The sequence below is a fragment of the Megascapheus bottae genome, chromosome 10, assembly GCF_031878675.1.
Source record: "Megascapheus bottae isolate mThoBot1 chromosome 10, mThoBot2.hap1, whole genome shotgun sequence".
Lineage (NCBI taxonomy): Eukaryota > Metazoa > Chordata > Mammalia > Rodentia > Geomyidae > Megascapheus > Megascapheus bottae.
Genome location: NC_143518.1, coordinates 57,050,153 through 57,277,530, shown reverse-complemented (window position 1 = coordinate 57,277,530; position 227,378 = coordinate 57,050,153). Strand labels below are relative to the sequence as shown.

Sequence of the window (227,378 nt, the reverse complement as noted above, 5' to 3'; positions counted from 1 at the left end):
GGACCCCACTTGGGAGCAGCGGCCTGCCAGCCACCTCGAGAGCTCGGCCCAAGTCCACACGGCCACTAAGGGATGGAGACTGGTGTGGGTGCTGCGAGGAAAGGAGTCCTCCTGGGAGATGATCCCGATGAGAACAGCGGACGGGGCCTGAATCCAAGCCGTGGCGCTGAGGACTGGGGGGGCGGGGAGGGGGGGCGGAGAGGGAGGATGCAAATGGTGGAAATACAAGTTAGGAAAGGACTTGCCCCCTGGGAAGGGACCCTATGTGAGTGGAAGTGGGCCCATTGAAACTGCTGGGACAAAAGTGATCCTTGTTATGGAGGAGGCTGAGACTGGAGGACCACAGTTCAAACCCAAGAGACTCCCCTCCAGTTAACCAGCAAAAAGCCAGAAGTAGAGGCTGGGCTCAGGTGGAAGCGCACCAGCCTTTTGCCTTGAACAAAAAAAGGCAAGCGAGAGTACAAGGCCTTGAGGTGCACGCACGCGTGTGCACACACACACAAGCCATCCTGGGGAAGAAGAAAATGTACTGTTTTCACTTCTATTTGAGGTGTCTCTGGCACATACAGCTGGAGATCCCCAAGGGGTTGAAAAATAAAAATCTGAAGAGACATCAGAGACATAGAAATCAAGCCACTAGAATCTGAGCGATAGCCACGACTTATTGTAACTAAGGCATGCTTCAAGTGTTTTATGTCTGGGTACATCTTCAACGTGGAAAAGACCCACAGAAAGATTGTCAGAGGCTCTGAAAGGAGGGGTCAATGGCACTCTAGCCTAGCTTTCAGATCCACCCAGAGGAAGAAAGCCTCTTATCCTTAAGGACTCAACAATTGAGATAGAAAAGAGGGAGAAAGGGAGGGGGTGAGGGAGAGAAGGAAGCAAGACATCTCTTCAATGAACTTCCCAGAGGTACTAGGCCTCCAAAGGTTTGACAGCAGTCCTTGGAGAAGACAGGCCTTTTCCAAAGCTCTCCAGGGCTTTGGAACCTGGATATGCCTTTTCCTGCTTCCCACTGCAGCTGAGCTGTTAGCCTATTAGAAAAAAATATATATATCCCATCTGATAGGGAAGATAAATCATCTAGGTAGGGGGTGTAAAATAATTTTTTTTGCTTAATAATTGAAAACATTTTCCTACTATAGACAGCGTGGAGAGAAGTCTCTGTCGCTCTTGGACCTGGGCATTGTTATATTTGAGTCTTGTTGGAGTCCATTCTCTTGGGAAAGCATTTTAGCCCTTGTTGGCATCTTGCAAGCTAAACAGATACCACTTTGAGGATGAATTGTGACTTATTTAACTGAAAGGCACAAGAAGAGCAAGCCTCTGAAGGTCTCAAGTATGTCCTAGGAAGCCTTGTGGCTCCTGAGGTCCCCTTCCTCCCTCTCGGGCCGTGAGTCTGGGGGCCCAGGCCCTGGGGCCCTGGGGCCCCTCGGCCAGGCAGCGGCTTGCAGGGCCCGGGTGACGTCGGGAAGCCCGGATCGGAAGCCGGCCGCCCTCGGAAGACGTTTCCCTGCCCTTTATGATGTGTGTTTACATGGGCGGAGGGATCCTTCCCAGCTGACAGCCACCCCGCGCCGGTCCTTCTTTTTTTAAAGAGCCTGGCCGCGGGCGGCGATTGGCCGCGTCCGCCTGGGGGCGGGGCCGGGGGCGGGGCCCGGGCCGCATTGTCTGGTCGGGGCTCGGCCTGGCGCCCCGGAGGCCGGACCTGGGCTACCCCGGGCCGGAGGTGCCGCGGCTCGGAGCCTGGGGGGCCGGTGGCGAGGCCCGTGCAGAGCCGTGGCCGGGATCCTCGGGAAAAGGGGGCCGCAGCCGCGGCGGCCCTAACGGAACCCTGCCCCATTCCGAGTGCCACGTCTCCAGGAACCCCCTCCTGACTCTTGAACAACACTCCGCCCCTGCACGGGCCTCCGTCCCCCCAACCACCCCCACGGTGCGGCTCCCGGCCCGGTGGACACACTTGTAGGGGTCCCCGCCCTCAGCCGGCCCACTCAGTCCCAACACCTCCCACCCGCAGCCCACCAGCCCCCACCCTCCGACCTGCACCCCCAAAATCTGCAGCCAGCCCTGCCCGAAATCCGCCCGCGCCTCCTCCAGGCGCCGCGCTGCGAAGACCCCAGTCGTGGGGTCTCACCTGGGGCGGTGGCCTTGTCCCCTCGCACCCGGTGTCCCCACGCCCAGCCCGGGGACCGAGCTGCGGGCGAGGGGGCAGAGCGGCCCCCCTCCCGGCCGCCGGGGAGGGGGCGGCGGCCCGAGCCGCACGTAGCACACGTGTAGGTCCCGCTCCCCACCCCCTCCCGGCCGCCGCCGGGGCCGCGCCGGGCTCCCTCGGCGTCCTTTCCCCAGAGCACCGGCTTAGGCTCTCATCTCCAGTTAGCGCCCTCGCCTCCACCAGCCACCTCCGATCAGCAGGCCACCAAGACCCCGGAGTTGGTTTGTGTTGTCACATCAAGTTGCCACTCTTTATTACTGTTGCTTACAGCTCCATATTTGTCGTTTCCACCCGGGTCCTGGCTCGCTCCTCCTCCCTACCCTGCTCCCCGCACCCCTTCTCGATGGTAAGCCCCTAGAGGGAAGGAGCAGACCAACCGGAGCGCCTGGTACGCTGCTGGAGAGGGAGGGGAGATGGCCTTGGGTGGCTCCAGGTGGCTGAGGGTGGAGTCTGGGGCTGGACTAGGGGGAGAATCCCGAAGGAATCAGAGGTGTATACGTGCAGGTCCACAGATGGGACCTAGAAAAGCCCGTTCAAGCCACCCCACCCCCGTTAGGCGCCCCCCTTTGCGCTCAACCGTGTGAGATTTGCAGCGCTCAGTCTGCCCCATCCCCAGCTGGGGGCTGCAGTTCACGCCTTGGTAAGGGCGACTTCTTATTTTTATTTTTTTGCCAGTCCTGGGCACTGTCCTCGGATACTTGTTGCTCAAGTCTAGCACTCTGCCACTTGAGGCACAGACCACTTCAGCCTTTCTCTGCGTATGTGATTCTGGGGAATCGACCCCAGGGCTTCATGCATGCGAGGGGAGCACTCTACCACTAGGCCACACTCCTGGTCAAGGGCGACATTTTTGTCTTTGGAAAGCTAGATCTGGTTCCTGGGAAGGCACCTGGTAACTAAATAAATACCTCTTCCCTCCATCTCCTTGTCTGGTCCTGGCACACACACACACACACACACACACCTGAGAATGGAACCCAGGGCCTCCTGCAGCATACAGAGCTACACCTCCGGCCCCTTCTCTGTGCAATCTTTTTTGTTTGGTTGGGTTTTTTTGCCAGTCCTGGGCTTGAGCTCAGGGCCTGAGCACTGCCCTTGGACTTTATCAAGGCTAGCACTCTACCACTTGAGCCACAGCACCACTTCCGGCTTTTTTTATGTACGTGGTACCAAGGAATTGAACCCGGGTCTTCATGCATGCTAGGCAAGCAATCTACCACTAGGCCAAACTCCCAACCCCAGCCCCTTCTCTAGTTTTCTTTGCTGATTCAATAGTAGGGGCACTGACAGTTCTCAGCATTGCTTAGCTGGGTGTGGGGCCCAAAGTGCTAGACCCTTGTGTGGGCCAGTCATCAGCAAGGGAAATGGTTGTTCCCACGGTGCTGCTGCCAGTCCTGCCCACAGGGGTTAGGAGGAGCAGACTAACCCCCGCTGGGCTCCGGGGCATCTTTCTTCCCAGGCCGGTTGGGCCACTTTAAGGCCCAGGACAAGGAGCAGTCTTGAGTGTGCTATAGGGAGAAGCTTCCTGACACTACCACCAGGCCCCTTCACTCAGGCCTCTGGGCCCAAGAGCCCCAGTGAATTCCATGGCTTGGAGCTATCCAAGAATGTTTAGAAGGCTTTTTAACAGGATGGAAACATGAAAATGAGTGGAACATCATGTCAGAATTTCATAGAGCAGGCCTGGAGTTTAGCCTAGTGGTAGAGTGCTTGCCTAGCAAAGCATGAAGACCAGGGTTCAATTCTTCAGTACCCTATAAGGCTAGAGGTGGTGAAGTGGCTCAAGTGGTAGAGCCCTAGCCTTCAGGAAGCCCACAGACAGTGCTCAGGCCCTGAGTTCAAGCGCCAGGACTAGCAAAAAAAAAAAAAATAGAAAAAGAAATTCATAGAGCCCCACATCTACCATGCTTGTTTAAAATTCGTCATCTGTGTATGTTGCTGATGGCTCAAGACGATTGAAGTTTGGAGACAGTCCTGGCAGAAAAGTCTGTGAGACTCATATCTACAGTTGACCACCCGAAATCTGAAAGTAGAATTGTGGCTCAAAGTGGTAGAGTGCTAGCCTGGAGCAAAATAGCTCAGGGACAGCGCCCAGGCCCTGAGTTTGAGCCCCAAGACCAGCAAAAAGAAATAAAATTTTGCACTAACCAAGTCACACAGCATCCAGCACACCATCTAACATACTAAATGTTAAGTGTTAAGGGAACGATGGGAAATACTTTTCTAACATGAGTAACACAGGACAACTAGCAGGGAGTGATTCACAGTCTACTAGACACATCAACCCTATGAATATACCTAAAGTGGTATTTTTCAGATGGAGGAATTGATACTTCCAGGGTTATCAGCTAAAAACCACACAGGTAATAATAACAGAGCCAGGACTAGAATGACAGTTCTACAGCCTGCCTTTTATCTTCCTCAAATACTAGGCTTACTTCTTATAGCTCAGGAATAGACTAGATGCCTCACTGCCAGTCTACCACAGCTGCCCCTTTACTTGGCAGCATTTATCCCCTGTCTCCCGTCTAGGCCTAGAGGCAAAAATTTGCATATATATATATATATATATATCATCACGACCTTCTGCAATGATGTATCTATATGCTAGCTGAACCCATTAAGTTGATATTATTGTAACCCTAAAGGACCGTGTCCCTGAATTTTGAAAGATGTCTGTTTCAAGATTTGGATTTCCTGCTGCTTGGACAGCTTTCATAAAGATATCCATAAGGACTGAACTGGAGATTAACTGATGAAGGGCTTGCCTAGCAAGCTCAAGACCCTGAGTTCAAACCCCAGTACTGCTGGAGGCACAGGGAGTTATACATAGATACAGAGGGGGAAAAAATGTGAAAATATGAGAAGATATTCAGCTAACAAACCATAGTGTCCTGACTGAGAGAAAATCATGGATTTCTCATTTCCAGAAACATGAGAAAAATTGAACCAATTCCTTAAAGTTTCTGTTTCCAGAAAATATAGGACATATTTATACAGTTATGTAAAGGATAGAGATACACAGAGATAAATGCTCTCATTGGTTCCATTTGTTTTATTCCCCCCCACTTTTTTTTTTTTTTTTTTTTGCCAGTCCTGGGCTTGAGCTCAGGGCCTGAGCACTGTCCTTGGACTTTCTCAAGGCTAGAGCTCTACCACTTGAGCCTCAGCACCACTTCCGGCTTTTTTCTATGTATGTGGTACCAAGGAATCGAACCCGGGTCTTCATGCATGCTAGGCAAGCACTTTAACCACTAGGCCAAACTCCCGGCCCTCCCCCCCACTTTTTTTTTTTTTTGGCCAGTCCTGGGACTTGAACTCAGAGTTCAAGTCCTTGGACACTTTTTATTCAAGGCTAGTGCTCTACCACCTGAGCCACAGTGCCACTTCTGGCATTTTTTTTTCTGTGCATCTGGTACTGAGGGATTGAACCCAGGGCTTCATGCATGCTAGGCAAGCATTCTACCACTAGGCCATGCTCCTGGCCCTTAGTTCCATTTTTCTAAAGACCCCTGAATGTTACTTATTGTCCCATCTAATCTTGATTTTCAGCCATTGTTCTACCCCCCCATATTCCCTCTAAGCCCCTCATAACATTGTCTATATAATATACTACAAAATATTCACCACCAGGCACTGGCGGCTTACACATGGAATCCTCGCTTATTGAGGAGACCAAGATATGTGGAAGATCTTGATTTGAAGCCAGCCTAGGGAGGAAAGTCCATGAGACTCTGTCCCTCAAATGATCAGCAAAAGTTATAACCTGCAGGAGGTGGCAGATTGTCAACCCAATGCTCATGTCAACCAAATACTCTAGCTGAGCAAGCATGAGGCCTTGAGTTCAAACCTCAGGATCAGAAAATAATTCTACCTTGGCTCTTGTTTGTTGTACTCTTTATTATTTGACTTGACAGTGTTTTACTTATTTTGTTCCTCCCTCTGCTCACAGCCCCCTAGATCCAAGAACCACTTTCTGTGTCACATTTTTAGTAATCTGTACCAAACTGATACCAATCATAAGACCAGCATAATCATACTATCTAGCATGAAGTCTTCAAGTTTTCTGAGTCATGACTTAGAGTGGTTTAAACACTTAAATGCAGCTAGACACTAGTGGCTCATGCCTGTAATTCCAGCTACTCAGGAGGCTGAGATCTGAGGATCACAGTTCAAAGCCAGCTAGGGCACTAAGGCCTGTGAGACTTTTATCTCCAGTTAACCACCAGAAGACTGGAAGTGGTGCTGTGGCTCAAAGTGGTAGATCACCAGCCTTGAGCTAAAGAAGAGCTCAAGGACAGGGCCCCAGGCCTAGAGTTCAAGACCCATGAATGAATAAGAAGAAAAAGAAAAGAAGGTCTGAGGACCATGGTTTGAAGCCAACCCAGCCAGAAAAGTCTATAAGACTTTTTTTTTTCTTTTTACCAGTCCTGGGGCTTGAACTCAAGGCCTGGACTTCTTTTGCTCAAGGCTAGCACTCTACTTGAGCCACAGTGCCACTTCTGGCTTTTTCTCTTTATGTGGTACTGAGGAATGGAACCCAAGGCTTCATGTATGCTAGACAAGCCCTCTACCACTAGTCTACATTCCCAGCCTCCATAAGACTCTTATCTCCAGTTAACCTCTAGAAAACCTGAAGTGGAGCTGTGGCTCAAAGTAATAGAGCAAGTTCTAGCCTTGAGCACAAAAGCTCAGGGACAGTGCCCAGGCCCTGAGTTCAAGCCTCAAAGACTGACAAAGAAAATTTAAAAAATCCTCAAATGTAATTGGTGGCTTACGCCTGTAATCCTAGCTACTTGGGAGGTTGAAATCTGGGGACCACAGTTCAAAGCCACCCTGGCAGGCAGGAGAGTAGTAGAGTTGTATCTCAAGTGGTAGAGCATCAGCCTTTAGTGAATATGCCGAAGGAGAGCGCTCAGGACTACAGTTCAAGCCTCAACACTAGCACAAAAGCAAAACCTCAAATGCAAACATGGAGTGGTGATGTAATCCCATAATCTTGGCACTTGGAGGCTAAGAGAGTAGAATCTTGAATTCAAGAACATCTTAGTGCTAGGTGCAGTGGCTCACTGTCTGTAATCTGAGCTACTCAGGAGGCTGAGATCTGAGGATCAAGGTTCAAAGCCAACCTGGGCACAAAAGGACCTGAGACTCTTATCTCCAATTAACTTCTAGAAAAGGGGAAGTGGGGCTTGGCTCAAGGTTAGCCTTGAGCTAAAGAGCTCAGGGACAGCGCCCAGGCCCAGGGGTAGGGCGGTAGCCTTGAGCTGAAGAGCTCAGGGATAATGCACAGGCCCAGAGTTCAAGCCCCATGACCCCCACACACAAGAAAAGAACAGCTTAATGGCTGGGTGTGGGGCCTAAGAGTAGAGTGCTTGCCTAACATGAAGGAAGACCCGGGTCTGATTCCTCAGCACCACATACATAGGAAAAAAAACAGAAACTGGTGGCATGAGCCGGGAGTTTAGCCTAGTGGTAGAGTGCTTGCCCAATATGCACAAAGACCTACATTTGATTCCTCAGTACTACTTACATAGAAAAAAAGCAGGAAATGGTGCTGTGGCTCAAGTGGTAGAGCTCTAGCTTTGAGAAAGCCCAAGGGCAGGGCTCAGACCCTGAGTTCAAGCCCCAGGACTGGCAAAAAAAAAAAAAAAAAAGAAGAAGAAAAGAAAAGAAAAAGCAAAAAAAGAAAAGAAACGAAAAGAAAAGAAAATGGTGCTGTGGCTAGGTGTGGTGTCTAGCCTGTAATCCTAGCTACTCAGATGACTGAGATCTCAGGTTCAAAGGTTCAAAGCCAGCCCGGGTACAAAAGGACCTGAGCCTCTTATCTCCAATTAACCTGAAGAAAATGAGAAGTGGGGCTTGGCTCAAGGGTAGGGCGGTAGCCTTGAGCTGAAGAGCTCAGGAACAGGGCCCAGGCCAAGTTCAAGCCCCATGACCCACAAAAAAGGTGGTGCTGTGGCTGAAATGGTTGAGCTCTCGCCTTGAGAAAGCCCAAGAACAGTGGTCAGGCCCTAAATTCAATCCCTGGGACTAGCAAAAAAAACAAAACAAAACAAAAAAATTAACAACCTAGTTACATGAGGAGATCCTGTCTCAAACAGAAAAAACAAAGATGAGAACACCTCAAATGCCTACCAGAGCCAGAAGGTAAATAAATGAAGTCTGCTAGATTGAGTCAATGCAGAGGAGAAAATGAACCATCACTGCTTGAACCAGGATTACAGCAAGTTCCAATCTTTCAGGATAAGCCACTTATTTAGCCTTTTATATAAAACCTCCCAATTTGTTTAAATGTTCAACCTTAGGCCCCACTACATGCATGTACGTGGTGCTGAGAATCTAGGGCTACAACACTTGAGCTAGGCCCACACCTAGGTCATATTTTTCAAACAGTGTGTAGGCTAATCAAATAGGACTGTGGTCAGACTGCATGGTGTGTGCTCTCCCCCCACCCTCCCAGGGCACCTGCACAAGAGGCAGTAGATAATGAGCTTGCAGCTCCTCAGCAGAGACGTGGTTGCTGAGGGAGCATCAGCTGTCTCACCTTGGGAACTGGGCTGGAACAGGGGTCAGGCCTCCCCTTCTCTGCCCTGCGGGCCTAGCTCTGCTGCCAGGTTTAGGAGTCCTGGCCCAGAACAGGCAGTACTAACAAGCCTCTGTTGGTGAGGAACCTGGGGGAGATGTCATGCCTTCTAGATGTTTTCCCTCCCTGTGTTTTTATTTTATGTTTGCCTCCTCCAAATCCCTCAGAGATCTGAGTAAAGGTTCTTAAGAATATTGCGCAAGAATCTAAAAGTACAGTGGGGGGGGGGGGGTAGGAATTGCAGACCTCTCAGACATGGAGATAAAGAAGGCAGGGCTGGTCACCAGGACTGAAGGAGACGACTCTTCACCTAGGAAAGCTAACACTGAGTTGTTTGCACTGTGCGGAATGCATTGCGTTCTCCTGAAAACTCTAGTGAGGAGCTGTCATTGTTATGTCTTTACCTAGTAGATGAGGAACTGAGGTTCAGAGAGGCTGAGTCATCAGGCCAGCGTCACATGAACAGTAGGTTGAGCAGAACCAGATTCTGCCCCAGGCTGTCTGACTCTGGAATACCAGCTTCATAAGCATCCCACAAACTCAGCCTTTCTCTTCATTCCTGCCCAGGCTTCCTGACACTGCTACATCCAGTGCCTACCACTGCATTTGCTGAGGAAACTGATGATTTCTTAATTCTTTTACAATACTCCCTAGTAATCAGTGAGTAAATAAATGCTTGTGGGGCGCGCTCCTCTGAGTCTGATGTGATGTTCAGTGGCTTAGGTACAGCACTGAGTGACAAAGTCTCCACCCTCAGGGCCAGAGGATAGAGTCTGACAATAGCCACAGAAATCAATAATAAAAAATATACAATAAATGCTCTGGGGAAAAGAAAAGGCCAAATGCAGTGATATGTGTCTGTCATCCCAACTACAGTGGGGACCTTAAATAGGAGGATCAAAGTCTAGGCTGGACTAGTGACAGCTTTTTTTTTTTGCCAGTCCTGGGCTTGAGCTCAGGGCCTGAGCACTGACCTTGGACTTTCTCAAGGCTAGAGCTCTACCACTTGAGCCTCAGCACCGCTTCCGGCTTTTTTCTATGCATGTGGTACCAAGGAATCGAACCCAGGTTTTCATGCATGCTAGGCAAGCACTTTAACCACTAGGCCAAACTCCTGGCCATAGCCTATTTTTTTTTAATGAGAGCAGAAAGGGATAGGGACCTAGTTCAAATGAGTTATGTCTTCAGCCTGGAAAGGTGCTTAGTAAATTAAGCCAGGTGGCTCACACCTATAATCTTAGTTATTCAGGAGGCTGAGCTCCAAGGATCGAAGTTCTAAGCCAGCCCAGACAGGAAAATCATACATACATGCATGCATACATACATACATACACGCACGCATGCATGCATACATACATACATATATACCAGACACTGGTCTCTCATGCCAGTAATCTTAGCTATTCAGGAGGCTGAGATCTGAGGATTGCAGTACAAAGCCAGCCAAGTCAAGAAAGCCCATGAGACCCTTACCTCCACTTAATGACCAAAAAGCCAGAGGGAAAGCTACGGCTGAAGTGGTAGAGAGTCAGCCTTGAACAAAAATGCATCCAGGCATAAGAACAAGTGGAGCCAAAAAGGGGGAGGAGAGAAACAGGGAAGCAGGACAGGGATGGCTTGGCACTGCTCCATGTCTCTCTCTGTCAAAAGGAACCGCCCTGCTGCTGCTCCTTAGGACAAATGGTCATGACGAGGCCCTCAGTGTAAAGCATGCGCTCTAACACATGAGTCCAACCTGTGCATTTCTCTAATGCTAGAGGTGTGGCTGGCTGGGACAGGAGAGTGACAGCACAGAGGGAGCTGAACTCAGGGAGAGGAAACCCAGGCCCCCTTAGACTGCTGTGCCAGGCCCGGCAGGCCTGGTCACCGTGTTCATCCTAGAGGGATTGGCTCTCCACAGCCCAGCAATGCAGTCTCTTCACTCCTCACCCTCTCTTCTTGAAGCCTGTCAAACTCAGGGGACGCACAGGAGCAGGCCTTAATGACACAAAAGGGAGGGACGGAAGAGGGGACCGAACTGTGCCTGCCATGCAGTCCTTGTGCAATTGTGGAATATTTTCATGCTGGGTGTGCATTCCAAGTGCTTGTGGTCTAGAGATCTTTTGCTTTCTCATAGAAATTTGCCACTCCATTGCCTAAGTGGCCAAAGGTCTTTTCTTAAAGAAACCAGGCAAGGCCAGACGCTGTGGCTCACACCTGTAATACGAGCTACTCAGGAGGCTGAGATCTGAGGATCAAGGTTCAAAGCCAGCCCAGGCACAAAAGGACCTGAGACTGTTTATCTCCAATTAACCTCTAGACAACGGGAAGTGGGGCTATGGCTCAAGGGGTAGGGTGGTAGCCTTGAGCTGAAGAGCTCAGGGACAGTGGCATAGGCTTAGTTCAAGCCCCATGACCCCCCACACACACACACACAAAGCAAGAATTAGGCATAGTTGGGCTGGTAGAATGCTTGCCTAGCATGTACCAAGAGCCAGGTTCGATTCCTTGGCACCACATACACAGAAAAAGGCAGAAATGGCACTGTGGCTCAAGTGGAAGAGCTCTAGCCTTGAGGAAAGCCCAAGGACAGTGCTCAGGCCCTGAGTTCAGTCCCCAGGACTGGCACTGTGGCTCAAGTGGTAGAGCCCTAGTGTTGAGCTGAAGAACTCAAGGACAGTGCCCAGGCCCAGAGTTCAAGACCCACGACTGACAAAAAAAGAAAGAGAGAGACAGAGAGAGAGAGAGAGACAGAGAGACAGAGAGACAGAGAGAGAGAGAGAGAGAGAGAGAGAGAGAGAGAGAGAGAGAGAGAGAGAAAGAAAGAAAGAAAGAAAGAAAGAAAGAAAGAGAAAAGATCAGAAGGATCAAGGTTCGAGACAAGCCAAGGGAAAAGAAAATGTTAATGAGATCCTCATCTAAACAAAGTAAGCCATGATAGCTCATGCCTATAATCCCAGCTGCACAAGAGACAGAGGCAGAAAGAAGCATGCCAAGGCAAAAGTATGAGATCCTATGCGAAAAGCTAAAAGCAAAGATGGGGAGGAGTTTGGCCTAGTGGTTAAAGTGCTTGCCTAGCATGCACGAAGACCAGGGTTTGATTCCTCGTTACTACATACATAGAAAAAAAAAGCCAGAAGTGGTGCTAAGGCTCAATTGGTAGAGCCATAGCCTTGAGAAAGTCCAAGGACAGTGCTCAGGCCCGAGCTCAAGTTCAGGACTGGCAAAAAAAAAAAAAAAAGCAAAGACTGGGAATGTGGCTTAAGCAGCAGAATATCTATCAAACACAAGGACTTGAGTTCAAACCCCAGTATATCCAAGAGAGAACAAAAAAGCAAGAAAGGCACCAATTTAGCATGGAACTTAGCATCATTTCAAGCTCAGCTATTTTAGTAGTTTGCCTTTTTGTTTAAAAAGGAGACTAGGGGGCTGGGAGTGTGGCCTAGTGGTTAAAGTGCTTGCCTAGCATGCACGAAGACCCGGGTTCGATTCCTCGGTACCACATATAGAGAAAAAAGCCGGAAGTGGTGCTGAGGATCAAGTGGTAGAGCTCTAGCCTTGAAAAAGTCCAAGGACAGTGCTCAGGCCCTGAGCTCAAGCCCAGGACTGGCAAAAAAAAAAAAAAGGAGTACTTCTATGTTGTTTAGAAAAAAAGAGAAAATATCTGAAGAAAGGTATAAGATGAGTACATTGTACTCCCTAAAAGTTTTTTCTTTCGTGTGGAGACAAGAGTCTCACTGCATAGTCTATCTAGACTGGCCTGGAATTTGCTTCTTCTGCTTCAACCTCCAAAATGCTGAGATTACAGACATGTACTACGATGCTCAGCAAAAAACATATTTTAAGGAACAGAACCTAGGCATAACTAAGTAGCTATCTGCCTAATTACAACATCATAGTTTAAGTGAAATTTTGCATTAAAGTGAACTAACCCCCCACTCCCCCCAAAAAAGGTAGGCTAGAATCAGGTGCTGATAACTCCTCTCTATAAACCTAGCTACTCAGGACTAACTAGATCTGAGGATCACAGTTTCAAAGTCCAGCCCAGGCAGGAAAGTCTGGGAGACTCTTATCTCCAACGAATCTTCAGAAAACTGGAAGTAGAGCTGTGGCTCAAAATGCTGGAGCTAGCCTTTAGCAAAAAGAGCTCAGTGGGGGCCGGGAGTTTGGCCTAATGGTAGAGTACTTTCCTACCATGGATGAAGACCTGGGTTTGATTCTTCCGTACTACATACACAGAAAAAGCCAGAAGTAAGCTAGGCCCAGTGGCTCACGCCTGCAATCCTAGCTACTCAGGAGGTTGAGGTCTGAGGATCATGGTGCAGAGCCAGCCAGGGCACTAAAGACCATGAGACTCTTATCTCCACGTAGTCACTAGAAAACTGGAAGTGGTGCTGTGGCTCAAGAGATAGGGAGGAATCCTTCAGTTGAAGAGCTCAGGGACAGCACCCAGGCCCAGAGTTCATGACCACCCCCCCCCCAAAAAAAAATCCTGACACAGAAAAAAGATACCTTCTAAAGGAGACCTTTGGGAACATGAATGAGATAAAATAAAAAGGAATTGTAATAACTATAGCAACAGTTGCTATTGAACACCTAAACCACATGCCTCAAAGTTTGAGGTTCAAATCCTCAGACTGGTAATGGGCATACCAGTCACTTGGTGATACTAAAAAATGCAGACTCTTTCAAGCAGATTGCTCATGCCTCTAATCCTAGCTACTCAAGAGGCTGAGATCTGAGGCTCATGATAACTCTTCTCTCCAGTTAACTACCCAAACACTGGAAATGGAGCTGTGCCTCAAGCGGCCTTGAACACAAAATCTCAAGGACAGCACCCAGGCCCTGAAACTCCAGGAATGGTACAAAACAAATGAAAACAATGCAGATTCTAGGAAGGGGCAGGATTCTGCCTGTCTAATAAGCTTGCACCTGGACCCAGAACCAAGTTTAAAGTTGCTTGATTGTTTTGTCAGTAGGAGGGCTTGAACTCTGGGTCTGTGCGCTATTCCTGAGCTCTTCAACTCAAGGATACCATTTAAGCCACAGCACCACTTCCGGCTTCTGGCTTTTTCTATGTATGTGGTACCACGGAATCGAACCAATGGCTTTGTGCATGCTAGGCAAGCACTCTTCCACTAAGCCCAGCCCCAAAACTGACAGTTTTAAGGAAGTACATACCCCCTCCCAAAGGAGGAACAGGAGGGGGAACAGGAGAAAGTGCCACACCCTACCCCCACCCTGATTCTTATTTGTTGTTACTTAGGATTTTGTTTTGTATTTTGCTGATTCTCTCACCTTGCCTTCCCAAGGGCCAGAATTAAAACTGAGACCCATTGTGCCCTCCCTGCTCCTGACACTAATCCTTGACAACCTTCCACCAGGACACACCATTTCTATTTTCTTTGTCCTTGGCACTGTTGATGTAGGAATCTCAACATGATGATGGGATTGAAATGGCCTCTCCATCGCCCTCTTTGTCCCAGGGTTTCTCTGTAGCTGAGCAGGAATGTGGCAGATAATGGTTCTTCTGGAAGCTCAAAAATCAAACAAAAAATCCTGCTGTCCATATTGCTTTTCTCTTTTCTTTTTTAGGTGCCAGTCCTGGAGCTTGAACTCAGGGCCTGAGCACTGTCACTAAGTCTTTTTGCTCAAGGCGAGCATTATAGTTCTTGAGTCACAGATCCACTTCTGGCTTTTTGCTGGTGAGTTGGAGTTGAGAGTTTCACAGACCTTTTTGCCAAGCTTCGTTTCAAAATGCGGTCCTCAGATGTCACCCTTCTGAGGGGCTAGGATTCCAGGTATAAGCCACTGGAACCTGGCCATCACTTAGCTTTTTTTAAGGCTGGCACTCTACCACTTGAGCCACACCTCCATTTTAGGCTTTTTGTTTGGACTTTCCTGCCCAAGATAGCTTTGAAACACAATCCTCAGATCTCAGCCTCCTGAGTAGCTAGGTTTATAGAAGAGAGCCACTGGTGCTCAGATGCTGCCTGTATTTCAAGCCTCCACCGCTCACAGATGTTAGCAGGGCAGTTGCCCTGACTCAGACTCCATCTGAGGCCTCCGTTGAGAATGGCAGCTGGGCTGAGATGTCATGAGCAGGACACAGATGAGACCCAAACCTCTCTACTTCCTGTTCTTAGAAGACTGTGTGCTCCCAGCCGTGACCCACATTTATTTGAAGGTGGCCACCATGCAACGTGGGCTCTAACATGGGCTTCCTGGCAGATCTTCCAGTGAGGCCCTTCTACTCCTGCCTCATTCGCTCCTCCTCTTCCACAAGAAGAAAGCCCTCGATGGCGGTCCTTGATTTTCATCCCCTGCTAGTCCAGAAAAAATGCACTCTTCTACCACAGGTGATCCAGCCACGACACTGATGACAAGACCACAATGGCCACAGGTAAAGGGCACCCTGCCACCTGAACCTCCCTGGAGGGGTTTTCACAGATGTGAAGGATTCTGACGTCCATTTCTCCCGGGAATCCTCTGCTCTGATCACTCCTTCCTCTGGACATTCAGTGTTAACATAGGAAGCCACTTGACAGTGCCTTTGGACCTTTCAATAAACCTTAAATGTGTGTGAGTGATAACAGGCTTTGTCACGGGTGTAAAGCTCGCTGTCACAAGGGGACAGTGGAGGGCTAGACCTTGAGCGAGCACCTCAACACTCTGTCAGCTTTGCCATGCTGGGTTGTGTGATACAAGGCCAGATGGGTCCAATCAGGAGAGACTTCTAAAATGCTTGGGAAGCCATAAGAGCTGAGCAAGGAGGGTTAGCTCATCAGCTTGAGGGCCTTGTGATTAGGCCTATTTTACCTCTGGAAAGAAAATGCCAATCAGAGTTGATGATATGTCAGAAAAATTAATAATTGTGAAGAGCCATTTCTTTCTACCCTACAAGAGGGGAATAGGGAAGAATGAGAGATGGAAAGGAAAAGGCTCCACCCGTCCTTTGGTACCACCAAGATGTTAGCAAAGGTCTTCCTTTTTCCACCTAGATGAGTATGTTTTTTTTTTGCCAGTCCTGGGACTTGAACTCAGGGCCTGAGCACTGCTCTTGGGCTTTCCTCAAAGATAGAGTTCTAGAGCCACAGCACCACTTCCAGCTTTTTCTATGTATGTGATACCAAGGACTCAAACCTGGGTCTTTGTGCATGCTACGCAAGCACTCTCAACACTAGGCCAAACTCACAGCCCTTGTAACATTATTATTATATGATTGTTTTGATTACGTGTGTGCATGACATACTGAGGTAAGAACTCAGAGCTTTGAGCTCATGCTTGGTTTTTCTACTTGAGGATGGTGCTCTGCCACTTGAGCACCACTTTAGGCTATACTTTAGGCTTTTTGCTAGTTAACTGGAAGTAAGAGTCTCACTAACTTTTCTGCCTAAGTTGGCTTCAAACTGGATATTCAGATTTCAGCTTCCTCTTCCTCCTCTTCCTCCTCCTCTTCCTCCTGTTCTAGGGCTTGAACTCAGAACCTGGGCACTGTCCCTGAGCTGCTTTTGCTCAAGGCTACTGCTCTACCACTTGAGCCACAACACCACTTCTGGCTTTTTCTGTGTATGTGGTACTGAGGAATGGAACCCAGGGCTTCATGCATGCTAGGCAAGCACTCTACCATTAAGCCACATTCTCAACCAGATCTCAGCTTCTTGAGTAGCCAGGTCTAACATGATCTTTTGCTGGGGCCTGATTTGGTTACAGTTGAACTCCACTCTGTGTTGCTTGAATCATCACACACATTGTGCGGGAACTTGTGTCCTTGTATATCTACAAGAGGTGAGGTGCATTATTATAGTTAGAGGGAGGAAATCATAGGAAATCTTTATTTTTTAGCACTAAGGATTAAATTCAGAGCCTCACACATGCTAGGCACGTAATTTGCCATGAGACACGCCCTTACCCTATAGCATCCTAGAATTGACAAGAAGCAAGAAAGAGACTCTTCCTCTGCTTTGTTTGTTTGTTTGTTTGTCATGGGGCTTGAAGTGGGCCTGGGCACTGTCCATGAGCTCTTCAGCTCAAGGCTACCACCCTACCCTTGAGTCAAGTCCCACTTCTGTTTTTCTAGAGGTTAACTAGAGATAAGAGTCCCAGGTCCTTTTGTGCCAGAGCTGGCTTTGAACCTTGATCCTCAGATCTCAGCCTCCTGAGTAGCTAGGGTTACAGGTGTGATGGCTGTAATCATGCATGTAATCATGCGTCTGGCTTCTTTCTACTTTTTTTGAGTCCCAGTCCAACCTCACATTCATAATCCTGTTGCTTCAGCTTCTTAATGTTGGGATTATAGTCATGACAAGAAGTGACAAAAGGGACTGGGAATTTGGCCTAGTGGTGGAGTGCTTGCCTAGCATGTACAAAGACCTAGGTTCGATTCCTCAGTACCATGTACATAGAAAAGCTTGAAGTGGTGCTGTGGCTCAAGTGGTAGAGCACTAGCCTCGAGGAAAGCCCAAGGACAGTGCTCAGGCCCCAGGACAGGCAAAAACAAAGACAAAAACAAGCTGCATATGTGTATGTGTGACATAAATATCACATATATATGAGAGATAGTATTGCTACAACCTACATCTAGTCTGAGGTCAATGGCTCCTGCTCCAGTACCTCAAGCACCAGAGGCTAAGCATCACAGAGACTCCAGACAGCCAAAAGAGGTAACTTTCAGGAAACCTTGCCAATGACCAAGCTGCTAGCAGTGCCCAGCCCTTCTGGTCAAGAATGCTACCCATAAACTCCACTTCTGACAAGTCTTCCAGCCCATTGGATGTGAGATATGCCTGAACATCTAGACCCTCTCACATAGGCTTTGTAGGAATATGGCTTTGCCATCCAGAGGAAAGACTAAGGCAATCAGCAAGTTGACCCTGACTGGTTTGAATAGCAAGGATCCTGGCAATGGAAACAAAGTGGAAGTGCAAGCCCCCCATCCTCCTGTACCCCCACATTGTAGCTGCTGTGGATCTCTCAGATGAGGCAGCAGCTGCCTTCCCTTCTGATCTCTTTCTCTTTGCACAGGACACATCCTACCTTTAGCAAAAGCAAGCACTTCATGTTCTCCTGAAATGTCTTTAAGGGTGTGCCATGTGTGTCTCTCAGGAGAAAGGCGATGGTCAGGTGGTACACGTCCTGGTATAAGCTTGGGTAAGACTGCAGTGGCCTGGACAGTACATCATTCTTTGAGCTGGGGAAGCCGACCTGGCTCACAGGAGCCACAAGGCAAACTCAGGCCTTTGCCAGTTCCTCAGATGCTGCAATAATCCTTCCTTCCTTTCTTCCTTCTTTCCTCCCTTCTCCTCTTCCCCTCCTCCTCCTCTTTCTTGGGACACACCTATGACACTGCTTTTTTTTTTTTTTGGAAAGGACATTTTAAGTTTATTGTTTTTATTTTTCTGAGGTGTTGTTTTTATACATCTGCAACAAAAAATTCATTGCTTTGACTAGTTAGATTTAAATGTTTATAGGGACCATTATGAAAATATAATTTGAGACCTTTCTTTTGGGAAGAATAGTACAAATGCAATTATTTATTTATTTATTTATTTTATTTTATTTTTTTTGCCAGTCCTGGGCTTGAGCTCAGGGCCTGAGCACTGTCCTTGGACTTTCTCAAGGCTAGAGCTCTACCACTTGAGCCTCAGCACCACTTCTGGCTTTTTTCTATGTATGTGGTACCGAGGAATTGAACCCGGGTCTTCATGCATGCTAGGCAAGCACTTTAACCACTAGGCCAAACTCCTGGCCCCTGCAATTATTTTTAAAGGCACATTGACAACGCCTTCACTGTAGTACTACACTGACTTGTGAGGAAGTCTGAGACTGCAAATCCAGGGAATTTCTTAATTATGGAATGAAGGAACCTATGCTTGGAACATGCTAGGTATAATATGATATTTCCCTTCAGCCACAGCTACAGGGTTTTCATCATTTTGCCACAGAGAGAGAACAGTATCCTGTTAATATCAGACACCTGAATCATAATGGCAATTACCTCTACTGAAAAAAAAATTTGCAGAATCTGTCAAGAGAATATTTAAGCAATATAGGTTAACTAAATGTACTACCTACCCCTACTGAGCATAAAAGTCTGTCAGCCCTGACTACATTCCCCACTAAGTTTCCACCTTTAAAGTATTGAACACAGCATACTAGTTCCGTGACTGATTTCAGCATTCAGTGATAAACCTATCTTATGCATTAAGGAGCCATGTATAATAGAGTACAAGTCTTATTCTACTGTTTCAGTGAAAAAAAAAACCACATAATTTCTATCATGTTTAAAGAATGTGACTGGAGCCAAGAGTCAAAGCAAATGTAAGTGGATATAATAGTGTGTTTTCAAAACTTGTATGAATATAGGTGCCTCATTTTTCAAATAATCAAAAGCAAAAACAAATAAAAAAACATTGCAAATTTAAATGGATATAATAGTATGTCTCCAAAAGTTGCATGAAGATACTGCCTCATTTTTCAAATAATCCAAAAAACAAAAACAAACAACAGCACCCTATGGTCCTCTCCTACCAAACAGTATCTTTTATACTTGTATAACAAAACATATGCAGGCAATTGTGCATTCACCCCATTTCTTACAGACAGATATGTCATTAAAAACATCAATTATCACAGGGTGTAGTGATTACACCTGCAATCTTGGAGGCCAGCCCAGGATACATAATGAGTTCAATGCCAGCCTTCGTTAACATAGTGAGACCCTGACTCAAAAACAAGAAATAGAAAGGATATTCTTATGAGAGGGCCACAAGGGCTCAACAGCTATTTGTATATGGTCATATAAAATGATGCTTATTGAAATGAATTCCAGGAAATGGACACAAGAGTTGTTTTTCTTTTTTAATTCTTTTTGTTTGGTTTTTTTGGGGGGGCCCCTTTGTCATTGTTTCTGTTTTCTATACTTCTGTCTTGTATCTGTTTGGGGGAGCATAAGGAGGATCACAGAAATAGCAGGACAGAGTAAACAAATGAAGCAGTGATAGTCACTAAACACTATATTGAAAATGAACCACTTTTGGGGGGTGGTCAGGAGGGAAAAACTGGGAGACCAGGGAAGAAGTGACACTGTTCAAAAGAAATGTATTCATCACCTGACTTGTGTAACTGTACCCCCTCTGTATATCACCCTTTCCAATAACAATAAAAGAAAAAAAATAAGGATGTATCTCAGTGGCAGAGCATAGGCTGGCATGAAGCAAGAACTTTTTTTTTAAGTCTTTGAAATCAAAAGACTTTGAGTTCGATCCTCAATACCACTAAGAAACTGAAGTATCAATTGTAACGTAGTGTATGACCCTGCTTTTTGCTGATTATTTTTGGAGATGGAGTCTCTTTCACTTTTCTTCCTGGATTAGCTTCAGATCATGATCCTCTGGATCTTAGCCCTCTGTGTAGTTAGGATTACAGGCATGAGCCAGTAGCATCTGTCTTTTTCTGTGACAGGGTCTTACTTTGTAGCCCAGACAGATGTAATTCTTTTCTCTTCCAGTTTATTTGTATGTGGATGCTGGTCCTGGGGCTTGAACTCAGGTCCTGGGTGCTGTCTTGAGCTTTTACACTCAAGATTAGTGTTCTTGAGCCACAGCTCCACTTCCCATGGTTAACTGGAGATAAGAGTCTTATGGGCTTTCCAGCCAGGCTGGCTTCAAACTAAGATCCTCCAGTCTCAGCCTCCTGAATAGCTAGGATTAGAGATGTGAGCTGCAGGCACCTGGCATTTCCAGGCTTTGTTTTTTTGTTTTGTTTTTGCCAGTCCTGGGGCTTGAAGTCAGGGCCTGGGCTCTGTCCTTGGACACTTTGCTCAAGGCTGGAGCTCTGACACTTGAGCCACTGCATCATTTTCGGTAGAGGGAATTGAGGAATTTGTGGTTAGAGGAAATAGAGCCCAGGGCTTTGTGTATGCTAGGCGAGCATGCTACTGGGGCCACGCTTCTGGCCCCATTTCCAGGTTTTTAATTCACTTAAGCCACTGAGTTCTAACAGAGTACCAAGCATCTTGGAGGAGGGTCTCGGTGCTAATGTCACATCCTCTAGGAAACCCTGAGGTTCTGAGGAGTAAGAAGGCTCTTCTTTGATTACTGAGGTGCAATAGGAAGTACAAAGATTCTGGCACCCCTCAAAACTCTGGTTTCAATCATGGCACTGGTTATTAGAGTTGGAAGATCTTAAAATGTTACTTCTGGTTTGTTTTTTGTTGTTGTTGCTGTTGTTTTTTTTCATATATTTTTATTGTAATTAATAGAAGGGTCACATTGTATTCACCAGATAGAAGGTGCATTACTTCACATACATTGATACCCTTTCTCATGTCTTGGTTCCCATTTCCCTCCTCCCACCCCTACCCCTCATCTTGTTTTCCCCTCTTCCATAACCTATTTCAAATAACCAAATAAGCATATATAAAATGTATCATATAACAAGGTAAAATACTGTAACAATATGAGATAACCAAGGGACAGATAACCATTAAGGACAACAATCACTCATTATTTGGCTTTTGTTTCTATATCCTGGAGGTCCTTTCATTTAGCTATATGGCCTATGTATCTAGGCTTTGCTCTATTGTAGATCCCCTGAGCTTTTTTTTGCTCAAGGCTAGCACTCTACCACTTGAGCCACAGTGCCACTTCCAGCTTTCTCTGTGTATGTGATTCTGAGGAGCCCAGGGCTTCATGCTCGCTAGGCAAGCACTCTACTACTAAGCCACATTCCCAGTTCCATTACTGGCTTCTCCAAGTAAAAGTTTCTGCAGCTGGGAAACAAGGTCTATACCTTTCTTGACTTCCCCCTAAATCCATCCCCTATAGGCATTTTCCATCTTCATGACAAAGGAGGACTTAAAGCTGGGGGGGGTGTAAAATCCCTGATAACAGCTCAGATTACAAGAGCAGTTAAACCAGGTGGAGTTACCAGTATTCCTCCCCTTTCCTTTGCCGTTAGAGCAGTGCGCCAGAAGCCCACTGAGATGATAGGTCCGTTCAAAGAGCAAAGGTGTCAGTGGTTGCCCCAGCCATCATTCAAGTATGTTGAGATTCCATTGGCCACCTGTGTATGGCCAAGCCCAACCACATGGCTGGCGGCCTATAAAAGTAGCCTGTGGGCTGGGAGTTTGGCCTAGTGGTAGAATGCTTGCCTAGCATGCACGAAGACCCGGGTTTGATTCCTTGATACCACATACATAGAAAAAGAGCCGGAAGTGGTGCTGAAGCTCAAGTGGTAGAGCTCTAGCCTTGAGAAAGTCCAAGGACAGTGCTCAGGCCCTGAGCTCAAGCCCAGGACTGGGAAAAAAAAAAAAGTACCCTGTAAGATTGGGCGGGGTCGCTCTCTCACTCACATCCTAGAGACGGCCCTGACTGGTCACTATTATTCTCCATGCTAGGCATGGAATAAAACTCTGTTTAACTTCAGCTTTTGTGTCAGACTCCTTCCATTGATCACAGACAGTAATATTGGGGGACTGGACCCTAACAGTACCTACCACCCAGGGTGGCCCTGGGAGTGAAAGGAAACCCTACAGGGAAGGAGTTGATAGACACTCAGAGGCCTTGGACCACACGCTGAGCCCTTTGTTCTTCAAATGTGGCGTCCCCAACACCCTGCTTCCTGTAGAACAAGACCACAGGCTTCAGCTCACCATCCCAGAAGCCCCTTTAGCTCCCTGATGGTGTCCCCTTGGGAGTTCTAGGACAACTGCATCCAGCCCTGCCTAGGCCTTGGGCTGTCTTGGGAGCCCTTTACTGGATGTGAAGAAAGCAGGGCAGACAGGCCCAGGCAGGTACAGCATCTCCACTGCTGCCAGCCCTGCCCCAGTGTGTGGGGAGGGACAGGCTTTTCCCAGCAGCAGCCCTCAGGTCGTGACTCTCCCTTTTCTGGTTGGGCTGCTTTTAGGCGGCCGGGACATGCAAGGAGCAATACTGTCACCAAGAGGACTAAGAGACAGGACAGGGGAGCATACACTCCCCAGCCCATGCAGGCATGGGCTGCACCTACCTGGGGTCTGGATGTGTGAGTCAGCCCCGTGCCCTCCATGACTCAGAGATGTTCTTATCACAAGGGCAGACTAAACCTTCACAGGGTCACCGTGGCAATGTGGGAGGGAAAAATACCTCCCTGGATGATGGTGGCTCATGCCTACAATCCTAGCTCCTCAAGAGGCTGAAATCCGAGGATCACATTTTGAAGCCAGCCTAGGCAAAACAAAGTCCATGAGACTGTTTTCTCCAATTGGCTACCAAAAAGCTGGAAGTAGAGCTGTGGCTCAAGTAGTGGAGCACGAGACTTGAGTGAAAAAGCTAAGGGAAAACACCCAGGCTCTGAGTTCAAGCCCAAGCACCAACCCTAAATTAAAAAAAGTCCTTTGATGTTGGGGTTAAAATATTATTATTTTTTTTTTTTGCCAGTCCTGGGCTTGAGCTCAGGGCCTGAGCACTATCCTTGGACTTTCTCAAGGCTAGAGCTCTACCACTTGAGCCTCAGCACCACTTCTGGCTTTTTTCTATGTATGTGGTACTGAGGAATCAAACCCGGGTCTTTGTGCATGCTAGGCAAGCACTTTAACCACTAGGCCAAACTCCCGGCCCGGGTTAAAATATTCTTAACATAGCCTGGCTATCTCGCTAATCTCATCACCTACTGGTGTGAGCCACATGGTTTGTGCAGGTTCAGGGGGCCAGGCTTGTCCTGGCTCTTTTTTGTTGTTGTTGTCGATTGGGCTTGAACTCTGGGCCTGAGTGCTGTCCCTGAGCTCTTCAGCTCAAGACTAGTGCTCTATCACTTGGGCCACAGCACCACTCTGGTTTTCTGATGTTTAATTGGAGATGAGTCTCACTGACATTCATGTCCAGGCTGGCTTTGAACCATGATCCTCAGATCTCAGCCTCCTGAGTGGCTAGGATTACAGGTGTGAGCCACTGCACCTGGAATGTGCTGGCTCTTTTGCATGTGCTGTTTTCTGGCCGGGTCCTACAGTATCTGGCTAACCAGTGGTACTCAGCTTCAGCAGGAGCCTTCCTAACCTCCCACACCAGGCAGGCCTCTGTCATGGGGTGCCCTCTGCTTTGCACAGCTCTCCTGGGGTTATGTGGGGTGAAGTCCCCCTGGCCGTCTCTCTGGACTAAGATGAGCAAGGGTACATGTTCCAAACATTCATCACTGCCCCCCTCCAACGCCTTGAAGCACACAGTTTTTTTTTTTTTTTTTAATTTGGTGGGAAGTGTTGTTATTTTATTTATTTATTTATGTATGTATGTATGTATGTATGTATGTATGTATGTATTTTTTTTCCAGTTCTGGTATTGGACTCAAAGCCTGGGCACTGTTCTTGGGCTTTCTCAAGGCTAGAACTCTACCACTTAAGTCACAGCACCATTTCTGGCTTTTTTTTTTTCTATGTATGTGGAATTGAACCCAGGTCTTCATGCATGCCAGGGAAGCACTCTACCACTAGGCTAAACTCCCGGCCCGGAGGAGAACACAGTTTTGCTTGCTTGTTTGTTTTTAATTATCTGTTGGGAAGAAGAAAAAAGGCAACTGAGTCAGAGGCATCCCCTTAACCTGCAGTCTGAGGTGGCCCAGGCCCTCCAGCGTCTCATCCCAGATTCTCAGCTCCAGAACCTGCTTCTACCAGACACAGCTGGAGAGCTGTTCCGACTTTCCCCTTGGCCTTTCCAAAACTCGAAGTTTGTCTCTGCCATCTTTCCTGGCGTTCCCCTCAGTGACCCCGGGGCTGGCTGGCCTCTTTACCATGCTGCCTTCGTTTCGAGTTTGGGCTGTTCTGTCGACTGAACGTTCTCACTTGTCAGCAAATCTCTGGCTGCCTGTTCCCTGCCTGCCTGTGAAGGCAGGGGAAGCCCTTCCCACTCCCTGTCCAGCTGTCAGAATGTGGACACGTTTCTGCACCATTTTCCTCACCTGTAACATAGGGTATTACTTTGCAAAATGGTTGAAATCATGAGGTACACAAATTACCAGCTGTGTCAGACGCTGTGCTAAGCACTTCTGGACCTTCCTCTAAACAGCTCCATGCCTTAGGTTTACCTCATTTTACCTCTGAGGTATAATTGCAGGGGGGGGACGGAAAAAGCGGGGGAGAGGGTAGGGAGGAGGGGGAGGAAGGAAAGGGCCTCACTTGGCTATTAAGCTGTGTGAACCTGAATAAAGTCCAATCAGCCCCAGCCCTTTCTCAGGCCTGGCTTGTTCCACTTGTTCAGGGGTGGGGAAGTGCTCAGAAGGCTGAGATTGCCTACTGAGATTCCAGTGCAGAAGCATGCAGGCTGTTGGGGAGGGGTCCTCAAAGCTGGCTTAGAGCTTGGGTAGGTAGGTGACGGTGTTGTAATGACAAGGCTGGGGATGTGGTTCAGGAGCAGAGTAATAGTCTGCCACATACAGACCCTGATTCCCAGTATTAAAAATCTGAAGCAGGGCCGGGTGTTTGGTCCAGTGGTAGAGTGCCTGCCTAGCATGCACAAAGACCCGGGTTCAATTCCTCAGTACCACATAAACATAGAAAAAGCCGGAAATGGTGCTGTGGCTCAAGTGGTAGAGCTCTAGCCTTGAGCAAATCTAAGGACATTGCTCAGGCCCTGAGTTCAAGCCCAGGACTGGCAAAAACAAACAAACAAAAAAAAAACCTGAAGCAAAACTGCACACAAAGAATGACAATACTGAGTGAACTCAAATTTCTTTTTGCTTTGCCTTTCTTTTTTTGCCGACCCTGGGGCTTGAACTCAGAGCCTCGACTCTTCCTTGAGACCAGAGTGCTAGCACTCTACTACTCTACCACTTGAGAAGACACAGCACCACTTTCAGCTTTTTCTATGTATGTGGTACTGAGGAATCAAACCCAGGACTTCATGCATGGTAGCAAGCACTCTACCACAAAGCCACATGGGGCTTGAACTCGGCCTGGGCACTGTCCCTGAGCTCTTCAGCTCAAGGCTACTAACCTACTGCTGGGCCTGAGCTTTGTCCCTGGGCTCTTCATCTCAAGGTTACCACACTACCCTTGAGCCAAGCCCCACTTCCCATTTTTTAGAAATTAATTAGAGATAAGAGTCTCAGGTCCTTTTGTGCCAGGCTGGCTTTGAACCTTGATCCTCAGATCTCAGCCTCCAGAGTAGCTAGAATTACAGGCGTGAGTCACTGCACCTCAGGAACTTAGATATCAAACTTTTTATTGTTGTTGGTGGTGGTGATTGTGGGGCATGAACTTAGGGCCTGGGTGATTTCTTTGTGCTTTTTCACTCAAGGCAAGTCCTCTACCACTTTGAGCTACAAGCTCCACCTCCAGTTTTCTGGTTTTTAGTTGGAAATGAGAGTCTCACGGACTTTCCTGCCCAGCCTGGCTTCAAACCTCGATCCTCAGACCACTGAATAGTTAGGATTACAGCATGAGCCCCTGGTGCATGGCAATTATTTGCTTTTTTTTTTTTTGTGGGTCACGGGGCTTGAACTCCGGTCCTGGGCAATGTCCCTGAGCTCTTCAGCTCAAGGGTCCCCACCCTTCCCCTGGAGCCACAGGACCACTTCCAGTTTTCTAGTGGTTAATTGGAGATAAGAGTCTCACAGCCTTTAGTGCCCTGGCTGGCTTTGAACCTCCATCCTCAGATCTCAGCCTCCTGAGTAGCTACGATTACAGACATGAGCCACCTCGTCAGGCTACAATTATTTGCTTTTTTTTTTTTTTTTGCCAGTCCTGGGATTGAGCTCAGGGCCTAAGCCCTGTCCTTGGACTTTCTCAAGGCTAGAGCTCTACCACTTGAGCCTCAGCACCACTTCCAGCTTTTTTTCTACGCACGTGGTACCGAGGAATCGAACCTGGGTCTTCGTGCATGCTAGGCAAGCACTCTACCACTAGGCCAAACTCCCAGCCCAATTATTTGCTCTTTAAAAAGCTTCATTTTTGTTTCGTACCAGTGGCTCACATAATCCTAGCTACTCAGGCGGCTGAGATTTGAGGATCATGGTTTAACACCAGCTCACACAGGAAAGTCTGTGAGACTCTTATCTCCAATTAATCACCAAAAAGCTGAAAGTGGAGCTGTGACTCAAGTGGTAGAATGCTATCCTTGAGCAAATAAAGTTCAGGGACATGAGTTGGGAGTTTGGCCTAGTGGTAATGTGCTTGCCTAGCATGCACAAAGACCCAGGTTCTATTCCTAGGTACCACAGATAGTGCTTAGGCTCTGAGTTCAAGCAGAACTGGTGGGGATAAAAAAAAAAGCTCAGGGACAGTGCCCAGGCTGAGTTCAAGCCCTAGGATACAAACACACAGCTTTATTATTTGGGGGAGGGGGGCTCACATGTGCACTACTAGCTACTCAGGAAGCTGAGATCTGAGAACCTAGGCAGTCAAATCTGAGAACTCCTATCTCCAATTAACTATTACAATGCCAGAAATAGTGGTATGGCTCAAGTGGTAGAGCACCAGCTTTGAGCAGAACGAGCCAAAGCCAGAATGCAAGGTTCTGAGTTTTAGGTTCCAGTACTGGCACACATCACAAAATAAATAAAATACAGAATAAAAATAAATAGTAGGGGCCGGGAGTTTGGCCTAGTGATAGAGTGCTTGCCTAGCATGCACAAAGACCCGGGTCCAATTCCTTGGTACCACATACTTAGAAAAAGCCAGAAGTGGTGCTGAGGCTCAAGTGGTAGAGCTCTAGCCTTGAGCAAAAGAAGCTCAAGGATAGAACACAGGCCCAGGCCCTGAGCGTAAGCCCAGGACTGGCAAAAAATAAAAACAAAAAAAATAAACAGTAAAAAGCTTTATTTTATTTGGCCTTGAATATCAGACTGAGAAACTATTTTAAGTATGCACCAGCAGCTGAGTGCCTGCTGCTGGAGCCTCCAGCTGTACATTTGCTTAATTTGGAATATATATATATATATATATATTTTTTTTTTAAGCCAGGCCAGTTGTCTAGTGGCTGTAGGTGAAGCCCAGGTATTAGAATTTGCTAAAAGCTCCCTCATTCTAGCATGCAGGCAGAGCTCTTGAACAATGGTCTCAGCCAGCATCAGCATCCCCAGGGACTAGGTGAAAAATACTTTATCAAGCCTCCTGTTGGGCCACATCACACATCAGAAACTGGAATGGGACCTGGAACCGAGGGGATATGGTAACCCCCCCCCCCCCCCCCGAGAATTCCTACCAAGGACTGAATTTGAAAATCAATAGATATCTTATCTTTCTGTTCTGAGCACCCTGAAAAGAGGTAGAGTTAAGCAGCTTCCAATAAAGCACCTGGCAGAATCCAACCTAGAATCGGAATGTGCCTGTGTCCCGCACTCCTGTCCGCTCTTGAGCAGTCTGAAGCAGACGGTTCTCAAAGATGTCCATGATTCTCCCTGTTTCCGTCACTCTTCATATCAGGCATGGTAGCACAGACCTGTAATCAATCCTAGCACTCCTAAAGGTACGACAGGAGATATGAGAGTTTGAGCCCAGAATAGACTACAAAGCAAAATTTTAAATTGTGTCACAATTTTAAAAAAGAAACAACAGAGGCCAGGAGTTTGGCCTAGTGGTTAAAGTGCTTGCCTAGCATGCATGAAGACCCGGGTTCGATTCCGCGGTACCACATACATAGAAAAAAGCCGGAAGTGGTGCTGAGGCTCAAGTGGTAGATCTCTAGCCTTGAGAAAATCCAAGGACAGTGCTCAGGCCCTGAGCTCAAGCCCAGGACTGGCAAAAATAAATAAATAAATAAATAAATAAATAAATAAATAAATAAATAAAAATAAAAAAGAAGCAACAACAAATGTCAGTGGACTTGATTTTCCATGAGCTCATGAAACAAGTTTCTATATACCAGGTGTTAAAATAGGATTTTGCCTTGAAGCCTAGAAGCTTGAGCTCAAGGTGTTAGCAGGACTGTTCCTCTGAAGGTGTAGTTCTCTTAGCACCTGGCCAGCATAACGCCAACCTTTCCGTGGCATTCTCTGTGTGTGCAAGCCTGTGTGCCTGTGCGTGCATTCTATCCAATTTCTCCATTTTATTTTATATTTACTGAGCCAGTCCTGGGGCTTGAACTCAGACCCTGGGCACTATCTCCTAGCTTTGTCCACTCAAGAGTGGGGCTCTACAACTTCTGGCTCTTTGTCAGTTATTTGAAGGTAAGAGTCTCCCAGATTTGTCTTCCTGGGTTGGCTTCAAGCTGTGAGCTTCAGATTTCAGCCTTCTCAAGAGTTCCAATTGCAGATCTGATCTACCAGCCCCTGGCTTGTGCAGTGCATCAGGGCTCGCCCTCCCTCTCTAGGAGCTTGCCTTAGGAACCTGCAGTGACCTAATTTCTGATGAAGAGCACCTTCTGAACTACCAGGGTTAGGAATTTAGTAGACAGTGTAGGAATGGAACCCCATTTCAAGCCCTAACACCCCTGCAGGAAACAGAATCAAAGCTTAGGGCTTAAGAGGCTTCTCAGCTTGTTTTCACCCACTGGAAGCTGTTTATCATACAAAGTCCAACCTCACCGCTGGAGAAAAGCCCAGGATGAGCGACTGGAAAGAAAAAAGTAAGGAATGAGGATTCCCCCCCCCCGCCCCCACACACACCTCCCTCCACCTCCCCCCTCCAGCTGAGGCCTCAGATGTGAGGGAAGCCATGTCAGGCTATCTTATATTCTTGCTCAAATCTCAGACATCAGGAAAGACAGTGGTTGGTTGAAGTCTCTTGGTTGTGGGAAGCATGTAATATAACAAGCCTGGGCCTTCCTAATGACTGCTTCAATCCCTGTGCCAGAAGTCCTGTCAGAGCCCAGTGCCTGCCCAGCACACAGATAAAATACTCGGGTCTCCCTGCTGCTGGCTTTAGCTGGGAATGAGGACAAAGTTGCGCCAGTATGTATGAATGCTCTCATGTGACCACCTCGAGGCTTCTGCGTGTGGGGCTCGAGAGAGCAGGGGAGGGGTGGGTAGACCGTACTGAGGGGGGCTTTGTGCAGGTGGGCTTTGGGCCAGAGCTTGGACGCACATTGCTGGCTGTGTGGGCTCCAGAACACTGAAACCTTGGGGGAGGGGCGGGGTAAGAAAATGAGAGGTCTTGGTGAAGGGGAAAATTGGAATAATTAACCATTGAGAATGAGTGTCTTCAAAAGAGCTTAATTTTGGAGAAATGAAGAGCTGCAGAGGAGCACAAAGAAGTGATTACACAGAACAGGAACAGGGTTACAATGAGAGGCGAGGGAGGGAGACAGTGCGCAACCCAATAAAGCCCCTCTTCTCTTTTGTGGTAGCTACTCTTACCCCACTGGTGACCACAGACACTAATGAGCACTGTAGAGTTCCAGGGCTCATTGAACCACTGTGCTGAGGAGGGTACTACTGTTCTAGATTTGGTCGCCATCTGCAAGCCAGGATCCAGTGACATGGCCAAAGGTGACAGCTGGGAAATGAAAGAATTGGGCTTCCAATCCAGGGATTCTGGCTTCAAAATCGATGCTTTAGCTGGCACCAGTGACTGCTACCTAGAATCAAGCTTCTCAGGAGCCTGAGATCTAATGATGGTTGTGTGAAGGCAACCTGGGCAGAAAGCCAAGGAGACTCTTCTCTCCAACTAACCACCAAAAACCAGAAGTGGAGATGTGGCCAGAGGGCAAGCTTGAGTAAAGAAGTTAACAAACAGTGTCCAAACCCTGAGTTCAAAGCCTGTATACACACATGCATTGCATGCGTGTACACACACACACACACACACAGACACACACACACACACACACGTCTAGGCCTTCCTAACCACTGCTTGAATCCTTCTGCTAGAAGCCTTGTCAGAGCCCAGCTCATGCCTAGAACACAGATAAAATACTTCAGTCTCACTGGGTGTCGTAGCTCACGCCTGTAATCCTAGCTACTCAAGAGGCTGAGATCTCAGGGCTGCAGTTCAAAGCCAGCCCTGGCACTAAAGAATATGAAACTCTTATCTCCAGTTAACCACTAGAAAACCAGAAGTGGGGCTGTAGTTCAGGAGTAGGGTGGTAGCCTAGAGATGAAGAGCTCAGGGACAGCGCCCAGGCCCAGAGTTCATGTTTCACACCCAACAAATAACATAAAATAAAATAAAAATAAATAAACCAGGGCTGGGAGTTTGGCCTAGTAGTAGAGTGTTTGCCTAGCATGTACAAAGACTTGGGTTGGATTCCTTGTACCACATACATAGAAAAAGCCAAAAGTAGTGCTGTGACTCAAGTGGCAGAGTGCTAGCTGGCCTTGAGCAAAGCCCAAGGATAGTGCTCAGGCCCTGGGTTCAAGCCCCAGGACTGGCAAAAATAAACAAACAATACTTGGGTCTCACTGCTGCTGGCTTTAGCTGGGAACGAGGATAAAGTTGTGCCTGTATATATGAATACACCTAGAGGCTTCTCAGTGTGAGAAGCAGGGCCACACACACAACCTCTTTCACATCTACCAAACCATTACACATAGCAACTGCGCATGGCTTGTGCTTGGGGCTAGTAAGTCTACTGCAACTGGCCCAAGGAGCAGGTATTTGTTGATGGTACACTCTGTCTAGAGCAAGATGACTAAACAGACTTCTTCTTTTTTTTTTTTTTTTTTGCCAGTCCTGGGCTTGGGCTCAGAGCCTGAGCACTGTCCCTGGATTTTCTCAAGGCTAGAGCTCTACCACTTGAGCCACAGCACCACTTCTGGCTTTTTGCTACGTATGTGGTACCGAGGAATCGAACCCCGGTCTTCGTGCATGCTAGGTAAGCACTCTATCACTAGGCCAAACTCCCAGCCCCAAACGGATTTCTTGATTAGTTGTTAGCTACATGAAATCCTCTATATGATTTGCCCCCTACCTTTTTTTTTTTTTTTTTTGCCAGTCCTGGGCCTTGAACTCAGGGCCTGAGCACTGGGCTTTCTCAAGGCTAGAGCTCTACCACTTGAGCCTCAGCATCACTTCAGGCATTTTCTATGTATTTGGTACCAAGGAATGGAACCCTGGTCTTGCTAGACAAGCACTCTACCACTAGGCCAAACTCCCGCCCTCCCCTGCCCCCAGGCCTTTCTGACATGAAGAAAGTGACCCATCCCAGAGAGACAGCCACAGCCCTGGAAGAGGCAGCCTGCCCAGACTTGATGGAGAAGACTCAGGCTTGAGGAGCTTAGCATGAAGGCGGGGGGGGGGGGGGGGGGGGGGGGGGGGGGGGAGGGGGGAACACCCACAGCTCTACCACCCTCATGCTTCCATCTCTTTACAGCTGCCTGGCTTCTGTGCCCTAATCCAGAGTGTGGGGGGATGGTTCTGAACTGAAGAGCTAGCTCAACAAACAACAACAACAACAACCTTTCATCCACCAGGCCTCCAGAGTTCCAAAGGAACCCTCGCGGGTGGTAGGGGGGTGGGTTGAAGCCATGTACAGAAGTTGCTCTGCTTATTTCAAAAAGTGCAAAGAGGGTCAAGAGGCAGAAGAAAGTCTTCTGTCCTGTTCCACCTGGGGTCCAGAAGAGGAAGAATGGCTGCTGTGGGCTTATCCAAATAAATGTTATCTAGCCAGCTCCCTGTTCTTGAAAGGGACTTACTCTATGGTGCACCTATACACAAGAGAGTGCTGGGGCCAGCTGTCCAGCCCTCGCTGGACCCTGTGCTTCCTACTACCTGGAATGACCGTGGGGGGAGGGGTGGTCTCCCTCACGTGGGAGCTAACAGTGAAAGGACCACCAACATGTATGAAGGCATGTGTCTGGAGAGAGGAAAAGCAGGGACAGGAAAAAGGGAGCATCAGCTGGTTAGTTCTGGCAAGAGTGGGTGAACAAAGTCACAGGCTGGCCCAGCCTTCTTCCCTCTCTTCTGTGTCTCCTGTAGCCCAGTCCTTATGGCACTAGAACAAGAAGGTAGTCCACCAAGATCAGACTTGGAGAAAAAAGATTCTAAAGTAGAAAATCAACAGTTGGTACAAGGGAGACCTGAGTTGCTAGAAATGGAAACAAAGGGGCACAAACCAGGCAGAGAGGAAATGATTAAGACAAATGAATAAAGTAGACTGGAGGATGGGGGGGAGGGGAGGGGGCTTGAACTTAGGGCCTGGGCACTTTCGCTGAGCTTTCTTGCTCAAGCCTAGTGCTCTACCACTTGAGCCACAATTCCACCCTGTTTTTTAGTGGTCTCATGAACTTTCCTGCCTGGGCTGGCTTTGACCAAAATCCTCAGATCCCAGCTTCCTGAGTAGGTAGGATTCAGGCATGAGTCCCCAGTGCTACGGATGCTTAACAAGGGTTTTATCTTCTTGGGACTCTAAGGTTTGAAGGAAAATGGGGAAAGCTAAGAGGGAGATCAGTCAGACCTCTATCCTCAGGGAAGTGCTATCTGAAGAAGGCAGGTAGAAACAGACCCAGAGCTTGGGAATGGCAATCGCACCAATACAAAGCCACTATTACACACACCCAGCCCCTCCCCTAGGGAGAGGTTCCAGACAGTGAGCCCAAGCTCTTGAATCACTTCCTCTCTGTGTTCCCCTACTGGAACCCATCAGGCAAGGCTCACAAATGCTGAGAATCTGGGTCTACTAACCAGGTACCTATATCCAAACAAGGTCACAGGTGACACTCCAGACAGTCCTAAGCTCACAGCACTTATAAAAGCAAAGGGCATAGGCTGGGAACGGGTGACTGTAAGCCCAGCTACTCAGGAGGCTGTGATCATGATTCAAAGCCAACCTGGGTGGGCAGGAAAAATCTATGAGACTTTTATCTCCAATTAACCACCAGAAAACTGAAAATGGAACTGTGGCTCAAAGTGGTAGAGTGGGAGCCTTGTGTGAAAGAGCTCAGAGATGGCACCCAGGCATTCAAACCCTATGACCCCCCCCCAAAAAAAGAGGGGAGTTGGGCACTGGGCACTGGTTTCTCATGCCTGTAAGCCTAGCTACTCAGGGCACTAAGACTCAGAGGATCCATTTGTAGCCAATTAGAACAGAAAAGTTCCTAAAACATCTTCAAAATATCTAACAAAAAGCTAGGTTGGAGGCATAGCTCAAGTGGTAGAGTACCAGCCAAGCAAGTAAACCAAGAAAGCCAAGTAAATACAAAGCTCTGAGTTCAAACCTCAGTATGATCATAATTTAAAATAAATGAAGTAGCAGAGCCAGGTGTGGTAGTATTCCCCTCTCATCTAGCACTTTGGAGCTGAGGCAAGAGGATCTTGAATTAAAGACCAATCTCTTGTCAACAAACAAACAAAGACTGAGACGTCATGCTGACTCACATGTTAGAGGGAGTGTCTAAAACACAAGGCAGATAGATTCCGGCCTAGAGGATAGAGTGGGTCCTACCCTTTTAGTGAGGACTGGGTAGGGTTCTGGGGGTTCCCTGCCTCCTCAGCCTGGCACAGGAAACTTGTGCCCTATTAAAGATACTTTCTCCTTGAGCCTGGCTGGGCTAGAAATGGCCATCTGGTTGACCCTTACCTACTGCCAGAGCCTTTCTGGGACATCTTGATTTCCAAGACCACGTGTTCCCACAAATGAGCAGCTTGCAGGGCTGGGGAACCTGTGTCCCCTGGACTGTATGAGGCCCTTGAATCATCTATGTCATTTATCCATGGCTCTTGCTGGCTGCTGTGGCCATCTTCCTGTAACGACGATTTTGAATGATCTTCAAGCGATGTTAAATATCCAAATGGTCCTTGATAGAAGAAAGGTTGCTCACGGAAGTCCCTAGAGTCCTCATGTGGGACTTCACTGAGCATACAAGACTGAGACATTGTTGCCTAAAAGGTTCATAGGCACTTAAAAATTTATTTCATGTTTACTGCAGCGACTCAAAAGACCCCTGTTTTCTGGAATCATGTTCTCTTGCCTTTATAAGGCATCTGGTGACAGCCCTAAATTTTAAGATGGCTGCTACAAAGTGGTCCAAGTTCAACCTCTACTGCCCTCTGTTGGTCATGAGAAAAGACAGATTAAAATTTGGGGCTTTCTTCTGAAATTGAAATGCTAGGGGGCAGATACCTTTCTTCCCCCCCCCCTTTTTTGGTGCCAGTCCTGGGGTTTGAATGCAGGGTCTGGGCACTGTCCTTAAGTCTTTCTGCTCAAGGCTAGCATTTTCTCACTTGAACCACAGCTCTACGCTGAGGTTTTTGGTGGTTACAAGGCCGTAAGAGTCTGCAGACTTCCCTGCCTGCGCTGGCCACTCAGCCTCCTGAGTAGGTAGGCATATAGAAGTAAGCCACTGGTACCTGGTCTTGCAGATGGATTAAAACTAACCTACTTTAAATGCTGGTATATTCTGAATATATAAATATATTTCACATTCAACATCTCCATCCCCTTAAAGAACAACAACAAAAAAGTCAACTTCCCTCTAAGGCCTCTAGGGACAGCAAGCTTACCATGGCTTCCTAGAAGCAGCGATTCTTCCTTTGAGAAGCTAAAGTTCTTCCTAATATGGTGGCAGAAACGGTCCGATTCTGCCGCCCAGACATCCTGCACTTCATTTCTTGCCCTGAGCTACAAAATTGCTCTTCAGCAGGAGCTAGCAGCTTATGATCTTTACAGATAGAGCCGCTCTCCCTTCTCCCTGCCCCCCCACCAGCCTGCCACCCCGAGTGGTCACATCTACAGCAGTGTCACAGGGAAGCTGCCACCACAGCTGCCACCTTTCATCTATGTGCAAAGCCCATAAAACTAAAACTGGGTCATGGGAACTGGGTGGGGCAGGCAGGAATCCTTCATTACTGCTGAAGATGCAGAAGAGAAAGTCTGGCCTTTGGATCCATGCTTTCCTGACTGATAAGCAGGTGTTTTTTTGGGGGGGGGAGGGAAGGGGAGGTCATGGGGCTTGAACTCTGGGTCTGGACACTGTCCCTGAACTCTTCAGCTCAAGGCTACCACCCTACCCCTTGAGCCACAGTCCTACTTCCCATTGTCTAGTGGTTAACTGGAGATAAGAGTCTTTCCATCTTTAGTGCCCAGGCTGACTTTGAACCATGATCCTCAGATCTCAGCCTCCTGAGTAGCTAGGATTACAGGCATGAGCCATTGGGCCCAGCTATTCCTTTCAATTTGGTTAGCATGCCTATAAACCACCTCCTTCCCTCCCCATCTCCTTCTTCTAGGCTTCTTCTTCTACTTGGGCTTGAACTCAGGGTTTCATGCTCTGGCTCAGATTTTTTGGCCAGTCCTGGGGCTTGAAATCAGGGCCTGGGCACTGTCCCTAAGCTTCTTTTGTTCAAGGCTAGCATTCTACCACTTAAGCTACAGTGACACTTCTGGGTTTTTTGTTTTGTTTTGTTTTTCTGTTTATGTGGGTACTTTTGAGTCCAACCCAGGGCTTCATACATGCTAGGCAAGCATTCTGCCACTAAGCTACATTCCCAGACCTGGCTCAACTTTTTTTGTGTGTATGTATGCTAGTTCTGGGCTTCAACTTGGTGCTATCCCTGAGCTTTTGTGCTCAAGGCACTTGCACTCAACCACTTGTGTCACAGCACTTTCTCTTTTTTAAATGTGTGTGTGTTTAATTAGAATTAAGACTTTTATGGACTTTGGTGTCCTGGCTGGCTTCAAACTGCGATCCCCAGATCTCAGCCTCCTGAGTAGCTAGGATTACAGGTGTGAGCCACTGGTGCCCTACTCATAATCTTTCTAGAAGAGTCCACCCTGGCTTCTAATCCAGAGGCCTACCTACCCCAGTGCAAATGTATCAAGTTAACATTCCTCCAGAACTGCTATCTGTACCACTCTCTCCATCTCCAGTGCATTTATCCTTCAGGCCTAAAGCTCCTAGACTTGCCTTTGTCAGCGGTTACACAGGTCACATGTTAATCCCTTCTTTCATCATCCACTTACCTTAAATGCCACAGGGGCACCAATTCACTAGATGGTGTACTTGGTCTTGAGAGAAGCCCACTCCCATCCTTGGGCATATTTCCATGGCAGATCAAGGAGCAGGCCACATATTAGCCATGACCATCTGATTTCAGGGTTCAAAGCAGGCATGGTGAGTTCTAACATTGAGAGCAGCTCATAGTTTGCCTTCTCAGCAGAGACAATGGGTAAGTAGCTCAGCAAAATGGATATGGGGTATAGCATCAGTTGGCCTGGAAGTCCATGTTGACGGCACCATTAAAACATAAAGAGGGAGTGATGGAGAGATGGTATAGGTTGGGGGCTCAATGTCCAGATTTGCTGTCAGAGTTGGGCCTGCTCATCGACATGCAGACTGGGAATGGTGGAGGCGATCTGTTGAATACATACAAATTCCCTGGCCCCGCCTCAGACTAAAACCCAAGAAACTTCAAGTTCACCAACTAGCCTAGGTAATTCTGACGTAGTTATTTCTTGGGAAAGAAAAGCATCCATCTATACCAGCCACATGAGTAATGACAGCACAAGAAAGGTCTAACTCAGGAGGTGATTTGTTTTACCTACATTCTGGATGAGGGAGCAGAGACCCCCATTCCTTGATTATTCTCTGAGTCCTCAGTCTACTGAGCAGGGTGTCTACACAACTGCTGCTGAGCAACAGAGCCAAAGTACTGCTCCCAGCCTGCCTTGTTCTCGATGTCCAGGACTGCGAATGAGTAAACTGAAGAAGTGGTTAAGAAATAGAGAGAAGTGGGGCTGGGAGTTTGGCCTAGTGGTAAGAATGCTTGCCTAGCATGCACGAAAACCCGGGTTAGAGTCCTTAATACCATATACATAGAAAAAAGCCGGAAGTGGTGCTGAGGCTCAAGTGGTAGAGCTCTAGCCTTGGGAAAGTCCAAGGACAGTGCTCAGGTCCTGAGCTCAAGCCCAGAACTGGCAAAAAAAGAAAAAAACAAAAATAGAAGCTAGCTGGGCACGGTGGCTCATGCCTGTAATCCTAGCTACTCAGGAGGCTGAGAACTGAGGGTTGTGGTTCAATGCCAGCCCAGGCACTAAAGAATGTAAAATTCTTTTTTTTTTTTTTTTTTTTTTGCCAGTCCTGGGCTTGAGCTCAGGGCCTGAGCACTGTCCTTGGACTTTCTCAAGGCTAGAGCTCTACCACTTGAGCCTCAGCACCACTTCTGGCTTTTATCTATGTATGTGGTACCGAGGAATCGAACCCGGGTCTTCATGCATGATAGGCAAGCACTTTAACCACTAGGCCAAACTTCCGGCCCAAAGAATGTAAAATTCTTATCTCCAGTTAATCACTAGAAAAATGAGAAGTGGGGCTGTGGCTCCAGGGGTAGGGGGGTAGCCTTGAGCTGAAGAGCTCAGGGACAGTGCCCAGGCTCAGAGTTCAAGCCCCATGACCCTGCTCCCCCCCCCCACCACACATAAAAAAAAAAAAAAAAAAGGAAAGAAAAAGAACAAGAAAAGAAATAGAGGCCTCTTCCAGATGAAAGGATCTGCAATGAAGTCAAAGAACAACAAGTTGAGTTTGTTAAGAGATGATCAAAATTCAAAGACAGATACTTGCAAGGAATCAGTAGGACTATAGTCTCCAATCCACAAAGTCCTTGACGAAGCAAGGACTCTTCATCCCAGAGCCACACCCAGAGCAGACCACATAACTCCCCCTAGTGGAAGCTGGATGGACAGAAAGGACAGAGGGATGCCATCAGGTACCAGTCACAAGCTGTGGTTCCCTCTTCCTTTTCTTTCCTTCTCCCTTCCTTCTTTCCTTCCTTGCTTCCTTGTCAGTCCTTGAACTCCGGGCCTGGGCACTGTCCTTGGACTTTCTCAAGGCTAGAGCTCTACCACTTGAGCCACAGAACCATTTCTGTTTTTTTTCTATGTATGTGGTACAGAGGAATTGAACCTGGGTCTTGGTGCATGCTAGGCAAGCACTCTACCAGAAGGTCAAACACCTGACCCCAGCTGAGTGTCTTTTTGCTCAACACTAGCACTTTACCACCTCTGGCCTTTCCTGTTTATGTGGTACTGTGGAATTGAACACAGGACTTGATGCATGCTAGGCACGCTAGCCATGTTCCCAGCCCTGTGGTTCACTTTCTTCCTGCACTTGGAACCACAATCCTCAGGTCTCAGCCTCCTGATTAGCTAGGATTACAAGTGTGAGCCACTAGCACTTGACCCTTCTTGCAATCTTCATTCTAGGTCAGACTTGTGACTCAAACTCTTGGCAATTTCCAGCAGAGCCGTGGCTGATCTCTCACTCAGCACAGGAAGGCCTGTAAATCCCTTATGAAGATACCATCCAGGTTCGCTTCAAACGCAGTGTCAGTTTTGGCAAAGGATTTTCTCCTAAGCAGAACTCCTGACTTTGGTGCTGGCAAGAAACAGGCTGTCCACTCACCTCTGAGAGAATGTTCCAGGCCAAGAAGGGAGTGACATGTAACTGCTAGCCTGGCTGGCTGACAGAAGTTTTGCATCCCCGGACCTTGCTTATTATCAGGGTAGAGAACCCAGTAGGCACTGGTTGTCTCCCTGCCTGGTTCCCATAGATGGACACCACAGAGGCCGATGGGGGCAGCAGAGCCCAGTATAGAACCCTGTGTAGAGGGAGGGAGGTGCCCCCAAAGTCTTCTCTGGGCCTTACCTGTCCTCTCAATGGCTGAGGGGTGTGTGATAGGGTAGGATCCTGGTCTGCCTTCTCTTCCCCAGCCTTCCATATAAGAAGCCAAGCCTTCTGGCCTCCATCTTTCACATACCCAGGGATAGGAAGAAAGCACCCTAGGTCTTCCAGGCAGCAACTAGGGAAAAACCAAACTGCTAAATCCCACGTGGTGGTGATGGTGGTGTGTGTGTGTGTGTGTAAAGCTCAGAGTCCTGTATTCCAGTACAGCAACCCTTGCCGGCTTGTAGCTCCAAGCAGGACCAGGGAAAGGGTCTTCCACAGCAGAGGCTCCCTGCCTTCCCAAGACTGGGAGCAGACTGAAGAGCCAAGTCGGGCTTGTGAGTTTGAAGGTTTACTCACAGTCAGGGACAGTTACCCACCCTAGATGCCGTCAGCATCCCCGTGGCATAGACAGGAATCACGGTGGAGGAGGGCACAAGCCAGCCTTACATTTCAGCTTTGGCCACTGACATAGATCCTGCGATGGAGTCCTTCTCATCCCACGCTCGACACGTACAGTGCAAAGGATCAGTGGGAAAGAGCTGAGCAGCTCCCAAATGCAGTCAGGAACTGCCGAATGCACTGCACGCCAGTGTTCGCTCCCCCAAGCCCTACCTCACCAAAAGAGCACTGGTGCGGAGGACAGGAGCTTCCAGAAGGCCGGAGTGGGGCGGGGGAGGAATGGGCCAGAGGCCGCGGATCTCGAGCAGGGCAGCCTGCACCAGACAAGTCCTTATGGGGGCCGGGGCCGGGGCTGGAACTGGGGAAACCTGCTGGCCATCACCGTACTCAGGGCCCATCCTCCTGCGCAGGGGGTGGGGAGCGGGGCGCCCCCACTCCCAACTCTCCTGGCCACCGCGTGCCTGGCACCGCTCCCAGTCCCGCTGCGCCCGCACAGCCCAACTCACCGTGGAGCCACCCGCGCCCCCTGCTCCACGCCCTGACGGGGGACTCCTCCCCCCTCACCGTCCGAGCGGGACTCGGGAAGCGGCGCCGCGGAGGCCGGGGCCGCGGGCTCGCGCGCAGCCTCCACCCACACCGCCCCCAGTCTCCATCTAGATCCCCATTGGGTGGCATACGACGGGACCGCCCTCGCACACTTGTCATTGGGTGATCTTCCATACAAAGCCCGCCCTCTTCGCCTCTATTGGCCAGCCGAACACAAACTATCCTCGCCGAAGGCCCCGGCTTTGTGCGGGTTGTACAGCCAAAGGGCAGGGTGGAGGGTCTGCGTCCGCCTGGTCAGCTTGACCCTCTTCAGTGTGGCCCCGCCAGCTGGCTCGGAGAGGCAGGGGCTGGGAGGTGGATCACCTTTGGAGGATGGTGCTGGTGTGAGCTCAGCAACTTCCTAGCGGCTGTGAGGAAAAGCTGGTTCAGTAGACTGCGATCTGAGGGTCAGGGTTCGAGGCCAGCCAAGGCAGGAAAGTTCATAAGCCCCCTATGTCTCAACCACCAAAAAGCCATAAATGGAGCTGTGTAGAGCAGCAGCCTTGAAAGAAAAAGCTCAGGGACAGAGCACCCGGGCCCTGAGTTCAAGCCCCAGCATGCACAATCACACACAAGGCTGGTGCTAGCCAGTCCTAAGGCCAGGCAAAGCAGCAGGTGTGGGAAATTCCTTGAATTTTGCATCCTTTGGCTAGGGCAACTGCTCCAGTCCTGGCCACTCAGATTCTTGAATGAGCAAAGGTCAACATGAGCTGGAGAGGAGAAAGGAGGAAGGTGGAAAAGCCTGAATGAACAGGAGAGGGGAGGTTGAGTGTTATTTTTTTTTTTTTAAGTTTAATTTTTGCCAGTCCTGGGGCTTGAACTGAGGGCTTGAGCACTGTCCTTGGGCTTTCTCAAGGCTAGTGCTCTATTATTTGAGCCAAAGGCACCACTTCTGGCTTTTTTGTATGTATGTGGTACAAGGAATTGAATTCCAGTCTTTGTGCATGCTACAAAGCATTCTACCACTAGGCCAAACTCCCGGTCCTGAATGTTTTGAGTAGTAGGCTGAAGACTTAACAGGAAATTCCACCCACTGTGGGGCACCACAGAGGGTTCTTCAGCAGAAGAGCCATGTGATTAGAGCAGCATTTCGGGCAGTAGAAGATGCTATTTGTATATTTTCAGTGGGGCTTTTATATTGTTCCATGCTGAATGGCATGCACACATGTTCTCTTTCCATTAACTTGCCAATTGCACATGATAAACTAACCCTTTTCCCAGCTGGGGAGAATTCATGTTTATCAAATGATTGGATATCTCCTCCCCCACCCCCATTTCAAGGACCACCGTTGGTCATAGCATATTCCAGAGGAACCCAAAGCCTTACACCACTTCCTTAATGAAAAGTTGACTGCTCCCAGTTGATGCAAATCTAGCTTGGAGATGAACTGCCAGAGCATGCGCTGCAGTTCTGATTTCCTGCTGAGAGCTCAGGAAGTTAGAAGTTGTGACTTCAGACCATCTGCCAGGTAGGGTGGATTCCTGCACTCATTTTTCCTCAAGACTCTAGCTTCGCCATTCTTAAGTGTCTCCAAATATGTTTGCTTCATCGGAACTCTTTGGACTGGGTTTTGAGGCTACCATTTTTCCCCCCCAGTCCTGGGCTTGAGCTCAGGGCCTGAGCACTATCCGAGCTTTTCTGCTCAAGGCTAGCACTCTACCACTGGAGCCACAGCTCCACTTGTTTTTTTTTTCTGTGATTAAATGGACATCAGAGTCTTGCAGACTTTCCTGCCTTGGCTGGCTTCAAGCTGTAATTGTCAAGATCTCAGCCTCCTAATTAGGTGCAAGCCACCAGCACCCAGCAAAGCCAATCCCCTTAAAAGGTTGTGAATTTATCTCTATAGTCTAGACTGCTTCCAAACCTCGTGTGTCCATGTCACTGCAGACTGGCCACTTCTACACATCTCTCCAGGCTCAGCAGGCAGTCCCATGTGGGGAACTAGCAAGCCCTAGTTGGGGGTGGGGTGGGAAGAGGCTCTGAAGCATCCAAGCTCTCCCCATCCTACAACACAGCAATGTCCTGATGCTGAGTTGACATGCCAAAACAGTATGGGCAAGGGAGGGACCAAGGAAGATGGAGAGGCTTTGTGGGAACCAGAGTATCTTATGCCTAAGAACTCTTTCTTTCTTTTCTCTAGTGGATCATGGAACTTGAACTCTGGGCCTGGAAGTTATCCCTGAGCTCTTCTGCTCAAGGCTACCACCCTACCCTTGAGCCAAGCCTCACTTCCCCTTTTCTAGCAATTACTTGGAGATAAGAGTCTCATGCCCTTTTGTGCCCCGGCTGGGTTTGAACCTTGATCCTCAGATCTCAGCTGCCTAAGTAGCTAGGATTACAGGTATGAGCCATGGCACCCTGCTTAAGCTCCCTTTCTTTTACTATTGTTTTAGTGAGACTTGATTTCTCAGTAAGAGAGAAGAAATATGTTTAAGGAGAGACAGGTTGTTTTTTTTTTTAAGTTTTATTTTTTTTTTAAATGTTAAGTGGTTGGATGAAAGGTGTTGTGTTTATTTATTGTGCTAGTACTGGAGTTTGAACTCAGGGCCTGGGCGCTGAGCTTTTGTGCTCAAGGATAACATTCTACCACTTAAGTGACAGCTCCACTTCTAGCTTTTTGGTGGTTAACTGGAAACAGGAATCTCATTGACTTTGCTACCCGGGCTGTCTTTGAACAGTTATCCTTAGATCTCAGCCTCCTGGGTAACTAGGATTACAAGCATGAGCCACAGGTGTCTGGTTTAGTATTTTACTTTTTTTTTTTTTGCCAGTCCTGGGCTTGAGCTCAGGGCCTGAGCACTGTCCTTGGTAGGCTAGAGCTCTACCACTTGAACCTCAGCACCACTTCCAGCTTTTTTGTATGTATGTGGTACCAAGGAATCGAACCCGGGTTTTCGTGCAAGCACTTTAACCACTAGGCCAAACTCCCCGCCCAGTATTTTACTTTTATAAAGAATTGCTGTGTATGAGACAGCACAAAGGACCTCAAAGAAAGCTGTGGATCAGTAAGGGGTTGGGGAGAGGTGTGGAAGAGAAAGCAACAAAGAGGGTTATTGTGCACAGAATGCATGCACCTCTAAAGTACCATAGTATATGAAATATCACTGTGAAATCTCATGGTACAGTACACACTTAGAAGGGATCCAGATATAATATACACATGTGTGGAGGTATAATGAAACCTTCTTTGTACAACTAATACATGCTAACAAAAGAAAGCCGACTATAACAGGCAACTGCTCACAGGCTGTCAACAGATGGCCTCAGTAAGCTCGTCATGAACCCTCCATAAAGCTGCTGGTGATGTCACTGGCACTGGATAGTGTGATCAGGACAGTAGCTTCAGTGTCTTTTATGGCCTAATCTAGGAAGTGATATGAAGTAAACAAGTCAATTAACAACAAACCTGAATTACTGTAGATAGATCACAAGATGAGTCTGACAACCAAATCACTCTCAGGCACTCACAAGATTTCATTCCTGAATGAGAACAAAGGGTGGTTTCAGAGCCGGGCATTGGCGGCTCATGCTTGTAATCAGCTACTCAGGAGGCTGAGATTTGAGGATCACAGTTCAAAGCCAGCCCAAGCAGGAAAAGTCCATGAGACTCTTATCTCCAATAAAATACTCAGAAAGAGCTAGAAATAGGACTGTGGCACAAGTGGTAGAGCACTAGCCTGGAGCAAAAGAAGCTCGGGGACAGTGTCCAGGACTAGGTTTCAAGCCCAAGGACCAGCTTTAAAACAAACAAAACAAAACAAACAAAAAAAAAAGGTAGTTTCAATGAGCAGCACAGAGCATCATCTGTTGTTCTGAGTCATCATCATGGCTTAATGGTGGATATGCTTTTGTAGAAGAAAAGGGAGTCACCGGTAGGATAGAGCAAAAGTAGAATACCAGTGAGGAACTATGGTGCCCCCAAACTGGGGGAAGTGAAGGAAGTGCTTGGATGCACTGTGGATGTGGCCAGAGGCATGCTGAGCCTTGAGGAAGCAGCACTAGCCCGTGTGTCCCAGGACACAGACCGTGCTCACCACTAATAGCACAGAGAAGGCGGCAGCACGACAGTTACACCAGGGCCAAGGCCAGTTCTTGGTGGGAGAACTTTTATAGGTGGGGTGCAGCTGAGGCCCCATCCCACAGTTATTCATGGGAAACTCGTTCCAAAGCCACATAGAAACTGTTCTTCTCATCTAAGCAATGCCAGCCAATGGGTCCAATCTCACAGTCTGCGCAGACCAAAAATTTGATGTTGCCCACATCCTTGGTGAAGCCCACATTTTCAAAGGTAAACATGTCGGTAACCAGCCAGTGCTCCTGCAGGAGGTCGCCAGCAGGGTCAGGGTCACTGCCATCAGTCAGAGCTGGCTTCTTCCTCATGGAGGGAAGGAAAAGCTGTAGAGGAAGGGATCACAGGAAGGTCAAAACTGAGCCAGCCTGCACATCTCATCACCTCATTCTACTGACACTTCACATTGTTCCCTGGCAGATTTCCGCAATAGGAAAAAGAGCATCTATCTCTGTAGGCAACAGATGAGACTGCTGGAGGCTCCTCCAGTGCCCGCCCTGATGCTTAAGAGATACAATCAGAGGGCTGCAGCTGGCCAGTTCACCTCTGCTTTTACTGGACCCCAGACCTGACTTATCCTAGTTGTCCCCAGCCCTACTGGCTGTCTGGCTTCCTCAGCCTAATCTGACGTCAGAAATTGGCAAGTCCTACCCAGCCCAAATGTGGGCTACTCAGGAAGTCTTCACTGCTCAAATAATCTGAATTAGCTATCCACAAAGCTCACTGTATATTTTACATAATTGTATTTTATTTTTGTGCTGGTATTGGGGCTTGAACTCAGGGTCTTGACAATGTCCCTTAGCTCTTTTAACTCAAGGCGAGCACTTTACCACTTGAGCCACAGCTCAAATCTGGATGCAAAGGGCATGTAAATGCAAAGTGGTACATGCATGTAATCCCAGCTCTTTGGGAGTCTATGCCAGTGTGAACACAAGCTGGAAGCCAGCCTAGGCTATACAACAAAACCATGTCTTTAAAAAAGAAGAAGCGGGGCACGGTGGCTCATGCCTGTAATCCTAGCTACTGAGGAGGCTGAGATCTGAGGATCAAGGTTCAAAGCTAGCCCAGGCACAAAAGGACCAGAGACTCTTATCTCCAAATAACTTCTAGAAAATGGGAAGTGGGGCTTGGCTCAATGGTAGCCTCAGCTGAAGAGTTCAGGGACAGCGCCCAGGCCCAGAGTTCAAGTCCCCTGACCCACAAAACAACATCAAAACAAAACAAAACAAAACAAAAATCAGCAAAACAAAAACTGGGCTGGGAGTGTAGCTCATTAGTAGAACCCTAGTGTAGGATGCACCGTGTCATGGGTTCAATCCCCTGCATCAGAAGAAAAGGAAAGGGGATGCAACTTGTGATATTATTCTGGGGACCTGGGACCACTGGGTTAGAATCTGGCTGCTCTAAGAACGGGGCAGGGGGTTCACACCTGTAATCCTAGCTACTGAGAAGACAGATACGGGGATTGTGTTGGAAGCCAGTCCAGGTAGCAAAGTCCAGGGGACTCATCTCCAATTAACCAGCAAGAAGCCGGAAGTCGAAATGGGGCTCAAGTGGTAGAGCACCTGCCTTGAGGGAAAATGCTGAGGGGCAGCGCCCAAGCTCTTGAAGGCTGGCAGGAGGGAACTCCAGGAAGTAGCGGGCTGGAGCGCGCTCCTCCCACGAGCCCGCGGAGCCGGGGACGCGCAGCGGACTGCGGCGGGCAGCCAGCCCGGTGCAGAGCCTCGGGCAAGGTCCTCGGCGGCGAAAGTTCCCGGGTCTCCGGGCCCCACCCATTCCACCCGCCAGCGCAGCCCGGGGGCGGGGCCCGGAGCTCGCAGGGGCTGGGCTCAGGGAGGGCGCGGTCTCCGGAAACCCAGGAGCCGGGTCTCCGGTCGCCAAAGCCCCGGGCCCCTTGGGGAGTCGCCGCACGTGCTGGCGCCCTCGCCGCAGTCTCTCCTACCTGCCGGCGGGAGAAGACCGCGGTCCCCGGCTGCAGCACCCGGGAGCCACATCGTTGGCATAGCACCGCCTTCCGGTTTCGGCCCTCAGCTGAGACGAGGTCGTTCTGCTGCTCCGCTGGTTCCATCGCCGCCGCCGCAGCGATCCGTCAGGCTACGCACGCACGCGCGCGCGCGCGCGCTCTGCAATTCGTTCCTTACTGCGCACGCGCATGGCCTTGGAGGCGGGGCCGAGGCTGTGGGGCGTTCGCCGGACTCCGCTGCGCATGCGCGCTCATTCATTAACGCCACCCTCCGTCCCCCGTAGATGGCTTTGTGACAGCGGCACTTCCTGGGACCAAAGACAGATCCTTTTTCTGGTCGCCAGGCTTCCCTTAACACTAAGATCTAGACAAGTGAGTCACTGAAGTATGTCTTCACTCTTTCGTTTTCTGATTTTAATGGTCTTGTAAATGGATGGCGACAAAATTGGAGTAACGTGGAGATGGAGAGATCTAAGGTGGACTTCCCCTCAGCAAGACTTAGCCACAGATAGCTTCGACTATAGAAAACGATTTAGGGAGCTGTTTATCTTTTTAAAGTAGGGAATAGATACAAAGATTTGCTAGTTTATTCCAATCGCATCGTAACCATTTACAGTGTAGCGGAGTATTCCAGTTCTTTGGGGGAACTTGTGAAATGCTTTCCCTTTACAAAAGAGTTTGCACTCACCTCCAGCGCATAGCGAGGAAGGCAAAGATCAGAGAGGTTACTTTCCACAGGCCATATATCCAGGCACAGCACTTAAGCAGATGTTCCTAATTCTAACTGGTCTGCACCACCAGCTTAGATCTGGTGCAGCAGGCTGTAGGGGTAATGAAGTGGACGGGGGGAACAGAGTTGACTGTATGAAGGTCTTCACCCAATATCCTCATATTTCATAAATTCCACCTTTAATGAGTTAACAGCACAGCAGATACTATGCTACACTCAGGATACGGTGGCAGGTACTCTGTAGATGAGAATACAACCTAAATAGGCAGTCCCAAACGCACTGGCCTGTGATACAATAATCACAGGAGCAAAGCTGTAAATGGAAGCACAGATTAAGGAGTAATTCCATCTGGGAAGTTAGAACTTTACCTATGTAGTATTTTAATAAGACATTAAAGAATGACTGCCAGGAGGCTGGGAGTTTAGCCCAGTGGTAAAGTGCTTGTCTAGCATGCATGAAGACCCAGGTTCGATTCCTTGGTACCACAGACATAAAAAAGCTGGAAGTGGTGCTGTGGCTCAAGTGGTAAAGCTCTAACCTTGAGAAAGTCCAAGGTCAGTGCTCAGGTCCTGAGTTCAAACCCAGGACTGCCAAAAAAAAAAAACAAAAACAAACAAAAAAACCCCAGAGCTTAGGCTGCTTCCACTGTGATCCTCATACCTCATCTCCAGAGTAGCTAGGATTACAGGTGTGAGCTACCAGCACCCAGTTCAGTGTCTTTTCACTCTAGCATAATTTTGCAGTTTTTCAAGCCTTCTCCATATCAGTTTATGTCATATGATGTAAGTGGAAACAAACAAAAGAACAGGGGTGATTAAAGCCCTAAAATTTAAGTGAGTAGAAAATGAATTCAAGACTGCTTTTTTTGGGTCTTTTTTTGGTACTGGGGATCAAACCCAGGACGTTGCCCTTGCTAGGCAAGCACTTTGCCATTGAGCTACATCCCAGCCCTAAGATAGCTTCTTTAATTCACTTTGATTTTTGAGCAAATTCCAAGTGTGAGAAGAGCCAATAAATTTGAAAAAATCAGGAGCTCTCCACAGTAGTACAGTGCTTCCTCTGACCTGTGTCTGACAGAAACAGCAGAGCCAGTAAGCAAACATGAGGTGAGCAGGCTGATCCCTGCAGACAGTCACAAACTCTCTTAAAGGTATTTGAGACAGTCAATTTTTAATATTTTCTTAAAAAAATACAAAGGAAATTAACTCCGTAGGTCAATACAGCTTAGGGACAAAAGGAAAAAATGGAATTCCAGAGCAGAGGGAAAGGGCGCCCTTGTTTAGGTTATCACATTCCCACGCTCCTACTACTCATAAAGCAAGAAGTCACTGCAAGATACTTGCGAAGAGGCTTGAGAACAGCGCAGAAATAGTGATAGCACTGGTACTGGAACTAATATTTTGGTTGTCCTTAATTATCCTGTCCAGAGATGAGTAAAATTCACTTCAAAGACAAGTAAATATAACTGGTAGCAGGAAGAGAACTGTACCACACACAGCAGTGGAAACACCCCTCAGCAGAAGTAAACCCTTGAAAGAATGAGGCAGTAATCAGGTAGGTGAACTTCTGGTCTGAGGACACCCCTGACCCATCCTCAAATAAATAAGTATGGAGTATAATGATGTAGCAGGTATTTGATTCAACAACAACAACAACAAAAAGATGGTCATTTACCCATTCAAGACAAATAGTGCCATGGCTGCATGAGTCCTGGCAGGAGTAAGACATTGCAGTTTATCCCCAGGTACACTGAACTCCCACTCTTCTGTCCTCTCCTCTCTCAACTTTGGCTCCATCTGCAATCTCTGATAGTCTTCAGTGCCAAGATGCACCCCACTTTACTTTAGAAAGACCTTCAGGGGCCAGGCATTACTCTACTTTAGAAAGACCTTCTGGGATCCGAGCGACTTGACCTGAGCGTGGTGGCTCATGCCTGTAATCCTATCTATGTACTCAGGAGGCTGAGATCTGAGGATGGTAGTTCAAAGCCAGCCTGGGCACTAAAGAATGAAACTCTTATCTCCAATTAATCACCAAAAAACCAGAAGTGGCACTATGGCTCAAGGGTAGAGCGGTAGCCTTGAGCTGAAGAGCTCAGGGACAACATCCAGGCCCAGAGTTCAAGCCCCATGACTGACATTAAAAAAAAAAAAAAAAAAAAAAGACCTTGGGGAAATAAAAAGATCCTTCAAATAGTCCATCCTGGGACTAGGAGTTTGGCCTAGTGGTCGTGTTTGCTTATCATGCACTAAGACCTGGGTTCTATTCCTTGGTACCATATACACAGAAAAAGCCAGAAATGGCGCTGTGGCTCAAGTGGTACAGTGCTAGCCTTGAGGAAAGCCCAAGGATAGTGCCCAGGCCCTGAGTTCAAGCCCCAGGACTGGGGAAAAAAAAAAAAGTGCATCCTTCTCAGTCCTTCAAGCTGCACTTAGTAATGCTCCAGGCTCACTCATATCCCATCAAGTTCATTTCCAGGTTACTTTCTCTACCTTCACTTTCTTATGCACCAACTCTGTTCCCTAAAGGAGCGTAACACTAATTTCTCCCCTTAAGTCCCAACTTGATAGGGCTCTCCTTTTGCTTTCCTCCAGTATGGAATTGTGGTGCCCCTAGATACGTGTAGATTAGAAAACAGATTTGTTCATGGAAAAAGATCGAAAAGGAAAGACTTGGCTTTTTGCCAAGTTATGCAAGTTGGTACCCTTCCAATCATCTAAGCCATTTACTGTCTGTCCCCTGTAGCAGGCCATACTCAGAGTTCTCTGCAATATATGAGGCACAAGGTACACATATACATATATTCTCCCAAGCACAAGGTAAGTGAGAAAGGACAAGGAAATTCTCCCCTGACCAGAGGGAGGCGAGCCAGGTCTCTACACCTGTTCAATGTACAGTCTCTTCCCTCGAGCATCTGTGACTCACCCTTCAGAGGGATACCACCAGCGCAAGAGAGAGTGGGTCAGTCAAATACGTACAATCACCACTGCACTGGTGCCTGTAATCACCCTGTGCACACAGTGAGAAACAGACATTCTGGAAAGGATCCTTGGTTCTCCCACAAAGTGTTCCTGGGATTGGTTGCTAGCTCCGGATGCTGCTTCCACAGTGGTCACTTTTCTCGGAGCACACACACCCCTGCATCACAGCGCTGGGTTCCCATGGATGTTACCACTTCCCAGCTGTCAATGATAGGGTCATAGCACTCGATGCTACTCAGCAGGGAATTCCCATCGTATCTGAGGAGTAAAGCAACGGACAGGCATGAGCTACCCATTCCTTCTCACACAAGGCCTTATTAAAGTCTCCCCCACCCAAACCATGATTCCATCCAAAATGAGGACCGGCCTGCAGAGGCACAATGACTACTGAGTCCTCACCCTGCAATTGCATAGAGTCTCCCCCGAAGCACTGTGGCCCCTACATAGCATCGTGGAGTGGTCATACTAGTGACAGTTGTCCAGGAATCAGTGCAAATGTTGTAAGCTTCAACAGAAGAGAGATGGGCTGTACCATCAAATCCCCCTACCACATAAATATGGTCATTCAGTAGGGCTACTCCAGCACCTGGGGAAAACAGGGTAATACAAATGAATGTTACTAGGTCTCACATCTGAATTCTAAAATAACATAGTCACTAAAAGCTACATTCGGAGGTAGCTGAGAGATATAGGTGTGGTCCAGACAGCCTTAGAATAACAGTAGGACACAGTCATTCCATCAGTGAAGAAACTGAAACTGTTCTCTTCTTTACTTAGGCACGCAGAGTCCACAGGGAAGGAAAGGGAAGAGAGAGAAGAGGAGGGGGGAGGGGAGGGGAGAGAAAGGGGGGGGGAGGGAGGAAAGAAGGGAGTCACCACAGGTAAAAGAAAAGGACTTGTGACTATGGCTCTGGGGCATTTTTATCTCTTTCTTTTCAGCCTAGTCTGCATGAAGGAGATGAGGATTTAGCTCATAAGTAGAGCACTTCATTTCCATAAACAAGGCTTTGGGTTCAGTACCTAGTATCAAAAATTCTTTTTGCTAGGCACAGAGGCTCACACCTACAACCCTAGCTAAGATCAAGGTTCAAAGCCAGTCAGGGGAATCCATGAGACCCTTATCTCCACAGAAAACTGCAAGTGGTGCTATGGCTCAAAGTAATAGAGCACTAGCCTAAAGCTAAAGAACTCAGTGAAAGTGCTCAGACCCAGAGTTCAAGCTCCAGGATTGGGGGTGGGGGAGGAGGAGAGGATACAGGCCAGCCCTAAATAAAACATAAGACTCTATGTGAAAAATAGCCAAAGCAAAAATTACTAGGGGTGGGGCAGGGGTTACACAAGTGGTAGAGCACCAGCTTAGCAAGTTACACCCAGGATCTGAATTCAAACCCAAGTACTGGAGAGAGAAAATTTAAGAAAAAAGTTTCCCTCAAATTGATAATACAGTTAAAAGTTTAGGTTATCCTTATGATCACTAACATTTATAGAGAGGTACAGAGAAGACTGGAATCAGACTCATAGTTATTCTGGTCCATAGGGACCAATGAACTCTGGTTCACTAATACCCTATCCTGTGACTGACTACACCACCCCCTGGCTTAGCATGGGGCTCCTCAGATTTGGTCTTACCAGAACGCTTTGTGGCCATTGGTGTAACGTTAGTCCAGTGTCCTGTATGGGGATCATATTTCTCAACTGAATTTAAGATATTCAAGCCATCATATCCTCCTGGAAGACAAAGTAGAGCTCATTCCAGAAAAAAAGGTAAATCCAAGTTGGCCTTCTCTGAGTGCTTTACCTAATTCTGATATTTTGTTCTAATAACCCAGAGATAAATCAGTGTCCCAAGTTTTGCTGATAAAGATAATGCCAGTTAATGGACAATATATTGAGCCAAGTACAGGCTATATTGAGGGACACCTAAGAACTTAATTCTGGCAAAAAAAAAAAAAAAGAATTCTCTCATCCCAAGTTCTCTTATCTCTTCATCTCACACTGAGTACCTAGACAGTAGATCACTCCACTGGCTACAACCAGTCCTGCACCCTCTCGAGCTGTCTGCATATCTCCCAGCATGCTCCACTGGTCAATGTTTGGGTCATATCGCTCCATACTGGTATGACGCCTGCTTCCATCAAAGCCTCCAGAGACGTAGATCATATCTGTTTGGAATGAACAAATCATTTAACTATTAAATAAGGAGCACACTTTTAACTCTTCTCTATAAATTCCCCACATGTCCTTCATATATCTGGAGACAAAATAGTAATTTTTTGCAGGATAAATCATTTGAATCTCAGAGACAAGAAAAATAGTATAGCTAAGACATGTAGAAGAACTACGTAGGCTCAATGTGGTGGTGCATAGCTGTAATCACTTAGATGCAGAAGCATGAATGAATTTAAGGCCATCCTGGAGTGCACAGTAAATCAAAGAAGAAGCTGGGCACTGGTGGCTCTTGTCTGTAATCCTAGCTACTCAGGAGGCTGAAATCTGAGGACAGTGGTTTGAAGCCAGCCTGGGCAGGAAAGGCCATGAGACTCTTATCTCCAACAAACCATCTAAAAACCGACAGTGGAGCTGTGGCTCAAAGTAGTAGAGTGCTAGCCTTGAATAAAACAGCTCAGTGCCCAGGCCCTGAGATCAAGTCCCATGACTGACACAAAAAGAAGAAAGAAAAAAGAAGAGATGGGAGTGTGTGTGTTTAGGGGAAGGGAAGAGGAGGATACCGGTAAGGAGAAAAAAAAAATGATTTTATTTTGGCAGTAGCACTAGGGTTAGAATGCAGGACTTTGTACTTTCTAGGCAGGGACTCTACCACATGATCCATGCCTTTCTTCTTGCTTTGTGCTGATTATTTGGAGTTGGAATAAGAGAATCTTTCTGCCCAGAATGGCCTTGAATCATGAACCTCCAGATCTCAGCCTCCAGAGTGGCTAGAATTAAAGAACCACTAACCAGCTTAAAATGAAATTCTTAAAAGCATTTGATGAGCATTTGGCTCATCCCTATAACCCCAGCTACTCAGGAGGCTGAGAGCTAAGGATCATGATTGAAGACAGCCTGGGGCAGGAAAGTCCCTGAGACTCTCATCTCCAATTAACTACCAAAATGCCAGAAATTGGGGCTGGGAGTTTGGCCTAGTGGTAGAGTGCTTGCCTAGCATGCATGAAGACCCGGGTTCGATTCCTTGGTGCCACATATGTAGAAAAAAAGTCAGAAATGGTGCTATACCTCAAGTGGTAGAGCTCTAGCCTTGAGAAATCCCAAGGACAGTGCTCAGGCCCTGAGCTGAAGCCCAGGACTGGCAAAAAAAAAAAAAAAAAAGCCAGAAATTGAGCTGTGGCTCAAAGTAGTAATGTGCTAGCCTTGAGCACAAAGGCCCTGAGTTCAAGTCCCAAGACTGTTTCATACACATACACAAGCATGCACACACACACACACACACACACACACACACTCATATATATGCTGGGTGTCAGTGGCTCACACCTGTAATCCTAGCTACGCAGGAAGCTGAGATCTGAGGATTATAGTTCAAATAGCCAGCCTGGGCATGAAAGTCCATGAGAACCTTATCTCCAATTAGCCATGAGAACACTGTGGCTCAAAGTGGTAGAGCACTAGCCTTGAGCTAAAGAGCTCAGGGACAGCACCAGTTAAAAAAAAAGAAGAGGTATCTGAAGACAAGTATAGTAATGTGTAAAAATACAATTAAGTGAGTTCTCCCACAACCCAGTGGAACCTGAATGACCAATTTCATACAGTGTTGAAATATCAACAATTACGGAATAGCTTCTGTAACTTGCTATTTCCAAAAGCAAAATGAAATATCTGACCTTCCCAATTTATCCTCCATATTTCATACTCCTGACAGACAATAAGACAGGCAAGAATACTGGCCAGTTACAAGAAGAGAGAAACATAGCCTGATGCCAAGCCTACCTCCCAGGGTGGTAGCTCCAGCAAGGCCTCGTCGGACATTCATAGGGGCCACAGAATACCAGACCCCATCCTCATCTGCTGTGTAGTCTAGACACTCCACTGAACTGAGGCGGGAACGCCCATCATAGCCACCAATTACGTAGATCCGGTCATGTAAGGACACAGAGGCTACGTAGCGTCTCTTGCGAGTGATGCTCTTGACATTGGGAAAGAAGAGTACAGAGCATGTCAGTGAAGCAAGTTTCAGGCCTTACCTTTTGCTATCCTTCTGGTTTTTTCTACATGCCTCTCTGCTACTTTCTGTTACCATGAACCCTAATTGGGCCAGCAGTTCCTCCTCATGTGGCCTCTAGAAGAGACTGCCTACCAAATAAAAGGCTCGTTGGCCAGGCACTGGTGACTCACACCTGTAATCCTAGCTACTCAGGAAGCTGAGATCTGAGATCATGGTTCAAAGCCAGCCAGGGCAGGGAAGTCTGTTAGACTTTTATCTCCAATAAATTACCAGAAAACCCAGAAGTGAAGCTATGGCTCAAGTGGTAGAGAGCTAGCCTTGTTCATGGACAGCATCAAGGTCCTGTGTTTAAACGTAACACAGGCATACACACACACACAAATCTTCTGCACATATGCCTTGTTCCAATGTTCCAAAAACCTCATGGCTTTCACCTATCTGAGTGTCTGACTCCTTTTTTCTTTTTCTTTTTCTTTTTCTTTTTTTGGCCAGGCCTATAATCTTAATTACTTAGGAAGCTGAGATCTGAAGATCATGGTTCAAAGTCAGCCTTGCAGAACAGTCTGTGAGACTTATCAAACCACTCAGAAAAAGCCGGAAGGAGTGCTGTGGCTCAAGTGGTAGAGCACTAGCCTTGATTACAAAGAGGATCAGGGACAGTGCCCAGGCCCAGAATTCAAGCCCCAGGATCAGAAAGAAGGAAAAAAAAAATCCATGTCTATTATTGTTCATTCAGTATTCATAAAGAAATATGTTCCATTGGACCTGTTATAATGAGGGAGATTTCAACTGATCACTAGTTTGATGTAGCACAAGGGAACATGTCGAGTGTTTAAATGATGGGCAGCTCAATTATATCTGACATAGGGCCACAGATGTTTTTGTGGCAGGACTCTGTAATCTAAACAGTCCAACCACTATTTAGTATCTACTGTGTTCATACACCACTGGTAGGAACATCATACTATTCCCATGCTTTACTCTTGTGACTGGAGCAGTAAGGAGTAGTTATGATCTAGAATCAGGGAATGAGAACACTTACACTCTCCACCCACAAATGGTTCCACTATTACTTACTGGCAAAAAGCTCCACTCCTGAGTTTTAGGGTCATATTTCTCTACTACATCAATAGGAGACTGTTGGCTTCCGAAGCCCCCAACCACCAAAAGCACTTCATTAGCTCCTGAGGACAGAAATAGGGTAGGAAAAGGTTACTTTTCCAGCCTGTTTATGTTCAGGGAAAAGCATTAAAACAGGAGATACATTATAAGGCTACTAATAGACAGGGAGTTCTTCTTGAGGACCTTATCTGTGACATGTAAATTTCTGGATAACAGTCTGAATCAGAAGGTAAACTTGTTCACTCTTTCAGCTTAGATGACTCTGATTAACAAAGGGAAGGTGGGGGATAAAGGCCTGTGCCTGTTCTTTTCTGCCAGGAAAAGCCAAACTGGGAATTTTGTTGTATTAGGGTAAAAGGTCTCCTAACTTTGTTGCAAGAAAAGTTAAGGACTAAGGCTTAGGATTTTGTTTTTCAGAAGAATGTATATATTTAAAATGAAAAATATTTATTTGAAATAAATTCAAACAGCTTCCTTGTAAAAATACTCAAAATACAACATGCATTATCACAGAACATAAGTGAGCTCTCAAAAGCACTAATACACACCTAAAGGAATGCTTCTAATATACATATATACCCTCAAAAGTACCTGCTAGGATCAGGTGTGGCGGCCCTCTTTGGTACACTGAGAAAAACGGATGCTGAAGTACTGAAATTCAAACTTACAAAGATGTAGTCCTCTAGCCATCAAGTGAGAAAAAGTATCTGGGTGTTTACCTTATAGAAGATTCACGCCGTCTAAATTATTCCCAACTAGGCTGCCCGAGACTGGCTCTCAGTCTCATGTTACCGTTGGTTGTATTTATATCACTGTGTGATTTGCTGAGCATTTCCCTGATCTTGATTTTGTGAAAATCTGCTTCCCAAAAAAGCAGTGGTGCCACAAAAGCAAGGTAGTGACGATGTGTTTAACTTAGGCAATAAAGTGAAACTTTTAGATGTACTGAAAGAAAGCTTTATTTTGTTTGTAGGATAGGGGTTTCACCTTCACGATTACCAGGCCGATGATGCCCCACTTGAGCCACGCTCCTAATTCTAGTGAGCATGTCTTTAGCATGTGGGGAGGCAGCAGGGGAAAATCTGCAATACAATACTCAATTCTATGCATTCTGAGCATTCAAAGTTTTCCTTAAAGACAGTCTCCTTGGAACCATATGCCTGTGGGTGTAAGCTGGGGTTAAGTTTGCAACAAGTAAAATGGGGTCAGGAAACATGTACTCTAATGCATTTGATGGATAGGTTAAGAACACATGAGGTGGGCCGGGAGTTTGGCCTAGCGGTAGAGTGCTTGCCTAGCACACATGAAGACCCGGGTTCAATTCCTCGGTACCACATACATAGAAAAAAGCCGGAAGTGGTGCTGAGGCTCAGGTGGTAGAGCTTCAGTGGTAGGCTAGAGAAGGTCCAAGGACAGTGCTCAGGCCCTGAGTTCAAGCCCAGGACTGCCAAAAACAAAACAAAACAAAATCCTTTCAAAGACCATTTATGCTTCCAACTTAGCTAATTACATGATCATATTTATTCCCTGTCAATGGCACATTATTAAAAAACAACAACAACAAAACGTTGTTGTTCTTAGTCACAGGGCTTGAACTAGAGGTCTGGGCACTGTCTCATAATTTTCTGCTCAAAGCTAGAGCTCTACCACTTTGAGCCACAGTATCACTTCTAGTTTTCTAGGGTTATTCGAAGACAAAAGTCTCATGGCCTTTCCTGCCTGGGCTGGCTTCAAACTGCCATCCTTAGATCTCAGCCTTCTGAGTAGGTAGGATTACAGGCCTGAGCCACCGGCCTCTGGTTAAAACTAAGAGTTGAAATGAAAGTGCTTTCTTATTTTCCCAAAGAGGCTATATTTTATGAGTCTTTGTATGTGTTCATGCTGATACGAATGCTTGAACTCAGGACATCATGCTTTTCCTTGGCTTTTTTGCACATTGCTGGTATCATACAGCTTGAGTCATACTTCCAGTTCAAGTTTTGTTTTATTTTGGACAGTCGTGGGGCTTGAACTCTGGGCTTGCACACTGTTCCTGAACTCTTCAGCTCAAGGCTACTGCTCTACCACTTTTGAGCCACGGTGTCAATTCTGGTTTTCTGGTGGTTAAATGAAGATAAGAGTCTCAGCTGGCTTTGAACCTTGATCTTCAGGTCTCAGCCTCCAGAGCAACTAGGATTACAGGCATGAGCCACCTGTACCTAGCTTTAAAAAAAAAAAACAAAACCTTTTTGTGATGAAGTCTTACCATATTAACTAAGCTGATCTCTAATTCCTGAGCTCAAGTGATTCTTCCACACTGGTGTTAAGGCTACAGGTACATGCTACCACATCAAATTAAAGAACATGTTAAAAGCCCAGGCAGACAAATATGAGTGACTCTTATCTCCAATTAACCACTAATATGTCAGACTAGAAGCGTGGCTCAAGTAATTGAGTGTTAGTCTCAAGCAAAAAGGCCAAGCAAGAGAATGTGACACCCACAGTTCAAGCCCTAGTAACTAGCACGCAAAAAAAGAACAAGTTAGGGGCTAGGAGTTTGGCCTAGTTGTAGAGTGCTTGCCTAGCACGCACAAAGACCCAGGTTTGATTCCTCAGTACCACATATGTAGAAAAAAGCCAGAAGTGGTGCTGTGGCTCAAGTGGTTCAGCCCTGGGCACAACCCCAGAACTGGTTTAAAAAAAAAAAAAAAGAAGCTCAAGGACAGTGCTCAGACCTTGAGGACTAGCAAAGAGAAAGGTGGGGGGGAAGGAGAGGGAGGAGGGGAGGGAGGGAGGTGGGGGGGGGAGATATTTGGGAAATCAGTATAATATGTGGACTTAGGAATAGCTCTGATTTGATCAAATGAAGTGTCCAAAAATAGACAACAAATGATTGCAGTAAGAAACTAAGCTGGGCCAGGCATGGTGGCTCATGCCTGTAATTTTAGCTTCTCAGGAGACTGAGATCTGAGGACCAAGGTTCAAAGCCAGCCCTGGCACTAAAGTTCCAATTAACTACTAGAAAACCGGAAGTGGCTGTGACACAAGCGGCAGGGTGGTAGCCTGGGCCTGAAGACCTCAGGAGTAGCACCCAGGCCCAGAAGAGTTCGAGCCCCATGACCCCCGCCCCCCCCCCCAAAAAAAGGAAATGCCGGGCATGGTGGCCACACCTGTAATCCTAGCTACTAAAGAGGCTGAGATCTGAAGATCAAGGTTCAAAGCCAGCCCAGGCACAAAAGGATCTGAGACCCTTATCTCCAATTAACCTCTAGAAATCGAGAAGTGGGGCTTAGCTCAAGGGTAGGGAAGTAGTAGCCTTGAGCTAAAAAGCTCAGGGGCAGTGCCCAGGCCCAGAGTTCAAGCTCCATGACCCACCAAAAAAAAAAAAAAAAAAAAAGAAAAGAAAAAGAAACTAAGCTGGGTGCCAGTGGCTCACACCTGTTATCCTAACTACTCAGGAGGCTGAGATCTGAGGATCACAGTTCAAAGCTGGACCAGGCACAAAAGTCTGTGAGAATACTCTACTATTAAGTAACCACTAGAAATTTAGAAGTGACACTGTGGCTCAAAAGTACTAGCCTGAGCTAGGGCAAGGACAATGCCCAGGCCCAGAAGAGTTCAACCGATAAAAGTAAAAAAGAAGAAATTAAGCAACTATGTACTTGATATCTAATGATAACAATGACAATAGTAATTCTGTATGTTGTTTTATTTAATCTTTCTGAGACAGGGTCTCACAATGTAGCCTAATGCTAGCTTTTTTTTCCTTCTTTTTTTTCCCCCCAGTTCTGGGGCTTGGACTCAAGAGCTTGAACAGGGTCCTTGATTTTTCCTCAAAGTTAGCACTCTACCACTTCAGGCTTTATCTATGTACGAGATACGGAGGAATCAAACCCGGGTCTTCATGTATGCTAGGCAAGCACTCTACTACTAGGCCAAACTACACACACACACACACACACAAACACACATTTTTTTTTGGTAGGTCAAGAGACTTGAACTCAGGGCCTGGGCACAGTCCATGAGCTTCTTTTGCTCAAAGCTGGCACTTTGTCACTTGAGCCACAGCGCCACTTCTGACTTTTTCTGTTTATGTGGTACTGAGAAATCAAACCCAAGGTTTCATGAATGCTAGCAAGCACTCTACCACTAAGCCACATTCCCAGCCCGCTATGCTTGCCTTGGGCTCATGATCAACCTGAATCTCTGAATCTACCTACCACGTGCTAGTGTTGCAGCTCTGCACCAGTACACGCAGCTGTGTGTTCTCACATGTAGTATTTCACAAGTGGTAATAAGGATTCTGTGTATTTTAGAAATGCACTTTGAAGTATGATACACTGAAATAGAATTATATTGTGTCTGGAATTCTGATCATTAGCAGTGACTTTATCATTGTTGAAATTGGGTGATGAGTGTAGCAGATCACTGTTACTATCAACTGAATTTTTTTTTTTTTGCCAGTCCTGGGCTTGAGCTCAGGGCCTGAGCACTGTCCTTGGACTTTTCTCAAGGCTAGAGCTCTACCACCTGAGCCTCAGCACCACTTCCAGCTTTTTTCTATGTATGTGGTACCGAGGAATCGAACCCGGGTCATCGTGCATGCTAGGCAAGCACACTACCACTAGGCCAAACTCCTGGCCCCTGAATTTTTTTTTTTTTTTTTTGTGGGTCTTGGGGCTTGAACTAGGCCTGGGCCCTGAGCTCTTCAGCTCAAGGCTACCACCCTACTACCCTTGAGCCAAGCCCCACTTCCTGTTTTCTAGAGTTTAACTGGAGATAAGAGTCTCAGGTTCTCTTGTGCCCAGCTGGCTTTGAACCTTGATCCTCAGATCTCAACCTCCTGAGTAGCTAGGATTACAGGCGTAAGCCACCACATCCGGCCTCAACTGAAATTTTTCTTAGCAACAAATACAAGCCATGTTGTTAAGCTCATTTTCTAAGCAGGTATCTGTCCTGTATACTTGCTAAATAAAGGAGCCTCTTGGGGCTGGGAAGGTGGCTTAGTAGTAGAGTGCTCATTAGCATGCACGCAGCCCTGGGTTTGATTCCTCAGTACCATATCAACAGAAAGTCACAAGTGGTGCTGTGGCTCAACAGCAGAGTGCCAGACTTGGGCAAAAGAAGCTCACAGACTGTGCCCGGGACTGGCAAAAAAAAAAAAAAAATGTAGCCCTTTCTCCAAAATGATCTAATAAATAGGTCCCAGCAGACAGCTCCATATTCTACCTGGAGAAGCAAAATGACTAAAGGCAGGATCTTTTAATATTAGTGTAATTATTTTCTATTATTATTATTATTATTATTATTATTATTATTATTATTATTATTGTTAATAGTCCTGGGGCTTGAACTCAGGGCCTGAGCACTATCCTTGGGCTTTCTCAAGGCTAGAGATCTACCACTGAGTCACAGCACCACCTCTGGCTTTTTCTATGTCTGTGGTACTGAGGAATAGAACCTGGATCTTACCTGCGCTGTGGCTCACATCTGTAATCCTAGCTACTCAGGAGGCTGAGATCAGAGGATCAAGGTTCAAAGCCAGCTGGGGCACAAAAGGGCACAAAAGGACCTGAGACTCTTATCTCCAATTAACCTCTAGAAAACAGGAAGTGGGGTTTGGCTCAAGGGTAGGGTGGTAGCCTTGAGCTGAAGAACTCAGGGATAGCATCAAGACCCAGAGTTCAAGCTCCATGATCCACCAAAAAAAAAAAAAAAAAAAGGGTCTTTGTGCATGCCAGGCAAGCACTCTACCTCTAAGCCAAACTCCTGCCCTTCATTTTTTTTTTTCCAATCGGGTTTGAACTCAGGGCCTGGACACTGTCCTCCTCAAGGCTAGCAGTCTACCCCTTGAGCCATAGCATCACCTCTGGTCTTTGTGCATGCTAGGCAAGCACTCTACTATTAGGCCAAACTCCTGGCCCCTCTCCCACTTAATTAGTGTAATTTTATGTGCTCCGAAGTCTTTCCTCTTTTCACTCTAGAATAGACAAAACTAAATACACAATGAAAGAGGAGAGATGGGTGAGAACATACCATTTACAACATGGCATTCAAGTGAATCTATCAAGTACAGATCTAAAAAGTTGTACCATATATATAATACTTGACAATTTATGAAGTCTTTACCCCTATAATCTCTGAACAGATATGTGACATTGTGAAGATATTATTGTACTAAAGGAAGTAAAGAAATAGCAGTGACTTGTCTAAGATAAGACAATAAATGATTAAAAACAGGTCTGCAAAGAGGTTTTTATAAATACTACAGAATGTTCACTTCAACTACATTGTGTTCCCTTTAAGAGGTAGTTGAAAAATATTCTTCATTCTGCCAAGATGCCAACTTACCTAGACGAGCCCTTGTCCTGGGTCCCTGCATCTGACTTCGAAGTTCAGGCCTCAGATGGAACTTCTTGGCTTCATCAACGAGATCTCTGCACTGTAAGCTACAGCGGATGAAAGGCTGAAACAGTACAGTGAGCCAGTGGGCACTCAGCACAGTGAGACACAAGGGTCATTTCTAATACTGACAGAATAAAATAACATAAAATTAACAATATAGGAAACCAGTTTTCAAAGGCTGGGGATGCCAGGAAGATGGCCTGTAGGTTTCCAGATGTGATTTTTAAATTTTCCTTTTCTTTCCTTCCCTTCCTTCATTGTGCCAGTCCAGGCGCTTGAATTCAGGGTCTTGGCACTGAGATTTTTTTGCTCAGACTAGTGCTCTACAACTGAGGCACAACTCCACTTCTGTGTGTGTGTGTGTAAATGGAGCTATAGAAGTCTCACAGATTTTCCTGCATTAGCTGACTTCAAACTTCCAAGATCCTCAGAGCTCAGCTTCCCAAGTAGCCAGGATTAAAGGCGTGAGCCACCAATACCTAAATTCCTTTTTTTCTTTAAAGTTTTTATAGATTTTATTTGGGGTTGGGGGAGCAATACTGGGTCTTAAACTCAAGGCAAAGTATTTAGGTTGGCGCTCTACCCTGAGCAGAAACCTCCAGTTTGTTTTTCACTGTTTTTTGGGATAGTTTTGCTTCCTGTTCAGGTATACCCCTTGGCTGCAGTCTGACTTCCTTATGCTTCCTTAGTTGCTGGGATGACAGGCATGCACTGGGGGTTGAGATGGGGTTTTATGAACTTTTCTGGCTGATCTCTCCCTCCTGAGATGCCAGGATTATAGAGGCATGAAGCACCGGCGCTTTGTTTCCAGTCCTTTCTAAAATGACTTCCTCAAAGTTCAAATCATGGTCAAAATTCCCACATCTGTTTCTAACAGAGCTTTGTATTGCCTTTGCCTCCCCACATTCTCTGTATCCTCTTTCACTTAGCCCTCTGGCTCAGAAGACTGGTCCATATGAATGATTCAATTGGACTCACTCTGTGGCTTCTGGTTAGGATTGGTTCACCAAAGAACCAAATGTCAAGGTGGTGGCTTCTTGTTTTTCTTTTTCTTTCTTTCTTTCTTTTTTTTTTTTTTTTTTTTTTTTTACATTTTTGGGCAAGTGCTCTATCACTTGAACCAGGCTCCCAGCTCTGATCAAGGTTTCTTCCTAGGCATTGAGTCTAAAATACTCTCTTTCCTTTTAGGTTCTGGTAGCCACTCCAGCCGTTCTAGCTTAAGGGTTGTTGACAGATTTAAGGATTCTCAACTCAAATATTTTACTGTCTTTTGTTGCTTCTCTACACTTAAACCTTTGTAACAGGTTTCTTTATTTTTTTTTCACTTTTTTTTATTGTAATAAGTAAAAGGGTTACATGATATTTGCCAGATAGAAGGTGCATTAATTCACATACATTGATACCCTTTCACATGTCTTGGTACCCATTACCCTCCCCCCACACCCCCCAAGTTTCTTTATTTAAATAAACTTTTCTTAAAATTGTACCATTTTGAACATGCCATCTGTTTCCTTCTGAAAACCTGATTAAACGAAGTTCTAACTATACAGCATATCCATAAGTTTTCAGCATGCATTGGAAAGGAATAGTACCAAATATTTACATACAAAACACAGTTCTAAAAGTAAGTTTGCATATTAACTTACCAGGTATAATAACCTATAAGGTATATACTACTCTGATTTACAGATAAGAAAGTTGAAACACAAAGAAGCATTAAGTAACCTGCTTAAGATTTACTTAAGAAATGCTAGATGTGGGGTTTCAGCTCTTTAATTCTGGTTTCAGAATATGTGCACTTAACCAACCACAATGGACACAGGTATATGCGTAAGTTGCAAGAACGAAATTATGAGCCAGGCGCAGTGGCTCATCCTAGCTACTCAGGAGGCTAAGATATGGGGATCACAGTTCAAAGCCAGTCCAGGCACTAAAGCCCTTGAGACTCTTATCTCCAATTAATCACTAGAAAACAGGAAGTGGCAATGTAGCTCAAGGGGCAGAGCAGGAACTTGAGCTGAAGAGCTCAGGGACAGTGCCCAGGTCCCAAGTTCAAACCCCCACAACCAACCAAAAAAAAAAAAAAAAAAAAGAGCCGGGTACAATGGCTCACGCAATCCTCGATACTCAAGGAGGCTGAGATGAGGATCGGGGTTCAAAGACAGCCCAGGCACTAACGTCCATCAGACTCTTATCTCTAATTAACCACTAGAAAACTAGAAGTGGTGCTGAGGCTCCAGGGGTAGGGCAGTAGCCTTGAGCTGAAGAGTCAGGGACAGCACCCAGGGCCATATTTCAAGCTCCATGACTGACCCAAAAAAAAAGAAAAAGAAAAAGAAAAAAGAAATTATGAATAAGATAAATAAGAAAAATGAGTTTCAGATGTGACACTAACCTGAAATCTTTTAAAGCAAATGATAAAACTATTTTTGTGGTCAATTTTTTTTTTTTTTTTTGCCAGGCCTGGACTTGAGCTCAGGGCCTGAGGACTGTCCTTGGATTTTTCTCAAGGCTAGAACTCTACCACTTGAGCCTCAGCACCACTTCTGGCTTTTTTCTATGTATGTGGTACCGAGGAATTGAACCCGGGTCTTCGTGTATGCTAGGCAAGCACTCTACCACTAGGCCAAACTCCTGGCCCTTGTGGTCAACTTTTAAAAATATCCAGGGTGGGCCAGAGAATGAACTTATTCATTGACATTAGCCTTATTTATGTGTTCACCTGTTGGGAGCCAGAGTGGAATCAAACTGTACCTTGACTTGTATCAGACCATGGCTTTATTGTCTTATTGCTTTCTGGCCCTATTCTATGTAAATGACCTGAAAATTACCATATGAATGTAACACCTGGAGGTTCCCGGGGTCTGGAGGAGGGGAGAAGGGGGAGTGGAAAATAAACGCGGCAGTCTCGGCAGTCTTTGCCTGGACTGCGGACATCCCGGACCCGGTGTGTCTGTCTCTCTTCTTTTTCTTCCTAGTCTTTGTCCCCTATTTCAGGAACCCCAATCTGCGAACCCTGGTTTGCTGCCGGTTGGCCCCGGCATTCACCCACAGTACAGTCCTGGTAACACAGGTAGTATACATGGTAAAAATTATGAAAACATGCCAGGTGGATGCCTGTCATCTCTGCACTGGAGCAGCAGAAACAGGAGGCCCTTGAGATCAAGATCCATCTAGGGAGTTCAAGGTTAGCCCCGGAGAGACCCTGTTGCAGAAATATAAGGGGGTAGGAATATAGCTCGGTAGTAGAGAGCCTGCCTACAATGTGCAAGGCGCTAGGTTCAACCTCTCTAGTACTGAAAATAAAAGAAGAAAAATTCTGAAAATACAAGTTGGGAAAAAAAACTTTTCTTTGGTACTAGGTCTGAATTCATGCTCTACTGCTGAGCCATACTTTCAAGTCTTATTTTTGAGATAAGACCTTGCTTCCTGCCTAGATAATGACAAATGTGCACTAGCATGCCAGCTTCTTTCTCTTGAGCTGAGTCTCACAAACTTCTGCCTGGGCTTACCCAGAAGCAAGGTTCTTTCCTATCTCAACCTTGTACACAGCTAGGATGACGAGCATGTGCCACTGTGCGTCCCTACTGTTTGAGAAGGGTCTTGATTTTCTAGAGCACAGTGCCCAGCTTGGAGAAACACTTCCACAGGCAAATTCATCATGACCAAAGTTAAGACTAATACACATCAGCCTTGTTTCATGCTGGTTTCACTAAAGAATTAAATGACCTGCTGAGAAAAGCATCTTTGTCCTTTTCTTCAGGGAAAGAGTCAAAGTTTATCATCTGATGTTGCTTAAATAAAATGCTTAGTGAATGGGTGCAGCTAAAGCATGGAACACTTGCCTAGCAAGCTCAAGGTCAAGGTCAATGATAAGTACCAGAAGAAAGAAAGAAAGAAAAAAAGAAAGAAAGAAAGAAAGAAAGGAAAGAAAGAAAAGAAAAGAAAGAAAGAAAAGGAAGGAGGCCGGGAGTTTGGCCTAGTGGTTAAAGTGCCTGCCTAGCATGCACGAAGACCTGGGTTCGATTCCTTGGTACCACATACATAGAAAAAAGCCGGAAGTGGTGCTGTGGCTCAAATGGTAGAGCTCTAGCCTTGAGAAAGTCCAAGGACAGTGCTCAAGCCCAGGACTGGCAAAAAAAAAAAAAAAAAGGGAAGGAAGGAAGGAAGGAAGGAAGAGAAAGAAACCTTCTCAAACCAAAAACTCCTTAGAGGCATGTAAAATAGAAAGCCAATAAAACAAAATTATCACAAATTTTCATTTGTGTGAAGAACTTTACTTGCCAAGCAATGAACTTTTCTTAGAAATATGCATGGATCCGGGTTCCATGGCTCATGCCTGTAAGCCTAGCTACTCAGGAGTCTCAGATCTGAGGATTCCAATTCAAAGCTAGCCTGGGTACTAAAGACCTTGAGACTCTTATCTCCAATTAGCCACTAGAAAACTGAAAGTGGTGCTATAGCTCAAGGGGTAGGGCAGTAGTTTTGAGCTGAAGAGCTCAGGGACAGCACCCAGGCCCAGAGTTCAAGCCCCACGACTGACAGGAAGGAAGGAAGGAAGGAAGGAAGGAAGGGAGGGAGGGAGGGAGGGAGGGAGGGAGGGAGGGAGGGAGGGAGGGAGGGAAAAGAAAAGAAAGAAAGGCTCATGGAGAGTATCCTGCACCACCTCTCTGACATTCCTAGACAAGCAAGCCAGGACTCTGCCTACATTAAAATCATCAGACTTTCTAAATGTAACATTGAACTGTAACAGCTAGTCAAGGTTTTGGATCCTGAGTGTCATGCGTGACTTACCTCAGCATCTATTACATCTGTAATGTACCTGGGTGTCAGCAGGGGCATCCGCACATACTGCAGCAGGTCAGGTAAAGATTCTTCTCTCTCCTTCTTGGCATGCTTCACCCAATTGATCACAGCCTCAAAGACTGGCTCTTCTGAATCCACCTAAGAATGTATAAGGACATCTCACGGACTTCTGCTTTCTCAGCTCACAATCCCCCAAAATAACATGTTTAATTATCTTTTCTACTTCCTGTCACCACTACCATAATTTTCCATCTTCCAGAAATAGCTAGGCCCTTGGAAAAACAATCTTTTCAGATGTAGGAAAAGAACTCAAGTGAACAGGCTTAAAAACAAAATATACATGAGAAGGGGTATCAAGGTTTGTGAAGTAATGTACCCACTACCTGATGAATGTAACTGTAACCACTCTATACATTATCCCGACAATAAAATACAATTTAAAACAACCCCACCAAATTTAGTACTTAATTATTTGTCAAATGTTGGCCATCACTTCAGAATTTTTCCTATCTCTGGGTTTTGTTGGGTATTTTCTGCAATTTTTAGGGAGAGTAAGTGAATTTTTTACACTAACTAAAAATGGCTTCTGAAATTACTTGTATTGTCTAATAAGCTCCAGGCTTCCCACTACCTCCAAAGCAGGGGCTTTTCATAGTACTACATGTCATATTGAAGCTTTCAAAACAAGGTAACTTAGTATATAAGTAACTACTATTAAATCACTGCTATTAGAGATTATATATTTAATTGAATGGGAACTTAAGTCTAGGCTCACAAATGACAAACTGGACAAAGCAAAGCCTACATTATACCACCAGAAGGATGCTACATACAATAATGCCTAGGACTTCCCAAAGACATATAAGTGTGAGTCCTGTGCCCTTCCCATTTACCTCTAGGACATATATATATATATATATATATATATATATATATATATATATATATATATACTAAGAGAGACCTTTCTAAGTTTCAGGATGTCTTCATTAATAAAACAAAATAACTTGTAAACTTTTCGAAAGAACTATGGTACTCTGTAAGTGCAGGAAATGTTACAGAAAATTTTTTGATTTTATGGTTCTATTGAACCTTAACTAAGTGTAGACACCATGGTGAATTTGATTAGACAATGGAGAACAAATCAATCAGATACGATCCTAACTGATGAAACAACTGTAGACTGAAGAACAATCTATGGTTTGATTCTGCTGTGCTAAGGGTATGGAACAGAATCATAGATTTCCTAATTCAGAAGTGATGAATCAGGGAAGCCTCCCTGAGGAAGCACTGTGTTGAAATTGGATGGGGAGAATAAAAGTACTTTTAGGCAAACAGAAGAACACATTCAGAAGCATCAGACTAGCTACACTGAACAAGCTTGTAGCCACTAGCCAAGATGACTATTAAACTAAAAATAAGTAAGAAATTCAGCTAAATACAGTTCAGGTGCCCACTGGACAAGCTGGTAGCCACTAGCCAAGTATGACTATTAAACTAAAAATAAGTAAGAAATTCAGCTAAATACAGTTCAGGTGGCCAACAGCAACATGCAGCCAGTCACTCTACTATTAAACTTGCCAGCACATCATTTTCATCTTCACTGAATATTCTAGTACACAGCACTATTCTAAAGCAATCAGAAATGGTAGCTTAAGGAGACTGGTGGCTAATGTAGAATAAATGAGGGAAGTGTGGAAACAGCTGAAGGTCAATCAGAAAGGGTGTTAGAAGACTGTACTGTACTTTAAGAGTCCTGAGGGCAGGAGCCAGGCCTAGTGGCTCACACCTGTAATCCTAGCTACTTAGGAGGCTAAGATCTGAGCATCAAGATTCAAAGCCAGCTGGGCACAAAAGGGCCTGAGACTCATCTCCAATTTACCTCTAGAAAACAGGAAGTGGGGCTTGGCTCAAGGGTAAGGCAGTAGCTTTGAGTTGAAGAGCTCAGTGACAATGCCCAGGCCCAGTCCAAGCCCCATAACTCACACACAGAAAAAAAAAAAAGAATAACTGAGGGGCAGGAGTTTGGCCTAGTGGTAGAGTGCTTGCCTTGCATGCATGAAGACCTGGGTTTGATTCCTTGGGACTATATACATACAAAAAAGCTGGAAGTGGTGCTGTGGCTCAAGTGGTAGAGCTCTAGCTTTCAGAAAATCCAAGGATAATGCTCAGGCCCTGAGCCAAGCCCAGGACTTGGGGGGGGGGGGGAGTGAAAGTCAGAGTAAGTAGAGCTGTAGCTCAGCTCAAGTAGTAGAGAACCAGCCTTGAGCGAAAAGACAAGCAAAGGCAAGTCCATAATCACACAAGAAAAGAGAAAAGATTGAATTAAGAGTTCTTTAAAAGTTTTTAGGCAGGCTAGTAATACAATTAGATCGATACTCTGTCAAGATCACCCTGGTGACCACTAGTGTAAGAGTTTAGAAGTACCACGAGCTAGAGGTTCACTTAGATGTTCTTGTGAAACAGCAGGCAAGAGATGGACAAGCCCCATGACAAACAAAAGCTCAGAACGGTCCAAGGTAGTAGGTACTAATAGTATCTTCATTTTACAGAGAAAACAAAACACTTAGATAATGTAAATTACACAGCCAAGACCAGGCCCAAGTCTCACTATAAAAACCATGCTGTAACTAATGTGACATATTACTTCCCACTGTTTTAACTGCTATGAAAACAAATAGATATTTAAATGAATAAATAAATAAAAGCAAGTCTGCTTTCAAGAATGGGAAAATTTTCTTCTGTCTTGTTCACAATTGGATTTCTAGTACCAGGAACGATTCAAGGCATATATAAGTGTGCAATGCATACTGGTCAAATGAACTAACAATAAATCCTGAATAAGTACTTCCTCCTTCACTGGCATGTACAGTGAGCTCCAAGTTTGTAGGGCTCTTTACATTCACTGTATCTTCTATTATAGTCAAGAAAAACTGAGAGATGCTAGTAAATGACTAGTTTAAGTCTGCAGGACATTTCCTTTAGTATGTCTGGCATGTCAGCACAGGATCCAGTATGGTACACCAGCAGTTAGGGTGAGAACTAAAATTTTAGCAAATTCTTCACTTAGCAACATTTGTAAAGACCGTCTCTGCTGGGCTGATAGGAAGACCCTGTAAAGGGGGCAATAATTCCTTTTTATTTGGAAACAATGTAACCAGTATACTCTCATTATCTACTAAGAAATGGTATGAAAACTGTCTCAAACTAGGTAAGAAAAATGTTTAAGATCTTTTATTAACTTATGTGGCTCAAGTGGTAAAGCTTTAGCCTTGAGAAAAAAAGCTCAAGGACAGTGCTTAGGCCCTGAGTTCAAGCCCAAGGACTGGCAAAAAAATTAACAAAGTAAACCAGAGAGTAATTTCTTAGTTTGTAAAAGTATATCACACACACACACACACACACACACACATACACACACACTTTAATTACTTTTCAGCATTAGGGTTTGAACTTAGCTTTGCGTATGCTGGGGCACACTTTATTTTGGTGGTGGTAGGGCTTGGACGCTGAGCCTGGGCGATATTCCTAAGCTATTCAGGTCAACGCTATTGTCCTACCAGTTAGAGCCATAGCACCACTTCTGGTTTTCTAGTGGTTAGAGATAAGGGTCTCTCAGTCTTTAGTGCCCAGGCTGGCTTTGAACCCTGATCCTCAGACCTTAGCCTCCTAAGTAGCTAGGATTACAAGGATGAGCCATCGTGCCCAGCTTTGGGGCAAACTTTCTACCAATGAACAATACCTACAGCCACTTTTGTTGAGCTATTTTTTCAGATTAGAGTTTTATAATCCTCAGATCTCAGCTTCCTGAATAGCTAAAATTACAGGCAGGAGCCCTCAGTAGAATGCTTTAGAATTTCTTTTTTTTTTTTTGCCAGTCCTGGGCCTTGAACTCAGGGCGTGAACACTGTTCTTGAGCTTTCTCAAGGATAGAGTTCTACCACTTGAGTCACAGCACCACTTCCAGCTTTTTTTTCTATGTATGTAGTACCAAGGAATCAAACCTGGGTCTTCATGCATACTAGGCAAGCACTCTACCACTAGGCCAAACTCCCAGCCCCAAGGCTTTAGAATTTCCATCAATAGCAAATTTTGGGCTGAGGGCATGACTGAAGTGTTAGTGTAAGACCCTGAATTGAAACCATAGTATTGCTCTCTACAAATAAACAATAAAGAAAAAGAAAAGAGGAATTAACAAATTCTTTCTATACCACTGAGACAATCAATTAAATTTTATTCTCTTTTAAAACTTGTGTCTAAACTGAATTACACCAGGCTGACAGTAAGTGCTATAATATAGCGTTTGTTAAAAAATGTAAAGCTAATATAAAAAAAATGTAAAGCTAAGCCGAATAAGGTGGCTCACGCCTGTAATCCTAGCTACCCAGAAGGCTGAGATCTGAGGATCAAGGTTCAAAGCCAGCCTGGGCACAGAAGGACTCTTTTTTTTTTTTTTTTTTTTGCCAGTCTTGGAGCTCAGGGCCTGAGCACTGTCCTTGGACTTTCTCAAGGCTAGAGCTCTACCACTTGAGCCTCAGCACCACTTCTGGCTTTTTTCTATGTATGTGGTACCGAGGAATCGAACCCAGGTCTTCATGCATGCTAGGCAAGCACTTTAACCACTAGGCCAAACTCCCGGCCCCACAGAAGGACTCTTATCTCCAAGTAACCTCTAGAAAACAGCGAAGTGGGGCTTGACTCAAGGGTAGGGCAGTAGCCTTGAGCCGAAGAGCTTAGGAATAGAGCCCAGGCTCAGAGTCCAAGCCTCACCACCACACAAAAAAAGTTTGCCCCAGCCTACACAACCCAGATGCCCTACTGCAGATGAATGGATACAAAAAATGTGGCACATATATACAATGGAATTCTACATGGCTACCAGATAAAATAATGGCGTTTGCTGGGAAATGGGTGAAAGTGGAACAAATCATGTTGAGTAAGTCAAGACCAAAGGAACAAAAGGTACATGGTCTCCTTGACATGTGGGTATTAGATCCAAACAGTACAAGAGTGATGACTTAATATTCGGGTACTCAAGGTCATTGACATGATCTTGATATAAATATAACTACTTAAGACATAAAAATCTATGATGGGATATAAACTATATAGACACAATGTTATATAGATTGATATGTACCTATGACATACAAACTCAGGTTAATTTTAATTTTGTTCTTAAATTTATATGCCAGTGATTACATACAGAGATCCCATTCTTGAATAGTTATTTGTTAAACTTGACATTTGAAATATGTCCATGAGACTCTTATCGCCAATTAATCACCAGAGAACTGGCTCAAGGGGTAGGGCAGAAAAGCTCAGGGACAATGCCCAGGCACAGAGTTCAAGTTCCAAGACTGACCAAAAAAAAAAAAAAGTCAAGCCACAAGCTTAATCATTAGTACTACAAAAAGGTACATAAATAAATGAGGTACACCTGGAAAGCTGCCACTAACTTCTGGAAATCAACTAAATTAGTTTTATTTTTACAAGAGGAAAGAGGAGAAAAAAATAAAAACGATGACAACAAAAGCCCTTAAGCATGTATAAAAAATCAAATTTCTTCTGTGGGGAAATAAAACCCAAAAGATACATTGTTACCTTACACAGGCTTTGCTAGCCACTTTTCTAAAACCTACTATTAGGTCACTGGAGATTAAAGCTTACAAGGCATCTATTAATACTATACTGTATTTCTCACTCCAAGTTTCAGTCTAACTATAAACTTACATGCAATAAACTCACTGTTCAATTCCTGTGTTCTGTTTTAGGATGAGGAGGATTTTTTCCCCCTCAGGTGTGGGGCTTGACCTCGGCCTGGACAATGTCCCTGAGCTTTTCTGCTCAAGGTTAGCGCTCTACCTCTTTGAGCCACAATGCAACTTCCAGGACTGAGATTTTTCTGGCCTTTTTTCCTCTGCTTACCCCTTTGCTTCCTAGCTTACATGTCCTTCCTCACGTCTCCTGTATGCCCCTGCTCCACATGACAGTTAAAATCTGCTGCATACTTACAAAGGGCCTTACTACCAAACTTGCTCCTCCTTTGGGCAAAAGTTTACTTTCCTTTATTTTATATAATCTTACCTTAGATAGCTTATTTTACTCTATTATTATTATCTTTATTACTATGCTATGAACAAACTGTACATCATCCACTTTTGGATCTACAACCCTGACAGAATGGTTGCTCCATACTAGATAACCTTCATATGTCTATAAAATCAGAGAGGAAGTCATAATATTTTGTGGAAATTTATTTCCCTTCAAATTTCTGTTCATTCCATACTCTAGCAGAAATTCTCAAGCACTGGGATCATGTATTTACTGGAGGAAAGCAGATATTATATAAATAAATGGAACCACTGGGGACACTTGATGATGAAACCCCAAGAGGAAAAAACATCTCTGCTCTGTAGAGTTTGCCAGCTGTGAAGAATGCATTAAGACCTAGGTGTTGGTGGTTCATGCCTGTAATCCTAGCTACCTGAGGACTACAGTTCAAAGCCAGCCCAGGAGGTAAAGTCTATGAGACTCTTGTCGGATTGGTAGCATGCTAGCCTTATTCTAAAAAAACCCAAAACAACAAAAAAAAGCACACACACACACACAAAACTTAGGGACAGTACCTGGGTCTTGAGTTCAAGCTACAGGACTGGCACAAAAAGAAAGAAAGCTTTAAGAGCTAGCCAAGTGCATACCTGAATTTCATCACATTTGATCAGCTTCTCTACTTCCCCTTGACTCAAAAGAATGAACTCTTCATGCTGTACCACTTCCGGAAAATGCTTCTGGCTAAACACCTCTGCTGCTTGCATCAGGTCAACGCAGTTGTGAGTTTCAGCAAAGTCTCTGATCCCCAGGCAATTAGAGGGGTCCAACTGACTCTCCAGGAACTCACAGCATGCTTGCTTTACACCTACAACAAACACAAGCAATGAATGTACTTTATGACACCTGGAGGGCTGGGACATGGTCTCAGATTCTTAATTTCAACATCTCTATATGCTATTACTTAACACCTACACAGATTATAGGTTTATGTGAGTTCAAATATCTGTTATATGTTGTTACTTTCAGATGGCCTTTTATGCCTGTGTCTGCCTAGACTTTTTTTTTTTTTGCCAGTCCTGGGCTTGAGCTCAGGGCCTGAGCACTGCTGTCCTTGGACTTTTTTTTTTTTTTTTTTTTTTTGCCAGTCCTGGGCTTGGGCTCAGGGCCTGAGCACTGTCCTTAGACTTTCTCAAGGCTAGAGCTCTACCACTTGAGCCTCAACACCACTCCCGGCTTTTTTCTATGTATGTGGTACCGAGGAATCGAACCCGGGTCTTTGTGCATGCTAGGCAAGCACTCTACCACTAGGCCAAACTCCCGGCCCATGTCCTTGGACTTTCTTAAGGCTAGCACTCTACCACTTGAGCCTCAGCACCACCTCTGGCTTTTTGCTATGTATGTGGGGTACCAAGGAATCGAACCCGGGTCTTCGTGCATGCTAGGCAAGCACTCTACCACTCGGCCAAACTCTCGGCCCCCTAGACTTCTTTTTTTTTTGGTCAGTCCTGAACTCTGGGCCTGGGCCTTTGAGCTCTTCAGCTCAAGGCTAGCATTCTACCACTTGAGCCACAGCACCACTTCCAGCTTTTTTTCTATGTATGTGGTACCAAGGAATGGAATCCAGGTCTTTGGGCATTCTAAGCAAGCACTCTACCACTAGGCTAAATTCCCAGCCCTTGTGGCTCTTTTTTTTTTTTTTAAAGCAAGTTCTTTGGCGATGAGTCTCATTTATGGACTTTACTGCCAAGACTGGCTTTAAATTGCAATTCTCAGATCTCAGCCTCCTGAGTAGATAGGATTACAGGCATGAGCAACTGGCACCCAGCCTTCTCTGATTTTCTTTGGATTACTTCCAGGATCATTCACACAATTAAACAAAAACTATAAAACTTTGGGAGGCAATCTGTACAAGAAAAAGGCAATTGAGCATAAGGTATCTTAGTAAAAGACTCTAGTGAAAGCCAGGCACCAGTGGCTCAAGCCTGTAATCTTAACTACTCAGGAGGCTGAGATCTGAGGGCTGCAGTTCAAAGTCAGCTCAGGCACAAAAAGGCTGTGACACGAACTAACCACTAGAAAACCAGACATGGTACTGTGGCTCAAAGTGACAGAGAGCTAACCTTGATCTGAAGAGCTCAAGAACTGCCCAAGTCCCAGAGCCACACGACTGACCAAAAAAAAAAAAAAAAAAAGACCCTAGTGAAGGAAAAAAAAATTCCTGTACTTGTCTAACAGAATAGGAGTTAGGGATGTAGCTGGGGGGAAAACACTGGCTGACATCCTAGCATTAAAAAATGTTATATTCTAACCTAGCAATACAAACATGCATAACCCAGAGTACCAACTTAATTTTATAACTGACCACTAATATAGATGTTTCACATTATTTCCATCTTTTAAAATGGAAATGACACCAAGAATCAGAGGTTCATTCCTATAAACCTAGCTACTGAGGAGGTTGAGATTTGAGGATCACAGCTGGAAACCCTGGGCAGTAAAGTCCCTAAAACTCTTATCTCCAATTAACCAGTAAAAAGCTGTAAGTAGAGCTGTGGCTCAAGTCATTTAACATCACTTGAATAAAAAGACTAAGTGACGGTGCCCAGGTACTGACTTTAAGCCCCAGTATTGGCACAAATAAAAAAATAAAATTGGAAAAGGTTTCAATTATTTGCATAGAAAATGAAAACACAATGGGACACTGAAAAAAAATAAGAAAGCTTGGCTAAGCATGGTAAGCATGATGGTGCATGCCTAGAATCTTTGCGCAGAGGCTGAGGTAGGAGGGATCATAAGTTTGAAGCTAGCATGAGCTGCACAGTAATCGCCTATCTCAAAAGTAAGAGGGGGAGAACGAGGGGAGGACAGATTAGAAACTGTGAAATCAAATAATTTTATGAAACTTTATATTTTCACTTTTGGACACTGAATATTTATCTATTTATTTTGCTTAGGTTATCATTATTATTATTTTGGTCAGTTATGAGACATGAACTCAGGGCCTGGATGCTGTCCCCAAGCCTTTTTTTTTTTTTTTTTTTTTTTGCCAGTCCTGGGCCTGAGCTCAGGGCCTGAGCACTGTCCTTAGACTTTCTCAAGGCTAAAGCTCTACCACTTGAGCCTCAGCACCACTTGAGCCTCAGCACAACTTTTGGCTTTTTTCTATCTATGTGGTACCAAAGAATTGAATCCAGGTCTTTGTGCATGCTAGGCAAGTACTCTACCACTAGGCCAAATTCCCACTCCCCCCCCCCCCCCACCTTTCTTGTGAGACACGGGGCTTGAACTTGGCCTGGGTGCTGTCCCTGAACTCTTCAGCTCAAGGCTACCACCCTACTCATGAGCCAAGCCCCACTTCTCATTTTCTAGAGGTTGAGTTAAGAGTCTCTGGTGGGGCTGGCTTTGAACCTAGATTCTCAGATCTCAGCCTCCAGAGTAGCTAGGATTACAGGTGTGAGCCACTCCGCCCGGCTTCCCTGAGCCACTTTGTGGTCACTTGAGCTACAGCACTTCTGTTGTTGAGTTTTTTTTCCAGTCTTGGGGCTTGAACTCAGGGACTGAACTCAGGGCCTGAGCACTGTTCTTGAACACTTTTTGCTCAAGGTTTAACGCTCTGCCACTTGAGCTACAGCACGACTGCAAGCTTTTTCTGAATATATAGTACCGAGGAATTGAACCCAGGGCTTTGTGCATGATAGGCGAACACTCTACTGCTAGGTTAGGCTCCCAGCCCACCACTTCTGGTTTTTGAGTGGTTATTGGAGATAAGAGTCTCACAGGGACTTTTCTATCTGGGCTGGTTCTGAACCACAATCCTCAGATCTCAACCTCCTGAGTAACTAGGATTACAGACATGAACCACAGGTGCCTGGCTTTCCTTAGGGTTTTTTTTTGTTGGTGGTGGTGGGTTTTTTTTTTTGCCAGTCTTGGGATTTGAACTCAGGGTGTGGGCACTACCCTTGAACACTTTTTGCTCAAGGCTAGTGCTCTGCCATGTGAACCACAGTACCACTTCTGGCTTTTTCTGAGTATATGATACTGAGGAATCGAACCCAAGGCTTTGTGTGTACTAGGCAAGCACTCTACCACTGGGCTACGCTCCCAGGCCCTGGTTTAGATCTTCCTCTGTATCTCAAACTAGAACTGAGCTCACAATCCTCCTGCCTCCATTTGGTTAAATTTTATTTATTTATTTTTGCCAGTCCCGGGCTTGAACTCAGGGCCTAAGCACTATCCTTGGACTTTCTCAAAGTCTAGTGCTCTACCACTTGAGCCACAGCACCACTTCCAGCTTTTTCTATGTATATGGTACCAAGGAATTGGACCCAGGTCTTCATGCTTGCTAGGCAAGCACTCTTATTACTAGGCCAAACTCCCAGTCCTTGGATAAATTTTAATTATTTCTTTTTTGGGGAGGGGGATCATGAGGCTTGAACTCGGCTTGGGCGCTGTCCATGAGCTCTTTAGCTCAAGGCTATCAACTCGGCCTGGGCTCTGTCCATGAGCTCTTTAGCTCAAGGCCATTGCCCTACCCTTGAGCCAAGCCCCACTTTCCGTTTTCTAAGGGTTAGTTGGAGATAAGAGTCTCAGGTCTTTTTGCGCCTGGGATAGCTTTGAACCTTGATTCTCAGATCTCAAGCCTCCTGAGTAGCTAGGATTACAGGCCTGAGCTACCATGTCTGGCTTAAATTTTAATTCTTTAGAGTTTATATGTTTAAAATGTTAAAGAAACAGATTGGACACAGGAGTTCACTCCCATAATCCCAGCCAAAGGAGGTAGAAGATCAGAAGGGTCACATTTTGAGGCCATCTTAGGCAAAACATCATCAAGACCTTATCTAAACCAAACAAGCGGATGTTATGGTACATGCCTGTTCTATCAGCTACATGGGAAGTAGTCCAGGAGGGCCAGTGTAATAAACTTGAAGCCCTCCTGGAAGAACAACTGAAATAAAAAAGGGTTGGTGGTATGGCTCATGTTATAGATTGTCTACATAGCAAGCATCAAGTCGTGAATTCAAACTCCAGTTTAAAAAATAAATAGGGGCCGGGAGTTTGGCCTAGTGATTAAAGTGCTTGCCTAGTATGCATGAAGACCCAGGTTCGATATCTTGGTACCACATACATAGAAAAAAGCCAGAAGTGGTGCTGAGGCTCAAGTGGTAGAGCTCTAGCCTTGAGAAAATCCAAGGACAGTGCTCAGGCCCTGAGCTCAAGCCCAGGACTGGGAAAAAAAAAAAAAGGGGGGGGGGGGAGGGAAATGGGTACCAAGACATGTGAAAAGGTATCAACGTATGTGAATTAATGCACCTTCTATCTGGCGAATATAATGTAACCCTTTTACTAATTACAATTAAAAAAAATTTAAAAAAAATATATAAAAATTCTAAATACAGAAAAGTGTTTACTAAAAGTTTTTCTTTTTTATACTGGTACTGGGGTTTGAACTCAGGGCCCCATGTTTTCACTTGATTTGTTCAACTTGAGTTATATCTCTATTTCTAGCTTCTTGGCTAGTTAGTTGGATATAGGAGTCTCTGCCCAGGATGACTTCAAACCTCAATCCTCAGAGCTCAGCCTCCTGAGTAGCTAGGATTACAGGCATGTAGGTCAGTGCTTGTAGTGAGCACTAGTCAGTGCTTGATTTACTAGAACTAGTTCATCTTTGGATAAAATGAAAAGTCCCTTTAGCTTCCTGTCTATCAGAAAGATAAAGGGATAACTGTATAACACAAACATAATATCCATACAGCCAATAAATATTATTAGTTTCTTAAGATTTCCTTTTAAGAGTACTATATACATATATGTAAGAAAATGTATGTATCTTCCACTAATGACTTCCTGAAATCCTAGCTACTCAAAAAGCTGAGATCTGAGGATCCAGGTTCAAAGCCATCATAAGGGCATGTGGACACTAATGTCTGTGAGACTCTTTTTTTTTTTTTTTTTTTTTTTGCCAGTCCTGGGCTTGAGCTCAGGGCCTGAGCACTGTCCTTGGACTCTGTCAAGGCTAGAGCTCTACCACTTGAGCCTCAGCACCACTTCCAGCTTTTTTCTATGTATGTGGTACCGAGGAATCAAACCCGGGTCTTCATGCATGCTAGGCAAGCACTTTAACCACTAGGCCAAACTCCCGGCCCCTCTGTGAGACTCTTATCTCCAATTAACCATTAGAAAACAGGAAGTAGGGCTGTGACTCAAGGGGTAGGTTGGTAGCCTTGAGCTCAGGAACAGTGCCCAGGCCCAGAGTTCAAGCCTCACAATCAACAAAAAATAAAATTAAATAAAAATAGAAGGGTGAATGCTCTCTTTACAGTCATTCTTTCAAATTTGGAAAAGTTCCTCTGTATTGTTATTGACATCTAATCTTTCACTGCTCAAAAATTCAAAGGCCATAGTCAGTGAGCACAAGGACATGTAGTCTGGTTTCCTTAAGGCTCGTGATTAACATTAAACCAGTTTGCAATATATGGTGGAGTAACAGCAACTTCTCATGCGCGCACCTTTCAGCTGAAGCAGACAAGCTGCAGGGAGCAGCTCCTGTACGTTTTCCACCGTCACATGAACCGTTTCTGTATACACAAAGTCCAACAGGATTTCCATGGTAGAAGCTGTTAAGCCTTGGATATCAACATAAGGCTTCCCCTTCTCTGAAAGCTGAAAGTTCATAGGTATAAAAGAGCACTGGTTATAGTTTCACAAGATAAAGGCAGAATCTCAAATCCAAGTGATTAAATCAAGGCTAGAGTTCTACTACTTAGAGCCATAGCACCACTTCCTGCATGAGACTCTAATCTCCAAATAACCACCAAAAAACTGGAAATGGCACTATGGCTCAAAATCAGGGATAGCACCTATGCCCTGAATTCAAGCTCTACCCACAGACCAAAACAAAACGAAACAATTCATCCTTCACCAAAACAAAAATGGAACAGGATACACCAGGCCCAGTGGCTCACACCTGTAATCCTAGCTACTCGGGAGGCTGAGATCTGAGGATGGCCCATTCAAAGCCAGCCAGGGCACTAAAGACTGTGAGACTCTTAAATCCAATTAACCACTAGAAAACCAGAAAGTAACACTGTGGCTCAAGGGGGAGGGCAGTAGCCTTGAGCTGAAGAGCTCAGGGACAGTGCTCCAGTCCACAGTCCATGCCCTACAACCCAGACAGAGAGACAGAGAGACAGAGAGACAGAGACAGAGAGAGAGACAGACAGACAGACAGACAGACAGACACACACAGAGCCAGGTGCCATGGCTCACATCTATAATCCTAGCTATTCAGGAGACTGAGATCTCCTGACCATGATTCAAAGCCAATTTCAACCAGGTATTGAAGACTGTGATATTTCATCTCCAATTAACCACTAGAAAATGAGAAGTGGCACTGTGGCTTCAGGCATAGGGCCATAGCCTTGAGCTGAAGAGCTCAGGGACAGGGCCCAGGTCCAGAGGTCAAGCCCCAGGACTGACCAAAAAAAAAAAAAAAAAAAAAAGTAAAATAAATGAACACATACATAAATATATGACAGAGCTGGTGTGGTGGCTGGTGGCTCATGCCTATAATCCCTAGCTACTCAAGAGGCTCAGATCTGAGGATCAAGGTTCAAAGCCAGCCCAGCACAAAAGGACCTGAGACTCTTACCTACAATTAACCTCTAGAAAATGGGAAGTAGGGCTTGACTCAAGGGTAGGACAGTAGCCTTGAGCTGGAGAGCTCAGGGACAATGTTCAGGCCCAGGGGTAGGGTGGAAGCCTTGAGCTGAAGAAGTCAGGGACAGCACTCAGGCCGAGTTCAAGCCCCCTGACCCACAAAAAATTAAAATAAAATAAAAATAAATAAAATAAATCTCAGGGAAGGGCAGTACTATGAAGAGCTCAGGGACAAAGCCCAAGGCCAGAGTTCAAGTCCCATGAAGGACAAAGACAGACAGACAGACAGACACACACAGACAGACACACACACACACACACACACACACACACACACACACACACACACAAATTAACAGGAACAGGCCAGCCATCAGTGGGCTTATGTCTGTAATCCTAGCTCCTCTGGAGGATGAGACATGAGAACCACAGTTCAAAGCCATCTTAAGGAGGAAAGTCTATGAGACCCTTATCTCCAGTTAACTACCAAAAAGGAAGAAGTAGAGCTGTGGTTCTAGTACAGTGCTAGCCTCAGCAAAAAAGCTGAGGGACAGCATCTATGCCTGGAGTCCAGACCAAAACACAACAAAACGAAACAAAAACAGCATATTATTTTGGAAAAAACAGATTAGGTTTATTGACATTTAATACATATACATTTCATAAATAATTACTACCCTAAAATGGGGCATAAATATTAATGATACCAAACTATGTAAGTACATTTAGTCCAGAAGTTTCTCATTCCACAAATAAGCTATAGGCCTCTTGGTCAAATTATTTATTTTTTATTTTTTTTTTGGCAGTCCTGGCGCTTGAGCTCAGGGCCTGAGCACTGTCCTTGGGCTTTCTCAAGGCTAGAGCTCTACCACTTGAGCCGCAGCACCATTTCTGCCTTTTTCTATGTATGTGGTACTGAGGGTCTTTGTGCATGCAAGGCAAGCACTCTACCACTAGGCCAAACTCCCAGCCCTGATTTTTTTTCCCCCAGTGACAGGGCTTGAACTCAGGGCTTGGGAACTTTCCCTGAGCTTTTTTGCTCAAACTAGTACCCTACCACTTTGAACCACAGCTCCACTTCCAAGATTTTTGGTAGTTAACTGGAGAAAAGCTTCTCATGGATTTTCTTGCCCAGGCTGACTTTGAACCTTGGTCACCAGCTCTCAGCCTCCTGAGTAGCTAAGCTAGAAGTATAGTATGCCTAGATCATCAAATAGTGTGTATGTGTGTGTGTTTGTGTCTGTGTGTGTGTGCGCGCGTGCGTGCATGTGTGCACCAGTCCAAGGACTTGAATTCAGGGCCATGCACTATCCCTGAGCTACTTAGTGCCACTTCTGGCTTTTTCTGTTTATGTGGTACTGAGGAATGGAACCCAGGACTTAATGCATAGTAGGCAAGCACTCTACCACTAAGCCATAGTCTCAGCCCATCAAATAGTTTTAAAATGGAAATTATTTCACTTACATGTGACTCAAAACATTTCAGAATTATGTTTTGCTTTATAATGTCAGTATGCTTCTATGATTTCATCTGGTTCTTACAACAATGTGGTCTGACACTAATGCCATTTAAAAGTCTAAAGGTTCAAAGAAGTTATGTGATTTCATTAGAATCACTTAAATAGTAAGAAACAGACAAACCCCAGATCTTCAGGCCTCAGTCCTCTGATTTTACCAATCTACAATTCATAGTCCTCCTTCCTGCCTTAGCCTCCAGAGTTGGGTTTATAGCCATGTGCATCTACTCCTGATGATTTCTTTTAGTATATCACCTTTTTTTGGCTGGTCCTGGAACTTGATCTCAGGGTGTAGGCATTATCCTTGAGTCTCTTTGTGCTCAAGGCTAGCTAGCGCCCTATCACTTGAACCTCAGCACTATTTCTGATTTTTTCTGATTAGTTTATTGGAGATAGAGTCTCATGGACTATCCTGTCAAAGCTTGTTTCAAACTACGATCGTAAGAGTTCAGCCTCCTGAGCAGCTAGGATTACAGGCATGAGCTACCAGAACCTAGCTAGTTCAGCTGGTCCCAGGAGAATAAAGGGGTGAAAAAGTCACCAGTGGAGCACCCTGAACATTGATAAAAGTGAACTATACACTTCATGGGTGGAGATGGGAGGGACAGAAGGGGAGGGAATGACAGAACAGATGAAGCTGTATATATATGAAGATGCATATAAATGTAACCCCTCTGTATATCACCTTTATAATAGCAATAAAGCAAATTTTTAAAAGAAGAATGAAATAATTGCTGATAAATGAAAAAGAATTCTTGTACCAAACTTTACACTAATTTCTGAACAGGGGGAAAAAACAGTACAGGAGGACAAATTTTCTTTTCATGCTGACATGACAAAAGCCAGGATGCACAGTAAGTAATTAGCAATCAGCAGTCCTGGCCCATTTCATGCTGGGCAGCTGTGGGGTGACCTCAGTTAAGCATAACTGTGGCCTGTGCTCTCAGGAAGACTAGAAATCTGCATGTTATTTTATACTGATGATTTTAAAATTAGCTTGGATTAGCTAGCATGACCTGGCAGACTTCTAAGACATTTCTACCAGCCATGTGACAGATCATTGCTCACAGTGTTATAAATGTGTACTGGCTTCAAAATTACATTTTATTAGTGATATAAATGTAACTACATAGTCATAAAAATCTATGATGGGGGGCCGGGAGTTTGGCCTAGTGGTAGAGTGCTCGCCTAGCATGCACAAAGACCCAGGTTCGATTCCTCAGTACCACGTACATAGAAAAAAGCCGGAAGTAGTGCTGAGACTCAAGTGGTAGAGCTCTAGCATTGAGAAAGTCCAAGGACAGTGCTCAGGCCCTGAGCTCAAGCCCAGGACTGGCCAAAAAAAAAAAAAAAAATCTATGATGCGATATATACTCTATAAACATATTTTATATAGATCAATATGTATTTATGACATGCAAACCCACAGCTTCATTTTAATTATGTTCTAAAATCTATGTGCTAGTGATTGCATATAGATTTCCTTCTTGAACACTTGTTTGTTAAACATGACATTTGAAATATGATGTAAAAATCAGTGTTAATAAAATCTTTAAAACCCATGAGAATGAGGCACAGTGGTTAAACAGAACAAAACTGGGCTGTACAGACATAAAATGCAGGATTGTATCCTACCTCTACCACTGACAAACCTGGGACTCTGGGAAGGTCATTTAATGAGACTGTGCTCCTTTTTCTTTCATTCTTTCTGGTGGTCATAGTGCTTGAACTCAGGGCCTGAGCTTTTTCACTCAAGGCTAGTGCTCTGTCACTTTGAACCACAGTATCACTTCTGGTTTTCTGGTGATTAACTGGAGAGTCTCACAGACTTCCTTGGCAGGGTTAGTTTTGAACTGCAATTCTCAGATCTCAATCTCCTAAGTAGTTAGGATTATAGGTGTGAACCACCAGTGGCCAGCTTTTGCTCATTTATAAAATAAGCTTATAATAAGAGATGCATGAAAGAAATAAATACTGGAAACACTGGTGATTAGAAAGACATTTTTCCCCCCAAGTCCTGGGGCTTAAACTCAGCGTCTAGGTACTGTCCTTGAGCTTCTTTTGCTCAAGGGTAGCACTCTACCATTTGAACCCCAGCACCACTTCTGGCCTTTTCTGTTTATATGGTACTGAGGAATCCAACCCAGGACTTCATGCATGCTAGGCAAGCCACCTTCTCAGTCGTAGAAAGACTTTTTTTAAGTCATGGTAGGACTAGGCACAAGAGGCTCATGCCTGTAATCCTAGCTACTCAGGCTGGGATCTCAGGATGTCAGGAGGCTGAGATCTCAGAATCATGGTTCAAAGCCAGCCCGGGGAGGGAAGACAGACTTTTTTTTTTTTGGAAGACAGACTCTTTATCTCTAATTAACCACCAGGAAATCAGATGTGGTGTTATGGATCAAAGTAGCAGAGCACTAGCCTTGAACTGAAGAGCTCAGGGATAGTACCCAGGCCCAGAGTTCAGGCACCACAACCAACAACAACAAAAAAAAGTCATTGTTCGTGCTTCTAATCCCAGCAACTTGGGTGGGGAAAAATCATGAGGATGGTAGCTGAAAGCCAGCTTAGGCAAAACATTTTCAAGACACCAGCAAGCTAGGAGTGTGGCCTAGTGGAAGAGTGATTGCCTAGCACACATGAAGCCCTGGATTTGGTTCCTTGGTACCACATACACAGCAAGGCCAGAAGTGGCGCTGTGGCACTAGCCTTGAGCACACAGAGGCTCAGGGATAGTGCCCAGGTGCTGCGTTCAAGCCCCAGGACTGGCCTAATAATAAAAAAGTTGGATGTAGTGATGCATACTTGTAATCTTAGCTGCCTGGGAGACATGAGTAGGAGGATCTCAGAAAGCTGAGAAGGCAAAACAAAAGACACTGTGTAAAGAAAATTAACGCTACACTGTAGCTCAGTACTCTAGACCCAAAGTCTTAATTTTTTTGGTGGTACTGGGGTTTGAAGTCAGAGCTTTCATGCTTCCTAGGCAGGCACTCAACTGAGCTATAATGCCAGTCCTTTTCACACTGGTTACTTTATTTTATTTACTTATTTTTTTTTGCCAGTCTTGGGGCTAAGCACTGTCCTTGGGCTTAGCACTCTATCACTTGAACCACAGCACTACTTCTGGCTTTTTCCGTATACGCACTACCAAGGAATCAAACCCAGGGCTCCCTGCATGGTAGGCAGGCACTCTATCCCTTGGCTACACTCCCAGCCTGGTTATTTTATTTTGTGCTGAGGCTTAGACTGAGGCATGGGTCTATCCTATAACCTTTTTGCTCAAAGCTGGCACTCAACTACCTCAGGCACAGCTCCATCCCAGCTTTTTAGTGGTTAATAAGAAATGAGTTTCACCAACTTTTCTGTCTACGCTGACTTCATGTCTAGGCATACTCCTCAGATCTTAGCCTCTTGAGTAGCTAGGATTACAGGTGAAGTCCCTGAATTTTTTTTTTGTTCAATATCAGTGTTTGTTCTACCACTTGATGTACAACTCTATTCTGGCATTTTTTTTCCTTTGGTAGTTAACTGAAGATAAGAGCCTCATAGACTTTCCTACCAAGGCTGGCTTCAAAGCAGATAAGGAAGATCAAAGTTCAAGCCAGCCATAAAGTTCTTGAGCTCCTACCTGCACCAGTAAACTAAGCATAGTGGTTTACATCTGTGACCACAGCAACATGGGACTCATACACAGGAGAATCAAGAGCTAAAGGCAGCTCTAAGTAAAAACCTGAGATCCCACCTAAACAACACAGAAAGAGAGAGAGAATAGAAAAAGAGGGATATGGCTCAAATGATATAGAATCTGCCTACATGTGTAGGACCTTGATTTCCAGTACCACCAAAAACCCCCCCCCAAAAAACCTATCTCAAACATCTGTTGTTTCATTTACCAAAATGAGACAACTAGGCTAGGGGCCAATAGCTTATATCTGTTATCCTAGCTACTCAGGATGTTGAGATCTGAGGATCATGGTTCAAACCCAGCCCAAGTGGAAAAGTCTATGAGACTCTTATTTTCAACTAACCATCAAAATGCAGAAGTGGAACTGTAACTCAAGTGGTGCCAGCCTTGAGCAAAAAAACTAAGGAAAAGCATCCAGGTTCAAGCCCAAGCCCAATACAGAAGAAAAAAAAAAAAAAAAAACAACACAACAGGCTCTACAGTTGATATTCATTTATGGAGTCGATGTATCACTTACCTCACTAGTGAACATGGCACAGAAGTAATCACTACAGGCAGCAAGCACAATCCGATGGGCAGGAAAGTCTTTCTGCTCTACTCTCAAGGTCACATCACAGAGGGTATTGCTCTTCCTGAGGGAGTTCATTGAGTTGAGGATGGATTTAGCATGAGTATTTGTCATTATGTCTTTGGGGGCCATAATGCCTCCCATCAAGTACTAATGAGAAAGAACAAAGGATCCTTGGATAAAGCAACTAGGAAAGAAAAAAATGAAGAAGATATTTAAATAAATAAGGAGACTGATCATGAGCTAGTTTTACCAATTTTTTTTTTTTTTTAACAGTCCTGGGCTTGAGCTCAGGGCCTGAGCACTGTCCTTGAACTTTCTCAAGGCTAGAGCTCTACCACTTGAGCCTCAGCACCACATCTGGCTTTTTTCTATATGTATGGTACGGAGGAATTGAACCCAGGTGTTCATGCATGCTAGGCAAGCACTCTACCACTAGGCCAAACTCTCAGCCCCTGCAAATTAAGGAATTAAGAAAAGGCTTCCTCAAGTACAGAACATTCATAGCTCTGGCATCACCACCATGACATAGCCATCAATTCCAAGCAAAAGTCACCTCTTAATTCTCTCAATTCCTAGAGTACCGTATTCTAGGATGAAACTAAAGATCAAAGATACTAAAAAAAATAAGGTTTCATAAGCTTTGAACACATGAGTTTTTCCTGTTAATACTCCCTTAACAATTTACTTAACAATTGAGATATATCAAGAATATAAATAAAACATCCCAGAGAATGTGAATAGGTTTTATGCAAATAGTATGTGTGCAAATACACATACAAAGGATTTCGGCATCTTCAAGTTTTGGTATGCAGCAGGGTTCCTAAAACCAATTTTCTGTGACACCAAGGCATAACTGTAGTTGGGATGTTCACTTGTACACGCCAATTAAATGAATTTATTAATGAATTACATACTTGAAAATCAATGTAAGTAGTTTCTGGAATGTGCACAGACTTTAGGTACAATTTTTATCTTTCCTCCCCATCAGGAATTCTGGAGAAAGAAATGAAGGTGATTATTAAGACAGTCTTTTCCTTGGAACCCAAAACTTCCTGAAATGACCCAAGAAAAAAGAAACAAAGGTAGTAAAAATGAAACCATGGACTCCCAAAGTCCACAATTCACAATTACAGTTCTGTTTTGATATTTTTGGTTTTGTGTGTTAGTACTGGGACTTAAACACAGGATCTGGGTACTGTCTCTTAGTTTTTTGGCTCAAGGCTAGTGCTCTACCACCTGAGGCAAAGCTTCACTTCCAGCTTTTTGGAATTAACTAATTGCAGCAAAAGTTTCACAGAATTCCCTGCCCTGGCTACCTCCAAGCTCAGCTTCCTGAGTAGCTAAGATTACATATATGAGCCACCAATGGCAGGCACAATCAAAATATCTGAATAGGGAAAAACAAGATCTTAAATTCTCATCTACTTCTGCTTAAATTTACTTGTCACATTAAGCATTTTAGACACTCCCTCCAACAACTCTGCAGATCTATCTTACAGAAAAGGGGGTGACTCTGTTTTATTTATTTATTTTGCCAGCCCTAGGTCTTGACCTCAGGGGTTGGACACTGTTCTTGAGCTTTCTCAAGGCTAGGGCTCTACCACTTGGGCCATAACACCACTTTCAGCTTTTTTTTGTGTATGAGGCGCTGAGGAATTGAACCCAGGTCTTAGTGCATACAAGGCTAATGCTCTACCACTTGAGCCACACCACCACTTCTGTATGTATGTGGTACCAAGGAATTGAACCAGGGTCTTTGTGCATGCTAGGCAAGCACTCTACCACTAGGCCAAACTCCTGGCCCTTTACCAAGTATTTTCTTAAGTCAACAAGTCCACCTTCCTTACTTTCAACTCTGGAGATTCAAGAAAGGCTGAATATGGATACTCTGAGCGTTTATGCTGCTCTTTAGCTTTTGCTAAAAGGAAAACAGAGTGGCCTGGCTGTTTAAGTATTCCATTTCTGTTCAGAAAAGAAGAGTGGTTGTCAGCAGTTCACACCTATAACTAGCTACTCCAGAGGCTTTCTGTCTCTTAGGATCATGGTTCGAAGCCACTCCAGGTAGCAAAAGACTGTGAGATTCTGATCTCCAACTAACTACAAAAAATAAAAATAAAATCAGAAGTGGAGCTGTAGCTCAAGTGGTAGGTAGCCTTGAGCAGTAAGAAAGCTCAGGAACAGCATGCAAGCACTGAGTTCAAGCCCCAGGACCCGCAAAAAAAAAAAAAAAAAAAAAAAAGAAAAGAAAAAAGAGGAAGGAGAAGTAGAAAGAAGAAAGTGAGGACTCATGTGCAGCCAGCCTGCGGGCCTGGGCTTCAAGGTTTGTCAAAGCTGACAGCCCTTCTCCGCCTCACCAAGCATGTGCTCAGCGAGTCCGTCACCCTCATTCTTCAGAAATGATCCACTTAAACCTCTAGTCGACATTTGAACGGAAGGGTTCCGCCACGGGAGACTGGGAGCGGGAGGTGGGAAAGAAGCTAAATTCCAGAGAAGGAAAGCAGGTCTCCTCCCCAGACACCACCAGGTTTACGGCTGGCAGCTCCAGGTGGAGGTGGCGCAGGCTGCAGTTCAGGAGGAGGCAGGGAGGCGCTGGGGAGCCGAGGCGCGGCGCCCCTCAGCCTTCTCTCCAGTCCCCACCGAGAGCCAGGGCGAGGACGGGGAGAGGCCACACCTCAGAGCTGAGGGTAGAAAGGACTCACTGCCATCTCCCCCCGCGCAACTCACCTCCAGTCCCGGCCCGACCGGCCGCACAGGCCCGTACGCCGCCGGTGGGAATGGGATGGGGGGGCGCGTGGCCAGCCGGCGGCTCAGGAGGAGCCGGAGCGCCGCGGCAGCCCCGACCCCGAGGCTCCGGAGCCTTCGCGGTGGTCGTCCGGACTCTGGTCTCCACGGCCGCGCGACGTAATGACGTCATGCAGCGCCGGGACCTGCCCCGTCCTCGGTTTAGGTGTCACGTGAAGAGGTGGTGTCACGTGACCTGCGAGTAACCGTGGAGCTAGAGAACGCCGGAAAGACATGGGTGGGCGGGGCCCGAGCTGGAGGGGCGGGGCCTTACAGCTCTCCGGCTCTAGGATTGGCCGAGCCTGGCTCTCACGGCTCGGGCGCTAAGACCGCCCAGAGCATCACCGGCGGGATGCCTGTTACGTAGAGAAAGCCCAGGAAGGACTCAGCCCTACACAGGGGTGCGCCAAGGCTGCCCACAGCCGTGGCGAAAACCCTTCGACCCCGGCGGACCACCGGCCTCACTCTCTGTGCATCATAATGGGCCTGTCATCAAGAGATGCTTTTAATTTCCTTCACTCCAAGACACTTCAGTGGAAAGAACTCAGGACTAGAGAAGTTGACCCTGACGGGGAGATCGCCAAGAGATACACTTGGGGAGACTTAAGTCCCAGCAGAGCTTACCGCCACCGGCCCCTGCGACCTTTTCACCATATCTTTGCTGCTAAGGACTGTTTAGTGATTTGACAATTAATAGCTGAGAAGGCAAAGATGTTCCTTGACCCAGCTTCGTGACTGTCTAAACTGAATGTAATTATAGTTTTCCTCTATGCACCGTGTGTGTGTGTGTGTGTGTGTGTGTGTGTAAGTGTGCCATTCCTCCGGTTTGAACTTGGCCTGGATGCTGAGGTTTGTGCTCAAGACTAGTGTTCTGGGGCTGGGAGTTTGGCCTAGTGGTAGAGTGCTTGCCTAGCATGCACGAAGACCCGGGTTCAATTCCTGGTACCACACACATAGAAAAGCCAGAAGTGCTGAGGCTCAAGTGGTAGAGCTCCGCCTTGAGAAAGTCCATGGGCAGTGCTCAGGCCCTGAGCTCAAGCCCCGGACTGGCCAAAAAAAAAAAAAGATTGACACACTGTCACTTGCCACACAAATCTACTTCTGGCCTTTTGCTGATAGACTGAAGAGTCTCAAGGACTTTCCTTCCTGCACTGGTTTTTAACCAGTCCTGAGATCTTAGCATCCTGAGTAGCTAGGGATTATAAGTCACTAGCACTTGGCTTCTGTTTTTTTTTTTTTTTTTGCCAGTCCTGGGCTTGGGCTCAGGGCTTGAACACTGTCCTTGGACTTTCTCAAGGCTAGCACTCTACCACTTGAGCCTCAGCGCCACTTCGGGCTTTTTGCTATTTATGTGGGGTACCGAGGAATCGAACCCGGGTCTTTATGTATGAGAGGCAAGCATTCTACCACTAGGCCAAACTCCCGGCCCCTTGGCTTCTGTTTTTAAATAATAGCAACACTATCCTTCCCATAGAAGAACGTTTCTAACCGTTGAGCTGTCAGACCCAGTTCTCTATACCTAGTTTTTTTTTTTTTTTTTGAGTTTCTTTAGTATATCCTGGCAAACTGGGTCTGAATAAAGCCAAGTCAACTAATCTATTTCCATAAATCATCTGACCTTAGGTTTTAGGTCTTGAACAAGTACCCACAGTGAAGATCAAACATGTAACCACTCAGGCCAAATACTTGGCATTTTTACTCCATCAGTGTAGCAGACATGAAAATACAGCTCGAGAGGGGCCAGGAGTGTGGCCTAGTGGTAGAGTGCTTGCCCAGCATTCACAAAGACCGGGGCCCAATTCCTCGGTACCACATACACAGAAAAAAAAAGCTGGAAGTGATGCTGAGGCTCAAGTGGTAGAGCTCTAGCCTTGAGAAAGTTCAAGGATAGTGCTTAGGCCCTGAACTCAATCCCAGAACTGGCAAAAAAAAAAAAAAAAGCACCTCTAGTACTCGAGTATTAACAGTGTAATCTAAGCTGGGTTCTGGCTGCTGCTTAGAAATCCCTTTTCTGAACGTGTGCCCAGGCTAGGACTGGCTCCTAGCTTGGTTTAGGTCAGTTGAGATAAGCAGGAAGAAGAGATTTCTTTGTGGACAAAGGGACTTACTAAGACTTAGGAGTAAATTACAAATTCCCTTTAGAAGACTTTGCTGAACTTTTATTCACTGCCAGGCAGTTGGAACACATCCCTGTTTTCTCCTTCCTACTGAGGTCTAAAGGCTCTCCCATTTCTCTGGCTATTTCTATTTTCCTTCATACATAAGCATTCCCTCTTGCTTATAAAACTCTTGTATGCTTTCTTAAAGACTACACCAACCCAGGGCTAGCAGTTTGAGTCCTAGTCATTTGTAATAATCTGAGTTTACTAACGATTCCAATGTTCTCTATTTTTATAGCTTAAAATGGCCTATAAAGTCTCTCTCTCTCTATATATATACTTATATGTAAATATATAGCTACATGTACATTACTGTATAGTTATTTCAAATTACAGGAAAAAGGTACAAGCATTTATTCTTGGCCTTTAATGACACCTGTAATCCTAGCCACTCAGGAGGTAAAACCACTGGGTAGAGCTCAAGCAATGGAAACTTCGTTTAGCAAGTATCTGGCTTTGAGTTCAGTCCTAAAGTATTCAATAATAACCTGAGTCTGAGGCTAACCTGACTCATATAGTGAGACTCTCTCTTCAAAACCAAAACAGAACACTAGCTAAAAAGAATGGATTTCCTTGAGTTCTATAGCAATGGTGGCAAATTCACCTGGCCATGCACAGGTGAGTGAATCATGATGAACTACAGTGCAACCTCTTCAAAAGGGACACAGCTGAGCTGCAGCCAATTGTCCCAACTGTGCAAGGCCACACTAAAGAAGTCTGTGAATGTTTGTGAACTACAGGCCACACACATGCTTACTATGAGTCTAGGAGTGTTAGCCTACTGGTAGAATGCTTGCCTAGCATGCACAAAGTCCTGGGTTCAATTCCTCAGTACTACAGAAAAAGCCACAAGTGGCGCTGTGGCTCAAGTGGCAGAGTGCTAGCCTTGAGCAAAAAGTATTCAAGAATAGTGCCCCTGAGTTCAAGTCCTAGAACTGGCAATAAATAAATAAATAACAACAACAAAACCTACCGCACACAGACAAAAATCTTGTATAAGACACAGTTAAGCTGGGTGAGGTGGCTCATGCCTGCAATCCTAGCCACTCAGGAGGCTGAGATCTGAGGACCAAGGTTCAAAGCTAGCCCAGGCACAAAAGGACCTGAGACTCCTATCTCCAATTAATCTCTAGAAAACAGGGAGTGGAGCTTGGCTTCAGGGTATGGTGGTAGCCTTAAGCTGAAGAGCACAAGGACAGCGCCCAGTCCGAGTTCAAGCCCCATGACCCACAAAAAAAAAAGTTTAAAAAATGTCAGTTTTGCTTTAAAGTAGTCTGTTCTTACCACTTCAATAACCACAGTGGAGAATAAATATTCCCTTTTCAGAGTTCTTACCATATGTCTGCAACCTTAAGCTGTCATCAGTTTGGCAAATATCTGAACACAGAAGGGCTGTCAAACTAGAATATGCTGGAAGTGGCTTCCTCCTTCAACATCTGCCGGTTAATTCTGAAACTCAGCCATGTACTGCTATCTTAGTAATTCATTTTCACTGGTTTTTCATTGTATTAGTAAACCAAAATTTCTTTTTCCATTTAGCAGGCATTTGTTCTCAAGACTCTGATACTATAGATAGCTGCAGTGAACCTTTTGGTCCGAGCTAAGATTCTCAATGGTAGTGTTCTTCAGTATGAGTCATGACAAATTAATGAGTTATGACAGCAATCTAGTGGTCCAGAATCAGTACCATCTCCTTTTAAATGAACTAGCCTAAATTAGTTATCAGATACATCTCATTGTAGGGTTATTTCATGACATTTTTCCAGGGTCTAGAATAAAATCCAGGGACTCACATATGCTAAGCATTTGTTTTATAACTGAGCTGTACCCTCAACCCACTTCACAAAACGTAGGACTGGGTCCATGCCATGTCTACCCAGTGGTCTCCCACAGTACATTTCCATCAACTGCTTCTGGTCTGCCCCTACTGCCATTCAAATTCAGTCTTAGACTTTAACTTGTGCCAACCTAGCTGGAGTGAAATAGTTTACCATTTTGGCTTTAATTCCCATTTCTTTCATTACCAACCGAAGATAAAAAACAGATCTTGTTTGTTAGTTTATGTGATTATTTTTTAAGAGGATTGTTCTCCTCACTGACCCTTTAAGTGAACCCAACATTATAAACGCAAATCCCCTCTTTAACTGCCTGCCTACACAAGCTGTTAATTAATGACTGCTAGCTTATCCTACCCAGTCAACAGAACTACTTGTCAAACTGGGCATAATCACAAAGGTGCAGAAAGGTCTGGAATAAATCTTAGATGGGACAACCCTTGGCAAGGTGGTTTTAATAAAGCTAAAATCTAGGATATATCCCCATAGCTGTGAGAATCTTCCAATTACTGAACACTATACTAACTAGTAATTCTCAAATCAGATGTCTGTGCAATAAGTATAGAAAATGTCACATTGAGGAAAGAGACTAGCAATTTAATTTGGGTCCTTCCCTGACCCCACATAATAAGGCCTTTGGCTAAGCATGCAAAATTTTGTCTCAGCAAAATCTGGAATTATGATAGACCTTAATCTTTTGGAGTAGTATGCAAATACTTGAAACCATACATGTGAAATCTTTGAATGCAAGTGTCTCTGTACTTTCTTTTATTATCACCATAGTCTTTGCATCAAGATACATAGTAATGATAGCAGATTCCTTTTAAAGCTTAGTATTAAATATTAAATATCTTTCCCCATTTTAAGTTTACATTACTCTGCCAAGAAAAACAAAACAAAACTAAGACTCAAGTTATCTGAAGCCTGGACACACTCTCATGATTAGCCTGGCTACGTAAAAGTTGGTGGCTTCATTTTTCCTGCTGTAGGCAGCTCTAGGTCCTAGAAAGATGGGACCAAGTTAGAATTGTTTTGAAAAGTGTGCTACAAAAATGGATGGCCTGGTATAAGCCAAGGTTACAAAGTAAGGATGGGGGTAAGAGAGGGACATTTTCTTCCAGAAAAATACCCAGAATTTCTGAAGAGTCCTAGTCCATAATTATTTTTCCCAAAATGGTTATAGAGGAAGGGGTAAGAGCTCAGCATGAGCATCGAAGTCCTGTCTGTGAGGGACCAGTGGTTGCCTGGAGGAGGGTGACCTCCCAGCCTCCTCAGTGGGGAATGAAATGCAAAGTGGACTGCCCAGTGGCTGTGGAAGTGAGCTGAAGCTTGACTGGAACTCCATTCAATATGAGGTTTCTTCTAAAAACAGGTAACTCAGACTTCCTGTCACTGCAGTAAAGAAGTTATTTTTAAAAGCACTGGGAAGGCCCTCCTCCACTGCTCAGGTGGGAAGGCTCAGAGAAGGGAGTCGTCAGTACAGCCACCTTCTAGGCCATAACGGAATTCTTGAAGATTGGAGACCCCGTAGAAGTGGACAAAAGCTGCTGCCACCACCAGGACGTGGAAAATCTGATGGGATTGAAACTGTGGGAGTAAGAAGAGAACCACCTTTAGCTCATGGGCAGCGAGAAATCAAAAAAAGCCTTTCCTAGTTTTTTTTAAGGCCAGTCCTGGGGGCTTGAACTCAGGGCCTAGGTGCACTGTCCTTGGGCTTTCTTAAGGCTAGAGCTCTATCACTTGAGCCACAGCACCACTTCTGGCTTTTTCTGTGAATGTGGTAACAAGGAATTGAACCCAGGGGCTTTGTGCATGCTGGCAAGCACTCTACCACAAGGCCACACTCCTAGCCCTAGTTTTTCCTTTTTTTGGGGGTCAGTTTTGGGGCTTGAACTCTGGGCCTGGGCATTGTCCCTGAGCTCTTTAGTTCAAGGTGACTGCCCTAAGCTTGAGCCAAGCCCCACTTCCCATTTTCTAGAGGTTAATTGAAGGTAAGACTCTCAGATCTAGTCCTTTTGTGCCTGAACTGGCTTTGAACCTTGATCTTCAGATCTCAGCCTCCTGAGTAGCTAGGATTACAGGCGTGAGCCTGTTCTAGTACCCGGCTAAAACATTTTTATACACTATAAAAGTAGTATTTATTGTAGAAACATTTAAAAGTCTTTATCAGAAACACATCAAAATGTTAACATTGGTTATTTTCCCCCAATGGGCATTTGTGTTCACTCCAAAATTACATGAGCAATGTTTCCCAGTACCTTTTCCTCAGACCTTGAATTTGGGGGGAGTCACTTACCACCACAGAGTCATTTCTTACCCATATATCAAATTTTCCAGGAAAGAAACGCTCAGGAATCCGAGCAGCATAAAGGCCAGCTCCTGTGATGTACATCACAGCCATGAGGAAGAACCAGCCCATCTGGCCCACTGTGGTGGCCTTGACAAAGCCCTCTGCAATGGTAAAGTGCATGGTGGGCACGACGCCGCTCAAGCCAAGTCCCAGGAACACTCCTGAACAGAGGAGACAAGAAACTGTCAAGTAAGGAAACAGCTGCTACATGGAAGCCACAGCAGCCTGACGCTGCAGTCCAACAGTTTATGATATGTCATATCTAATCCCCAAATGGGTGACTAGTCAGCAGATAACACTTGTGACCCAGAATGGGAAGAAGGCTACCAAAGTGAATACACGGGGCCAGGAGTGTAGCCTGCTAGTAGAGTGCTTGCTTAGCATGCATGATGCCCTTGGTTAGATTCCTCGGTACCATATACACAGAAAACGCCAGAAGTGGTGCTGTGGCTCAAGTGGTAAGAGTGATAGCCTTGAGAAAGCTCAAGGACAGTGACCAGGTCCTAAGTTCAAGCCCCAGGACTGGTAAAAAGAAAAGAAAACACACACACACACACACACCTCCCCAGATGAGCAGTAGCCAGAAACTGCTAGGACATAGGAAAGAGAAAGAATGGGTACTTGTCTCCATACCACTCCAGAACCGTGGTGGTGGTGAGTAGGGGGAAAAGTGCAGAGACAACCCTCTCCATCTTTGCATAAAACCTTGTTTAAATACTGTGTCCAGTGAAAGGTTGGTGCATGACAAATACTGAATTCTCTCAGTTGAAGATTAAAACAGCTGACAGTGAGAGACTAAAGAAGCTGAAAACTAGTAATTGGTATTATTGTAAACTCAAAAATAAGAGTCCAGATGAGTCAACACAAGATCTTCCTGCTTACATTGGGTGTTACCTGTGTTTATGCTCAAGTGCAGAAGGTTATTTTATTCACCAAAACAAGTATTCCCGTCCTCTAGTAAAATGCTCCTGGGTATCTTAACTTAAATCCTTTGGTCTGAGTGCTTATGAGCCAGGTCAGTAAACTATGCTCGCTGTACATTCAAACTGTCTCAAACCAAGTGCAGGAGCAGTTGAATCTCTGCTTAAAACGAGCTGGGTAGCCATCTGCCTCATTGCTGGCTCCACTGAACCAGCAGGAAGCTTGTGAGAGGACTGAACAGAGGAAATGTATGTCACTGTTTTCTGGGGTTTTTTTTGGTCCGTTGTGGGCTTGAACTCAGGGCCTGGGCACTGTCCCTGAGGCTCTTTGTGCTCAAGGCTAGCACTCTACCACTTAAGCCACAGCTCCACTTCCAGTTTTTGAGTGGTTAACTGGAGAGAAGAGTCTCTTTGGGACTTTTCTTCCTGCGCTGGCTTCAAACCACCATCCTCAGATCTCAAGTCTCCTGAGTAAGCTAGGATTGTAACCAGAGCCTGGCTTAATGTCATTTTGATTTTATTTCGTTTTTTGTTTTGCTGGCCCTGGGGCTAGAACTCAGGGACTGGGCTCTATCCCTGAGCCTCTCTGCTCAAGGTTAGTGCTCTACCACTTGAGCCACAGCATCACTTCTGGCTTTTTCTGTGTATGTTACTGAGGAACTGAACCCAGGGCTTCAAACATGCTAGGCAGGCACTCTACCATTAAGCTACATTCCCTTTTCATTTTTCAAGATTTAAACATAAATGAGACCCAAGAAGGGGTCTGGTACCTGGGAAGTTTACACCACACCTTCCTACTCACCTGCTCTTGTCTGGCGGTGCTTAGGAGTGGCAAATCGGTCCCACTGTGCCACAATTATGGCAGAAATGCCCAAGACACAGACGATGGAGAGGTAGATGAGCCGAGGCTGTGGGGAGCAGTAGAAGGAGTAATAGAGCCAGGGGACAAAGCTCCCCATAATCAGTAGAGCAATCCCTGAATAGTCCAATCTAAAAAGGAGCCACAGAAATGAAGCCAGTCAGTGGGGGGCACAAGAATTCCTACAGCTCTTCAATCTGCTCCCAGAGTTCTTGTCACCTCCCAGACAGCTATCCCACACCAGTATTAAAGTAAAGCTTCGGGGCTGGTAGTTTGGCCTAGCAGTAGTGTTTGCCTAGCATGCACGAAGATCTGGGTTCGATTCCTCAGTACCACATATATAGAAAAAAGCCAGAAATGGTGTTGTGGCTCAAGTGGTAAGCTCTAGCCTTGAGAAAGCCCAAGGACAGTGCCCAGGCCCTGAGTTCAAGGCCCAGGACTGGCAATAAATAAATAAACAAACAAATTTAAAAAATAAGGCTTTAGAGGTCAAGCATTTCCACTTCACACATTTTTTAAGAATCTCTGGAACTCAGGGAATTCCATTTCTTTTCTGGCTGTGATCAGCTGTATCCCCTTGGTGGACACTGGAATTTATAAGTGTCACAGTTCATAGCATCACACATTCAAGAAGTACTCTGGACAATCCCCTGGTTTTTTTGTTTGTTTGTTTCTGTTTTATTTTTTTTTGGGGGGGGGAGATACTGACTGGGGCTTGAACTTAAGAGCCTGGGCAATGTCCCTGAGCTTTTCAGCTCCAGGCTACAGCCCTACCCCAGGGCCTGGGTATTATCCCTGAACTCTTCAGCTCCAGGCTACCACCCTACCTTGAGCCAAGCCCTACTTCCCATTTTCCAGGTTAATTGGAGATAAGTGTCTCAGGTCCTTTTGTGCCAGGACTGGCTTTGAATCTTGATCCTCAGATCTCATCCTGTTGAGTAGCTAGGATTACAGGTGTGAGCCGCCTGCTGCTAGAGCAGCCAGAGCCATCTGCTGGCTCCCTTAGCTTTTTTGCTCAAAGCTAATCTTGTACCACACTTGAGCCACAGCTTCACTTTCAACATTTTAGTAATTGCAGAGAAGACCTTGGAGGATTGATTTTTCCAGCCAGTCTTTTTGTTTTTGATTTTGGTGTTGGTCCTGGGGCTTGAACTTGGGGTCTGGATGTTATACCTGAATTTTGGTGCTTAAGGCTCATGCTCCAACACTTGAGCCACTTCTGGCCTTTTTGGTGCTTAACTGGGGATAAGACTTTCTTTTGACCCTCAGATTGCTGCCTCCAAAGTAGCTAGGATTATAGGTGTGAGCCCCCAGTACCTGGCCTCTCATCTTATATAATGAGCTCCAAACAAAACTTAGATTGGGAGTATTTTTTTTTTTGGTTGGTTGTGGGGGCCTGAACTCTGGATCTGGGTGCTGTCCCTGAACACTTCAGCTCAAGGCTACCGCCCTACCCGTTGAGCCACCGCACCACTTCCAATTTTCTTGTGGTTAATTGAAGAGTCTCCCACACTTTAGTGCCCAGGATGGCTTTGAACTGGGATCCTCAGATTTCAGCCTCCTGAGTAGCTAGGATTACAGACATGAACCACCGTGCCTAGCTAGATTGGGAGTATTATTAAAGGGTATTTTTGTCTGTCCTGTTTTAGCTTTCTCAGACTTTCTAATGTTTTTTTTCCCCTTGATGCTATGGCTTGAACTAGGTCCGTGTCCTCTTAGCTCACCTTTATTGTTCATAACCTGTACTGTACCATTTGAGCCACACCTCCACACCAGCACTTTTGCAGGTAATTTGAAGATAAAAGTCTTATGGATTGGGTCGGGCACGCTGGCTCTCACCTGTAATCCTAGCCAGTTCAAGCCCCATGACCCACCAAAAAAAAAAAAAAAAAAAGGGTCTTATGAATTTATCTGTCCAAACTGGCTCTGAACTGTAATTCTCAGCGCTCCTGACTCATTACGATCACAGGTGTGAGCCACTGGCATCCACCTAATTTTTTTTTTTTTTTTGGGCCATTCCTGGGCTTGAGCTCAGGGCCTGAGCACTGTCCTTGGACTTTCTCAAGGCTAGAGCTCTACCACTTGAGCCTCAGCACCATTTCCGGCTTTTTTTCTATGTATGTGGTACCGCGGAATTGAACCCGGGTACTTTAAACTATGATTCTTCTTACTTGCAACCACTATCACCAAAGTCAATAGTAATAAGAAAAACAAGCACACATGTAAACAGAGTCCAGGCTCAGTGCTGTGGGCAGGGATCATCAGCAGGGGAGCAGGGGCTTCCCGCAGTGCCTGGGCCACAAAGATAAGCTTTGACTGGTGGGCAAAAGCACTAGCAGAAGGAAGCACAGACTGCTTGCCACGCCTGACTTTGGCTTAGGCCACTAGCAAGATAAGCAAGCTAGTGCTGCTAGGTACAAGATCTCAAACTACCGGCACCCCATGTTTGGCGAATGACAGTGCTGTTCAGGTAGAAGATCTATCTGCCTCTAGTTTCTGTGCATTGAGGATGCTGCATTAAGTTTTTCTCATGAAGTATTTACAAGTAAAGCCTAAGCACAGAAACTAAAAGCTTCTCCACTGGCATGCCCAAGACTCACCAGAGTTATGGGGGTTCCAGCACCCGGTCACCACTGGGGCTACATGTGACAACTAAGCATGTTCTTTCCAACTCACTTGGAAAAGGTCCGGGAGACTTTCTCTGAATGACAATAGACGGTGTGGAAGAGCCAGGAGAAGCTGAGGCAGAGCACTGCACCCAAAAAGAACATCCCAAACACCACCTTCTCCTGCAGAGGGGCCATGAAGTACATATTTGGTCTGAGCATGGTCAAGATTCCCAGAAAGAGAAACAGCACAAAACCTGTGGGATGGAAAAAGGGAGGACAAAAAAAAAATCCTGTGAGGAAAAAGGTGTGTACATTGATGGTAGGTGGCTGGCGTTAAATCACTGAACTATGGGAAAGGCAGTCCAAACTTTAAGAAAATAGCACTAGTCAGACAAAAAGGGCATTCTGAAATGTTACCATTGTGTATTCATAGTGGGGAGTTATGAAGCAGGAGACACCCCTCAGCTATAACAGCTCTACCATGGATTAGAAACTGTGGCTAACTTGATTACTGACCTTCTGGGATGAGAACAGAAGGCATAGAGAAGAAATGAGTGGACCCAGTCAACTATCACAGTTACCGATCACAGAAACAACTTGGTCAAAGGCTATACAATCGGCAAAAATTGAGTTTTTTCCTATCCAAATCACTCACCAAGTAGATGAGTCCAGATGTTGCCAGTTTCTGTGTGGATGCGGAAGATGCTCTTGAAGCATGCCCGAAAGGAGGGCATAGGTGGTCTATGGCCATGGAGCAGGTAGTCATTATCCTTCAGCCAGTCGGGAAGCACGTCATATGGGATGACCCGCCAACGTCCCTCCCAGACCTACAATATGCATGTGTGTGTTGAGGCAGGGCCACAGAGAATACGAAGACAAGCACCGAAGGAGAACAGTCCAGAAGGATATTGGTAAGGCTTCTATGGCATTGGGACAGTAATAGCCTGGACCAAGATATAGCTGCTAACACACATACACACACACACACACACACACACACACACATACACAGAGCTAGCAGAGCACTGATGCATTATTTTTTTTTTTATTATTTTTTGCCAGTCCTGGGGCTTGAACTCAGGGCCTGAGCACTGTCCTTGGGCATTCTCAATGTTAGAGCTCTACCACTTGAGCCACAATGCTTCCGGCTTTTTCTATGTATGTGGTACTGAGGAATCAAACCCTGGTCTTTGTGCATGCTCGGCAAACACTCTATCACTAAGTCAAACTCCCAGCCTGATTCATAGTATTTTATGGAATAAGTTCCTGAAAATACAGTGAATGAAAACAAATTATACTTTTTCTGGTCAGTATAAGGCTTGAACTCAGGACTCGTGCTCAAGGCTAGTGCTCTGTGTGAGTCACAGCTCTACTTGCAGTTTTTTGAGTGGTTAATTGGAGATTAGAATCTCACAGGAACTTTTCTACACTGCTGGCTTCAAACTACAATCCTCAGATCTCAGTCTCCTGAGTAGCTAGAATTACAGGTGATAGCCACTGACACCTGGCATAGACACCTTTGTTTGTGAACACCTACACACACGGATCCCTACTCTGCTCAATCCTCCATAGTTACACTCTCAGCTCTTGCTGATGTGGACCTAAATCTTTGTGGAGCAGGAATTCTTTTTTTCTTTTCTTCTTTTTTTTTTTGCCAGTCCTGAGCACTGTCCTTGGACTTTTTCAAGGCTAGAGCCCTACCACTTGAGCCTCAGCACCACTTCTGGCTTTTTTCTACGTACGTATTATAGAGGAATCGAACCTGGGTCTTTATGTATACTAGGCAAGCTCTCTACCACTAGGTCAAACTCCTGCCCCCCCTTTTATTTACTTATTTATTCATTTATTTTTAGCAGGAATTCTTAATCCATACATGATAGACAGAGTCCAGGGACCAGACAGAAACTTAGACAAAAGTATCTTTATTCTCACTTGCCTCAGTGAATTAAAGCCACCTGAGCAACAGCACCACTTCCAGTTTTCTGGTGGTTAACTGGAAATAAAAGTCTCATAGACTTTCCTGCCTGGGCTGGCTTTGAACCTCGATCCTCAGATCTCAGCCTCCTGTGTAGCTGGGATTACAGGTGTGAGCCACAGCACCCAGTGACAGTTGTTTTTTAAAACCAACAACAGTTGGCCTAAGTGTAAAGTGTTTTCCTAGCATGCACAAAGACCTGGGTTCGATTCCTCAGTACCACCTACATAGAAAAAGCCAGAAATGGTGCTATGGTTCAAGTGGTAGAAAGCCCAAAGACAGTGCTCAGGCCCTGAGTTCAAGCCCCAACACTGGCAAAAAAAAAAAAAAATTAGCCAGTTCTCACCTTTGATTTAATTTACCTAAGTAACCAACTAAGAAATCACTCCCAGGGGATGCCCGGCACCAGGCTGACTTGCCCTCTTATCAGCTAGGAATATCCCAGACACACCTATCGGTCCTTCCCCTTCGGGGACTGAAGGTTAGGCTTACCTTATACACAAATTCCTCCATCTTCTCCATGGCATGGTGAGCCTGGAGGGGAAGTGTCAGCACCCTCACCTCCTCCTCTTCTTCCTGGGGCACTGGGCATGTTTGTTCTTCTTCAGCCTGAAAGGAAAAAACAAACAAAAAACAATTTACAGAGATTCCTCAAGTGTGCTAATCCCAGACAGAAAGATCCAAAGCACCCTTAATCCAAAATACTTCGTCCAGCCTCCCTCAGGCCTTGTGCCCCAGTCAGATTTTTCAACTCATTGTAAGGCTGGAGTAAGTGTAACTGGCTTCCAGGAGGGCAACTGGTTGGGGGAGGGGATAAGATTTGTGATCCAGCCCTGGGTGTTTGTTGGGACTCAGGACCCATTCTCTTCTCAAGGTCCAAGTGGTGCTCAACTTGCTCCAAATAAGTTTTCCCTTTCCAGGCCACTAAATTTCAAGATGATGAAAACGACTCTCATGGAAAGAGATTTCCTTAACAAGAATTCTATTCATTTCTGCTTACTGACTGGGAATGCTAGTGTGACTGTAACTCCATCCACCGCAGACCCCAGGATTGCTGCACCTCAAACGAAGCAGCAGAACTGACTCCTGGGTCCAACTGAGTGCACCTGAGAGAGCATTTGCCTGCACAGTAGGGAAACAGGCTTTTTCCTGGTCTCAGGGTTCTGGACCATGGACACGGGAAGCCTGCAGCTTAACTCCTATGGCTATGCTCATTTGCTTTTTCCAGTTGAAACTACCTAATAGGAATATGATCCCTCTGAGATTTTATGATGAAATTCTGGCATTTTCTCTCTTTGTTACTAAGAGACAAACCCCTGGGTTTTATTCAGGATCGCCATGTTATTTCAGTTTTATTCAAGCCCTCTGAAAAGACACTTCCTAATCTTCACTGCAGCAGTAACTACATTACAATTTCTGGCCTAAGTGCTAGCAGTCCTTCCTGATACTTTCCTTCAAAGAAAACTACTGGGCCCTTGTCTGCCTTCCTCTTTCCTCCTTCATGGTTAGTAAAATATGAGAATAAAATGAAGAAGCAACACATTAGGAACCATGAGGGAGCAGGACTTGACCTCCCATTTTTTACTTGAGAGGGACTTCCAGCTTATGAAACCTAATCTTTTTTTTCCCCCTTTGGTGTCAGTCCTGGGGCTTGAACTCAGGGTGTGGGCACTATCCTTGGACACTTTTTGCTCAAGTCTAGTGCTCTGCCACTTGAGCCACAGTGCCACTCTGGCCTTTTCTGAGTATGTGGTACCAAGGAATCGAACCCAGGGCTTCAGGCATGCTAAGCAAGTTCTATACCACTAGGGTATACTCCTGGTCTCTCAAATCTAAATCTTAATTGACTGCTTGCTATACTTAGTCATGTGCTAGACCACTTTGGGGAATCAATTCCCCAAAGGATACAGCAGGAAGAAGTAGACTAAATGATACCAATATTACAGAATGATAAAGACTCAAATGGAAGAAGTAGAGGTAGACTCAAGTGATACAACACCAGCCTTGAGTAAGAACACAGGCCCGTGGACCAGGAGGGTGGCCTAGCATGCATAAAGCGATGGGTTCGACTCCCTAGTACTGCAGATTCAGAAAAAGCCAGACATGCTTCTGTGGCCCAAGTGGTAGAACACTGGCCTTCAGAAAGCTCAAGGACCGTGTCCAGGCCCTGTGTTCAAAATCCCAAGATGAAAACAAAACAGAAACCACAGTCCCCTAAGTTCAAGCCCCAACACCACACACACACACACACACACACACACACACACACACACACACACACACACACACACACGCGCGGAGTTGGATAGGGATATTCCCAGAGAACTTTTTCCTGTAAAGAAGGTAAAAAGCAGACACTGAAGACAGGCTCAGGTAGCTCACATTTGTAATCCAAGCAACTCAGGACACTGACCTCTGAGGATTTGGATTTGAAACCAGCCTAGGGAGACAAATTCAAGACTCATTTCACATTAACTACCAGAAAGCCGGAAGTAGAGCTGTGACTCAAGTGGCAAAGCTCTAGTCTTGAGCAAACAAAAGCTAAGGAAGAGTTCAAGACTGAATTCAAGTCCCTATACTGGAGTACATAAAAAGAAAAGACCCCCACAAGAACTAAGACTCTGGTCTATTGGAGGTCAACTTACTTTGGTTGGGGTGACAGTTACCCGCTTGCCCTTCTCTTCCAGCAGGGGTCCCAGTTCAGCCAGCTCCACCGTGTCAGTCTCCCTGTTGCTGGCAGGAGCCCCATTGCCCTGTGCTGCCACAGATTCTTTGTGGGAAGACATCTGGCTGGTATTTCAACAATACCCTGCAGCTTCAGCTTGGGAGAAAGTTGGGGTCCCTCGCCCCGAGGGGCAGAGATCTCCCAGTGATGGCAAACACTAAAAACAAACACAAACATGGAAGGTTTTGACAATGTGTTACTCCAGCTTCATTTCTGTAATCCTACACTGAATTAGCGGCCTCTATCTCCAAAGGCAGCTCATTACCTAAGTGAAATCTATCCCTGTCTTCTTTTGATTCTCACCATTTATCCAGAATCTCGCTCATCTTTCCCACAAGGCTGAAAAAATAACACTGAGTTGCTTGCCTTACGATCTATAATTTCTGCATCAAATCATTACCATGGAAAAAGGGGTTCTCACTTTAAAGTCTCTCCCACAGGTATGAAGTCCATTTACTGAGAAGTCTTGCCTTTATTCTCCAAACTCATTCTCCCCAAAGAGAGAACTAGCCCAGGGAATGATGCTCCACTGGGCTTTGTCTATAAATATTATAACAATTGTGTGTCACATATAAAAGGAACACAGCATGATGTGGCATAGATACTTAGTGATTAATTTCTCTGCAAAATCTAATTCTATTTCAGGATTATAGCCTGGGTTCAAACCTGGGTAACAAGTTCTCTCTACATTCCTTAAAGCAAGCAATAACTTACCTAGAAGCCGGAAGCCCCACATATGCCCTTTGCCACACACGGACCAAATCACCAGCTCTGAAAATCTGTCCCAACCACCAATGTCTATAAACTAAGCCCCATTCCAATTAAGCTTTTCAGAAACTATACACAAGCATACAGATCCTTTGGGAAAACCAGAGAAACTCAGAATTCAGTTTTCTCTGAAAAGTTTCAGAAAGAATCAAGGCTTTCATGGGTTGGAGATTAGGTATAATCTTTATTTAAACAGAGATTACTTATGTCCTCAGGGAGCAGTAAGTAATGCAAAAAAGTCAAGAGAAAAGTTTGCAAAGATTTCTACTAGATTGCAAATGACTGGTTCTCTCCTTCCTACGTACCAGAGACAAAGGACCTTGTTACACATAGTGATGGCCTGACCAGAACATTAGTATTTTTCTAGCTCCAAGAGCACCTGGGCAATGCAAGCGCATGTCTGTTCTGGGTTGCACTATGAGAGAAAAACTCAACGAAGCTTTAGGAGCCCAACATTTTTGTGTTGGGAAGTAAACATTACTTTGTTCCCAAAGGAGACACTAATCACCCACAACTGCTTACTAAAAGAAAACATCAGGCATCTTCTACTAGTTTTTATCCAAGAGTAAGCAGAACTCCTTGTCTGGAATTATAATTGGGTATACATAGCCAGGTGTGATAGCAAATTTCAGGTGTCAACTTGACTGGAACAAGGGACAATCAGATAGCAGATGAAGCATTATTTCTGGGTATATCTGTGAGGGTATTTTAGGAAGAAATTGGCACAACATTAGCGATGAGCAAGAAAGATCTGTCCTCATTCGATCTGGATGGGTATCATCTAAACAGCGAAGGCCCAGACGAAATGAGATAAACCTTCTCTCTTAGAGGTGGACATGTATTATAAGACATATACCAGTGGCCCCAAGATTCTCAGGCCTTCAGCCCTGAACGTCACTGGACTCTCTTCTGAGTCTCTAGCTTATACAGTGCCTATTATAAATGAGAGTTAACCTCTATAATCACGTGAGCTGACATCCCTAATAAGTAATTCTCTCACTACTCCTCTCCCAGCTTCTTTCTAAAGATCTCTGACTACTTTAATCTGCCCTTAGACAAGCTTCAAATTTCAGAATGGTCATGCATCATGCTATACTCAATCAAGAAGCAATTGCTGAAAGAAGCAAATCTCATCAGAGAGACATAAACAAAAACTCATTACAGCAGACCCCTATATGGTGTCAACACACAGACAATTCTTAAGCATGGAAAACTGAGACAAAACAGATACCAGCACAGTCATAGTCAACAACTAGCTCAAGAAGAACAGGAAAGGGGAGGACCTGGAAAGCTCAGGAGATAGACAACCCACATGAGAAAAAAACATGGAGAAATCTTCCTGAATAGCTGACCTCAAAACATATATCCTCAATGTGAAGTACTAGCACTACTACTAAATAAGCATTTTTACAAAGAAATAATTTAAGGGATGGGAATGTGGCCTAGTGGTACAGTGTTTGCCTAGCATGCATAAAGCATTGGGTTTGATTCCTCAGTACCCCATAAACAGAAAAAGCCAGAAGTGGCAAGTGGCTCAAGAGGTAGAGGGCTAGTTTTGAGCAAAAGCAGTTAGGGACAGTGTGTTCAGGCCCAAGCCCAAGGACTGGCAAAAAAGGAGGGAGGGAGGGAGAGGGGGAGAGAGGGAGAGAGAGAGAGAAAGAGAGAGACAGAGAGAGAGAAAAGCAAATTATTTTAGACATCTTGAGAAGTCTGAGGAAGAACAAAAAACAATGGCAGATACTAAGAAAACAAACATCTGCGAGGCAATACTACACGATCATAAAATGATGCACATTCATAACTGGTCAGATCCAACATTTCAGAATGTCCAATGAACCTATATAGCTGAACTTCTTATCCTTAGCCAAGGTTTGTGCACTTTTTCTTGTGCTGTGGCCTCCCAATAAGCTATCACGTTCACTGGACATTTAATAAAGGCATCCAGTACCGTCACCTGAAGGCGTTCTAAATTCTAAAGCCCAGTACAAAATACAAAATGGAACAAGTTACTGTCTTCAAACAACTATCCTCAGGTGGCATAGGTAGTTTGTGCTCGGTCCAAAGAAGGTGATAATAACTTCCTTGCCTCATGAGAACAGGGAAGGAAGAAAACCAACTAGAATGATTCCACATTTAAGCTATGTTGAGTATAGTTTACTAGAGTCAAGGAGAGTAACAGAAAAACCTGAAAAAGAAAAAAAAGCTGGAAAATCAGGGTCCAAAGATCAAAAGCAGACTCCAGCTTCTGAAAAGTCTTTCTTCCCTCACTAACTCCTGCACCTCCCCCATATTCTAAACCCAGAGTCAGCAAACCTATTAATCCAAGTAACTCACAAACCAACATCAGCTACCGCTCATCACACAAAATGTTAGCAGGCATTCAAGTACATACAATGGAGGTCAATGGAGCTCGGGACATCAGAGTGAGAAAAATCCATTGTCCAGTTTGGTCTTCTAAACTGTAGCAACACAGAGACAGGAAGAGGAGGAGACAGGGATTGGAAGTCTGGCAAGAAAAAACATGGGCCTGAAAATGGCACTTTAAGAGGGTAATCCATTCACAAGCCACTGGGAATGACAAACCATTTTAGTTCGAAAATCTGCACAACTATTTTGGGAAACTGAAGAGAGCCAAGATATACTTCAATTTTCTGCCAGCTTTCTATGTCCATAAGCATGCTAGAGGAAACACCTTTCCTCTCAAACTTGCCACACCCAGAACAGCCAATTACAACTAAGCCACATTCCACTTGAGTACATTTTTTATGTGATTTCTTCGACTCAAGCTAATAAACCTTCACCAGCGAGCCTTCCAAATGGAAAAGCCTAGGATATCAGAGAGTAAAGCCATGGAAGGAAGGAGGTGTTTGTGCACCTACAAATAAGATAATCCTATATCAAACTTGAAGAAAAGGTTGATTCTTAGTCATCAGCCAGTTAAGCTGGAGAATTATTGCTCCTAGAATTTTTGGAGACATTTATTCTACAAACAAATTTCCAAGTTTACAAGGCTTTGATACGTTCCTTCTCTTGAGTTAAAGGCTCAAAGATTCTACCAGTTTTACCTGGGGTATCCGGACCCATAGAGATTCTGTAGGTAGTCTCTGCGTGTGGCCTGGGTGTCAAAGTTCTAAAGACCCATCTAGTAGTATAAGAAATAACTATCAATCCCCATGCCTACTCTATTTGTTAGTTTCCTAGCTCTGTTGGGAAAGAATGAGTCAAGCCAAAGGCCTATGTTTACAATCAGTAAAGTGAAGCACTGGGACTCAGCTCTACTAACTTGATGCCAAGTGTCACTGACTCAGAATCTAGAGGGGAAAAATCACAATCTAACTTCCTTCATGGTGCTTCCCCAGTTAAGCTATGCAAACAGAAGAGAGGGTGTGTGTGTGTGTGTGTGTATGTGTGTGTCAGTACTAAAGCTTGAAGTCAGGGTTTAGGCACTATCCCTTAGCTTTTCCACTCAAGGCTAGTGTTCTATCATTTGAGTTACAGTTCCACTTCTGGCATTTTGCTGGTTAAGAGTGTTACAGACTTGGGCCGGGAGTTTAGCCTAGTGGTAGAGTGCTTGCCTAGCATGCACACCTAGCATGCACCAAGATCCGGGTTCAATTCCTCAGTACCACATACATAGAAAAGCCAGAAATGGTGCTGTGGCTCAAGTGGCAGAGTGCTATCCTTGAGCAAAAGAAGCTTAGGGACAGTGCCTGAGTTCAAGCCCCAGAACTGGCCAAAAAAAAAAAAAAGTTTTATAGACTTTTCTATCTGGGGGCTGGCTTTGAACCCCAATCCTCAGATCTCAGCATCCTAATAGCTAGGATTATAGATGTGGCCATGAGTACCAGGCTAAAAGATACCAGATACTAATGAATGTTCCTAATGCCAACACACACCCACCCACCCACCCACACACACACACACACACACACACACACAAGAAAACAACAACAAAAAGCAGCATCCAGGCACAGAAGAGATTTTCATGCCAGCTGCTGTTTTTAATACCACCTCCCAAGTACAGGACAGATATGTGGTGAATATAGTTGCACAATATAGCCCTCATTATACACTGTGTACTCCAGATGTCCCAATGAAGCAAAAGGCAACTAGGTGCATGCCTAAGAGCCGATCACTTGGAACTGGTTTGGCTAGAAGGGATTTCCAAGAATCTTTTCAATCCATCTAACTACAAACTTCATAAACATTAATCATGAATTCAACAGCTTTAAGCATTAAAAAGCAATCAACTTAAGCATAGTGAGTGGAACAAAATCCATGGGGGTCAGAGAGACAAACAGCCATTAAGTACAACATGTAACAACTTTGATCAGCATCAGAAAAAATCTCTAGTTGTAATTAGTAAGACATCTAAATAAAGATGTTTGTTAGTTGGGTGCCAGTGGCTCATGCCTATAATCTTAGCTACTTAGAAGCTGAGATCTGAGGATCTCAGTTCAAAGCTAGGCCGGGCAGCAAGTCTGTGAGATTATTTATCTCCAATTAACCACCAGAAAACTGAAAATGGTGCTTGGATTCAAAGTAGTAAAGCCTTGAGTGAAAAAGTTCAGGGACATTGCCCTGGTCCTGAATTCAAGCCCCACAAATGACAAATAAATGGATAAATATAAAATAAATATAAACAAACAAGATTCTTTAATTCACAAGAATGATCAAGAACAGATGGGACAGGATGATACCACAAGTACTCAAAAGTTTGTCTGGCTTTTATACCTCAGTACTCAAAGGAAGGGAAAAAGAGAACAAACTTATTAGCCTAGAAAGGACAAGTTCTATCCTTCATGAATCTGATACATACATACATGGTGAGGCTGGAATCAAGACAGAGGAGTAAGGCTTCAATGAGTTGCTGTCCTCTTATTTTAAGAAAGGGGGAATAACTTGTTTTCTAACAACTTCACTACAGGGTTAAATGCAATTAACTGCTGGAGGAATTCAGAAGAAAAGCTCCCCTTTTTGGGGAAGTGAGCAGGAAAGCTTAGTCAAAGGATTTCAAGAAAGGATCTAGCTAGGCAGAGGTGGAGCAGGGCATTTCAGGAAGGTCGGTGGTATAAACAGGACATGAAGGAACACTACTTCCAGGCTAATGAATAATCCGTTTTTCCAGAAGGAATCTAGAAAAGGTAAAATGAGGCCAGACCGAAGGAATCAAAGCCTAAAAGCCTACTTAAGATGGTGCATTTTATCCATTAGCAATGGGGACTCTAGTGAATTAATGTGGCTCCTATAACTCTTCTGAGATTCTAGTTTGCGGGCAAAGTGGTCGTTTTTTAACTTGGGGGGGGGGGGAGTTATGTCTTTTCTGGACCACTGAGAACACTGCTTTCAGAGTCTACTCTGTAATTAGGTATAGTTTAGTGAAGGTCTACCTTAAGACTCACTTTCACCGATAATATCAGTTTTTAAGACTTCACTCTCCAAACACCGGAATAAAGCAGCTTAGCCGCTGCCAGCCGGGAACCCTAACGTTAGACTGCAATCTGCTCAGAGCAGCTCAGTCTGAACTCCTGGCAGTGCACATACACTCCAGAACCTTAGGAACACCGGGGCATCCCCCGGCCCGCCTGGCCATTAGCAAAGCACAAACGCAGGGGAGAACAAGCCCATCATCACTCCGGTCCAGAAACGGCCAGCCAGTACCGTCTTCACTGGCTTCCTAAAGACGCAGGCAGCCTGTTTATTCGCCGCTAGCTCCTACGCCGTCTTCTGAATACTTAAGGGAGATGTGTTGGTTAACCGAGCAGAGTTCTATGGCTTCCTATTGCTTGGCGGACATCGGAGCCTGTGTGAACGAAAATCCGCCCTGTCCGTTTCTCCCACGAAGCACCAGAAACAGGGGAAAACGATGATCTGTTTTATTTCCTAAAACCGGCATCCAACCTAAGAGCACAAATCTAGATTTCCGAGAGGGTGAGATTTCCTCCCCCCACCCCGGAATTCATTACGATTTGGCTCATGTGTTTTAGCTGATGCCCACGAATCTCTCGACCTCCCCTTCCAACCCAGCAAGGTTGGGGCACTGTCCCGGCTTCACCTGCCGACCACAGGAGCCTCAGTCCCCTCCCCCCGTGCCCCCCCTCCCCCGCGCCCGGGCGGCTCTGCAGCCCCAGACTCGCAGCCCCCACCCGCAGGCCCGGCTGCAGTTACCGGGTCGCGGCCACAGCCGGAACCGGTGGCCCGGGGCCGGCTGGGCTGAGGACACGCACTCACCAGGGCTTCGCGAAGCCGGAGGAACCGCCCCGCCGAGCAGCCCACCGCGCCGAGCCTGCACTCCGGAGGCCGCCCCGGAGGCGGCGCGCCGTGGGAGGGGCCGGAAATGTTTACATCTCGACCGCGCGGCCGCCTCGAGGCCCAGCCCGCGAGCCCGGAGAGGCAGCCCGCACCCTGGGGAGCTCGGGGCCGCCCGCCCCCGCGGCTGTGCGCCTCCTCAAGCCCGCTGCCCCGGACACCGTGCGCAGAGACCGCATCCCTGTCCCGGCCAGCCCCCCGGGAACTCACCGCTGGGCCGGCGGGCTCTGCTGGGAGGCCGCGGTCCCCCGCGCTACATCTCGCGGCGCTGGAGGCGGCCTGCGGCCGAGCAGCCCGGGATCTTCAGCGCCCTCCTCGCGCCGGAAGGGGCGCGCGACCACACGGCGTCACCTCCGCAGCCGCGTCACCTCCTCGAGGCTCTACCTCGCCCCTCCAATCCCAGGCATTTCTGGGTGTCCCAATCACAGGCGTGGGGCCTGAGACCCGCCTCCGACCCCGCCTCCGGCCACGCCCACCGCCCGGCCCCGCCCCGTTCTGGCCCCGCCCACTCCCTAGACCCCGCCCTCTCCGGGCAGCCCCACCTCCGCTCTCCTACCACCCCTAACGAACAGCACCAGCTCGGTCCTTAGACCGGCCAATTGCAAACTCTATCTCCCTGGACACAGGCAGCGGCGCATGAGGGAGAAGGGATTGCAGAGAATTAGACTGAACCCCCGGGCAGACTGCTCTCTTTCCATCGTCTAGGCCAGGAGATAATTTACACCTTCTGTATTACAAAGGCCTCCAGTATTACCAACCCCAGTCCAATCTCATGGCGACTCCTTCTCCTCTTTCTTAACAGTATTTATGGAGTGACTACTGTGTGTCAGGCACTGAGATACGCTTTAGTTTCGGCTCCTGCTGTTTATCCTGAGGAATGGTGAAACCCTCTCCTAACCAGTCTTGCTTCAACACTCGCTGCTCCTACTCAGGCTCCCACAGGACCCAGAGTGCATACCTGGGAGCCAGCAGGCTGAACCACATGACCCGATGACTTGAGAGCCTGTCTTATGTTCTGGTCCTCCCGAGGACAGTGTATATTTAATGCTATTGTGCATTTAGGAAAGAAAATGATCACAAATGTTCAGCAGGGCAGTCGGGTCAATTCTGCAGGTACTGATTAAAAGCTTGGTTCAGGGGCCAGGAGTTTGGCCTAGTGGTAGAGTGCTTGCCTAGCATGCACGAAGACCCAAGTTCCATTCCTTGGTTCCACATACATAGAAAAAAATCCAGAAGTTGTGCTGTGGATCAAGTGGCAGACAAGGACAGTGCTCAGGCCCTGAGTTCAAGCCCCAGGGCGGCAAAAAAAAAAAAATCATTAATGTGTTACCTGATCTATAAAACTCTCCAAACTTCCACAGATGAAGTGTCTTCAACTTGTCCTTTGCAAACTGGCTCCAGCCTACTCTCAGGCTTCATCTTCTATCTCTTTGACATGTGGACCTCAGTGAACTTTAAGTTTTCTAAATGTGACCTTTTTAGTTCCTTCAGGCTTTTGCTTGCACATTCTTCTGTTATCTTTTACTCTTTGACCTTCTAAAAAGCTAAGCAGTTTACAATCCTCAGATCTAGGTCAAACTGCCCTGAACTTCATGAAACTCAGGCTCTACCTGCCACGGATCAACTCCACTTCCGTTGGCAAATCCTTAATTTCAATTCATGAAAACAGCATACGTTGGGGCGTAGTGGCTCACACCTGTCATCCTAGCTACTCTGGAGGCTGAGATCTGAGGATCAAGGTTCAAAGCCAGCCCGGGCACAAAAGGACTTGAGACTCTTATCTCCAATGAACCTCTAGAAAACAGAAAGTGGGGCTTGGCTCAAGGGTAGGGCAGTAGCCTTGAGCTGAAGAGCTCAGGGACAGTGCCCAGGCCTAGTTCAAGTCCCAAGCCCCACCAAAAAAAAAAAAAAAGCAGCATACAGGTTCAATTATACAACTTGGCTGGGAATGTGTATTAGGGGTAGAGTGCTCACCTAGCATGCATGAAGCCCTGGGTTCAATTTCTCAGTACCATATACACACACAAAAAAGCCAGAAGTGGTGCGTGGCCCAAGTGGTAGAGGGCTAGCCTTGAGCCAAAGAAGCTCAAGGGACAGTGCCTAGGCAGGGCCTAAGTTCAAGCCCCAGGACTGGCAAAAAAAGAAAAAAAAAGAATAGGGGTCCAGGACTTTGGCCTGGTGGTTGAGTGCATACCTAGCATGCATGAAGACCCAGGTTTGATTCCTAGACACCACATACACAGAAAAACCCAGAAGTGGTTCTGTGGCTCAAGGTAGAGCTCTAGCCTTGAGAAAAGTCCAAGGACAATGCTCAGGCCCTGAGTTCAAGTCCCAGAACTGGCACACACACAAAAAGTTGTTTGCACAGTACATGGTACATAGCTGACTCACAGATGTTCATCTTCTGGCTCCTTTTCCTCTTCTGAGAGTTTTCTCAATTCCTTCCTATACACACATTCCATGAATCGCTGAAGTCATGTCAAGAACGTTGTGCTCGATGATTTGTCACTTCTCTGCCTTAGACTTTGAGTTCTTTGAGGTCCCAACCTCAGCTTTAGTCACGACTGTGCTTGGCATGTGACACGTTCTTAATTAATGTATGTTAAGTGGATGAGGCTCACTCATTCCAGAACCGAGGAGAGATGGCTTCCAATCACCATGCTACACACCTACTAGCTGCTAAGAAATGTAGATGGGAGGCTGAAGCCTGGCTTCAGTGATAGAGCATTATCTTACCTAGCATGCAAGACATCCTGGGTTCAACCTTCAGCAACATACACACACACACACACACACACACACACACACACACACACACACACACATTTGGAGCCAGGCACCAGTGGCTCAAACTTGTAATCCTAACTTCTTAGGAGGCTGAGATCTGAAGATCAAGGCTCAAAGCCAGCTTGGGCAGGAAAGGCCCTGGCACCCTCAACTGGTAGAGTGCCAGCCTTAAGCAACAAAGCTAAGGGACAGTAACTTGGCCCTGAGTTCAAACCAGGTTACTGGCTGGTAGACACATGTGTGTGCATGCACACACACACACACACACACACACACACACACAAACTCATACGAATTTGATGGAATACCACTTGCAGAATTTACTGCTCTCACCGGGCACGGTGGCTCACATCTGTAATCCTAGCTATTCAAGAGGCTAAGACCTGAGGATTAAGGTTCAAAGCCAGCTGAGGCAAAAAAGCACCTGAGACTCCTATCTCCAATTAATCTCTAGAAAATGGGAAGTGGGGCTGGGCTCATGGGTGGGTGGTAGCCTTGAGTTGAAGAGCTCAGGGACAGTGCTCAGGCCAAGTTCAAGCCAGACGACCCACCAAAAAAAAAAAAAAAAAAAGAATTTACTGCCCTCTGGAAGTGATTTTTTTTTTGGGTGGGGGGGGGAAGGTCATGGGATTTGAACTCTGGGCCTGGGCACTGTCCCTGAGCTCTCAGCTCAAGGCTACCACCCTACCCCTTGAGCCACATCCCCACTTCTTTTCTAGTGATTAATTGGAGGTAAGAGTCTCTTGGTCTTTAATGCTCGGGCTGGCTTTGAACTGCAATCCTCAGATCTCAGCCTCCTGAGTAGTTAGGATTACAGGCGTGAACCACACTCCTAGCTAAGCAGAGTGAATTCTAAGGGTGTCACAAATCTCTTCTCTGGAGTGCCAGGGACAGAAACGTATAGCTTCACATAGACAATATGACCTTCCTTCTGAAATAAAAGCAAAGTTTTGTTTCAATGAGATTAGAAAAGCAGAATGGGAAGAGGCTGCCCTCATTCTACCCTGGGAGGAGGGAGTAAGCTGGTCATTCTGCCCCAGAAGAGACTGGTACTTGTGTCAGATAGTCCTAGGGAAGGCCACCTCTGGCCAGATACCAAAAAGTCTGTGTGCTAGTAATATCAGGTTACCTTTTAAAAAGGAAGCCTCCCCTTCCGAGTGGAAAGGCACTACTTATTAACTTAAAGGATAACTATTATAAAGGAAAGGCCAAGAGAAGAAGGGAAAATGGTGAAATCAAGAGCTCAAAGGACCACTGATAGAGAATCTTTTGCTCTAAAATCATCCCCATAAATCTGCATCCTCCTTCCCCCCATCTCGAAAGCATCCAGGGAGCAGTTGAGCTCTGACTTGCTGAAACAGCTGCAGAGATGAACCCAAGTCTATTGGCAGCTCACATTTAAGCTCATGGCACAATTGCTCAGTCTCTATGGAAGATCTGGGGGACTCTTGTGTTAGGAGGCCTTCCCTCCCCAAACCCACAAGCATTTGGAAACAAGGACCCCAGACACAACAAACCACTCAGGGACCAACCACATCAGGCTTCAGCCCTATTTATTTGAATGAGTCTTCTTATACAAGCAATAGCCTTACATTGTGCACAGTCATTTTCTTCTAGCACAGGCATGGGCTGAGAAAGACAGACAAGTCTATATTTTAGACTTCTTTCTCTGAAGTCTGGAGTACTGGAAAAAAATGCATTTCTTCTTTTTCTGCTATGTTTATAGGCTACCTCTGTTAAGACCATTCAGCTTGCACTCACAGAAACAGAATCCGCCCCTAGGTTAGGCATTGAATATTAAATAAAACACACTCTATACTCTGTTCCTTCCATTACAGGTACAAAGGAGGTATAATGCTATCTTTCTGACCTCAGAGAACAGACTACTCCATGGGCCTCACCTGGACTTCCTGTCACAGGGAGATTTGGCAGGAGGCTTCTCAGGAATGACAGCTTTGGCACTCTTCCGTGGTTACAGGAACACTGTCCAGGGACAGTGTTAACATCTCCATATTAAGATACATAAGGCTGATGGTCTCAGGACAGGAACTGACAGCATATAGTATTTGAGCAGTGATTAGGAACAATCACAAACTTGGGGACAAGGGAAGCTGGGAGATGCTCAATAGGTGAATCTCATCTTTTGAGAGTAGCCAAGTTTGTCCAAGTTGGGGTGGCAGGCCAGCTGTACCATGGGAGGAGGCCCACAGAGCAGCAGCAGCACGTCATCCCCTGGGGGGGGCAGGTGCTCCCGGAGCATGTCAGCAGTCACAAAGCCCTTGCTATAGGCCCAATCTGAAGTTAGAGAAGAGAAAACCAATGCTCCAGACCCATGTTAGCAATGAAATGTGGTACCATGAAGACTGCCCATTGGGGAAGGCCCTGAAGGGCTCCTGGGATGAGCCCTTACCATCCATCTGGTAAGTAGAAACTGGAAGGAAAGGGACCAGGAGAGCAGTGTCTATGTAGTCAGACTTGGGGCTATGGCAGAGTCAGGAAAGGTTGGTTTCCATGAAGCCAGAACTCAGAAGGGCAAGGCCTTGATTCAGATAATGAAGGAGGGGCTGGGAGTTTGGCCTAGTGGTTAAAGTGCTTGCCTAGCATGCATGAAGACCCGGGTTCGATTCCTCGGTACCACATACATACAAAAAAAGCTGGAAGTGGTGCTGAGGCTCAAGTGGTAGAGCTCTAGCCTTGAGAGAGTCCAAGGACAGTGCTCAGGCCCTGAGCTCAAGCCCAGGACTGGCAAAAAAAAACAAACAAACAACAAAAAAAAAACAGATAATGAAGGAATATTGGGAGATCCAGGAGCAGGGAAGATACCTTTTGGAGGATGGTCCAGAGTGAACCAAAGCTTAAAGCGATTGGGATATTGTGCCTGTAGTTCTTCTAAGTCCTCCCGCAGGATTATGTCCTTTTCAGTCTAAAATACAAAAGGAAAGCAAAGGTTTGGAAGCATCCACATTTAATAAGTTTTCTGCTCCAACAACTTTCCAACCAAGAGAGAGAAAGAATGCTAAAGACCTGCTAAAGTGCAAGGGAACTGGAGCAACAGCAAGTCTTTCAGGAGTTGGGATGGAAGGAACTGCTTTTGTTTACATGCTTTAGAAGAACAAGGATAGAATATTTTAACCAAGAAGAGCTATGTTTCTATGCTCAGCTTGGTATGCATTAAATCTTTTCATCTTTTCTTGGGGATCAAGGGAAGAAATGTGCCCCAACACTCAGGGGTCTTTCCTCCTTATTATAATAAAGAGCCTTATGCCTTGCTGAGGACAAGAAACTAGTACAGGCTCTGGGTCTTTACTACCCACCAGTTTCCAAATCTTTCCCATATCAATCCAACAAAGTTTGCAGTGAAAACTTGTACAGCAACTTGGAAGTCTCAGCACTGAAAAGCACAGACCAACCTGGTTAGCAAAAAGCAGGAAACACTGAGTCAGATCTTCAGGGACTTTCAGGATGGCCCGGATCAGCTGTAGCATTGGAGTGATTCCTGTATGAGGACATCTCACTGAGACCCAGTCATCCTGTCTCTATCCTAGATCCTTAGCTTTGCCTTTTTCTTTCTTTCCTGCTCCTAGGGTGTTGAACTCAGGGCCTGGCCTCTGCTAAGCTTAGATATATCCCTAGGCTTTTTGCTTTAATTTGTTTGCTTAGTGGGGTTTTTTTTTTTCCCAGACAGAATCTTTTAACCTGTTTCCACATTACTGAGAAGTTAGGATTACAGACATGCACCACCAGACTGGTTAATTTTAATTCTACTCATTCACACTCCATCCCATTCTCCTCTAGTACTGTAATCTGATTCTCAGATCATCTCCTGTGTATCATCTAGCACCTACATTTGTAGATATTTTCAATGTTCTTTTGTTTTTTCTTGCCGGTTTTGAGGTTTGAACTCAGGGCCTAGACACTGTCCCTGAGCCTTTGTGCTCAAGGCTAGCATTCTATCACTTGAACTATAGCCCCACTTCTGGCTTTTTTTTGTTAGCATATTGGAGTTAAGAGACTCACTGACTTTCCTGCCCAGGCCAATTCCACACTGTGATCCTCAGATCTCAGCCTCCCAAGTAGCTAGGATTACAAGTATGAGCCACCATCAGCTGACTGTGGATATAATCAATATTCACATACGTTCAAAGAAACCAGTCTGAAACTCTTCCTCTTAAAGTCTTTAGCAGTTAGGGACTCAAAAGTCATAGATGACTACATGTACCGTTTGATTCAATGATAAGGGTTCCAGAAGGTTGCTTGGAGAGGTTAAGGGCTTTTATTCGGAATCAGGCAGAGTTAGATTCTAATCCTACTTGTAGCCATTAGCAATTAAATAACCTGTGGAAACCACTTAACCTTTTTGGATCACAATTGACAGCAGGGGACGACTGGTACCTACTTCATAACTACAGATATGCATCTAATCCAATAATGCCCAGTGCTAATTTTCTTGCTTCTTGACTAGTCATTCTTGGCTATTCCTCTCTATGTTCATCTAAAAATTATTAGACCTATTGCTCTCATTCTCATTGCTCTCATTCAGCTATGTGTTTTTCTACTTGCTTATGATTTTAGCTACAGGGTAGGTCTAGGCACTACTGGAAATGCCTTGATTAACAGCTTGGCTAGTTGACTTCTTTTTCTTGTAGGTTATGGGGCTTGAACAGGCCTGGTGCTGTCTCTGAGCTCTTCAGCTCAAGGCTACAACCCTATCCTTGGGCCTAGGCATTGTCCCTGAGCTCTTCAGCTCCAATTCCAGCCTTACCCTTGAGCCAAGCCTTATTTCCCATTTTCTAGAGGTTAATTGGTGATAAGAGTCACCAATTTTTTTGTATGTGTGTGTTCCGGCTGGCTTTGAACCTTGATCCTCAGATCTCAGCCTCCTGAGTAGCTAGGATTACAGGCATGAGCCATCACACCGACTTTGACTAGACTTCTTGATCTCTTGCAAGTCATCAAGATCAGTAAGGCGCCAGCCACCAAGGGTAGGAGAAAATAGCCCTTTAGGAAATCCGTACCTGTCCCTCCAGCAATCATTCCCAGTTTCTTTGCCACTCGTGATTCTGGTGGAGATTTCTTGTTGGGCTGAATGTTAAAATTCCCTGAGGAGTCAAGTGAAGGGAAGGGTAGAAAAATAAAGTCAAAACAGGAAACTAAGTAAACAAATGCAGAATTAAAAACATACCCAAGACCAGTTTAGCAGTTGCTTATGAAATCCGATCCTGGAACTTGGTGGAGGCTTAGGTTGTCAGACCTGGCAATAATACACATGAGGGACAATAAAGCAAGAGCCCTCTATCCATCTACTAGTAGCCCAGGGCTACACAGTGAATATTAGTGGCTTTTGGCACTGGTGAGGGTGGCAGGCATGAGACCAGTGTGAATTTAGTTTCCCTAGTGGCACAGAGCAGCTCCAGGGGCTTGCTAATGCACCCAGCTATTCCCATGGGAAGAGCTAAAAGCTGTCTCTTCTGATTCTCCACCACTCGTGGGGTGAATCTGTGAGAGACAGGAAGAAAGATGGAGTTTGCTCTGATAATTGCTACAGCTGATTGTCATAGCTGGTGAATTCAGGTGGAAGGGGACAGGTGTCCAGGGGAAAATGGGCTACAGACCAACTTCCTGTAGTATCAGTACTATATATATATAAATTTTTTTTGTGGGTCATGGGGGTTGAACTTGGGCCTGGGCACTGTCCCTGAGCTCTACAGATCAAGGCTACCACCCTACCCCTGGGCCTGGGTGCTGTCCCTGAGCTCTTCAGCTCAAGGCTATCGCTCTATCCTTGAGCCAAGCCCCATTTCCTGTTTTCTAGAGGTTAACTGGAAATAATAGTCTTGGGTCCTTTTGTGCGTGGGATCCTCAGATCTCAGCCTCCTGAGTAGCTAGGATTACAGGCGTGAGCCATGGCATCGCTAGTATCAGCACTATTAAGAAGGAAGGACAGCCGTGTCCCTTGTGCACATGCACATGCAGAGCAAAACTGCAAAGACTAGAAGAGCGAAAGGAAAAGGTGTGGAGGTGTGGCTCATGCAGTAGAGCACCAGCTTTGAGAAAAACAACAACAAAAAGCAGGAGCACAAGTAAGAGTGCAAAGCTCCAAAGCAAGCTCCAACATGTGCACAAGAGAAAAGGAAAGGAATGAAAATCAAAGGAAAGCAGGGCAATACCTCTTCCAGTGTAAGTGAGCAAGCCACTTGGACCCCGGAACTCCACCACATCCCCAATCTTCAGACTATCCAAATACTGAGACATTTTCCCTCCCTCAGGAAACTTGGGGTGGACACCCTTCAGGTAGACCTGATAGGGTGGAAAGGAAGAAAATACTGTATTTTGGGATGTCACAGAGCTTTGAAGCAGGGGTCACACCCATGCTCTATCTCTAGCCTGAAAACATTGCTCATAGCCACGAAAGACACCATTACCTCTTGCTATCTAATAAATATAAAATCCCAGGAAGAATGGGACCGGGAGCTTCTGGGATTCCATCCTCCACCCTTACCTTGATGACCAGATCCACATAGCCTTGGTCTTCATCACTGGTGACAGGAGTGTACGGTCTGATGACCAGGCTGCCATCAATTCGGGCAGAGAGGTACACGTGTTTGCCTGGGGGTCACCGTAGAGAACTACCTAAGGACTGCATCCTTTCCAAATAAAGAAGTTAGAGAGAACTGGATACTTTTCCTCCTGCTGTGGTCCCAGGGAGGAGCCAGCCAGGTCAGCAGCGAGCATGATCTCCTTACAGAGATTTCCACCAAGGACTGCCAGGACTTTGGTGGTTCGTAGTGAGCCAAGAATCTGGGCAATGGGGGAGAAATGTATCTGCTAGGAAGCAGGCATGACCAAGTCCGGAAGGAATGATGGAGAGTTGCCGGATGCTAACTGTGGCCGGAGGCTCAGGAGCCACACCCTAAAACAGGGACCCAGTGGCATCCACAGCCCAGTGAGGGCAGGGGCGTGGGTGCGGAGGACGAAGACTGAAGACCCCGGGGAGCAGGAAAAGGAGCCCCCTCCACGCCTCCTTACCCACAGGCAGCCCCAGAATGTGGTGGGCGGTGGGCAGGGCAAAGCGGAACTTCTTGGTGTTGTGGCTCACGGTCTGGGAACGGATGACACAAGTGCTTCAGCGAGCGGATCTGGGGTGACCTGGACACCCCGGCGCGCTCTGCCCCGCGCCTGCCCGGGCCCCCCCTCCACCGCTCACTGTCTTGTCCAGCAGCCGCAGCAGGTACTTCTCGTCCGGATCCCGGAGCGTGACCCGCGGCCGGCGGGACCTCCGCACCACGTAGGCGCCCAGGGCCAGGCCGAGCAGGGAGAGCAGCCCCACCCCCAGGGAGGCCAGCAGGGCCGGGCTCTGCGGGGAGAGCGGCGGCGTGAGCGCCCCGCGGGGACCGGCGAGGCCGAGGGTGGCGGGACGAGGCCGCGCTGCGCCACCAGCCGCCCCCGGGTGACGATCCCGAGCTCCGGCACCAACGCGTGCCAGAGCCAGAGAGCGGGGTAAACTGAGCCGCGTCCCCCGCCCCGAGCCGCACCCAGGGCGAGGTCGGCGGAGGGAACCCCGGGCCACACCCAGATGGGACAGGGTTCCCGGCTACAGGATGGAAAACGAGGGTCTCACCGACTGGATCCCCATGGCCGGCACCGAGTCCTGCAGGGCCCGCGGGGTGACCCACCGCAAGCTGCGCCACGGGGCGGGGCGTGCAGGGGCGAGGCCTGAGAGGGGGCGGGACGGGGCCCGAGAGGGGCGGGACGGGGCCCGAGAGGGGCGGGGCTGGCCGACCTGGGCCCCACCGCTGCCCCCTAGTTTTGGTGGTCCATGATCTTTCACCTTTGAGCTAACTTTCTTCCTTCCTCCCTTCCTTCCGTCTGTCCTTCCTTTCTGTCTCTTTTTCTGTGTGTGTGTGTGTGTGTGTGTGTGTGTGTGTGTGTGTGTGTGTGTGTGTGTTTGCAGATCCTGGGGCTTGAACTCAGGGCCTGGGCTCTGTCCTTTAGCTTTCTCACTCAGGTAAAGCACGTTACCACTTGAACCATTAGCTCCATTTCTAGCATCCTGCTTGTCAATTGGAGATAAGATTCTCACTGACTTTCCTGAACAGGCTGGCTTTGATCCATGATCCTCAGATCTCAGCTTCCTGAGTAGCTAGCATTACAGGTGTGAGCCACCCAATCAGGGGAGGTGACCAGCGGCCAGTGAGACCTGGGTCAGACTTGTACCCCAGATTGGAGACCTTTTAAGATGGCAGTTCCAGCTCCTCCTTTCCAGCATTCTGATCCAGCCACTTTGAGACAATTATCAGTGAATTGGATGTCAGTTCTGTGTAATGTCGAGCCACTCTTAAGTCTGGTGATTGGAAACTCTTGATTCTGTAAATGTTACACAAAAAGTGTAGTGCTGAAAACCAACCAACCTAGTATGCTGGTGGCCCCTGCTTGTAATCCAGCTACTCAAGAGGCTGAGATCTGAGGATTAAGTTTGGTTTGAATCCAGCCCAGGCAGAAAAGTCCATGAGTCTCTTATCTCCAAGTAACCAGTAAAACAGTCAGAAGTAGAGTTGTGGTTCAAGTGGTAAAGTGTGAAATCTCAGGGACAATGCCTAGGCTCTGAGTTCAAGACCTGGAAACACACACACACACCACACACACACACACCACACACACACACACCACACACACACACACACACACACACACACACACACCACAAAAGATAAAGAACAATGGAGTCTTGAGTTCAAGCCTCAGTACTGACACACATTTCTTCTTTTTGTCTGAGACCAGAACTCAAATACAGTACCTCATACATTGGCTTATTAGCTAGCACTCTACCAACTGAGCCATGCTTGCAATCCCCTTACTCTTTCTTTCTTCCTTCTTTCCTTCCTTCCATTTTTTTTGTGCTAGTTATGGAGCTTGAACAGAGCACTCAATTTCTTTTTCTTTTCATTTTTGCACTGACCCTGGGGCTTACCCTCAGGGAACTGGCACTATCTCTGACTTGGAACTACAATCTTCAGATCTCAGCCTCCTGTGTAGCAAGGGTTATAGGCCTGAGCCACCAATGCCCAACTAAATTCTCTGTTTTTTTTCATCTATTAGTGGATATACATTATAATCTATAGATGATATTCGTACATTTATATACAGATATCTATTTACAGATGATTTAGATGGTAATTAGTTATAGGGTTGTCATGAGAATTCGGTGAGGTATGATTACTAGTCTGCCATAGAGCTAAAGAGTCAACAGGTGGCACTTACTGTTAGGACTCAGAGGACAACAGTGACAACAAGGAGACTTAGGGAATTAGGGCTGGGCTCTGCTGGCAGTAGCATCGTGGAGTGGAATGAGTCAGAAATAGATACAGAGCTACTGCAGCTGCACCTTTGCCAAACTGATCTTTCTTTCTCACACAAGCCTATCCCAGTCAGGATGACATTTGCTCTTTGAAGTTCAGTGACAGAGGAGTTCCACAGACATAACTGTCAGCATTTTAAGCTAATACCACCAGAGCAGCAGACACACAAGAGCTCCCGTTTTCAGTCACAATTGGTGAACTCTGTGAGTGATACCAAGAGCTGTTTGGTTTTTCTTTCCTTTTAGACTAGCTGAAAATATAACATAGATCCAGATTTCTCCACTGTCTGTCTCTCTGTTTTTCTTCTTCTAATACCAAGGGTTGACCTCACAAATACAGCACCCAATTAGGTTGCTAACTCAGGGCTGATGCTCTGCCAGGTGAGTCATACCCCCACCCTGGCTTTTTGATGATTATTTTGGAAATGGAATTTTTCAGACTTTTCTGACCAGGCTGGCTTAGAACTGTAATCCTCAGAGCCAGGAGCATAAGCTAGTGGTAGAGTGTTCACCTGGCATGCATGAAGTTCTGGGTTCGATTCCTCAGCACCACATAGATAGAAAAAGCCAGAGGTAGTGTTGTAGCTCAAGTAGTAACAGAGCGCTAGCCTTGAGCAAAAAGTGTCAAAGGACAGTGCTTAGGCTCTGAGTTCAAACCCCAGGACTGACAAAAAAAAAGAACTGTAATCCTCCACATTTGAGACTCCTGAGTAGCTAGAATGATAGACATAATCCACCACCTTCCATCTGAATTTTCCTTTATTTGGGGGGAGGTCAGTTGTGGGGCTTGAACTCAGGCTCTAGATGCTGTCCCTGAGCCTCTTTATGCTCAAGGCTAGCACTGTACTACTTGAGCCACAGCACCAGTTTTTGAGCGGTTAATTGGAAATAAGAGTCTCATGGGGACTTTTCTGCCCAGGCTGGCTTCAAATCTCCAACTTCTGAGTAGCTAGGAATATAACTGTGAGCCAAGGATACCCAGCTCATCTGAATTTTCAAAGCAGCCTATATACTGCCTTAGAAGTCAGGTTGTCCCAGGGTGTTGTGAAGCCCCAATCAGATCAGATACAGAAAGGTGAAAAAGGGAAGAGAAGGCTTTTGCCTGGAGACACTGACGAGGTTATGTTATAGGGCTTCTGACACTCCTTTCTCTTTCCCCCCACTGCTAGAGTAACTAAGAAGCCACATTGTTGATGTGTGTGTGTGTGTGTGTGTGTGTGTGTGTGTGTGTGTGTGCGTCATAGGGTTTGAACTCCACCTGGGGTGCTGTCCCTGAGCTCTTCAGCTCAAGGCTATCACCCTACTCCTGGGTCTGGGCATTGTCACTGAGCTCTTCAGTTCAAGGCTATCGCCTGACCCTTGAGACAAGCCTCACTTCCATTTTCTAGAGGTTAACTGGAGGTAAGAGTCTCAGGTCCTTTTGTGCCCGGGCTGGCTTTGAACCTTGATCCTCAGATCTCAGCCTTCTGAGTAGCTAGGATTACAGGCATGAGCCACCGCGCCCGGCTCCACATTGTTGATCTTTGCCCTTGTTCTCAACCTAAAAACTGCTTCTCCTGGGCCATGTGAATTAACTAAAAGCCCCCCAACTTTGTATGGGTGACCTCTGATCCCAGCTATTTTCTGCAGCAGTCCCTTTGCAGTCACCTTGTTTTCAGGAAGAAAAAGAAGATTCAGTTACAGCTACCTTGTATGGAGGGCAAACTGTCTCTCAAGCAATGCCTTTTTTTTTTTTTTTTGCCAGTCCTGGGCTTGAACTCAGGGCTTGAGTACTATGCTTGGGCTTTTCCCAAGGCTAGCGCTCTACCACTTGAGCCACAGGTCAAACCCAGGTCTTTGTGCATACTAGACAAGCACTCATCCACTAGGCCAAACTCCCAGCCCCCGGTGTCTTCTTAATGCAAATAGTCAAAATTTCAAGAGACCGCCTTGTCCCTGTTCTGTTCCTGTAATAAAGTAATAGCAGCTTCTTCCGAACTCCTCCAAGCACATTCCGGGCAGTGGCTCACATCTGTCATCCTAGCTACTCAAGAGGCTGAGATCTGAGGATCAAGGTTCACGGCCAGCCTGGGCACGAAAGAACCTGAGACTCTTATCTCCAATTAATCTCTAGAAAACTGGAAGTGGGGCTTGGCTGAGCTGTAGAGCTCCAGGACAAAGCCCAGTCCCAGGGGGTAGGGTGGTTGCCTAGAGCTGAAGAGCTCAGGGATAGCGACCAGGCCAAGTTCAAGCCCCATGACCTACCAAAAAACAAAACAACAAAAAACTCCTCCAAGCACAAAGGCTGAGCTCATGGTCAGCCAGGCACACACCTGTGATCAGAGACTGTTTTCACTCTGCATTCCTTTAATTCTCTTTATTTAACCTGAAGCTAATGTCTGCATCTCTAAAGATGGCTGAAGATGTACTGATATGCTGTCTTCTAACAGCTGCCATAGCCTGTATCTTTTCCTCTGCCTTTCACTGCGTCTCTTTATTTGTCATATGGGAGTGAATGATCTGACTTAACTTGGGCTCCTGGACTTTAGGCCTGGAGTCTAAAAATCAAACCTGTCCAACCTTTGCCTCAAGGGGAGACATTATCTTTATTATCCTGGTCAGGAAACAAAACAGGGCTTCTCTGGGGAGAGAAGGGAGATCTTACTAAGCTTCAGTATAACTGAAGAGCCAGCCTTGAATCTCTCCAGAGAGACTCATTGACTTGATAAACACATCTACCCTCTGCCCTGAAGGAAGACACTAGTCTAGTTTCTAAAGCTATTTGTTTCCTGGCAGCCTGGAAAAGAGAATGCATATTGGCAAAATAAAAAGAAGCAAAATCTTATCTAATATGGGAAGGAATGGTATATATAAATACATTACCATATATAAAATTATACACACACACACACACATATATCACATTTGCTAGGCACCTTGATTTGTACTCATAATCCTAGCTTCCCAAGAGGCTGAGATCTGAGAATCAAGGTTCAAAGCCAGCCTGGGTAAGAAACTGTGAAACACTTATCTCCAATTAACCCCCTAAAAGCTGGAAGCAGCACTGATTCAAGTGGGAGAGTGCTAGCCTTAAGCAAAAAGAAAAAAAGAGGTCCTGAGTTCAAGTCCTAGTAACAGTTCAAATAAAAAAAGTTGTGTAAGTGCATTAGTTAGAAATATAAATGCAACCTCTGAACACACAAAAAGTTGAAAATAGGGAAGGTAAGGGGTAGGTTTTTGTTATATCCCTTTGGCTGCTAGTTATTTGGTCTCCACAATGACTAAGCCTAATGGATGGCTCTCATTTAGCCAACCCATCAGCAGCTTCCTTCTTGTGGATTATTTCATTCTCCTTCAGATACCTGTAGTTTTCATACCATACTCTGGTTTTCTTCTGACCTCATGTTGGCCTATTTTGCTGCCTCCTTTTTGGCTTTACTTCCTAATGTTAAATGTTCCAGGGCTCTGTCCCAGGTGCTCTCATGGCTTTATATGCTGAGAAACCTCAACTTTGGTCACCAGAATTCATATAAAAATCTTTCCTTTTTTTGTCACTCAATGCTAGGGCTATAGTGCACTTCCAGATTTCTAGTTCTTTATTGGAGATAAAAGTGTCATGGACTTTCCTGCTCAGGCTGGCTTTGAACCACGACCCTCAGATCTTTGCCTCCTAAGCCACTAGGATTACAGACATGAGCCATTGGTACCCAGGTGAATTTAAAATCTTAACAAGAGGAGAATATTTGAAATCTTGATGGTGAATAATATTGAAACACATTGCATCTATGTAAAAAATCTAGAAAAGATTAATTTTGTTTTGAGTAATAAAGGCAACAAATGTCAAAGGAAGGGATTTAAGAAGAGCTTAAGAAGAATATTGATGGTGCCGGGAGTTTGGCCTAGTGGTTAAAGTGCTTGCCTCGCATGCATGAAGACCCAGGTTTGATTCCTCGGTACCACATACATAGAAAAAAAGCCAGAAGTGGTGCTGAGGCTCAAGTGGTAGAGCTCTAGCCTTGAGAAAGTCCAAGGACGGTGCTCAGGCCCTGAGCTCAAGCCCAGGACTGGCAAAAAAAAAAAAAAAAGAATATTGACAAATTTATAAAATATGGTATAGTTTTTCAAGGATTCAGATGACTGTGTTTAAAATGTGTGTGTGTGTGTGTGTGTGTGTGTGTGTGTGTGTGTGTATGTGTGTACTGATTTGGGGGCTTGAACTCAGGACCTTTCACTTTTGGTTGGCTTTTTTTTAATCAATGCTGACTCTTTATTACTTGAACCATAATTCCACTTCCAGCTGTTTTGCTGTTTTTTTTTTAGGCCAGTCCTGGGGACTGAACTCAGGGCCTGAGCACTATCCTTGGGCTTTCTCAAGGCTAGAGCTCTGCCACTTGAGCCACAGCACCAATTCCAGCTTTTCTATGTATGTGGTACCGAGGAATCGAACCCGGGTCTTCATGCATGCTAGGCAAGCACTCTACCACTGGGCCAAACTCCCTGCCTGTTTTTGCTGTTTTGTTAATTGGAGATAAAGATTCTGTTGGGGCTGGGAGTTTGGCCTACTGGTATGGTGCTTTCTCAGCATGCACGAAGCCCTGGGTTTGATTCCACATACATAGAAAAGCCAGAAGTGTTGCTTTGGCTCAAGTGGTAGAGCGCTAGCCTTGGGAAAAGCCCAAGGACAGTATTCAGGCCCTGATTTCAAGCCCCAGGAATGGAAAAAAAAAAGAAAAAGTTTCTTTTCTTGTTTTTATCTGCCTGGGCCGCTTTAAATCTCTATCCTCAGATCTCAGCCTTGGGCATCAGCACCCAGCTTAAAACATTTTTTGAGTCAAGATCTATTACTACGTAACCCAGACTGGCCTCAACCTCCTGATCTTCAGTTTCCAAAGTGATGAGATTATAGGCATGTACCACCAAGCCTAGTGGAGTCTATTATTTTAAAGTAGCTCCACCTTATCAGAAAGGCTGTTGCAGACTCACTGAAAAACAGAGTAGACATTAAATGTTCTGGGCCCGATGGCTGTTAAGGGATGTTCTATTACTGTCCCTTAACAGTACCCCCAGCTTCTTTGCACTTCATGTGAGTAACATCCTCCAGTTATTACAATAAAAAGTACCTCTAGATATTGCTGAATGTTCTGTGGGATACAGAATCCCTCCTAGGGGCTGAGAACACTGTTGCGGAGGATCAAAGGGTTGTAGAGAGGCTGGCAAGACGGAATGTCTGTGTGAGGGTGGAAGGGGCTGAGAGAGCAAACATAAAATAGTTCTTTATCGTCTCATTTTGTCTTTGTTCTGGTCTAGGTTATTTGAAACAGCCCAAGTCCTCTGGGAACACTGTTTTAGTGCACTGTACTTCTTGTGCCTCTCTCCTGGGATGGCACAGGCTCAGGGTGATGAGCTGGGAGGTATTTGGAGAGGATGGATGTCACTAACACACAAAGAATTCTGGGCATTGCTGAGATCATTTGCTCTGTTCTCTCTCTCTTTTTATTATTATTTTTCTTTTTTCTTTTTGTTGGTCCTGGGGCTTGAACTCTTGGTCTGGGCCCTGTCCCTGAGCTCTTCAGTTCAAGGCTACTGCTCTACCATTTGGGCCACAGTGCCATTTCCAGTTTTCTGGTGGCTAATTGGAGATAAGACTCTCATGAACTTTAGTGCCTGGGCTGGCTTTGAACCATGATCCTCAGATCTCAACCTCTTGAGTAGCTAGGATTATAGGTGTGAGCCACTGGCACCTGGATTATTATTTTTTTTAAATGTGTCTGTACTGGGGCTTGAACTCAGGGCCTGATTTCTCTCCCTTACCTTTTTTCCCCTCAGGTTCGGGTTCTACCATAGGAGCCACACTTCAGGATTTGTGGTGGAAACAGTCTCAATGACTTTCCTTTCTCAGCTGGCTTTGAACCAAGACCATCAGAACTCTATCTCCTGAGTAGTTAGGATTATAGGAGTCAGCCATTGTAGCCGGGCTCCTTTCTCTTTTTCAAGAAGGCTAGAGCTCTACAACTTCAGCCACGGCACCACTTCCAGCCTTTTCCATGTATGTGGTACTGAGGAATCGAACCCAGGGATTCATGCATGCTAGGCAAGCACTCTACCACTAGGCTATACTCCCAGCCCATGTTATCTTCAGCACTCTAGAAAATCCAGATTAAATCCAGATTGCTAGTGTATTTTTTTCTGGTGTGTGTATGTCTTTTTTTCGGGGGGGGGGGTAGTATTGAAATTTGAATTTAATGCTTTGCAATGCATATCTGGGATTATAGGCATATACCTCTATGCCATGTTCTAATGTAGTGTATTGTTTTGGATCTTGAATTCAGGGCCTCTCTCTCTCTCCTTACTCTTTCTGTTCTACCATTAATAGGAGATAAGAACCTCTGGAATTTGTCTGAAAGCTGGCTCCAAACTATGATCCTCAGATCTCACACTCCTGTATATCTAGGATTATAGGCATGAGCCATTGGCCCAGGACCCTAGTATAATTTTTTATTGCTAGTCCTGGGGCTTTGAACTCAGGCCTAGGCACTATCTTTATGTTTCCCAAGGCTAGTGCTCTACCACTTGAGCCACAGCACCACTTCCAGCCTTTTCTGTGTATTTGGTACTGAGGAATTGAACCCAGGGCTTTGTGCATGTGGGGCAAGCACTCTACCACTAGGCCACACTCATGACATCCTCTCTCCCCAGTGGGAGGTCAGTTGTGGGGCTTGAACTCTGCGCCTGGGTACTGCACCTGAGCTCTTCAGCTCTAGGCTACTACCCTACCCCTGGAGCCACAGCGACACTTCCAGTTTTCTAGTGATTAATTGGAGAAGAGTTTCGTGGTCTTTAGTGCCCAATCTGGCTTTGAACAGTGACCCTCAGATCTCAGCCTCCCGGGTAGCTAGGAGTTCAGGCATGAACCACCAGGCCTGGCCCCAGTGTAAGGTTTTGTTGTTGTTTTGGTTTGGTTTGGTTTTTTGCCAGTCCTGGGCCTTGAACTCAGGGCCTGGGCACTGTCCTTGGGCTTTCTCAAAGCTAGAGATCTACCACTTGAGCCACAGCACCATTTCTGGCTTTTTGATACCGAGGAATGGAACCCAGGTCTTCCTGCATGCTAGGCAAGCACTCTACAACTAGGCTAAACTCCTAGCCCCCCAGTGTAAGTTTTAATAGCATTTCCTTTTTGTCTGCAGGAGTTTAGAGAATTGATCATAGGATTACTCTTCTCATGGAGAGGAGCTCTCAACCAGTTCCTGGATTTAATTTTCAATCCTGTAGATTCCATTTCCAAACCAAATCCTTCCAGAAACACCATTCAACCCTCTAACTCTCCTGTTCTGTCCAGACTTTGATCTGCTGGATCAGGAACAATGATTCCTGAGAGGCTAATACCAGAAGTTGTATACAGCTCACTTCTTCCACAGAATCTTCTTCATAAAATACCCTCTGGTCCAAATTTCCTCTCACCAGTGGCCCAAGCAGCGTATAATGGGTGCAGTCGCTGAGCTCTTCCTTGATGCCTGAGCCCAGCAGAACATGAGCCTTCTGTAAGTTCGTCCCGTTCTCCTCGGAGCCTGTCAGTACCGCTACCTGGACGATCTTGTGGGGTTTATCCAGAATCACTGTCAAGAAGTTTCCTTCCCCAGCTTCCACAACAGCAAAGCAGTGCTGGTTTAGACTATAAGCATAATACGGCATAGAAGGAACTACTGGGATCATGTTGGAGGGTTGTCTGGATTACTGAAGACCACCTTCTGCTCCACAGGAAAGCATGCTCTTTCAGACTGGGTAACCAGCCAGATGGTAGAAGATGGGTGAACTGAAGTGAATTGGAACATTCTGATTCAAGAGAAGCTGGAATTCAGAAAGAAGCAGGTGGGTGGGTGTGTCCTTGGAGAAGAGGAAGAAGAAAGAGATGAGGGGGGACAAGTCACTGGTGTGGAAGACTCTCCCAGAGATAATCAGCCTGGAGAGCTCCAAGCTAGCCCAAGGCAGGTCTTCTCAGGCTGCTATCGTCCTGTATTTGGTAGGCAAAAATCTGGGGGTACAATGAATATTATCTTCCAGCAACAGGAAGTAATTGGACAGGCTGCTTGCAAAGGTCATGAGGAGGGCAAAATCTGCTTCCTGCTTGGAGTAAAGCTCTCCACAGCGTGAGCAGTCACCCACTGTCCTCATGAGGAAACCGTCGAGGAGACTGTGGACCATAAGCAGCTCCTGGTTCTCAATGAACCGTGTGAAGAGGTTTGAAATATTGGCAACTGTTTGGCTGAGCCATTGAGGATTGGGGTCTGACAGGAGGACTAGCACGAGAGGATGCTCCAGTTCATAATTTGAGGAAACATGGAACAGGGACTGCAGGGTGTCCAAGAGGTGGTTGCCGCAGGAATGCTGGGCTGAGGCAATCCCTATGGTCAGCAGTTCTGCGTGGGGATAGGAGGACAAGGTAGGATGATGAAAAGGCTCTTTCTCTAAAGGTCTGCTCCTAGGAACCAGTTTGCATCTCTTTCTCCTGTGAGAATGCTGACAAGTTAATATGGGATCTGAAGTTGGCAAGAGGTTTCATTGAATCAGCACTTTGAAAAGCTGATGAGGGTGTTACAAATGGCAAGACTTGGAAATGGAGTTATGGCTCAAGAGGGACAGTTCCAGCCTGTAGCAAAAACCTAAGGGACAATGCCCAGGTCTTGAGTTCAAGCCTCAGCACCAGAAAACTAACCAACCAACTGACTAAAGACCCAACAAGGCTCTCATCTGGGGAACACCACTTTGTAGTAAATGCCAAAATTTCTGACTAGGCAAATTAGCTTCATCTTGACTTTCAGAGTTATCTCAGCAAGCACAGATCTCACTGACCAGAATTAGGAGGATGCTCCAGGATTAGGAGTGCTCTCCTCTCCTGTCTTGTCCTCACAGGGGACCTATTATACTGGCTCAGTCAGTTGGCCAATGATGGGAGGATAATGCAATTTGCCTCCAATTCTGATCCCTGCTCAGAGCACCTGTCCGTCCTTCTTTCCTTCCTTTCTTCCTTCCTTCCCTCCGTTTTGCCAGATCAATGAACTCAGGGATGAGCACTGTCCCTGAGCTTCTTTTGCTCAAGACTAGCACTCTACCATTTGAGTCACACCAGTTCTGGATTTTTCTGTGTATGTGATACTGAGGAATTGAACCCATGGCTTCATGCATGCTAGGCAAGCACCCTACCACTAAGCTACATTCCCAGGCCATCCCTTGACTTTTTTTTTTTTCTAGCTTTACCACTGGAGCCATAGCTCCACCTCTGGATTTTGGGTGGTTAATTGGAGATAAGATTCTCACAGACATTCCTTCTTGAGCTAGCTTGGAACCATGGTCCTCAGATCTCAACATCCTGAGAAGCTAGGATTATTGGCAGGAGCCACCAGTGTCAGGCTTTCTTTCCCTTTCCTTATTGAAATACTTCCCTCAGCTGTCACAGCCACCTGAAGCATCTCTCCCACTTATTCACTCTTTCTCTGGGGAGGGGCTCCAGCCAGGAGGGTGTAGTTAGCATGTTTGAAAAAGGGGAAGGTTTTCTGCATCTCCTGGAAGACAGCCAGCTGGTTCTAGATTTCAGAGCTCATCTGTTCCTGAATCATCTGCCAAATTATTTTCTCCTTTTCCTTTTGAGGACAAGATAGATACATGTCACACTGAGGGGATGCTCAGGTCTTCTGGAGACAATTGAGGGTAATCCCCAGGACCCAGCCTGCTCTCAGGATGAGAGGGGAGGCTGAATATCTGCCCTTAGCTGTCTGCTTTCCCCACTTCATCCTGAGAGCAGGTTGAGCTGTCTGGTAGAGGCCATTAACCCATGGGCCTGACACAGGGCAGGGTGTTTGTCTTGTGTGGAGTGAGTGCAAAGGCTAAAGGCTCCCACATAATGAGGAGTCACTTGATCTGCCATACTGCACATGTCTTTCTTTCTTTCTCTCTCTTTCTCTCTTTCTTTCTTTCTTTCTTTCTTTCTTTCTTTCTTTCTTTCTTTCTTTCTTTCTTTCTTTTTGTGGGTCATGGGGCTTGAACTTGGCCTCAGCACTGTCCCTGAGCTCTTTAGCTCAATGCTACCACCCTACCCTTGAGCCAAGCCCCCCATTTCCCATTTTCTAGAGGTTAATTGGAGATAAGAGTCTCAAGTCCTTTTGTGCCCTGGCTGGCTTTGAACCTTCATCCTCAGATCTCAGTGTCCTGAGTAGTTAGGATTACAAGCGTGAGCCACTGCCCCGGGCTTTTTTTTTTTTTTTTTTTTTAATGTGGCATGGAAAAATTAAACTCTGGTCTTCATGCATGCTAGGCAAGCACTCTACCACTAGGCCAAACTCTCAACCGCAATTACATATACTTCTGTACCACTTTTCCTTGTGCCAATCTGTTCTTGAACAATGTGCATCACAAAGCTTCAGCTGGTCTTTGTGGGCTTCTATTGGAAGGTTCCTTCTAGTCCCTCAGGTGAGGAAGGAGAAGTGTATCACCTGCCTCTGGGACCTCTGCTGGAAGAGGTGTCAGCAGCCAGGGAGATCATCTGCTGTCCTGCTGGTTAGCATGGTCCTCTAGAGAGGCCTTGCTGTCTTCATGTCTACCTGTCAGATCCTATCATCAGGAGGCTGGGTCAGTCTCTCCCCAAATATTCAGTATCTGAACTGAAACTCCGGAGATAATCCCATCATGCTTCCTATAATTGCTCTTTTTTGAGACAGGCACTGGGGTTTCAGTCAGGGATTCTCGCTTTTGTTTGGCTTTTTCTACCCAAGGCTAGTGCTCTACCACTTGAGCCACACTTCCGCTTGTAGCCTTTTTGGTGGTTTATTGGAGATAAGAGCTTCATGGCCTTTCCTATCCATTCTGGCTTTGAACAGAGAGCTTCAAATCTCACTTCCGGAGTGAGATCCATCAGTATGGTCCATGCTTTATTACCTGAGTGCTGGCCAAGTAGTCCGACACTCACTGCCACTCACCACTACACTGGGCTCTGCAGTCTCATTAGCTTTTTGCAGCAAGACTCCAAGGGCAACTAAGGATGTAGTGACTAGGATGCTTCGCCACCAGAACTGGTTCAGCCAGCTATGCAAATATATAGAAGCAGCCTTGAACACTGAGCCAATTCAGGGAGCCTGGGGTTTGTGTTCCCACCCTGGATCCAGCTGCACACCTCCAACTAGTCAGAATCCTACCTTTTCTTTTCAGTTCTTCTCTTCCCACTATGAGGAGCCATCTGAGGAAATAAAAAGGTGGCTCGCGCTTGTAACCCTAGCTACTCAGGAAGCTGAGATCTGAGGATCTTGGTTCAAAGCCAGCCAAGGCATAAAAGACCTTTCCAAGATCCCTTCCAAGATTGTGACGTCAGGCAGAGCTAGGCTAATTTGGATAGAATCAGAAGGAAACAAGAGAAAAGCTTGCCAGTGTGTCTTCCTCATGTTGGCTTACTAAGGATGGAAATCTTCGAGTGACCAGGTGTTTCTGATCATATCCACGTCCTTACCATGTTTAGCTGTATCCACTGAAGACTTGGAGGGCTTGAGGGTTTTTCAGAGCAGCAATTCCTCCAACACCAAGGAGCAAAGCTTTGTTATTGAGAGGCAGGGTTCTGGAGTGGCTCCTCTGAAGCAGCTGTGTATAGTCACCCCTCCCAGGAGATGCCACTCCACCTGGCAACCATTGTTTCCCCTGAATGGGGGCTGCTGCTTACTTGGGTCTCACCCAAGTAAGGGGGAGGGGAGCACGGTGTGAAAGCCACACCAGCCCACTCAGAGTGACAACTGTCTGGGGACAGAGGTAGTAATGATTCCCTACAGGCCCTCAGAACACTATGGCTGATCTGCTTTCTACTGTTTTCATACTTCATACTTGCTTAGATTTTTTCTGCTCAAGGCTGCTGCTTCACCATTTGAATCACACCTTCACTTCTGGCTGTTTTTGTGGGTCATGGGGCATGAACTTGGCCTGGGCATTGTCCCTGAGCTCTTCAGCAGCTCAAGGCTATTGCCCTACCCTTGAGCCACAGCCCCACTTCCTGTTTTCTAGAGGTTGACTGGAAATAAGAGTCTCAGGTTCTCTTGTGCCTGAGCTGGCTTTGAACCTTGATCCTCAGATCTCAGCCTCCTGAGTAGCTAGGATTACAGGTGTGAGCCACCATGTCCAGCACTTCTGGCTTTTTGTTGCTGTTGTTGGTTAGTTGAAAATAAGTATCTCTCTGATTTGTTTGACCAATCTGACTTCAAACTACAGTCCTCACATCTTCACCTAGGGTTACAGGCATAAACTTGGCATGATTCTAAAATTTAATTACTTAATTAGTTCAATTAAACACAAAACTCTTGAGCAGAGAATAACTCCAGATATTGTCCACTCTCATATCTAGGGAGAAAAAATGTGAATTAACTGCATGAGCGTGAGGTTTGTGCATGACAAGTCCTCTGAGCACATTAGAACCCTGTCATGTTCTCCAAGTTGATAAATAAATCCAGGTCCATTTTTTTCCCCAGTCCTAGAGCTGCTGACCTATTGTTGAAGTACTGCACCCTGCGGGGATCTAACTCCCAGAAGCTGCTATCCCTCTTCTTTGCTTCTTCCTCTTCCAAACAGACACACATCATGGTTCTGGAACAACTGGTAGATCCTGACCCCCAAATGGCTTGACCTACTTATCGCTAACATCTCAAAGCTCTTTAAAGTATACGCCCACACCAGCCAGCTAGTGGTCAATACTCTTCAGAGCACTCTTCCTTTGAAGAACCTTAAGAAACACTTGACTGACACCCCTGCTTATGTGGTCTTTCCTCATGAACTTTGTGGTCAGCCATGCAGACTACTTCCTGATGACTGAAGATGACGTGAAATGTGCCCTTGGGTGTGTGTGTGTCACACACATTGCCACCATAGTGTCTGTCTGGGAAAACAAATTGTGGGTGGCTGAGGAATTGTCAGTCTTCACTGAAGGCCAGCCTGGGCAAGAAAGTCTGTGAGACTCTTATTTCCAGTTAACCACCACAAAAACTGGAGGTAGAGCTGAGGATCAAGAGGTAGAGTGCTAGCCTTGAGCCAAAAAGCTCAGGGAAATCACATTTTCTGGCAGTAACAAGGCTGATGTGAATCTGAAATTTTGTAGAAAATGTGGGTTAAGGGGCCTGGGTGTGTAGATCAGTAATTGCCTAGCATATGCAAGGCCCTAGATTCATCTCCAACTCTGCTGTCTAGATATATATCCAGATACAGGTACAGCTATGGGAAGTGTTGATAGAGTTTCCTGTTAGATTGCTTGGCAATAATACTTCATGGGATGGAGACATTTCCTTCACATAATAGAAAGTTGTTTCTGTTTTATGTTCACAGACTTTGGTTATCAATGCCTCTATCAGTTGTTAGAGTGCCAGCCAATGAGCAAAAGTGTCAGTTACTGAGTTCAAGTCTGGTCTTGAACTTAAAAACCAAACAATAGAAAAAGGGGGTAAAGGCTTGTTTCCCCCCTTATTTATCATACTTAAAAGTAACAGCTTATTCTTTAGTATTCACAAATGGTAAAAATGTGTCACTATTAAAAAGAAAAAGTCTAGGCCAGAAGTGTGGCCTAGTGGTAGAGTGATTATCTAGCATGCACAAAGCCCTGGATTCGATTCCTTGGTACCATGTACATAGAAAAGGCCAGAAGTGGTGCTGTGGCTCGAAGTGGTGCTGTGGCTCAAAGTGGTAGAGCTCTAGCCTTTAGAAAGCCCAAGGATCATGCCCAGGCTCTGAGTTCAAGCACCAGGACTGGCAATACATACATACATGCATACATACATGCATACATACATACATACATACATATATCATATATATATATGACGAATGCTTAATATCAAACAGTAAGTGAATTACAAGGAAAAACAAAAATGACTCAATCCCCATGGTAGAACAGCTTGAGTCACAATGAGGAGCATGGGTTGAAATCTTGAGTTTATGGCCCCAGAGGTCAAGTCACTAAGAAGCTCTCTGAGTGTTACCTGAGTTCCAGAGCTCTCCAAGTGTGGCCGTTCTGAGTATCAGTAAGAGGAAATTCTCTTTCTACAGATTTTCAGTTTCCTATGGCAACTTCAGATTCCCACTTCTCTCAGACATGTTGTCCCTTGCCCTGAACACCTCTATCTTTCCTCCTTTAACTTGTCATCCCCCGTATCATCCTCACATTTTTCTTCTTCTTTCCATGGTTTTGTCAGAGATCAGGCCTCAAACACACTATTTAATGCTTTATGCTCATTGGCAGGCATTCGACCACTGAGCCATGCTGTCAAATCCTTTCCATTGTTTCTAGACTGCTCTGGTTTACAAACACTAGTTGTTGTAAAAGGATAAGTGATGGCACTATAATTCTTTTTTCTTTTTTTGCCAGTTATGGGGCTCGAACTCAGGGCCTGAGTACTGTCCTTGGACTTTTCTCAAGACTAGAGCTCTACCACTTGAGCCAAAACACCCCTTCCAGCTTTTTTCTATGTATGTGGTATCGAGGAATTGAACCTGGGTCTTGGTACATTCTAAGCAAGCACTCCACCACTAGGATGGCTCTATAATTCTATCACTTGTCTATGTCTAAGCTTGCAGTGTGTGCTTCAGAAGAACTAGAACTGCAGTAAGAATCAACTTTGAATAGGAGAGTATGCTGCTTTGATGAAGTTACTTGCTTAGAATGAAACTGAGTTTTTAGGCACCAGGTCAAAACTCCAAGTTTCATGTATCAAGTCTGGCCACACTCTGCTACACCTCAAATAAAGGCACATTAATGAAGGACAGACAAGGGTTTATTTCATGGCAGCTACAGGAAGACAGCACTTCAGAACATCTTTAGATCAGATATGAACCACATGCTTAAACAGACAAGGACAATTTGGGGCAGGAGGAGAGAAGTATGTACAATTATTAAATGGTCCTGGTCAAAGTATAGCTTGGTTAATTTTCACTGCATTCCACAAACTGGTAGAGGTTCTAGGGAAGTTTGATCACTATCATCACTGGTTAGGATTAATATTATCATTGCCTGCTGGGTGGTTTAACCTGAGGAAGTTCTCTGGTTCTTTAGGCATAATTTGGGCCCTCAAAAAGACGTTATTTATCAATGATCACTCCTGGTCCTTCCTGGATTCCAAGGTGATTGCAAAGTAACTGCAGAGAGAATGGTTCAGAGCAGAGACCCATAAAATGGAGGCAGGACCCAGTTGCTGGTGATGGCTTATGCTTGTAATCCTTTACCCAGGAGACTGAAGTCTGATAATCCTGGTTCGAAGCCAGTCTGGACAGGAAAGTCTTTGAAACTCTTATCTCCATGAAACTACCAAAAAACCAGGATTTGGAACTGTGGCTCAAGTGGTAGAGCACTTGCCTTGAGCTCAAAAGTTCAGGAACAGTTCACAGGCCCTGAATTCAAGCCCAGGACTTGCACACACTTGCCCATGCACATGCACACATACCAATGGAGGGCAAGGATATCTAGCTTTTGCTGTTTCTAATTTATTTATTTAGCTTTTAAGTAACACTAGAGGCTGGGCGCATGGCCTAGTGGTAGAGTGCTTGCCTTGCATGCACAAAGCCCAGGGTTTGATTCCTCCACATACACAGAAAAAGCCAGGACATGAGACTGTGGCTCAAGTGGTAGAACACTAGCATTGAGAAAAACCCAAGAACAGTGCCCAGACCCTGAGTTCAAGCCTCAGGACTGGCAAAAATAAAAGAACATTAGAAATCTCTCGCTTTTCCCTCTTAATTCCATTTTCTCTTTCTGTCCTTTCTCTACCACCTCTCACCCCCTTGCTGGCTTTGAACTGGGGGTCCTCAGATACCAGTCTCCTAAGTAGTTAGGATTACAGGTGTGAACTACTGCTACCTGATCCTTCCCAACTTTTTTGAGGAGAGTACTGGGATTTTTAACTCAGGATGAGTGCTTACCAGGCAGATACTCTTACCACTTGAGCCATGGACAATACAGAGAAATTCCACTGACAAGTACTATCAAGATTTGAGGGCCAGGGGCATGGACGAGTGGTAGAGTGCTTACCTAGCACTCATGAAGCCCTGGGTTCAAGTCCTTAGTACCACATATACAGAATAAGCCAGAAGTAGTGCTATGGCTCAAGTGGTAGTGCACTAGCCTTGAGAAAGCCCAAGGATAGTGCCCAGCCCTGAGTTCAAGGCCCAGGACTGAAAAAAAAGAATTTGAGGACACAGAAAAATGTATCAGGGGCAGGGGAAAAAGGGGACAGGATCTGTCTCACTATGTGGCCCAGGCTGCTCTGAAACTTGCTATGTAGCCCAGGTTAGCTTGAACTCTCCCTCTCCATCCTCCTGCCTCTGCCTTTCAAGTGCTGGGATTACAGACCTACATATACCACTGTGTTGAACTTGCAGTGCCTATTTTAACAGAATATACTTTCTTGGTAGAACAGAGTAGGAGGAACACCTGCTTGTGGCTTCTTGGATTTAACAAGGTGGCTTTCACCATTTATAGCTCAGTGTCAGTAGTCATCATGGAATTGAAAGTGAAAAAAAAAAACTTACAGTGAGTACCACTTCATACCCCCTAGGTTAGCTATAAAAAGAAAGCTAGCCAATAACAAGCTTTGGTGAGGTTGTAGAGGAAATGGAACCCTCCCACATTGCTGCTGGAAATGTAAAAAGGGTCAGTCACTGGCAAACATCATGACAGTTGTTTAAAAAGTTAAAGACAAGAGTTACCATATGCAGCTGGGTGCCAGTGGCTTATGCCTACTCAGTAGCCTGAGAACTGAAGCCAGTCTAGACAAACAAATCCAAAAAACTCTTATGCCCAATTAACAAGCAAAAAACTGGAAGGGTGCTGGTGGTTCACACCTGTAATCTTAGTTACTCAGGAGACTGAGAACTGTAGTTTAAAGCCAGCCTGGACAGGGAAGTCTATGAGGCTCTCATCTGCAATAAGTTACTCAGAACAGGCAGGAAGTGGCACCAACCAACCAACCAAACCAATCAGCCAAACAAACAAACAAAACCCCTTAAAAGTGGAGGTGTGGGGCTGGGAGTTTGGCCTAGTGGTAGAGTGCTTGCCTAGCATGCAAGAAGACCCAGGTTTGATTCCTTAGTACCACATACATAGGAAAAGCCAGAAATGGTGCTGTGGCTCAAGGGGTAGAGTTCTAGCCTTAAGGAAGCCCAAGGATAGTGATCAGGCCCTGAGTTCCAGCCCTAGAACTAGCAGAAAAAAAGAGGAGGTGGCTCAAATGATAAGTAACCTTCAGCAAAAGAGCTATGCTGTTTATTAAAATGAATATCAGAAAGTAGAAACATGTTCTGGGGAATGGGCAAAGGGGGGGCACAGAACAACAACAACAATAAAAAGGTCTATAAGTACAGAATACAAAAAACAGCCAGGCATGGTAGCTCACGCCTGTAATTGTAGCTACTCAGGAGGCTGAGATCTGAGGATCAAGGTTCAAAGCCAGCCCAGGCACAAAAGGACCTGAGACTCTTATCTCCAATTAACCTCTAGAAAATGGGAATTGGGGTTTGGCTGGTGGTTTACCACCTGAACCACACTTCTGACCCTCACCTATTTTTGCCCAAGGTTGGTGCTCTGCCACTTGAGCCACCACTCCATTTCTACCTTTTTGCTTAATTGGATATGAGTCTCACAACTTTTCCTGGCTGGGTTGGCTTCAAATCATGATCCTCAGATCTCAGACTCATGAGTAGCTACGATTACAGGAGTGATCCACTGGCACTTGGCCCTGATGGCTTTTGTTGCTCATTTTCCTTCTACTTTGAACTCAAAGTATCACTGCTTTATTCTTCACTGTGACATGTGAGACAATACTCCCACTCCAACTTTTTTTTTGCCAGTTGTGGGGCCTGAACTCAGGGCCTTAGCACTGTCCTTGGACTTTTCTCAAGGCTAGAGCTCTACCACTTGAGCCACAGTACCATTTCCAGTTTTTTTTCTATGTATGTGGTACCAAGGAATTGAACCCGGGCCTTCATGCATGGGAGGCAAGCACTCTACCACTAGGCCAAACTCCCGGCCCCTACTCCAACGTTTTGACATTTGAAATGAAAAAGACAAGTTAAGGAGTTTCAGTTCACTTACTCTATACATTCTATATGCCTACCTATATCCAGGTATATCATCACTTCTAGTATCAATTAAAAGGTGCTTTTATTCATCTAGTTATGCTGATGATACTGCTTACAAGAGGTAGGGAACAAGTGGATAGCCATGCCACAGAAGGAACTCAAATAACTTAATAGAAAAAAACAATGAACAACAACAACAACAAAAAAAAAATAGAGGGCTGGGAAGGTCGCTTAGTGGTAGAGAGCTTTTCTAGCATGCATGAAGCCCTGGGTTCCATTCCTTAGTACCACATAAACAGGAAAAAAAAAAAAAAAAAGCTGGAAATGGTGCTGTGGTTCAAGTGGTACAGTGCTAGCCTTGAGCAAAAAAGAAGCTTGGGAACAGTGCCTAGGACCTAAGTTCAAGTCTTAGGACTGTCCAAAAAAAAGCACAAGATCTTGAGTTCAACCTTTAGTATTGGCACAAGAAGGGGGAGGGGGAGAGGAAGAGGCGAAGAAGGAGGAAGAGAAAGAGGAAGAGGAGGAAGAGACTTAGAAAGCGTAGCTAGGCTGCCTTGGAGTTCAGTGCACAAGTGCATTTTGAAGCTGGAATTTGGAGATGCTGGAAATGACTAGATAGTGAGGAGAAAGCCATGGGGCAAGCTGTTCTCATTGGTCATGGAAGTAGAAGAGAATCATGTCTGGTATTTGAATGTCATCAGAACACTTGGAAATTAGAGAAAGGAGCCAGTAAGTAAGAAAAACATTTTTGTAATTTCTGTGTTCAGTTTTGCAGAATCACAATTAAATTTTATTAGGTCACAGTATTCTCCAGATCCTGCAATGAGGCTCTACTGCCCCCAAGTGGTGGAAGATGTTCACAAGTTGCAGTAAAGGCCAGATTTAACATTTTAGATCATGAGGGGCCACTACTCAACTATCCTTGCAGAGCAAAAGTAGTCATGTTGAGGGAGATACGGTCTTGGCTCTAGCTGGACTCTGGTCAGTCTACTCTAGTTCACAATTGGAAGATGTGGCTAAGAAAGACACTGATGAGAGTAGAATTAGAACAATCCCCTGGTACAATGGAATCCCCTGGTGAAGATGCATGCTGACTTGAAAAGAATCTCCAAGTGCAAAGACCAGCTCAGATCCTACAAGATTCTGCAAATCATTCCTGTATAGGAAGGTCCTAAGATGCTGGCAGAATCTAGGACAATCCTCAGGAAAATCCAGAGGAGAATCTAGTAGTAGCTGCTGACTCACTGTCTGACATTGACAGATTATTCCAATAGCACAGACCCAGGTCCTAAAGTCATCCTTGGAGATCACTGGCCAGATTTATTTATTTTTTGGAACTATTAAGGTTTGAACTCAAAGCTGCATGCTTGCTCTAAGCAAGCACTCTACCACTTGAGATATGTCCATAATAAGACCTATCAGCTTTAATAAATTGATTATCCGTTGTTGAAAGAAGTAGTATGTAGCCATGGATAACATATAAACAGAGGCCAAGAGCATGGCCTATAGTAGAGTGCTTTCCTAGCATGCATGAAGCCCTGGGTTTGATTCCTCACTACCGCATACACAAAAAAAGCCAGAAGTGATGCTGTGGTTCAAGTGGTAGAGCACTATCCTTGAGAAAGCCCAAGGACAGTGCCCAGGCCCTGAGTTCAAGCCCCAGGACTGGCAAAAATAAATAAATAAACAGGGCTAGGAGTTTGGCCTAGACTTTAGTCACCTGGAATGGGCTGTCTTGTTTCTGCCTCTCCCCGAGTAGTCTTCCTTTATGCAGATGTCTTTATAAATAACAACTACCATAATGTTAAATACCACCACCACCACCACCACAATAGTAATAGCTCACATTTTCAGCATACTTACCATATGCTTTTTATGGGTTAATGTTATTATTTCAATAACCATGAGAAGCTATTATTATCTACAAGTTATAACAAGAAAATACATGCCAGAAGTGGCTAACTTCTTCAACACATATAATAAGCAGCAGGGGTAGGTTTTGAAACCAAGCAAGTCTGATTTAACCTGTACTTTACTGGTTTTCAGATACTCAGCTAAATTTAGAGTGAATTCTCCAGTAGATTTTAATGACCTGCAATTTTTTCCCCAAATTATTAGGATTGATTAGGATGCCTCCTATTAAGTAATTCTGAGGCTTTGGAATTTCAAGTTAAAATTCAACTGAAGATTCTGGCAACCAACCCCCATTACCATTTGCAATTAGTGTAAAAATGAAGGATAATTTAATACCAAAAAATAGAATGATAGCATCTAATACTATGTGCATTCATATATTTTCTTTATATTTCTCACTTTGTCAAGGATAAAAATATTAGAACAATATTTCCATTCTCTTCCTAATATCTAGGCTAAGCATCTTATCCTTCACATATAACAGTTTTAATTTTATATTTTGGCAATATTGGGGTTTGACCGCCCCCCCCCCAGGTTTCCCATTTGTTACTTGACTACTTTAGCTACACTCTTAGTCTAAGAACTGTATCTTTTAATCTGGAGTTAACAGTGCTATTAACTGAGACTCTTTTGTTATTGGTGGTGGTGGTTGTTAGGTCTGCCCAGGGGAAATGGCCCCTTCCCTTGGCTCTCTCTCCAGAACTCCAGCACCTTGTAAACCTGGCAACTGGCATATCTGGGGGCAGTGGGAGGTCCCCCACAGACTGAAGTATTTCCCTATTCTCTGAGGTCACCTCCCCTTCCGCTGTGGCCACACTCCTTCCCCTATATAACCTCTCTTGCTCCACCTGACTCCATCTTGTGCAGCTGGAGGTTTGCTCTCTTCCTCTCCCAATAAACACTATTCTTTTAAACTGTGTGGAGTTTCCTTTTGGCAAACCTTACACTGGTCATGGGGTTTTAATTCAGAGCCTGGGCACGGTCCCTGAGCTTTTGCTCAAGGCTAGCACTGTACTACTTGAGCTACAGTGGTACTTCCATTTTTTGAATGGTTAATTGGCCTCACAGGGACCTTTCTGCCTGGGCAGCCTTCAACCACAATCCTCAGATCGCAGCCTCCTGAGTAGCTAGGATTACAAGCAGGAACCTTTTTTAATGAAAGAAGAAACCTTAAGTGGCCAAATGACAATTCTGGGAGACTTTGCTTTAGATCTTCAAATTTTGAAATGCAAAAAAGGTTCTGGGAACTAGCAATTAAAAAAATTTCAGTATATTAAAATGGTAATTTTTGGTAGTATAAGTGTATTAACAGGGCTAATGTCTCTCGCATCGCCATTCCCCCAAAGTCCGATGGTGGGTTTTTAATGGTGTCACTTGGGTAGAAGTCTACATGCGTGAAGACTTCATAAATTTTTTATTGACACTATTAAATAAGGCTCAGTGCTTACCATCTGCACTTAACCATAAGCTGAATTATGTATATATAGAATATTAAGTCAAAGTATTTATAGTCCAGAGAGTATAAAACTTTCTTCTTATAACTGAAGGCAAGTCAAATTAGAATGTCTATTATAATCAGTTACATTTAACTTTAATTATATCAAGTTAAATTCATTATATTAAATTCATTATAAGTGCTAGTTGCTTCGAGCCTGTTAGCACGACCCTTTTCGGTAGTCTGTTACATAATACTGGAAAGAAGTTCAGTGTACTCTCGTTTTTTCTCAGTGGGAATGGATATCTAGCTCGTGTTTCTCAAGCCAGAGATTCTCCCTGTCCCGTTCCCCCCCCTCCCCTCCCCCGCGCTTTTCCTTTTCCTAGTTACACAAAGGAGTTACCATTCTTTAAGTCAGGTTAGTCTTGGTCAGTCACCCTTTCCTTCATATTCCCCAGGGAGTCTCCTTCCTTTTGCGAGCTGGAAGGTACAAGGAAAAATAACCTAATTCAGGATTTCTCAGTACGAAAGACGGGATTCTCACCAATCCTAGAATTTTTTTTTTCTTGGAGGAAATGACAGGATGGAAAACTTAAAAGAAACTCCTGCTTAGATTTTTTTTTTTTTTTGCCAGTCCTGAGCCTTGAGCTCATGGCCTGAGCACTGTCCTTGGACTTTCTCCAGGCTAGAGCTCTACCACTTGAGCCTCAGCACCACTTCCGGCTTTTTTCTATATGTGATACCGAGGAATTGAACCCGGGTCTTCGTGCATGCGAGGCAAGCACTCTACCTCTAGGCCACACTCCCAGCCCTCCTGCGAAGATTTTCATACACTCACACCGCAGCAGCGGGAGCTCAGTCTGCAAGGCCACACCGGGAGCCGCCGGGCCCGGAGGCTCCGGGGACCAGGACGCAAACCCTCAGTTCCAATGACGCGGGGTGAGGACCCCACCTGATACATCGAGCATGTTCATTGCGTGAGGCTCAACCCGTGTTGGTTTCTACGAGCTGTGTTTTGGAATAATAACCAGGAAATGGGGACGCAGCTCCAACCACGACCACCCACAAGAACCAGCCATTCTCGGAGCCCGGGCTCCGGTGGAACCTGCTGGCGCTCGATGATGACGTGTTTCTACGCCCGCCGATGATTGGTTCCCAGCAAGGGGCGGCGGCTGCCAACGGGGACTCAGCACTACCTAGTCCAAGTTCTCGCGAGATCTGCGGGCTCGGTGCGGGATGGCTGCGGGACCGGGCGGAGCTGGTTCGTGGCGTCCGGAGCCGGCTCTCGGGCCCGAGACATGGCCCGGGATCTCAGCCCGCTAGGCCGGCCTCGCTTCAATACGGCCGCCATGCCCAAAAGAGGAAAGAGACTGAAATTCCGGGCCCAGGACGCCTGCTCGGGGCGAGGTGGGCGAGGGGCTGGGGGCGCGGGCGCTGCAGGACCTGGATGTGGATGGCCGGGAGGGGCGGCCGGCTCAGGCCGGGCCGGGGGCTGGGGCGAGGGCTCGGGCCCGGCCGCAGCACCGCCGGAGGGCCTGGGCCACGAAGGAGGAGGGCTGGGTGGGAAAGACCCCCGGAGAAGAAGGCCCGTGTCTTGAGGGCTGCTGCTGTCTTTCAGTAACCGTGGCGGATTATGCCAACTCGGATCCAGCCGTCGTGAGGTCTGGACGCGTCAAGAAGGCGGTGGCCAACGCCGTTCAGCAGGAAGGTAGGCTGGTGGCCAGGCTCTGAAGACCGCTATGTGTTTTATCTTCCTGGGAGTTTTGTCGTGTGTGTGTGTGTGTGTGTGTGTGTCCCTGTGTCCCTGTGTCCCTGTGTCCGTGTCCGCTTCCCCCAACCCCATCCTTTGGTCGTCTTCCATAAACGTGTTTGCGCTCCTATTCGAGGGAGGAGTGAGGGGGAGGATTACCAGTTTCTATAGCTGCATTTCTATCTCGGTGTTAAAAAAAAAAAAAGAAGAAGAAAAAAGCAACTTTGTAGTTTTCCACTGCTGCTTCTTCGGTAGTAATCTCTTGCAGTGGTCTCACACACACGTATTTGGCTTCCTTGTTTAATAAACTTGCCACATCCATTTCCTTTTCTGGTATTCTCTTGCTTTCAAGGTTTTAAAGACATTAGTCCCTGAGACTTTTCTGCTCAGGACCAAGGTTAAAGTGGCTTCCCAGAGATCATGTAGATAAGAATAAAATTCACCTGTGTTTTATAGTAATAGAGGGTTTATAGTGGATGGATTATATGCACTCTTCCTGTTGAAGTAAGCACTTTGAAGGTGCCAGTTACTGCAACTTTGGAGTCAGTTTGTCCATTGCTTTCCAAGTTTCTGTTGTTAACTTGGTTTTAAGGTTCTCAGCTTCCCCTAGCAGCCCCAACAAGCCTCTCCTCTCCCCCTTCCCTGATGGATGTTGGAACCTTGGCTAACCTGTACTTGTGGGTGAGAGTCTGTGCCATCTCATTCTTCTCTTATTTTCTTCTAGTAAAATCTCTTTGTGGCTTGGAAGCCTCCCAGGTTCCTGCAGAGGAAGTTCTTTCTGGGGCTGGTGAACCCTGTGACATCATTGACAGCAGTGATGAGATGGATGCCCAAGAAGAAAGTGCCCATGAGAGAACCATCTCCAGAAAAAAGAAGAGCAAGAGACACAAAGGTACAGAACCTGCCCTCTTTTGCCTTATTTATTCTTTCTGTGGTGATAGTTGAAGCTGTCATTTTCTCCTCATACAGGGAGACACCATTATGGAAGTAGAGTTTGGAGAAAATCTCTCAGCTGAGATCTTGACAGTTGGACAGTACTTGCTAAAACATCAGACTTACTTACTTTTTGATTTTTTTCTTTTTAATGCCACTTCTGAGGCTTGAATTGAGGGCCTGGCCACTGTCTTTATATTTCTTTCGCTCAAGGATAGCACTCTACCAATTGAGCCATAGCTCCACTTTCAGCTTTTTTTTGGTAGTTTATTAGAAATAAGAGTCTTATGGACTTTTCTGCCTGATCTGGCTTTTAACTACAATATTCAGATCTCAGCCTCCTGAATAGCTCGGATTATAAATGTGAGTCACTGGTACCCAGCTAGACCTATTTACTTTTATCTAAGTTTGAGAGGGAAGGAGAGAAAAAGTCATATATTTGCTGGTCCTGGAGCTTGAACTAAGGGCCTGGATGCTGTCCCTAAGCTTTTTTGCTCAAGGGTAGTGCTCTACTTCCAACTTTTTAGGTAATGGAATTGGAGATAATAGTTAATGGCCTCAGGAAATGATCATGTTAAGGAATAGACATACAAAGCAATTTCTGAATGTAATGATTCTACTAGGTAATAATTTCATAAAATCTTCATCCTTTTATATTCAAATATGTTAATTGTATTATTCAGTTTAGGAGCTGTTTGGATTGTCTACAAAGCATAGTTGGCAGAAAAGCTTATTTTTTTTTCTTTTCGCTATCTTTGTTATTGTATTGCTATTTAACAAAGCAGTTTATGAATAAAATGCATCTTGGTAAATGTCATCGCTTTTCATATGCTCACCCATTCCTTTAGACACATTTCTTTCTTCACTTCTCTTTATTTTGTAGGATATGTATTGAATTTTTTGAAGATTTTTATTATTTTTAAGTCGTTCAGAGCAGTTCCAATTCACTGAAGCAGTTTATCACTGCAATGCACGCTGGTGGGTGTCACCCTTTTCATCCTCCTCTCCTCCCTACCTACCCATTCCCTTAGGATTCTCACAGTTCTGTGGTAGGTACAGTGAATTCTTGCCTATATTTAATTTTGCCCTTTCCCCTTCATTCTACCCTTTTCCCTAAGCCCCTGTCTCCTTTTGCAAGTATCTATTTCCTGGAACTTATTTTATTGGGCTTTGACAGTCTTTTGAACAAATTAAACTATATAGTGTCTATTACTTTAAAAAAAAAAAAAAAAGAGTTCATGGACTTCCCTGTCTAACGTTGGCTCTTTTTCTTTTTTGTTTTTGTCAGAAAATTAGCACATTCATGAGCTGTTACTGAGATTTGAACTCCAGGCCTTACTCTCTTGCTTGGCTCTTTAGCTCAAGGCTGGTGCTCTGCCACTTGAGCCAGACCTTCACTCTGTCCTTTTCCTGGTAGTTGAATATAAGAGGCTCATGGAATTTTCTGCCTGGGCTGGTATTGAACTGAGATCTTGAGATCTTATTCTCTTGTGTAGCTAAAATTACAGGTGTGAGCTACTGATGAACAGCTTCAGATTAGCTATTTTTAAGGCTGAAGTGATTCTAAAGGTCATTAGGATTAGGGGAGGCTAAGTGATAAATAATTTTTGTGATTTGAGTCTCAGATTAGAACTTTTGCGTCTTCTTGAGAATTAGATACTAGATATTCGAGTTGCTTAAAGTATGTTAAAATAGCTGGGCATAGGTGGCTCATGCCTGTAATCCTAACTACTCAGGAGGCCTAGATCTGAGAATTGTGGTTCAGAGCCTGAGAAGGAAAGTCCATGAGACTGCACTTCAATTAATCAGTAAAAAGCTGACAGTGGAGCTGTGGCTCAAATGGCCCTGGCTCAAAAGCCAGGGACAGCGCCCAGACTTTTGTCCAAGACCCAGCACTGGCACCAAAAGAAAAAAAGTTTAAATAACAAGGAACTGACATTACTTTTATTGTTATACTAGTTATCATCTGTGATACCTTTTTTCCCCAAGATCTAGAAATTGATAAGCAGCATTCCTTTTTTTTGGGGGGGTGGGGGTTGGATCCTATCCCTAATCTTGTTTTTGCTCAAGGCTAATACTTTACCACTTAAGCCGCAGTGCCACTTCCAACTTTTTCTCTTTATATGATACTGAGGAATGGAACCCAGGGCTTCATACATGCTAGGCAAGCACTCTATCACTCAGCTACATTCCTAGCCCCAGTATATAGGAATTTTAAGGAAGAATTAAGGAAGAGAATTAAGGAAGAATGCAGTATAAAGAATGCTACTGCGGTTGGGAATGTCGCCTAGTGGTAGAGTGCTTGTCTAGCATGCATGAAGCCCTGGGTTCCATTCCTTAGTACCACATAAACAGAAAAAGCTAGAAGTGGCACTGTGGTTCAAATGTTAGAGTGCTAGCCTTGAGCAACAAAAGGTCAGGAATCTAAGTTCAAGCCCCAGGACTGGCAAAAAAAAAAAAATAAATCCTATGTACCATCACAACTCTTATTAGGGGTAGGGATTCGTGTGTGAGTGTGTGTGTGTGTGTCTGTGTGTGTGTGTATAACACATGTATTTACATATGTATATATAGAAATATAAATGCATATGCACATATTTTTAATGTATTTTGGTAGTCCTGGAATTTGACCTCAGTGCCTGTACTTGCTAGTAGGTATTCTGTCACTTGAGCAACTCTGCCAGCCCTTTCTGTGGTTTTTTGTTTTTTTTTCTGTGGTGGGTCATGGGGCTTGAACTAGGGCTGGGAGCTGTCCCTGAGCTCTTCAGTTCAAGGCTACTGCCTTACCCTTGAGCCAAGCCTCACTTCCTGTTTTCTAGAGTCTAATTGGAGATAAGAGTCTCAGGTCCTTTTGTGCTCAGGATGGATTTGAACCTTGATCCTTAGATCTCAGCCTCCTGCGGATTACAGGCGTGAGCCACTGTACTCGGCTTGTGTTGTTTGTTTTTTGACTAAGGCTCTTGCTATGTCTGGGTTTGCCTGGACTGTGATCTTTCTATTTGTTCTTCCTGTATAACAGGCACTTGCCACTATGTTTTGCCATTGTGCTTCCCTGTAGGATGGGATGACAGGAATAAATCACTGTTCCCCACCAGTTGAAATGGAGTCTTGAGTACGTTTTTATAGCTCAGGATGACCTTGAACCCAATTGACCTTGTCCCCCAGTTACTTCCTAAGTACCTAGGTTTATAGGCTTTAGCCATAGCCATGATACCCAGCTTTTTTCTGCTGTTTTTTTTTTTGTTTTTTTTTGTTTTTGTTTTTGTTGTTGTTGTTGTTGTAGTTTTGTTTTAAACTTTGAGACAGGATCTTGCTGTATATAGCCCTTGCTGACCTCAAAGTCAAAATCCTCTTGCCTCAGCCTTCTGAGTACTAAGATTGCAGGTGTGTTCTACCACACCTAATTTTTATTGCTTTTTGCCAGGCTGTTATGCATAATACTGACATGAACATTTATAGACAAGTGTTTGTGTGGGCATATACTTTTATTTCTTTTATATAGGAATGCCCTTATTGGATAACATAGTAGCCTGTGTTTAGCTTTTTGAGAAGTCACCAAGTGGCTACATCACTTTATATTTCTACTAGCAACATGTGACTATTTCTTTTTTCATATTCTATTCTCTGACTTAAATATGGTAGTGGTGAGATATTATACTGTGTCATTGTCTCCCCTCTCCCCCCTCCCCGTCCCCCTGGAGTTTGAATTCAGGGCCTGTGCACTGTACTTGGGCTTTCTCAAGGCTAGAGCTCTACTACTTAAGCCATAGTGCCACTTTTGGCTTTTTCTATGTATGTGGTATTGAGGAGTCAAACCTGGGTCTTTGTGCATGCTAGGTAAGCACTGTACCACTAGCCTTTTTTTTTTTTTTGCCAGTCCTGGGGCTTGAACTTAGGGCTGGGACACTGTCTTTGGACACTTTTTTTGCTCAGGGCTAGCACTCTGCCAGTTGATCCACAGCACCATTTCTGGCTTTTTCTGTGTATGTGCTATCAAAGAATTGAACCCAGGGTTTTGTGCATGCTAGGCAAGCACTCTACCACTAGGCCAAATTCCCTGCCCCAAAAGATGATTTTTTTTCTGTCAGTCATGGGACTTGATCTCTGGGCCTGGATGCTGTCCCTGAGCTCTTCAGCTCAAGGCTATGGCTCTACCATTTGAGCCACAGCGCTACTTCTGATTTTCTGGTGGTTAATTGGAGATAGGAGTCTCATGGACTTTGGTGCCCGGGCTGGCTTTGAACTGTGATCCTCAGACCTCAGCTTCCTAAGTCACTGTGCCCGGCAAAAGATGACTTTTTTAAAAAGCCATATTGGAATTTGAACTCTGCCTCTTGGATGCTGGGATTATAGGTGTGGATTACCATACCTGGTTCCTTCCTTCCTTCCTTCCTTCCTTCCTTCCTTCCTTCCTTCCTTCCTTCCTTCCTTCCTTCCTTCCTTCTTCCCCCTTCCCTCCCTCCCTCCCTCCCTCCCTTGCTCTCCCCTCCCCTGTACCTATCACCTGCCTCCCTTCCTTTGTTCATTCCCTCTTTCCCTCCCTCTCTCCCTTCCTCCTCCTCCTCTTCCTGTCTGTCTGTCTGTCTGCCTGTCTGTCTGTCTGTCTGTCTATCGTTCCAGTCCTGGGGCTTGATCACTGGGCCTGAGTGCTGTCCTTGAGCTTTTGTGTTCAAGGCTAGCCCTTTACCATTTGAGCATAGTTCTACTTCTGGTTTTTTGGTTGTTAACTGGAGATAACAGACTCACTGATTCTGGCTTTGAACCTCCATCCTATGATCTCTGCCTCCTAAGTAGTTAAATTATAGGTGTGAGCTACTTATAATTCTTTTTCTTTCTTTTCCTTTTCTTTTGGCTGTACTGGGGTCTGAACCAAGGCCTTGTGCTTTCTAGGCCACTTGGCCATTCCTCAGCACCTTGCTTAGTAATTTCTGAATGTCAGGAAAATCTTGTTAGAGACTTTCTTGTGCTTCGCTGATGTGCGATTTGTTTTTCTAAGTATCTTAGCTTCATGTAACCTGTTTCTTTTACTTTACCTGTTTCTTATCTTGTACCTATCAAAGTTTTCAGTGATGTTTTTGACTTTCTCTGTAAAGCTTTCTTGACCAATCCATTTCCTTATTTGGAAATTTCTTTTTTGCCAGTCTTGGGGTTTGAACTCAGAGCCTGAGCATTGTCCCTGGGCTTTCTCAAGTCTAGAGCTCTACCCCTTGAGCCACAGCACCATGTCCAGCTTTTTCTGTGTATGTTGTACATACATACCATGTATGTGATACTGAGATGGAACCCCGGTCTTTGTGCGTGCTAGGCAAACACTCTACCACCAGGCCATGCTCCAGGCCCCTTGTTTGGAAATTTATTAATAATTATGTACAAACACTGATAATTCTTTAGGAAGAACTGAAGAATTTATTTTTTAAAATAACAGGTAGCGTCTCTAATAGTACTCTAATTTGTAAAGTCTATGAGTCTCAGTAGGTATCATTTTCCTTCTCTGTCTAAGGGATGGGATGCATTGTGAGAGAAATTGAGGCTTACTCAGGGGAGGTGGAGTTAGGACACAAGAAGAGGCAGAAGCCAGAAAAAAGCACATTGTTTCAGATATGCTGGTTTTTATTATGAAAACCCTAACACCAGAATCCGATTGAATCATTGAGTACAGGAAGCAGCTAGATAAGCTGGGGTGACTTGAGGAAGTTGTGTTAAGTTTGTTTTTGCCCAGGCAAGGGGAAAGCTGGTTTTAGCATAGTGTTATGACTAGATCTGAATTGAGGGTTCCAAATGTTGTATAGTGGACCTCAGGATTGAAGAAATTCCCACCAGTGAAGTGTGATGGAGAAGGAGGAGGAGGGATACAAGGTCAAGAGGTGACTGCCTCCTCTCTGGAAACCTAAGCTAACCTGACAGTAACTAGTGATAAGTGACACTGTGACTAATCTGCTTTTTATTTTCGTAGTTTGTACTAGAGGTATTCTTGTACGATCTTTTTTTTTTTTTGGTCAGTTGTGGGGCTTGGACTCTGGGCCTGGGTGCTATCCCTGAGCTCTTCAGCTCAAGGATACCCACCCTACCTCTTGAGTTACAGTGCCTCTTCCTGTTTTCTAGTGGTCAATTGGATTTAAGAGTCTCACTGTCTTTAGTGCCCGGGCTGGCTTTGAACTGTGATCCTCAGATCTCAGCCTCCTGAGTAGCTAGGATGACAGGCGTGAGCCACTGCTATCCTTGTACCATCCTTTTTTTTTTTTTTTTTTTTTTTTTTTTTTTTTTTGGTGCCAGTCCTGGGCTTCAGCTCAGGGCCTGAGCACTGTCCTTGGACTTTCTCAAGGTTAGAGCTCTACCACTTGAGCCTCAGCACCACTTCTGGCTTTTTTCTATGTATGTGGTACTGAGGAATCGAACCCGGGTCTTCGTGCATGCTAGGCGAGCACTTTAACCACTAGGCCAAACTCCCGGCCCCCTTGTACCATCTTAAAATCAGTTTTTGCTTCTCTCTCTCTTTCTCTTTATTTCTCTCTCCCTCCCCCTCCCCTTTTTGCTTATAGTTGAGCTCAGGGCTTGGGCCCTGTCCCTTAGCTTTTTCAAGACTGTTACCATTGAGCCATAGTTTCACTGACTCTCCTATCTAAGTTGGCCACAAGCCCCAGATCTGTTTCTTGAGTACCTAAGATTACAGGTGTGAACCATCAGTACCTGACAGCATATTTTTCTTCTTTTGCATAACTGAAGAAAATGTTTGGTGCATGTAGACCCCCTGTAAAAAAATTCAAAGCCAAGGAAGCATAGAGTGCAAAGCTCAATATTAGAGTCAGAACCCGAATGTGTTTACCTTGTCTGTTTTCTTTTTACTAACATGGGCTCTATGATATTTTCCATATTTCTTTTGAAGAATTACTTGACATAATATGCAAAGGAATATTGAAAACTTCAAAATAGTATGTAGAGTTGTTTTTTTTTTTTAAATTTGCTGACGCAATAGGAGGCAAATAGTTTTAGCAGCTAGAATGTGATACACACACACACGCACATACACACACACACACACAATGGAATTCTACATAGCCAACAGACAAGATAAAATAATGGCATTCACTGGGAAGTGGATTCACTTAAGAGTGACCCATGTTCCCTACACCCCACCCCGCCAAGAGTCTATTTCAAACCTTTTTTTTTTTTTTTTGGTGGGTCTTGGGGCTTTGGCATGGGTGCTGTCCCTGAGCTCTTCAGCTCAAGGCTACCACCCTACTCCTGGGCCTGGATCCACTCTATCCCTACCCCTGGGCTTGGACAGTGTCCCTGAGCTCTTCAGCTCAAAGCTTACCCTCGAGCCAAGCCCCACTTCCCATTTTCTAGTAATTAACTGGAGATAAGAATCTCAGGTCCTTTTGTACCTGGGCTGGCTTTGAACCTTGATCCTCAGATCTCAGCCTCCTGAGTAGCTAGGATTACAGGCGTGAGCCACCATGCCCAACTAAAATCTTTTTCTTAAATGTGCACACATCCCATGTCTTTAGATAGTTGTAGAAAATCAAAGAATATTATTCTTTTTCTCTTTTAGAAGACCTGGATGGGGCTGGAGGAGAGGAGTACCCCATGGATATTTGGCTGTTGCTGGCTTCCTACATCCGTCCTGAGGACATTGTAAACTTCTCCCTGATTTGTAAGAATGCCTGGACTGTCACTTGCACTGCTGCCTTTTGGACCAGGTTGTACCGAAGGTGCGACCACAGAGAGCTCCCTGTTTTCTCTGTAGCCACTTTAGTGCTGTTTGGGACCCAGAATTTCTCCTTGGATGCTGACTTTCCTTTTTTTTTTTTTTTTTTAAATTTCCTCTCCTTTTTGAGTATGACCCTACTTTTGGACTCCTTGACCCCTCTCTAATTTAAATTTGAATTTAATAGGTTCTTCCAGGTAATTGTCTTCCTTGTGGTTGCTACCTTTCCCTTCCAGCATCTGCTTTTAGCAAACTGTTGCTTTATGTCCCAGAAAGAACTTGACTTAAGACTTCTCTTCAGAAGTTTATCTTAGAATGTTCAAAAGCTGCAGATGCCTATCTGCTTCTTTCCCTACTGGAGTTGTTGTTGTCTAGCTTTTTCTAGTCCTCTGCAGAGACTAGCCACCCAGTGTCAGTAGCTGTGCTGCCCTAAGTAGAATGGTAGTGCTGAGGAGTGAGTGACTTATAGGATCAGTGAAAGTGCTGTCTGTGTATCTTCTGATGTGGGTACATAAATGGAGATTGTAAGCTGCAAGGCTATGGTAGGTGCGTGTTGATGTAGCACAGAGTAGAGAACTTGCCGAGCCAAATTAGTAACAGAGAACCTGGAGGCTTTTCCCCAGGGTACGTTCTTTTTGATGAGCAGCTGAAATATATTATGGGTATCAATTCAAAGACTTGCTCCATTGTACAGTGCAGTCATGGAGATTTAAACATTTGTAAAGTGTGAGGGAATACAGGAATATAAGGTGAGGAAGCAGAAGTTGTTCAGTTAAGGAAATGGTGATTTGTACATGTGCTGCCAGCTAAGTAATAGACAGTGGAGAAGTCTAACAAAGTTCATCTATAGACCAGGAGAGACAGGTCACCTATTCGTTGGAGTAATGTGTCATGTTCCAGGCACTACACGCTGAATGCCTCTCTGCCTTTGCGCCTGCGACCAGAGTCAATGGAGAAGCTGCGCTGTCTCCGGGCATGTGTGATCCGATCTCTGTACCATATGTATGAACCATTTGCTGCTCGAATCTCCAAGAATCCAGCCATTCCAGAAAGTACTCCCAGCACTCTAAAGAATTCCAAAGTACGTGAGAATTAGTGTTGGGGTTTCACTAATGAATCTGTTTATTGTGGCTTGTTTTCAGCTTCTTTGCTGGGAGGGCTGTTGTTCTCAGGTTGATAGGGGACTCATGTAAACTTCGGACTCAGAGAAATCCTTTCTCTAAGACATTCCCACTCTGCTGAGCTAGCTTATGTTCTCTTTACCTTAAAGCTTTGTTATGCTTTAAGTGTATTCTTTACTCTCTCTATTTTAACGTTTATGTATTATAAATTGTACTTCAGATATAATGGTTTGAGCAAGGAGAATACACAATTGAATGGCAGGTATTTACTGTAGTTTTTAAAAGGTGCTCAGATTATGTTGGGAAATAGAGCATGAGTAGTTCATAATTTTCTCTTTCTAAAGTAACCTTGACATTCAATAATTCCCTTTTATTCCTGACTTCCTTAAAGGATTCTGATGTAGACTTTTAAATTGTTAAGTGCCCTGTGCTAGACTATTCCTGGTTCTGTGTTATGTTATCTTAAACACTATAAAGTTCTCTATATCATGGACTTTAGTGCTCTAAAATTCTACCTGTGTTTTAAGATTTTTTTTTTTTGTTTTGCCAGTCTTGGGGCTTGAACTCATGGCCTGAGCACGGTCCTTAGACAGTTTTTTCTCAAGGCTGATGCTCTGCCAGTTGAGCCACAGCATCACTTCCAGCTTTTCCTGGGTATGTGGTACTGAGGAATCAAATACAGGGTATTGTGCATGCTAGGCGAGCACTCTATCACTAAGCTATGCGCCCGGCCCCTTGAGGGCCTTCTCCCCTTCCCCATTGTGTGGATTGAGGGATTGAGCCCTTCAGCTCAAGGCTATCACCATACCCCTTCCCTGGGCATTTTCCTGAGCTCTTCAGCTCAAGGCTACCACCCCACCCTTGGAGCCACAGCCACACTTCCTGTTTTCTGGTGATTAATTGGAGAAAAGAGTCTTTTTAGTGCCTGGGCTGGCTTTGACCCACGATCCTCAGTCTCAGCCCCCTGAATAGCTACAATTACGTCCCCTTAAGGTTTTTTTTGGGGGGGAGGGCATTCCTGGGGCTTGAACTCAGTGCTTGGGCACTGTCCTTGAACACTTTAGCTCAAAGCTAGTACTCTGCCACTTGAGCCATAGCGCCATTTCTGGCTTTTTCTGAGTATGTGCTACCGAGGAATCAAACCTAGGACTTCGTGTATACTAGGCGAGCACTCTCCTGCTAGACTACACTCCTGGCCCCATAAGTTTTTTAAAATCAGGATTCTTCCAGCATTTTGTGTTCATACCTGTATTCAAGTTTCTGAAATTATTCTGACTAGTAATAAATAGACCAGCTAGTCTTTGGTCCTTTCTTTCCTTTTTCTTCCTGGCAAAGTCATTTTTGCTAGGCTAGGTAAGTTTTAATAGGTATGATTACCTAGGCAAGCTGATGATATCTTGACCTTTTCTTATTCAACTAGTATCATTGTATAAATTTCCTGTTTTTTGATAGACAGTTGTGATTTACTTTGTTCCGACCCCAAATTAGAGGTTCTCTAGCACTTCCTATTCTCTTATACTTTGTCTTTATGATTATAGCTATTAGTGATGGCTATATAGTGATTCTAGAATGATTCATTTCCCTTAGGTTAGCTTTATGATATTAATATTCTACTTGATGTGTATAAATTAAAAGGGTACTATTGATTTTAAGATACCCAAGATTTTCTTCTTGGCTTACAAAATGAGGTGATCAGGGCCATTCACTGAACACAACATAATATCATGGCAGCTGATGGATTTAGGCCAGGCCAAGCATGCTGTGCATGCATAGCAGGCATAGCAGCTGTTTCAACTTGTAACATGAGTGGACAGTGTTCCTCCCCTAGAAGCATTTGAGAGGATCAGACTAACTGTGTGGAGGGTGGGATCATCCCAGAGCTAATCAAGCTAGGGGGAGTTGGTTGTTGAGCAGAGCAGCTTTGAGCAAACCCCTCATGCCTGACACATCTTGGCGGCTCCAGTGCACAATGCAAGGGCTACTGCTTAAGTCTTGTATGACTCATATCTTCATATTCTTACTGCTATATATTAATTTATAAAAAGTAGACTGAAAAGGCAAAGTGGAATGAGAACTAAGATCTTGATCCAGGTAGTAAGCCCAGGCCATCTGGCTGCTTCTTTGTGCCTTGTTAGAGATCTTTGGAAGAAGTAGTGGGACCTGCAGTAGCAGATGTCCCATGTTTGGCCTTGCCACTTGTATGCCCATAGTCGCATGGCATCCAGGGAGTTGCCAGCATGCCTGAAGAGAGTTGTCCTATGTTCCTGGACTCCACCTTTTTGTATTTGATTCCCCTCTCTCTCTTTTCAGTAGCATAGCTTGTGTGGGACACTGGAGCCGTTGCGATGGCAGCAGAAGTGTTTTCCCCTTAAAGCCAAGCCCATTATTTTTGATGGAACAGCAGGACGTACAGGGCATGTCTGAAGGGCAGGACAGCTGGCACGGCGGACGATCCATCCCTTATCCCCTGGGAGGTACTCACTTCTTGTGCTTAAACCTAGCTGTAGCCGACTTTTACTGAGGGGCTTACTTCAGACTGCATTCAGCCCAGCTCTGTGGTTTCTATTACCGGCTGTCTGTTCCAGGAAGGTCCTGAGTGGCTTGCTCCTATTACAGGGCTGGTGCTCCTTGCCTGCCGTATGGCCTTGAGATCATCTTGCCTGGTGGCTATTGGCTGCCCTTATATTTTAATGTTTTAATGGAGAGCAGTGGCCTGCTGAATCAGAGAAAATGCCCCTGCCTTTGGAACCATGTTTCTGCCTTTTAAAGACAAGAATAATTGGGTTGATCTCAATAATCTCTGAGGTTGACTTAAGCTGGTCCCTCTTCTTCCTGAGTAGCCCTGGATTGTCTTTTCATGATGCACCCATGTCAAGTTGAGTCATAGATGCTAAAGAAAAACCTTAGCATTGGGACTGTGCTTGGCTTTAGAGCCCTCAGACAGATTTGTTCTAGTTTTTTTTTTTTTTAATTTGTAGTTTTTTTTTTATTTTCCCTCTTTATTTTATATTATATCATTTTATTTTTTAAACAGTGCTTACTTTTCTGGTGCAGAAAGATTGTTGGGAATAGACAAGAACCAATGTGGGAGTTCAACTTCAAATTTAAAAAACAGGTATGTGATCTTCTCTTTGCCTTCAGGTAATATCTGTTGTAATGAATTTCACTAGATGTCTTAATCCTTTGTTCCTTCTCCTTGATACTATAACAGAGTACTTCAGTTGGGATAACTTAAAAAATAGAAGAGGAAGTAATTTCTTTCCTCACAGTCCTAGAGGAAGACTCAATCTGGTCTGCTTCTCTGTTCTTTTTTTTTTTTTAGTTGGTTATGGGGCTTGAACTCAGGACCTGGCACTGCTCCTGAGCTTTTTTTCCTTAAGGATAGCACTTAACCACTTTGAGCCATAGTGCCACTTTCAGTTTTTTGGTGGTTAATTGGAGGTAAGAGTCTCATAGATTTTCCTGCTTGGGCTGGCTTTGAAACGTGATCCTCAGATCTCAGTGCCTGGCTCCCTCTGCCCCCAGAGTGGTGCTTTATTTCACCTGTCAGAGGGGAAAAATTCTATGTCCTTTTACAGCAGAGGTAGGCCAGAGGGACTGAACTTACTATGAAGTCTCCCCATGCTCAGTCTGTTCTGACCCAGACTTTATAGTTGCCAGCAGGTGCTCTGCTGCTTCAGCCAGGCCTCTAGGCTTGAGCTCAGGTCCTGAGCACTGTCTTTGTGCTTTCTCAAGGCTAGTGCTCTAACTCTTGAGCCATGGCACCACTTCAAGCTTTTCTGTGTATGTGGTACCAAGGAATCGAACCCAGGGCTTCATACATGCTAGGCAAGTACTCTACCACTAGTCCATGCTCCCAGCCCTCTAGGCCTTTTTTGTGCTTTCTGTGAGTTAGAATCAGATAATAATAATATTGTTGTTGTTGCGGCTGGCCTAGACACTCAGCTTCTTACTTAACGCTTCCTGCTGTAGTTAAGATGATGGGCTAACTCTACCAGGCCTAGCTTTTATTTTTAAGGTAGGATCTCAATGATTTTTGCTTGAGCTGGCCTGGAACTATACCATAATGCCAATCGTAGCCTCCTATATGGATGAGATGGCAGGCGTACATCATGGCACTTAACTATAATTGAGATGGGGTCTCAATAACTTTTTGCCTGGGCTAGCTTTAAACAATGGACCTTAGTTTCTACCTTTTGAGTAGCGAGTTAGAGGTGTGAATTACCAGTACTTATGTAAGTCTTCTTTTTCTACTTGGTGTGGGGGAGGAGGGCAGTGGGTCTCAGTCCTAAAGCTTGAACTCAGGGTCTGGGTACTGTTGCTGAGTTTTGTTGCTCAAGGATATCACTCTGCCACTCTGAGTCTCAGCTCCACTTCCAGTTTTCTGGTGGTTAGAGATAAAAGTCACATACTTTGAATCCCTATCCTCAAGTTGTGAGACTTGTGAATCTTTTGTTTTATGGTGTATAAAATTAGGAGACCACTTTGTCCCTCCCTTCTGTGCAATAAATACTTTTTGGAGGTGGACAAGTGAATTTGCAATTCTCAGAACGTTTTAAATTTCAAGTTTATAGTTTGATAGGGGCTATAAGTTTCCATTTCTTCGGTAGAAGGTCTACCACTTAAATGAAGCATAGGTTACCACTACCACGATCCATCACAATGTTTTCCCTTCTTTTGAAGGGAGGGCATATTTCCTTTATCTCTGCATAGGAACCAATATGTAGGTTGGCACATACCTACTACCACAGCCATGCCTTCAACCTAAAACCACTGGTCTGTATAGAAGAGAAAGAAAGGAGACGTGTAGCTCATTAGCTTTAGGATGTTCATTGGTGAATCTTAAGAGATAAGTTTATTTTTTGCCAGTCCTGGGGCTTGAACTCAGGGCCTTGGCACTGTCCTTGAGTTTTCTCAAGACTAGCACTCTGCCACTTGAGCCACAGAACCATTTTTGGCTTTTTCCATGAATGTGGTACCAAGGAATTGAACCTACAGCTTTGTGCATGCTAGGCAAGCACTTACTGCTAGACCACACTCCTGGCCCCATAAATGCTTCCTCTAGGCCATTAGATTAATGCTTAGTTCTCTGTAGCCCTCTAGGTTAAAGAGCAAGTGTGTGGGACGACTGCAGCCTCCCATTCAGTATGAAGATGTTCACACCAACCCGGACCAGGACTGCTGCCTGCTGCAAGTTACCACCCTCAACTTCATCTTTATTCCAATTGTCATGGGAATGATATTTACTCTGGTAAGTGGGGACTTGAGGTTATATCTGGAAACCTTTTACCTGCTCTCACTGTATTTGTAGTTTGAAGGAGATTTGTAAATTTAACCATGAAAAATAAATCTCTAAAGAATAATTTTTTTTTGTAATTTAAATTTGTTCCTTGCAAAGTACTTGAAATTTGTCTTTATACTCACATAAAATGAAGAAGTTGAAACATAAAGTTATTTTAATAGGTTTCATTAGTTGCTAATCCTTGTAATCCTTTTATGTCTGTCTGAAGATTAGCAAAATCTGAAACATTCATTTATTCCTTCTCTGTAGATGGTAGTTCTTGACTTGATATCAACCTGACTGAAAATCAGTGGATATAATAGCAACTGGTGTTAAATAGTATGCGCTAAGATCATGAGTTATTGGTGTACTTGTATTATGCAGTCTGAATACTGCACAATCTACATCATTAAAGAATAATTTTTAAAAAATTCTGAGTCAGGGGCCGGGAGTTTGGCTTAGTGGTAGAGTGCTTGCCTAGCATGCACGAAGACCCGGGTTTGATTCCTCGGTACCACATACATAGAAAAAAGCTGGAAGTGGTGCTGAGGCTCAAGTGGTAGAGCTCTAACCTTGAGAAAGTCCAAGGACAGTGCTCATGAGCACAAGCCCAGGACTGGCAAAAAAAAAAAAAAATTCTGAGTCAGGTGCGGTGGCTCATACCTGTAATCCTAGCTACTCAGGAGGCTGATATTTGAGGATCATGGTTCAAAGCTAGCTTAGGCACTAAACAACCCCAAGACTCTTATCTCCAATTAATCACTAGAAAACAGAAGTAGGGCTGTGGCTCCAGGGGTGGGGCAGTGTCCTTCAGTTGAAGAGCTCAGGGATAATGCCCAGGCCCAGGGGTAGGGCGGTATCCTTGAGCTGAAGAGCTCAGGGACAGTGCCTAGGCCCAGAATTCAAGCCTCATGACCCTCTCCCTCACCTCCCCCCTAAAAAAAAATCTGATTCTGGGCACTGGTGGCTCATACCTGTAATTCTAGCTACTCAGGAGGCTGAGATCTGAGGATTAAATTTTGAAGCCAGCCCAGGCAGGAAAGTCTGTGTGGCTCTTTGTTGCCAACAAACTACTTAGAAAAAGCCAGAAGTGGCACTGTTGCTTAAGTGGTAGAGCATTAGCCCTAGCCTTGAACAAAAAGAAGCCCACGGACAGTACACTCAGGTCTTTAGTTCAAGATCCAGGATTGTAACCCCCCCCAAAAAAAAATCTAAAATTAGACTTGTCTATTAGGATGACAGATATGGGAAAAGTTACTTAAATTTGAGGCTATTTTGCCTGCTTCCTTTTTGTTTTTTGTTTTGTGTGTATTTTTATGTGTGTGTGCAGCACTGGGGCTTAAACTTGGTGCCTCATGTTCTCGATTAGCTATTTCTCTCAAGGCTGGCACTTGAGATTGGAAATAAGAGTCACATAGACTTTTCTAAATCCTGGGCTGGTTTTGAGTCATGTGCCTCAGATCTCAGCCTCCTGAGTAGCTTAGATTGCAGGCATGAGCCACCAGTACCTGGCTGGCTTAATTTTTCTATCTTTACAAACATGTTGGTGTTACAACTTACTGATAGTCTTGTTATAGACTGTGTCATCTCATGGTAAGCCATAGGAAACCAAGTCTTGAGTACTAAATTTGTTTTTCCTTTCTAGTTCACAATTAATGTGAGTACAGACATGCGGCATCATCGAGTGAGACTGGTGTTCCAAGATTCTCCTGTCCGTGGGGGACGGAATCTGCGCAGTGAACAGGGCGTGCAAGTCATTCTGGACCCAGTGCACAGCGTTCGGCTCTTTGACTGGTGGCATCCACAGTATCCATTCTCCCTGCGGGCATAGTTATTGCTTCCCATCCCTTGGGGCAGCTCGGAGTCGGGTCCATTAGTAATGAGATTCCTTTTGGAAGGGGCAGCTGGATTGTATATCTGATTAGTGATGCACGGGCTCTATGGGTTCCTCAGGCTCCTGTTACAGGCAGGAGAAAGGTTGAATCACGAAGAAAGACAACTATGATTTATAAACATTTTCATGTAAAAATTTGCACTTGAAGGGAGAAATCTGACCTGTTTTGTGTGTTAAAACCCATTTGGTGCTATTGAGTTTGTTCTTTATTCTTTTATTCCAATGAAAATGAACGATCAAGCTCTAGGGAAAAATTAGCTCTGGAATCTTCAAGCAAGGAAGATTTCCTTAGGACCAGAGGAACCCAGCATCCTAAAATTGTTGTTATATTGCTCCAGTATAGCTGCTTCTCAAATTCAAGTGAATATTTTCTCCCTTACCCTTCTTTAATTCAAATAAAGCAGGTGACAGGGTTTTCAGAATCTTACATAATATTGACTGTGTATCTTTAAAAAAATAATTCTTGAATATTTATAGTATAACTAATTGTTTTGCCAATTTTGTATTAGGGTTTGTTTTTTATTTTGCATGAGGCTGAAAATGACAATAATGATTTTGACTCTGTGTCCTTGACTGTACTAGGAACCTAAACATAGTATCTCTCATTCTTAAGAGTTTTTTCAAGATAGGTTAAACTATTCTATTTTTGTTTGAGAAATTGAATCAGTGACTTACCCAAGGCCTTAACAGCCAGTAAATGGATTATGACCCAGATCTTTTTTTTGTTGTAACATAACAAAAAGGCCAGTTTATTTTGTTTTTAGTAAATGGCACAAAAGGAATCAGTAAAATATAATTAAAAAAAAACAAAACTGCATTGTCCCTGCCTCACACTTGTAGTCCTAGCTACTCAGGAGGCTAAGATCTGAGGATTGTGGTTCAGATCCAGCTTTGGCAGCAGAATCTATAAGATTCTCTTACTACCATTGAATCACCAAAAAAGCCAGAAGCAGAAAGCTGGGCTCGGTGGTTCACACCTGTAATCTTAGCTACTCAGGATGCAGAGGTTTGAGGGTTGTGATTCAAAGCCAGCCAGTCTGGGCACTGAAAAACCTGAGACTCTTATCTCCAATTAATCACTAAGAAATGTGAAATAAGGCTGTGGCTGAGGGGTAGGGCTATAGCCTTGAGTTGAAGAGCTCAGGGAAAGTGCGTGGGCCCAGAGTTCAAGCCCCATGACCCACCAGAAGTGGAGCTGAGGGTCAACTAGTAGAGTGCTAGCCTTGAGCATAAAAGCTAGGGACAATGTCCAGGACTGGCATAAATAAAGGACAAGTAGATATTGGATTATGATATACTTTATCCTTGATCAATATAAAACGTATGTTAAGATTGATGAAAAAAATCTTCTAATTATGTATGTTTTAAAGGAAAATGTGAAGTCTAGTTATTTCAGTAGCATAGTGGCATTTCCATTATATTGTTAGGAAGACATTTATTCTAAGGTCATTTAAAAAAATGCACTCACTGCATGTTGAAATCAACACTAGAACCATCAGCACTTAGTGGCTTTGCTCTGTCCTTCCCTGCAACTCTGCTGCCTCTGCTATCATCTTGTATATCTACAGAGCCTGGCATTTTGTTCTCCATAAATTCCAATGTTCTCTTTTTGGTCAAAGTACTTCCTAAGGATGATGTGTTCAAAGTATCATGGGGGTTTTTATTTGCTAAGAAGATAATGTTGGTCCAAGCGCTGCGGGGGCTCACGTCCATAATCCTAGCTACTCAGGAGGCTGAGATCTGAGGATCTTTGTTCAAAGCCAGCCCGGGCACTAAAGTCCATGAGACTCTTATCTCTAGTTAACCACTAAAAAAACCACAAGTGGCACTGTGGCTCAAGTGGTAAGGCTGTAGCCTTGAGCTGAAGAGCTCAGGGACAGCACCCAGGCAAGTTCAAGCCCCATGACTGACAAAACAACAACAACAACAAAAATCTTGGGCTGGCAATGTGGCTTAGTGGTAGAGTGCTTGCCTAGCACATGAAGCCCTGGGTTTGATTCCTCAGTACTGTATAAACAGAAAAAGCTGGAAAATGTGATTCCTGTGGCTCTAGTGGTAGAGTGCTAGCCTTGAGCAAAAGAAGCTAAGGGACAATGCCTAGGCCCAGAGTTTAAGCCCCAGGACTGGGGGACAAATAGTAATACTCTTGCTGCTCTCATTTGGCTCCAAAATTAACCAGTGAGTTGGGTATTATTCGGAGATGGGTGCCAAGACAGTTTTCCTTCCCTTCTTCTTTTCTTTAATAGAGACAAGGTTTTACTATGTAGCCATCTGGCCTCCCAACTCAAAATTGTCCTACCTCTGCCTTCAGCAGGGCAGCTTATAGTGAATACTAGCTCAAGCTAAGATGGCATTTCTTTCATTCTTTTTTTTTTGTGTGTGTGGGGGTCATGGGGCTTGTACTCGGCCTGGGTGCTATCCCTGTGCTCTTCAGCTCAATGCTACTGTCCTATCCCTGGGCCTGGGTGTTGTCTCTGAGCTCTTCAGCTCAAAGCTACTGCCCTACCCCTGGAGCCACAGTGCCACTTCCCATTTTCTAGTCTCTTGCCCGGGCTGGCTTTGAACCGTGATTTCCAGATCTCAGCCTTCTGAGTAGCTAGGATTACAGGCATGAGCCGCACACAGGCCAAGGTGGTATCTTCTGGAGGCAGATATTATTGTGAGTCTAAAGTATTACATTATTTTTTTTTCTTGCCATTATTCCCACCCTGTGCTATTTAAGAAATGTTCTCAGGAAGCATCTGCTTATTACTATTTCTGACAGCTAGGCTTACCCCATATTGGTGGTGGCACTAAAGCTATTGACAGTGAGTCTGGGTCAGTGACAAAAGCAAACAGGGCTTAAGGACAGATCACAATCAAAAGTTGTAGTCTTTGAGGCAGAAGGAAACAAACTAGACTCCTTAGTTACTGGAACAAAGGATGCCTTGGAGCTGTAGGAAGTTGTCCTTGTGGCTTTGTGTGTCCCCCACTTAGGAGTTACCTTTAAAAAGGGGGAATAAATGTATCTTAGTAATTGTGCTTTGACCTGAGTTTGTGTATCAAACTCTGTAGTAGGGTACAGTGTAGATACTGTCTCTGCTTGGTCAGGTTATCATGGCCCGTGCATTCGTTCCTCCTGTTGCCTCTTCTTTTGTGACTCATGTGAGAGAAAGGATGTGAAGAGAGGTTAAAAACTGCATAATAATTTTCACGTCTTTGAAATTTATGTATAATGTTGCTAGTAGGGCCACAGATTTAACTTTAGCTTCCTCATCCCAAATAACAGAATTACTCAAACTTCTTGCCTTCTTCTAAAGGTGCAAGGTAACAAAGCCCAAGCTTAGTTAATAAATGAAAGATGGTGTGTACTACTGCTGTCTGCCTTTGCTGTTGTGTACGCACTGCCAGTGAACAAAAATTCCTCACACTTCTAGCAGTGCTGTTTGGGTGTTCATAAAGGATTGAGTAAGCACTGTGATGAAACTTCACAGACCAGATGGGAGACAGGCTTAGGGGGGCAGTGCAGGAAAATAGGTGTAAGCCAAAATTTGTCACTCAGAAATTTTGGCATCGAGGCTATTTTCATACTATGCACACGTAGCAGACCAACTCTCCACTTCCCAGTAACCATGTAAGAACAGTCTGTGCTCTAAGGCAAGTGACACAGCTCTCTTGAGTACTTCACTGCTAGCAGTCTACCTGGATTTCAAGATTTTCCACTTAAAAAATGGGCGGGAGGCGGGCGTGGTGGCTCACACCTGTCATCCTAGCAACTCTGGAGGCTGAGCTCTGAGGATCAAGGTTCAAAGCCAGCCCGGGCACCGGAAGTGGTGCCTTGGCTCCGAGCTCAGGGGCAGCGCCCAGGCCCGGAGTCCAAGCCCCACGACCACCTCCACCAAATGGGTGGGGGAGAGGGAATGCGAAAGGTGACCCACCACTGGCCAGCCTGGGGAGCCGGGTAAGTACAAAGGGAGGAGCGCGGTGGACGCTTCCCTTCCCCGGCCTTGAGACCTTTAGCCAGGTAACGCTCGGACACACCGCCCCCTCCCTGGCACGCTCCAGGCCCAGCCAAAATGGCGCACGGCATCCAAGCCGTACCCTGGTCACGTGGTAGGCCTGGGAGCGCCCGGGCTGGGAGGCGTGGCCTGGGAGTTGGCCAGGCCCCGCCCCGGAGGCGTGGTCTGGGGGGAGGGGCGGGGCCTGGAGGCCAGCTCCGAGGCGGCGGAGGCAGCTTCTCCGGGCGGGCTGGAGGGGCTGGGACTAGCGCTGCGGGGACCGGGGGCGGCTCCCTGCTGCCTCTAAGCGAGCGAGCGCGGCTGCCTGCTGCGGGGCCTTGGCGACTGCGGGCAGGTGAGCGCGCAGAGCGTGGCGGGGGGCTCTTTCCCCGCCCAGCGCCCCTCCACAGTCCGGGGAGGGGTCTGGCTAGTGGGCCCTTTTACTCTGGTCGTGTCTCCGCCATGCGTCGGGACTCCTCCTCCAGCACCCCTCGCCAGCCTTCGCGGTGCCCTGTGCCCTTGGGGTGAGAATGGGGGCCGACTGAAGCCGGGTTTGCTGCGAGGGCGTGCAGTTCCCCCTAGGCTTCGTGGGCTGTGCGGGAGGGGCCCGAGTGGGCTAGTCTCCCCGGTGGAGACTGAATGCATTGCGCCCCAGTTTCCCCTCCAGGAGAGAGAAAAAGCGCCGCGGCTCCGGGGCCGACTCTGCTCCTTTTGCAGAGAGCTTCCGAGGGGCTGAGGAGGTCTTCGCACTTGCCAGAGGCGGGGGTCGGGGGCTGGGGGCGCTTAAGACCTTCCTGTGCGCATTGTCACACCCCTCGTTCCGGTCGCCAGCTCTTCATTCCCGGAGCTGCCACTCACAGGTTGTGCCAGGGATGCCTCCGTCTCCGCAGTGCCAGGGCGGGGAGGTGGAAGGAGCGGCCAACCCGAGGTCTGGTGGAGGTGGGGACGAGGGTGGGTGCAACAGGAAGAGATGATTGGGATGGGGATCCCTGAACTGGAGGTGGTCGTGGGAGTGGGGAGCTGACTTTCGTCCAAGCAGCAGGGGGGTGGGGGGTTCCACTGCGGATGTGGAGGTTGTGATGGTGGGTGGAAGGAAGAGGCTGGGCTAGAGGGCTTGGAATCTGGTATAGGAGGATGGATCCAGGACAGTGCCACAAGGTGCTAATGTCACCTCTGAGCAGAAATTTTCTGGTAATATTCATTAGAGGGGTAGAAGAGTTGAGGATGCTATTTAGTTATGTCAGGGAGAGCAAGGGGTTAAGGAGCAGGCTCTACTTAGCATGGCGAGGCCCTTCCTGGTGTGAGCTTAAGGGCACACCTCCACTAGGCAGGTTTCAGGGACTTCCTGCAGTCTTTTTTGAGGTGATGGAATTGTACTCTGAGTACATTGTTCAGTAACCAATGAACATTTACTGGGCACCTGCTATATGCCAGACACCAGGCTAGTTTGCTTGCTCTTCTGAAGGGAACTTAAAGTATGCACTGAGTAGGCTCTTCTCTTCTACACATAGCGTATTGGTTCAGCAAGAAAAAGACAGAGCCCAACTGGATTGCAGCCCCTGCAATCTCTACCGTTATTAACTGGCCGGGTACTCCTGGAGAGTCAGTCTTAGAAAACAGACAGCTTGAATAATTTCCCATGGTTATGTCCTCAAAATGTGTACTTGGGTAAATGGTATCTCAAAGTAATAAGGTGAGGGGTGGTACCATGGTTTCTGGGGACCAGAAATGAACTAGGCATTGCATAGTGGGAGATACCATCTGAGAGATGGAAGAGCATGAGGGAAGAGGAAGAGGGAATCTTATTCGGGGGTGCTTGGTTGTGTGCTGCTGAGCATGTCATGATGTCACTTTTTGAGGTCTAGCAGCTGCATTGTAAAGGAGGGATGGAGAGGTAGGGTAGGGCAAGCAGGCAGACTCCTGGGTCCCATCTTTGAGTTGATTACTAAAAGCTTAGAACTGGAAAAACTTAGAAGAGGTTGCTGTGAGGGTCTTTCTGATCCTCTGAGAAAAGTGCTATTATCTGGGGTGAGGATGAGTAGTTGGGCTAGGGTGGCAATGGGGGAGGGGCAAAAGGGATCAAGTGGGCCGGTGGGGGTGGTTAAGATACAGGGGGAGCCCTAAGCTTTAGGTTCTATTGTGTTTAATTGGCACAGGAATTGCTATGTAAATGAGGTGCAATGTGCTGACTGAGTGATATGTACAATTGTGTGTATGTGTTCGGGGACTGATGGAGGGACCACTGACTCAAAGGTTGGGTCCCAGGTAGAGAAATGGTGGAACTGGAGGGGAGAGAAGTGGGATGAGTGGGAGGGACAAGAGTGTACTGCAGGCACATGAAGTCACCATCTGTCCCCTCGCTGGCCTGCTAGCTCACTGACCTATAATTAGCTCTAGAGGGCATACGGTGATGGCTCACAGGAGCATGGCACTTCAGGTGGCCGGTAGAGTAGAATGCTCAGAGTGGCCGTAGATCTGTGTTGAAGATCTTTTGCCAAGGACTGTGACCCCTCTGTGGACTGCACACAGGGAGGGACTGCTTCTGGGTGGCGCTCAGCATTTGCTGAACTGGAAGAGGCCTGAGAGGGCTGAGGAGTATTGGGGCCAGGGCTGGAGAGGGGAAAAGCAGTGGGGCAAGGAGTGCTAAGCAAGGAGGGTATGAAACTCAGTACCAGGCAGACCCTGAGGACTCCCTGCTGGTCTGGGCTGGCTGTGGGCCTCACCACACAAGCATGAGTGATTGATTGCTGCCCAGTTCGTTATGTTGCTCACAGAGAGGTTTGGGGGCTGCAGCCTCGAGGCCTCAAGTTTTCTCTTTCCCCAGAAGTCAGTTCTAGCACAGCTAGTCAGCTAGTTCTAGTAGAGCTAGGGCAACTGCTAGGCTTGTATTTGGGGACTGAATGGTCTTTGATTGGGATGTCTTCCTTGTGACAGAGCCGGAAGAGAAATTGCCACCAGCTAATTCAATTCGTTTTACTCCAAGTGATGCTTAGCTCCAGCCCTAGGCTGGGCCAGAGAGGGATTATTTGACCACATTCTGTTCTGTAGTGCTGTCCCACAATTACATGTGTAGCTTATGTTCTCCCAAGGAGTCTGTGAATTTCCTGAGGGTGGGGGTATATCTTAAATATCTTTTTTTTTTGTGTGTGGGTTGTGTGGCTTGAACTCGACCTGGTGCTTTTGCTGAGCTCTTCAGCTCAAGGCTACCACCTTACCCTTGAGCCAAGCCCCACTTCCTATTTTCTAGAGGCTAGTTGGAGATAAGTGTCTCAGGTCCTTTTTGTACGCAGGCTGGCTTTGAACTTTGATCCTTAGATCTCAGCCTCCTAAGTAGCTAGGATTACAGGCATGAGCCACTGAGCCACTGCGCCCCAGCTTATCCTGCATATCTTTAGTGTCCTTAACAATACTGAATTCATGAAAATCACTTGGTAAGCAATTGATTATTGGATTGAATTGAAGAGATCTGTCTTCTGGTCACGGGTTGTCTGAAACAGGGACTCCTTACAACTAGAAGTATTTAATCTGGAACAGCGGGGGTTTCTGGGGTCTCAGGATAGGGTTGTTACAAGGGAATTTGATTAAAAATTCCTTAATCTCTCTTAAAGCACAGTAGAAGGGTGTAGTTGTGAAACTCTGAACAGCATTGTAAATATATACATTTTTTGTTAATGACAAACAATATATGGTATATATATTTTTGTAGGACAATTAGAAAGAGTAGATATACCTAAAACAATTTTATTGGTATTGTCTGAACTGGCTGGTTTGCATGTTATGTTGCATCTTACGTTGCCCAGCCAGTGAGTTGAATCATAAATGAATTGAATATCTGATGTGCCTTGTGGCTATTTTCCCCAGTTAGATGACTGCCATTTCACAGGGGAAATAGATTTCCATTCACTTTAAGAATAACTTCCTTGAAGCACTGAAGAGTAACTCCCTCCTCATGTAGTAGTGTGCGCCTTGTTTCTGGAGGATGATTGAGTGAACACTGAGCCATCAGGGAAATTGTAATGGGAACCCCCGACACAGGGTAGGGGAATCTGTGTTCCACTTAGGGGGCTGGGAGAGGAATGGCTGCTGGATGGAAGGATGAAAGAGAGCCGTTCTGAGTTAATCTCAGAGGAGTGCTGCGGAGGGTTGGAGGGCCTAAGTAGTGGCCAGGCTCAGGACGTGTCCTAGGCCTTTCAAGAGAATGGGCATTCATGTGCATATCCCCATCCCTTCCTTCTGTCTGTCTCACATACATTTACATGACTAGCAACAGCTTCAGAATCAAACATCTTTGCACAGGCTCTCATTTTTCTGCTGTGCTCTGATGAGCATGCATTCTTTCTCTTTTATACCTATATGTGTACATACAACCACACTCTACTAGGCCAAATTCCTGGCCCCCACTTCCAGGTTTTTCAGTGTATGTGGTACCAAGGAATCAAATCCAGGTCTTCCTGCATGCTAGGTAAGCACTCTTATCACTAGGCCAAATTTCCAGCCCTTCTTTTTTTTTTTTTTTCTTTTTTGTTGGTCATGGGTCTGGGCACTGTCCCCGAGATCTTTAGTTCAAGGTTACTCTTCTACCCCTTAAGCCACAGTGCCACTTCCAGTTTTCTTGTATTTAACTGGAGATAAGACTCTCACTGTCTTTAGAACCTGGGCTGGCTTTGAGCTGAGATCCTCAGATCTCAGTCTGCTGAATAGTTAGGATTACAGGCCTCTGCATCCAGTTTAGGTTTAGATTTCTTTTTGGTTGTTTGTTTGTTTTTTTCATATATTTTTATTGTAATTAATAGAAGGGTTACATTATATTCACCAGATAGAAGGTACATTACTTCACATGTCATGGTCCCCATTTCACTCCCCTCCTCCCCCCACTCATTTTGATTTCCCCCTTCCCTATCCTATTTCAAATAACCAATTAAGCATATATAAAATATATCAGATAACAAGGTGAAATATTGTAACAATATGAGATAACTAAAGGACAGCACAAGAGATGAGAGATAACACAGTACATTAAGGACAACAATCACTCATTATATGGCTTCTGTTTCAATATCCTGGAGATCCTTACATTTAGCCTTATGTATCTAGGTTTTGTTCTATTGTGAATCTCTGCTAGGAGAGCCCACAGTTTCTACTGATTATGACAAATGAGGGAAACCATTGAGCCTATGTTCCTAGGCTTAGATTTCTATACTAGTTTTTCTTTAACCTCAGAAGGTCCTGTTCAAGATTTGTCCAAAATAGATTCTTGGTTTTCAACAATTTTGTTCTCCAAATCTACCCCACCTCACTTCTTCTTGTTGTTGTTGGTTATGGGGCTTGAACACTGAGCCTGGGCGCTGCCCCTGAGCTCTTCAGCTCAAGGCCACTGTCCTACCCCTTGCGCCACTGTGCCACTTCTGGTTTTCTAGTGATTAATTGGAGATAAGAGTTTCATGTTCTTGAACTGGCTTTGAACTGTGATCCTCAGATCTCAGCCTCCTGCATAGCTAGGATTACAGGTCACCATGTCCGGCTTACTTTTTTTTTGGTGTGTCTACTTTGTCTTGAACTCAGGGCTTTGTGCTCTTGTTTGGCTTTTTTGCTCAGGGCTAGTACTTTACTATTTGAGCCACAGCTCCACTTTTGGCTTTTTGGTAATTAAATGGAGGTAAGAGTCTCATAGATTCTTTGCTTCCTGTACTGGCTTTTAACCTATGAGCCTTAGATCTTAAGTTTTCCTAGTAGCTAAGATTACAGGCATGAGGCACGGATGTGGACTGAGAATACTTTTGTGTATGTGCGTGTGGGGGGAATAATTTTGAGGGCCTTACATTTCTGTGTGTGTATGCTTGAACTCAGGGCCTGAGTATTGTCCCTGTGCTTTACCAGTTGAGCCACAGCTCCATTTTTTTTTTAGGGAGGGTGTATGTGTGATTAATTGGAGATAAGAGCCTTGTGGACATTCCAGCCTAGGCTGTCTTTGAACCTTGACCCTCAGATCTCAGCCTCCCGAGTAACTAGGATTACTGGCACGAGCTACTGGTGCCCAGCAGGTACTTAGCTTTTCTAGGTGGGTTCTCCACCACTTAAGCTGTGACCTTAGCTTTTTAGAAAAAATTAAAATTAATATTAATTTATTATTATTATTTTCCAGTCCTGGGGCTTGAACTCAGGGCCTGGGCACTGTCCTTGGACACTTTGTACTCAAGGCTAGCACTCTGCTACTTGAGCCACAATGCCACTTCCAGCTTTTTCTGCGTATGTGGTTCTGGGGAATCGAACTCAGGGCTTCACGTATGCTAAGTGAGCATACTACCACTGGTCCTAAATTTTTCTTTTTCTTTTTTGGTGGATCATGGGGCTTGAACTTGGCCTGGGCATGGTTACTGAGCTCTGCAGTTCAAGGCTACTGCCCTACCCCTGGGCCTGGGCCTTTCCTCTGAAGCTCCTCAGCTCAAGGCTACCACCCTACCCTTGAGCCAAGCCCCACTTCCCATTTTCCAGGTTAATTGGAGATAAGAGTCTCAGGTCCTTTTGTGCCTGGGCTGGCTTTGAACCTTGATCCTCAGATCTCATCCTCCTGAGTAGCTAGGATGACAGGTGTGAGCCACTGAGCCCAGCCTGCTTCCTAGTATATTTTTTAACAGGGTCTTACTCTATAACCCATGTTGGCTTTGAACTGATGATCCTCCTGCCTCAAACAAAAATATGGGCAGAGTACCAAGCCTAATTCTAGCACTAAGTGAGGTAAGGCTTCGAGATCATAGTTCTAGTCAGTCTAGAATTTTTTTTACAAAAAGCTCTGGGACTACCGTGACCAATGGCGCGGTGTGATGATATATGCCTGCTGTCTTATTGACAAAGGAAAGCACAGATAGGAGGATCACAGTCCAGGCTGGCATGTACACACAGCAAGGTCCTAACTTGAAGACAATCAATGAAAAGGTTGGTAGAGTGATTCAGGTGTCAGAGTGCCCATCTCACAAGAGCAAGACCTGAGTACAAACTTCAATACTAACTATATATCTATCTATATATACACATATACATATAAATGTATGTATATATAAGTGTATATATGTATATATACATACATATATATGTATGCATGTTATATGTATAGCTATATGTCTGACAATACTTAAATTAGGTTTTTTTTTTAAAAACCTCTTTTTAGTCTTGGAACCTTAGAACACAAGGAAACCTCAGGTGCTTATAAATCACCTGATTTGAAGATAGGACTGTAGTAGGAAAGGGGAACTCAGAGCCCTTTGCATTTGTCATGTTCCTTCACCCTTTTTCCCACATCAGACTGCTTCTACAAGTCCACTGTACCAAGTCTACACGTTTGCCTGAAGGTACAAAGGGATGGTGACAGCTGAAATTGGGATGTATGGAGGAGGAACCATTTTGGAGGGTACAGAAGCATGTACTCCTCCTTTCCCCCATTACTCTTTTTCATTAGTCCTCTTGGGATGATGACAGTGAGGGTGGCCATACTGCTGGGTGTGTTTAGGACGGGCTTAGAGTTGGGTTCCCCTGGGATTGTGGTACTTCCTTTGTTTTTATGATATTGAAGTTTCGAAGTAAGGGTCTTGTGCTTTCTAGGCAGACTCTCTACTACTTGAGCCATACTCCTAGCATTTTGCTTTGTGGTTGTTATTATTTATTTTTTGCCAGTCTTGGGCTTGAGCTCAGGGCCTGAGCATTGTCCTTGGACTTTCTCAAGCCTAGAGCTCTACCTGTTGAGCCACAGCACCACCTCTGGCTTTTTTCTAAGTATGTGGTACCGAGGAATTGAACTCAGGTGTTCGTGCATTTTAGGCAAGCACTCTACCACTAGGCCAAACTCCCGGCTTTGTTATTTTTGAATAGGGTCTCACTTTTTACCTAGGCTGTCCTACATTGATTCAATCTCAGCCTCCCAAGTGCCTAGGATTACAGTATTATGGAGCCAGAAAGTCTGGTTCCACCTTTCACTTGTGTCATGATTTGGGCAGTATGCTAGGTGATAGGTCCTGTCTTGGAAAGAAGTAGCTGTGTCTAACTGTTTAGGAGCATCTGGAGAGATGGGTTCACAGACAGCCCAGGAAAAGCCTGCCTGTTCAGTAAGCATGTATTTCCTCCTGTGTCTGCTGAATGGAAAGACCCAGAGAACTATTTGTTTTTGAAGGAGTTGCTAGCTATTCTAAAACTTTTTTCTTTGGAAATAGCTTTCTCTATCTAATTGGAAAATGAGAGTGGGCCTGCCCTTGAGGGCTCTGGGAGCTTTGAATGTTAAGAGTTAATACAATTGAGTGCTTTCTGGGGAAAGGGAACTAGCAGTCTTCTGGTCAACTATCTGAGAAGGTAGGTACTGAAGTCACTCCCAACTCACAGAGTGGGGCAGAGGTTCAGAGAGGGTAAGTATCTTCCCAGGGTCATACATATAGCCAAGAAGAAGCCTGCATTCAGTCAATTAGCCTGTTCCAGAGTCTGTCTTTCAAGGCAGGAATGGGCCCAGCTGGCTTGAACTGTGGGCCTGGGTGCTGTCCCTGAGCTCTTCAGCTCAAGGCTATTGCCCTGCCCCTTGAGCCAAGGGCCACTTCTGGTTTTCTAGTGGTTCATTGGAAATAAAAGTCTCACAGTCTTTAGTGCCTGGGCTGGTTTTGAACCAAGATTCTCAGATCTCAGCCTCCTGAGTAGCTAGGATTACAGGCGTAAGCTTCTTTTAAGAAGCTGTAGTTGCTCAAGTGGTAGAGCACCTACCTAGTAAGCTGAAAGCCTTGTGTTCAAGTCTCAGTACCATCCTGTACCCTAAAAAACAATGATAATAAAAAAATCTTTCTGGCTGGATGCTTTTGGCTCACGCCTGTAATCCTAGCTACTCTGGAGGCTGAGATCTGAGGATCATGGTTCAAAGCCAGCCCAGGCAGGAAAGTCTGAGTCCTCAGAAAACCAGAAGTGGCTCCGTAGCTCATGGTGATAAAGTGCTAGTCTTGCCAAATTCAAGCCCTATGACTGAATTAAAAAGATGAAAAGCTGTATTTTCCAGAGGGTCAGTTAATCCCAGGCGTTGAGCCAGGTTTTTCTATCTTGAAGTTTTGTTTTTGTCAGTTGAAGGACTTTCCAGACAGCAGTGGGTCACACAGATGTGAGGGTCTTCCCATATGATCCTATGGAGGAAAGAGACAGGGAGTGACTAGAGAATCATCTTGGGCCAGTGAAGGCCAAATTCTATGTATGCATTGCAAGGAATCAGAGAGGACGAGGTGGTGTCTGAGATGAAATGAGATGGAGAAAGGAATCCAAATGGCAGGCCTGGTGAAATGTAAAAGGTGCTGGGTTCTTGTAGTGGTGAGCTACACAGGAGAGAAACAAACTTCTGGATAAGAGAGAAGGACAGGTGAGCAGCCTGAGGACATGGATAGCTAGACTTCAGTGCCCTAGGGCCATAGTGTCTGAAAACCCACAGTGAGGAGGGGAGCAATAATTTCCCCTTGGGTGTGGAGCCAGCTGGAGTGAAGAGAGCTCTGGTGATTGGTGGTGCCTTGGCTGCAGGGCGTTGCTATCGGGAAAGCCCCTGTGATTGTGATGTCTTCCCCAAGGCTCAAGCAGGAAGGGTAGCAGGAAGCTGAGGCTAGCAGTCCTCAGACCATCATCACCCTGAGAGGAGTGGGGAGGGCCAGGCCCGTCCTTGGGGGTGACGACATGCCTGAAGATGTCACCTCATTCTCTCTCCCTCCATGCCTCCCCCACCCCGACTGGAGTCAGTCAGACAAATGGAACCCTCATCCCTTCCTTTTCTTAGCTGTGGAAATTTGCTCACGTGACTTTGAGTCCCAGTTCTAACATGTGTGAAATGGAGAGAAAGATTATATCTTCCTCATCAGGAATTATGAGGAATAAAATCAATTAATGTTTGGCACGTGGTAAATATTGATCAATCATAGCAGCGACCATAAATCATTTATTTATTGGATCACCACCTCCATCCCCATGGCCTCAGGCTCCCGCTCTTCTTCTAAGCTCCCTTCCTTTTAGGTTCCCTCTGCCTAGCTGAACCCTCGCCCCCCAACACACACACTTGAACACAGGCCTCAAGTGCTGTGGCCCCAGGGCCTGCACAGTAAGGCCATAGTGTCACCCTTGCTGAGTTAGCTTGGGTGGTGAGGCCTGCCATCTGGTAGTCCAGTGGGGAGCCAGGAGTATGTATGGCCAGCCAGAGTGTCACATCCAGGTGATCAGTCCTCTTGTTTTTTAGGAAAAGATGGTGGTAACTTTGGAAAGCCAAAGATTTGTTTCAAACTTTGTTTCTATGTTTGTAAAGCCAGAGGCTCACTTTTCACCACCCCTGCCTCCTCACAACCACTTACTCTTGAGTCCTTGTTCACAGCCTGCCCACATTCCTCCTTGGCAAAGCCCCAGGCAAATGCTTGTTTTTGGGGCTGGCAGCTTTCACCTCTGACTCAGGACCCGTGAGTATTACTTACAGTGGTGCAGGAGTTGAGAGACCTCTGTTAGGCTGAGATGCTAATTGTTCTATTTAAAGATGGACCTGGAGTCGGAAAGAGCCAGGTGTCCCCATGTGGCCATCTGAGAGTTTCTTTCTGCTTCCTGGCTTGTGCAGTGGAGGGGGAGTGTGTGCAGTGGGTCCTATAGCTATTTCCAGGGTATCTGCAAGACCCTCACACATTCCCACACAACTGTACGTTCCTGTACAGATTTCCAAGCACCTGGTTTGTGGGAGGCCAGGGAAGGATACCTCCACAGTTGCCAGAATGACCAAGACATCTGGGAAGGCCAAGGTGGACTAAATAGAACTTCCTGAGGATTTTTTTATTTTTTTTTCCAAAGTTGAGGACTGAACTCAGGGCCTTGTATTTGCTAGGCAAGTGTTCTTAACTGAGCTAAATCCCCAAATTCTTCTGAGAAGTTTTCTAGTATCTCTAAGCTTTTAAAACTCTTATCTGGTATCTAGGGGCCAGTGGTTCATGCTTGTTATCCTAGTTATTCAACAGGCTGAGATCTGAGGATCACAGTTCAAAGCCAGCCTGGGCAGTAAAGGCTGTGAATCGCCTTTTTGTGTTGTTTTTGCCAGTCCTGGGGACTTGAACTTGACCTTGGTACTGTCCTTGAGCTTTCTCAAAGCTAGCGCTCTACCACTTGAGCTGCAACACCATTTCAGGTCTTTTCTGTGTATGTGGTACCCAGGAATTGAACCCAGGGCTTCCAGGATGCTAGCCAAGCACTCTACCCAGCCAGGCGGTGAGACTCTTATCTCCAGTTATCTCCAATTATCACCAAAGAACTGGAAGTGGCGCTGTGGCTCAAGTGGTAGAACATCATCCTTGAGTGGTAAAACTAAATGGCAGTCCTAAAGCGCCAGTATTGGCACAAAACACCAATAACAACAAAAACAAAAACAGAAAAGCCTTCCATCCATGTTGGGTATGGTAATATGCACTGGTCATCCCAGCATTCAGTGGGATTGCAAGTTCAAGATCAGTCTCACCTATATGTCCAGAACTTCTCAAACATACAAACCGCAACTCCCCCGAAACACACACAGATACAGACAGACAGACAGACACACACACACACACAAAAACTAAAAACATCCACCCACAGGACTGCCTTTTCCTAACACTGACTTCCTGTCCTCCCCTGTCACAGGAGGGCGTCTTCTACTCCATAGAGCTCTGCTTTCCTGTGGTCTCATTCTTTCAAGGGCTGCATTTCCACCTTATAGCAAAGGCTGCCAAGCAGCTGGTCCCTCTTGGAGCTGCAGCCCTAATCTAAGGCCCGGCTCTGCGTTTCTTCCTTTGATGGCACTGGGGATCTTTAGGGCTCAGGACATCCCCTGGGGCAGCTGAGCTCCTGAGCTCACTCTTCTTCCTAGCTCTCCCTCTCTCCCTTCCACTTTCCCTTCTTCATCCTCTGATTTTTCTTGGGTTGAGATATTGATGGCATGGCTACAGGGGGCCTTGCAGCCTAGAGTACTCAGTGAAGGGCCTGAATACAGGGAGTGGGAGGATAAGTGAGATGAGGAGAGGGTGCTGTGACCCTTCTTTCCTGACTGCTTTGTGAGCCTGGGAGGAAGTAGAGGGTTCTACTAGCCACCTTGAGGTCTCTAGGGACCCTGCTGTCCTTGGTGGGAAGCTTGTATCCAGTTTCTGTACCTAGGAGCAATGTGTGTGGCCACATGTCTACGTGTACCAGGTTTTCATGTTCCTGCGTCTGCATGCCTGTGTGTATGTGTCTGTGCTAGGTGCTGACTTGAACTATAGCCCTTCTGGAGATGGCTGTGAACTCTAGAGTTTTCCAGCTACTTCTCTGGTTTTCATCTGATCAGGCCCCTCATCCCTTCTCATTCTCCTCTTACTGTCCCCCTTCTGTCTAGATAGATCATCAGGACTGTTTCCCTTGCTTGGGCTCAGCCAGCCTCTGACCTCCGATCTCACATTGGGCCCTGAAACCTCCTTGTCCCTGCCCTCCCAGTCTGCCAGTTCTTCCCAGCGCCATTTATGGAGGTCTCCAATGTACTCAGCACTGGGCTGGGATGTCACACCCCTTGAGCACTCTCCTGTAATTGGAAGATATTGAGAGCTGATGAAGATAGTGACCCTCTTGTGGGCAACAACCTGGCAGCCATGGTTGGCAGAGAAGCCACCAGCTGTGTTGTTGCCATGTTTTATCTTTCTTTGCTTGACCACTAGGCTCTGAGAATCACTGGAGCGTGCTATGCACACTGACTTGACTCCTGGCAGTGCCAGCAGTGATAACAAGGGTGCAGCTTCCCAGGCTGGACGATGTGACTCCAGGCCCACCCTGAGGGAGCCATCGGCCATCCCCATGGTAGACCCTGGCTTCTTTTTGGTCATTCAGTCACTGATCCAATACAGAAGTGGTAGGCTATAAATCTAGTCAAAGACTGCTGTCTGCCAGGCATGTGTGCCACCCTTGGCAGGTTTCAGAAATGGGGAAGGACATGAGCCAGAGCTGCCTTTCTGAATTCTGGACGTTGCAGTAGGTCAGCACTCCTGGCTTATCACTGTACCTGACTTGTGCCTCTCCAAGGCCTCAGCCAGGTGGGCCATGGATGCTGGTCAGCCCCACCCTGCCTCTCTCCTATGACCCCAGGAGTCCAGTCTCTGTGGGATCCCCACCCACTAAACCCTTTAACTTGCATTTGTTCAAGTGTGCAGGAGAACACTGAAGGGGCAGCAGGGCAGAGATCTACTTCCTCTCCTGCCACTCTTAGGTCCCAGGAGGGCTCTGGGCAGCCTGCTAGCTGCTCCCCTACCACTGACTGAATCATTTCTATATTTGGCCAGTGAGCCACGTGGGTGGGGAACCTCTGCTGCACTGCTGACAGCTGCAGGGGGCGGGGCCGGGGCTGCAGAGAGCAGAGGCTGGGCAGCAGGGGAAGTAAGGAGGTCCCACTCTAGTGAGTGAGCCTGGAGAAGGAGCTTGTGCCAACACCTCCTCCCCTATTGCCCCTGGTTCTAGCCTGCCCCTGTCCCCTGCATGACCTTCTCTTCCCTTTAGCCGGTCCTCACATTGCTCTCTTCTTCTGCAGACCGCACGGCCTTCCAGAAACCATGGGTGTTGCTAGACCCAGCTGGGACTTTGCCAAGCTCGGGTGCTCAGTCTAAGACAAAGGCCATCTCTCAGCACCGCTTTCCTTGCCTGTCATGGCCACACTCGGACGCTGCCTGCTTGTCTGGGGACACAGGGCACTAAATCCCAGCCCTAAGAGGTTAAACCAGGCCTTCTGGCTCCATTTCACAGGGGCACTGCAGGCCCCAGGCTCCTTTCAGAGCAAGAGCAACTGATGCCATGGCAGAAATCCCTGCCCACCTGTCTACTTGCCTGGCACTGCCCACTCTGAGACCTGTGCCCTTCTGGGTCCTTCTACGGGTGCCAACCCTGTGAGTCCCTCTCCATCCCCCGACTCTGAGAAGGTCGTGTCCACCCCTACCATGTGTGAGGTGATGCCCACAATCAATGAGGGGGACCCTCTGGGTCCCCCCCATGGCGCCGATGCCGACGCCAACTTTGAGCAGCTGATGGTGAACATGCTGGACGAGCGGGAGAAGTTGCTGGAATCTCTTCGGGAGAGTCAGGAAACCTTGGCAGCCACGCAGAGCCGGCTTCAGGATGCCCTGCATGAGCGGGACCAGCTCCAACGCCACCTTAACTCTGCCCTCCCTCAGGTAAGGCTTCAGTTCTGCACCTCCCTCAGCCCCTCTCTCTTCCCTGAGCCCTTTTGATTCCTGAGCAATTGGACCACAGCTGTCGGCATCTTTTCATGCATCAGACATGGAATGAACAGATAATTGGCTCGCCATCTTCTTAGAGCCCTTTTCTGTCACTTCCAAGCTCTTCTCCCTGGAGTGGCTTCACCTGGAGAAATAAATGAATGGAATTTGATGCAGGAAGACAAGGCAGTCATAGTTGCCAACTGCTTTGAGTCCAGGCTACCAGTAGGTGGCACCCTAGACTGGAAGGAAGCCTCTGCTGTGCTTGTTCCTCACTAGAGCTCGCTTCTGGGCAGTGGCAGGTGGGGAAATCACAGGAAGTGGAGGTGGGAGAAGCCTTAAGATTACCTAGTCCAGCTCCCTACTGCAGAGATGAAAAATCCAGGAGAGGAAATGTAAACAGTGACAGGCAGAGCTGTGTCTAGAAGCCAGGTATCCTGCCTGACAGCCCACCTCATATTCCTCAGAGCCACAGCCACAGCTGCAGTGCGGTCACCCTTTGTTGTATCTTCCTGTGGACTGAGCCCGCTAATCCCCATCACTGCCATCCCGTATTGCTAGGATGAGATGGAAACTTGGAGAGCTTGATCAGTTACTCATTACCTAGAAGTGAGATGGGCAACTGCATCTGGGGCATGCAAGCACCTTTCGAGGTGACGTGCTCCCTCCCCCACTTCTGTGTATCTGTCTCACCACATTGGTGCTGGAGCTCAGTGTTGCTTACTATTCACCACTTGGTCGGTAGGTATTTCAGGCAAAGTGAGAACTCTGAGGTGAGGCAGGGGAGTAGGAACCTACCTCAGTTATCCTGCGTGTGAACTCTGCCTGATAACCAGGCCTGAGGGTGGTGTTGGCAGCTGATCGTTGTGAACCTAAGTTCTCAAGGATGGAATGAATGACCTGCGTTCTCCAGGGTGTTGAAGCCAGATTTGAGATGTATTACATAGCCTACCCTGGGCCTTGGCAGGGGGCAGTTAGGGCCAGAGTGGGAGTTCTGAGGAGTCACATAATCAAGCCCCAGCTCCAGAATTTTTCCCAGGTGCAGGGAGATGAACCAGGGCTAGACTAGGGTGGATGAGTTTTCCTCCCAGAGCTCAGATGTGATGGGGGAAAAATCCTGTGCTGCGCCATCAGTAAGAGTAGGGGGCCTGGTAGAGAGGTGGGGTGGGCTGGTGGGCTACTCCTTCCTCATCATGCTGAGACCCTGAACATGCCCTGGAGTGAATGAGCTGGTGCTGGCCCTGAGGGACTCAGAGCCTAGACTGAAGCACAGGAGAACCTAAATGAGTAGAAAAGAACACAGAGAAAGATAAGGAGGCCCAGAAGGGTGGCTGGGTACAGCATCCACGGTAAAAATAACTGCCTCTGGTGGGCTCCTACTCCGTGCTTTCTGTATATTAGCTTCATTTAATGATTGTAGCAATTCTCAGAGAGAAGATGCTTACCTCTGTCTTCCAGAGCAGAGAGTAGAGTTGATTGAGAAAGGTTAAGGAATTTGTCCAAGGTCACATGGCTTATAAGTAGAGATGGAATTTGATCCAGGACTTGTAGCTTACTCTGAATGGTTTTCAGGGGAGGGAGGGAGGCTTGTTCCTCGCTGAAGATTCTGGAAAGATACTGGGGAGGCTATATCCGACTTCAGCAGGTGGTGGGGTTAGATTCTGTGGGAGGTGAGGGGGAGAGTCCACTGGGTGAAGGTGTGGGATTCAGAACTCCTGCTGGTGTATGGACACTGCAAGAGACACATGTGTGAGCTAGGACTCAAAGTAAAGGGAGAGGCGCCATGAGAAAAGTTTGACAGCTAGGATGAGAAGTTTGTCTATAGCTTTGTAGATGTGATTTGGGGCACTACTCTGTCAGCAGTCTATCGGATGAGTAAGGGAGGGAAAGGACAGGCTGCTTAAGACCAGGTAATCACCCCACTTGAAACCAGAGGTGTGGAGAGCATCATGGCCCTTTAGCGGCAGGGTCATGGTGTAGGGTGGAGATAGGCCATCGAGTCCTGTCTCTATAAGCACGTGTGTACGTGCATGTATGTGTGTACCCAGATGGGTACATAACTATGACTGGGTGTGCATATATGGAAGTTGAGGATGAGGCAGCACCATGCCCAGGCCTCAGCTTCCAGTATGTGAAATGATTGATCTTGACTGCCTTGACAACAGCATTGATGGACAGGAACAATCAAGGAAAAGGATCAGAGGTCCTCATGCTGTGGCTTATCTCATCCTTGTCTCTTCTTAAAGCTCAGCCTCTTTTGCCTAGTCTGGCATTCTAAGAGGAGACAGCTTTGGGACTTCTTTCTTTGATTATGGATTCTCGGTGTGCGAGGGAACACGCAGTGTAGGGTACCTGAAAACCCTTTGATAACCTTTGTCTGGCTACTAGATAGACTATGATGGGCCAGGAACTGTAGGGTCAGGTTCTGTACCCTAGAACCTGTCCTAATAGAAGATGATGAGCAGAAAGGGTCTTTGACAACATGGATTTGTGCCCACCAAGGAGGGATAGAGTCACTGATACTCAGTAAAGCTGGAACAAATGCCTTGGCGTCAGGCCCTGGGCTATAGCTGTGGTGAGTAGGCTCCCAGGTAGCCAGGGCTGAAGCCACATGGCAGCTGACTGATCAGGGCTACATGTGGCCTCTCCCCATCGTTCCTCCGTGTACTTGTCTCACCGGCCACCTGCAGTTGGCCATGCTCTGGGGAAGGTATGGAGGAGAGCCCTGGAGTCACTAGATAGAAGTGTCACAATGCTCTGCTCTCCCTCAATGTCTGTTTGGTGGTTCTCATGCCACCAAACTAGCCATGGTACTCCTCTCCGTGAGTTTCTCAGGATGCCATGGATGGCTAGAGAAAGGGAAAGGCTGAGTGATAGGGAGAGTGGGATCTGTTCACATTGGTGGCCAAAGGGGGAAAGGGCTGCTGAGAAGCCCCTTAACTTTCTCATTCTTGTGTGGGGCTCTGCTCCCTCTTATCCCATCACACCCTGGAGGCCTCAGACCTGGGCCCTGCTGGGGAAGCTCCTGCTAGCTGCAGAGGATGGGTTGGGCTCCTCTGGGCAGCAGGCAGAAGTGAAGGACGGGAGATGGAGCTCAGCCTGGACTTGGGCAGAACACTACGTGAATCCTCAAGTACTGAGGCTTTGGGGGTTTTCAGGAATTTGCCACCTTAACCCGGGAGCTGAGCATGTGTCGGGAACAGCTTCTAGAGCGCGAGGAAGAGATATCAGAGCTGAAAGCAGAACGGAACAACACAAGGGTAAGTGGGGGTGATTGTGTGTGTGTGTGTGCATGTGTGTGTGCATATGTGCATGCATGTGTAGATCTTGATCAACATGAGAGACCAGAGGCAGCGGCAGCCCCGGTCCCATCCTGTCCTTGTCCTGCCTCACACAATCCTGTTACACGATTTAGCCGCCAGTGCTGGGATTTTCTTCAGCTTCTGGGTCATAGAAGGATTGGGAGTCCTAGGGGAGAGGAGAGGCCAGGGTAGATGAGTTGCAGGTGGGGATTGAATTGGGGAACAACTCTACCAATATGGAAGAATTCCAACATTTTATCAGTGGGATAGTTGTATTTGTGCCTATTCAATGATCCTGTGGGTCCTGCTTGCATCCTCCTGGGACATGGGCTCACAACCCTCCCTCTTGCCCTCCCCTGCTTCCTTCCAGTTGCTTCTGGAACATCTGGAGTGCCTGGTGTCTCGCCATGAGCGGTCACTGCGGATGACTGTGGTGAAGCGCCAGGCCCAGTCACCTTCGGGGGTCTCTAGCGAGGTGGAGGTGCTAAAGGCCCTCAAGTCGCTGTTTGAACACCACAAGGCCCTGGATGAGAAGGTACCAGCTGCCCCTACAGGCTCCCCAGTGCAGCCAGGCTTCCTGAGCCTCCTATCCTCCTCAGATCCTCAGATCTGCACACAGTGATAAGAGAGAACTCTTCAAGCTTCATAACTGGCTGTGTTCTGCCACTGGCCTAATTTCAAGTTCTGTTAGCTTCTCTCCTGGGACTTGCCTCTTGGCATGCCCTTTACTTTCCTGAATACCTGATAGTAGTAGATCAAGCCCAGGATCCTCTAGTCTGAGGTCAACGGAGCCATTTTTCTTCCTCCATCTCCCCTTTCCTTGGGCAGGTACGAGAGCGCCTCCGGGCAGCGCTGGAAAGAGTTACCACCTTGGAGGAGCAGCTGGCAGGAGCCCACCAGCAGGTAAGCTGATGGCCTGCTCTTGGTCAGCACACACAGCTCCCGAGGTCCTGCCAACAGGACCTTAGGAATGTACAGAAAGTTCTCTCTGATTCATTGCCCTGGATGCTATGCCCTACAGGTGTGTGCCCTGCAGCAGGGGGCAGGGGTCCGGGATGGAGTGGCCGAAGAGGAGGGGACTGTGGAATTGGGACCAAAACGCCTGTGGAAGGTGGGTAAGGGGGATGTTATTTAGGAGGGGCCTGTGCTCTTCCAGACAGGAAGGGAGGTGGGAGCAAACTGACTGAGTTTCACAGAGAAATGACTTGAATTACATTTGGGGCTTTCTGCAGTATCCCTTTATTTTTTTCCTTCTCCTTCCCATATCATCTGCAAACAACAATGAAAACTTACAGATTTTTTTTGCCAGTCCTGGGCCTTGAACTCAGGGTCTGAGTGCTATCCTTGGGGCTTTATCTACCATTTGAGCTACAGCACCATTTCTGGCTTTTTTTGTATGCATGTGGTACTGAGGAATCAAACCCGGGTCTTTGTGCATGCCAGGCAAGCACTCTACCACTAGGCCAAACTCCCAGCCCGAAACTTACAGAAACTTTTTGTTTCTTTTTTTTCATATATTTTTTATTGTAATTAATAGAAGGGTTACATTATATTTGCCGATAGAAGGTGCATTAATTCACATACATTGATACCCTTTCTCATGTCTTGGTCCCCTTTCCCTTCCCCCCCCACCCGAAACTTTTTGTTTCTATGTTAGGCATGGAGTATGCTTTTCCTCGAATGGCTAGGGCCACTTACTTTGTTGTACCATCAGGCCAGATTCTTCTTTTCTCTCAGTCTTTGTTCCCTTCTTGGGTTATCAGAGGCTGAGATAGCAGGTAAAACTAGAAACAGTAGTTTTTCACATCAGAGCAAGGATGCTGGGCAACTGTCAGGGGTATTTTCCTGGCTGTACTAGAAGCTGCAGTCTGATGTGGGGGCAGACCTGGGACCTGTGGACTTGTGGTTCCCTTCTCCTCTCCCCTGGGGCCAGGTAGGGTATGGGACTCCCTGAATACCATGACTGACTGATGACTTGTTTTCCCTGGAGGATGACATGGGCCGGATGGAGGAGCTACAGGAGCTCCTGGAGAAGCAAAACTTTGAGTTGAGCCAGGCTCGAGAGAGACTGGTCACCCTGACGGCAGCTGTGGCCGAGCTTGAGGAGGACCTGGGCACAGCCCGTCGGGACCTCATCAAGTCGGAGGAGATGAGCAACAAGCATCAGAGGGACCTTCGGGAGGTGAGTGAGGGTGCAGGCTTGCTGTCAATCACCTCCTCTTGCTGGGTTTGGGTGTTGGCACTCAGGTGGGTATGGGCAGAGGTCCAGGTATTAGCTGGAGTGAACAAGCTTGAACATTTACAGGTAGACAAGGGTGATGGGAGGTTGTTCAGGCCAGAACTGGCAGAGGAGTGTATATCGAGGCCCTTTCTGGGTTATAACCAGCCAGATGTAGGTGGGAAGGTACAGACAGGAAGAGGCCAGGGAAAGGTTGTTGGTCTTTCCTCTCATTCCCTCTGCTCCTACCCAGGCTCTGGCCCAAAAGGAAGACATGGAAGAGCGAATTACCACGCTGGAGAAGCGCTACCTGGCTGCCCAGCGTGAGGCCACTTCCATCCATGACCTTAATGACAAGTTGGAGAATGAACTGGCCAACAAGGAGTCCCTGCACCGCCAGGTAACTACTCCTGATGGGGTGGAGTGGGGGCCACTGCACTTGACGCTAGGGCTCTTCAGATCATGATGGTCCAGATAGAAGCCCCGCAGCATGGGCAGGGTGGGGGAAACTTGCAGGTTCCTTGGAAAAGGGAAATTCAAGCCTCTTGGACAGTCAAGAACCAAGATTGTCCCTGCTACTTCTGATCTGTCACCTACCCTCTGCTAAGATGGTATGTGGCTAGGATCCCAGCACACCCTCTTGAATCTTTTCCCCACCCCACCTTGCTAGTGTGAAGAGAAGGCCCGTCGCCTACAAGAGCTGCTGGAGGTGGCAGAGCAGAAACTGCAGCAGACCATGCGCAAGGCAGAGACTCTGCCAGAGGTGGAGGCTGAGCTGGCCCAGAGAATTGCAGCTCTCACCAAGGCAAGTGGGTCAGGGGCCTGGGATCCACCTCTGTCCCTTGCATGCTGAGCTCTCATGGATCCAGGCAGGGTGTGGAGAGATGGGAAGCACTTCAGGCTAGGAACCAGAGAACTGCTTCCCACTGCCTGATGTGACACTACCTTGTACCTGTCAGTTGGAAGAGTGATCTGCCTTCATCACCCACAGTCCTGTAAAAAGGAGGGTAAAAGTCCTTTTACAGATGCACCCGCACCGATGGGCAGTGTATTCATTGTCACCTACACCATTATGGTTGAAGCTTTCCCTATGGGGCTGGAATGGAAAGATTAGGGTTTTCATCTCAGGAAATAGGAAACCCAAGGGGAGATACAATCAAAACATGCCTGGCGCTGAAAGCCTGCAGAGAGAATTTAGGTCAAGCACATCTTGAGGCATTCTAGATATAGGGATTGTCCCTGGTTGCTTGAAGACTGCAGCTTTAGGATGAATATAAAAGGGACTGTCATCTTACCTGATGGAGAGGTAACTTTATAGAATAATCTTTCTTAAAAGATGTATAGACTGAAACAGACAGCTCCTGGAAAAGCTAGGTAAATAAATGCATAACTTAGATACACAATACGTTACTCAGAGGACTTTAGGTGTCTTTTCAGGTGGTTAGAAGCTGTTTTGGAGGGCTTGATGTGGGATTACCATCACTAAACTCAAACCTGAGGAGAGAAGGAAACCAGTGTTTCTGCAGAGCCTCTGCAGAATAGAGACAGGCCAGATGCTCTGGGCATGGTACTCATGTGGCTGTGCCTCAGTCTGCTTCTACCACTATCTTGTTCTATGACCTGGGAAAACTCCCCCCCACTGCCTTGTGGGGCCTTAGTGTCCAAATCTCTTTGATGGTGAAGTTGGTGCTGGTCTCTTCAGTCTCCCAGCCCCTAAGAATGAAAGGCTGAGTTTAAATCCCAGCAGAGGCTGTTATATATGGGAAGCTGAGCAAAAACTGACAAGAAGGGATGGGCTGAAGTGATGAATACATTGAGTCACAGCAGAAGGGATCTAAGGAAGGGATTCCTGGTGTTTTATAGTATCTTGCCAGCAGAAACAATAGGGTCTCCATCTCTGGAGGTACAAGAAGAAGAAGGGAGATGGGAGATGGCACTGCTACCTGAGCTGGTTCAGTAAAGGAGGGTAGCCCTGTGGAATGCTCACAGTTCTGTGTTTGCCGTGGACTATTTCACTTAGTCTTGGTGAGGGACCAGTGGACACTGGTGGTATCATTATCCACATATTTCAGTTGAACTGAAGTATGTAGAGTTCAGTGGTTTCCCAAAGTCACAGTGGTGCTGAGAAGGAATCCAGATCTGAGCCCAGGCACCCAGTATTGAGGCCACCCTTCAATGCAGTGCTGTCTATGGAGATGCACCGTAGTGCTTGAAAGCTCTTTTTTTCAAGACCGACGTTCCTTCCTTCCTTCCTTCCTTCCTTCCTTCCTTCCTTCCTTCCTTCCTTCCCTCCTCCCTCCCTCCCTCCCTCCCTCCCTCCCTCCCTCCCTCCCTTCCTTTTTTCTTTCCTTTTTTTCCCCCCCTAGTCCTGTGGCTTGAGCTCAGGGCCTGAGCACTGCCCTTGGGCTTTCCTCAAGGCCAGTGCTCTACCACTTGAGCCACAGCACCACTTCTGGCTTTTCTATGTATGTGGTACCAAGGAATCAAACCCAGGTCTTTGTGTATGCTAAGCAAACACTCTACTACTAGGCAAAACTCTCCCTCTCTCTGTCTCTGTCTCTGTCTCTGTCTGTCTGTCTCTCTCTCTCTCTCCCTCCCTCCCTCCCTCCCTCCCTCCCTCCCTCCCCCCCCCCCCCTCTCTCTCTCTCTCTCTCTCTCTCTTTCCCTTTCTTTCCCAGAAGCATATGGGGGGAAGGATTAATAGTCTTCTTGAGTTGTTAGCTCTGGAATTTTTTTTTTTTAATTTTGGTTTTAGTCCTAGGGTTTGAACTCAGGGCCTGGGTGCTGTCCCTGAATGTTTGTGCTTAAGGCTAGCACTCTGCCACTTGAGCCACAGTGCCACTTTCCAGCTTTTTTATGTGTGTGGTATCAAGGAATTGAACCCAGGTCTTCATGCATGCTAGGCAAGCACTCTACCACTAGGCCAAACTCCTGGCCCCCCGACACTGGGACTTCTTTTGGCTGATCCTGGGGCTTGATCTCTGCGGCTGGGCACTGTCCCTGGGCCCCTTTTGCTCAAGGCTAGCACTCTACCACTTGAGCCACAGCTCTACTTCCGGCTTCTTCTGTAATTAATTGGAGATGAGCATCTCATGGAGTTTCCTGACTGGGCTGGCTTCAAACCTTGCTCCTTAGATCTCACCTGAATGGCTAGGATTACAGGTGTGAATCACCAGAGCCCTGCTGCTCTGGGATATTTTAAGGCTAACCCTAAGCAGGAAGGAAGCCAGGGGCCTGGGGTCAGGAGCACAGTGGTAATGGTGGTTCAGCTCCAAAGATGATAACTAGCATAGGGTTACGTTTCCTTTTTAACTGAGGCCCCAGTTCCCCCAATCCCTGTGGGATACGGGGGCCTGAGCAGGAGGGACAGAGATATGAGGGTGCACTGACCTATCCCTCCCCTAGGCTGAGGAGCGGCACGGCAACATTGAGGAGCACCTGCGGCAGCTGGAAGGGCAGCTAGAGGAGAAGAACCAGGAGCTGGCAAGGGTGAGGGCATTGTGCTAGCTCTCAGGCCCCCTCCCTGTTCCCAAAGCAGGCTTAAGGATGGGTGGTGGAGGGTCACAGAGGAGGAGGGGACACAGAGGAAGGGCACAGAGAGGGGCATAGAGGAAGGGCCTGTCCATGGAAGAGCCACACAGGATCAGAGGTGGTCTGAAGGTGGGGGAGGAGGTGGGGAAGAGAGCCTGATAGCAGAGGTGAAGGGGGCAGGACCGCAGCAGGAATGGGCGGCTCCTGGAGAGGGCAGTGCTAGGTCCTGAAGGCCAGCTGATGTGCAGGTGCGCCAGCGGGAGAAGATGAATGAAGACCACAACAAGCGGCTGTCAGACACCGTGGATCGGTTGCTTAGCGAGTCCAATGAACGCCTGCAGCTCCACCTCAAGGAGCGCATGGCCGCCCTGGAGGAGAAGGTGCGGAGGGTCTGGAGGGTGGTCAGGTCCGGGCAGGTAGGGGTGAGGGGGTGGGGAATATGTGGGTGGGTGGAACCTGTCCAAAGGCGTGGGGTTGGATATGAGAGGGGATGGGTGAGCAGAGGGTCATGGTCATGGTGAGCGGACTGCAATGAGTGGGGCCAGACAGCGGCTGGTCCTGGTGAAGCAGGCTGAGACTGCAGGCCTGGAGGGTCTGTCCTACCTGGGAGAGGAAGGCCCAGGCCTGAGCCCGAGCCAGGACCTGGCTCACAGCTGCTCTCCCCCAGAACACGCTGATCCAGGAGTTGGAGAGCTCCCAGCGCCAGATTGAGGAGCAGCACCATCACAAGGTACCCAGCTGCTGGCCAGTGCCACCCAGCCGGGGAGGGCCTGGGTGTCCCAGAAAGGACACGCCTGGTTGTCATGCAGCTGCTCTGATGCCCAGCCCTGTGTCAGCTTCTCTTAGTCCACGCACATGATTATTTCCATACATTATGGGTATCACGACCTAGAGATGAAGAACAGAGCTGGGCTGCAGATGCAAGGCCCTGTGACTGGTTGTGTGAGATGATCTGACGGCAGGGGAGGATGGACCACTGTCTCTGCCTTAGCCACATGAGGCAGCGTATGGGCTTCTCTGCTGCCCAGCCTCATTTGCCATCCTTTTGTCTGGTAGTGAGGGTCAGCCCATCTTCCAGTAGAGTCCATCCCCAGACTCTGTCTGACCTGCTCACTTTCCAGTCAGACCTGTTCTCTTTGGTGTCATCAATGGCCCTGGCCTGGGGCCCCTGACTTCGGACCTCGAGGGGCACTCTTCTGCCTCTCCCCAACTCCATTGTCCTCTCTGTCCCTCTCTGATGTCCACTCTCCCCTCTCTGCCCCTCCCTGGCCCCCACCCCACCCTGGGTCTGCCTGGCACAGGGCCGCCTGTCTGAAGAGATTGAGAAGCTGCGCCAAGAGGTGGACCAGCTGAAGGGTCGAGGGGGGACGTTTGTGGATGGCATCCACTCCAGGTACTGGAGCACGGGAGGCAGGGTTTGCCAAGATGGGGTCCTGATGGACCTTGAGGAAGGAGACCTCCCTTCACCCAAAGACCACCCAGGATCTCAGGGCCTTCCTCCTATTCAGGGGTGGGACACTGAAGCTTCAATAGCTTGATCAGTTATGAACTCAAAAGGGCAGTTAGGAAGGGTGTTATGTCCCCTGAGGGACACAGAGGCAAGTGAACAGGTGGGGATCCTTGTCCATATGAGCCATGTTTCTTGTGTCATTGACAGAGCATACCCTTGAGAGGGGTCTGCCACATCACATGCTCTCCCTGTCCCACAAGGTCCTCTGGCAGGGAGTGTCACTTACTATAGTTCACTCTGTAGTTTGAGAGCTGAGGACCACCCAAGTTCAAATAAATGAAGTGGAAAGTAGATGATGTTGGAAAGGCATCAGGGAGATTGAAATGAGTCAGTCAGAACTTCCATATGGTCAGAAGATGCCATGATAACCAGTTACATGGTTCTGGCATCCCATTATCAGACATGGCCACATTTTAGAGAACCTCTAGAGTTGCCTCCACATTTTATGAAGTACCTGGCACTGTATACAGGCCTCAAGGTTGCCCTCCATTCTCAGTCCAGAGTCAAAGAGACTGAAGCAGATGATGCTACTCAAAGTTCCATCGCTTCTGGCTGTTTTCTCTCTAGACTAAAGATTTAGATGGAACCCCTGTGATTCCCTTTACTCACTGTTCACTCCTGTAGCAGGAAAACAGGAATCAGCCACTGTGAAGGAAGCTTTAGGGAATGTTCATGTGCATGTGTGGAGAGAGTGTCAGAATGAGGGAAAGATGTTGGAGCTTGAGACATTTGGGTAGTGGACACTCCAGTTCTAAGCCTTTTAAGTTCATCAGGAATTATTGTACATAGGGGTCCATAAAAGCAAGGAACAGAAGCATATCATGGAAGTTGAGATTTCTCCCCTCTTGTTTGTTCTGTAGGCTGATTTAGTCAGTCTAGACCCCAAGCCATTGCTGCTACTTACAACTCTTACTGGTTAAAGATTCTTGGCTTTGACTGGAGTCCTTGGACCCAGTCAACTGGTGTGAGTTGTAGGGAAGAGGAGGGGCCTGGGCAGAATCTCTGCCTCCCTCCCGATGCTTGGTAGGGTTTGTAGGTTTACCTAGCCCCTGACCTGGGTTCCGTTGAGGGTTCTGGGCCGGGAAGGCATAGGAACGAAGTGTCGTAGGCACATCTTCTCCACGCTGTTGAGGTATACTGTGTACCTAATGTTTCAATGTTTGGACAGATGCTTAGGGACCAGTCAAAGTGGTTTTTCTGGCTTGGGTCTGTGGCACTGTGTCAAAGCCTCCTGAAGTTTCCTGGGGCTAGTAGGAGGGTATATCTAGGTTGAATTTTAGCCAGGGACTCAGACTAGATTGGGAGGGATCTTGAGGTAAGTTGCTGGGAAGACTAAGAAACAAACTCCCTTCATGGATCTTCCCTGAGAAGTTTAAAAGACCTTCAAGGATCAGTCCAACAGGGTTCTCCCAATACCCAGAACCCTTCTCCATTGTACATGTGGAAGACCAGAGAACCTCAACTTAAAAAATTTATCTCACAGGGCCTGGAGTTTGGCTTAATGGTAGAGTGCTTGCCTAGCATGCATGAAGACCAAGGTTGGATTCCTTGGTACCACACACAGGAAAGCCAGAAGTGGTGCTATGGCTCAAGTGGTAGACCACTAACCTTGAGGAAGAAGCCCAAGGACAGTGCTCAGGCTCTCAGGACTGTATATCAGATCCTTTTTATACTGAATGGGTTACTGCTTCCTAGAGCTTTCTTCTGGACACTGTTACCAGCAGCACCAGGGACTAAGTCTAATCTCAGGTTTTCATGGCGGTCCTTCAAATGTTCATGATAGCTTTATATCCTGTTAAGGCTCCTCTCCTCCAAGTGGAAGATTCCCGACTTATTTGGTCCAGGGGGCATGAGGTAGGACGCTCAGTCCTCAGGGCCTGTTTTTCCTGCTCCTTGAAGGTCTCATGTGGGCAGTGCAGCAGACTTGCGGTTCTCCCTGAGCACAAGCACCCATGCACCCTCGGGCCTTCACCGACTCTACTCAGCACTGAGGGACGAGTCTGCCAAGGTGAGGGTAGAAGTGTGTGTGTGTGTCCCTCAGTAGTTTGGGGTCAGTTGAGCTGTGTGCCTGGCTCCAGTGGCACAGACGGCTGGCATGTGGTGCAAATCCTTCCCCTGCTTCCCCCATGTCAGCGACAGCTGCAACCTTGGGGTTGGGGCCATTGTCAGCTGCAACAGCTGTGACCCCCATTTGCTGCATCCTCCTAGTGGGCAAGAGGGGGGGCTGGAAGGCGGCCAGGCAGCTCCTGAGGCCATGCTCAAGTGTGGGCGCGTGTGCTTGGGTGTGCGGGCGTGTGCTTCTGGGGGCCACAGAGGGACTGAGGGGGGAGATGGGATTGGCTGGCTTCCTAGAACAAAAGTGTGATTTATGGGGGAGATGAGGGAGGGATGACATGTTAACTGGCCCTGGGGATGACACCTGGGGTTTTCTGAGAAGCAGCTGTGGCTTCTTGCTGAGTTGGCTATGGTGATTAAGGGATAAGGAAAATAGATGAGGGGCCTAAAAGGCTGACTTCCATCTTTTGGGGAAGTCGGATTCCTGCTTGGTTCCCTAATTGTTAGTCTAGTTGTGTATCATGTCTAGCTCTTCTGAGATACTATAAGATTTATACGGAGCCTTTAGTCTGAGGCCAAGTGTGGTCGTGCATGCCTGTAATCTCAGTACTCAGGAGGTTGAAGCAGGAAGATCTGTCAGCCCTGCAAAGTTAGAGAGACCTTATCTCAAAAACAAAATTCAAAGGGCAGGGCTGGAGTCACAGCTAAAATGGTAGAGCCTTTGCCTACCATGTGTGAGGTCCTGGTTCAATCCTTAATAAGATAAAAAGTCTAAAGGTACCCCTTTGCTCCCTCAGTTCATTACTCTTGTTTATAAGAACACAGCAGCATCCTGGGAACGTGGACTCAAGTCATAGGAGCTAGAAGAGATCCCTAAGGAGAAGCTTAGGAGCCCATCTCTGACCCTGGCCACTCTGTTCCTTCTCCGGCTCTTTTGCTTTTCTAGCCCAGGAACACGATATTCTTTTTCTGAGCCTTTGTCTACTAAAGAGGTTGTAGAATGAGTTCTTACTTTATTTTATTTTATTTTTTGTGAGTCATGGTGCTTGAACTTGGCCTGGGCAGCTGTCCCTGAGCTCTTCAGCTCAAGGCTACCACCCCATTCTTTTTTTTTTTTTTTTTTTTTTTTGCCAGTTGTGGGGCTTGAACTCAGGGCTTGAGTACTTTCCTTGGACTTTTCTCAAGGCTAGAGCTCTACCACTTGAACCACGGCACCACTTCCAGATTTTTTTCTATGTATGTGGTACCCAGGAATTGAACCTGGGTCTTCATGCATGCTAGGCAAGCACTCTACCACTGGGCCAAACTCCCAGCCCTATTGCCCTATTCTTGAACCAAGTCCCGCTTCCCATTTTCTAGTGGTTAATTGGAGATAAGAGTCTCAGGTCCTTTTGTGCCCGAGCTGGCTTTGAACCTTAATCCTAAAGTCTCAGCCTTCTGAGTAGGTAGGATTACAGGTGTGAGCCACCACGCTGGGTTTAGAATGAATTCTGAAAAATTACCACCTCTTAGAGTTAACCAGAAAATCTTGTACTGAAACTCAAAAAGCATACATAATAGTCAGGCTTGCTGGGTCTCGTTTTTGGTCCCTGGCTAGTTACTTTCCCTAAGTTTCTTAGAATAGAAGCCATTAACCTTTATGCAGTGCCTGCTTTGTGTCTGTCAGATATTGTATATGTCTCATTTAAGCCTTATAACTACCCATGAGGCAGATAAAATGCAATAAACTATGAGTACAGATCAAATGAATTACAGAGAGGTTAAATAACTTTGCCATGACTATTTACTACTATTTAGTGTAGCCAAGATATGAACCCAGATAATCTTTCTGAGATCTATTCATAATCAGTCTGCTAGCTCTTTCTTTGAGGTATAGAAGAATCTCTTAGAATGCAACATACTAACTGATCACCTGGGAATCTTGGTAAAATGCAGATTTGGAATCCATAGGTGTGGCAATATGAGTGGAATTTTGCATTTTTAACATGGTCTCAGAAAAGTAGCCAGGGTCCCGCTCTTCAGCAATGCAGGAGTCTTATTTCTGTGTGTTACCTTCCTCTTTTGCGAAGGACTGGGAGCCATCACCACTGCCTGGGGTGCTGGCCCCCACCGCCACACCTGCCTTTGACAGCGACCCTGAGATCTCAGATGTGGATGAAGAAGAACGAGGGGGGTTGGTGGGCGCTGTGGATATTGTTTCCCCCAGCAGCCATTCTGATGCCCAGACCCTGGCTATGATGCTGCAGGAACAACTGGACGCCATCAACGAGGAAATCAGGTTGGGGCTGGGCCGAGGGGCCAAGGAGCCTTCAAGGGTGGGGCCTGTGTGTGTGTGTGTGTGTGTGTGTGTGTGTGTGTGTGAGTGATGCATGTATTGGCTTGTCTCTTACAGCCCTACAGTGCCAGTGTTCTGGTTCAGTACTGACATATAAGGGGCAGGGCCAGATTGATTCTCCGGTTCCACCTCTCCTGTCTCAGTTGGGAGGTGGCCTAGGATGGGAAGATGGAGCTGTGTTTCTGGTATTTAACCACTAAGTGGAATTCCCACTAGTAAGGCCAGCTTGGGGAGGAGGGAGCTGTGTGAATATCGTTGCCAGTCTTACCTAGTCTATGAGATAGCAATATGGTCTCTGTTTATGAGACAAAGGAACAGAAACTCTGAGAAGCTAAGAGACTTACCCAGAGCTACATAGTAAGTGGGAGCATCAGGATTCAGACTCAGTTTGGAAAACTGTTGTGCCACCTTCTATCTCTAAGGAGGGATCATATAGAAACCAGTTGGTAGCAGGGAAAGTTGCCAAATCTTGCACTTTCACCTCCTTTTTCAGTGAGCTTATTGTTAGTCGAAAGAGCAAGCAAAGGGAGATCTGAACCAGAGAATCTAGCCTTACAGCTGTTGAGGTCAGCATTTGGTTCCATTTCTTCCATAGGAACAGTACGCAAGGTATGTGTGCGCGCATGTGCGCGCACGCGCACGCACACACACACACACACACACACACAGTAATATAGGACAGCCCACCTTTTATTTTGCAGAATAACACATGGAAGATAAATACCAGTTATCAACATAACCATTCTGTAAAAGAAAGGCGTGTGTGCGTGTACATGCACATGTGCATATACATACTCCTCACTGAATGCCCTCTGGGCACACCCATTATTATTTTTCTTATTTGTTCATGGGTCAGGAGAACCCTTACTGGGGTCAGCACTGGTTGAAAGCCCTGGGTTTGGGAGCTACTGACTGACACATACTGCTGTAGACTTGGCCCATGGTAAATGAGGCCCAGAGCAGAGTACCCAGATGCAGGTTGCCCTGTAAGTAGTGAGGGTAGGTTAAGAGCGTTCACTTGGGGGTAGTGTGTGTCTCACTGACCAAATGCCTCCTTCCCCAGCTGCTACCTGGGAGGCAGGCTGGCTCATAGGAGAGAAATATTGCTGAGTCACAAACCTTGAGCATCCCAACCAGAAACACCACCTTAGCAGGCTGGTGGTTCTAGGGTGGTGAGCGGGCAATGCACAGTGCTGTCATCTGTGAGTTCTTACTGCCTTATGCCAGGCCTGGATTTGCCTACCTTACAGGATGATTCAGGAAGAGAAGGAGTCCACAGAGCTGCGTGCAGAGGAGATCGAGACACGCGTGACGAGTGGCAGCATGGAGGCGCTAAACCTGACACAGCTGCGCAAGCGTGGTTCCATTCCCACCTCTCTGACCGCCCTATCCCTGGCCAGTGCATCCCCACCACTCAGCGGCCGCTCCACACCAAAGCTCACCTCCCGCAGCGCTGCCCAGGACCTGGATCGAATGGGGGTCATGACCCTGGTGAGAGTCTCTGTGCAGACCCCACATTAGGCTGCTAGCATGCCCTGCAGGGCTGGGAAGGGGTTTTATAACATCTCTCTTCACCCTCCCTGGGATAAGCACAAAAGGCTTAAAAAGCTCACCCACTGCCCACACCTCTCCTGCCCTCTTGAGCTTTGATATTCTTTTCTCCCCAGGCCAGTATAAGGCCTGGCTTCCCGCTCTTTCATCTCATATCCTGGGTTCCTCTTGGGATAGGCGTTAGGGCAGCTCGGGGTGAGCCCCAGCTCACCCTGTTCTCTCTCTTTCAGCCCAGTGACTTAAGAAAGCATAGGAGGAAGCTGCTGGTGAGTGCTGCCTGATAACCCAGGTACTAGTGGGGTACCTCCTCCCAGGCCCTTCCCTTTCCACTATCCCCCAGGGCCCTTGGGGCAGAGTCTGAAGTTAAAAAGTAGTAGGGCCTCCCCCACTGTGTTTCCTTTGTTTCTCTACTCCTCTGCCTCATCCTTCCAGGCTGGGTAGGCAGGCCCACATCGCCCCCTCCATCCCCTGACGGCCCACTGTCTGTTCAGTCGCCAGTGTCTCGGGAAGAGAACCGAGAGGATAAAGCCACCATAAAATGTGAGACTTCTCCTCCTTCCTCACCCAGGACGCTGCGGATAGAGAAGCTTGGCCACCCAGCCTTGAGCCAGGAAGAAGGCAAGAGGTATGTGAATGGGTCCTACCTCTCTCATCTCTGTCTCAGGCCATCTCATTCTTCCCTATGCCTCCAAAGAGACTGCTTTGCACCTGTCTCTGGTGCTTGCCTATTTCGCTTCTTGTTGAAACATCGTTTGGAATGGGTATTCCCATGTCCTCTGGTTACCTGTTCTGATCCCATCCCCTCACCCCACCCCACCGCTTGCAGTTCTTTCTGAGCTCTACCTTCTGTCTCTCCTGCTATAATTTAAGTATGTTTTTTCTTGTTCCACTGGCTCCTGTCTGTCAATCCTGTAGTGTCTTGGAGGATCAAGGCAGCAACCCCAGCAGCAGCAACAGCAGCCAGGACTCCTTGCACAAAGGCGCCAAGCGCAAGGGCATCAAGTCGTCTATTGGCCGCCTGTTTGGGAAGAAGGAGAAAGGGAGGCTGATCCAGCTGAGTCGGGATGGAACCACAGGCCATGGTCTCTGCCCCCATTGCAGCACAGGGCTGGGTGGGCATTAGGAAGTCAGGCAAGAGAGTAGACTTCCAGCTGGCCTCCCTTGCCCCTAAGGGGCCATGGGCAGAAGTGCAGGTAGGCACATGTCAGCTTCCCTAGGATGGCAGTTTTAGTAGAGCTCTGTTGGGATTTGATAGATGACCTTGTAGGTATAGATCCTGGGCCTAGTAGTATGAGGTAGTAGCTAGCAGTGGCAGTTTACTTGGGATTTGTGTAATTGGTCAAAGACTGGACTGCGGGAGGGGGGGGGGGAGTAGAGGGCTTTCTAGTGTGGAGGCTCCTCCCACCTCAGAACCCCTCCCACTCTGGAAGCTCCTCCCACCCATGGAACTCCCACTTTGAAGGCTTTCTGATGTTCTATACAGGACCTGCAGTAGAAAGTTCTGCTTTCCTTAGAGGAGTCAGTTCTTGCTTAGAACTTAGCTCTGATAAAGCTGGTTCCAAGGACCAAGAATATGGAAGCATCTGATTATGGCTTTGGTGACGTTCCTTGAAGAAAGCGCTTAGGCAGGGGTAGCACTTGTTCCTGCTATGGCCATAGCTCAGGTCATGTTTGGTGTGTGGGAGGAACATAATAAATATTCACCTTCTTCAGCCCTCCCTTCCTTCCTTTTCTTTCCTTCATCTGTCCACCCTCTCACCTGCCATTTATTGAATAATTCCTACTCTTCAGAGTATGAGGGGTTGGAGCAATCGTTTGTTCAAGAAGTTCAGTGTCTGAGGTGGTTCCCACACAGTACAATGGTGGAGAGAGGTCCAGGTACCTCAGGAGCTCGGAACCAGCTATAGAGTGGTAGGGTTGGTGGGAAGGACTCCTCCCTTAGGCTGTCATCTGAGTCAGAGCTTGAAGGCAGGTAGGAAATAGCCATGTCAAGAGGAGATCTGTGTATACAGGGAAGGGGTTTAATCTGGAAAGAGAAAGTGTAGGTGAGAGTGCTGTGTTGCCAGCATGAATGGAGGAGGAAGAGGATGGCAAAACACAGCTGGTCAGGGCCAGATCCTCAGCTGGTAGAAGAGGGATCGAAGTTCCCTGAGGTGAGACAGTGGGAACACTGGTGAATCATACAGGGGAGGAATTGAATCAGCTAGAAGAAAGGAAGCTTTGAACTAAGTGCATAATGTGCCCTTCTGCACCTTAATAAGATGTGAATCATAATACTGCTAGTGGAAGGAGGAAGGGTGGGGGAAGCTAGTGTGTCTGCTCAGGCATTGGGAATCTGCCTAGGAGCAGATAGAACATCTTCTTTCCCAGTCTTAGGGGTGAGGTGTACTATGGAGTCTGCCACAGATGGGGAAGTGGGAATGAAGAGGTATTTTGTGAAAAATTTTTATGATCTGTTCCCCATACCTGGTCAGCAGCTCAACCTATGTAGTGTCTAGGATTGGTTTCTGGACACCTCTACCTGCAGCCCCAGTGCACTGTGGGAAGTGGCCAGGATTTCAGCAAACTCTTAACCTCTTGTCACAGGTTCCTTAGAGTCTCCATATGAGTTCGGGAAATCCTTTATAGAAGATAGAGCAGGGCATATTCCTCTGTGAAATCTGGACCAGGGAGCAGACGAGGCCAGGAGGTACATAGTGTATCAGTTTCTCCACCAACTCAGGCAGCACAGCCCTCTCTGAGCCTCATAGGCCACACATATCTGTGTGGCTTTGTACCTTGACTAGTAGAAGGAACAGGCTTTGTCCCTGATCTAAGGTGGGGCAGTTTGGGTCCATCTGGCTGGAAACCATTCTCAGGGCTGAAGTTCTTGTGGATACCATCTAGACTAGGGAGGACCCACCCAGTGCCACACCAAGACAGTGTGGATGTGGAAGAAGCTCTAGGAACAACGTGGGGTCCTGTTAGACCAGCTTGGGTCTTCCTTCTTCTACTCTACATCCCAGATCTAGGCCCAGGGAGGAGAAGCAGAGGTCTGCTGACATGCCTGTCCTTTTCTTCCAGTTCTATTGACAGACTCCGAGCTTAGCCTTCAGGAACCCTTGGTCCCTGCCAAGCTGGGGACCCAGGCAGAAAAGGACCGACGACTAAAGAAGAAGTAAGAGCCACAAGCCAAGTGCTGCCAGGGGACCTAGGTCCTACCTGCCTTCCTTCCTCTGAGCTGTCATGGACTGAGCTTAGGGAACCAAAGCTCAAAAAGTCTCTTCCCCAGATGAGTTGTCCTGGTCCTTGTAGTCACATCAAAACGGTCTTGAGTTGCAAGGAAGTTCCTTCTTTACTTTATGGTTGTATTAGGGTTTGAACTAAGGGATTTGCACTTACTAGGCAAGTGCTTTGTGCTAGAGCCACACAGATGACTTTTTGCTGCTTTTGAGATAGGATGTAGCTTTTGACTGGGTGTGATCCCCCAGTTTATGCATCCTGCTATAATTTGGATGGCAGGCGTGTCCAATCACATCCAGTTTTTCTACTAAGATAGGGTCTTGTGTACCTTTTACTTGGACTAACTTTTATCCAGGGATTATGAGCATGTCCCACCAGTGCCCAGCTGTAAGAGGTTCTCAGGAGGATCCTAGCAGAGGGAAGCAAGGGGACAGCGGGATAGTGGGATAGTGACTCATGCGTTTCAGGGCCAATTGAAATGTTGAACTCACTAAGTATTCGTCAGGTCATGTGCAAACAAGTGTGAAAGCCTTGGGCCTTCTGGAGAGGTGTCTTCCTCCCACGTCCTGGTGTCACATTGCATCAAACATAGAGAAGAGTCCAAGGATAGGGAGCAGGGGAAATGTGGCCCCAACCTAGCCCAGTTCAGTGGTCTGAAGGAATTGCCTGGGGGAGAGAAGGAAGGACTAGTGAGTCTGTTTTCCTCTTACAAGACACCAGCTGCTTGAAGATGCCCGCAGGAAAGGCATGCCCTTTGCCCAGTGGGATGGCCCTACCGTGGTTTCCTGGTTGGAGGTGAGTCTGGGCAAGAAAGTCTGCTAAGGAGTCTGGGGGGAAGACTGTGTGGGGTGGGGCACCCTGGTCAGCAGAGGGTGTTTTCTACTACCTTGTCAGCATGTTTCTCCCCTGCCAACTGCATGTATGGCAGCCCAAGCGTTCATTTCCCCAACACAATGCAGCAGTTAACTTTGGAGGAGAGAAGTGATGCTCATAGGAATTAAGTACGGATAAAAGGACCAATCCCTGTATTTTGCCAGCAGGGAGACTTCCTATAGGCTACCCTCAAGTGCCAATCACCCGTATGATGCCGAGAAAATCCTTTCACTTTCTTAGGCCTGATATTAACTTTGTAAAATGGGAGAAAGGAGAATCTGATGATAGTCCCCTCCATAGTGCTAAGCTTCTGTGCTTTGCATTTGCTGGGACCACAGATGAGGCCTGGCCTTTGCTTCCCCCTTGGTACGGCCAAGGCTCTTGGCAGAGGGAACCAGACTGAGGGCACAGGGGCTAAATGATCTCCCTCTGCCCCATGTCTGCAGCTCTGGGTAGGAATGCCTGCCTGGTACGTGGCAGCCTGCCGAGCCAATGTCAAGAGTGGTGCCATCATGTCTGCCTTGTCAGACACAGAAATCCAGCGGGAGATTGGCATCAGCAATGCCCTGCACCGGCTCAAGCTAAGGCTGGCTATCCAGGAGATGGTGTCACTGACCAGCCCCTCTGCCCCGCCCACCTCCAGGACTGTGAGTGCCCTCCCTCACTCTGGACCCACAAAGTTTTCCCATAGGGAGGGTGGCGGGCTGAGCTCTGCCCTTTAACTTTCCACCCCCATAAATGGCTTTCCTTGGTTGTTGGTAGGATGCGCCATTCGTTCTAAGAGCATTCTGCAGGCCTCAGTCCTAGCCTCTGTGAGGTTTCATTTCTCTCCCTACCCTGACAATTTGAGATCTCTTGGGAGTGTCTGTATTATTCCCGGGTTGGGGAAGGTCGAGGTAGTATGGCACTTAGGACTTCATGCAGTCCTACAACCCTACAGGCTCCCTGGCATCCCAAGGGAGGACCACAGTTGATCACCACTCTGGCTAGGGGCAGCCCTACTTCAGCCCAGCACCATTCATTCCGGTTCACCAGGAAATGTGTACGAGCACTGTCTGTCTCGGCACTGGGTGAAGCAATGTAGATGCAGTGACAAAGGAGATACGTGTCTGTTGTGAAGGTGCTCAGAGCTGGGCAGTGCAGAGCTGGGGTGAGCCTATGGGAGGATTCAAGAAGGGAGCTCGGTCTTGTGTTTGGGAGTCCCAGGATCAGCTAGCTTTCCTCTCCTCTCTGCCTACAGTCTTCTGGGAACGTCTGGGTTACCCACGAAGAGATGGAAACTCTGGCAACATCCACCAAAACAGTGAGTCTGGTCCTTAGTCCTAGGACCAGTGATAGCTCAAGGGTGTGGGAAGTTGGGGAGTGCTGGCAGATCTTATGTCCTTCATTGGCTTCTCTTCTCAGATGGTGGGTTTTGTGGGGAGAAGTGACATTGGGAATATTCAGAATGAATGTGTGTGTGTCCTTGGGGGTATGTATGGGGTGTCTGTTCCAGGGTTGCAAACAGCTGAGGCATCTGGAACACTGCAGGGAGGAAGACCTAGGGTGCAGTGGCTGTTGTCCTGCTTGTGGCTCCAAAGGCCTTGCTCTTGGCTTAGTCCTTGGTAGAGGAGCAGAGAAAGCCCTGGGTGTGCATGGCATCTTCCTGGCTTCCAGTCAGGCCTGCCCAAGCTCTGCCGCAGTGTGCTTGCCACACCTCTATGCTTCCCTCTCACTTCCTCTGTGGGTACAGCCTTCTGTTCTCACTGGCCGCTAGTCACCCACCCAGCTCTTCTCACTTTGGATGGGACTTGGGGTGGAATGGCTGGGTTTCTTGACTTTCCTGTTTCCCTGACATGCTGCGCTTGTTCCTGCTAGGACAGTGAGGAGGGCAGCTGGGCCCAGGTAAGATTCCCTGACTCACTGAGCCAGCCTCAGGCCAATGGCTTGTCCTTCTAACAGCCCTCCCTAGCTGGGCCCCCCCAGGTCCAATGTGCATGCGTCCACAGGCAGAGCCAGGATGCAGTTCTCCCCTCCTGTAGACCCCCCCTCTGGGCTCTCCTCCTTAGCTCTTTCCTCTGGTTTCCCCAGAGGGCAGCTGAGGCCAGCACCACAGAGTCCTCTTTTCTCAGGAATGCTAAGACTCAGATTCCTACAGTTCTCTCCTCTTCCTGTCCTTCTCAGGGGAGAACCTGACATTGAATGCCTGCTGGGTATTCTAAGATGGGTTCAAAAGTAAACCAGCAAAGCCACCCTGGAGCTGTAAGCAAGTAAAGAGAAACTATCAACAAGCAGTAACAATAGGATGGGGTAAAAACAAACAAAGGGACAATACTGGATTATGACAAGTGCCATGAGGAGAAATAAAGCCAAGTAGCTACTCACAGGAACCCCATCCATAGGACAGGACAGGTCAATGATAGTTACACAGTAAGGTGCTTTGACATAACTTCCCAATCTGAGAAATACATATGAAATAAGAATTCTAAAACAGGGCCGGGAGTTTGGCCTAGTGGTTAAAGTGCTTGCCTAGCATGCATGAAGACCCGGGTTTGATTCCTCGGTACCACATACATAGAAAAAAGCCGGAAGTGGTGCTGAGGCTCAAGTGGTAGAGCTCTAGCCTTGAGAAAGTCCAAGGACAGTGCTCAGGTCCTGAGCTCAAGCCCAGGACTGGCAAAAAAAAGAATTCTAAAACCATTCAGAATTTGATGCCAAAATTCTAAAACAAGCTAAGTTAATGTAGTCTTTAGAAAAATATTTACTGGTGACTATACATTATATATATATATATAAATGTATATGTAGTAGGTATTATATCTAGACTAGGGTTTTAAATTAGGGCCTTGTATTGCTATTCTAGTACTTGTACCATGTCCCATTTCTTTGTTTAAATAGGGTCTTAGATTTATGCTTAGGCCAGCTTGGACAGTGATCCTCCTATCGACATTTCCTGTGTAGCTAGGATGACAGTTGATGCCACCATGCCAGCTGTTGTTGATTGAGATGGGAGCCTCACAGACTTTTTACTCAGACTGGGAAAAAGAGCTATGATCTTCAGGTCTACTACCTCTCAAGTAGCTAGGATTACAGTCATGAGCCACTGAGCCTGATTTGTAAGAATTTATTTTTAAGCATGAGAATGCCATACCGGAAATTGTGGTGGTTACTTCTGGGAAGAGCAGTAGGGAATGGCATGGGGAAGAACCACAGAAAGAAGGAGATGTGGGTGAGGATCATATTCTGGTTCCTAATTCATGTATTTGTCTAAACTTCACCTTTATGCTTTAAAATGTGCCTTCATGACATAGTTTTATATGTATCAACGATTACCTTTTAAAAGGTAACAAAATAGAACCTTTGAAACTGAAAACATTAAACAGGGTGAGGTAGATGGAGGTGGTGTAGGGTAACTGTAAAAAAAAAAATGTTTTCTAAAGCAGGAGATGACATCAGACTCAATGTAGGCTTCACAGATGGGGTCTGGTACAGGGAAAGCCCTGAGGGACTGGGGAATTCTTAGAGCGGAGTACCAGTCCTTAGGGCACCAAACTGGCTCTTAGGGCACTGGCCATCTGTTTTGTTTTTTTTTTCCCTTCTGTCTTCAGTCCAAGCTTATCATCCCTGTGGCCTGTGGGGCAGTTTCCCAGAGCAGGCTAATGTCTCACCTCTCTGCAGGTCCACTGTCACACAGTTTGTGCATTGGGCTGAGAGTCAAGGAGGTGGTCAGCTGGACAGTAGCTCAGATGCATTTCTGAGTCTGTAGGAAGAACTTCTACTCTACTGCCTGGTCAGGGACTCCTATTGTATAGTACAGATGATTGATGCATGCATGAAATGTGTGTGTGCATGCATGTGTGTGTGTGTATGTGTGTGTGCGCGCACATGCTGGTCCTGGGGCTTGAATACAGGGCCTGTGAACTGTCTTTATATTTTTCTCAAGGTTAGCACTCTACCACTTGAGCCACACCTCCATGTCTGGCTTTTTCTGGTTACTTGGAGATAAGAGTCTCACAGACTTTGCTGCCTGGGCTGGCTTCAAATCACTATTCTCAGATCTCAACCTCTTATGCACTTAGGATTATGGGCATAAGGCATTGGTAACTGGCCAGACCCAATACTTTTGAGATTCTGAAAAGTTCCACTTGAAATCCATCACCTCCCACCACTCCCAGCCTTTAAGCGAAAAGAAACTGGAATCTTGTGAGCCCTTCATGGTAGAGGGTGGATGAAAACTTGTCCTAACCAGGTTTACTGGCTGTGACCTGATGGCATTGCCTTCTTCCCTCTGATCCCCCAGACCCTGGCCTACGGAGACATGAACCACGAATGGATTGGGAATGAATGGCTGCCCAGCCTTGGGCTCCCCCAGTACCGCAGCTACTTCATGGAGTGCCTGGTGGATGCTCGCATGCTGGATCACCTCACCAAGAAGGACCTTCGAGTCCACCTGAAGATGGTGGACAGCTTCCATCGGTGAGCCATGCCTGAGCTGGGGTGGGGTCTCTCTCCAGGAATGGAGGTGCCTCTCCACTCTTTCCATCCTAGTGATACCCTCACTGAATTCATGTCTCATCCTGCAATTGGTCTTTGGACTTGATCCTTGGTGGTGACCAATCCTAAAGTTGCTCTCGGGCACCATCCTTTCTCTGGTTTTCCTCCTAGGTCTGAAATTTCTTGGTTTGTTTTTGAGCTTGCTGGATTTTCCATTTCCTCTGAGTGGCTGCAGCTGAAGTCTGGCCTTTGACTTACATGTTTCAGTTCCATTCAGGTTGAGTGAAATGGTGGCTGGGCCTAGGCTCTGGTAGGGTCAGCTGTGGACCACATCCTTTGGTGGGCGGTTATCACCCAGTTCTTCTCTCCTCTTGGCAGAAAAGTTCTGCTCAAAGAGTTGTGGGTGGAGGTCTTAAACTGGCAACCTATGGACAGAGTTTGGCCTGTACATATGTTTTATTTGGCCCATATGTATTTTGAAAATCAATTTTGTTGCCAGTACTTAAATGTCGGAGAATTCATCCACACTTACAGATTTCTGGCTTCTCTTGCAAACCTAAAGTGCTATCAACACTGTAGCGGTTTAAGCAGCCTGCTAGATGGGGTAGCATTCACTGGCTCCTCCAGCCCTTCCAGCCAGCTTCCCAGCAAGTATTTAACTTAGAGAGAGTGGTGGGTGGCAATACTTCTAAGAGTTGACTTTTTTTTTTTTTGGTGGGTCATGGGGCTTGAATTCCATACCTGGGTACTGTCCCTGAGTTCTTCAACTCCAGGCTACCTCCCTAACCCTTGAGTCACAGCCCCACTTCCCATTTTCTAGTGGCTAATTAGAGATAAGAATCTCATGTTCTTTAGTGCCCAGACTGGCTTTGAACCTGGATCCTCAGATAGCCTCCTGAGTAGCTAGAATTACAGGGAGAGCCACCTCGGCCGTTGTTGACATTTTGTGCAAGTCCTTCACAAATATCCAGATTCAAGATTCCCTGGTTGTTATTTAAGTCAGGTCTTTTGCCTTGAGTGGGGTTAGGGGTAAGCGGCCTTCTAAGCTTCCCTAGGGCTTTGTAGCTGTCCTCCTGCATAAGCTGTGGAAATGTAAACCAGGAGGGGATCTGGGTAGGATCTGTATTTTCATGGATGAGGGACCGGGTATGGGTAGGAGTGGTCACCTATGTCTAAGTGGAATCAAGACTGCAGACTCAAGTCCGGTGCTGTGGCTACCACATGCAGAGACTCTGTCCTGACCCCAACTCCACTTGTAAGGGCTGACTGGAGCAGGAAGCTTGTGGCCTCCCCTCCTCCCACTCCTCTCACTGGGCTGAAAAGGAATCTTTGTCTCTGGGAGGGAGGCTGCCAGGCCCAGCTGCACCTGTCCCGTTCTCCTTGATTGATAGGGCTGGGGAGAAGGGCAAGTGTCTTGCCAAGCTAGAATGGGCCTGGGCCACAAAGGAGGCCAGCCAGCCTCAGCCTCAGTGGGATGTGGAAGTTATCCTACTTGTCATCCTTCTTCTCAGCGCCTTCTGGGAGGGAAGGCAGCTTGCCACATGCTGCTGCTAGATCAGCCTTGTTTTCCAGTGCTTCAGACTTCTAAAGCATCTTTACATCCTCTCTCCTCAGATGTGCAAGATCTGCTTTTATTCCACTTAGATATCATAAACATATTAACTCTATTAACTCACTTTTTTATGACAAGAAAAGGATATTTAAGAACCTTCATGCCCTCTCATGGTAGCCAAGGTGTCACCTAGCTGCTTGAGCATAAAAGTGTACTTTGAAGGTGGTACCTCTGAGCTATGACTTTGGGGCGGAAGGACCTCTGGATAGAACTATGGGGAGACCAGATGGGTGTAGTTTGCATAATTTAATCTCACAAGCAGTGGCTCAAAAGCAGAGTCAAAAGCAGCTGGTTCCAGGCACCAGTGGCTCATGCCCAAAACTCTAGCTATTTAGGAGGCTGAGAGCTGAAGATCATAGTTCACAGCCAGCTCTGGCAAAAAAAAAAAAAAGTCTGTGAGGTTCTTTTCTCCAATTAGCTACAAAAACCTCAAGTAGTAGATTTCTAGCCTTGAGCACAAAAGCTAAGGGATAGAGCCCAGGCTCAGAGTTCAAGCCCCAGGACCACTCCTCTCCTCTCCCCCCCACCTTCTATGGATGGAAAAACCCAGAAGAGCTAAAGAATGGAGTAGTTTCAAGTCAAGCAAAAGGCCTAGGGATTGATTATTCAGGGTGGAACGAGCTGCCTTGGGAAGGAAGAGTTACTGGAGGTCTCTGGAGACTGGCTGAGTAACTGCTCTGTAAGGTGCATTCCGGTGGCTTCTGCTTTAGAAGAAGCAAATGGATAATTAGACTAATGGCTCTGGTGTCCCTTCTAGCCTACAAAATCAGGTTCTCAGTCTGGTTTTATGATTTAGTGCTTACTATTACCGGGTACTCTTTAAGTATTCTTAATAATTTATGTAAATTATCTTGTTTAACTCTGAACATTTATGGAGTATTTCCTTATGTGCTAGAGTTGTAAGAAAACAAAACCAAGTTTCCTGTTCTCATGGAGCTTACATTCTGACTTGGTAAGGCAGTTAAGGAGAATAACCATCTAGTATGTTAAGTAGAACAGAAGTGCTATAAAAAAAAAAATCAAACTAAGGTAAAGAAGATTGGGAGTGTGAGGTTGTTTTTTTTTTTTTTTTTGCCAGTCCTGGGCCTTGAACTTATGGCCTAGGCACTGTCCTTGGGCTTTCTCAAGACTGGAGCTCTACCACTTGAGCCACAGCACCATTTCTGGCTTTTTTTCTATGTATGTGGTACTGAGGACTCGAACCTGGGTTTTCGTGCAAGCTAGGCAAGCACTCTACCACTAGGCCAAACTCCCAGTTCGGTTGGTAAAGTTGATTTTTTTCCCATATATATATATATATTTTAAAGAATTTATTAACGTTGATTTTTACATCATATTTTAAATTACAAGTTTAACATACAAGTGTTCAAGGAGGGAATCTCTATTTATAATCACTGGGACTTAGTATTTAGAACTTAATCAGAATTAGGCTAAGGGTTTGTATGTCATAGAAACATATTAATTTATGAAATAAAACATTATGTCTATAGAGTCATAGGTTTTTATGTCTATGTAGTTATGTTTATATTTCCATTACCATGTCCATAGCTTTGGGTATGCAGTTGTTGAGTCCTCGCTCTTGTACTCTTTGGATTTAATAGCCACATATTAAGGATACCATGCGCCTTTTGATCCTTAGATCTTGACTTCCATATATTTTTAAATTGTAATTAATAGAAGGGTTACATTAAGTTTTTAAAGCTAATGAACAAGGAGAAGAAAATAACTGTGCAAGCCCCAGCAGGAGGGGTGTGAGAGGGCTGGGTGCCTCTGTGCTGGAGGAGGGTCTGGTGGGTCTGAACCTTCTGTGGTGTCTGCTCTGGGGTATGGGACAAGTGGGCACATGGCGCTGCTGTGGCTCAGGCTCAGGGGGCTTGTGCCTGCAGAACCAGCCTTCAGTATGGCATCATGTGTCTGAAGAGGCTAAATTATGACCGGAAGGAGTTGGAGAAGAGGCGGGAGGAGAGTCAGCACGAGATCAAGGGTAAGCTGCTGGGGCCTGCTGGGGCCTCCATAGAAAAGGACAGCATGGACATTCTGAGCCCCAAGGAAGCTTTGATTCTGAGAGGGAAGATACAGCCAAGCTGCTGTTGGGATTTCTAGTCTGAAGAAGGGGGCATATTCTGTATCTAGTCAGCTGTGATAGCCTTTGCTCCAGGCTGAGGCCAGTAACTAGGCAACTGTTGGCCCTTTCCCGAGTTCTGTGGACCTGCAGGGATGGGATGAGGTGGGGCTGGTTCTGAAGATGCTCAGGATCTAAGAAGGCAGAGAGAAGATGGGAGTTGGGCAAGGGGTGGGAACTGGAGAGCAGGAGACTGGGCTCCAGGTTGAGGGAACTCTACCTCTGTCTTTTCAGGGGTCAGGGACAAAACTATTGTCTTGTTTTTGCTCCTTCCTTCCCCTGTCCTTCAGATGTGCTGGTTTGGACCAATGACCAGGTTGTTCATTGGGTCCAGTCTATTGGCCTTCGGGATTATGCAGGAAACCTGCATGAGAGTGGTGTCCATGGCGCCTTGCTGGCCCTGGATGAGAACTTTGACCACAACACACTGGCCTTGGTCCTCCAGATCCCCACGCAGAACACCCAGGTGGGCAACCCATCAATCTGTCTCTCATGCATGTATGCACAGGTCTAGGGGTTTGTCTGTGTGTTTGGGGATTGTGATGTCCTTAAATTTCCAGGTGTGGTCCCTTGTGCATAGCTAAGGCCCTGAGGACACGTATCCTTTACAGGCAGGGACCTGGGTTTGCCCCCATTTTGTACCTGCAGCTACTTCTGGTGCCTTTCATACTTCACAATTGGTATCTTCTTGCTCCTCAACCTGCTTCACTGAGGCATCCAACTTTTCTGAAGACGAAACTGAGCCCACAGAGACTAGACAGCCCATAGCTACCTTGTCTGCCACCCCAGGGATCTGTTCCTGGGCCTCCAGGCATCAGAAACCTAAATATACCAGATAGCATAGCCAGAGCCTTTCCACCCTAGAGCTCTGTCTGCCTATCAACAGCTCAAAAGATTAGACATCTCCTTAAATTACATACCATATTTATGATGGAGCTGTCATCCACAAATATATCTATATTTTCTTGAACCTATTTTTACTTTTGGCTTTTCTAACTTCCTGTGGGTAATGGACTCCATCAGTACCAACAATTGTGTAAAGTACTTCCTGAGTTTATTTGTCCTGTCAGGCCCTCCCTAGGGAAGGAACAGCCCCCTCTTGGTGTAGGTTTGCTAAAGATGTTAGTATTTGACCAGTTCTCACCTTTTGTACGAATTGTGGATTTCATAAACCATGATTATATTGCCTCTAGGCCCAGGCCTTTGCCTTCCAGACAGAGTGGTCTTAATTCTTTTAGCTTGCCCTCATATAGACTTGTCCATATCCCTGATCATTTTAGCTGCTCTTGTCTGGACTGTTTGCAGCTGTCAGAATGCTTTTGAAATTCAGCCAGCTGGACTATGTGGATTATTCTGGGAGCAGACAGGTTTTGGCTTGAGGGGGGATAGGGCAGTGCATCTCCTGGTTGCTGTGTTGGCCTCTAGGACAATGGCAGCACACAGTGTCATTGTGTGCAGTAACCCTTTCTAACTGGCCAGAACAAAGCATGGATTCCTTCTTTTCCAGGAACAGCTTAAATCTCTGTCTGGGTGTGATTTTCTGCCTTTGCCATGTTCCTGCCCTGTTTCTCAAGTTGATCACTCTGCACTTTTTGCTATGCAGAGGAGTTGCAACACATTAGTTACTTGAAAATTAACTGTACTTTTCCTTTCAGAACAAGCTGTGTTTCCAACACTGATGAAGATTAACCTATAGAACTGGAAATGGGCCCAACCAGAAATCAGCTTTTATTTTTCTTTCCTTAATTCTCTATTTCAATATTCATTCTGGTATCAAAGATACTTATTCCTCTCTTCCTAATCTTTCTTATTTTTCTGACTTTATTCATTTAGCTATTTGGGGAAGTAGTAACCAACCCATTATAGAATCCTTCACTTTTCGTGTGTGTGTGTGTGTGTGTGTGTGTTAGTATGGGGCTCATACTCTTGCTTAGCTCTTTCTGCCTAAGGCTGGCTCTACCACTTGAGCTATACCTCTACCTCTAAATTTTTGCTAGCTAATTGGAGATAAAAGCATTTCAGACTTGTCTACCAAGGCTGGCTTTGAACTGTGACCCCCAGATCTCAGCCTCCTGAGTAGCTAGGAGACAGGCGTGAGCCACTGGTGCTCTAAAATGATCAAAAGTTTCTAGGACTTAGGGGTGTGGTTCAGGTGGTAGAGTGCTTGCTTGGCCTGGGTTCAATACCCATTGTCACCCCCTCCCCCCAAAAATGGTAGCAGAAATAGAAAATTTTGAAAACTTTGTTTTGGGCAACTTTTTTTTTTCCCAGGTCATGGGGCTTGAACTCGGCCTGGGTGTTGTCCCTGAGCTCTTCAGCTCAAGGCAACCGCCCTACTCTTGAGCCAAGCCCCACTTCCATTTTCTAGAGGTTAATTGGAGATAAGAGTCTGAGATCCAGATGGCTTTGAATCTTGATCCTCATATCTCAGCCTCCTGAGGAGCTAGGATTACATGCATGAACCACTGTGCTGGCTTGGCAACTTTCTATTTATTTATTTGCCAGTCCTGGGCTTGGGCTCAGGACTTGAGCACTGTCCTTGGACTTTCTCAGGGCTAGCACTCTGCCACTTGAGCCTCAGTACCACTTCTGGCTTTTTTCTATGTATGTGGTACCAAGGAATCGAACCCGGGTCTTCGTGCATGCTGGGCAAGCACTCTACCACTAGGCCAAACTCCCAGCCCCTGGCTTGGCAACTTTCTTAATGAATTAATTCTTTTCCTTCTTTCTTTCTTTTTTGGTCTGTCGAGAGACTTGAATTCTAGGCCTGGGTGTTGTCTCTGAGCTCTTCAGCTCAAGGCTACTGCCCTACCCCTTGAGCCAAAGCACAACTTCTGGTTTTCTGGTGGTTAACTGGAGATAAAAGTCTCATGGACTGTAGTGCCGGGGTTGGCTTTGAACCTCAATCCTCAGATCTCAGCCTCCTGAGTAGCCAGGATTATAGGCATGAGCCACCATGCCCGGCTATCAGTTAATTTCTGAGAGGCCTAGCAAGAACCTCTGTGTGCTATATAGGTTAGGACCACCAATATTGTCTGCTGAGCAGTAGATGAAATTTGTGGTGGAATACACACACACACACACACACACACACACACACACGCACACGCACACGACAAGTTAAGTCTTGGTTACCTAAGATTTTCATTCTTAGTCCTTATCCTAGCCCCTAAAGAGAAATCATCCATAATTTTCTCCTTATAGACAAAATGTGGGTTTTGTCCAGTAGGTAAAGCCTGTCCATCCATGTGGTCTGTGATCTTTTTTTCTAAATTACAACTCCTCCCCTCTACCCCCCATCCCCACTATTAGTGGTTTGCTTGACAAGGGTCTCAGGAAGGTGTGTGAAGTTTTGAGTAGGCAAATGCAATAACCTCCCATCTCAGCTCTTGGACCCCAGGAAACAGGTGGAAGATGGTCATTAACCACAGCCCTCTCCTCTTCATCTCTCTTGCCTTGTGGCCCCAGGCCCGCCAGGTGATGGAAAGAGAGTTCAATAACCTTTTGGCCTTGGGCACAGACCGGAAGCTGGATGACGTGAGTACCTGACTGTGAATACAGGATACTGTGGGAACCGGGAAGCCACTTCCTAGACAAATGCCTAGAACTGTGGGCACTCCAGGTTCAGTGTGGGGACGTTGGATGTGTAGGAAAGCTGACCTCTGCTGGGTGACTGATGTGACCACAGCCACCTGGTTCCTGACTCCATGTAGAGACAGTTTCAGAGCTACATGGGCTCCAGGGGTTCCCACCTCACCTCTCACCCAATGTACCCAGGAGGAACTGAGGGCCGCAAAGCCGGCAAGCCCTAGACCTGGTTCCCTTTTTCCAAGGGACCGGTGTGTTAGCCCTGGAGCCAGTGCAAGGTGCAGGGCTGTCAGTTCCTGTATATCCCAGGTCCTGAGTGTGCCCTGGACTTGAGTGTGCCCAGGTCTGAGTGTGCCCCACGGTGCAGGGGGAAGACAAAGTATTCCGCCGTGCCCCATCTTGGAGGAAACGCTTCCGGCCGCGGGACCACCACAGCGGGGGCATGCTGGGCACCTCGGCCGAGACCCTCCCGGCGGGCTTCCGTGTGTCCACGCTGGGTACCCTGCAGCCCCCGCCCGCCCCACCCAAGAAGATCCTGCCAGAAGGTGAGTGGGGGGCGGGCTCGGCCGGCACCGCGGTCCAGCGGGGAGAGGGGCGCGGCCCGCGCTGCTCTGACGGCTGTGCGTCGTGGGGGGCGCTGCGGGGCCGGCCATGCGGGGTCCCTGCCGGGCCGCCGGGCGGGGGCGCGCGCGCACTAACCCGGCTCTGTGTTCTCCCGCGCTGCCGACTCTGCCCAGCCGGGCCGGCGGGGGCGCAGAGACTGGAGACCTCCACGGTTCGGACCTATTCCTGCTGACCCCCACCCTTCCGCCCCGGGTCCGACGGGGGTGCGCCCCCGGCTCGGGGTAAGTGGGCCCGGCCCGGGGCGCAGTTGCTCCGGCCCTCGCGGCACGCCTGGCCTGGCCCCGCCGGCTCTGCCTGCCCCGCTCTGCCTGGCCCAGCCCAGCCCCGCCCGGCTCAGCTCGGCTCTGCCCTGCCCGGCCCTGCCTGCCGCTGCGGCTCCGCCCGTCCGCCCTGCCAGCTCCCTCCACGCGCGTGGCTTGGGGCGCCTTGCGCTTGGGCGCATGCTGCCGATGCCTGTGTCCGGCTCTGGGGCGGGGGATCCCCACTCACGGCTGCCTCTGTCTCATCTCTCTCAGCTCGCTCCCACTATCTCTACGGACACATGCTCTCCGCCTTTCGGGACTAGTCACTGGGCAGCCTGGCATCCTCCCCGATTCCCAGGCTCAGCCTACCCCGGACCCTCCTGCTCGCTCCCCTTCTTCCACACCGCTCGGTCTCGTCCTTCTGTGACTGTCCAGTTGTTCTGGATCTCAGAATTATCATCCTCCCAGCCCCCCTCTTCCCCTCCCTCCCACTACCCCTAGTCCCACTGCGTGTCCTTTCTAAGTCTCTTGTGGATGTGGCCTGGGTCTCCTCGTGTCCTCGAGGCACCCAGGTCGCCCGTGTTTGGTGCTTGGGATTCTGTGGGATGGAGCCCAGAGTGGTACCATGCTCCCTCCTCTGGACCTAGCCTGGTCTGGAATGTGCCCATCACCAGGACCAGGACCCACCCAACAAGGGGACATCTCAGTCTCTGACCTGCCCCACCCATTCTGCCTCCTGGTCTCTGCCTACCTGGCTGTGCCTGACAGTCTCACAGTTGGTTTGGGACTCTCCAGCATCATATTGCCCCTCTCCCAACCCGTCACAAGGTGAAGCTCCTGCTTCTAGGACTTGCTTGGGCATTAGGAGGGCTACAGAAGACCAGATTGTCCACTGTTCCACTGGGATGGTGAGATGCAGAAGGAGGACTGGGGACACTAAGGGAGAAACTCTGGGACCTGGCTTAAGCCAAATCCCAGGCCTGATGAGAAAGGGACCCCAGAGTTTCTTGCTTAGTGTAAGGGTGGTGAACCTCTCAGCCCTCTATCTCATGAGGGGCGGACAGGCAAGACAGAGGGAGAACTGATGGCCTCTGGTAGACATAAGCCCAAAGGACACTGAGGATTTTAGCCCATGCCCTAGGGACACTGACTGATCCTGTGGGGAAGAGCAGCTGGACCGTGCACTGCTGGCCCGCCCCACCTCCCTTCCTTTGCTGCTCTCCTGTTCCTCCCTTTTATAGTGGTCCCAGCCCTCTAAGAACCAGCCTGATGGGCAGGCTGCTGTCAGGTTTGGGGAAAAGGCAGTCTGGACCTTCCTCCTTCCAACTGGCCAGGAAGAACATAGCTTCCCCTTCAGTGAGTCATGTTTAGGAAACATGGTGTTGGTGAAGGCTGTCACTGGTGCCTGACCCCAAATCATCCAGTCCTCCTTCAGGGTTCCTTAGATGTGCCTGGACTGTTTCTTCCAGAAATTCCATCCTTTTAGTGCTTTCCCTAGCAGGAGGGAACTGGAGCACAGGGATTTGGGTCCTGTCTTCATCACCCAGTGTGCCTGAAAGTGTTAGGAGCATCAATTCAGGATGAGTTGATGGGACTAGGGCTTCATCTAAGTGAGAGGAGAGGGAAAACACCTGTGCATGTGTGCTGGCGGGGGGCAGTGTAGTTCCATCTTACAGGTGGCCAGAGCTGCTGGCCGCCCTCTGAACTACTTGGTTTGGAGCAGGGCGAGGCATGCAGGTGGATTAATGGGCCGGAGCATCCAACCTGAAGGAGTGATGTAGTGTGGGGCAGGACCAGGGCTTAGGCCCTTGTGCTGCTTCTCAGTAGAGCAGAGCTTGACCAGTGGGCAGGAACCTGGTTGAGCAGGCAGCCACCTGTCTTTGCTCTCCCTCATTGTTTTTGCCCTACTGCAAAGAGGGAGGGAGAGTTACTGAACAAAGGATGAATTAGAAGACTACCCCTCCATTTCTAGGTGATGGGTTCAGAAGTTATGGAGACAAAGGTTGGTGGCATGGAGCACTGTGCTCCTCAGGACTCTTGTGGAGTCAGCCCTGGCATCTCCTCTCACAATGCAACCTTGTCATGGTTGGTCTCATCTGTTAGGCAGCTGATGGGGGAGCCAGGTACATTCAGGGCCCTGGAAAAGGATTTCAGAGAGGTGATGGAGAAGGGGAATCTGTCCAGAGATGAAAGGCAGTTGTCTTGGTATATCCCTTGCCTCATAGCCAATCTGGTTTCCCCCCCCTTTTGGATAGTCACCAGTGACCCACGTTCTCATTGTCAGCCTTCTGTGTCTCACCAGATCCCTTCTCAGTACTGTATTGGCTCAGTGCATCAGGAGTGGATGTGTGAGTGTGTGTGGGTGTGAGTGTGGATGTGTGTATACCAATAAACTGGTTTTAAGACAATGTACAAACAGTCTCTGGTCTTCTTTTGAAAGTGTGAGCTCACTGATGTGTCCAGTTCCTTTCGGAACCCTAAGGGCTGCTATACTCTGAGAAGGAAGCATCAGAGTTGTGAAAACCTGTTTTATTTATATCTCCACAGGATTGATGGGGAGGTAAATGTTTTGGTAGATTGTGCCAAGAGCATAGAGGGTCAGATGAAGGGCAAGGAGCCCACAGCCAGGCTTACTCTGTTTGTCCTTTCACTCTGCACTAGAGTTGCTGCTACTTCTCAGCACATCCTTCCCCTGTCCCTCACTGAGCAGCTCCACTACCTCTGGATCAGGCCTGGTTCCTCTTCCAGGTGGCTCATGATTTGGCTCCTTGACTTCTTCATTTTCTGTCAGTTTGAATCTGCCTAACGTGGAAATGTTACGTCCCCCTGTCCCGTCATCAGAAGCTAGCCAGACTTCCGGTGACTTTATTTTTGCAACTTCAGGCCTTTGAGATGCACTTTAAGTCTCCCCCGCACACTCAAATGATGGGCACTCCTTGTCTCTGATGCCAGGTGGCAAGGCTGCTCTGTAGGTCAGGATAATAGGCCTCTGTGTCCCTTTCATTCATTCACACATTTGAAATGAATGAGGTGATCTTACTTCAGAGGGTTGTCAAACGAACTAGTATGTGACTAGAAGCTGAAAATTACTGCATACTGTATGTGTCAGACACTGTGCTAAGCATTGTCTTAGTCTGTTCTCACTACTAAAACAAAATACCTTAGGTGATTTAAAAGCAACAGAAATGTATTTTCACAGTTCTGGAGAGTGAGACATTCAAGGCCAGGGTCCCAGCAGATCTAGTGTCTGATGAGGGCCCATTCCTTAGAGATGGCACTTTCTTGAGGGTTGTTACCTATTCCTTTTATAAGAAATTTCATTCCTGAGAGGGGGTATATAACCTCATCGCTTCCTAAATCAGCTCTGTTAATACTACTGCATTATAATGTGAATTTTGGAGAAACCCAAACATGTAATCAAAGCACATATGAAGTGGATTAACTTATTTGATTGTCACAGCACTGTGATATAACACCATCTCCACCTTATAGATGAGAATTGCGTAAGACTAAGATAACAGCCTGAAAGAGATGTGAATCTCCTGTTCAAGTACTGTTCCAGGTGAGAAGTAGTGGTACATGCTTATATACCCACACTCTAGTGGCTGAGGCAGGAGAACTGAGAGTTTGAGGCAAGCCTGAGCTACATTGTGAAATAGATACTCCAGTATCAGGAGAACTTAACAGTGTGACTTCTCTTTTAAGGGAATTCATGCCTTCTCCAGCTGCCATAGCTGTTTGTTTTTCCTGGCTCCTGGGAATTGTCATGGGGCCCTGTGTGTTGTGCTTATCCAAGTGGTAAATGTCCATCCTCACAGAAAAATGCTCTGTGCACCGTTGTATTCCTGTCCTTGGCTAGTAATGCCCCAAACATTGATGGAGAAGGCACAGATGACAACAGGGAGCCAGTTAAGGCATCCTAGACAAAGCCAAGGAAGGGCAGTCAGAGGCAAGGGAAGGCGCTGGTCTAGTGTCTATAAGCTTCCAGGGTCCCCTCCACTCTCTCCCTGATGAAAGAGAGAATTGCTGAGGCTTGGTGGTCAGATCTGAAGGGAAGTAGAAGGAACAGGCTTTGTGGAAATAAGAACTTGGGTGTTGGACCTGCTGAGCTTGAAGTGAGACTCCAACATCGTGTTTCCCTCAACATTCATAGAAAGCCACAGAGAATGTAGATTTCTATGCTAGAACCCCAGCAAAAGGAATTTGTTCCAGACAGTAAGTGGCAGGAAGTCTGGGTCTGGGTGGTCCCCTGAGGCTGAGGGAAGGCACAGCCAGCCAGAGTGATACCACTGGGGGTCAGGCTGGGGTTCCTCACCTAAGGTCAGCCTGGAACCTTCCAGTCTCATTTGGTGATCTAACTCACTTTCAGGCTTCTGCTCCTCAATTCTAGCCGAGAGACAAAGAAGCCAAAGAAGTGTGAGGGGCATGGGATATTGGGATGGTGATTATCAGAGTAGCAGGTACCTGAGCTCCTTTCTTCTTCCCCTCCATTGTCCTTTCCCTTTGACCTCTTCAGTTGTTCCAAGTACCTACTATACCTAGAACACTTAGAAAGGTTTTCCAGCCTGCCAGATTAATTATCAGAAGAAATTAAATACTCATGGGTTTATTGGAGTCTACAAACAGTACTTTAAGCACTCAGTAGTTCATACTAATTATCTAAACTCTATATGAACAACTGGTATGCCAATTTCAGGTAATTCCTATCTTTTCATTCCAGCGGATTCCCTGAAGTCCATAATTAGGCAACATTTGATTAACCCAGTTTGATTCATTGTAAATGCTTCCACAGAGGAAGGAATTTAAGCTAATTTCCCTAAAGGACTCCACCTCACTGTTCATTAGCCTGAATCCTATCTGTAATTCTACTGTGAAAGTTAAAGATTTGTTAATTAAGGAAGTCCCTGTGCTTTGATGACTATTATTTATTCTGTAAAAATAATGACTGAAGCCGGGCTCCTGTGTGGTTCCAGCACAGTGTGTCAAAGTTAGGGACTTAGGGTATGTGGAGATTATGACTGATAATGGCAGGGATCTCCTGACTCAAGAAGCCATTCCTAAAGTGCCCTGTGTGGAGGGGGGAGGGGTCTTGAACTCAGGGCCTTACATTCTTGCTTAGCATTTTTCACCCAAGGTTGGCTTTCTATCACTTGAGCCATGCCTCCACTTCTGGTTTCTTGCTGGTTAATTGAAAATAAGAGTCTCAGATTTGTCTGTTCAACCTGGTATGAGCCATGATCCTCAGTTCTTGGCCTCCTGAGGGGCTTGGATTACAGACCTGAGCCACCAGGGCTACCACTACTAAGACTACTAAGAGGATGGGTCTCAAGGTCCATAAGATCCTTAATATCAGTGAAGGCCTTCTTGACTAGCCCTAGATTCCAGTAAGGACAAGTGACAGGCAAGTCCCAGCTGAAGGCAGTAGAGTGGAATCAGCTCTAGAAGCTTGGGCAGTACCAGGGGCAGAGGAAACAAATGTGAGGGGAGGAGATCCCCCTGGCTGTGTACTGCAGTGTTTTAGTGGGTAGTGAGTAAATGCAGATTCTAGCCAAGTCATGGCAACCAGCCTTGTCTTCCTCACCCCAAGGGCAGGGGGGTCAGGACTAAGCGTCATGGAAATGACCTATATTAGTCTCCCCAGCCAATCCAAGAAGTGAATGCTATAAACTCTAACACACTTTAAAAAGAAATCTCCCAAGCCAGGACAGATTGGACCAGCTGATGATTTAATTACTCAAGATCAGCAGGTTTGGTCACAGGCCCCTGTCTTCTGCACTCTTACCTGCAGACTCTGTTGAAACTTTCTGTTGATCTCTGCCTTTGGTAGAATTTGTGGACAAACAAGGAGCAAGATGTCAGCTTCCTCTCTAGGAGCCATGCCAGGGAGGCCATATGGGGAGGGAGGCAGCCCAGTTTAGCCTAGGGTAAATCAAAATGGCCTGCCTAACTGAGTCAGGTCAGTTATCAAGGGCCCCAAAGAACTATGTGGGGGCTGGAATGTGTTGTGCTCTGAACCCTCATTCTTCTATGGTGATTCTGAAATTTATAATTTGCAACAAACCAAACAAACTTAGCCCCAACTGTGGGAGTTAATAAACTTTTTATTGGGTATTTATGGCCCATTCCAGTTCTAGTTCCCATTAACTCCCCAGTAAGTCCTTACGTAATCTCTATCCAAAATCTTTGTTCTTGACTTTCCACCCACCTTTCCCTTAGGAAGCTGGTCTTTGAAAAATGGCATCTTAAATGATGAGAACCCCAGCTTCTCTTTTTGATTGTTCTCTGGGAACCTCTCACTACTCCCTCAGCACAATCCTTCTCTGAGCCATAGGCAGGGTCTGGAGCCTCCTCTGCTTGGAGTGGTGAGGGGACTGCCATTTAGCTTACAAATACAGCTGTCTGATGCTCCTTGCCCTACAGAACCAGGGGAGATCCAGGGATTCAAGCAGAAAGCCCCACACATCCAGGTCTTCTCAGTCTCCCAGTAGCTCTGGTGCTTAGTTAAATGGGGGCAATGGGCTGGTTATTGGCCATGAGGTAGAATGTGAGCCATGTCTAGAACTTCAACTGAAGGAGTAACCCCCGGTCTTCCTGCGTGCTGCAGAGTTTCTTTCCTTCTTGTCTTGGTGCATGCTAGGCAAGCACTCTACCGCTAGGCCAAACTCCCGGCTCCGAGTTTCTTGTATTAACTGATTGTCACTCAGGCTGTGAATTAGACCCATGCAGGCTTCCCAGTGCTTACTGACTATCAAAGGGCAGTGCTCAGGAAGGGTTTGGTGCTTTTGGAGCCCTGGCCAAGCGAACCCTTAGCATCCTTGGAAACCCCACTGCTGAAGTGAGCCAGGACCCTGAAGGGCTGGGGTAGGGCTGACGTTCACTCCTTTCCCTCTGTATCATCACAGACAAGCTTCTACAAACCAGTCTTTATTTATTTTTTTTAAAAAAAGGAAATCCAAATAAGTTAGCAAAAAAAGTACAAAACAATGGCAAAACCACACAATGCTTAGTTAACAAAAGAAATCACCCCCACCAGCCCGCCTCCTTCCTTGCCTATCTCCAGCAATGTCATCACAGGAGACCTTGGTCAGATGGCAGCTTTACAACAACACACAAAACAAAACAAAAACATGAAACCACTGGAAGTTTCCCAATATTCACTGCAAAAGCATGGCCCCCCCCAGAGATGGGAACAGAGAATTGTTTTTCTTCTTTTCTTCTCATTTTGCTCAGGGCAGGCCCAGCCCAGCCACTGGCATCAGGACAGAACCAGGACCAGAACAGGAGATGCGTGCCCCCGTCCAGGTCAGAACACTGTTTTTGTGTCTCAGATGATTTCATTTTGGGGGCTGGAATTAAAGACTGTGTTATGAGAAAAAGGAAGCTCCTGAGTTTGCCCTCCCCTGAGTCTGGGGGCATCCACAAGGGGGTGCTCTGGTCCTTTGCTTTGTCTCCTTGGAAAGGGGATGCCCTCTGCTCTAAGAGGTCACCTAAAGGTAGGCATCCATTCTCTTGATGGACCTTGCATGAACCTTAAGTGGATGAGGAGGGGATAGTCTGGTCTACGGCAGCCCGGAGCTGTCTCCCTGGCATCACGACAGCCTGGCTTAGGAGTCCCCCCACTGCAGGAGTGGTGGCAGTGGGACTCCCACGGACACCCAACCTGATGGCCAACTTCAGTTGGGCATGGTTTCATCTGGAAAGGCCACAGACACATCCTCCACTGTGATGCTGTCCACGATAGAGGTGAGGGAGTGCAGGTTGTGAGCGTCTGTAGGGTCAGCTGCCAGCAGATGGTCTGTAGGAAGAAGGTCAGAAATGTGTCACCTTGGTGGTGGTGGGTGAGTGAGTGGGGGGATTAGACCTTTAGTTGACCAGGTTTTCCAGGATTGATGGGGGAGAAAAGCCTAAGACTTGGAATTCCACGTAGGAGTGCATGTGTGTGCATGTATGTGCACATGTGTGTACCCATACCCTTATGGGTGTGTCTCCTTTGAATTCCTCCTGTGTTTAGGACTAGGAAGCAGCTAGTCCAGGGTGGAACTGGAGCTGCCTTCTCTGGGCCTAGTTTTTCAGTGTTGACTTAGCAGTTCCCAGAGACCCCCTCATGGCAGGCAGTCTGTCACTGAGAAAGTCAGGTATCAGGCAGCAGCTGGGAAGCAACAGGAGGCCCCCACTTCTTAGCCAGTCAAGGCTGCAGGGATGCACATGGCCTCCCAGCTCACCTTTTGGGTTCCTAGGGTCGGTAGTTACCTGGAGAACCACAGGAAGAGCCCTTCCCCCACACTGCCCCTCCAGAGCCTGTTACCAGGGTCAGACTTCACTTACCTCCAGGGTTAGGGCCGAACTCCAGTGCGCTGCCCCACTCTGGACTGCAGGAGGCACTGTGGGAGCTGCATTCGCTGGGCACCTGCAAGACAGGGCCAAGGCCCAAGGTCAAGGCACTGCCCATCCTCAGGAGGCAGAACTCAAGTGGAGATGGGGAGGGGTCAGCCAAGGAGCCCCTCTCCCATGTCAGAATGTTCACCCCCTGCTTCCAGGTCCTTCCTGGCTTCCAGGATCATTTCTCTGGTCACAAAATACCTGTTTAAAGGGGGTATTTCTGGACAAGGGTGACCAGGCCAAGCCTCTAGCCCTGCGAGGTTGACTTTCAGAGAGATTGGGTGGTGGTGACTGCTCAGTACACCCAGGTCAGAGATGGGTTGGGGCCTCTTTGGTATACTTGGCCTGGCAGGTCAGGCTGTGACTCAAGCCCTGGGACGAATCCCCCCCATGGAGCTTGCTTAGGGCCCCATCTGCAGTCCTGCACCAGCCCGTTCCACGCCATGGCGCCTCCTGCCCATCCGCCTTTGTCTGGTCTGGAAGAGCCAGGGGGCACAGGAGGTCAGCTGGACAGCTGAACTCTGGAAGGGGTCCCTGCCTGGCACCTGTCGCAGCCATCTGACTAACCCTATGTGGTGTCCCGAGGCTGTCCGGGTGCCCCCTCTGGCCTTCCTGGGCCAGGTGGCTGGCCACTTACCGCAGGCTGGGGTCCGCCCCCACCCCGGTAGCGGAGGTCACGCTCCTCCTGGTTGAGGGAGCTGAGCAGGGCCTGCAGACGCTCGATGTACTGGATGGCGCTGCGCAGGATCTCCACCTTGGGCAGCCGCTGGTTGGGGTTGAGCAGGGTGCTTCTCTTCAGGGCCTCGAAGGCCTCGTTCACCTTCTTGAGCCTGCGCTTCTCTCTCAGTGTGGCTGCCCGCCGCCGATCCACAGACACAGACTTCCTCTTACACACCTTGCACGCCCATGGCAGGCACTGGCCAGGACAGCGCTCCGGGGTCCCCAGCCCCTTGTCTTCCAGGGGCCCTCGGGCCTCTGGGCTCAGACTGAGGTCAGTCTGCTCATAGCCTGGTGGCTCGAAGCCCTGGAGATGGACAGGCAGGTAGTTCTCCCCATCATAGAAGCGGGGCTCCTGGTAGAAGAAGGGGGACGTCTCATACAGCTCCATGGGGTCGGAAAAGACTTGCTCCTGCCACTGGCCCCCAGTCTCCTGCAGCCCCTCACGCCAACTGCTGGGTGCCATTTAAACCCTCCTGACTGGCATGGAACCAGAGATAAATATAGCCAACGCCACAGAAACCTGAGCCCTCCTCTAAGCTGTTGCTGCACATCAAGACGTTTACAGTGGCTTAGATGTGATTCCCCTTCTCTTTCCCCAGGCCCCCACCCACCCAGCCCGCCTGCCCCTGGCTGGGGTGGCTCCTGTGCACGGGTCGGGAGGCTGTCGGCTGTAATTTGATTAGTTTTCATTTCTCCACAGCCCCAGTGGGGCAGGGGAGGTGGGGGTGAGCACACCCCCCTCTCATCTGCTCCTTTCAATTACATGTGCCCAGCAGCCTGCCTGCTCTGTTCTCTCTCTAGGCCAAAGCAGTCTGATGGGTGAAGGGCAGAGGAACAAGGAAGAGGTGGGCTTAGGCTGGATGGGGCCTTCAGAGCCAATCCATCCGTCTCGCTGTTTCCAGGCACCCTAGCCAGGCTGTAACAGTTCAACAAGACTTAAAGACCACCCACCCCAAAGATGAGACATAGTGGCCAGGCCCAAGGAAAGCTGAAACTCACAGAGTTCAACTTCTTGTTTTCTGACGCACCTCTGACCTCACAGGTTCTCTTAGATTTCGTATGATTGGTGGTAAGTTGACCATGCGAATTTAGGTTTTCTTTCTTTTCTTTTTGGTCAGTTGTAGGACTTGAACTCTGGGCCTGGGCATTGTCCCTGAGCTCTTCAGCTCAAGGCTATTGCTCTACCCGTTGAGCCACAGCACTACTTCCATTTTTTCTGGTGGTTAATTGGAGATAGGAGTCTCACAGAGGATTTTCATGCCCTGGCTGGCTTTGAACCACTTATCCTCAGATCTCAGCCTCCTGAATAGCTAGGCTTACAGGTGTGAGCCACCTGTGCCTGGCTTTTAGGATTGTTTTTCAATAAAAAGTTTTCTCCCTAATGCCATCAGAACAGGGATTCATATTCACAGCCACCACTCCCCCTAACCCCAAAGTCAAGAGTCTCTTCTCTCTGTCACTCCCATTTATCTGTCCTTCCATGACACTGCCTTCACTCTTTATTTCTTCCTTGTTTGAGTACCAGAATCTTCCCAAATCGTTAAGGTGGATGGAGTAGAAAAGGAGAGATGAGAGACTTCACACTCCCTCTGGACCAACCTTGGCTGGGTTATTCCGCTGCCCCCTCCATGCAGTCAGCCTTACAAGCATCCTTTGGTTCTCAGATGTGAAATGAAAGAGGAACTATTTTATCTTTGAGTATCAAGGTGGATGGTCGCCTCTTATTACAGAGAGAGTCGTTCCCCTATACAATGTGCAAGACTCACTTGCTGGTGTGAACCAAGCTCAGGCTTAGGCCTGGTGTTCACAGGGATACCCCTTTAATATGAGGAACACCTTGACCCGGGAATTCAACCTTCGATGCCTGCATCCATTGTCCAGCCTCTGCTGATGTCATAAGATGGCCCATTCTACCCATGGGTAGCTTCATGAATCCTAGGCCTTGGGCTGCAGTCTTTCACCCTTGGGTTCTAGGTTTTTCCTCTAGAATCCTGTTGACTAAGTCTGATCATCCTTCTATACCTATTCCCATGGTAGATGTGACTGATGAGTTAAAATCAGTAGCAAAGGCAATAAAAGGAAGCAGAATCCTGTGGGGGCCTGAAGGAGGACAGACTTTTGAGGAGAAGGGAGATCTGCCTAAAATTTGAAGGACCGGCATTCTCTCCTTATCTTCTCCAGGGAAAGAGCCATGAAAATGTTCTTTTGATGTAGGAAACGGATGAGAAGAGGACATAGCTAGTGAGGCCTTAAACCTCAGTCCCAACATTCTTGCCCTCAAGTAGCTAGGATTACAGGCATGGACTGTTGGCACCTGGTTTAATTTGGCTCTTGAATTTACTAGTGTAATAGAAAGTACAGCAGCACAGGTATTATGGGTGTACCACCAGCTGAGCTGAAGAAGGATCTGTTTCCAATAGCGGAACCCAGACAAAACCCGAAACAACAACTTTGCCTCAGTTCACACTCCAGTTCCACAAGCCCTGAGAAAAGGATCATCCCAGGTGCCAGTGTTCTAGCTACTCAGGAGGCTCAGATCTGAAGATTGCAGTCCAAAGCCAGTTTGGGTAAGCCCATGATACTCTTATCTCCAATAAACTCCCTCTACCCTCAACAATAACATCATCAACAACAACAAACCAGAAGTGGAGCTGGGGCTCAAGTGCTAGAGCACTAGCCTTGAGCAAAAGAAGCTCAGGGACAGTGCCCAGGCCATGAGTTCCAGTCTCAGGACTGATTAAAAAAGAAAAGAAAAGAAGAAAGAGTGATGTCAAAGCCTCATAGAAACCCAGAAGAATTTTCTTTTGTGCTTTTGGAATAAAATCCAATTTGTTTCTAAACCATCTGTTTCCTTCCTCTCAAATGGAAGCGGAACAGGCTTGTTCTTTGATGGGGCTTGCTGTCTAGTAGCTTGAATGCTGAGTGAGCTCTGATGTTTGGTACAGGTCAAAGGAAAGCTAGATTAAAGCTGTGAACACATGAAAACCCATGGTTTGACAGGATGTTTGAGGAGATTATAGAATGGCAAAACCACTGAAGGCTGGGGTCTCTGTGGAGGGAGTGGGCAGGAGTGTGCTGGGCCATCGTAGAGAACGGAAAGATGTGGACAGGAGGAATGGAGGCAGATGAGCAGTGGGTCAGGCAGTATCTGTGGGGCTCAGGTCAAAGACTGCTTGGAGACAGGCTGCAAAGATGGAGGAGGCTCTCCTGGCCTGGGACGGCTGGGAAAGGGAGCCAGTGAGACCACAAAGACCACCATGACAAGAATCCTGGGGTAGGATGATGAAGGTCTGTCTCA

The 227,378-nt window shown here is 46.6% G+C and overlaps 7 protein-coding genes and 1 pseudogene across 18 annotated transcripts; 2 read left to right on the top strand and 6 right to left on the bottom strand.

Annotated features, from left to right (window-relative positions):
- Positions 1-44,317: 44,317 nt before the first annotated feature.
- On the bottom strand, positions 44,318-49,719 carry Rabif (RAB interacting factor). The gene is made up of 2 exons (XM_090341412.1): positions 46,281-49,719; positions 44,318-44,664 (listed from the first exon to the last, which is right to left on the bottom strand). Exons 1-2 carry the CDS (start codon positions 46,404-46,406, stop codon positions 44,413-44,415), a joined length of 378 nt encoding a protein of 125 aa, XP_090197538.1. The 5' UTR covers positions 46,407-49,719; the 3' UTR covers positions 44,318-44,412.
- An 88-nt stretch (positions 49,720-49,807) lies between these two features.
- Positions 49,808-88,901, bottom strand: Klhl12 (kelch like family member 12). The gene is made up of 13 exons (XM_090341411.1): positions 88,712-88,901; positions 86,902-86,980; positions 85,934-86,171; positions 79,066-79,219; positions 73,207-73,424; positions 66,494-66,643; positions 61,646-61,760; positions 55,271-55,377; positions 53,959-54,154; positions 52,017-52,175; positions 51,643-51,741; positions 50,413-50,599; positions 49,808-50,271 (listed from the first exon to the last, which is right to left on the bottom strand). The coding sequence occupies exons 3-13, from the start codon at positions 86,126-86,128 to the stop codon at positions 50,145-50,147; spliced, it is 1,707 nt and encodes a 568-aa protein (XP_090197537.1). The 5' UTR covers positions 86,129-86,171; positions 86,902-86,980; positions 88,712-88,901; the 3' UTR covers positions 49,808-50,144.
- Positions 88,902-93,513: 4,612 nt separating this feature from the next.
- Adipor1 (adiponectin receptor 1) lies at positions 93,514-111,668 on the bottom strand. Of its 2 annotated transcripts, none has more exons than XM_090341409.1 (8): positions 111,488-111,668; positions 104,121-104,357; positions 101,968-102,084; positions 100,156-100,327; positions 99,568-99,754; positions 96,835-97,022; positions 95,080-95,273; positions 93,514-94,349 (listed from the first exon to the last, which is right to left on the bottom strand). In XM_090341409.1, exons 2-8 carry the CDS (start codon positions 104,259-104,261, stop codon positions 94,221-94,223), a joined length of 1,128 nt encoding a protein of 375 aa, XP_090197535.1. In that variant the 5' UTR covers positions 104,262-104,357; positions 111,488-111,668; the 3' UTR covers positions 93,514-94,220. The 2 variants fall into 2 exon arrangements, with proteins under 2 accessions (XP_090197535.1, XP_090197536.1); XM_090341410.1 differs by lacking the exon at positions 111,488-111,668 and adding an exon at positions 111,200-111,264.
- A 3,925-nt stretch (positions 111,669-115,593) lies between these two features.
- On the bottom strand, positions 115,594-145,900 carry Cyb5r1 (cytochrome b5 reductase 1). Of its 5 annotated transcripts, XM_090341404.1 has the most exons (10): positions 145,781-145,900; positions 145,232-145,308; positions 121,269-121,418; positions 121,091-121,163; positions 120,564-120,670; positions 120,232-120,361; positions 119,080-119,163; positions 117,475-117,560; positions 116,888-116,987; positions 115,610-116,359 (listed from the first exon to the last, which is right to left on the bottom strand). In XM_090341404.1, exons 2-10 carry the CDS (start codon positions 145,232-145,234, stop codon positions 116,187-116,189), a joined length of 906 nt encoding a protein of 301 aa, XP_090197530.1. In that variant the 5' UTR covers positions 145,235-145,308; positions 145,781-145,900; the 3' UTR covers positions 115,610-116,186. The 5 variants fall into 5 exon arrangements, with proteins under 5 accessions (XP_090197534.1, XP_090197530.1, XP_090197531.1 ...); XM_090341408.1 differs by lacking the exons at positions 145,232-145,308; positions 145,781-145,900 and adding an exon at positions 121,683-121,751 and having other exon boundaries at positions 115,594-115,693; XM_090341405.1 differs by lacking the exon at positions 145,781-145,900 and having other exon boundaries at positions 145,232-145,427.
- LOC150058533 (alpha-1,6-mannosyl-glycoprotein 4-beta-N-acetylglucosaminyltransferase-like) lies at positions 130,070-133,305 on the bottom strand (annotated as a pseudogene).
- Positions 145,901-146,063: 163 nt separating the features above from the next.
- Tmem183a (transmembrane protein 183A) lies at positions 146,064-166,865 on the top strand. Its single transcript, XM_090341402.1, has 8 exons — positions 146,064-146,235; positions 146,447-146,536; positions 147,303-147,470; positions 155,064-155,223; positions 156,120-156,300; positions 159,375-159,455; positions 161,436-161,591; positions 163,267-166,865. The coding sequence occupies exons 1-8, from the start codon at positions 146,127-146,129 to the stop codon at positions 163,450-163,452; spliced, it is 1,131 nt and encodes a 376-aa protein (XP_090197528.1). The 5' UTR covers positions 146,064-146,126; the 3' UTR covers positions 163,453-166,865.
- An 886-nt stretch (positions 166,866-167,751) lies between these two features.
- Ppfia4 (PPFI scaffold protein A4) lies at positions 167,752-216,780 on the top strand. Of its 7 annotated transcripts, XM_090341395.1 has the most exons (31): positions 167,752-167,847; positions 181,042-181,678; positions 184,882-184,983; positions 185,396-185,560; positions 185,854-185,928; positions 186,047-186,136; positions 187,016-187,207; positions 187,497-187,643; positions 187,914-188,048; positions 190,649-190,732; positions 191,023-191,154; positions 191,442-191,504; positions 192,076-192,167; positions 194,184-194,292; positions 196,409-196,617; positions 197,925-198,165; positions 198,456-198,491; positions 198,717-198,850; positions 199,141-199,307; positions 201,289-201,382; positions 202,161-202,242; positions 202,767-202,967; positions 203,561-203,623; positions 204,178-204,204; positions 206,600-206,775; positions 210,292-210,389; positions 210,818-210,993; positions 213,996-214,064; positions 214,483-214,660; positions 214,853-214,960; positions 215,255-216,780. In XM_090341395.1, the coding sequence occupies exons 2-30, from the start codon at positions 181,445-181,447 to the stop codon at positions 214,909-214,911; spliced, it is 3,630 nt and encodes a 1,209-aa protein (XP_090197521.1). In that variant the 5' UTR covers positions 167,752-167,847; positions 181,042-181,444; the 3' UTR covers positions 214,912-214,960; positions 215,255-216,780. The 7 variants fall into 7 exon arrangements, with proteins under 7 accessions (XP_090197521.1, XP_090197525.1, XP_090197523.1 ...); XM_090341399.1 differs by lacking the exon at positions 191,442-191,504; XM_090341397.1 differs by lacking the exon at positions 204,178-204,204.
- Positions 216,781-222,654: 5,874 nt separating this feature from the next.
- Myog (myogenin) lies at positions 222,655-224,543 on the bottom strand. Its single transcript, XM_090339945.1, has 3 exons — positions 223,998-224,543; positions 223,307-223,388; positions 222,655-222,776 (listed from the first exon to the last, which is right to left on the bottom strand). The coding sequence occupies exons 1-3, from the start codon at positions 224,541-224,543 to the stop codon at positions 222,655-222,657; spliced, it is 750 nt and encodes a 249-aa protein (XP_090196071.1).
- Positions 224,544-227,378: the final 2,835 nt, after the last annotated feature.

Excerpts from the sequence above, each read along its gene's own strand:
- Adipor1 (XM_090341409.1), bottom strand. The coding sequence starts at position 104,261 with ATGTCTTCCCACAAAGAATCTGTGGCAGCACAGGGCAATGGGGCTCCT. Across the intron at positions 95,274-96,834 it reads GCACCGCCAGACAAGAGCAG|GAGTGTTCCTGGGACTTGGC; the intron begins GTGAGTAGGAAG and ends TCCTCTGTTCAG. Across the intron at positions 94,350-95,079 it reads CTGGAAAATTTGATATATGG|TTTCAATCCCATCAGATTTT; the intron begins GTAAGAAATGAC and ends TTACTCCCACAG.
- Ppfia4 (XM_090341395.1), top strand. The coding sequence starts at position 181,445 with ATGTGTGAGGTGATGCCCACAATCAATGAGGGGGACCCTCTGGGTCCC. Across the intron at positions 188,049-190,648 it reads GAATTGCAGCTCTCACCAAG|GCTGAGGAGCGGCACGGCAA; the intron begins GCAAGTGGGTCA and ends TCCCTCCCCTAG. Across the intron at positions 201,383-202,160 it reads GACCGACGACTAAAGAAGAA|ACACCAGCTGCTTGAAGATG; the intron begins GTAAGAGCCACA and ends TCCTCTTACAAG.
- Tmem183a (XM_090341402.1), top strand. The coding sequence starts at position 146,127 with ATGGCCCGGGATCTCAGCCCGCTAGGCCGGCCTCGCTTCAATACGGCC. Across the intron at positions 146,236-146,446 it reads GGACGCCTGCTCGGGGCGAG|TAACCGTGGCGGATTATGCC; the intron begins GTGGGCGAGGGG and ends GCTGTCTTTCAG. Across the intron at positions 147,471-155,063 it reads GAAGAGCAAGAGACACAAAG|AAGACCTGGATGGGGCTGGA; the intron begins GTACAGAACCTG and ends TTTCTCTTTTAG.
- Cyb5r1 (XM_090341403.1), bottom strand. Across the intron at positions 120,362-120,563 it reads ATGTGGATCTGGTCATCAAG|GTCTACCTGAAGGGTGTCCA; the intron begins GTAAGGGTGGAG and ends CCACCCTATCAG. Across the intron at positions 119,164-120,231 it reads GCTCACTTACACTGGAAGAG|GGAATTTTAACATTCAGCCC; the intron begins GTATTGCCCTGC and ends TTGACTCCTCAG.
- Rabif (XM_090341412.1), bottom strand. The coding sequence starts at position 46,406 with ATGGAACCAGCGGAGCAGCAGAACGACCTCGTCTCAGCTGAGGGCCGA. Across the intron at positions 44,665-46,280 it reads CGGTCTTCTCCCGCCGGCAG|CTTTTCCTTCCCTCCATGAG; the intron begins GTAGGAGAGACT and ends CTTCCTCTACAG.
- Myog (XM_090339945.1), bottom strand. The coding sequence starts at position 224,543 with ATGGCACCCAGCAGTTGGCGTGAGGGGCTGCAGGAGACTGGGGGCCAG. Across the intron at positions 223,389-223,997 it reads GGGGCGGACCCCAGCCTGCG|GTGCCCAGCGAATGCAGCTC; the intron begins GTAAGTGGCCAG and ends CCTGTCTTGCAG. Across the intron at positions 222,777-223,306 it reads GTTCGGCCCTAACCCTGGAG|ACCATCTGCTGGCAGCTGAC; the intron begins GTAAGTGAAGTC and ends TTCTTCCTACAG.
- Klhl12 (XM_090341411.1), bottom strand. The coding sequence starts at position 86,128 with ATGGGAGGCATTATGGCCCCCAAAGACATAATGACAAATACTCATGCT. Across the intron at positions 73,425-79,065 it reads TTGTCTGCTTCAGCTGAAAG|GTGTAAAGCAAGCATGCTGT; the intron begins GTGCGCGCATGA and ends TGTTTGTTGTAG. Across the intron at positions 54,155-55,270 it reads AGGAGTGGAGCTTTTTGCCA|AGCATCACTCGCAAGAGACG; the intron begins GTAAGTAATAGT and ends CCCAATGTCAAG.